This window comes from Haliotis cracherodii, unplaced genomic scaffold (assembly GCF_022045235.1).
Source record: "Haliotis cracherodii isolate W230 unplaced genomic scaffold, xgHalCrac1.p SCAF_2, whole genome shotgun sequence".
In the NCBI taxonomy this organism is placed as follows: Eukaryota; Metazoa; Mollusca; class Gastropoda; order Lepetellida; family Haliotidae; genus Haliotis; species Haliotis cracherodii.
In genome coordinates this window covers 73,162,260-73,450,617 of record NW_027266275.1, presented here as the reverse complement: position 1 = coordinate 73,450,617, position 288,358 = coordinate 73,162,260, and the positions used below count along the sequence as shown (strand labels likewise).

The 288,358-nt window shown below is 41.8% G+C and overlaps 5 protein-coding genes across 13 annotated transcripts; 2 read left to right on the top strand and 3 right to left on the bottom strand.

Annotated features, from left to right (window-relative positions):
- Nucleotides 1–87,565: 87,565 nt before the first annotated feature.
- LOC139467787 (uncharacterized) lies at nt 87,566–87,931 on the bottom strand. Its single transcript, XM_071249293.1, has one exon. The coding sequence runs from the start codon at nt 87,929–87,931 to the stop codon at nt 87,566–87,568; it is 366 nt and encodes a 121-aa protein (XP_071105394.1).
- Nucleotides 87,932–95,628: 7,697 nt separating this feature from the next.
- LOC139468503 (manganese-dependent ADP-ribose/CDP-alcohol diphosphatase-like) lies at nt 95,629–102,491 on the top strand. Of its 5 annotated transcripts, XR_011653693.1 has the most exons (4): nt 95,658–95,888; nt 96,858–97,545; nt 98,241–99,999; nt 100,076–102,491. XR_011653693.1 is itself a non-coding variant. In XM_071250493.1 (3 exons), exons 2-3 carry the CDS (start codon nt 96,867–96,869, stop codon nt 98,549–98,551), a joined length of 990 nt encoding a protein of 329 aa, XP_071106594.1. In that variant the 5' UTR covers nt 95,629–95,677; nt 96,858–96,866; the 3' UTR covers nt 98,552–102,491. The 5 variants fall into 5 exon arrangements, 4 of the variants coding, with proteins under 4 accessions (XP_071106594.1, XP_071106595.1, XP_071106592.1 ...); XM_071250493.1 differs by having other exon boundaries at nt 95,629–95,677; nt 98,241–102,491; XM_071250494.1 differs by having other exon boundaries at nt 95,652–95,677; nt 96,837–97,545; nt 98,241–102,491.
- Nucleotides 102,492–103,926: 1,435 nt separating this feature from the next.
- On the bottom strand, nt 103,927–108,425 carry LOC139469617 (RING finger protein 151-like). Its single transcript, XM_071251837.1, has 5 exons — nt 108,354–108,425; nt 106,787–106,901; nt 106,394–106,440; nt 105,430–105,496; nt 103,927–104,530 (listed from the first exon to the last, which is right to left on the bottom strand). Exons 1-5 carry the CDS (start codon nt 108,410–108,412, stop codon nt 104,249–104,251), a joined length of 570 nt encoding a protein of 189 aa, XP_071107938.1. The 5' UTR covers nt 108,413–108,425; the 3' UTR covers nt 103,927–104,248.
- A 302-nt stretch (nt 108,426–108,727) lies between these two features.
- Nucleotides 108,728–281,569, top strand: LOC139469616 (U3 small nucleolar RNA-associated protein 6 homolog). Its single transcript, XM_071251836.1, has 22 exons — nt 108,728–108,913; nt 110,182–110,266; nt 111,546–111,587; nt 112,707–112,778; nt 113,442–113,462; nt 115,235–115,282; nt 115,703–115,766; nt 116,773–116,891; nt 117,670–117,702; nt 118,215–118,244; nt 119,520–119,601; nt 120,344–120,428; nt 121,195–121,277; nt 122,568–122,621; nt 227,902–228,017; nt 234,299–234,376; nt 242,766–242,951; nt 270,095–270,175; nt 270,549–270,655; nt 271,686–271,752; nt 280,328–280,400; nt 280,880–281,569. Exons 1-22 carry the CDS (start codon nt 108,822–108,824, stop codon nt 281,035–281,037), a joined length of 1,776 nt encoding a protein of 591 aa, XP_071107937.1. The 5' UTR covers nt 108,728–108,821; the 3' UTR covers nt 281,038–281,569.
- LOC139469615 (uncharacterized) lies at nt 165,035–201,619 on the bottom strand. Of its 5 annotated transcripts, none has more exons than XM_071251833.1 (2): nt 201,447–201,619; nt 165,035–167,223 (listed from the first exon to the last, which is right to left on the bottom strand). In XM_071251833.1, the coding sequence occupies exon 2, from the start codon at nt 167,143–167,145 to the stop codon at nt 166,183–166,185; it is 963 nt and encodes a 320-aa protein (XP_071107934.1). In that variant the 5' UTR covers nt 167,146–167,223; nt 201,447–201,619; the 3' UTR covers nt 165,035–166,182. The 5 variants fall into 5 exon arrangements, with proteins under 5 accessions (XP_071107934.1, XP_071107935.1, XP_071107932.1 ...); XM_071251834.1 differs by lacking the exon at nt 201,447–201,619 and adding an exon at nt 182,863–182,883; XM_071251831.1 differs by lacking the exon at nt 201,447–201,619 and adding an exon at nt 182,775–182,858.
- Nucleotides 281,570–288,358: the final 6,789 nt, after the last annotated feature.

Here is a 288,358-nt window from a genome sequence, read left to right as displayed (position 1 = left end):
TAGCTCAGATAGTCAAGCATTGGACACATGCTACACAGTTTTCTACCTAGGAAACATATGTCTTGTCTGAACACTTATATTCTTGTATTAACTTAAAAACGATTAAAATTTGATAAAGATACACTTTTTATTGATTTCAGTTTGGGAAAAATCTTCGATTGTCAATCACAAACATCTAGAGGGTAATCTATTCAAATAACTTTTATGATGATGTTATCATGTTGCTCTTACGCTTATTATAAAAAAAAAGATCATCAAATTTTGTTTTCATGTCGCAGTGAGGGATAAGTGTGGCATTCATTTCAAAATGCATTAATCACGGAGAAATGGCGGGTGGTTAATTCTGGATGTTTAATCCTATGGTTCAGTGACAGCTCCTCGCAAACCTGGTGATCAATTGACATGACACTGAATTAATGTTTAAAATAACTTAACAAAACTTTTAAAAATTGTGACGATCACCAAACTACGATACTTCTTAAAAACCTGGTGTTCAATGGTTGCTTAAAACTTGACACCAAGTTTTTGGTTTTAGATACATGGCAAATTGTTTGATAGGCATTACTAGAAGTTCACGGATGACAAGATAGACAGAATTTTATGGATAAAAAATCCGTTAATACTGTGAAAACCGACATTTTGATATAGATCCTTATACTTTGTAAAGCAAGACAGTCTTGCTTGACAACGGTATAAGGATCTATACCGAAACGTCGCTTTTCACAGTACTAAGAAGTTGTTATCCATAAAATTGTGTCTATCTTATATACATGTCAATAAAACATGAAGTTTTTTCCCCCCTTCAGGACACACCTCAGCACCATTAGTCATTATATGAAGACATCGAGATTTAGGCGGAATCTACCACAATGGACTATAACGTTAACACTACGCGCACAGCATGACAAGAAAAGAGTCTCGTGTCAGTCATTTGGGTGAAAGTCGAGGAAGTCTCGCGAAGAGGGGACGGAGGACGTTCAGGCGTAAGTGTCACAAGCTTACGTGATATCAATCAAACGTTAGGCAGATCCCGCATGGAGTGAGGTCAAGTGAGACAGGTAATCACTTTTCTGTTCTTGTACAATCTTGTTTACGCCTCAAGTCTCCAAGGTATTATGGGTGCTGTTTAAAAAGTACAGACCAAGACAAAGCAACTTAGTCGTAAAGCATCAACATAATCACCTAACCTATCATCAATATCTATGAGCAACACTGTGAAGTGAGAACGAGCTATTCTGGCAGCATAGATTCATTGTTACATACTTTCAACAATTGCATTTCAAGTGATAAGAGCTGTTGAAACTAGACTTTCCATCATGGAACTATCATCCACATCTCATTTGTCCTGTTCTGTAATAGGGGACTCGGGTGGAACAGTGAAGCTCTGTGCGGTGTTGCCTCCCTTAGCGATGCAAGGATCCGCTGATCCCAGATTGGCCCCAATTGCGATGTTTGGTGTATAAGCGTCTTATTAGTGTTCGCTGGTTTCATCATCAGCGTCACTCCGGGCTTTCTTCCCCCTTTATTATATATCTGAAACACTGTTCAAAGTGGGGTTAACTGTTAACTGTGGTGTTGGAGCTGCTAAAAGACCCACATTCATGTGTTTCTGGTGACGTCAAGTGTGTATGAGCTGTTTTAACGCCCATCTGGCCGTGTTTTTGGTGAAGACAAGAGTGTTGGAGCTGCTGTATAAGGCCCACCTGTCCGTGTTCCTGGTGAAGACAAGGGTGTTAGGGTTGCTATGAGATCCACCTGCCAAAGTGTTTCCTTGACGATCCCACGGCAAGCAGTATTGTTTATAGTACGACAGCATGACTATTATCCTGACTGGCAGCTACAACACACATGCTCACTCATTTCTTGTGCTAGTTAAGGAATGCTTCGGGTTTTTTGCACAATCAACTTCATGTGATGAGTGTTAAAACTGTCTCTGACGTGAGCATAAAGAACTCAATCTCTCACAAATCTGGACAATCGGACCAGACACATCAAGTACTCTTGCTTCTCACCAATGTCATTTCTGGTGGGACTGTTTGAGCTTCATAATGGAATTAAACAAATCCTAAATACCGACAACACGTGCCCCGGGGAATTCAGAGCACGGTGACACTCGCGTTATTATTACTCTGTATGGAAATATTTAAGATGAAAATTACAATTTGAATTTGCAACAAAATAGGTTAAGAATGGAATGTTTGCCGTGCTTGCAGGGTGAGAGTCTGGCGAATGTGTTTTGCTTTGTCAAGTTCACTCAGGTCCTCTCAAGTCTCCTCAGGTCCTCCCTGATCGTGGCATACTGCAGATTACTGTCGGGAGAGTAAACACTTGAGCATGACAGGTATTCCTCTCACACGGTCGGGCTTCACAAATACCTTCAGTACACACCGATGTCAATACAAGGGGATTTGTGTTTTACACATTTCTTAAAATCAATCCAAAGCAAGCAGACTTCAACTGTAATAACAACCACCACAATACTTCCTGGAGAGGTTTTAAGGGATCGTGAAACAAATCATATTTCCCTTGAATGTCAAGTTCAAATTAAGTGACAATAGTGAAGAAACTGATTTCCGATAACTATGGAAGCGGTCTTCTATTCTAGGTTTCCATTAACAGCCATTCTCAGTGAAAATTAAACTGCCTTAAAGTCCGACTCATCGACAACATTCTCAGCGTGATCAATGTTTACAATTGGACCTGAAATCACCATGGGCGCCTACCCATGGGTGAATGTTTGTGTTTGGGACTGCTGCAAAGAGGAGGTTAAGGCATGTTGTTGAATGCTAAGGGACGGGCATTTTTATATTTAGGGGGGAGGGTTGGGTGGGGGGGTGTTGGTGATGAGTGATGTTTGTTGTTTTTTTTGGGTGGGGGGGGGGGGGGGGGGTTAGGGGCTTTTTTTCTTCTAAAAAGATTTTTTTACGGCATATTTCAAATTTAACCTATGGAAAGAATGTTTAAATGTTCTCTCTGTTCACTGAAAAATAATCACTTTACAGATGTAGGTGATTTTGAAACAGACAAATGAACATCGCAGCATAACAAAGCATTTTATAGAATAATGATTAAAAGACCATTTTTTACAACACCATGTGTAGCAAAACCCAGTCAACTTGACATGTTTGTATTCACATCTACTTGAGGAATGTACTTTTCAGTTATTAAGATTGTGGATGATGGACAAAAGTAGCATAACTTTTCATGTAAACTGACGGAAAATAGAAAACCAAAATGAAAGTTGGACACATTGGGTCCAAACCCTGAATAGTGTTACAAAATGGTTGGGAATCAATCTACAACCACAATAGTTTGCTGAGTAATGCACGTGCTACATTACCCAGATCAGTGGAACCTGAGTTTGAAGTGAAACTTTTGCTGCACTTGCAGCATGCCAGCCTACAAAGATATGGATATAAAAGGAACAATGTACTGTTCATTCACACCCAAATTGTGGAAAGTGACAAAACACATGCAAAGATTTATGGCACTGAAAGAACAAACCATTGGTATGATATAATAGATGCAATGCATGACCACGTTGCAAGGAGTTTTGGCTGTAGCCGAAAGATGGTCACCAGGCTGATGGTCCGTTATAGATGGATGGGAGACAGGCAATACTTCATCGTTAATGTCGTTGGTGAGGCGGCAGCCTTGACCGAACCATGATTAGCCATGCACAATAACAATACCCTTGAATGTCGTGGAGCTTTTGTCCCCAAAAGCATTTTAAAAATATTGAAAGTGCAAGTACACAGTAAAATGCATTTCTCCAATCACAAAGACTCCCTTTTAAAGGCAAAACGCACCCTAAAGGAAAGAATGTTCCAGACAGGAGCAAGAAATGTTTGAAGCCAATATTATTCAGCCTAGTTCTTTGGAATGGCACTCTCCCAATGTCATTGTTAAAAAACGTGATAGCTCTTACCGCTTTGCCGTAGATTATGGATGCTTTAATGCAGTTACCAAACCTATATTTTTCCCCTGCCAATATATTAGTGTGCTGGATTGTGCTAGTGGCTTTTGGCAAATGCCACTCCATCCAGATCCAGCCTCAAAAATGCTCCTATGGCATTTCTGCATAACCATTTCAGAGGCAATAAAGGAATTAATTGGCGTTGCATAATAATATATTTGGTTGGCATAATATTTTCTAAAATGTTTTCGGAACATTTGAATAACCTCAAGGCAGTATTCAAAAAGATCAAAGGAGGACTTTAAAACAAAGCAAATGCAAATTTAAGACAAAACAACTTCTTTGGTTTGGGCATATCTTCAGCCAAGATGGCATAAATGACGATTTTTTTCAAAAATAGATTCAGTCACACGGATCATACCCTCTAAAAATGTCCATGAGGTGTGTAATTTCTTAGATTTGGCCTTGCATTATCAAAACTTTGTAGCAAGCCTTTCTGGCATCGCCTCTCCTCTATACAACCTTCTGAAAAAACAACTTCCAACATTTGCAAACAGGCATTTGAAAAGCTAAAGCAAGCCCCCATCCTTGCATGTCCCGACCAAAACAAACCCTTCTTCCTCACAACTGATGCATCTCAAACTTCATTAAGGTACAATTTAGGCCAAATTGATTCTCATGGCGTAACTTGTACTAATTCATGTCTTCTGACCATACAAGTATCTTCCTGTTCTGTTTTTAGGAACAAACAATGTTGACTGGTAACTTTTTATTTAATCGTCAGTTTCAGGGTTTCAGTTTCAGGTCTTCAGCAAACCATGCTTGCCATAAATAGCGACTATGCTTGCCGTCAGAGGAGACTAACTGGATCGGATGGACAGGTTCGCTGACTTGGATGATGCATGTCATCGTGTTCCAATTGCGTGGATCGATGCTCTTGATGTCAATCACTGGATTGTCTGGTCTAGACTCGATTCTTTAAGAACGCCAACATATAGCTGGACTATTGCTGAGTGTGGCGTTAAACAACAAACAAACAAACAAAGCATGTATGTGTGTGTTTGTGAAGTCAGTAGTGTTTGTACATATGTCGAAAGGACAAATATATGGTCCCAAATTTTCCGGACCATATTTATTCCATAAATCTCATTTCTACCCTGCTAATACTGTATCTTGCAACGTCACGCATTGATACGTTTCTTATGACAAAGGTTCATTATATCCACTCGGTTTGTCATTGTTTGTAAGCATGCATCATGAAATTTTACGCATTTCTGAAGAAGTTCACTCCAAATTCTCACTCTCAGCAAGTGGTATTGACAAAAACATCATTGCCCAGCCTTTATGTCACGATGCGATCTGGGTGAATATGGTAACACAATCGAAACGCTAAAATCGATTTTCTTAAGGTGTCCTGCTTAATTTAGTACCAGAGAAGAGCCTGCATGGCATAATGACTCCCAAGCGCTCCAGACATAGTGATATCAGTCTACTTTATTTGATCATACCGCTCTGCTGTTAACTACCTTTGAATAAATAAAATCCAGAAATTTCATTCAATAATCAAAAGAAATATCTCTTTTGCTTTTTCTATTGTCAGGAGAGCATAGAAAATAACTTGTTGATACAATCTGACCAGTTTTGTCTTTAAAATAAAACCTACAGAATGACAGTGTGAGAGTTCTCAAATACACTTTGTTTCCGTTGGATTGGGCACAATCTAACACCAAACAACAAGACTCATACTATATACCTCTCAGGTTACTCCAGAATGGTGTGTCTTTAATCTGTCTACCACAGACCAAGCTAAGCTAAGCCGTAGTTTACAACTTATTTAACTGTGACTACCTTGTTCATTCCATTCATGACAAAGGGTTGTCCGATGCACTTCAATCATGTTTCATCAAAAGGTCGACGATGTTGTGAAGCCACACCATGCGGAACCAGTTTCAACCTGAAGACAAAAAAAACCTGTTCATTAACCTTATTACGTACTTTCCGATCTCATGTATATCATCAAAATATAGACTCAATTACCCAAATCCTAACTTTTCACGTATTCATTGAAAGACTGATAGGAGCACTCCAACAGCTGCATATTGATTACTTTAACTCAGTATAGTCAAGCATTGCACAAATGTTGGACAGTTTTGTCTTTTCTGAAAACTGTTGTTTTTGTATTACCATAAAAAAGGACTATAAACAATCAGTCATTAAGTGAAGATAAACACTTTCTGTTTTAATTCAGCTTTGGAATATTTCCTTCAATCAAAAAACGAGAGCTTCAATTGTCATTCACAATCCACTTCAGGGGACTCTCTGATGATAACGGCTCCACTTTATAAAGTAGTCATTATGTTTTCTTGGCGCTGGGTATAACCTTGTTTAAGACATTTCACAAATGATCATGGAATCGTGTCGCAGAAATAGTTTTTCGTGTCGCAGTGAGGAGTAAGTGTGGCATTCATTTCAAACTGCATTAATCGCAGAGAAATGGGGGGTGGTTAATTCTAGGTTAAAGGTTTTTAATCTTGTGGTTCTGTGGTTGTGACGCTGAAGTCATGAAACTGAATTCTAGTTTCAAATTAACTGTTAACATGAAAAATTGTAACGATTCCCAAACTACGACACGTCTTGCAAAACTGGTGTTCAAGTAATGATTAAGGCATGATACCAACGTTTTAGGTTTTATACATATGTCAATCAAAACATGAAGTTCTTTCCCTAATGACTAAAAAACGTCTTCAGTGAAGTGATCTTTTGACGACACTGACAAGATCAACCAGCGACGTTCTTTCACAACACGTCTTAGCACCATTAGTGCTTGTCTGAACACACAGAGAAACAGGATAAGTCTACCACAATAGACGATAAGGTCGCCACAGATTAACTACGGGGCATGGCATGACAAACAAAGAATCACGGGTCACTCATAAGGGCTTTAAGTGGAGGAAAATCCTCGTGAGGGGGCGGAGGACGTTCAGGCGGAAGTGTCAACAAGCTAACGTTGTTCTCAATAAAACGTACGTTAGACTGGTCCGCTATAGAACGAGGTCCACGTGGATACAATGAGATAAGTATTCGATCTCGACTTGATGGTTGTTCCGGGCGTGTCTTGAATATAAAAGTATGGGATATTCTTCATCTCGCAGACTCACATTGTATCCTATCCTGTATATTGTTTTTTTAAAATGTTATTGAATGGATTTTGAATGCATTAAAAAGTGTTATACATTATTATATTTCTAGGGTTAGACTGGTTATCTCGTTCACACAATGTTTAAAGATTGAGCACTCAAACAATCAAACAAACAAATGAAACAAAAAGATCAGACAATGTTTCTAAAATAATCCAGTGGCCAGTGACCTCGGATTTTTAAAATACTATTTTACTACTTCCAGTCCAGTACAGCATGTGGAGCCATATTGTCTTGCAAGATCAAGACATAGCACCTTTTTCAACTACAGCAACTACTATTTAGACAGAAATATTGTCTTGATATATTGGACGCGAAATGAAAGCATCTGAAATGTCAAAATTCCAAATACAGGACTTACGACTTTACCAATAAGTTGCAAAGCGTCAACACAATCACCTCATCTGCCATCAATATCCTTGAGTTTCGCTGTCTGAAGTGAAAACAAACTATTCTGACAGTATAGCTCCATTATAACTCTTTCAACTAGTCCGGCAGAGAAATCAATATTTTCCCCCAACCCAGAATTAGGGGATAAAGTTTTTTATATTGCTGGATTTGTTTAATGATGTACTCTAGATTATGAAACTGACTGATGACACTCTGTCATCTTTGGGCATTTTGAAATATTCAAGATGGCCGACAAGATGGCCGACAAAACATGAAAATATCGCTTCCTTGCTAATAGTATGGAATATTATACCACTTTTGGAGCAAATCACTAATATTTTACTTTCAACTAATTAGAATATGGTATTCTAAATGAACTGGTATCATTTAAAACATAATTTGATTCTTAAATAAGCAAGATAACTGGCAAAATGCCTGTTGAAACATTATAAAAGTCAACAAGCACGGGACTCTTTTTAAGGATAATTGATTATTCTGAACTTTCAAAAATGAATATTGGCTCAAGGTTTTCTTCACATACATACAATCAGTTTAAGTTTCTTCCTCATCATCAATAACACGGTTTGTGAGTGGGTTGAAGCAGACACTGGAGCTACAGGAGCAGAAAACTGTGCAAGGTAACTGGGCGTGACTGCAACCACAACGATTTGTCCTACACGGTGTATCACTGCCACAAGTGCACTTCACACGTTTCAAAATATATTGTGGTGCTAGTGTAACACTTTCAGGTACAGTAACTGGAAGAAGGCACTTGGATGTAATGTCTTTGTGGAACCCAAACTGGGTTGGATCCATTGCAGGTGGGTCTGGCTGTAACGCAGCCTTCCACACACTGGTTTGGAGATGTGCTCGCTTCACATTTTCCAAAAAGGCTTCATCTGTTGGCGGTAAAGTTGAGAGCTTGGGAATTTGAGTACAGCCTCTTCCAGTTTTGGTTGCCCAAACTTGTAAGCGAGCTTCTGTAATAGATGTGCAGTTTGGTTTGCCATAGCACACTGCAATGAATTGAGTTGCTTGTAAATTGATTGTGGGTAAATCTGCTGTAGGATCTCCAAGCAGTGAGAGAGAGTGACCGTCCTTTAATGCCTTGACCACTTTTCCTTTACCAATCCCAAAACATGATGCTGTTGTATCACAACCACTCAATGCATGTGCTGCAAGTAGGTCAAGAACGATAGGTTCGTTTTTGGAAACAGAAGCTCCAATGTCAATGACAGTGCGCTCCTGAACAGGTGACTCCATGAATACATGTACCTTGATATTCTGTAAGTAGTAGAAATGTAACAGCAGGAGGAATACGTCGGTATCATCTGACAGAACAGTCACTGGATGGATTCCATCTGATGCTACTTTAATTGCTTGTTGGACAATTATGTTGTCAGCTTCTTCATGCGTTGTGGCAATGTCATGTCTGATGGATATGATGCCATTGAACACTTCATGTGGGACATTATTCTCTCCTGTAATGACAAGTTTGTGTTCTTTGGTGTGAACATGAAGCAGCTCATTGTCATTAAGGAGGTCATGGGAAATCAAGTTTATCAACGCATGTTTGTTTTCTTTGACTGTGAGGGTAACCTTCTGGGGAAGTAAGATTGTTGACACCTTCATGTGATGAACTCTACTGCTGGCATTTGTTGTTCTTCCCTGCCTTGTGACATCCTTAGTGCTGTACTCCTTGTAGCGGTCAAATACCAAGAACACATCTCCAACTTTCAATTTTGATATAATGTTAGCTTTGAAACCTAGCAAAAAATCTAGGACTGTTCCCCATTCTGGCCAGCGAATGACACACAGCAATGCTGATCCATCAATAATCAAGGCTGTTGTCTGATTATCTGTTTGACGAGAAGATACTGGTACTTGTAAAATACGTTTCATCGTGGACTTTGCCTTTCAAACTATCATTTCTCCAGCGTCGCTGAACATGGAAGTAGGAACTGGTGCCAATTCATGAGAAAATACATGCTTAATGTCAACATCACGAGAGCTGGCCTGCAGACCAATAACACGAGAGTAGATCAAACTTGTGTTGAAAACTTTAATTGATCCAATATTGATATGCTTCTTTGCTGTATCCATTGTAACAATCTTTTTTGGAATTGTTTCATGAAAGCTGTTTGCCCATCCACTCTCAAAGCTTTCCATCTGCTTTCTTCCAATAGATACTGCATCGTGAACGTTAACTGCAGAAGAAGAAACCCTGCTGGAAACGATGTTCACAAGATCTTCAGGATGAGTTTCTGGCTTCATTGGATCAATGAAAAGTTGAAGCTGCTGTCGAATGTTCTCCCTGTCCTTGGCATCCGAGTCTATTCTTGATTTGTTTTCTTCTTTGTGTTTCTCCTGTCGCGTTTCCACATTGTGTTGACTGATCTTTAACACATCTTCCTCTAATTGTGTGCAAATGTGGAGACTTAATGCCCATGTCTTAAGCGTTTCAGGCCTCAGGGTAACTCCAATTATTCCCCCTTGCCCATGACCATATCTCATAAATGTTGTTTCGATCCACATGTCACTCCAGATACCGTTCCAGTAGCCAGGTATGTGTCTCATTACATGATCACCCGCAAGAAAGTGTTCTTGCATTTGGATGGGCATAGCTTTAGTGGACCTAAGATAGAACAGACCATATCTGGCATAATGTGTATGGCCTGCAGCAAAGAAGTATGGCATCATTTGTTTAACTGCTTCAAGGTGCAACGACCAGTCACCTTCCCTCTCTGCCCTCACATACATCATCATAATGAAAACAAGCTTGATGAGAACGTCAACCCACAGCTTTGTGGTCTTGCTTGCTGAAGTTGATTGCCACTGCTGATACTGCCAGGTGCAAGCACACTTCTCAAAATCTCTTCTGCCACCATACGAAGAGCTCTGACGTTCTGTGGAAATTTCTTGCCTGACAGCATCTTTGGCACACCAGCAAACACATTTCCCATTACCTCTTCCAGACCACTATTTGCCATGAGTGATCCTACTGATCCTACGAAGCTCATCAGTAGGTGCATACCTCCTAGCCGTAGAACAACATTGGAGAATCTGTCTGGATACACCCACATCACATGAAGGGCAACTCTGTAAAGTTGTTGATCACAGGTGAATACGGTAATCTCTTGACCTGTCATTTGAGTCAGACGCTGGGCCTCAACTAAGGAAGTCATCATGGTATCAGGGTGTGATGGTGTCATGTCTATGAGTGGTTGGTATGAAGCAGAGGTGCTTGGTTTCAAGGTTCCACCATTTTCCCGAGAGAATCGGGTGTTGTATCCATTGAATTCTGGGCACTCGTCTGTTGTTACTGCATCCTTTAAGAAGAGAAAATCCTTCTCCTTAGCTTCATTTGATGACACAACACGTTGGCACAATACCTTCAAAAGCAGTGGTGACTTCAGTCTTGCAGTTTCAGGCATTGCCGGCTTCTCAGGACCATGATAGCGAGTAATGACAGGCTCATAGTCAATAGGCACTGCCATATCTTCCTTTCTAATTCGCGTGATCAGAGCTTTGATGTCAGAGGAGTTAACAGATCCATTGTCAGTTGTTCCTGTCTGTGCTACGAGCATTGCTAGGGAGTGTGTTGACTGCTTTCCATTTTGTGATGAAATATCTGCATCAAAGTTGTCAACAACAACTTGAGTGAAACGTGTATCACCATTGATGATCCCTGATAATTCACAATCATGTGCAGCAGCGTGGGCAGCTGATTTCTTGAACCTGAGAACTTCATCATGGGAACAAACTACTTGAAAGTTGTGCATTAACTGGATCATACCTTTGGAATGGCGCAACTTCATGCCAAGTCCAATCTGTAAGTCAGTAGGGGTGTGCTTCAAGATTCCAGTTACCATATTACCCATCAATAGAGCTGAAGGGGTGTGATCAAGGTTTGATGAAAAGGAGGCAAAGAGTTCCATTAAGGTTTTGCTGGTTGCCTGCTCTGCATCTGATAATGTGAGTCGTGTTTTATAATGCCCTCTGTCTGTTGCAATTTGTTTGGTCTCCTGCTTAATCTGCTTTGACAACTTGGTAATAGAATTTTGAAGATCATCATCTTCATCCGGTGCCAATCGTAGAACAGAGGAAGCTGCTGTTTGAAATGCAATAACATTGGCATATCCAGGAGAGGACAACACTAGGAGTTCTCGACTGAATTGCTGGGCTAGTTTCTGAATCAAAGTTTTTCGACACATTTTGCTACCTCCATTGTCTGCATATAGTTTATGCAACTCTACTGAGTTCCAAATACGTGTTTCATCTGACACAACAGAATCAACAAGTTTCTTGTATGGTTCATCAAGGTCATCTCCAGAAAACAGAGAAGAATACTTTGCTTTAGCCACTGCCCTTTGTCCCATAAATCTACAACGACAGTCAACGTGATACATTGCATCGGCAGCATGTAGATCACTCACAGCTCCTTCAATCCGTATCCTTACTTCAGAAGCCCACTCATCATGTCTTTCGTCGCATGTATCACTGATAACCTCCTTGAGAGACTTTTTTTCTGATTTGTATTCCAACTGGCGAAATAAATATGCTGGCCTCCATCGATTTGGATGCTTTTTATCCTTTATCAAAGTGCAGTCCTCTCCACAAAATACACAATGTTGGAGAAAGTCAAACTCAGAACTGTAAGATCGACGAGCACGCTTTACATTTTGTTCATTCAATTCAGTACCAACAGACCGTAACTGTAACTCTCTTTAAATGGATTTTTGATGTATATGTTGACACACAACCTCTATGACACTGTACTTGGACACTGGCATCATTGTCCAAGTTCCTTTGTAGCTCTAAATGCTTTCCATCAGCATAGTGTTTGCTGTAGCTGATAATAGTCTGTATTCTCTTAGGTCCTGCAGTAGAAAGTTTCTCTGACTTGCCCTTACATCCATATTTCCACTCAAAATAGCAACTCATTGCTACTAAATATACAGGACCATCTGTAAAAGTGGAAAAATTAGTATAAATTTAAAATTTGTGCATTTCTGACCCATTTGACATTAAAAAATATGTACCTTACATTTCATTTCGAAAAAATGACTGCTCCCCAAAATATAGTAATATGAGAGTTGTCTCCCTTGAATAGCAGACGACTCATTATGACTATGTGTAAAGCAATATGTACTTCAATCAGATGCTCTACTTGCATTTAACACACTTTATATAATTCTTTGTGAAGTCATACAGCATTTCATATACTTTTAATAAATTGAATTGAAGAAAACTGTGAAAAATACTTACAAAATTGGTCCCACTGCTGAGATGTCAAGTTCAAGTTTGGAGGCAGCCATTGAAAGGGACCAGTCATTAATTGTTCCATTCTTTTTTTCCAAAAAATTGGCCCAATCTTTTTTTGTCCAGTTTGTTTTGGCATGAATTTCTTAAAAGTATTTAACACAATTTAATACAACCATGTGTATAACAGACATAATAGGTTTTGCTTTATTTGCACCTCTTTTGAGGTAACTATTATTTTTATTTATCTTCATTGTTTTTTATAATTTGATTTCAAAATGCAGTGGGAATTTATCTTATTTTGTAACTATAGAACATTAACAATCGTTAGAAAACCCACAAGCATCCCAGTTGACACTGAATAATATAATAACAAATGTATATATAACGATATATACTGATTTGGGGGTTTTCATAGACAATATTGCCTATTATTTTGATTAATTACATTTCCAAATGAAACTATTTCATTAAGAATAACATATTCTAATATGTTGAAGGCAAAACAATAGTGATATGCACCAAAAGTAGTCCCATATTCCATACATTCGCACGGAAGAGATATTTTCATGTTTAAGGGGCCATCTTGAATATTTTAAAATGCCCAAAGATGACAGAGTGTCATCAGTCAATTTCATAACCTAGAATGTGTACTTAAACAAATCCAGCAATAAAAAATACTTTATACCCCAATTCTTGGATTTTGTCCTCTCAAGTGATAAAACTATTGAAAAGACTTGAGATTTCATATTATTTTGTGATAGGATACAAGGGTGGTTCGGTAGCCTGAAGCGTCAATTCTCTGTGAAATGTTGCGTCCCTTAGCCATTCAAGGATCCGCCGATCTCAGGCGCGCTGGTTAAGCCAACTCATTCAATGTACATGTAATAGGATGGGTGAATGAAACACTACCCATTTTGCACAACTTTTATATTTATCTATTTTCGTTGAATCCGGTTGGGAATGCATAAGTCTCTATGGCCGCTCCTCCAAGCGGTTCCATTACACCATGTACAATGTCGACATAGGACAACTGGCTAGTGTATGCAGCCACTTCGTGAGCGGCGTGAGGCAATCAAGGATCCAGACATGCTGCACGACAGTTTCCACGGTACATGAACCTGTTGCTGGTGAACATGACACCCTCATACTTATTAGCATATATCATCAACGTGCAACTCCCGATGTGTTGGGTCGAGGTGTTATTGAGTTCTTTACGCTCACGTTAGAGACAGTTTGAACACACTTTACATAAATTGATTGCGCAAAAACCGCGGCATTCCTCGTCTAGCACAAGAAATGAGTGAGCGAGTGTGTTGTAGCTGCCAGTCAGGATAATAGTCGCTCTAGGCCGACAACAGCAGGTGACAACATAGCGCATGTTTCTGCACTCTAAACACTGCAGCCTGCAGCCGTGGGGTCATCAAGGAGAAACACGGCCAGGTGGGTCTTATAGCAGCTCCCACACCCTTGTCTTCACCAAGAACATGGTCAGGTGGGTCTTTTAGCACACTCACGCACGCACTCTCTCTCTCTCTCTCAATCCGACACCTGTGGACAATCGGGCCAGACACATCCAGTACTCTTGCTCCTCACCAATGTCATTCCTGGTCGGAGTGTCAGAGTATTTGAGTTACGCATTGGAATTATACAAATCCTAAATACTAACAACATGTACCCCGAGGGGATTCGGAGCATGGTGACTCTCGCTGCATCATTACTCTGCATGGACATATTTAAGATGAAAATCAGAATTTGAATTTGCAACGAAATAGCTGACAGTTTCAGAAAGATTGTTTGTCATGCTTGCAGTGTGAGAGTCCAGTGAATGTGTTTTGCTTTGTCAAGTCTCCTCAGGTCCTTTCATGATCAGGTCTCCTCAGGTCCTTTCGGGTCTACTCAAGTCCTCCCCGATCATGGCATACTGCAGATTACTCTCGAGAGAGTAAACACTTGAGCATGACAAGTATTCCTCTAACACGGTCGGACATATCAAATACACACAAGTCGTCCGGAATAAGCCATTTAGTACCGGATTATACGTGTTATTGTGTGAAGTTCTTTCAATGAAGGAGCAACCGGTCACATCACACACTACCGAGTGAATGCTGGCAGGTCTATGAAATGAGTAAGTACAAACAATGCCACAGAATAATAAGTCTCGATCGTCTGCTGACACCTTCCACTGGGCGCAAAAGGCAAAATAGGGATGAAAATATGAATGGACCACCAAAATCCAGCGACATACCAGGCGCCCGCGAGAAGGGTAAAAATGCCCTGCTCCACCAGGAGCACCCGCCACTCACACAATCTGCATGAAAAACTAAGTGTTCGTTTGTTGCCTTACACCACACAGCAGTCACAGCCATACGACAGCGGCCAGAACACAATTGAGCCTGGACCAGACAATCCAGTGATACTAGAACAGACAATCCAGCGCCTTTACTGTTTTTGTTGAAACCAAGAACCATGTTAACTATATATCACGTCTGCGTCTTACAAGTAAAGAGACATACTAGAGAAATATCTTCCTTTTCCAACACAGAGAGGTGTGTACGTTTTGCAATACAGAGTGGATTGTCTGTCGGGGTGTATGAGAACATTTTATGCCTTGGCCCAGACAATCTTTTACAGTCGACTTCTTGTAGTTGGCTTCTTTACGACACCCTCGAATAATCACCAAACAATTGCCCATTTCAGTAAAGATGACACATAGCGTGATAAAGCCAAAGAAACATCTTGGCATGTCATGTGAGTTGATTGGTGTAAGAATCATGTCAGGACACTCACCACATTAAAGTCAGTTCTAGTTCATGTGACTTGTAAAGACCCGAGGTAGAATAGGTCTTCAGCAACCCATCTTGGCCCTAACGGGATCTGGTGGTCAGGCTCCTGACTTGGTTGATGCATGTCATCGTGTCCCAATTGCGTGGATCGATGCTCATGATGTCAATCACCGGATTGTCTGATCCAGGCCACCAGACCGTCCATTTACAGACCGCAGTCATATAGCTGGAATATTGCTTAGTGCGACGTTAACAACAAACAATAACAATCAATAATCTAGTTCATGTCAAGACACACCAGTCGTGTCACCTTGCTGTGAACAGGTCACTGAGGTACCAGCTATTGCTATTGCCATATCTTGCATTCTGCTTGTTCCAACGGAGGTATAGAATTTACGTCATGCAGTGATAAGTTTATAAAGGCATATAAATGTTCATTTTATGCACTCTGGGTATCATTGTTTGTAAGCAAGCATCATGAATGTCAAAATGAAGTCTGATAGCGGTGAGGGCCTATATAAGCAGTTTTGAAAACTTAACTTTGATGATAAATATAGCAAGTACATTTGTCATTTCAGCAGGTTTATGCTCACGGAAGTTAGGACAGCATCGAACATCAACTTACATGGTACAGTCTAAAAAGATTTGTTTACTGGGAGTCTTACAGAACGAGAAGATGGGAGTTCTGAAATAAGCATTGCTACCGTCCATTTTGGCCACTGACATAATTTGAACTGGAATTGATGCTCACATACGTCTTCAGGCCCCATCAATCTGTCAAACCGACAAAGCCCCAAAATACACACCATGTGATCTGTCAACCGTTCAACAAACCGGAACAGGTTTTATGATGCACTGTTTAAGCATGTTTAAACAGGTCGGCAACGTGGTGATGCCACACCTTGCAAAACTAATTTCAAACAAACATGTTCATTAGTCATCGTAACCATATTTCAGAAAATTATATTTGTAATGAATAATAGAGAATTCTTGACGGAAATCCTCATTATTAGGTGTTGAATGAATGGCTGATAAGAGCACGCCTACAGATGCATATTGATTACTTACGCCTAGGTAGTAAAGCATTGTACACATGCTTTGTTTTCACGCCATGAACCATACGTTTTGTCTGAATGCTGTTTTTGTATCACCATAAGCAGTCACTCTAAAGAGAAATATTTTTTTAGTTTTAATTCAGTTTTGGAAAATTCCTATCCATCAAAAAATGCTTGGATTGTTGAACCGGTCATTCGGAACCCTCTCCTGGATAATCCCTTTTGAGGATAACGGGTAATCCTTCTCAATTTAATCATGTTGTTCTTGCTCTGAGTAGCAACTAGTTTCATATATGTTTTAAATCATCTAACAATTAGTTTTTCATGTCACACTAAGACGTAAGGGTGATATCTCACTTCAACCTGTATGAATCATGGATGGAAATGGTGGATGGTTAATTCTAGGGTGATTATTTAAACATTTGGGACCATCACCACGTTCCTTGCAAAGTCTGTTATCAAGCTGAATGCTGAAATTTGGAAATGAACTTGAGGTTCAAAATTAATTTCAGTGAACATGAACTTTTGAGACGATCACCAAGGAATCACACTTCTTATACAGCAGGTGTTTATGTAAATGTCATAAAACATGAAGTCTTTCCCTCTCCTGACTTTATAAAAGTCGTCAAGGAAACGTTCCTTTGAAAGCCTCTGACTGTATCCACCACTGACGTTCAAGCGCCATTCGTGCTTGTCTCAACACACAGAGAAACAGGATAATTCACCACAATGGACGATAACGTCGCCGAGGCAGGACAAATATAAAGTCACGTGTTAGACACGTGGGGTTAAGGAGGAGAAATGAGGGGTGGGAGGATCTTCAGGAGGAAGTGTCAACAAGCTAAAGTGGTCTCAAAGAAAAGTAAGTTAAACTGGTCAGACAAAGAAAGAGGATGCAATGAGACAAGCAATCGCTTCCTACTTGATGGCTACTCGTATCTTGGCTTCATCGGTTCCATCGGTCCAAATTGATACAGTTACCTATTCAAGAAGTGGGTTCCGAGAAAAAAGGTAATGACTTCAAATATTTGTGATATTCTTCATGTCGCTGACCCCTATCATGTTTGCTACACTGTACCCACTCTTTAGTTCCAATTTTGGTCAACTCTCTTTAATGTGTATGCCAAATGTATTAAAGTCGTAATACTATGTATATGTTTCTGATTATGTTGCCCAAGACTTGACCAGTTATTTAGTAATTGATATCCGGCAGGGCCTTAAAGAATCAAACCGACCTATTTCTACATCAAAAGATGAAAAACAGAGTGTGTGGATACTAGAGAACTGACTGCAATTTTTTTTGCATTTATGAGGGTATATTTAGATAGGAATTTAGTGAATTCCTGAACGGAAACGTTAAAAACGGTTTGCACATTGCGGTAAAGACACAGATTTACCCATATAAACATAAAATTATATTGAAGTCAATCCTTATCAATAAATAAGTCAACAATACTTACATCACAGAGTGCTTATATAATCATTAACGAAATCAGTGACATCGTTCAGCGCAATAATGCAACACAAGCCAAGGCCACCCAGTCATCTGCCAATCCGAAAAAAAAGTCTACAAGTAGGCGTGGCCTAACTCATTTTGGGGTTATAGAAACATAAAGCAAAACCCAACGAATAGAATCATTTCCAATTTATTAAAACATATTAATTTAGTAATGGGTTGTTTCCAGTCTAGTGAAGTGTGTGTAACCATCTTGTCTTGTACAGTCCTGTCTAACCCTGGAGTCAGGAATTCAGTGTGCTGTTCAAGCAAATCAAACTAAAAAGAGCAATTTCCTCGTGTAGCTGCCACGGCACCTACTAATTTCAAGAAAACGAGGCGCTGACGTCTTGGAAATGTTAGACGATGGCTCCACTTGTGATAAACGCTACTGTTTCGTCCTCAAGTTCCGAATACAGGACTAAGGACCTTAACTTTAACTTGCTGAAGCATAAAAAAACACTGCATGACGTCAGTATCTCTTAGCACTGAACACTTTTATTAAGTCGGAAGGGGTTAAACTTCATGTTTTATTGACATTTACCACAAGAAATAAAAGCTGGTATTATGTCTAAAGAGACCAACCATTTTATATCCTTGGGAGGGGGAAGGAATTCTATGATTTTGCATCTAGATTAGACGTTTTATCAGCTACATTTACAAAACAAGATATTTATTTAAAACTGTGAGACTGATTTTTTAAAGACAAGAAATACCATGCAAAAATGTTCATTTGGTGGCAGGCGACAACGTGTAGCTAGTCCTTCAGTGATTTGTTCACAGCAAGGTGACACAGTTGGTTCCATATGTTCACTGTGAGCTAGAACTTACTTTTTCATGTTGAGGATCTATACATATGATTCCCACACCAAAGAACTCCCATGACGTTTTTATACTTGTACTTGTTGAAGTTTAGTTTACCATGAATTTCACAAAGCCACAAGCTATATCGGGAAATATAATCATATGTCTGTAGCAAGAATAGTACACTTGTACGGAGACATTACATTTTGTTCAGTAGGTGTTGACTCCTCGCCCGGCATGACCTTACAATATGTTGTGCTATATCAAAGTCATGACAGCATAGAAAATTAAGTAAGTACAGCCTAACATACATTTCAGCTAACAGGTGGAAATTGTGTGTTGAATCTGTCCACCACTGAGCTAAAGTTTGTAAACTACTCCACAATTACTCATTGCCGCATTCCTGATGCATGATTATTATGCACCTTTAAGCATGTTTCATCAACAGGTCGGCGATATCGGGAAACCATTTTCAACAAAAAAATTAGAAACCCTCACTTTTGACGTGTTCAATTAATGGCCTATAATAGTACCCCAACCACTGTGTATTCATTACTTTAGCTCAGATAGTCAAGCATTGGACACATGCTAGACAGTTTTCACCCTAGGAAACATATGTCTTGTCTGAACACTTATATTTTGTATTACCATAAAAACGAATAAAATTCGATAAAGTAACACTTTTTATTGAATGCAGTTTGGGAAAAATCTTCGATTGTCAATCACAAACATCTAGAGGTGAATCCATTCAAATAACCTTTATGATGTAGTTATTATGTTGCTCTTACACTTGGTATGAAAAAGATCATCAAATTTTGTTTTCATGTCGCAATGAGGGGTAAGTATGGTATTCATTTCAAAATGCATTAATCACGGAGAAATGGTGGGTGGTTAATTCTAGATGTTTATTCTTATGGTTCAGTGAGAGCTCCTCACAAACCTGATGATCAATTGACGCTGAAGACATGAAACTGAATTAAGGTTTAAAATAACTGTCAATAAAACGTAAAAAAATTGTGATGATCACCAAACTACGACACTTCTTAAAAACCTGGTGTTCAAGGGATGTTTAAGACATGATACCAAGTTTGAAGTTTTATATAAAGTCAATAAAACATGAATTTTTTCCCCTGCTGCTTTATAAAAGTAGCCAATAAAACATTCCATTCGATGATAGCTTCTGACTGGATCAACCACTTACGTTATTTCACGACACACATCAGGAAGTCGAGGAAGTCTCGCGAAAAGGGGATGGAGGACGTTCAGGCTTAAGTGTCACAAGCTTACGTGATATCAATCAAACGTTAGGCAGGTCCCGCATGGAGTGAGATCAAGTGAGACAGGTAATCATTTTCTACTTGATGCCTACTTTTCTTTTAGAATGTTGTTTATGCCTGGAGTCTGCAAGGTATTCTGGGTGCTGTTTAAAAAGAACAGACCAAGACAAAACAACTTAGTCGTAAAGCATCAACATAATCACCTAACCTATTAGCAATATCTATGAGCAACGCTGTCGGAAGTGAGAACGAGCTATTCTGGCAGTATGGAATCACTGTTACATACTTTCAACAATTGCATTTCAAGTGAAAAGAACTGTTGAAACTAGACTTGTCCATCATGGAACTATCATCCACATCACATTTATCCTGTTCTGTAATAGGGTACTCGGGTGGCCCAGTAAAGCTCTGTGCGGTGTTGCCTCCCTTAGCGGTGCAAGGATCCGCTGATCCCAGATTGGGCTCAATTGTAATGTTGGGTGTATAAGCGTCTTACTCGTGTTCGCTGGTTTCATCATAAGCGTCACTCCGGGCTTTCTTCCCCCTTTATTATATATCTGAAACACTGTTCAAAGTGGTTTAACACCTAACTGACCGTGTTCCTGGTGAAGACAAGGGTGTTGGAGCTGCTATAAGGCCCCCAAACATGTGTTTCTGGTGACGTTACGTCTGTATGAGTTGTTTTAACACCCACCTGGCCCTGTTCCTGGTGAAGACAAGGGTGTTAGGGTTGCTATGAGATCCACCTACCAAAGTTGTTCCTTGACGACCCCACAGCTGCAAGCAGAATCGTTTATAGTACGACAGCATGCTCTATGTTGTAGGCTGCCTGCACTCTGACACTCCGACCAGGAATGACATTGGTGAGGAGCAAGAGTACTGGATGTGTCTGGCCCGATTGTCCACAGGTGCCGGATTGAGAGAGAGAGAGAGAGAGTGCGTGCGTGAGTGTGCTAAAAGACCCACCTGACCATGTTCTTGGTGAAGACAAGGGTGTGGGAGCTGCTATAAGACCCACCTGGCCGTGTTTCTCCTTGATGACCCCACGGCTGCAGGCTGCAGTGTTTAGAGTACAGAAACATGCGCTATGTTGTCACCTGCTGTTGTCGGCCTAGAGCGACTATTATCCTGACTGGCAGCTACAACACACGTGCTCACTCATATCTTGTGCTAGTTAAGGAATGCTGCGTGTTTTTTGCACAATCAACTTCATGTGAAGTGTGTAAAAACTGTCTCTGACGTGAGCATAAAGAACTCAATCTCTCACACATCTGGACAACCGGACCAAACACATCCAGCACTCCTGCTTCTCACCAATGTCATTTCTGGTGGGAGTGTTTGAGCTACATAATATGATTAAACAAATCCTAAATAACGACAACACGTGTCCCAGGGAATTCAGAGCACGGTGACTCTCACATCATTATTACTCTGTATGGAAATATTTAAGATGAAAATTACAATTTGAATTTGCAACAAAATAGCTGTGATAGTTTAAGAATAGAATGTATGCCATGCCTGTAGTGTGAGAGGTTGGTGAATGTGTTTTGCTTTGTCAAGTTCACTCAGGTCCTCTCAAGTCTCCTCAGGTCCTCCCCGATCGTGGCATACTGCAGATTACTGTCGGGAGAGTAAACACTTGAGCATGACAGGTATTCCTCTCACACGGTCGGGCTTGCTTCACAAATACCTTCAGAACTCACCGATGTCAATGCAAGGGGATTTGTGTTTTACACCTTTCTTAAAATCAATCCAAAGCAAGCAGACTTCAACTCTTATAACGACCTCCACAATACTTCCTGGAGAGGTTTTAAGAGATCGTGAAACAAATCATATTTCCCTTGAATATCAAATTAAGTGATCAAATTCACCCAAGCGTTCGAGAAGATCTTCAAGTGATTTCCCATCACCGTGGAAGCGGTCTTCTAGTGTAGGTTTCCATTTACAGCCATTCTCAGTGAAAATTAAACTGCCTAAAAGTCTGACTCATTGACAGCATTCTCAGCGTGATCAATGTTTACAATTGGACCTGAAATCACCATGGGCGCCTACGCATGCATGAATGTTTGTGTTTGGGACTGCTGCAAAGAGGTCAAGGCATGTTGTTGAATGCTAAGGGGAGGGCCGTTTGATATTTAGTGGGGAGGGTGGGGTGGGGTGTTCACTGAAAAATAATCACAATACAGACGTGGGTGATTTTGAAACAGACAAATGAAAATAGCTGTATAACAAAGCATTTCATAGAAAAATAAATAAAAGACCATTTTTTACAACAACATGCGTAGCAAAACCCAGTCAACTTGACATGTTTGTATTCACATCTACTTGAGGAATGTACTTAATAATAATAATAAAAATAATAATAAGTGCATTTATATTGCGCCAGATTCCATTCACCAAGTGGATGCTCATAGCGCTACACTATTATTTAGTTATTAAGATTGTGGATGATGGAGAAAAGTAGCATAACTTTTCATGTAAACTGACGAAAAAAAGAAAAAGAAAATGAAAGTTGGACATGTTGGGCCCAAACCCCGAATAGTGTTACAAAATTGTTGGGAATCAATCTACAGCCACAATAGTTTGCTGATTAATGCACGTGCTACATTACCCAGATCAGGCTGTAGCCAAAAGACAGTCAACAGGCTGATGGTCCGTTAGACTCATTGGATGGATAGCAGACAGGCAATACTTCTTCGTTGACGTCGTTGGTGAGGCGGCAGCCTTGACCGGCGGCACGATTAGCCATGCACAATAACAATACCCGTGAATGCCATGGAGCTTTTGTCCCCAAAGCCATTTTAAAAATATTGAAAGTGCAAGTACACAGTAAAATGCATTTCTCCAATTTATATGCAAGACGCTCCCTGTTGGAAAGAATGTTCCAGACAGGAGCAAGAAATGTTTGAAGCCAATATTATTCAGTCTAGTTCTTCTGAATGACACTCTCCCAATGTCATGGTTAAAAAACGTAATAGCTCTTACCGCTTTGCCGTTGATTATAGACGCCCCGATGCAGTTACCAGACCTATATTTTTTCAACTGCCAATATTTTTAGTGTGCTTGATTGTGCTAGTGGCTTTGGGCAAATACCACTCCATCAGGATCCAGCCTAAAAAATGCTCCTATGGCATTTCTGCAAAACCGTTTCAGAGGCAATAAAGGAATGAATTGGCGTTACATTTGGCGTTACATACTAATATATGCATAATATTTTCTTAAACATTTAAATAACCTCAAGGCAGAATTAAAAAAAATCAAAGGAGGAGGACTGTAAACCAAAATGTAAAATGTAAATTTGCGACAAAACAAGTCTTAGGGCATATCTTCAGCAAAGATGGCATCAATGTCGATCTTTCAAAAATAGATTCAGTCACAAGGATTCCACCTCAAAAAATGTCCATGAGGTGTGTAATTTCTTAGATTTAACCTCGTATTATCTTTGTAACTTTGTAGCAGGCCTTTCTGGCATCGACTCCCCTCCACAAAACCTTCTGAAAAAAGAATTTTCCAACAATTGCCAACAGGCATTGGAAAAGCTAAAGCAAGCCCTTACAACAGCCCCCATTGCATATCCCAAACAAAATAAACCCTTCGTCCAGAAAACTGATGCGTCTCAAACTTCAAAAGGGTACAATTTAGGCCAAATTGATTATCATATATACAAGTATCTTCCTGTTCTGTTTTTAGGAACAAACAATGTTGACTTGTAACTTTTTATTTTGCTCGTCAGTTTCCACATAAGGGTACATGATGCTTAATGGTAATTTCCCATCACAGTCAACAGTGAAATGGAATATTTGAAATTATTATTAATCAATAGAGTTACAGGCTTTCTGTTTCTCATAGTCATGTCATGAAATATTCTGTTTTGATGAGGATGGCCATATTGTGGTTGAAACTTTTTATTGAGACTTAGCTGTTACTTTTTAAGCAGATGAGTTTTTTTATATGTGTAAAATTATGAGCTGTGGGTCTTTTTCCCAAATAGGTCCCCCCTCCCACCCCCCTCCCCACCTCCCCCTTAGAAATCAAATGGTCCGCCCCTAATATTCTCTGGCTATGTGAAAATTATTCTGAATAAATGTCTTACTGATTGACAATATTCTAAATGACATCTTTGTTTACATTTGCCCATGAAATCACCATTTTAGTGCACGCATGGATGTATGTGTGGGGTAGAATAGATCATAATCAACCCATGCTTGCCATAAATTGCGATTATGCTTGTCATAAGAGGCGACTAACAGGATCGGGTGGTGAGGTTCACTGACTTGGTTGATGCATGTCATCGTGTCCCAATTGCGTGGATCGATGCTCACGATGTCAATCACTGGATTGTCTGGTCTAGCTGGAATATTGCTTAGTGCGCCGTTAAACAATAAACAAACAAACAAACAAAGCATGTATGTGTGTGTTTGTGACTGATGAAGAGAGATGGACAAAGTATGTTGTATGCGGGTATATTGACGTACCAGTTACATACCGGTATCACATTATAGTGTGTGACTTTGCTGTGAACAGGTCACTGAAGTACCAGCTAAACACGTCGGAAGTACAAATATATGGTCCCATATTTTCCGGTCCATATATATCCTATAAATCTCATTTCTACCTTGCTAATACCGTATCTTGCAACTGCTTGTTCCACCGGAGGTATAGAATTTACGCCACGCAGTGATACGTTTCTAATGACAAAGGTTCATTATATGCACTCGGTTTGTCATTGTTTGTAAGCATATCATCATGAAGTCGGGTAGCATTACTGGATCTACACATACACTTTTGCATACTTAACTTTGATGATAAATATAGCAAGTACAATCAAACATACTGAACACGATTCTCGGCAATGAAAATTTAAGGGTAATTGGAACAAGCAAATATTGCACTGAAGCTGCTGACCAATATGAACGAAAGTACATATACCGTTCCATCAGATAACCATTATGTATGCAGGTACCTGTGTCATTTGTGTATTTCTGAAGACGTTCACTCCAAATTCTCACTCTCAGCAAGTGGTATTGACAAAACATCATTGCCCAGCCTTTATGTCACGATGTGATTTGGGTGATTATGGTAACACAAACAAAACGCTAAAATCTATTTTCTTAAGGTGTCCTGCTTAATTTAGTACCAGAGAAGAGCCTGCATGGCATACTGACTCACGACTGCTCCAGACATAGTGATATCAGTCTACTTTATTTGATCATACCGCTCTGCTGTTAATTAACTTTGAATAAATAAAATCCAGAAATTTCATTCAATAATCATAAGAAATCTCTGCAAAAAGGAGTTTCGATTGTACAATTCTGACAATGGCATGAGTATCTGTTAATGAATCACCAGCAAATATTGATGGTAACAAATAAGACAAAACATACTTTTACGGGGCACCTTGAGAGTAGCGGGACCCACCCCAGACATGCAGCCCTGCATGCTTACCTTCGATAATAGCAGTAGCAAGTGCATGCATCATGACTCAATTCAGAATGACGTCATGTAACTTTTTTGCTTTGACAGCATACAAAATTAACTTGTTGATACAATCTGACCAGTTTTGTCTACAGAATGACAGTGTGAGAGTTCTGAAATACGCTTTGCTACCGTCGGATTTGGCAGAATCTACCAACCAAACAACAAGACTTTATACCTCTCAGGTAACTCCAGAAAAGTGTGTCTTTAATCTGTCTACCGCAGACCAAGCTAAGCTTAGCCGTAGTTTACATCTTATTTAACTGTGACTACCTTGTCCATTCTATTCATGAGAAATGGTTGTCCAATGCACGTCAATCATGTTTCTTCAAAAGGTCGACGATGTTGTGAAGCCACACCATGCGGAACCAGTTTCAAACTTAAAACAAATAAACCTGTTCATTAACCTTATTGCGTACATTCCGATCTCATGTATATTGTCCAAATATAGACTCAATTACCCAAATCCCAACTGTTCAGGTATTCATTGAAAGACTGATAGGAGCACTCCAACAGCTGCATATTGATTACTTATAGTCAAGCATTGCACAAATGTTGGACAGTTTTGTCTTGTCTGAAAACTGTTGTTTTCGTATTACCATAAAAAAGGACTATAAACAATCAGTCATTACGTGAAGATAAACACTTTCTGTTTTAATTCAGCTTTGGAATATTTCCTTCAATCAAAAAACGAGAGCTTCAATTGTCATTCACAATCCACTTTAGGGGACTCTCTTTTGATGATAACGGCTCCACTTTATAATGTAGTCATTATGTTGTCTTGGCGCTGGGTATAACCTTGTTTAAGACATTTCTCAGATGATCTTGGTATCATGTCGCAGGAATTATTTTTCATGTCGCAGTGAGGAGTAAGTGTGGCTTTCATTTCAAACTGCATTAATCGCAGAGAAATGGGGGGTTGTTAATTCTAGGTTAAAGGTTTTTTAATCTTGTGGTTCAGCGACAGCTGACGCTGAAGACATGAAACTGAATTCTAGTTTCAAATTAACTGTTAGCATGAAAAATTGTGACGATTCCCAAACTACGACACGTCTTGCAAAACTGGTGTTCAAGTAATGATTAAGGCATGATACCAAGGTTTTAGATTTTATACATATGTCAATCAAAACATGAAGTTCTTTCCCTAATGACTAAAAAACGTCTTCAGTGAAGTGATCTTTTGACGACACTGACAAGATCAACCAGCGACATTCTTTCACAACACGACTTAGCACCATTAGTGCTTGTCTGAACACACACAGAAACAGGATAAGTCTACCACAATAGAAAATAAGGTCGACACAGATTAACTACGGGGCATGGCATGACAAACAAAGAATCACGGGTCACTCATAAGGGCTTTAAGTGGAGGAAAATCCTCGTGAGGGGGCGGAGGACGTTCAGGCGGAAGTGTCAACAAGCTAACGTTGTTCTCAATGAAACGTACGTTAGACTGGTCCGCTATAGAACGAGGTCCACGTGGATACAATGAGATAAGTAATCGATCTCTACTTGATGGTTGTTCCGGGCGTGTCTTGAATATAAACGTATTGGATGTTCTTCATCTCGCAGACTCACATTGTATCCTATCCTGTATATAGTTTTTTTTAAATGTTATTGAATGGATTTCGAATGCATTAAAAAGTGTTATACATTATTATATTTCTAGGGTTAGACTGGTTATCTCGTTCACGCAATGTTTAAAGATTGAGCACTCAAACAATCAAACAAAGAAATATAAAAAAAAGATCAAACAATGTTTCCAAAATTATTCAGTGGCCAGTGACCTCGGATTTTTAAAATACTATTTTACTACTTCCAGTCCAGTACAGTATGTGGAGCTATATTGTCTTGCAAGATCAAGATATAGCACCTTTTACAACAACGGCACCTACTATTTGGACAGAAATATTGTCTTGATATATTGGACGCTGACTCGACTTGAAATGAAGGCAAATGAAGTCTCATTATTCCATATACAGGACTTAGGACTTTAACAATAAGTCGTAAAGCATCAACACAATCACCTCATCTGCCATCAATATCTGTGAGTTTCGCTGTCGGAAGTGAGAACAAACTATTCTGACAGTATAGTTCCATTATAACTCTTTCAACCATACATTTTATATTTATCTATTTTCGTTGAATCCGGTTGGGAATGCATAAGTCTCTATGGCCGCTCCTCCAAGCGGTTCCATTACACCATGTACAATGTCGACATAGGACAACTGGCTACTATATGCAGCCACTCCGTGAGCGGCGTAAGGCAATCAAGGATCCAGACATGCTGCACGACAGTTTCCACGGTACATGAACCTGTTGCTGGTGAACATGACACCTTCATACTTATTAGCATATATCATCAACATGCAACTCCTGATGTGTTGGGTCGAGGTTTAATTGACTTCTTTACGGTCACGTAAGAGACAGTTTGAACACACTTTATGTGAAGTTGATTGCACAAAAACCGCGGTATCCCTCGTCTAGCACAAGAAATGAGTGAGCGAGTGTGTTGTAGCTGCCAGTCAGGATAATAGTCGCTCTAGGCCGACAACAGCAGGTGACAACATAGCGCATGTTTCTGTACTCTAAACACTGCAGCCTGCAGCCGTGGGGTCATCAAGGAGAAACACGGCCAGGTGGGTCTTATAGCAGCTCCCACACCCTTGTCTTCACCAAGAACATGGTCAGGTGGGTCTTTTAGCGCACTTACGCACGCACTCTCTCTCTCTCTCAATCAGACACCTGTGGACAATCGGGCCAGACACATCCAGTACTCTTGCTCCTCACCAATATCATTCCTGGTCGGAGTGTCAGAGTGTTTGAGTTATGTATTGGAATTAAACAAATCCTAAATACTAACAACACGTGCCCCAAGGGGATTCGGAGCATGGTGACTCTCGCTTCATCATTACTCTGCATGGACATATTAAGATGAAAATCAGAATTTGAATTTGCAACAAAATAGCTGTGACAGTTTAAAAAAGGATTGTTTGTCATGATTGCAGTGTGAGAGTCCAGTGAATGTGTTTTGCTTTGTCAAGTCTCCTCAGGTCCTTTCATGATCAGGTCTCCTCAGGTCCTTTCGGGTCTACTCAGGTCCTCCCCGATCGTGGCATACTGCAGATTACTGTCGAGAGAGTAAACACTTGAGCATGACAAGTATTCCTCTAACAGGGTCGCGCTTCACAAATACCTTCAGTACACACTGATGTCAACACCTTTCTTAAAATCGATCTAAAGCAAGCAGACTTTAACTGTAATAACAACAACCACAACACTTCCTGGAGAGGCTTTAAGGGATCGTGATAAAACATATTTCCCTTGAATATCAAGTTCATATTAAGTGATCAGAATCAGCTCAGCGTTCAGGAGGATCTTCAAGGGACAAAAACAAAGAAACTGATTTCCTTTAATAACTATGGAAGCGTTCTTCTATTTAAGTTTCCATTTACAGCTGAAGAACCAGAATGATAATATTCTCAGGCCAAGTGAAAATTAAGCTGACTAAAAGGCTGACTCATTGACAACATTTTCTGCGTTATCTTTGTTTACAATTCCCCTAAAATCACCTTGTTCGTGTACGCATGCGTGAATGTGTGTGTTTTTGTGACTGATGAAGAGAGGAGGACAATGCATGTTGTGTGCGTGTACATTGACATACCAGATACACACAAGTCGTCCGGAATAAGCCATTTAGTATCAGATTAGACATGTTTTTGTGTGAAGTTCTTTTAATGAAGGAGCAACCGGTCACATAACACACTACCGAGTGAATGCTGGCAGGTATATGAAATGAGTAAATACAAACAGTGCCACAGAATAATAAGTCTCGATCATCTGCTGACACATTCCACTGGGCGCAAAAGGCAAAATAGTGATGAAAATATGAATGGACCACCGAAATCCAGCAACATACCAGGCGCCAGCGAGAAGGGTAAACATGCCCTCCTCCACCGCCCAAAACACAATTGAGCCTGGACCAGACAATCCAGTGATACTAGAACAGACAATCCAGCACCTTTGCTTATTTTGTTGAAACCAAGAACGATGTTAACTATATATCACGTCAGCTGCTTACAAGTAAAGAGACATACTCGAGAAATATCTTCCTTTTCCAACACAGAGAGGTGTGTACGTTTTGCAACACAGAGTGGTTTGTCTGTCGGGGTGTATGAGAACATTTTATGCCTTGGCCCAGACAATCTTTTACAGTCGACTTCTTGTAGTTGGCTTCTTTACGACACCCTCGAATAATCACAAAATAATTGCCCATTTCAGTAAAGATGACACATAGCGTGATAAAGCCAAAGAAACATGTGTTAAACATGTCGGCATGTCATGTGAGTTGATTGGTGTAAGAATCATGTCTGGACGCTCACCATGTTAAAGTCAGTTCTAGTTCATGCGACCTATAAACATCCGGGGTAGAATAGGTCTTCAGCAACCAATCCTGGCCGCTTGTGGTAAGAGGCGACAAGCGGGATCGGCTTGTCAGGCTCGCTGACTTGGTTGATGCATGTCATCGTGTCCCAATTGCGTGGATCGATGCTCATGATGTCAATTACTGGATTGTCTGCTCCAGACCCCCAGTGTGTCCATTTACAGACCGCCGTCATATAGCTGGAATATTGCTGAGTGCGACGTTAAACAACAAACAATAACAATCAATAATCTAGTTCATGCACGATACAGGCAACTCACCAGCCGTGTCACCTTGCTGTCAACAGGTCACTGAAGTACCAGCCACACATGTCGGAAGAACAAATATATGGTCCCATATTTTACCGTCCATGTTCATCCTATAAATCTCATTTCTACCCTGCTTTTACCGTATCTTGCATTCTGCTTGTTCCACCGGAGGTATAGAATTGACGTCATGCAGTGATACGTTTCGAATGGCAGAGGTTCATTTTACTCGGTTTGTCATTGTTGGTAAGCATGCATCATGAATGTCATCATGTGGTAGGATAGCAGTAATGGATCTACACATACAGTTTTGCATACTTAACTTTGATGATAAATATAGCAAGTACAATCAAACATACTGAACACGGTTTTTGGCAATGAGTACTTAAAGGTAATTGGAGCAAAGCAAATATTGCACTGAAGCTGCTGACCACTATGAACGTAAGTACATATACCATTCCATCAGATAACCATTATGTACGGAGATACCAGTGTCATTTTAGATATTTCTGAAGAATTTCACTCCAAATTCTCACACTCAGCAAGTGGTATCGACAAAACATCATTGCCCAGCCTTTATGTCACGATGTGATTTGGGTGAATATGGTAACACAAACAAAATGCTAAAATCGATTTTCCTAAGGTGTCCTGCTTAATTTAGTACCAGAGAAGAGCCTCCCGACTTATCCAGATATAGTGATATCATTCAATAATCATAAGAAATCTCTGCAAAAAGGAGTTTCGATTGTACAATTCTGACAATGGCATGAGTATCTGTTAATGATTCACCAGCAAATATTGATGGCAACAAATAAGACAAAACGTACTTTTACGGGGCACCTTGAAAGTAGCGAGACTGACCCCAGACATGCAGCCCTGCATACTTACCTTCGATTATAACAGTAGCAAGTGCACGCATTATGACTCCATTTAGAATGACTTCATGTTACTTTTTTGCTTTTTTTATCGGCAGGAGAGCATAAAAAAATAACTTGATACAATCTGACCAGTTTTGTCTTTAAAATATAACCTACAAAATGACAGTGTGAGAGTTCTGAAATATACATCGATGATGTTGTGAAACCAGTTTCAAACTGAAGACAAACAAACTTGTTAATTAACCTCATTACGTACGTATGTTCTTCATCTGGCAGACTCACTTTTTATCCTATCCTGTATATCATTTTTTATGTTATTGAATGCATTCCGAATGCATTAAAAAGCATTATACATTATTATATTTTTAGGGTTAGACTTTTGCTGTTGTTCACACAACGTATAAAGTATGAGAAGTACTGATTTCATGAAATGTCATGGATGTCCGACGGCACCTTCAACAATCAAACAAAGAAATTTGCATTCTGAATGCATTAAAAAGCATAAAACAGAATTATATTTCTTGGGTTAGACTGTTTCTGTTGTTCAAACAACGTATAAGGATTGAGTAGTCCTGATCTTATTTAATGTAATGGATATCCGACGGCACCTTAAACAATCAAAGAAATAATTGTGCATCCCGAATGCATTAAAAAACATAAAACATTATTAAATTTCTTGGGTTAGACTGTTTCTGTTGTTCACACAACGTATAAGGCTAGAGCAATTCTTATTTCATGAAAAGTAATGGATGTCCGACGGCACCTTAAACAATCAAACAAAGCAATTTTTTTAAAAACAACGAAAAAACAATGTTTCCAAAATTCTTCAGTAACCAGTGAAACATTCCTCGAATTTTTTAAATATTAGTTTACTACTTCCAGTCTTGCAAGATCAAGACAAAGCACATTGAAGTAGCATGGCAACCACGACACCCACTATTTTGGACAGAAATATTGTGAAAGGGTTGTTGATATTTTGGATGCCGACTCGACTTGAAATGAAAGCATCTGAAATGTCAAAATTCCAAATACAGGACTTACGACTTTAACAATAAGTCGCAAAGCGTCAACACAATCACCCCATCTGCCATTAATATCTGTGAGTTTCGCTGTCTGAAGTGAAAACAACTATTCTGACAGTATAGCTCCATTATAACTCTTTCAACCATACAATTTCAAGTGATAAGACTATTGAAAAGGCTTGAGATTTCATATCATTTTGTGATATCATACAAGGTTGGTTCAGTACCCTGAGGTGCCAGTTCGCTGTGCAAAGTTGCGTCCCTTAGCCATACAAAGATACGCTGATCTCAGGCCACTGGCTGACCCAACCCACACAATGTACATGTAATAGGATGGGTGAACGAAACACTACCCATTTTGAACAACCTTTAATTCTATTTATTTCCATTCAATCCGGTTGGGAATGCATAAGTCTCTATGGTCGCTCCTCCAAGCCTCGCCATTACACAATGTACAATGTCGACATCTGACAACTGACTAGTGTATGTAGCTACTTAGTGAGCGGCGTGGGGCAATCAAGGATCAAGACATGCTGCACGGCAGTTTCTACGGTACATGAACCTGTTGCTGGTGAATATGACACCCATATCTCCTCAAACTTATTAGGATATATCATTAACATGCAACTCCCGATTGGTTGGGTCGAGGTTTAATTGAGTTCTTTATGCTCACGTTAGAGACAGTTTGAAAACACTCTATGTCAAGTTGACTGCGCAAAAACCGCGGCATTCCTCAACTAGCACAAGAAATGAGTGAGCGTGTGTTTTGTAGCTGCCAGCTGGGATAATAGTCGCTCTAGCCCGACAACGGCAAGTGACAATAAAGCGCATGTTTCTGTACTATAATCACTACAGCCTGCAGCCATGGGGACATCATGGAGAAACACGGCCAGGTGGATCTCATATCAACCCCAACACCCTTGTCGTTACCAAGAACAGGGTCAGGTGGGTCTTATAGCAGCTCCCACACCCTTGTCTTCACCAGGAACACGGCCAGGTGGGTCTTATAGCAGCTCCCACACCTTTGTCTTCACCAGGAACACGGCCAGGTGGGTCTTATAGCAGCTCCCACATCCTTGTCGTTACCAAGAACAGGGTCAGGTGGGTCTTACAGCACACTCACGCACGCTCTCTCTCTGTTCCGCCGGTGGTATAGAATTTACATTTAGCGTTGATACGTTTCTAATGGCAAGGCTACATTTCATGCACTCTGGGTATCATTGTTTGTAAGCAAGCATCATGAATGTCATCATGAAGTCCGATAGAGGTAATGGACCTACACAAGCGGTTTTGAATACTTAACTTGGATGATAAATATAGTAAGTAAATTTGTCAGTAGACATATTCTATTCAGCATGTTTATGTTCACGGAAGTTAGGACAGCATTGAACATCAACTTACACTGTACATAACGAGAGGATAGGAGTTCTGAAATAAACATTTGCTTCCGTACATTTGAACCATTGACATATTTTGAACTAGAATCAGTGCTCATAAACCCATCATACTGACAAAGCCCCAAAATACACACCTCGTACGTTATCTGTCCACCGTTCAACAAACTGGAATAAGACATAGTCTTCAACAATTGAATTCCTCACACAGGTTCTTGTGTGCACCTTCAATCATGTTTCAACAGGTCGGCAATGTGGTGATGCCACACCTCGGAACACGATGGACGATAACGTCACCATAGGTTAACTACCTCTCATGGCAAGACAGATATAGAGTCACGTGTTAGATACGTGGGGGTTCAAGTGGAGAAAAGAGGGGTGGAAGGAACTTCAGGCGGAAGTGTCAACAAGCTAAAGTGTTCTCAACGGAACGTAAGTTTAACTGGTCCGGCACAGAAAGAGGTCCACGTGGATGCAATGCGACAAGTAATCGCTTCCTACTTGATGGCTGCTCGTGTCTTTGTTTCATCGGTTCCATTCAAGAAGTGGGTTCAATGAAAAAAGTAATGACTTGAAATAACTGAGATATTCCTCATGTTGTAGACCCCTATCATGTTTGCTACATTGGACCCACTCTTTAGTTCCAGTTTTTTCAAACCCCTTTCATGTATACCGAATGTATTAAAAATCATTTTACGTATGTATATGTTTCTGTTTATGTTGTACAAGACTTGACCAGTCTCGATGTTATAAAGTAATGGATGTCCGACAGTGTCAAACGACATTTTTCTCCTACAAAAAGTTTTATATTGTTTCCACACAAGCTGTTTGTTGAGACCAAGATAAAGCAAATCAAACTCAAAAGCACAATTTCCTAGTGTACCTGCACGACACCCACTATTTTCAAGGAGACAGGGTGCTGACGTCTTGGATATGTTGGATGCTGGCTCTACTTGTTATAAACGTGCTGTACGTCAATATCTCTTAGCATTGTGGACTTTTAAAAAGTCGGGAGGGGTGGAACTTTATGTTTAATTACATTTACCCACCAAAAATGAAACCTGGTGTCAGAAGTGTGTGTGTGGGGGGGGGGGGGGGGGGGGTTCTTTGATTTTCAATCGAGATAAGACATTTAACAGCTACATCTACAAAACAAGATATTTATTTAAAACTGCTAGACTGTTTTTTAAAGACCAAAAACACCTTACAAAAATGTACTTTGTGTGGCAGGCGACAACGTGAAGCTCTCTGAGCAAGGTGACACGACTGGTTCCCCATATTATCTATTACATTACTTTACATTACGTTCAGTAGGTGTAGACTCTCCGCCCGGCATGACCTAACAATATGTTATGCTTTATCAAAGTCATGACAGCATAGAAAATTAACTAAGTACAGTCGGACATACATCTCAGGTAACATTAGGAATTTGTGTGTTGAATCTGTCCACCACTCAGCTAAAGTTTGCAAACTATTCCACAATTACTCATTGCCGCATTCCTGATGCGTGATTTTTATGCACCTTTAACTATGCTTCATCAACAGGTCGGCGATATCGTGAAACCATTCTCAACAAAAATCATAGAAACCTTCACGTTTGAGTTATTCAATGAATGGCCGATAATAGCACCCCAAACGCTGCGTATTGATTACTTCAGCTCAGATAGTCAAACATTGAACGCATGCTAGACAGCTTTGGCTCTCTGAACCATATGTCTTGTCTGAACAGTTATATTTTTGTATTACCTTAAAAACGACTAAACTCGATAAAGAAACACCTTTTGTTTCATTTCAGTTTTGGAAAAAAGTCTTCGATTGTCAATCACAAACATCTCTTGGAGAATCCATTCAAAGCGTTTATTATGTAGTCATTATGTTGCACTGTCCCTGGGTGTAAACCTGTTTGAGACATTTCTGAAAATGATCACCTAGTTTACTTTTTATGTCGCAGTGAGGAGTAAGTGTAGCATTCATTTCAAACTGCATTAATCGCGTAGAAATTATGGGTGGTTAATTCTAGGTTAAAGGTTTTTAATCTTGTGGTTCAGCGAGAGCTCCTTGCAAACGTAAAAAAAACGTGAAAAATTGTGACGATCACCCAGCAACGACACTTCTTGCAAAACTGGTGTTCAAGTAATGCTTAAGACACGATACAAAGTTTTAGGCTTGTTGTAAATGTCAGTGAAACATGAAGTGTTTTTCCCCTCCTGCTTTATAAATGTCCTCAATGAAATGTTCATTTGACCGAACGGACAGCCCCTGACTGGATCCACCACCAAAGTTATTTAACGACACGTCTTAGCTCCATTAATGCCTGTCTTACCACATCGAGGAATAGGCTGAATCTACCTCAATGCACGTTGCCACAGGTTACATATGTACATGGCATGACAGATAAAGAAGCACGTGTCAGTCACTAAAGTTTCAAGTAGAGCAAACCTCGCAATAATGAGGCGGTGGACCGTCAGGCGAAAGTGTTACCAAAATAATAAAAGCGTCAAAACCGAAAAACTATCCATAGAAATCTATGCCAAAATAAGAATGGCTAGTACGAAACCGACTATATCATGAGTATGTGTTAATGAATCACTATCGAATAGTGATGATACCAGGTGTTCGCGAAAAGGTGAGCGTATCCTGCCCACCAGTCACAAACACATGCAAAAGCAAGTCAATCGTTCATCTGAAAAAGAAACGTGAATATATGGCACAAGTAAAAATAGGGAATTGCATTGGACATCAATTTTGGCACAAAAGCGTCAAATTTGGAAAAGTCCTCTACATGTCTGCAATTAAACGTTTTGAAAGTTTTACTGCGGCCTTGAATGTTGTAACCTGGATCAAACAACTTCTGAGTAAGAGTCGTATAGTGCTCTTTGAAATCTTGTAAGAGGAGCATGCTCGATTGTATCTCAAAAGTTGTGAAATGTAAACACCTAAGGCCAGAGCTGCAAGAATATTGCTCAACATAAAGGGAAAGTTGACCATAGGAAAGTTGAAGTCATCCCTCTTGTCATACAGTCTTGCAGTGAGTGTCTTGTCACTCTGAATCCTTGTGCACAGATCTAAATATGAAACAGATGAGAAGGTCTCACTGGTCTCTTTATTTCTAGTCCAGGTGGGTGAATCAGTGGAATGGAAATAGATATCTGATGGTTATTGAACATATTCTCAATCAAATGTTAGGCAGATACAACAGGAAAAGATGTCTAGTGAGACAGGTAATTGTTTTCTTCTTGATGCCTACTTTTCTTGTATAATGCTGTTTACGCCTGGAGTCTGCAAGGTATTCTGGGTGTTGTTTGTAAGGTACAGACCAAGACAAAGCCAATATGTGCTAAAGCATCAACATAATCACCTAACCTATCATCAATAGCTATGAGCAACGCTGTCGGAGTGAGTGAGTGAGTGAGTATGGTTTTACGCCGCTTTTAGCAATATTCCAGCAATATCACGGCGGGCAACGCTGTCGGAAGTGAGAACGAGCTATTCTGGAAGTATGGCTCAATTGTAACATACTATCAACAATTGCATTTCAAGTGATAAGAGCTGTTGAAACAAGACTTCACACTTGTCCCTCCTGGAACTACCACCAACATCTCATTTATCCTTCTTTTTGTAATAGGGGACACGGGTGGCCTAGAGAATATCTGTGCAGTGCTGCGTCCCTTAGCGGTGCAAGGATCTGCTGACCCCAGATTGGCCAGAATTGCAATGTTTGCGATGTTTGTCTGGTTTCACGATCAGCGTCACTTTGGGGTTTTTCCCCTGTTATCATATACTCTTCAAAAAAAAGAAACGCAATACAGATTCTTTTGGCCATAAAAGCAAATTAGCGGGACAAGAGGTGTAAAAGGAAGAGGTTTAATGTGTTATAGTGTCAGTGACAAATTTCCCGGATCAAAATGATCACAACAAGGACATGCAAACCATGAAACTTAAGATATCTTATCTTTGAAAATAGGTTATAAAGATTAATCGTAGCTAAGATCATTTCGAAGATCTAGACCCTGGCATCTGCGTTAATCGAACAGTGACAGTTCAACAACATTCCAAAATTAAAACAGATATGCAAAGATACAATGTCATAGGCTGCATAGGGTCAACACGTGATCGGCCAAGGTCGGGACGACCAAGAGTAACCACTCCGGCCCAAGATCGCTACAGCCGACTGAGCAACTTACGTGAAAGGACGACCACGGCCACATCAACCGCATCCCAAATACACGGACAGCGCAGAATCTCCGACCAGACTGTACGAAACTGTTTGAGAGCAGGAGGTCTACGAGCAAGACGTCCTGTTCGACACGTCATATTGAGTCGACGACATCGTCAACAACGACTACGCTGGTGTCGTCAACACAGGGTATGGCCTCAACTGCGATGGAGAGATGTCTGGTTCAGCGACATATTAAGATTTCTCCACCTTCGATGGAATGGAAGAGCACGGGTCTACAGACGTCTGGGAGAACGTTACGCCGGAAACTGTGCACAGGAAGTGGACAGATTTGGTGGGGGTTATGATGTTGGCGGCTATCTCTCATCATGGCAGGACAGGTTTGGTCCATACTGTTTCAAAGCGATGTTAACACCCACTCACTCACTGTACATGTAGAAGAATGGATGGATTCTACCCCTCCTGTTGGAGTTGCTGTAAGACCCACATGCCCATGTTTCGTGTGAAGACAAGGTTGTTGGAGTTGCCATTAGACCAGCCTGCCCGTGTCACTGGTGAAGACAAGGGTGTGGGAGTTGCCATTAGACCAGCCTGCCCGTGTCACTGGTGAAGACAAGGTGTGGGAGTTGCCTTGACCAACCTGCCCGTGTCTTTGGTGAAAACAAGAGTGTTGTAGCTGCTATAAGAGCCACCTGCCCGTGTCTCTGGTGAAGACAAGGGTGCTGGGCCTGGTATAAGTCACCCTGCCCGTGTTCCTTTTGCCGACTAGGGTGTTGGTGTTGCTATAAGATCTCCTTGATTTTCCTTGATGTCCCCAACGGCTGCAGGCTGTAGTGTTTATGGTACAGAAACATGCACTTTTTTGTCACCTGCTGTTGTCTGGCGAGGGCGACTATTATCGTAGCTGGCAACTACAACACACACGCTCACTCATTTCTTGTGCGAGATGAGGAATGCTGCGTTTTTTTGCACAATCGGCTTCACATAAAGTGTGTCCAAACTCTCTCTGACGTGAGCGTAGAGAATTCAATTAAACCTCCACCCAACACATCGGGAGTTGCATGTTCATGATATATGCTAATAAGTATGAGGAGATGTGGGTGTCATATTCACCAGCAACAGGTTCATGTAGCGTGGGAACTGCCGTGCAGCATGTCTGGATCCTTGATTGCCCCACGCCGCTCACTAAGTAGCTACGTAAACTAGTCATGTTGACATTGTACATGGTGTAATGGAACCGCTTGGAGGAACGGCCATAGGCACTTATGCATTCCAAACCGAGTTCATTAGAAACATTCAAATTAAAGCTTTAAGTGCAAGAGGGTCACAAAGCACAACATCATGTGGTTACTATTTCTATGAATTCAATTTCAATACTGAATACACACTCTTAGCCGTTGGAAACGAAATAGCACAGTTTAGATGCAGTTCCCACAGCCTTAGAATCGAATCAGGAAGGTTTTACTAAAGAAAAGAGAGAGCCCACTAACGAATACACTGTCACACTGTCACTATCCATGAAGCAATGTGTTTTAGAAACAAACTGGCACCCTGATTCTCTGACAACCTGTATTACTGTTGTATCATGGGTCTTTGGCCTTCATTACTGAATGAATAAAATTGATTGATTGACATGTATTGTGAGGGGGTTAACGTTTGAACGGTATTTCAGAAATATGATGACGTTTCACATTGTTGGAAGGAAATCCCGAAGTGTCGATGGTCGTAGACGTTTAACACTCTGGGGAGACCAGCGAGTGCGAATGTGACGTCAACACACCGAGGATCCTAACCAGGACCAATCTTGCATCAGCGGATCCTTGCATAGCTAAAGGACGCAACGCCGCACAAGGAATTGGCACATGAGGTCACTGGGCCTCCAGAGTCCTCTATTACAGTACAGCATAAACGAGATGTGGAGGTAATGCCAAGATGGGCAAATGTGATGTCTCGGTCACTCTTCGAACAGTGATACACTTAGATATTGATGGCAGGTGAGGTGATTATGTTAATGCTTTACCACTTGTGGTTGAGGTCCTTAACCTCATAGATTTCAATTTAAGACAGAACAGTGGCGTTGATTGCAAGCGGAGCCAGCATTCAACATATCAACGACGTCAGCAACACTTGGAAATTGCTCTTTCCAGTTTGATTTGCATCATATTGGTCTCAACAAACAGCACTCTGAATTCCTGGCAGACTCCAGGAGTAGATAGGACTGCACAGGACAAGAAGGTTACACACACTTCACTAGACTGTAATCCCTGGTCCAAAAATAAGTTTCTTAATTAATATTTTTTCATAAATAAATTGCAAATTATTCCATTTGATGGCTTTGGCTTTGCGTACCTATAAACACAAAAATGAATTTGGCCACGCCCACTCGCACACTCCTTTTTCCTGAATGATGATGAAAGGGTGGGCGGGGCTAGTGTTGCATTATTGCCCTTACCGATGTCACTGATTTCGTTAATGATTAAATAAGCACTCTGTGATGTAAGTATTGCTGGCATATTTTTGAAAAGAACTGACTTCTCTTTTCTTGTGTTTATCTAGGTAGAAACATAAAGAAACCGATTTATTAATGTACGTAATTTACAAAAGTCTGCAAATAGGTTTTTATATCAATAATTCTCAAATTATTTATGTAAATATAATTCCATAATGCAGAGAATATTGAAGTCAATTCTTTACAAGCCACAAACACTGATTCAATATTTGTTGTTCTTGTAGCAATATACCGGTTGGATTGTTTAAGGCAATGTCGGACATCCATCAGTTTATAACATTCACACTTGCCAAGGCTTGTACATCATGTCAACAATATAAACAGTGTCACCCAAAACATACACTTACGTCTACAATGCGTTTAATGCCTTCGGCATTCATTAAAGGCCATTTGGAAAACTAGAATTAAAGACTGTGTACAGTCTAGCAGACATGACGGAGGTCAGAGAGATGAAGAATATCACACATATTTAAGGACATTACTTTTACTCTGAACTGCTTCTTGAATGAGTAACTGTATCAATTTGACGTCTAACGGACGTTTCATTGAGTACACGTTGGTTGGTTGACACGTCCGCCTGCACGTCCTCCCCTCCCTTTTCTCTTCGCGAGATTTTCTCCACTTTAACTTCATATGACTGACACTCTCTCTATATTTCTACGTTCATGCGCGTTGTTAACCCGTGGCGACGTTATCGTCAATTGTGGTAGACTTATCCTGTTCCTCTGTGTTCAGACAAGCACTTATGATGCTGAGTCGTTTCTTGAAAGAACGTCGGTGCTGGATCCATGGAGACTGGGGGGTGTCCCAAATGTTCAAACCCTCAACCTAGAATTAACCTCCCACCATTTCCCCCCAATTCATACAGTTTGAAGTTGGACATCCCCCTTACTGCTCAGTACGAAATCAAAAGCTAACTATTTGATGATCTAAAACATATATAAAACAGGTATCTACCCAGAGCAAGAACAACATAACTAAATAAGGACGACCTATTATCTTCAAAAAAGATTCCCCAGGAGATGTTGCAAATGACTGGTTTAACAATCTAAACTTTTTTTTATGTATGGGAATTTTTCAAATCCGAATCTTAATAGCCATTCATTGAACACCTCAAAAGTGGACGACATTCATGATGCTTGATTACAAACAATGATACCCAGAGTGCATACGATAAACATTTGCCATCATAAACGTATCAACCCGTTACATAAATCTATACTGCAGACGAAACCGCAGAATACAAGATACGACAAAAGCTGGTAAGGAATGAAATTTATGGGATAAATATGGACGGTAATACAGGGACAATACGTCAGCACCGCCGTGTGGGCAGAGTTGACACGACTGGTGATGTCCTTCAAGGGCTCGTTCACAGCAAGGTGTTTATGGGTGGTGGTTTCCCTGTATCCTACATAATTTGGTTGGTTGTTTGGTTGTTTTACACCTCACACAGCAATATTCTACGCCGCAATCAGCAATATGACAGCGGTGTGTAAATAATCGGGTCTGGACCGGACAATCCACTAATTGATATCATGAGCATCGATCCAACGCAGTTGGGATCGGTGACATGCATCAATCAAGTCAGCGAGCCTTACCACCCGATCCTGTTAGTCGCCTCTTACCACAAGCATAGTCGCATTTTACAGCAAGCATGGGTTGCTGAAGACCTATTCTACCCCGGATCTTCACGGGTCGTATCCTACAGGAAATGGAATTGACTTTAACGTGGTGAGCGTCCAGAGCGTCCTGCTCACCCAAAAATCAACAAAATCAGTTTATGCGCTATCGTGTCACTGGATTGTCTGGTCAAGACTCGATCGCGTACATGCCGCTGTTGTGTGGCTGTGCACTGCTATGAAGTGGAAGACAACAAATGAGTGCGTGTGGTTTTACGCCCGCTTTGACCAATATTCCAGAAAATATCACGGCGGCTGACGCCAGAAATTTACATCAAACATTGTACTCATGTGGGGAATCGAGTCCGGGCAACAACTTGGCTACCTCACAGCCCCTGGAAAACAACAACAAACAAACAAACACTGACGACTTCACGCAAATTGTGTGACTTGTAGCCGCTGCTGGTGGAGCAGGGCATTTTCACCCTTCTCTCGGGCGCCTGGTATGTAGCTAGTTTTCGGTGGTCCATTCATATTGTTATCACTATTTTGCCTTTTGCGCCCAGTCGATGTTCGATACTGATTATTCTCTGGCATTGTTTGTATTTACTCATTTCATAGACCTGCTAGCATTCACTTGGTGGTTTGTGATGTGACTGGTTGCTCGTCCAATGAAAGTAGTTGATATGTGGTGAACTTCACAAAATAACGCGTATTTAAGCAATAATCGGCGAGTGGGAGTTGTTTATCGAACAATAAAACACTGCAGGGAGAATAAACCATAAAACTTTAAAATATATGCCCGTATTTAAAAACGGATGATTCTTGGAAAGGATCTGACCTCGGCAATGTCGAAAAAGTCCATTTTACGAGGCCCATTTTCAGGAGCAATTGTTAATAAAGACAACACTGAAAATGTTGTCGATGAGTCAGACTTTTAGGCAGTTTGGATTTCACTGAGAATATATGCATTCTGATTTTACTGCTGTAAATGGAAACCTAGAATAGAAGAACGCTTCCACAGTTATCGGAAATCAGTTTCTTCGTTATTGTCACTTGAAGATCCTCCTGAACCCTTGGGTGACTTTGATCATTTAATTTGAACTTGATATTCAAGGGAAATATGATTTGTTTCAAGATCCCTTTAAAACCCTCAAGGAAGTATTGTGGAGGTCGTTATAAGAGTTGACGTCTGCTTGCTTTGGATTGATTTTAAGAAAGGTGTAAAACACAAATCTCCTTGTATTGACATCTGTGTGTACTGAAGGTATTTGTGAAGCCCAACCGTGCGAGAGGAATACCCGTCATGCTCAAGTGTTTACTCTCCTGACAGTAATCTGCAGTAAGCCACGATAGGGGAGGACCTGAGGAGACCTGAGAGGACCTGAGGAGACTTGACAAAGCAAAGCACATTCACCAACCTCTCACACAACAGGCACGGCAAACATTCCATTCTTAAACTATCAAAGCTATTTGTTGCAAATTCAAATTGTAATTTTCATCTTAAATATGTCCATACAGAGTAATGATGAAGCGAGAGTCACCGTGCTCTGAATCCCCCCGGGGGGCGTGTTGTTAGTATTTAGGATTTGTGTAATTCCATTAGATAACTCAAACACTCAAACCAGGAATGACGTTGGTGAGAAGCAAGCAACAGTACTGAATGTGTCTGGTCCGATTTTCCCTCGGTTCCAGATTGATCTCTATCATTGAGAGAGAGAGGGAGAGAAATACGCGGTTTTTGCACAATCACCTTCACATGAAGTGTCTTCAAATTCTCTCTCTGAACTAAATTAAACCTCGACCCAAAACACTGGGACTTGCATGTTGATGATATATCCTAATAAGTATGAGGAGATATGGGTGTCATATTCACCAGCAACAGGTTCATGTACCGTAGAAACTGCCGTGCAGCATGTCTGGATCCCTGATTGCCTCATGCGGCTCACTTAGTGATGATAGCTGTTGAAACGAGACTTCACACCGGTAGGGCAGGATACGATCACCTTTTCGCGAACACCTGTATCATCACTATTTGATAGTGATTCTTAAAGACATACTCATGATGAAGTTGGAATCGTATAATCGACTCTGCTTTTGGAAGATTTTGTTTGTTTGTTTGTTGTTTAACGCCACACTCAGCAATATTCCAGCTATATGACGGCGGTCTGTAAATAATCGAGTACTATGAATATAAAAGGGTTTTGTTGCTTGTATTTTGTTAACACTTCCGCCTAACGGGCCTCCGTTCCCTCTTCGCGATGGTTACTCTACTTGAAACTTTAGTGACTGACACGTGATTCTTTGCCTGTCTAGAATTAACAAACCCACCATTTCTACGCGATTGTTGCAGTTTGAAATGAATGCCACACTTACTCCTCCCTGTGACATGAAAAACAAAACTAGATCATCATTTTCAGAAATGTCTCAAAGAAGTTTACACCCAGCGTCAGTGCAACATCATGACTACACAAAAAACGCTTTGAATGGATTCCCCTAGAGAAGTTTGTGATTGACAATCGAACATTTTTTCCAAAACTGAAATGAAACAAAAAGTGTTTCTCTATCGAATTAAGTCGTGTTTAAGGTAAGACACAAATATAAGTGTTCAGACAAGACATATGGTTCAGAAGGTTACAGCTGTCTAGCATGTGTCCAATGCTTGACTATCTGAGCTAAAGTAATCACTAAACAACGGTTAGAGTGTTGTTATCACCAATTCATTGAACACCTCAAACGTGAAGATTTATATTTTTGGTTGAAAATGGTCACGTTGGGCGAGGAGCCTTCACCTGCTGAACGTAATGTAATGTCTCCTTACCAGATACAGACATATGATTGTATTTCTCGATACAGCTTCTAGCTCTATGAAATCAGTGCACACCTTGAGGTCACACGTATCAGATCACTGGAAACTTAACTATTACAACTAAACGTCATGGGAGTTCTTTTGTGTAGGAATCATATATATGTTGATTTAGCTGATAAAATATCTTGTCTCTATACGGAATCCCAGAATCCCCACCCTGCTTAAGAATATCCAATGTTTAGTCCCTTCAAACATGATACCAGGTTTCATTTTTGGTGGTAACTTTCCATAGAACAGGAAGTTGTACCCCTCCATGCTCTTGGAAATTGCTCTTTTTAGTTTGATTTGCTTTATCTGGGTCTCAACAAACAAACTCAGAGGCCATTGAAGGACCAGCAACCAGCTACCAAAATTACACGGTTGTAGTTGTGTTTGTCTTTTTTCCATTTTATTAGTTCTGCATTGTGTTTGTGTAACCCGAATATGAATTAAGCCACGCCCACCAGCAAACTACTTGTTCCTGATTGGCTGATGATAGGGTGGGTCTTGGTTGTTTTGCATTATTGAACTGAACAACGTCACTGATTTCGTTAATGATTAAATTAGCACTCTGTCATGTTAGTATTGTCGACTTATTTTCTATGGTTTTGCGTTCATGGATGTAAATATGTGCCTTAAACTTACAAATGCGTGTAGCGGATTTAGGCAAAGTGTGGAAACCGGTTTTTAAGTTTCCCTTCAAGAAATCTCTAAATATATCCAGATAAATGCTAAGAAGATTGTTTCACCTTTTGTTGTTGCAGTATGTTGCTTTGATTTTTTAAGGCACTGTCAGACATCGATTACTTTATAACATCAAGACTGGTCAAGTCTTGTACAACATAAACAGAAACATATACATACGTATAATGGTTTTTTAATACATTCGGTATACATATTAAAGGGAATTGACAAAAACTGGAACTAAAGAGTGGGTACAGTGTAGCAAACATGACAGGGGTCAGCAACATGAAGAATATCACAAATATTTGAAGTCATTACTTTTTTCTCGGAACCCACTTCTTGAATGGATAACTGTATTAATTTGGACCGATGGAACCGGTCAAGCAAAGACACGAGTAGCCATCAAGTAGGAAGTGATTACTTGTCTCAATGCATCCACGTGGACCTCTTTCTGTGCCGGACCAGTTTAACTTACATTTCGTTGAAGAACACTTTAGCTTGTTGACACTTCCGCCTGAAGATCCTCCGACCCCTCTTTTCTCCACTTAAACCCCACCTGTCTAACACGTGACTCTATATTTGTCCTGCCATACGCGAAGTTAACCTATGGCGACGTTATCGTCCATTGTTGTCGAGACAGTCTGTTTCTCTGCGTGTTCAGACAAGCACTAATGATGCTTGAACGTCGGTGTTGGATCCAGTCAGAGGCTGTCAAAGGAAAATTTCCTTGACGACTTTCATAAAGTCAGGAGTGTGAAAAACATCTTGTTTTATGACATTTACATAAAACCAAAAACTTGGCATCATGTCTAAACACCACTTGAACACCAGCTTTGTAAGAAGTGTGGTTCTTTGATGATCGTCTCAAGAGGTTCATGTTTCACTAACATTAATTTTCAACCTCAAGTTCAGTTCGTGTGTTCAGCATTCAACTTGAACACAGACTTTGCAAGAAACGTGGGGATGGTCCCACATGTTCAAACATTTAACCCAGAATTAACCATCCACCATTTCCCCGTGATTCATACAGGTTGAAGTGAGATGGCACCCTTACTTCTTAGAATGACATGAGCAGTAAAAATATTTGATGATCTGAAACATCTATGGAACAAGTCGCTGCCCAGAGAAAGAACAACATTACTAAATTGATAAGGAGTACCGGTTAACCTCAAAAGGGATTCCCCAGGAGAGGGTTGCGAATGATTGACAATTCAAGCCCTTTTTCATGGATAGGAATAATCCAAAACTGAATCAAAACATAAAAAAAAACGTTTCTCTTTAGAATGACTGCTCGCTTCTTTTTATGGTAATAGAAAACAGCATTCAGACAAAGCATGAATGCAATCCTTGACCACCTGGGCTAAAGTAATCAATATGCAGCTGTTGGAATGATCTTATCAGACATTCATTGAAAACCTCAAACCGTAAATCTCATTTCTACTCTACTGTTACTGTATCTTGCATCATGAAATCTGCTGGATTCAATCTATCTCATGACAAATGTACTTGCTATATTTATCATCAAAGTTAAGTATGCAAAACTGCTTCTGTGGTGCCGTTATAAGACTTCATGATGACATTCATGATGCTTGCTTACAAACAAGGATACTCCGAGTGCATAGAATAAACCTTTGCCATTATAATCGTATCAACGCTTAAGGGTAATTCTATACCTCCGGCGGAACAAGCAGAATGCAAGATACAGTAATAGCAGGGTACAAATGAGATTTATGGTATAGATATGGACGGTAAAGTATGGGACCATATATTTGTACTTACGCCATGTGCAGCTAGTCCTTCAGTGACCTGTTCACAGGAAGATGTTCACGGGTGGTGAGTTCCCTGTATCCTACATGAACTAGAACTGACTTTAACGTGGTGAGCATCCAGAAATGATTCCTACACCAATCAACTCACATGACATGCCGACATGTTTAACACGATGTTTCTTTTGCTTCACCACGCTATGTGTCATCTTTACTGAAATGGTCAAAAATTTGGTGATTATTTAAAGGGTGTCCAAAAGAATCCAACTACAAGAAGTTATCTGTGAAAAATCTATTTCGGCCAAGAAATTTAACGTGCCCCTATGTGCCCACCCCGCCGCCTTATCTGTGCTGCAAAATGTACATACACCGCTGTCTTGCAAAACGAACATATTTCTCAAGTATTTCTCTTTACTTGTAAACAGCAGATACATAATTAACTGAACATTTTTTTTATTTCAACGTAATCGAGAAAGGCGCTATCGTGTGACTGGATTGTCTGGTCCACTATCACTGGATTGTCTGGATAACTCGATGGTATACGTGTAAGGAAACAAACAAACACTTACCTTTTCATGCAAATTGTGTAAGTGGCGGGTGCTACCTGTGAAACAAAACAGTTTTACCCTTTTCGCGGGCGCCTGGTATGTCGCTGGTTTTCGGTGATCCATTCATATTTTCATCACTATTTTGTCTTTTGCGCCCAGTGGAATTTGTCCGCAGATGATCGAGACTGATTACCGTCTGGCATTGTTTGTATTTACTCATTTCATAGACCTGCCACCATTCACTTGCTGGTTTGTGATGGGACTGGCTGCTCGTCCAATGAATGTAGTTGATATGTGGTGAACTTCACAACACAAGACGTATTTAAGAATTATTCGACGAGTGGGATTGTTTATCAAATAATAAAACACTGCTGGGAGAATAAACCATAAAGCTTTAAATCATTTAATCGTATTTAAAAAAGGATGACTCCCTGAATAGAATCCGACCTCTGCAATGTTGAACAAGTCCATTTTACGTTTGATATTTCCCGCATATTCTCACAATCCTCACGTCGATTATCTGTACTTTTTCTCCTAATACCGATTGTCACATGTCTCCCACAGTTGGATGTGATCGTTGGCCACTGCGTTAATGTGACTAGCCCAGCTATATCCATGGGGAACAACTTACTTGACACTTCCCTCTCAAAAATAACGTCATCAAGTTGCGAGCGCATTTTCGATTCTCCACAAATGACGTCATGATAGAACAATGTTTTATCATGAAATACACCATGCTTCGTTCTTCATTGTTCTTTGCGATTTATGGGCGTATCTATCTTGCATAATCTTAAACTAAATGGCTTATTCCTGACGACTTGTGTGTATCTGGTATGTCAATTTACACGCATACAACTTGCATTGTCTTCCTCTCTTCATCAGTCGAAAACACACACATTCACGCATGCATAGACGCACATGATGCTTTCAGGGGCATCTGTAAACAAAGAAAACGCTGAGAATGTTGTCGATGAGTCAGACGTTTAGGCAGTTTAATTTTCACTGATAATATTAGCATTCTGGTTCTACGGCTGAAAATGGAAACCTAGAATAGAAGAACGCTTCCACAGTTATCGGAAATCAGTTTCTTCATTATTGTCACTTGAATATCTTCATGAACGCTTAGCTGATTTTGATCACTTAATTTGAACTTGATATTCAAGGGAAAATATGATTTGTTTCACGATCCCTTAAAACCTCTCCAGGACGTATTGTGGAGATCGCTATAAGAGTTGTAGTCTGCTTGCTTTGGATTGATTAAAGAAAGGTGTAAAACACAAATCTCCTTGTATTGACATCAGTGTGTACTGAAGGTATTTGTGAAGCCCAAACGTGCGAGAGGAATACCCGTCATGCTCAAGTGTTTACTCTCCTGACAGTAATCTGCAGTATGCCACGATCGGGGAGGACCTGAGGAGACCTGAGAGGACCTGAGGAGACTTGACAAAGCAAAACACATTCACCAGACTCACACACTGCAGGCACGGCAAACATTCCATTCTTAAACTGTCACAGCTATTTTGTTGCAAATTCAAATTGTAATTTTCATCTAAAATATGTCCAGCAATGGTGAAGCGAGAGTCGTCGTTAGTATTTAGGATTTGTGCAATTCCATTATTTAACTCAAACACTCAAACTAGGAATGACGTTGGTGAGAAGTAAGCAAGAGTACTGAATGTGTGTGGTCCGATTTTCCAATGGTTCCAGATTGATCTCGATCATTGAGAGAGAGAGAGAGAGAGAGAGAGAAAGAGAGAGAGAAAGAGAGAGAGAGAGTATGTGCTTTTGTTCGTGTGTTCGTACTGGATTGCCCCACAGCTGCAGGCTGTTGTGTTTATAGTACGAAACAGAAACATGCCCTATGTTGTCACCTGCTGTTGTCGGGCGAGGGCGACTATCATCCTGACTGGCAGCTACAACACACACGCTCACTCATATCTTGTGCTAGATGAGGAATGCAGTGGTTTTTGCACAATCAACTTCACATGAAGTGTCTTCAAATTCTCTCTAACGTAAGCGTAAAGAACTCAATTAAACCTCGACCCAACACATCAGGAGTTGCATGTTGATGATATATTCTAATAAGTATGAGGAGATGAGGGTGTCATATTCACCAGCAACAGGTTCATCTCGCGTGGAAACTGCCGTGCAGCATGTCTGGATCCTTGATTGCCTCATGCCGCTCACTAAGTGATGATTGCTGTTGAAACGAGACTTCACACGCGGTAGGGAAGGATACGATCACCTTTTCGCGAACACCTGTATCATCACTATTTGATAGTAATTCATTAACACATACTCATGATGTAGTTGGAATCGTACAATCGACTCTGCTTTTGGAAGAGATTTCTATGAATATGGAAGGGTTTTGTCGCTTGTATTTTGTTAACACTTCCGCCTTATGGGCCTCCGTCCCCTCTTCGCGATGGTTGCTCTACTTGAAACTTAAGTGACTGACACGTGCTTCTTTATCTGTCATGCCATGTGCGTATGTAACCTGTGGCAACGTGCAATGTGGTAGATTCAGCCTATTTATCGATGTGTTCAGACAAGCATTGATGGAGCTAAGACGTGTCGTTAAATAACTTTGGTGGTGGATCCAGTCAGGGGCTGTCAGTTCGGTTAAAGGAACATTTCATTGAGGACATTTATAAAGCAGGAGGGGAAAAACACTTCATGTTTCATTGACATTTACATTAAGCCTAAAACTTTGTATCGTGTCTTAAGCATTACTTGAACACCAGTTTTGCAAGAAGTGTCGTTGTTTGGGGATCGTCACAGATTTTCATGTTTCATTGACAGTTATTTTGAACCCTTATTCACTTTCATGTCTCCAGCATCAATTGAACACAAGGTTTGCAAAGCCATATCGCTAAACCACAAGATTAAAAACCTTTAACCTAGAATTTACCACCCACCATTTCTCCGTGATTAATGCAGTTTGAAATGAATGCGACTGCGACATGAAAAACAAAACTAGATCATCATTTTCAGAAATGTCTCAAACAAGTTAACGCCCAGCGTAAGTGCAACATAATGACTACATAATAAACGCTTTGAATGGATTCCCCAAGAGATGTTTGAGATCGAACATTTTTCCCAAAACTGAAAAAAACAAAAAGTGTTTCTCTATCGAGTTTAGTCGGGTTTTTAAGATAGGACCAAAAAAAACTGTTCAGACAAGATATGTGGTTCAGAGGGTGACAACTGTCTAGTATGTGTCTAATGCTTGACTATCTAAGCTAAAGTAATCAATACACATCGGTTGGAGTGCTGATATCAGCCATTCATTGAACACCTCAAACGTGAGGGTTTATATTTTTGGTTGAAAATGGTTTAGCATGTTGGGACATCACGATATCGCCGACCTGCTGATAAAAGATGCTTTAAAGGTGCATCGAAAATCTTGTGTTAGGAATGCAGCAGTAGGAGTAAGTGTTGAATAGTTCAGTGGGTCGCCAGATTCAACACACAATTTTCTGGTGTTACCCAAGATTTACTCGTATGTCCGACTGTACTTAGTTAATTTTCACATGCTGCCATGACCTTGTTAAAGCACAGCATATTGTTAGGTCACGTCAGGCGAGGAGCCTACACCTGCTGAACGTAATGTTATGTCTCCTTACCAGGTACAGACATATGATTTTATTTCCCGATACAGCTTCTGGCTCTGTGAAATCAGTGCACACCTTCAGGTCGCACGTATCAGATTCATTGTAAACTCAGCTATTACAACTCAACGTCATGGGAGTTCTTTGGTGTAGGAATCATATGTATGTTGATTTAGCTGATAAAATATCTTGTCTCTATACGGAATCCCAGAATCCCCACCCTGCTTAAGACCCCCACAAAGTTAAAGTCAGCTACACGTTACAGCCTGCTTCCAAAATTACATTGTTGAAAGGTGTTTTTGTCTTTAAAATATCAGTCTTATGGTTTTAAATAAATATCTGGTTTTGTTGATGTAGCTGATAAAATATCTTGTCTCGATACTAAATGCCAGAATCCCCACCCTGCTTAAGAATATCCAATGGTTAGTCCCTTCAAACATGATACCAGGTTTCATTTTCTGTGGTAACTTTGCATAGAACAGGAAGTTGTACCCCTCCAAACACTTGGAAATTGCTCTTTTCAGTTTGATTTGCTTTACCTGGGTCTCAACAAACTCAGAGCTCCTGGCAAAGTAAATAGGGCCCTCCAAGACAATATGGTTCCACACACTTCACTGGACTGGAAGCAGCCCTTGTTTCCAAAATATATTTCTAAATTAATCTGTCTTAATAAATTGCAAATTATACCATTTGATTAGTTTTGCTTTATGTTTCTGTAACCCGAATATGAATGAGGTCATTGAAGGACCAGCTACCAGCTACCAAAATTACACTGTTGCAAGTTGTTTTTGTCTTTTTTCCAGTTTATTAGTTAAGCTTTATGTTTGTGCAACCCGAATATGAATTAAGCCACGCCCACCAGCAAACTCCTTTTTCCTGACTGGCTGATGATAGGCTGGGTTTTGGTTGTTTTGCATTATTGCGTTAATGATTAAATTAGCACTCTGTCATGTTAGTGTTGTCGGCTTATTTTTTATGGTTTTGCGTTTATGGATGTAAATATGTGCCTTAAACTTACAAATACGTGTAGCGGATTTAGGCAAGTGTGGAAACCGGTTTTTAGGTTTCCCTTCAAGAAATCTCTAAATTTATCCCGATAAATGCAAAGAAGATTGAACTCTGTTCTTTACCAGCCTCACATTCCTAGTCTCAACATTGTTTAACCTTTTGTTGTTGAAGTATGTTGGTTTGATTATTTAAGGCACTGTCGGGCATCCTTTACTTTATAACATCGAGACTGGTCAAGTATTGTACAACATCAACAGAAACATATACATACTTATAATGATTTTTAATACATTCGGTATACATATTAAAGGGAACTGACAAAAACTGGAACTAAAGAGTGGGTATAGTCTGTCTTACAGACCCTGATACATTTATATCAACTACAGCCCATGCAAGTCTATAATGTTTGGCAAGTCTAGATTACTGCAGTATCAGGGTCTCTGAAAATGAAGAGAATCACTGGGCTCCCTTTTTATTAGATTTTTATTTTCTGTATGATATGTTCATTTCAGAGACTATATGTTAGTCTAGAGTGGGTACAGTGTAGCAAACATGATAGGGGTCAGCAACATGAAGAATATCACAAATATTTGAAGTCATTACTTTTTTCCCGGAACCCACTTCTTGAATGGGTAACTGTATTAATTTGGACCGATGGAACCGGTCAAGCCAAGACACGAGTAGCCATCAAGTAGGAAGTGATTACTTGTATCATTGCATCCACGTGGACCTCTTTCTGTGCCGGACCAGTTTGACTTACATTTCGTTGAGAACACTTTAGCTTGTTGATACTTCCGCTTCAACGTCCTCCGACCCCTCTTTCCTCCACTTGAAGCCCCACGTGTCTAACACGTGACTCTATATTTGTCCTGCTATGCGTGTAGTTAACCTATGGCGACGTTATCGTCCATTGTGGTCGATACAGCCTGTTTCTCTGCGTGTTCAGACAAACGCTAATGATGCTTGAACGTCGGTGTTGGCTCCAGTCAGAGGCTGTCAAAGGAACATTTCCTTGACGACTTTCAAAAATTGAGGAGAGGGAAAAACATCATGTTTTATGACATTTACACAAAACTTAACACTTGGTATCATGTATAAGCACCACTTGAACACCAGCTTTGTAAGAAGTGTGGTTCCTTGGTGATAGTCTCAAAAGTTCATGTTTGAACCTCAAGTTCAGTTCGAGCGTTCATCATTCAGCTTGAACACAGACTTTGTATGGAACGTTGGGATGGTCCCAAATGTTCAAACATTTAACCCAGAATTAACCATCCACTATTTCCCCGTGATTCATACAGGTTGAAGTGAGATGGCACTCTTACTTCTTAATGTGACATGAGAAGTTAAACTATTTGATGATCTAAAGCACATATGAAACAAGTTGCTACCGAGAGCAAGAACAACATTACTAAATTGATAAGGAGTACCGGTTAACCTCAAAGGGATTCCCCAGGAGAGGGTTGCGAATGATTGACAATTCAAGCGTTTTGTATGGATAGGAAATTTCCAAAATTGAATTAAAACAAAAACATATTTCTCTTTAGAATGACTACTTATGGTGATACAAAAACAACATTTAGACAAGACGTATGATTCATGGCGTGAAAACAAAGCATGTGTGCAATCCTTGACCACCTGGGTTAAAGTAATCAATATGCAGCTGTTGGGATGATCTTATCAGACATTCATTGAAAACCTCAAATGACAATGTACTTGCTATATCTATCATTAAAGTTAAGTATGCAAAACTGCTTGTGTAGGTCCATTACCGCTATTAGACTTCATGATGACATTCATGCTGCATGCTTGCAAACAATGATACCCAGGGTCCATTAACCTTTGCCATTATACACATATCAACGCTTAAGGTAAATTCTATACCTCTCGCGGAACAAGTAGTTGCAGGATACAGTAATAGCAGGGTAGAAATTAGATTTATGGGATAAATATGGACCTTAATATATTTGTACATCTGACATGTGTAGCTTGACCTGTTCACAGCAAGATGTTCACGGGCGGTGTTGTCCGTCAGTAACCTGTTCACAGCAAGGTGACACGGCTGGTGAGTTTCCTGTGTCTTACATGAACTAGAACTGACTTTCACGTGGTGAGCATCCAGACATGACTCCTACACCAATCAACTCACATGACATGCCGACATGTTTAACACGATGTTTCTTTGGCTTTATCATGCTATGTGTCATCTTTACTGAAATAGTCAAACATTTGGTGATTATTCAAGAAAAGAATCCAACTACAAGAAATCATCTGTGAAAGATCTATTTCGGCCAAGACATTAAACGTGCCCCTGACTGCCCACCCCGCCGACAGACAAACCTGTGTTGCAAAACGTACACACACCTCTGTGTTGCAAAACGAACATATTTCTCAAGTGCTTCTCTTCACTTGTAAGCAGATACATAAATAACGAAATCCATAAAGGCGCTATCGTGTGACTGGATTGTCTGGTCCACTATCACTGGATTGTCTGGTCAAGACTCGATGGTGTATAGGTCGCTGACGTATGGCTGTGCACTGCTGTAAAGTGTAAGGAAACAAACAAACACTTACCTTTGCATGCAGTTATTGATTGAACTATGAAATACTGTAGGGAGAAAAAAAACATAAAACTTTAAAATATTTACCCGGTTTTTAAAAAGGATGACTGTCTGAATAGAATCCGACTTCGGTATTGTCGAACAAGTTCATTTTACGAACAGGTAGCTCAGGTTTGATATTTCCCGCATATTTTCACAATCCTCACGTCGATTATCTGTACTTTTTCTCCTAATACCGATTGTTATATGTCTCCCACAGTTGGATGTGATCGTTGGCCACTGCGTTAATATGCGTAGCCCAGCTACATCTATGGGGAACAACTTACTTGACACTTCCCACTCAAAAATAACGTATTCCAATATATGACGTCATCAAGTTGCGAGCGCATTTTTGATTCTCCACAAATGACGTCATGATAGAACAATGTTTTATCGTGAAATAAACCATGCTTCGTTCTTCATTGTTCTTTGCGATTTATGGGCGTTTCTATCTTGCATAATCTTAAACTAAATGGCTTATTCCTGACGATTTGTGTGTATCTGGTATGTCAATATACGCACATGCAACATGCATTGTCCTCCTCTCTTCATCAGTCACAAACACACATATTCACGCATGCGTAAACGCACATGATTTCAGGGGCAATTGTAAACAAGGAAAAGGCTGGGAATGTTGTCGATAAGTCAGACGTTTAGGCACTTTAATTTTCACTGAGAATATTAACATTCTAGTTCTACGGCTGTAAATGGAAACCTAGAATAGAAGAACGCTTCGAACAGTTATCGGAAATCAGTTTCTTCGTTTTTGTCAATGGAGATCCTCCTGAATGCTTGGGTGATTTTGATCCCTTTATTTAAACTTCCTACTCAAGGGAAATATGGTTTGTTTCACGATCCCTTAAAACCGCTCTAGGAAGTATTGTGAATGTCGTTATTACTGTTGAAGTCTGCTTGCTTTAGATTAATTTTAAGAAAGGTGTAAAACACAAATCACCTTGTATTAACATCTGTGTGTACTGAAGGTATTTGTGAAGCCTGACCGTGTGAGAGGAATACCTGTCATGCTCAAGTGTTTACTCTCCCGACAGTAATCTACAGTATGCCACGATCGGGGAGGACCTGAGGAGACCTGAGTAGACCTGAGAGGACTTGACAAAGCAAAACACATTCACCAACCTTTCGTGCGTGAGTGTGTGCTAAAAGACCCACCTGACCCTGTTCTTGGTAACGACAAGGGTGTGGGAGCTACTGAAAGACCCACCTGACCCTGTTCTTGGTAACGACAAGGGTGTGGGAGCTACTATAAGACCCATCCTGGCCCTGTTCTTGGTGACGACAAGGGTGTGGGAGCTGCTTTAAGACCCACATGCCCGTCTTCCTGGTGAAGACAAGGGTGTGGGAGTTACTATAAGACCCACCTGGCCCTGTTCTTGGTGACGACAAGGGTGTGGGAGCTGCTATAAGACCCACATGCTCGTGTTCCTGGTGACGACAAGGGTGTGGGAGCTGCTATAAGACCCACATGCCCGATTTCCTGGTGAAGACAAGGGTGTGGGAGCTGCTATAAGACCCACATGCGCGTGTTCCTAGTGAAGGCAAGAGTGTGCCAGCTGCTTTAAGACCCACCTGGTCGTGTTCCTGTGACCCCACGGCTGCAGGCTGTAGTGTTTAGAGTACAGTTTGCGCTGTGTTGTCACCTGCTGTTGTCGGGCGTGGGCGACTATTATCCTAGCTGGCAGCTACAACAAACACGTACTCATCTCTTGTGCTTGATGAGGAATACCGTGTTTTTTGCACAATCACCTTCACATAAAGTATGTTAAAACTCTCTCTGACGTGAGTGTAAAGAACTCAATTAAACCTCGACCCAACACATCGGGAGTTGCACGTTCATGATATATGCTAATAAGTATGAGGGTGTCATATTTACCAGCAACATGTTCATGTAGCGTGGAAACTGCCGTGCAGCATGTCTGAATCCTTGATTGCCCCACGCCGCTCACTAAGTAGCTACATAAAATAGTCATGTTGACATTGTACATGGTGTAATGGAACCGCTTGGAGGAACGGCCATAGGCACTTATGCATTCCAAACCGAGTTCATTAGAAACATTCAAATTAAAGCCTTAAGTGCCAGAGGGTCACAAAGCACAACATCATGTGGTTACTATTTGTATAAATTAGACTTCAATACTGAATACATACTCTTAGCCGTTGGAAACGAAATAGCACAGTTTAGATGCAGTTCCCACCGCCTTAGGATCGAATCAGGAAGGGTTTACTAAAGAAAAGAGAGAGCCCACTAACGAATACACTGTCAAAAACCTAGCCGTGTACAGATCTGAAGCAATGTGTTTTAGAAACAAGCTGGCACCCTGATTCTATTACTGTTGTATCATGGGCATTTGGCCTTCATGACTGAATGAATAAAGTTGATTGATTGATGTGTTGTGAGGGGGTTTGAACGGTATTTCAGAAATATGTGGATGTGTCACATTGTTGGAAGGAAATCCCGAAGTGACGATGGTCGTAGACGTTTAACACTTTGGGGAGACCAGCGAGTGCGAATGTGACGTCAACACACCGAGGATCCTAACCAGAACCAATCTGGCATCAGCGGATCCTTGCATAGCTAAAGGCCGCAACGCCACACAAGGAATTGGCACATGAGGTCACTGGGCCTCCAGAGTCCTCTATTACAGCACAGCATAAACGAGATGTGGAGGTAATGCCAAGATGGGCAAATGTGATATCTCAGTCACTCTTCCCACAGCGATACACTTAGATATTGACCGCAGGTGAGGTGATTATATTGATGCTTTACCACTTGTGGTTGAGGTCCTGAGGTTTTAATAAATAAATTGCAAATTATTCGATTTGATGACTTTGGCTTTACGTATCTATAAACACAAAAATGAATTTGGCCACGCCCACTCGCATACTACTGTTTCCTGATTGATGATGAAAGGGTGGGCGGGGCTTGTGTTGTATTATTGCCCAGACTGATGTCACTGATTTCATTAATGAATTAATAAGCACTCTGTGATGTAAGTATTGTTGACTATTTTTTCTTGTGTCTATGGAGGTAGACACTGATTTATTAATCTACGCAATTTACGCAAAGTCTGCAAACCGGTTTTTACATCAATAAAACTTTTTATGTAAATATATTTCCATAAATGCAGAGAATTTTGAAGTCAATTCTTTACAAGCCACAAACACTGATTCAATATTTTTTTGTTCTTGTAGCAATATGTCGGTTGGATGATCAAGGCAATGTCGGACATCCATTACTTTATAACATGGAGTCTTGCCAAGTCTTTACATCGTGTCAAGAACATAAACAGTGTCACCCTAAACATACACTTACGTCTACAATGCGTTTAATGCCTTCGGCATTCATTAAAGGCCATTTGAAAAACTAGAATCAAAGACTGTGTATTGTCTAGCAGACATGACGGAGGTCAGCGAGATGAACATCACACATATTTAAGGTCATTACTTTTTACTCTGTACTGCTTCTTGAATGAGTAACTGTATCAATTTGACGTCTGACGGACGTTTCATTGAGTACACGTTGGTTGGTTGACACTTCCGCCTGAACGTCCTCCGCCCCCTTTTCTCCTCGCGAGTTTGAAGTAGGATAACCCCTTATTGCTTAGTACGAAATCAAAAGTTTAACTATTTGATGATCTGAAACATACATAAAACAAGTTGCTACCTGGAGCAAGAACAACAAAACTAAATCGATAAAGATTACCTGTTATCATCAAAAGGGATTCCCCAGGAGATGGTTGCGAATGACTGATTTAACAATCAAACCTTTTTTGATGGATGGGAATTTTCCAAATCCGAATTAAACCAAAAAACGTTTCTCTTTAGAATGACTGTTTGGTTCGAGTCTTTTTGCGGTACAAGTACGTATGCAATACTTGACTATCTGCACTGGGTAATCAATACACAGCTGTTTGAACGCTCTTATCAGCCATTCATTGAACACCTCAAAAGTGGACGACATTCATGATGCTTGATTACAAACAATGATACCCAGAGTCCCTACGATAAACATTTGCCATCTTAAACGTATCAACCCGTTATGTAACTCTATACTGCGGACGAAACTGCAGAATACAAGATAGGTTGGGATCTGGGTTGGAATGAAATTTATGGGATAAATATGGACGGTAATACAGGGACAATACGTCAGCACCGCCGTGTGAGTTGACACGGCTGGTGTTGTCCTTCAGTGGCTCGTTCACAGCAAGGTGTTCATGGGTGGTGGGTTCCCTGTATCCTACATGATTTGGTTGGTTTGTTGTTTTACGCCGCACTCAACAATATTCCAGCTATATGACAGTGGTCTGTAAATAATCGGGTCTGGACCAGACAATCCAGTGATTGATATCATGAGCATTGATCCACGCAATTGGGATCAATGACATGCTTCAACCAAGTCAGCGAGTCTGACCACCCGATCCCGTTAGTCGCCTCTTACCACAAGCATAGTCGCATTTTACAGCAAGCATGGGTTGCTGAAGACCTATTCTACCCCGGATCTGGCACTCGTGAAGAGCAACCTCCCTGTGGTGAGTGCGGGGTAATGCTAATAGCTCTTCTCCTGTGTGGACCCGGGGTAGAATTTGTCCTCAGCACCCCATTGCTGGTCGTAAAAGGCGACCAAATTGGGAAACCTGTTTGCCGTGGGTTGCGTCCCTGTGTCGGTGGAGGAAGGGATTCTGGTGGTTGAGGGCACTGGAGCCAGGAACAGTGTTCCTTTTGCCAAACACAACTTTGAACCTAACTTCACCTACATTCCGTTTGACTCCAAATGAGAACGATGGATTGCAAAATAACTCGAAATCCAGGAAAGTGTATGAAACATCAATACTGTACTTGACCATGAATACCCTGTACCCAACAAAATCTGAAGTTTGTTTCATTTAAGACCCATGACGGATGAAGTTCTTTAAGAAACTATCATGTAATTTTGTATAGAAATGTGTACATGACACGTAGGGGGGACAAACCGTGGAAGGCACAGCGCAAGCACGGTCTGCACGTGCTACACAGTGACCGTGTTCATTCAATGACAAGATGCGCTACTCAGCAGATGTTAAACAGTTGATGTTGAATGTGTATGATTTCTTTAGAAGTGAAGCAGAAAGAGCAAAGCCTTCTTATGCAATTAATAAATTCTTGAAACGAGCTTCAAAATCTCTTGGTATGTCCCCTCAGAAACTTAAAAATGTTGTTAGTCGACGATATACAAATAGTCAGGCCAAGGAGGTAGGGAACATGTCAAAACCACGCAAGGTTGATAAATTAGACAGTTTTCAGAGGGATCAAGTCAGACGTGCAATTGTTAAACTGCACTCAGAAAATAAGTACCTGTCCCTAAGAACTTTGAAGAAACACCTTGAAACTGACCATGAATTACGTGTTACAAAGCACAAACTATGGCAGCTGTTGCATACATTTGGTTACAAATACAAAAAGATAACTGGAGAAAATAGGGATGTGTTGTGTGAACGGTCTGACATTGTTCGTCTCCGAAATCATTACCTTCGTACCATCAAGCAGAAACGTGAAGAAGGATATGAGCCCGTCTTCTAAGATGAGACATGGGTAAATGCGTCACCCACAGCCAGCAGTCAGTGGGTCCCCAGTGGTGACTGTAAGGAGTCTGGTAGAAAGTTACCAATGGGAAAGGGTGAAAGACTCATAGTTCTCCATGCTGGTTCTGCTAGTCAGGGTTTTCTCCCAGACTGTGACCTCGTCTTTAGAGCCAAGGCCAAAGACAACAGGGACTACCACACAGAAATGAACGGCAATGTATTTCTGGAGTGGGTGAAAGATAAATTCATCCCTGCTTTGCCTATCAAGTCTCTCGTTGTCATGGACAATGCACCGTATCATAGTGTGCAGGATCCAGAAAGCAAGACTCCAACCTCTAATAACCGTAAAGGAGACATGGTCACTTGGCTGCAACGGAGGAACATTACCTTTCCTTCTCGAGCGACGAAACCACAGCTCTATGAAATCATCAAAACTATGAAACCTGACCCCGTGTATAAAGTTGACAGTTACATCAAGGGTCAGGGTCACGCTGTCTTACGACTGCCACTTTATCACTGCGACCTGAATCCAATCGAGTTGGTATGGGGCCTCGTCAAGGGTGACGTTGGACGATCGAACACAACGTTCAAATTACGAGACGTTGAACAACTCGTAAAGGAATCCCTTGGTCGGGTAACAGTGGAAACATGGAGGCATTGTGTGGCCACAGTCGTTGACGAGATAGAGCCACGTTATTGGTCTCGAGATGGACTACGGCCAGCAACAGTCCAACCTATAATAGTGGCAGTCGGTTCAGGCACCAGCAGTTCCGACGACGGGATCTGTGGCATGAGCGAGTCAGATTGCGACTGAAATTATCATAAGACGGCCCCTCTAACGCTCTGTCATTTCCCCTACCACAGAACGTGAACACGGTCACTGTGTAGCAGTGAAAAGTCTAGAAAGTCGACTGTCAATCTCCTTGTACACACGCTTTCTTGCTGGTGGGGGGCGGTCGGGTAGCCTTGTGGTTAAAGCGTTCGCTCGTCACGCTGAAGACCCGGGTTCGATTCCCGACATGGGTACTATGTGTGAAGCCCATTTCTGGTGTCCCCCGCCGTTATATTGCTGGAATATTGCTAAAAATGGCGTAAAACTCACACACTCGTTGAATTTGTCAGCATTCGGTACATCGGGAGACTGGTTCATGGAGTCAATCTATGCATCCTGAACCTGTTGAAGAGGCAGCAGCTCGTCGGATCCACTGTTCCACAAGGGGGTTATTTCTGTATCAAACGGCAAGACCTTCTCCGTCGGAAAAAAAGCAGAAACCGCTCACCATCATGGGTCTCTCTCCAGGGTGCTGCAATGTTGACTTCAGCTCTGGTTTTAGGGAGTTTCGGGATCGTGTGACTGCGGTGTCTGTACATGGCGCTGCCGACCTAGCTGAAGGAGGGAAATATAGCTGCAGCCTCCGTATCATGTCTCAAGACCTCGTCGTTGTAGAGGGCTGACATAGGAGTGGTTGGTTCTTCTCTTGCTCTCTTCCTTAAGCTGCCAAGGAACTGGATTCTGCTGGTGTCTTCTGGTGGGTGGTTGTGTACCGTGAAACTTTTTGAGTAAGCTCCTATACTTACTTACTTACCTACTTACTTACTTTGGAGATTTAACGTGCGCTTTCCGTCTGATGCGTATTTCGCACACGGGCCCGGCCAGGCCATTTAATGTGTTTCCGAAAGGGGCGAAAGTGGTGTGTGCAATCCTAGAGGGGGCTTTAGGGGTTGCTTATATAGAATTTGGGAAGTTTGAGATTTGGAATAGATGCCGATGGGGTTGGGAAGGAGAACTAAGGGAGCTGGGTATGGTGGATGTTTGTTTGTTTATGTAATTTTGATTTGGTAGATAATAGTGTTTGTAGATGCGTTTTATTAGTTCCGTTTTGATTAAGAATACGCCTAAGGCCTTGAAGTTTTCTAGTTTATTTTGTGGGTTTAGTATTGCTTCTAGAGTGATAGCCTCGTTTAGATTGAGGGTGGTTTGTAATGCGGTTCGATATGTTAGGTAGTGTGTGCTTTTAATTTCTGATTTTGAGATTGGTAAGTTTAAGCTTATTTCTGGGATTTGAGGGATAGGTTAGCTGCTTTATCGGCGTTTTCATTACCGTATATTCCTACGTGGGCGGGTATCCACAAGAAGGTTATTTGTTTGCCTGCCTAAGTTAGGTCGTTGGAGCTTTTAAGTATTTGATTTATTAATTTGGGTCGGTTTTTGGTATTTTTGTTTTGGAGGGCTTGCAGTCCACTTAGGGAGACGGTAAGTATTAGGATTTTTTTGTGTTTTTTTTATTCTTGATTATGGAGGGCTGAGGCCATGCCCATTAGTTCTGCCGTGAATATTGATTGGTTGTTTGGGAGTCGGAAGGATTGTGTGGTTTTAGTTGGTTGTGTGGTATGGACTCCGAAACCTGTGTGTTTGGAGGTCGGATCTGAGGATCCGTCCGTGTAAATGTGACACCAATTTGGCCAATTTTTGTGTATGTATGCTAGTGTGGTGGTTTTAGCTATGTTTGGGTCGGTTTGTTTATTTATTTGGCTAGCTACTGTTGTGTCTATTTTGGGAATTTTAAGTTTAGGGGTGAAGATATTTGATTGTTTGCAGTTTTGTTTAAGATTTTTAATTTGGTGTTTGAGGTAGTTTGTTATTCTTTGGGATATTGGGGTAAGTAAGGGGTGTTTACGAGCTAGAGCTTGGTTTTTGGGGCTGAGATTTTGGTTTATTAAGTTTTGGATGAGAGGGTTTGATTGGGACGCGGCCCAGAAATTTAAGCTTAGCTGTTCCCTGCGTAGACTTAGTGGCATTTCTCCTGTTAAGGACTGAAGTGAAGTGTAGGAGGTGCCATGCTGGGTGCGTGTAATTAGTTTGAGGGCCTGATATTGTATTGAGTCAAGTTTTTTAGATAGAGAGTTGTTTAGGGTGTTGTATATTGCGCAGCCGTATTCTAGTTTTGATCTAATTAGTGATATGTAGAGAGAGAGGAGGGTATCTTTGGAGGCTCCCCAGTTAGAGCCAGTTAGGCATCTTAGGGTGTTTAGGTCTTTACTGCATTTAGTTGTTAGGTTTTGGATGTGAGCATCCCAGGTGAGATGTTCATCTGTTAGCTCCTATTAGCTCCTAACTCATTTATTTCCTGAGAATTTTCAAACAGAATTACTGGCCTACTCTTATTAATTAATCCGCTAATAATGGGCTGTGACCATTGTTAAGTGGGTAGACTGGCTGTTTTGTTTATTTAATCCCACCTTCTCCACTGTCTTACAATGGGTGTCTCACTAATGGGATGTCTTACTAATGGGATGTAACCGGTGGTAGAATGTGCCCGGTTTTATCAATCGGCTGGTGACGCCAAGCCCTGTGCATAATATTGTATATACACACTTGTGATTCATATATATATGTTCTGTGAGGCGATCTCCTCTTCCGTCGGAGACATTCGGTTTCCATCGGAAGTGTTTCGGCAGCCGAGGCCGAGAATGTTTGGTCTTGGCCAACATAAAACATGTTTGAACTCAAAAAGTATTTATGTAACACATTGCCTAGAGTCTTATGCCAGAAGGCGGTGGCTCATTGGCCAATCTGGCATTATTGACCTCCAGGCTTCTATTTGTCTTCAGGTAACTGGCAAGAGCTGAACCAGTCTGACTTTTACTCTGTTTGACCAAAATAGCTACCTGTGTCTATTTTGCTTGAGTATAGCATTCCTGTAACCCTGGTGTTTGTAGTCGGCTTCCACTACAGCACTGTCCTTGTTGACACTCCATGGCGGGTGGGGAACGGGTTTATCGAATCACTTTTCTATACCATGGCTACTTTACCATACACTGGTTCTCGATCAAAAAATAAAAGAAGACATTTGGATACTATTTCATCATCTGATGATGAGAGTACCATTCAAGATGATGTTGATTCATGGCCGCGGTTTCTGGTTGTCGATGGTGTTAATGGAACACCACTTAAGATCAACCCATTCATTGTGTCGAAAACTGTTGGAGTTTGTGGAGATGTTAAAAATGTAACACGTCTCCGGAACGATCCTTGCTTGTGGAATGCTCAAAACGTCAGCAATCTGTCAATCTGCTTAAAGCACATCATTTTGCCACAACTGAAGTTGTTGTGTCTGTCCACAAATATCTGAATTCCTGTCGAGGCATTGTCCGTGACCGTGCGAAATGCCTCACTGACATGTCTGAAGAAGAAATTGCGGTAGAGCTCAAATCACAAGAGGTCACTGCTGTGAAACAATTTACCAGGAAAGATCAAGACAAAATTATTTAAACCAATACCTACCTTCTAACTTTTGCTCATTCTAAAATCCCTACCTCAATTAAAGCTGGTTACTTCAACATCGGAGTGGATGTGTACATACCAAATCCGCTCTGGTGTTTTAAGTGTCAACAGTTTGGGCATGGGGCCAGGTCTTGTGATCACCCCCAGGTTTGCTCCCGTTGCATTAAACAACATGACAGTACTGACTGCACAGATCAAGTGTGCTAACTGTAGTGGTGAGCACTTGTCCTCTTCAAAATCCTGCCCCTTCTATGAGAAACAGACCAAAATAATCAAACTAAAATATACCCACAGCATCTCTTTTTCAGAAGCCAAAACATTAGTGACAAATGAATCTCATAAAGCCCCTTCTTCATTGTCATACTCTGCTGCAGTTTCTACTTCAGCACACAAAGCTGATAGTGCATGTCAGACCGATATCTCCTGGGTCTCGGACAAGCAGACCATTATTTCAACAGCAACCTGTACCCGTGAATCACAAACTGTGATAGAACCAGAACCAGAACCTGTGTCTGTGTCTGAACCTGAAGTAGTTCCCGAACCTTCAACTGAGACAACATTTCTTTAACCCCAGCACCTTACAAATAGAGGAAAGAAGAAATTGAAGAAAAAAGAATTAAGGGCCCTATAACACATAGAGGTGCTCCGCTGACAATCCCTGTAGAGGTTCATAACATCTTTGAACCTCTAGATATGGAAGTCACACCATCTCCGGCAATTCAATGGAGAGGACCTTCCCCTCGATCATGATCTCCAATTGAACCTCCATGACTTGCTCTGCTAATTTAATACAATGGAATTGTAGAGGACTTCGAAGTAATTTTAATGACCTTCAGCTTTTAATTCAAGATTTTAAAACCATCAGCATTTTGTATACAAGAAACATTCCTCAAAAACACAGATAATTTTTATTTAAGACAGTATGATTCTTACCATTGCTTTCCTTGTATGTCCCTCCATCATACTCTCTCCGACAGTCTGATCTTCAGGCACTGTATGACCAGCTTCCTAAACCATGTGTCATCATGGGAGATCTGAATGGTCGTAACCCACTTTGGGGTAGTAATGTCACCAACACTAAAGGAAAATTGCTAGAGGAATTTTTCTTAAATAATGATTTATGCCTGTTCAATGACAGTCTGATCTTCAGGCACTGTATGACCAGCTTCCTAAACCATGTGTCATCATGGGAGATCTGAATGGTCATAACCCACTTTGGGGTAGTAATGTCACCAACACTAAAGGAAAATTGCTAGAGGAATTTTTCTTAAATAATGATTTATGCCTGTTCAATGATGGTTCTAACACGTATCTTCATCCTGCAACTGGAACATACTCTTGTCTGGATTTGTCAGTTGTAGATTCTACTTTACTTAATAGATTTGAATGGTCAGTACACCATGACCTCTGTGGAAGTGACCATTTTCCTACCATTTTAAATTCTGTTACACCATCTTATGTTCCTCACTCATCACGATGGCATTCTACTAAAGCCAACTGGGCTTTATATGAAGTCCTTTGTTCTAACAAACTAAAACCTGAAGTTTTTTATTGATGTTCCAAACCCTGTTCAACTTTTCTCTGATGAACTTACTAAAATAGCTTATGAATGTATTCCCAAATCCTCACGTACGTAAACCATGGTTCCAAAATGATTGCAAACAAGCTAGAAGGCACGGGAAAAGGCTCAAAAGTATTTCCGACGCCATTCAATGGTGCATAATCTCAATAAATTCAAAATTGCAAATGCTAAAACCCGGCGCACTTTCAAACAAAACAAACGTCAATCTTGGCAAAATTATGTATCCAAGATAAATTCAGGGACGCGTATGTCCAAGGTATGGAACATGATTCAGAAAATCAAAGGTAAGGGTACTAAATCAAGCATCCACCATCTCAAAGATGGGGATCAATTGTTAACAGATAAATCAGATATTGCAAATAAAATTGGTAAAACTCTTGCTGAACATTCTTCCTCCTCTAACTATGTCCCTCAATTTCAAAAATGCAGGAAAAGAAACCTTTAAATTTTAATTCAGATAACGGGGAAGATTACAATGAAGTTTTTTCCATTCATGAGTTCCATACTGCAGTTGGGCAAGGTCATGATACTGCTGCAGGATGTGATAATATACATTATCAACCCTTAAAACATTTATCACAATCCTGTTTAGAAACCCTTTTGATAATATTTGATAAAATCTAGACGTCAGGAGAATTTCCTTCTTCATGGCGTGAAGCTATCATTGTTACCATACCTAAGCCTGGACGTCATCATACTGATCCTTCCAATTATCGTCCCATTTCATTGACTAGCTGCGTTTGAAAAACCAAGGAACGCATGGTCAATAATAGCTTAACTTGGTACTTAGAATCAACTGATTTAATTACAAATATTCAATGTGGATTCCATAAAAATCGCAGTACCATTGACCATTTAGTTCGATTGGAGTCATTCGTTAAGAATGCCATTGTTAACAAACAGCATGCAGTGTCTATATTTTTATTTAGAAAAAGCATATGACACTACATGGAAGCACGGTATTTTAAAAGATTTACATGACTTTGGATTGCGAGGCGGTTTGCCTCAATTTATATCCAAGTTTTTAACTGACAGACAATTTCAGGTCCGCGTGGGTTCTAACCTGTCTGATCATTATCATCAGGATCAGGGCGTCCCACAAGGCAGTATCTTGTCTGTCACTTTATTTAGTATAAACATACATAGTCTTCCAAAGGTTTTAAGTGATTCAGTTGATGGATCACTTTTCGTGGATGATTTTAATATTTCTTGTCTAGGTAAGAATATGCATTCAATAGAGAGACAGTTACAAATCTGTCTCAATAAAGTTCAAAAGTGATCACTTGAAAATGGATTTAAGTTCCAAATCAAAAACTTATTGTATACATTTTTGCAGAAAATATAAGCCGCATAAGGACCCTGAACTCTTTTTAAACGGCACCCCTATCAAAGTGGTTAAGGAGGCCACGTTCTTGGGACTTATTTTCGACAGCTATCTAACTTTCTTACCGCATATAAAATACCTTAAAACTAAATGTCTGAAGGCACTCGATTTATTAAAAGTAGTTTCTAATTCTAAGTGGGGAAGGGATGAAACAACCCTCTTACACTTGTATAGATCACTAATCCGTTCCAGACTTGATTACGGCTCCATCGTATATGGTGGAGCATGTAAAAGTGATTTACAAAAACTGGATACTATCCATCATCAGGGTCTGAGGCTTTGTCTAGAAGCCTTCAGGACTTCTTCCATTCAAAGTCTATATATTGAAGTAGATGAGCCATCCCTTAAACAACGCCGTCTGAAATTATCCTTACAGTACATCACTAAATTATATTCTAATGAGTCCAATCCGGCTTTTGCATGCATATTCCATCCTCTTTACGAAGATCTTTACAATAAGAAATCATCACTCACTCCACCCCTCGGAATCAGAATAAAATCTGTCATATCGGATTCTAATATTACACTTCAAGATATAGCTCCCACCAGCTAGGGTCTTTTTATATCAGTGCTCGTTTAATAATTGATTTTTTACAAGAAATAGAATTGTTTAATAAATTTTGATAGATATGTTTTGTATATAATATAGTTTTTATAATTGGCAGAATAAATGTGATAACTAAGATTGTTAGTGGCTATTTCCTCGAAGGGGGTTAAAAGTAATGTAAAATGATTGTCCCTCCTGAAAGGGTATGTAAGACCACGTCTTTCAAAGTATATTTATTTCTATCATGGTTTTTTAACCGTAGCATATGTGTTATTTTAATGTGTGGCTAAATTTGTCAGCCATCGCCAACAGCTGAAGGGATGATGTAAATCCTGCTGGGGTCCATGCAGGTAGCAAAAGTACTGTAAGTCCCCATGGACCCGAGCGTTGTGATCTACCTTCAGTTGTTGGCGATCTATAGCATAGTTTTATATTGTGTTGCAAAATGAATATATATTTTTACATGCTCTCTAACTAGTTTTATGTAAATCTGTGATATTCTAGTTATTATAGTGCCCTTCATTGGCAGAATTTTATACAGTTTAAAATATATTGTTAATGTCAAATTTTGTTTCGTCACGACATGGCTGAAATATTGCCGATGTGACGTTAAACTTTAACTCACTAACTCACTCACTACCCCGGATCTTCACGGATCGTATCCCACGTGAACTGGAATTGATTTAAACGTGGTGAGCGTCCAGAGGGTCTCGCTCACCCCAAAATCAACAAAATCAGTTTACGCACTATTGTGTCACTGGATGGTCTAGTCCACTATCACTGGATTGTCTGGTGAAGACTCAGTCGCGTACATGCCGCTCTTGTGTGGCTGTGTACTGCTATGAAGTGGAAGACAACGCCAGAAATGGACTTCACACATTGTACTCATGTGGGAATCGAGTCCGGGCTTAATCACTTTGCTACCTCACTGCCTTGGAAGACGAAAAACAAACACTGACGACTTCACGCAAATTGTGTGCATATACACATTTCATAGACCTGCCAGCATTCACATTGTGGATTGTGATGGGACTGGTTGCTTGTGCAATGAAAGTAGTTGATATGTGGTGAACACAAAATAACACGTATTTAAGAAATAATCGACGAGTGGGAGTTGTTTATCGAACAATAAAACTCTGCAGGGAGAATAAACCATAAACATTTAAAATACATACCCGTATTTCAAAAAGGATGACTCCCTGAAAAGAATCTGACCTCGGTAATGTCGAACAAGTCCATTTTACGATGCCCATTTTCAGGAGCAATTGTTATCAAGAAAACGTTGAGAATGTTGTCGATGAGTCAGACGTTTAGGCAGTTTAATTTTCACTGAGAATATTAGCATTCTGGTTCTACGGCTGTAAATGGAAACCTAGAATAGAAGAACGCTTCCACAGTTATCGGAAATCAGTTTCTTCGTTATTGTCACTTGAAGATCTTCATGAACGCTTAGCTGATTTTGATCACTTAATTTGAACTTGATATTCAAGGGAAATATGATTTGTTTCACGATCCCTTAAAACCTCTCCAGGAAGTATTGTGGAGATCGCTATAAGAGTTGAAGTCTGTTTGCTTTGGATTGATTTTAAGAAAGGTGTAAAACACAAATGTCCTTGTATTGACATCAGTGTGTACTGAAGGTATTTGTGAAGCCCGACCGTGCGAGAGGAATACCCGTCATGCTCAAGTGTTTACTCTCCTGACAGTAATCTGCAGTATGCCACGATCGGGGAGGACCTGAGGAGACTTGACAAAGCAAAACATATTCACCAACCTCTCACACTGCAGGCACGGCAAACATTCCATTCTTAAACTATCAAAGCTATTTGTTGCAAATTCAAATTGTAATTTTCATCTTAAATATGTCCATACAGAGTAATGATGAAGCGAGAGTCACCGTTCTCTGAATCTCCCCGGGGGACGTGTTGTTAGTATTTAGGATTTGTGTAATTCCAATACGTAACTCAAACACTCAAACCAGGAATGACGTTGGTGAGAAGCAAGCAAGAATACTGGATGTGTCTGGTCTGATTTTCCATTGGTGCCAGATTGATCTCGATCATTGAGAGAGAGAGGGAGAGAAAGACGCGGTTTTTGCACCATCATCTTCACATGAAGTGTCTTTAAACTCTCTCTCTCTGAACTCAATTAAACCTCGACCCAAAACATCGGGATTTGCATGTTGATGATATATCCTAATAAGTATGAGGAGATGAGGGTGTCATATTCACCAGCAACAGGTTCATCTCGCATGAAAACAGCCGTGCAGCATGTCTGGATCCTTGATTGCCTCATGCCGCTCACTAAGTGGTGATATCTGTTGAAACGAGACTTCACACGCGGTAGGGAAGGATACGATCACCTTTTTGCGAACACCTGTATCATCACTATTTGATAGTGATTCATAAAGACATACTCATGATGAAGTTGGAATCGTACAATCGACTCTATGAGAGATTTCTATGAATATAGAAGTGTTTTGTCGCTTGCTTTTTGGTAACACTTCCGCCTAACGGGCATCCGTCCCCTCTTTGCGATGGTTGCTCTACTTGAAGTGACTGACACGTGCTTCTTTATCTGTCATGCCATGTGCGTTTGTAACCTGTGGCAACGTGCATTGAGGTAGATTCAGCCTATTTATCGATGTGGTAAGACAGGCATTAATGGAGCTAAGACGTGTCGTTAAATAACTTTGGTGGTGGATCCAGTCAGGGGCTGTCAGTTCGGTTAAAGGAACATTTCATTGAGGACATTTATAAAGCAGGAGGGGAAAAACACTTCATGTTTCATTGACATTTACATCAAGCCTAAAACTTTGTATCGTGTCTTAAGCATTACTTGAACACCAGTTTTGCAAGAAGTGTCGCTGTTTGGGGATCGTCACAATTTTTCACGTTTCATTGACAGTTATTTTGTACCTTAATTCACTTTCATGTCTCCAGCATCAATTGAACACAAGGTTTGCAAAGCCATATCGCTGAACCACAAACCACAATATTAAAAACCTTTAACCTAGAATTAACCACCCACCATTTCTCCGTGATTAATGCAGTTTGAAATGAATGCCACACTTAATCCTCACTGTGACATGAAAAACAAAACTAGATGATCATTTTCAGAAGAACAAGTTTACACACAGCGTAAGTGAAACATAATGGATTCTCCAAGAGATGTTTGTGATTGACAATCGAAAATTTTTCCAAAACTGAAATAAAACAAAAAGTGTTTCTCTGTCAAATTTGGTCGTTTTCAAGGTAATATAAAAAATATATGTGTTCAGACAAGACATATGGTTCAGAGGGTGGCAACTGTTCAATGCTTGACTATCTGAGCTAAAGTAATCAATACACAGCGGTTGGAGTGCTGTTATCGGCCATTCATTGAATACCTCAAACATGAGGGTTTATACTTTGGGTTGAAAATTGTTTAGCATGTTGCGACATCATGATATCGCCGATCTGTTGACGACACATGCTTAAAGGCGCATCGAAAATCATGTGTTAGGAATGCAGCAATGAGTAAGTGTTGAATAGCTCAGATTCAACACACAATTTTTTAGTGTCCGACTGTAATTTTCTATGCTGTCATGACTTTGTTAAAGCACATCGTATTGTTAGGTCACGTCGGTCGAGCAGCCAACACCTGCTGAACGTAATGTAATGTCTCCTTACATGTGTACTAGTATTTTTACAAAAATGATTTTATCTCCCGATACAGCTTGTGGTTCAATGCAATCAGTGCACTCCTTGAGGTCGCTTGTATCAGATTCATGGTAAACTAAACTATAACAACTAAATGTATGAGAATTAACTTTCGCGTTATGGGAGTTCCTTGGTGCGGGAATCATATGTATGGACCTTTATCAACTTAAAGTCAGTTCTAGCTAATGTAGAATGTGGGGAACTCAGTCGTGTCGCCTGTAGAACATGTCACTGAAGGGCTACCTACACATGTAGGATATGGAGAACAGCAGGTCACTGAAGGACAACATCAGCCCTGTCACCTAGCTGTGAACAGGTCACTGAAGGAAAACAAAAGCCTTGTCACCTGGCTGTGAACAGGTAACTGAAGGACAACGCCAGCCGTGTCACCTAGCTGTAAACAGGTCACTGAAAGACAACATCTGCCCTGTCATCTACCTGTGAATAGGTCACTGAAGGACAACACCAGCCCTGTCACCTACCTGTGAACAGGTCACTGAAGGGCAACATCAGGCCTGTCACCTGGCTGTGAACAGGTCACTGAAGGACAACATCAGGCCTGTCACCTGGCTGTGAAGAGGTCACTGAAGGGCAACATCAGCCCTGTCACCTGGCTGTGAAGAGGTCACTGAAGGGCAACATCAGCCCTGTCACCTGGCTGTGAAGAGGTCACTGAAGGACAACACCAGCCCTGTCACCTAGCTGTGAACAGGTCACTGAAGGACAACATCAGGCCTGTCACCTGGCTGTGAACAGGTCACTGAAGGGCAACATCAGCCCTGTCACCTAGCTGTGAACAGGTCACTGAAGGACAACATCAGGCCTGTCACCTGGCTGTGAACAGGTCACTGAAGGGCAACATCAGCCCTGTCACCTGGCTGTGAACAGGTCACTGAAGGACAACATCAGGCCTGTCACCTGGCTGTGAAGAGGTCACTGAAGGGCAACATCAGCCCTGTCACCTGGCTGTGAACAGGTCACTGAAGGACAACACCAGGCCTGTCACCTGGCTGTGAACAGGTCACTGAAGGGCAACATCAGGCCTGTCACCTAGCTGTGAACAGGTCACTGAAGGGCAACATCAGCCCTGTCACCTGGCTGTGAACAGGTCACTGAAGGACAACATCAGGCCTGTCACCTGGCTGTGAACAGGTCACTGAAGGGCAACATCAGGCCTGTCACCTGGCTGTGAACAGGTCACTGAAGGACAACATCAGGCCTGTCACCTGGCTGTGAAGAGGTCACTGAAGGGCAACATCAGCCCTGTCACCTGGCTGTGAAGAGGTCACTGAAGGACAACACCAGCCCTGTCACCTACCTGTGAACAGGTCACTGAAGGGCAACATCAGGCCTGTCACCTGGCTGTGAACAGGTCACTGAAGGACAACATCAGGCCTGTCACCTGGCTGTGAAGAGGTCACTGAAGGGCAACATCAGCCCTGTCACCTGGCTGTGAATAGGTCACTGAAGGGCAACATCAGCCCTGTCCCCTGGCTGTGAACAGGTCACTGAAGGACAACATCAGCCCTGTCACCTGGCTGTGAAGAGGTCACTGAAGGGCAACATCAGCCCTGTCACCTGGCTGTGAAGAGGTCACTGAAGGACAACACCAGCCCTGTCACCTAGCTGTGAACAGGTCACTGAAGGGCAACATCAGCCCTGTCACCTAGCTGTGAACAGGTCACTGAAGGGCAACATCAGGCCTGTCACCTGGCTGTGAAGAGGTCACTGAAGGACAACACCAGCCCTGTCACCTAGCTGTGAACAGGTCACTGAAGGGCAACATCAGCCCTGTCACCTGGCTGTGAACAGGTCACTGAAGGGCAACATCAGCCCTGTCACCTGGCTGTGAACAGGTCACTGAAGGACAACATCAGGCCTGTCACCTGGCTGTGAACAGGTCACTGAAGGGCAACATCAGGCCTGTCACCTGGCTGTGAACAGGTCACTGAAGGGCAACATCAGGCCTGTCACCTGGCTGTGAACAGGTCACTGAAGGACAACATCAGGTCTGTCACCTGGCTGTGAACAGGTCACTGAAGGGCAACATCAGGCCTGTCACCTACCTGTGAACAGGTCACTGAAGGGCAACATCAGCCCTGTCACCTGGCTGTGAACAGGTCACTGAAGGACAACATCAGGCCTGTCACCTGGCTGTGAGGATAAACTGAAGACTTAGACGTTTACCACTAAGGTGAATCCCACGAGCACGGGTATGGTGCTGATAAAGCTAAAAACATAATCAGGAAAAATCTGGGATTCAAACCTACGATCATACTTTCTGGCAATACCTGAGAGACTCAACGAATTTGCGGCGCCTCAGGTGATTGGGCCACCCGTGTACCTAGCTGTCAAGACATTTTTCGGACAGTGTTGTATATTCCAGTGTGAGCGGATAGCGAGTCAAACACTGTCTAGCCCCTTTCCGCACCAGTAGACGGACAAACTGAGCCATGTAGATGTGCTCCGTGGTCTGTGTCATAACTCCCCAGATCTAACGCCGTACGAAATGTGATACTTCCTTTTGTGTCTAGATATCCATTTTCTGTGTTAATGTAACCATGACAATTCTTCATGTTGTCATGGTAATTACTGTTCCGCAGGTGATAACATTTAGTTTTGTTTTGAACGTCATGGTAACGATGTTGCATGTTGCGGTACAACTATAAAAAAAGTATTAAAAAATAACTGTTATGTTTTCGTTAACCTGCTCAGTAAAGTCACGTCTGCAATTTAAGTTTGAAATCTGATAACTCTCTCCATCCTATCTATAATCTAGAGGATTAATGGCCCCGTCATGCCCGGCCCTCACCTCCTTCGCCCGCCTTCCCTGCCAACGCCGATGCTAAAGACGCATGACCATCCTGGATCAATGGTCGTTCCTTTGCCATTTAGCCCTGATAGATGGCGGTAGTCACAGGGTTTCTACAGCCTTCTGGCCAGCCACTAGTCTTAATTGATCTGGTTATCTATACCCATGTGAGGCCAGCAACTGTTGTTTCATCGACCTGCCCACAAACACACTTAATAGGGGAACCAGCTGCCGTCACAACGGTTGACGAGTCGCATGATTCATACACGTGAATGTGCAGCTACTGTGTCTGTGACTTTCTGTTTCTTAGCACTCCCGTACCTTCACTGACCGTCTAACGTGTCTGTAATAGATTGACCCAAAGTAATTCTTCCACTGACCGTCTACCGTGTCTGTGATTCACCAACCAAAAGTAATTCTTCCACTGACCGTCTGCCGTGTCTGTGATTCACCAACCCAAAGTAATTCTTCCACTGACCGTCTACCGTGTCTGTGATTCACCAACCAAAAGTAATTCTTCCACTGACCGTCTGCCGTGTCTGTGATTCACCAACCCAAAGTAATTCTTCCACTGACCGTCTACCGTGTCTGTGATTCACCAACCCAAAGTAATTCTTCCACTGACCGTCTGCCGTGTCTGTGATTCACCAACCCAAAGTAATTCTTCCACTGACCGTCTACCGTGTCTGTGATTGACTGAACCAAAGTAATTCTTCCACTGACCGTCTACCGTGTCTGTGATTGACTGAACCAAAGTAATTCTTCCACTGACCGTCTACCGTGTCTGTGATTCACCAACCCAAAGAAATTCTTCCACTGACCGTCTACCGTGTCTGTGATTCACCAACCCAAAGTAATTCTTCCACTGACCGTCTACCGTGTCTGTGATTCACCAACCCAAAGTAATTCTTCCACTGACCGTCTACCGTGTCTGTGTTTCACAAACCCAAAGTAATTCTTCCACTGACCGTCTACCGTGTCTGTGATTCACAAACCCAAAGTAATTCTCCCACTGACCGTCTACCGTGTCTGTGATTCACCAACCCAAAATATTTTTTCCACTGACCGTCTACCGTGTCTTTGGAGGATTTATTGAACTAAAGAAGACCCTTCACTAAACCGTCTATCGTGTCTTTGGAGGATTTACTGAACCAAAGTAGACCCTTCACTGAACCGTCTACCGTATCTGTGATTGATTGAACGAAAGTAGACCCTTCACTGAACCGTCTACCGTATCTGTGATTGAGTCAACCAAACTGGACCCTTCACTGAACCGTCTACCGTATCTGTGATTGAGTCAACCATACTGGACCCTTCACTGAACCGTCTACCGTATCTGTGATTGAGTCAACCAAACTGGACCCTTCACTGAACCGTCTACCGTATCTGTGATTGAGTCAACCAAACTGGACCCTTCACTGAACCGTCTACCGTATCTCGATTGAGTGTACCAAACTGGGTCCTTCACTGAACCGTCTACCGTATCTCTGATTGAGTCAACCAAACTGGACCCTTTACTGAACCGTCTACCGTATCTCTGATTGAGTGTACCAAAGAAGCCCCCTAATTACACCCACCCGTCTGCCGTGTCTATGGTTTTGAGAGACCTCTAATGACATATCTCCAACGTTTACACGTCTCGCCGACGTATTTCAATAAATCTTTAAAATAGCTCCACTCTGTTGCCAATAAACTTCAACACATGAATCACCTAAACTATATCCATAATCTCGTGTTTAACATCCTCAAACTTACGTATTTTCAGAAACGTGACTTTTTATGTAATACCCACATTTCCATAAGCGTAATCAGATATTATTGATCTTAATCTTATGTGGGGATGGTTCGTGGAGCGAGTCTTACCTAACTTCATTAACTCAACAGACCCCCTTGGTATAACTATATGCACGATTATAATTCAATACGGAAATAGCTATCAATGTGATACTGCATCCCCCAAGAGCATCCCGTGTGCAACACCGTCTCTTAGATCTGTATAAAACATCCCCACGTTCGCCGCTCGATGTAATGAACAGTGGCGAGGCCGAGCAACCATCACGGTTTTTTTGAGTCGGAACACTCGACATAAGGCTGATATTATATGTAAATGGTATTAGACATAATTTAAAACTTTATCTCATAATGACTTTCCCTGCGGTTGGTGTCTGAGGTCGCCGCTGCACGTTCACTGGCGGAACGTAATGCATGGCAGGTATAACTTGTATCAGAAACAGAAATTACAGGTTACGACAGATGTTTATCGAGATTAACCAATCAAATCCATGCTTGAGATAAATCATCCAATCATGTGCCGCGGCTGTCCGGTCAAGGGTCGTGTGAACTCGAACGTCACGGGAATATAGGATCAAACGTGACCTGGTTTTCATATCATTCCCAGGTGAAAATATCTCGCTAGCATTCCAGACAAAATATTTCGAAATTCCTAACACGTATTATGGCTTAAGTTGTGCTGCGTTTCAGCGCCACTTTCAGGGCCCTCCGTGATGAGAAACAAGTTTGTAAAGCCATGTCGTACAGCTGCCTGTATTCTACACAGGGATATACTTCTGATATATCCTGTAAAGTCATGTCGGACAACTGCCTGTATTCTACACAGGAATATACTTCTGATATATACTGTAAAGCCATGTCGGACAACAGCCTGTATTCTACACAGAGATATACTTCTGATATATGCTGTAAAGCCATGTGCGACAACTGTCTGTATTCTACACAGGGATATACTTCTGATATATGCTGTAAAGCCATGTCGGACAACTGCCTGTATTCTACACAGGGATATACTTCTGATATATGCTGTAAAGCCATGTCGGACAACTGCCTGTATTCTATACGGGGATATACTTCTGATATATGCTGTAAAGCCATGTCGGACAACTGCCTGTATTCTACACAGGGATATACTTCTGATATATGCTGTAAAGCCATGTCGGACAGCTGCCTGTATTCTATACGGGGATATACTTCTGATATATGCTGTAAAGTCGTGTCTGACAACTGCCTGTATTCTACACAGGGATATACTTCTGATATATGCTGTAAAGCCATGTCGGACAACTGCCTGTATTCTATACGGGGATATACTTCTGATATATGCTGTAAAGCCATGTCGGACAACTGCCTGTATTCTATACAGGGATATACTTCTGATATATGCTGTAAAGTCATGTCTGACAACTGCCTGTATTCTACACAGGGATATACTTCTGATATATGCTGTAAAGCCATGTCGGACAACTGCCTGTATTCTATACGGGGATATACTTCTGATATATGCTGTAAAGCCATGTCGGACAACTGCCTGTATTCTATACAGGGATATACTTCTGATATATGCTGTAAAGTCATGTCTGACAACTGCCTGTATTCTACACAGGGATATACTTCTGATATATGCTGTAAAGCCATGTCGGACAACTGCCTGTATTCTATACGGGGATATACTTCTGATATATGCTGTAAAGTCATGTCGGACAACTGCCTGTATTCTATACGGGGATATACTTCTGATATATGCTGTAAAGCCATGTCGGACAACTGCCTGTATTCTACACAGGGATATACTTCTGATATATGCTGTAAAGCCATGTCGGACAGCTGCCTGTATTCTATACGGGGATATACTTCTGATATATGCTGTAAAGTCATGTAGGACAACTGCCTGTATTCTATACGGGGATATACTTCTGATATATGCTGTAAAGCCATGTCGGACAACTGCCTGTATTCTACACATAGATATACTTCTGATATATGCTGTTGATTCACGGAGCAGGGAGCAGGGTGCAGGGTGCAGGGAGCCACCGCCCCCACATTCACGAAAACGTACCTTGTTTTCGATAGGCGTACACCGAAGCCTATCACTTTACCTTAACAAATTCGGATGCACAACACCAGGACGCCCCGTGACCGTAACTGTATATAATCGTGTCGTCCTTGGTGAGATGTTTTGGTTGTGAAGGACCCTTGGGTAATTATGTACGAAGCATTTAAATGCTTAAGAGTTAGTGATTGAACGAATTGATACAAACACGGCTGTTCCACTCTTCTTCTTCAGGCCAGAAAACACTCTCGTGATGTAGGAGGATGAACCACTGTATTCGATATGACGTAATCTGATATACATGTGTGCTTAAATGAATACCAATCACAAACCAAAAGTAAAATCATTTGATAAAGTGTGCAGTAATTTCGTTGGAAGGTCATGCATGTCGTAAATATGTCAGATATTAATACGCAGTAGAGATATGTGAGAAGAAATAGTCCCCGTCGGAGGTAGAAATACACCTTGGTGCAATACTAGGCCGGGCAATGTGATAGGTTGGCTGTTTGTATTTCACTGTAATGTGCGGCACACGAGAGATCAGCGGCAGAAATGTAACAGGACAGAAATCAACTTACTTGTATTTGAACATAAATTCCCAAACGTTTTCAATTATTGAAGCCAAACCTTATAGGTGATTAAACTGCGCGTGAGTCCGTGTGAGAGCGAGGAAGCTCCCATTGTTATGGTATTTCGTCATTACTGTACGTCATTCGGTAATCCAAGAGCTACTCTTCTCTTCAAACACCATGGCAACAACTGCACAAAGCTCTCATGGTTTCACTCAGTAGCGTCCTGTGCGGTTATGTTCCATTGTCTGTTATTGCTACCATTTGTCTAGTGTTGTTTGATAGGCATTGCGGATGACGGATAACAGAGTACACACAACTTCTTTAATATCGTAAAGGACCCGTGAAGATTCCGGGGTAGAATAGGTCTTCAGCAACCCATGTTTGAGGTAAAAGGCGACTATGCTTGTCGTAAAAGGCGACTAACGGGATCGGGTGGTCAGGCTCGCTGGCTTGGTTGATACATGTCATCGACGATCCCAATTGTGCGGATCGATGCTCATGATATCAATCACTGGATTGTCTGGTCCAGACTCGATTATTTACAGACCGCTGTCATATAGCTGGAATATTGCTGAGTGCGGCGTTAAACAACAAACAAACAAAACAAACAAAAAATACCGTAAAGGCGACGTTTCGGTATATATCCTTATACCGTTATAAAGCAAGACTGCTTGGCAACGGTATCAGGATATATACCGAAACGTCGCCTTTATAGTATTAAAGAAGTTGTTATCCATAAATTGCGTCTGCTTTGTCATTTGTCTAGTGATGATTTAGATAACTATACATGGAGGTGTACACATGAGTACATTTAGTTGCCTTCACCACATCACATATAGAAAACAATGTGTTGTAAATTTAATTAAAACTATTTGAAATAGATTTGAAAAAATACCTGAAACTGTCGTAAGGTCTTTTTCGATGGCGCTCACATGCGTGGATCCTGGGGTTGGCGAGGTGTTGGTGTGTGGTCAAGTGTGGCAACCGGATAAAAACTGTTTCCCTCGTTTTGACTTCGTGGTGTTACAAGAAGACATTGAACCCCTTAGTTTTGATTCGTGGTGTTACCAGGGCCCACTTGCACAAGGCGATCTTAGCGCTAAGATGATCGTAACTCCCATGCTTTAACATAGGCTTACGATAGTCGTAGCGCAAAGATCGCTTTGTGCAAGTGGGTCCTGGAGTTGAGAGGCCATCATCCTATTTTACCTTCGATGTATTTCAAGGGTAGCCCAGTCGTGAATGCGTTGGCTCGACACGCAGAGAACCTGTGTTTCATCTCCATATGGGTACAATATGAAGCGGGGGAGGACGGGGGTGTGTGTCTGCCGTGACATGACTGAAATAGTCATAATAGGCGTTAAACCATCATACTCCTTTGAGACCGCCTCTGTGGTCTAATGGAAGAGCGTCCGCCCGGAGAGCAGCAGGTTAGGGGTTCGATCCCCCCCCCCCCCCCCCCCCCCCGCCTCGTGCCAAAGGACGTTAAAAGATGGTACTTGTTGTTACCCTGCCTGGCGCTCGGCATTAAGGGGCTAAAACAAGGACTGGTCGGCTCGGTGTCAATATACTGTGTCTGAGTGGGGTATTCATGTTAAACTGCGGCATGGTATCTCAGTGGTTACCACTATACATCGGCATCAGTCCGGACTAGTATAAGCAGACACACAAACACACACACGTGCATGCACGTCGCTATAAGTGCAATAATCTTGGACGCGACGTTAAACCCCATTTCACCTCACCTCATACTCGTTTGACCTTCAAGATGATATAAGGAGCAGTACCATCACCAGGAACTGAGTTCAAAGAGACAAACTGTTTGGCACCAATGTAATGATATCGATTCAATCCAAGGCGACCCTTTCGTATTTTCAAGAGGACTCTTGCAGTCGTATCCCTGAGTTCCGGTACTTCCCCATCAGATCACATGACTTGCTCATCACGTGACACACGACCGGCATTGCCCCGTGACAGTGAGGAGATCAAGTAGACAGAAGTAATGTTGCGAGCCCTCCTCGCTCCACCCTCCTTCACCTGATGATGGACTGTGATGTTCCGCTTTGATCCCAGCTCGTGTTCGAGGTATGATGGAAGTGTTTTGACAACGCGCACATTCAACTCTTGTCTAAGGGACAACTAGATTGACGACGCATGCGCGCAGCACGCCGCCCCTCTCGGAAATGAAAGGACAAACTCCTCCTCTTAGAGCTATTACACACTAGAAAATTCGAAAGGAAACGTGTGCAGGCAGGACGGGGTTTTACACTTCAAAGTAAGTGTGCCAGTTTTGTAATAAGATCGTTATTAGTTGTACAAACGTGCTGACGTGCACAGCCAAGTCGGTACTGTTTAACCCTGCTCTGTGCTCCTGGTTTTACCATCGCGAAGTTTAGTACAAAAAAGGTTAAAAAGTTAAAAAGGTCTATGACATTCTCTTCCAGTAAGTCTCTTACAGAGCCGGTGCTGATAGTGCATCGGACATCAATGGCACGGTTAAGTGGACAGTCCGGCACAAGCAAGACACCTTCACGAAACAAACACTGACAAAAAGCGGACACACCCTAACATGTTAATGTTAATATCATCCAATCTTCTAAGGAATAGACCCGTGAAGATCCGGGATAGAATAGGTTGTCAGCAACCCATGCTTGCCGTGAAAGGCGACTATGCTGGTCGTAAGAGGCGAGTGACGGGTGGTCAGCCTTGCTGACATGGTTGATGCATGTCATCGTATTCCAATTGTATGGATCGATGCTCATGATGTCAATCACTGGACTGTCTGGTCCAGACTCGATTATTTACTGACCGTCGTCAAATAGCTTAAATATTTGTGATTGCGGCGTTGAGCAACAAACACAAGTCTCGGGAGTAACGAGAATACTGTCCACATGTGATTGTTGACCTTCCAGCCTAACAGGCAGCTTGGGTTGTATACTCCCCGGGGAGATGAGAATGATTGTTGAGTGCACAATGATCCAGTGACCAGGGTAATAATAGCGCTTTGGGCATGCCCCTGAGTGGTGTGGAAATATGCCAAAATGAGCGTCATCGACCTCTGGCAGACGACACTCTCGATCTCCTGTCCCAGTCTTACCTGACCTCTCTCAAGGCAGTGACAGGTCTAAGCCTGGGATTAAACCAAAAACATGAAAATTTCTCCGATGATTGGGCATATGTCATTGGAATGATATACTGCCTTAAGCAAAAATACCCTCCACTCTGTGGCCTGGTGCCTGCGCCTAACGTTAGCAGGTGGGTACAAGCACTGTGGTTGTTGTCAACGTCCGGTAGAATGCGCACGCATGTCCCCGGATCTTCAAGTCCAATTCCCTAACATTGAGAATATCAAAGTAGACCAAGGTTTATATATGTAACTTCTTTATTATAATACACTGTCACAGTGAGCTTTCGGTATAGATCCTTACACCGTTGTCACACAAACGGAATATTAAACATAGTACTTAATTATGTAGTAGGTGAAGGATTAACAGTAACAACAATTATAATACATGAGTGGGATTAACATGAGTAGGTAACTAATAACTACAGAAGGGTGATATTGTAACAACAAGATGGACAGAGAACACACGACGAAGCCAGAACCAAATTAAACCGAATCAAATTATTCCGGTGGGATGATAAGAAAAACTATCGGATGTAGTTCTTAGAAGACGGATGGGATGAAATAGTCTTGATCTCTGTTGATGGAAGGCTTGTGGCGGCGAATCTGGGCTGCTTCTGCTAGTCTTTTAGAGAAGTCATGGAAATTGTAAGAGAGGATTGAGATGTTTTCCCAATTGATGTTTTAATTCGGGCAGTTGCTGAGTCCCCAGTTCGTATACTAAAATATCCACGGGTGTTAATTGGCTGAATAATGACGGATTATAGTGTTGCATGTTCCCTCTCCTGACCATTGCAGACACCAGACGTAGTTTGTTTGGAAAATAATAAAACGCTTTTATTTTTACATAGAGTTTTATTTTATGTACAAAATATATAATAGTTTTCAGATTTTGGTTTTCTTGGAGTTGAAGAATCTTAATTTCAGTGCAGGCTTGTTCATTCTTCAATACACCCAGGAACTTCCACATGGTTGGTCGTTCTTGGGCCGGTGGTGTTAAGTAACAACAACAAATACAGTTGATTATCACTCACGATATATGCTCTAACACAACTTGATTGGTAATCAGAACTTTTTCTAGGTGTTCACTCAAAATTCAACTGTCAAATGCTAACTTCAGCTTCTAAGTTTTTGACCTTCTAGCGATCTAGAACAGACTTAATCCCCCAGCCCTAATCTGCTTAAATCACCCGAATTTCAGTTTTGAACTAACTGGGAAGACCCTGTTGCGGTGTTGGTCCGAGACGGCTGATTTACTGTCTGATTTGATGGGTGAAGTTTCGTGTTTTTTAGTTTAGTTCAGGGTCCACTTGCACAAATCGATCTTAGTGCTAAGATGATGGTAACTCCCATACTTTAACATAGGCTTACGATAGTCTTGGCGCTAAGATCGCTTTGTGCAAGTGGGCCCTGGTGTTGGATGTATCACCTACATATGATTGTTCACAGTTATAGTCATTTTCATAAACAAAACCTTTGGGTACTTACTTAGGGTTTGGTGATGTTTCTGTCGTTGGCTCTTAGTAGGATATTAAGTTGGACGGAGCTGGTGATATAGGTTGGCTTGCTGTTTGAGGCTAGGGGGACGTTGATGAAGTGGAAAGCTTTCCTATGAAGGGGGGAGGGTGGTGCGGAAGAGCGCTGGTTCAGGTTTGATGGTAGATCAAGGTCTGGTATGGAATATAGAGGAGACGACTTTGTCGATGAGTTTGGCTGGGTAAATGTGATGAGTGAAGGTGCTGGATCTCAGGGTTAGACCAGCAGTATAAAAAAGACGTTGTTAGCAATAAACATTTGTCTTCTTTGTCATCTGTCAGTTTCTAAGAAATGCCTATCAAACATGTCATTGACAATATCAATTTATGAGATAGAGAATAATTGTTATGTCTTATTTCACTACAATTTCCTGCTTGAAATTCTGAAATCCTCGACACCTAACTGTCATTGTCAAATCTTGAAAAATATTTTTTGGGTTAAATTCATTATTTAATATTCATTTACAACGATAACTCCAAAACTGACGAGGTGTGAATAACTGTGAGTCGTGTTTTCAAATTAACCCATCGAGACAAGGCACACGTTCAGGTCAAATGCCCGAGAATCAACATGGAACACATGCCTTCTGTATCGCGGTTTGCATATTAGTTACATGACCTCTGCCCCGGGCTATCCATTCAATCATATCTCTCTAAACAACCTTGTTAAACTTTTATTACATTCCTGCCACTCTTTATCCATGATCAGCCAGCGCTCCCGCAAGATACTATCACATTGACTTAACGCGAGATGGAGCAAAACTCCCTACGGGGCAGGTAGCGGTGAGCGCTCCTCCCTCCGGTCGGTCTTAGTGTTATCAGTCAGAGAAGGGAGTTTATAGCGCCGGCGGCATTCTCGGGGTATTTGGGATGTCGTTATGAAATTAAACCGTTAGATAAAATATGACAAATGTATTTTGTGATTGCTATCTCACAAGGGACGAACAGTTGGAATGTGATGTCCCTTTTAACCGTTCAGGGTGCCAGAATATATGGAACCACAACAATGTCAGTGTGTGAGTGGGGAGGTGGTTATTGCATCAGCAACCTGTTAGCTAATTGCAGAGAGTAGAGGGAGTAGTATAACTGTATCGTAACAAAATAGATCGTCCCGCATACACGTATATCGATGCGAAAAAACATCTTTAGAAGCCGTGTCAGAGAAATACGCGTCATACTCATGGCAGCGTGCATAGAGCTCCATTCACATGGGTATGCATATGGCTGCTGTAGGACTGAGTCTGTAGAAGAACAGGAACAACTTCTACCTGTGCAGCACTATCCACACACGAAACACTATCCACACACGAAACACTATCCACACACAAAACGCTATCCAAAACGCCCTGAGACGTTATCAAAGAACCATAGACGTTTCACACACTCAGGCGATATCAAACCCAGACTTGCAGTTCCTGCAACACGTGCAATAGACGTTGTACACTCTGAGACGGTATCATTCAACCAAGTGTTCAAGCCCAAATTGGCAGTCCCTGCAACACGTGGCAGTAGACGTTGTACACTCTAAGACGATATCATTCAACCAAGTGTTCAAGCCCAAATTGGCAGTCCCTGCAACACGTGGCAGTAGACGTTGTACACTCTAAGACGATATCATTCAACCAAGTGTTCAAGCCCAAATTGGCAGTCCCTGCAACGCGTGGCAATAGACGTTGTACACTCTGAGACGATATCATTCAACCAAGTGTTCAAGCCCAGACTGGCAGTCCCTGCAACGCGTGGCAATAGACGTTGTACACTCTGAGACGATGTCATTCAAGCAAGTGTTCAAGACCAGATTGGCAGTCCCTGCAACACGTGGCAATAGACGTTGCACACACTGAGACCATATCAAACCCAGACTTGCAGTTCCTGCAACACGTGGCAATAGACGTTGTACACTCTGAGACGGTATGAAACAACCAAGAGTTCAAGCCCAGACAGGCAATTCTCAAATTATGTCATCTGTCAACACGAATGCCGTGCACAAATTCTACAATCTGAATTGCGAACCGCCTTTCCGACTACATACGTTACACGATGGCGAGATTCTATCAATCACAGGTATTCCCTGGACACAACTTCCTCCTCGTGCAGGACTGTGGTGACTCTAATGGCCCAATCTATCAGCAGCCGCAGCAAGGTGGATGTAAAGTTTCACTTAAATAACAATACATATACATGACCTGCTCACTCTGCGAGGAGCCTCATTCATTGATGCCAAGAGGAGTGATGAGAAAGTAGAAATGGATGTGAAGGAGAATATTTTAGTAAATGAGAACATTATCACCACAGCTACACGATCTGGGAACAAGTTTTTAAACCCATAAAAGATGCAGATCTGCATCTACTCGTTTCAAGGTATCTACCTTGATCTACTCTCATAAAGATATATGCGTTCGTACCACCTCTTCGCTATATGGCTGAAATAATGCCAATGCGACGTTACATTTTAATTCAATCGTACCACCCACGACGAGTTCCCTCACGGTCTACTGTTACATAACGCTAGGGTTAATATTCTTCGTCGTAAAGCCACCCTGACACTTGCACGATTTTCGTTCCCGCAATGGCTCGCACTTCGGCGTGCCAATGATTAAAGTCTTCGGGAACGAGCGTGAGGAGTGTGTGAAGGGTGCGGGGGTGCGTGCCATGTCGTGGAAAGAATTTTGAAATGTTCAAAAATTCGGCACGCATCAATTGTCGTGCCATGTGCGTGCCACTTGCGTGAACCATGCGTGAACACTGCACGAACTCGGCGCGAACACTGCTGATGATGCGTGCCATGGGAATCCACTACACGCCATGCCACGCATTGGTCATGAACTGTCCACGTTGTGGGCGCGCCTGTTCGCGCCGCGTTCACGCATTCGAGCGTGTCGCGGAGTGATCGTGCGGTCGTTAGGGTGTTGTCACGAGTTGTTCACGTAATCATGGAACGCCCAGCTCACGCATAGGTCGTGCACGTCACGAACCATTCGCTCAATGCACGGACTGCTCAGAAAGTGTTTACGCATTGTTCGCGCGTAGTTCCCAACCAATGAGCGACGACGGCGCTCGCGTCAATGCGTATGTAAGCGGGTCCTGGCCATTCTGCAACTTGCTAGCAAACGGACAACCTGCCTTACAAGGAGAAAGTCCATAGAAGAAGGGTAAGACCAGTCCAGAAAAGACAGGAAGAGGACAGACCAGAGACAGAGAAAGAAAGAGACAGAGATTGCAGACAGGGAGAGGGATCTTTCTCCTCCTTCCTCCTGCTCAAGCGTGGATGTTGTTCCACAGACACATTTTGAAGTTATTACAGACCAAATAGAACCATCAAGTGAAGAAGAGCCCACAGTAAAACAGAAGAAGAGAATCAGAGTGTCCAAGGAAGAAATTCCTGTGTATAAGTGGACAGATGAGGGTACCATGAAATTAGCAGAATATGTAAAAGACAACCCACAGCTGCATGACAAGAGACAGAAGGACTGGCTCAATGGGGCACCACCCTCTGTCCCAACATCAACATACAAGAACTTATACCCACCATCTGCAACTGCCATGAGTACAATGATGTGGAAGCCCTTGTAATTATAAAAGAGGGAGCCTGCTTAGGGTGGCTTCTTCATAGCAACGTGCTTGCTGTCCAGGGCCCCCAGACAGTTGTGGTAGTTCCATCTGGTGCTGAACATCGCAGCAACATCCTTCCACTCTTCTTCAGTTTCGGGGCAGCTGAGCACTTCGTCCCTGAAGACCTCAATGATGGCTTTGCACACCTCTGGTAAGAACTTGCAGACTGTACTTGCTTCAACTCTGAAGCTGTACTGTAGACTTGGATAGGAATTTCCAGTGGCTAGGAAACGGAGGGTGGCAGCCAGCTTGAGTCCAACTTCAAGCGGTTCTCTCATTAATGTGGTCTGTTTCATAAGGTGAGGGGTTAACTTCTCCACCATCTCTTGGAACAGGTCTGGTGTCATTCTCAGGTAATTCCTGTAGACTCTGGGATCTTCGTTGTGGAGTTCTATCAATAGTTGATCATAATGCCCGAACTCATGTCTTCTAGCCAACCATTGCCTATCTCACACTGTCCTTGCTTTCCTTGTTCTAGTTAGGGTTGTCTCTTCTTCTTTCTCATGCTCTTCCTCTTGCTCTTGCTGCCTTTTCTCCTGCTCTTCAAGAAGTTATAGTCCTGCAGCTGCCAGATATAGACACCTTCTCTGTTCTGCAATAACAGTGTTTCTGGTATTCAGCATGTTGTATCGTCCACAGCGAGTCGAGGAATGAAGCGTATCTTCACTTTGGAGTTTATATACATACGCAAACAGCGGGATTTGAAGCGTGCCGTCAAGCGGGACAAAGCGGGAACAAAAATTGCCACGACGACTTCACGCATGCGCGAAGTCGTCGGGGCAGTGCGTGGCGATGCGGGAACTATGCGTGTCGTGTGTGACACTGCGGGACATTGCGGTACGGTAGACGTGAACAATGCGCGAACAATACTTAACCTATGTGTAAACAATTCGTGCCATTGCGTGTCAATGCGTGCCAATGCGGCCCATTTTTGGCCATGCATTGCGTAGACATTGCGTAAGTTATGCGTATACAGTGCGCGAACAGGGCGCAAACGCGGCCTCACGCTCCGCTGCGTACCACCGAAATGGCGCGCCTTGCCACGACGCATTGCGCGGCATTGCAGGGACAAAAATCGTGAAAGTGTCAGGGTGGCTTTACAAATAGCCTGTCATTTTCCCTGGCTTCCCTCGTGTAGATTACTGGGGAAAATAGGACCCAAATATCTCTTTCGTGAAACCCGCCTAACTAACATTTAGTTATCAGTCGCGGTGATTTACTCCGAGCTGATTCTGCGACATAGTTTCCCATTTGTGAGGATACTCGCTTATTTACAGGCTGCAGTGATGGTTAAATCAGGACATTTCATTACCGCCATCCACCATCAGGGTACGTATATTGACGACGCGGTGAAACAAGCGATCCTTGTAAGGTGACGCTAACGTGAGATTTTATGTTCGCTTCTCTCAGCAAGCAAATGAATTGGAAAAAATAACACTTACTGGAATTATAGAAATAAAGTATGGGTTAAGTCTCATCGCCAGCACTTCTCTGTCCAAGCCCGCATTATACAATTTTCATTCCTAATATATGACATTGACGACAAGAATACGCACTCAGCTAATAATCTTTATTTATTGCCAAATCAATCAGCTTTCACATTCTCACCCTTAAACAAGTAGAGCAAGCTTTCAATGTAGAAATTTGTCCCTGCCGTTTTGAGGTGAAGTTAAATGGGGTTAAAAGTCGCATCCAAGATTTGTGCACTTGATAGCGACATGCATGCACGTGTGTGTGTGGCTGCTTGTACTAGTCCTGACTGATGCCGATTTTATAGTGCTCGCCCACTCAGATACCATGCCGCAGTTTAACATGAATACCCCACTCAGACACAGTATACTGACTCCGAGCCGACCAGTCCTTGTTTTACCCACTTAAAGCCGAGCACCAGGCAGGGTAGCAAGAAATACAATCTTCTAACGCCTTTTGATATGTCGCGGCCGGGAATCGGCTCCGGACCTTCCGTTCTCCGGGCGGACGTTCTACCACTTCTGATAGTCTAGTGATGCATCAGCAATTTTGAAAGACATTAACAATATTACCCGCATTCTGTTTGTCTGATGTTTAACGCTGCACTCACCAATATTCCAGCTATATGACGGCGGTCTGTTAATAATCGTGTCTGGGCCAGACAATCCAGTGATTGACATCATAAGAATCGATCCACGCAATTGGAATACGATGACATGCTTCAACCAAGTCAGCGAGGCTGACCAACCGATCCCGTTAGTCGCCTGTTACGATAAGCATGGTCGCCTCTTACGACAAGCATGGGCTACTGAAGACCTATTCTCTACCAGGATCTTCACGAGTCACCTTCCTACAGATTTCAGTAAACTAGTTTACTGCGACATTACCAAAAACATACAAGAGGCAGATTGGGAAGTGCTGTTTTGTTTGCTGTTATACGCCTCACTCAGCAATCGTCCAGCAGTGTGGCTGCTTGTGTGAAATCGGTTGCGTACCTGCGTCCCAGGCAGTACCGCGCCTGCATGTAAATATGTATGGAAATGTATCTAAGATCATGTCTTTAACACAGTCAGGTTATAAATAATCTTACAGCGCCGCTGTGTTTACATCAACCCTCGCTAGGGGTACATTATGACCACAGCATCTGAATTTCAGAGTTTTTGTCGGTGATAAAATGGAGGGTTCGAAAGATTATATTTTTAAATAAGCCATATGTTTCCCCTCAGTGCGAGTTGGTTACGTTAGAATACCACAGTTGATGATCCCTATCAGGTTTGCGTTTAATATTTTAATGAAGCTTGTCCATTTATGCTTACAGTGTCCCAGATAATGGCTATCGATAATTAACTTTCAGCACCACGTGGTATAACGTAAATTGTACCACGTGGGTAGCGATACGGGATGCAAATATCTAGGTACAGAAAAAAGTATTTTATGCGGAACATAAACTGAGCATGGAGTTGGGGGCCAGTTTAATATCCCACGAGAATGCCGCCAATGATAATTGTGAATATTTACCGCTAATACATGTGGCCCAGAGGCAGTGAGTGGAAGATGAAGAAGATAACGTCCAAAGTCCCCATAGACAACAAAGACTGACGTAGTTTTCCTAAATAAGGTTATCTTTCGAAAGCCGTAGGTGTACTTTTTCAAGATAATGGAATATTTTCACATACTTCATGTCGGTTGGGGAGTCCAGTATAGATAAAGTGTTCCTTCGTCGCTTCAAAGAAATGGGTTCGATTCCCCACATACCTACAATGTATATAGCCAATTCCTGGTTTAATGTGGCTCGATTATTACTCAAAACGACGCAAAATCATACTTAATCAATCACTCGCCAACCCAACCATCCCCCAACACACACTCAATCACTTACCCACTTGGATACATGCATATATCGGTAACATTATACATGTGACAAAGACCAGCTACATTTCGCAAGGTACCGGTTGCTCAAAGACATAGCTGGAAGACAAACTCTGGGATTATTTGGAAAGACAACAGCCATATTGTTTTAGAGAATCGTTAAAGGTGATCGAATTCAGGTCCATAAATATGTTCTCACGTGCCATGCGCGCGCACATCAATACTCAATAACCATTAACGAGCCTCGTCAAAGGCTATTTTGTTACAAAGATAATTTGTTCCTGAAAATACATGTAAAAATAATTGTGCCACAGGTTTTCGCGGGACGTCCTGTAAAAAATAATTGTTCTCTGCATGTCCAGGAAAATGTGTTATTGGTACCCTATACACCATTCATCACTTCCTCCCAGAGAGAAACATGCCGGTTGTTAAGAGGTGATTTCTAAATTGAGAACAACGCAGAAGTTCACTCAGGAATCGGTTCATGCAAAAACAAATTGTGAAATCCGTAAGGACCATACACGATCAATGAATAAATAACATTGTGTTGAAACACACAGTATTAGGTTTCCAATCCGTTACTTCTATTTTGACATTTTAATTTTTGGTATATTCATTTTTTATTCAAAGAAATTCCTTCAGTTCAGTTTGGTATTTTGAATATTTAACTTTTGTTCTTGTTTACTACATTTTTGGTATTTTTGTTTTTTTCCTGGTTACAAATTCGTGTCAGAATGCTCAGGGTATCTTCCTGATTTTAAAGTTACTTCCTGTCGTTCAATGCCGCAGGTTCTCCCAAGGATTCAAAGGAAATCATTGAAGGAAACGCAAAGGATTTATTACCTATGGGGGTAGAAAGTCCACAGTATTTCTTGTACTTTATGTGGCGCCGCGATTCGCTGTGCAGGGTTGCGTCCCTTGGGCACGCCAGAAACCTATGATTGTGGGTTTGAATCCCGGTTTGCCCCGATTATGTTTCTAGGTTTGTCAGCACCATACCCGTGCTCATGGGTTTCACCAAAGTGGTGAACGTCACTTCGGGCTTTCCTCCCACATTAAGCTGACACGCCGTGATATAGCTGGAAAACTGTTAAAAGCGGCGTTAAACCAAACTCACTCACTATTTACCACCGACACAATACACAAAGGCAATCCAATGGGTTAACTAAGTGACAGAACCAATATGTAGCAGGCCCTGTGGTAAATGTCAGTGCAATCACGAATGTCCATAATTAAGTCACTGGCAAATGTCTTAATTGTGGATCATGCTCCGTTCTTAAATTCGGAATAGTGTTGGTAACTGCATGGTAGAACGCGGTGAAAGGTCTCGAACCGCCCTAGTCATATAGGTACAATCAGCCTTCTAGAAACTATCACCTCACGAAACTGTTCGAATAGTGGAGTCTGTCCCGGAGTTATTTACAAACAACCAATGACGCTGACGCTAGTTTACCTATCTGCCGAGGCGTACCACGTCAGTACTCGATATTGTACGAGCGCTTCGTTTGCTGCAACTGACCCTCGCGACCACCAACACTCTCTACTACCACATGACAGTTTTCGGCAATTTTGAAACATACAACAATATTGCCAAGCTTTTGCAAAGCCACGGCTTATATATGATGTTAGTAACATCTTTTACTACATTGCAACACATGTGAAAACATACAAGAGGCATGCGATAGGCACGTCGTTACGTATTGACCCTCAATGTGTTACATCTTGGTGTTCAACTCTTCAATTGGCGTCTCCAGAGATGTAGGAATGAACGTATGTAGATGCACTGAATCTGCGGAGAAGTATGTTACCTGTAGAGCTCATGGAGAGAGTTTAAATGTTATACAATGTAAGTAAGAGAATATTTGGATGTCAACTTCTTTATTATGAGGAACGTTTCGGAGTATATGCTTACTCCTTCATCAGGTGAATGAATGCCATGATGTAGAGAGCATATATATGTAAGATAACAAAAGGTGGAAAATAACAAAGGGTAGAAACTAACAAGGAAAGCCAACAGATGACCGGCGCTGATAGGCAATGGACACTTTACGATAATTAGCGCTCATGGTATGGAAGCCAGTACTTCAGTTATCATAGTAAGGCAATGGACATTGGGCAAACGGGAGGCCGGGGGTAATTAGCACTGATAAAGAAGTTGACATCCATATATTCTCTTCCTTATGTGTATCACTTCTGAATGCCTTTCAAAGACCTTATACAATGTAGACAATGTTTTTTAAGTATTTTGAATCAATCATACAGACAGTAATTTTGTGTTTTGCTTTAGGGGTTGCATGATTAAAAAAACATATTCCGCAAACAATGTAACATAACAATATGAATATTTCGATTTTCATTTTTGTATTTCAATGTGTCTGTATTGTTATCTATCTTGTAGTTGTCTGATGGCCAATGTTGTTAAACAGCCCTAACCCACACTTAATTAGCGGCTAAATGTTCGTTCCTGCGATTCTCTTTGATGGGAAAGAAACGACACCAAAAAATGGTTGTATTAGCATTCGTCTTCAGCAACCCATGCTTGTCGTAAGAGGCGACTAACGGGATCGGGTGATCAGACTCGCTGACTTGGTTGATGCATGTCATCGTATTCAAACTGCGAGGACGATGCTCATGGTATCAACCTCTGGATTGCCTGGTCCCAACTCGATTATTTACGGGCCGCTGTCCTACAATTGAAATATTGGTGAGTGCGGCGTTAAACAACAACAACAACAACAAAAGAAACAAAAAGTGTTATGTGAGAAACTGATAATAACATGCATTCTTACGGAAAAACAAGTTTGTGGTTGAGGAACTTGAAACAAACGTGCTAGGGCTGCCATTTGACCTGCTTATATCATAGTCTTGAAAGTCTTTTCAATTCACGCTGAAGGAAAACGATATGGTCACTTTAATCATATATATGGCTATGGTGTTATAGCTAAAACGGCATCTCAGCAAAACGTCTCCGAGAGAAAACTGCACCAATTGGCGAAAACGTCACCTCGCCCAAATCGAAAACGGCTACTAAATTTACGTGTTATATTATTTATCACGTGTAGAATCATTAAGCTATAGAAGATTTTTAATCAAATTTAGAAGTTGGCGCAAAAGCTTCGGCATCCAGAGAGTACGTAAAGGACAATGTGGGTTGAATAATGATGATGCAGTATGTAAAAGATGTCAAGTTCAATCACTAATTCAGATTATCTTATTAACATGCCAAATATGGCAAGTAAATGTTGGACAATCTGAAATAAAGTTATCGGACGCTGTAAAAATCTTGGCGTCCTTCTTGGCAGTGAACTCTCTATGGAACAATACATCTCAAAGATTTGCAGAACATTTCCACCTTAGAAGTATCGGAGCAATCACACACCTTCTTTCTACTGACGCTACGGATATGCTTGTGCTCACTAGACTCGATAATTGCAATACGCTACTTTGTAACATCTCTAAAGAGCAGTTAATCAGATTACAACGTATTCAAAACATGGCAACAAGGATTGTGTCGAGAATCCAAACGTCAGCGCATATAACACCAGTGCGTATCGATCTTCACTGGCTCACAGTGGAAGCCCGAATTCGGTACAAGATCCTGACCTTAACGTACCACTGCTACAACCAGTCCGCACCTTCCTACTTATCTGACCGTATCCAGGTATATCAACCATTTAGATCCCTCCGTTCTTCTGAGAAACATCTCTTTTGTATACCTTTGTATAGACTAAACTGACAAGATCTGGGCAGATGTCATTTTCTCTATATAGCTCCGGTTCTAAGGAACCGTCTCCCATCACTTGTGAAGAAGCAGAAACTCTAACAATTTTCCTGTCCCGTCTCAAGACCTTCAACACCAGCTGCCACATCTATTTGTCATGTATCTATGATCTTGTATAAGCAGAGTTTTACCCTGTTTCATGTAGGGCTGTGAGCATTCACCTAGTGTATGGAGTTAAACGCATAACAAATGTACTTAGAACTATTATCGTTATTGTTATTGTTGTTGTTGTTGTTGTTGTTGTTGTTGTTGTTGTTGTTGTTGTTGTTATCAGTATTATTAAATAGCTCATACGTGTTTAAAATATGTGAACAACTGTGAAACATGGTTGAAATATAGTGACAAAAATAGAATCAACAGATGACATTGACCTTAGTAGTTGGGTTGGGTGTTGTCAAATTTTTGCACTTTGGGTGAAAAGCGCCAAACTTGGCACACTTATACATTGATCCATTCCGAACATGGCTGGATATGGATCCACCTCAGCAGCGCCACCTGGTGGCCACCAACATGGTGGAAATACTTCATGATATCAATCTACACTCCATATATCATAATTATCTGTTACATTTATACGAATTATCACAGTAATTCATTAAGGGTCAATTGCAACAATGCTGTATATCTTGGATTTTCATCACCACCAGGGGGCACTTGATACGAGATTTGAATTATTTACAGCAATCGTTTTTATCTTTATGATTAAAATAAGGTGCGGTTTTCGCTTGACCTTCAGTAGCTGTTTTCGCGAAAATTTATGTGCTTAATGTTATTAACGTTAAGATTCTGTTGTTATACTTTACTTTAAGATACATTCATATAGTATCATTAGTCCATGTAATACAGTTGTGACGTTTTTAACGTGTTGTTGTGTTAGCATTTCCAGAGTAGCCTCCCTTGAGACATTCGCGAAGGATAAAGTTAGAAATGTTCTCATTTCCGGTGTAGAAATTTCCTGTCATGTTGTAAGTCTGTAAGTCAAACGCAATACGTTGTACGTTGTCTGACACGGTGTCAGTTCTTAAAACGAACAGTAAACAAATATCGGTATTTTGTTCTCAGAATGTCATGAGAAAACGGTGATCTCAGCTGTAATAGTAGCGAAAATTACAGGTCTTTCACGTTCGCTCGATTTAATCTTAGCCTTGGAAACGGCCCCGGGTGAGACGGTCATACACTAATCAGTAAGTGTTATTTTAACGTTGCACGATCTGACATCTGAGATGGTGAAGTATATGAATAATGGTCTATTCTAGTGTTACTGCGTTTTTTGTAGCACTTCTATGCGTTTATGAAACGTCTTATATAACGTCTCCCATAATAATAAAAAGGGGCCCTTGCATCAACGTTCGTACTTTGCTGTGTATTCTTTAATGGTGCGTATAGACGGTGTTGTGAATTCCACAGAGGTACCATACGAGTTCCAGTGGCTGAGTGCGGAATTACCTACAATTGTAAGACGTTGTTGGATGCTAATCCTAACACCAAACTCATCATAGAATAGTGTAGGAGACACAAAGACAGATTATTGAAAGGCAAAAACGATCTTGAGACTTGCTATCCGACTGATTCTATATTATCAACATGAGCAAACGATGTTATGTACTATTGTCAGCAATTTTACACCATCACTTTCTGTATATCATAATAGAACAGCTTATATACCAAACAAAGTATATACGGGTAATCCCACTCCTTAACATAATGAAAGCTCAATGTTTTACATGAACACAGCGCCAGTGAGCAACTGTCGATGGATATTAGGCGCTTTACAAATCAATTATTATTATTAACATACTTCAAATGATGTTATATTTAAAATATTGAACACCTGAGACTTACATGTGCAAAAATACAGTCCAAGATACAAGAACTGCCTCCGGCAAACAACATCTGGGAAAGTTTATTAGGACTCTTTGATTTTGACAGTAGCATATGCTATCTTTTAATGCTTTGTTTATTTAATTTTATTTGTCTCCGTTTACCATGTTTACTGATCCTTTTTGCATGTCAATGTAGGCTTCTGTTAAGACAATTTCAAAATAGTTATCACAAAATGTTTTCCCCCAGTAATAGAGAAATATGTTTTGTGGAATTTGATAACTGTTTGCTTTTTTAATGTTATGTTTTAGTTGATGTTGCCATGATTGCAGGTGTGAGCAATGTCTTCCCCATCAACAAAGCCTCTTCCTGCCCCTACTTTTGGCATCATAACGGATATTCAGTATGCTGATATCGATGACAGTTATAATTTCCAGGGTACCCGTCAGAGATACTACAGAAACTCTTTGAACCTGCTGAAAAATGCGGTAAACTACTGGAGAGATTGTCAACCCAAGGTTGACTTTGTCCTACAGTTAGGGGACATTATAGATGGAAAAAACAAGAAGGATGATGCATCTAGAACTGCCCTAATGGCGGTCATGGCGCCCTTGGCAAGCCTAAGAAAATCTGTTTATCATGTTATAGGCAATCATGAATGTTACAACTTCTCTCAAGATTTCCTGCTTAAATCCGCCCTCAACTCTGCAGCGCGTGTCAACTGTAAGGGAGTAGCAGGGAAGGCATTTTACACATTTCTTGCCTCCCCTGCACTGCGCATTGTAGCTCTCGACTGCTATGACTTGAGTGTTATCGGTACTCCTGAAAATACCCCTGAACACGATGAAGCAAAGAGAATCTTAGAGAGAAATCCAAATGCAGATAAAAATCAGCCACATGGAATGGGAACAGACAGACGCTTTGTGGAGTTTAACGGAGGGCTTACTAGTGGGCAACTTGAATGGCTTGAGCAAGTTCTATTGGAAGCAGACTCTAACAGAGAAAACGTTATTGTTATTGGTGAGTATGTCTTGTAAACCTTGGTCACAGATCAGCATGATCAGCAGATTTGAAACAATTATATTTCAATAGGCATAATGGCTGATTTTAAAATACCGGTAATCAACAGTTTGTTATCAAGGTGTCATGCATGTATCGACCAACATGGTGGACACCTGAATAATGATCTGCGCGCTCAAAATTAATTTTTCAGAAATTTAACATCATTACACCTTCACCATGTTCTTTATCATTTCATCAGTTCCATTTTGTTTTTGTCGGTAGTATATTTGTAAAAGATGTGAGGTCAATAATGGTTTCGTTGTGGCCTTGTCCTCTGTTTATTAAAATAACCTTTGTTACATGAAAGACTGAGGTTAGTAATCATCTTTGAATACAAATTACAGTTTTACAAGTTATTATTGCCTGAGTGGTTGTTTGATCGCACTGTAATATCTTACTTGAATAATCAGTCTGTTGATATGTTATCTTCACAGCAGGGGCGGGTAGCCTAGTGGTTAAAGCGTTCGCTCGTCACGCCGAAGACCCGGGTTCGATTCCCGACATGGGTACAATGTGTGGAGCCCATTTCTGGTGCCCCCCGCCGTGATATTGCTGGAATATTGCTAAAAACGGCGTAAAACCATACTCACTCACTCACTCACTATCTTCACAGCACCCAGGGCAGGGTCTCATATGTACTGTGTTTGTTCCAGGTCACATCCCCATATTTCCTGAAGCATGCGTGGACTATTCCAGCCTGTGCTGGAACTATGAGGATATCCTGCGTGTCATCGACAGACACTCATGTGTGTCGGCCTACATGGCAGGTCATGACCATGACGGGGCATCAGCCGCAGACAGTGAAGGGATTCTACACATCACATTCCCAGCGGTTCTCGAGACAGAGCCAGGGAGCAATGCTTTTGGGACAGCCACAATGTATTGTGATAGAATAGAAATAGTAGGACAGGGGCGTGTACAAAATTATTCAATTAAACTCCGATATCCTACCTTGATTTTATGATGGAAGAATATAGATATGTTCCCTTATGCAGACTGTGATAGAAAGAAGGAAACGGCTAGTGATCCATGTAGTCGGAGTAGCTAGTGGTCCAACTAGTACCAGGCACATAATTTAGTGATCATGCACATAAGTTAAAAAAGTTAGTTATCTGCATTTATTCCATCTTCCCGATGCAAGGGGATTAACTGACTATAAATGTCCAGTTTCCACCCTTGCCGAACTTGGCTGGAATTCCGGAGTTACATTGTGGCTGGACTACGGGTGTATGCATAGTCCAAAATCGCTTAACGAACTGGACATCAGATTCATAAACAACATGGATACAACATGCACATTTCGGTCGACTGAAGGGTTTGCAAAGCATGTTTAGCGCCAATAGGTGTCGACATAATTTTTTGCAAATTTTTTCATGTTTTTAATCAAGGTGCTCAAGTAATTTGATGCACTTCGTGAGGTAAGACCTGTTTTATTACAGTTTAGATCTTTGTCGGATTGTCTTGACTGGGTGCAGCCATTTTGTTTGAAGCAAATGAAAGTGATATGAGATGTTGAATCTGATTGGTCAATAGGAGGGACATAGAATGGACATAACTCATAATAGCCACTGGTGGCGCTATGATCAAACCTGGAAATTCCAGCCTATTTTGATATGGATGAAAACTGGACTTTTATAGTCAGTTAATGCCCTTGCCTTGGGAAGACGTGTTAATTCAGAAAGTTAGTGATTAGGGCACATTTTGTTCCGGGAGTTTGTGAGGCCCACTTGGTTTACAGGGTTTAGGAAGCTTATCAGTTCAGGAGAAATGTTCAGGGAGTTAATGGCCTAGGCACATGATGGAGGTTTATCTTCCAGGCATATTCGGGATGCTTTGATCAGACCACAGTTAGCACCTGAAACTGGTCTTAAGGTCACAGTAAGTTCCAAACAATGATGTTATTCATACAGACTTCCTGTACTTACCTGTATTTACCCGTACTGTAAGGAGCTAATGTGCCATGCTTTTGATTCTGTAAGCTAGTGATCCTGGTGCAGTCTGTTCATTAAGCTTGTGATAGATAAGAGAGATTGCAAGTGATACTGTCTTGCATGTGTTACAGATACTACCATATATTACCAGCACAAATGATGTCAAATTGTCCATACACTGCTATTAATGTCTTGTCACCCAGAGTTAAGCTGCTCTGAACATGCTGAAACCATGTCAATCATATGTCGTTTACAGAAATGTATTGTACCTCGGGCCTACAGGAAGAAAGATACCAAAGGTAGACTTGAATATTGATATTATATATCTACTGCAAGATAAAATATCATAGGTGAACTTGAAGTTAGGTACCACAGGCCTACTTGAAGATTTAGACAGTTCCATAGCTTTCCTTGAAGGTAGATACCATAGGTCAACATGAAGGTAGATACCATAGGTCAACTTGAAGATAGATACCCATAGGTCAACTTGAAGACAGATACCCATAGGTCAACTTGAAGACAGATACCATAGGTCAACTTGAAGATAGATACCATAGGTCAACTTGAAGACAGATACCAAAGGTCAACTTGAAGATAGATACCATAGGCCAACACGAAGGTAGATACCATAGGTCAACTTGAAGATAGATACCATAGGCCAACATGAAGGTAGATACCATAGGTCAACTTGAAGATAGATACCATAGGCCAACATGAAGGTAGATACCATAGGTCAACTTGAAGATAGATACCATAGGCCAACATGAAGGTAGATACCATAGGTCAACTTGAAGATACCAGTAGATACCATTGTCAAATTGAAGAAAGATATATGCTTACGTCTACTTAAGTAAGTTTTGCCTTGGTATACATGCTCTGTCCAGTGTGTACTAACAGGGTCCCACCAACTATATATATGTTTTTGCTGTTCGCAAGAACACATGTTTTGTACAATGTTTGCCCTATTTCATTCAGCATATGGCAGGTTGTGATAAGAGTGCATATCATGATCTATTGTCATGGAGTATTTTTGTGGAAAACATTTAGATGTCTCTACTGGTGCTTCGTATAACTATCAAAGTACTGGAGAGGAGGGAGGGATCTGTTTTGACACAGGCATTTAGCACCAATTATTGTTGAAATATATCACTATTCCCCATTTTGTTTTGATATTATTTTTAACTGAGAATGATTAAAAGTTATTTATGTCCAAACAAACAAGTAGTTTTTAACAATTACTTGTTTGTATTGACGTGAATTAATTTCACAGTTAAAAATAATATCTTTCATAGCGATAGATTTAATAAAATGTTGATGTTGAGTACCTGTGTTTTTAACATGAGATGTTATCACATTGTGAGTCAGTCAAGTTAGAGTGAGTGAGTGAATTTGGTTTAGCGCCGCTTTAAACAGTGTTGCATTTATGTCACGGCGTCCGCTTAATCTGGGAGGAGAGCTTGAAGTGATGCAAGTCATTTACCTCTTTGGTGAGACCCAATAGTGTCGTTATGGTGCTGACAAACCTAGAAACAATTAGGGCGGACCAGGATTCAAACCCATGATCTTAGGTTTCTGGCACGCCAAGGAACGCAACTCTGCATAGCAAATTGTGACGCCTTAGACGACTGGGCCTCCGGTGCTGTATGGAAAATCAGTTCTGTATCTGATCCATGTCTGTCAGCCTTGTGCTCTTATCATTGTGATATTCTTTGGGATTAAATATCCACAAGCAATGTGATATATTGATAGCCACTCTAGTTTATATGCATATTGAAAAATATTCTTTTTTTTACTAAATATGTCATAAATGTATTTCACCATGTGTATTTATATGTGTTTGACATAATAACAATATGTAGCTATATCTGCATGGGATGTGTTAAAGTCATCTGGTCCAGTTGATGAGGCGTTTTATAAGTTATACCTGTTGTGATATGTCAAGTTGATGTCATCACTGCAGCTGTGTTTGTACGGAGTTGTGTATTCAACTCTGGTGTGTGGTGTTCACTACAGATGTGTTCTATGGTGTTATCACTACAAATGTGATATCGCTACAGCTATGGTGTTATCGCTACAGCTATGGTGTTATCGCTATAGCTATGGTGTTATCGCTACAACTATGGTGTTATCGCTACAGCTATGGTGTTATCACTACTCTGTGCTATGATGCGAGTATGGAATGGGTTGGTCCTGTATCGATACAAAGTGATACAAGTTTATATTAGGGTGACAGTAACGTGGTATGAACATTAATTGTAAAATACTATTCTCATGTTTGTTTATGTACAAGAGGTGTGACTTAATGTATTTTTGAGCTACTAACTTTCATTTTTCTTTGATACGTTTCCTCAAACTTGCAAGTGTTAAGACTTAATTTCCAGTATTACAAACTTATAGTGTCATATTGCCATGAACTGGGGAAAGGATGGTCTCCAGGTGATGGTTCTGTTCATGCAATGGCACACCAATCACCATTATATAACTGGGGGTTGGATGGGAGGTGGGGTAAGGGGGGTAAGGTTAAGGGTCATCATTACTCTTTACAGGCTCCAGGCTCCCCCCCCCCCCCCCCCCATCAAACACAACCACTCACAATGGACTGTGATGACGAACGACGCTTGTCACACCATTTGAAGTGCTGATTGTAAAATATATTATCGCTAAACATAATATTTGTTCTCAGGCACGTGACTTTTTTCTCAATGTTGTACCTTGAGACACTACTTTGAATTTGTCAAAGCAGAATTGAGTTTTTCTTTGTTGTGTGTTTCAGCTATTGTCGTTGTCTTTGAACTGAGACTGTTTTGTTAAGCATTATCATAAATATGAATGTCAGTGAGAAATTGACTGCAGTGAAAGTATGCTTGTTAACTTATTTCATTTGTTTGTTTTTTAAGAAAAGTGGGACACCTGTCACCAGGAATATGTATTGGTTGCATACTTGGCATTTTATGACATAAATTGTCAAAACATTTTAAGAGTTTGTTGTTTTTGTAACTAAGCATTTTAGTGAGGAAGCTTATATGTAACCATGGTAACGCTTCATTGGTAATATTTCTGTCGTATAACAACCATCAGCATTTAAGCATTATTTAGTCACCATGAAAGGGACTGCATCATTTTATTGAATCTGTACCCTATTGATGGTTGCAGTACATCTTAAACACAAACACGACTTTGGTTTCAGTGCTGCTTGAAATGAGTGAGTGAGTGATAATAGGACATTGCATCGCCAATATCCCTGCATGGAACAAACAGTCCATGGCAATGATGCTGACAGACCCAAGATTATGATCAGATTGAGTCAGGGATTTGAATCCAAATTCAGCAAATCCTGACAGCAAAGGGTGCTTACTCTGCTCGGTGAACTGAAGCACTTTAGACTTCTGGGGACAGAAAACACAAATAGGAAAGATGATGTATCTTTGATTTATTACAATTAACATGTACCAGTGAAAAACATCTGAATACTTTTGAATACAATAACTTAGCACACTTGTACATCATGAACATCCTATATACAAATGTTATCAGAAATGTGTATACTATGTATGTGTTCTGAGAAAGACAAATCTCTATACAATCTGGGATGAACATGTTTGTCTTCAATAAGGTTTGTCAGGGATCTGGGGGACTATATGTTGTATACCCCGGTACATGTATTGTAATGGTATGTATAACAAAGGTGATCCTTGATGTAATGATATCCCATGATTTGTGAAAACCTCTCATGCCTGTACAACACTATAGTGCTGTCGTAGAGCAGATGCTCACAACTCAGGAGGCAGGCTAAAACCTAAGGAGCCCCATCATGAACATGTTCATACTGCTTCAATATAACCATAGATAGGTGACCCAGATATCAGAGCTGAGTGTGTCAATGTCACAATACTCAAGGAGACAGAACTACCCTGACCATAGCAAAGTACTACATTTTTATGAAAATGTTTAGTCTTAGATACCAGGCCTGGTGCAATCGCAGTTCAGGTCTCCACCATGAGTACTTCACACTGTAAGAACCAAGAGATGCGCCAAACTGGATCAATATGCCACTCAATTTTTCATAGGGATATATTTTATCTTTCCATGATATACAAAATCAATATGTCCGGTGTATATTTAAATAGAATGACCTATCTGATTATCCCTATCAAACATTGAGTACTTTATGTCACATGATGGACACAACAGCACGTTACAAGTTATTTATAGGTATTGTGGCAGATTCTACCAGTTTACTGTTTACGACTTGCATGAAAGATCCTTAACTGTGCTTTGAACAGTATTATAGTTCTATCACGTTGTGTCAGCTTCGTGTGGGATGATACCACTTTGTTGAAACTCACAAGCACAGGTATGGTGCTGATAAACCTAGAAACATGATCATGCAATCCAGGATATGAACACACAATCACAGGTTTCTGGCATGCCCAAAGGATGCCACTCTGCACTGGGTATTGCAGATCCTTGGACGACTAGGCCACCAATGCCCCTTCAGGGAGATATAAAGTGAGGTGTGAGTAACACACAAGACTCCCAACAAGTGGAACTACTCATATTACAGATACAGTTCTAGACAAAGTCCCTGATATTTTTTTCCCTGAGCTGCAAAACTACTTTTTTTAACTTATCAAACCCAAGTGATAATGATTAATCTATGTTCTTATAGAATCTGCAGAGAAATCAGTTTAGATAAATACATATTGAAGGGTTGGTCAGGAAATGGTCTATCAGGAAGGCTTGTTCTCCTTGCCATCAAACATGGACTTGAGCAGCTGCTTCTGAGACTCCCCGGAACGGAACAACCGCAACATCAGAGATGGCTTTCCAGGGGATGGCACAACGTCTTCATCCAGCTCCACACAGGGTGGGGTAGTCAGACAGTGAGGTGTGTTCTTCAGCACAAAGTCTGGGAGGTTGCACGGGTTGAAGTCACAGTGTTTCTTGTGTGATGCTAGCTGCTGCAGCTGTCCCACGAACTCACACCCACCACCTCTGTGTGGACAGGCCACCTGGCAGACAGAAGAAGCTGGTTTTATTGCAACTCCTTCAACAATTAGAGACTACAACAATTTCTATGATTTGTTTGTATGTTATTTAATGCCACACTCAGCAATATTTCAGCTATATGACAGTGGTCTGGACCAGACAATCCAATGATTGACATCATGAGCGTCAATCCACGCAATTGGAATACAAAGACATGCATCAACCAAGTCAGCGAGACTCACCACCCGATGCAGTTAGTCGCCTCTTACGACAAAATTAGTGGCTTCTTTCGGCAAGCATGGTTTGCTGAAGACCTATTCTACCCCGGATCTTCACTGGTCCAATTACAGTGAGTCTGATAAAAACAATATACTACTCAAAAAAAGTTAAAGAACACCCAATCCTTTCATATTACTACAGTCAATCTGTAGTGGTATACATTGAATTTCAAATTTGTATGCATGATATCTCCATATCCCATTTGCTCTCGTAGCTTTGTTTTGAGCCCAATTTGAATAGCATGATACTAAAAATAGCTATCCAATAACATTACCGTACACAGCATTAGAAATTGGTACTAGTCCTATAGTCCTTGCCAAATTGCCCAGTATACAAAATGGGGCAGTTCAATGTAGTCTGACCTTGACCTTTACTATGGTAACTTTGTAGTGTCCTGATACGCAGCTTCTAAGAATTGTATTATATGAAACACACGAAATGTACATCACCATGGGGATCCAGGGTAGAATTTGTCCACGGCAACATGTGCTTGTCACACAAGGCAACTTCAAGGATTAGATGGTCAGGCATGGTGACTTGGTTCATTGCATGTCATTCTACTTTGATAATTTACAGGCCTCAATCATATTGGTGAAATATTGCCGAGTTCTGCATTAAACAAGAAACATATAAAGGTATGTACCATCTGGTCCCCAATGATGTTCTCCAGGATGAAGTCGTGATGGAGCTGGTGGGCTTGCAACGGTTTCCTGTACAAAACAACAGCTGTTATGGTGGTCATTTACACCATCAAGGTGATGGAGCGACTCAACATTGCTTTGAACAAACATTAAACCCAAAATCAGTGGATCCTGGCAGGGCTAGGGGGTGCAACTCTGCACCAGGAACTTCAGCACCTTAGACCACAGTACCGTTAGTACAGAGTGAATGGCCAATGCTTAATGTCATTTGGAAAGAAAGTGCCCTCTTCTTGTAAGTTTTGTACATTAAATTTGCAAAAGTAAAAGAATGTTTAAACAGCAGGATCTTCCACTTAAGTAATGTTACATCCAATATTCAGCTCAATGTAAAAAAGATCCCTCAGGATTTTATCGGTTGCAAAAGTATCCTATACAAACACACAATAAGACTGGAATGCCAACAATATCAACTGAGCCCAACTGTGAGGGTTTTGGACAGATTTTCTTTACTTAATCACAATAAGTTTCGATTAAAAAAAGAAATGCCCATTTATAGTAAACATAAGTCATCCCACATACCGGTACTTCGTCCTTTATGTGCTGTTGGTACAGTTTGATGCCCAGGTCTTGCAAATATACAGACTAAAACAGGTCCTGTTCTACAAAGCCATCTTAGTCAGTACAAAGATGATTGTAACTTCCATACTTTAGAATAGCCTTACAAGTGATAGCGCTAAAACGATAGGAACTCCATACTTTAACATAACCTGACAACAGTCATAGCGCTAAGACCATAGGAACTGCCATACTTTAACATAGAGTTAAGACAGTATAGCGGAAAGATCACTTTGTGGAACAGGTCCCTGATCCCAGGTTGAATTCCTTGCTCTGTTAGCTTGTATCTGTGTCCCTCAATCTACCCCCTGTGTAACCATCTACCACGTCTACAGGCCAGTGCAACCATACCTGTCTTCAGGGCAGGTCCGTCCATGTTTCAGCCAGGGTAGGATACACTGCAATAACACATGGCTAATGTCAATCAATGTATAAACATATACAACTAACATTTTCCTTTGAAAAAAGATAACACACAAAGAGCACCAGTATTGTGCATATAACTTTGTACAATAGGTCAAACTGCCAGACTGACAAGACAAGCTTAGTATATACTGCTCACATGGAATGAATGAATGAATGAATGAATGAATGAATGAATGAATGAATGAATGAATGAAATTAATAAGATAACTTAAAAAATATATATCTAATTTTTTATTAGTTTATTTTTATGGTCTCATACCATGCCTAATGACCAGGATAATTCACAAACAAACCGAATGGACACAAGTCTGGTTGTACCTTCTTGCAGAAACTGTGACCACATGGCGCCCTCTGTGGTTCTGAAAATACCTCCTGGCATATTGAGCAGAAGAGGTGGTGACTGACAGACTCTGGGTTCAAAAAGTAGCGGGGCCTATATGGATGATAAGACAAAAAAGTAAACATTCCTGAATATATCATACTTTTATATTCGGCAAGAATAAAATCCAAGAAAATGCCAATTAGATGTACACACTTTACTAGAGTGGATTCTTCAGCCATACAGTGGAGATGCATCACTTTGCCGCTGCCACCACCACCACCACTTTGCATGAGTCCTGGATATCTTTGGGTTATTGTTAAATGTGAGTGAGTAAGTATGGTTTTACGCCGCTTTTAGCAATATTCCAGCAATATCTAGACAGGGACACAAGAAATGAGCTTCACACATTGTACCCATGTGGGGAATCGAACCCGGGTCTTCAGTGTGACGAGCAAACGCTTTAACCACTAGGCTGCCCCTGAAACATGCAGATTCAGGGGTCTTCTCCATGATTTGTCAACTGTTCACAAGACGAAACATTGTGGCAAGAGCCCAGTTTATTCAGTGCAGCTGCCTGTCATCTCGCTAACCATGCTAACTAACTCAGCTCACCTGCTTACTTTTACTGGTAACTGGACATTTGGTACCCTTGGAGATCTGTACCCATACTTTATTGGCAGACTCGTACCCAAAGGTTAGAGTGAGTGAGTGAGTGAGTTTGATTAAATTAAGATAATTTGTGAGATTTTCAGCTATTTGGATTTCATGGGCAGATTGTTCAATAATAATAATAATAATAATAATAATAATGATAATAATGCTATTTATATAGCACAAAATCCACATCACTGAGGGACATGCTCAATGCGCAAATAGCAATGGTCCATGGTTCCATTTCAGACATCTTGATTTAAAAAATAAATGGGTTTGAGTCCTCCAAGTTTGGGTACAGGTCAGCCAAATAAAGTATAAATGCTCCAAAACAGGTACGAATCTGACAAGAACCTTAAGAACAGACTAGGTGAGACATTTTCGTTGGGTAAAAATCTCTGTGGGTATGGATCATCTAGTTTACGCAACCCTTAGGCCCCCATTTTTATTTTGGGGTATATTTTGTTTTTTGTCATCAAAAACTGGTTCTCCCAGGAGAAATTGCTTGGGTGAGATCAAGCAATCTCAGGATATATCATTACAATGTAATTTTCAATGGTTACCATGATGCTATAATCAAATGAAAGCAGATAAATAATCTCTCTGCTACTGACGCTGGTGTTCCACCCTTGACACTGGTTATTTCGTTTACACAGGACGCCAAGGTGAGATTCTGTAACTTTACTAACGGGTGTGGTCGAAATGAAAAAGGTGTAGAATCGTCTTGGTACAATGTATTACTCCCTGTGCCACATTTTATTTTCGTAAATCTGAACATTTCTTATCTTTATCTTTATTCTTTAGTCGCCTTTTGTCCTAAACTGTGGAACCACTACGTGTTCCTTTGGGTAAAGGGAATCCTTAGAATATTATCCTTTGTTTAGGATGATGGCAGAGGCTTCAAGTAGTTACCCTTCTTCAGTTAAAATATTTGTGTCGGATGTCTTTTTATCCTGTTTTCGTTTAGACATGATCACTGCCAGATTTGAAACCGCCGCGTTTGTTGTCAGCTGCTGCTCACTTCCGTGACTTTTAACCGGGACCGTCCATGAAAAAATAAATCCAAAATTGGGATTGGGTTTACTTACACTGACACACTGACAGAGTTGGTCATTTACTTTTTCTTTTCAAACATCTGACCTAACATGATGCGTTATATAAACCTGGTTATGTTATTAATTAATACTGGCAAATACCGGTATATATGCTATAGATGTTGAAGGTGTTCACAAAGCATATTTCGTTTCCACTTATTTTCCATTTTATAGTGGTCCATGGAATTTAATCATCTTCCGGTATAAACACACGTGGGGTGGTTTATTTACTTGTGTTTTTACGTTCTTATACCAGGAGTTTTGTACAAGTAAGACAACTTGCAAAATGGCAGAGTTTGTACAACAAAGTATTGAGGAAATGCTTCCAGAACTGGAGCAAATGGAAAGAGTAAAACTGTTCACTAAAGCAGAAACAAGGTGAGAACTTGTAAAAGATGTGTCAATGTGTGCGAAGTGTCAACCATATGATACATCATGTACAGATCGAGTGAACTGGGAAGGGGTACACATTATGTTAAAACCAATATGAAAGTTTTCTGTCACATTGAAGACACCGAGGTTGACAATGACTGTCAATTTTCCGAAGTCGCGAAATGCCATGTGTCACTTGATTTTGCAACTTAAATTTATCGCTAATATTGGCTCAGGCTGTCAGCTGTTGCTTTCGCTCCACAGATACCTCGTGCCTCTTTGATCCTTTGGGTTAGTTGTGTCAGGGTATGTCACCCCCAACTCTATCCCTAGCCCTTGGATTCCCTTTCGGATCAAGCACCCCTCATGATCCTTAGGGTTGGGCACCACTTGCCAATCAAACACCCAGTTACGACCCTTAGGGTTATGAGGTAGGGTATGGGTATTCACATTGAGGTAGACAATTGGGTGTTGATGACTTGGTAAACAAGCACTAATTACTTGTGGTAGCACCCATGGTAAAGTGTAGGCTAATTGCTTAACTCATTAGCCAAGCATAGATGGCAATGTCAGTTTGATCCTTCACGTGGCGCAATTTGAAATCTGCAAAAGGGTGCCCAGTAGAGTGAACTACTTCCATGAACTCATAGACAAAACAATAACATTTGGTAATAGACGTCAATATTGCTTACAAATCTTAAAAAATAAAGGACAATATACTATTTCGAATCAAATGATATGCCAGTTGTCTAATAATCTATCAATTAATAGTGCATGTACGGTAATCCCAACTCCAATCACCACTTACTGAATAATCCTCTTGTCCTTCTCAGCTTGGATATACCTTCCGGATTATTCATTAATAATATAGTATTTATTAATGCAAAGAATCCTTCAAAAGAAGTACAAATACTTACCATATTTTAGATTAAAGATTTTATTCACAAAAGAACCTGCAAAAAACACACTCAGAAACATTTACATTAATTGCAACCAATGAAAGTGTCTTTCAGTTTGGAAGTGATCCAACCAATCATATGCCTTCTTGTACCTAAAAATTGTTGTTAAGGTATATAAAGGACACATGAATATTCTGCTAAGTTCTCGATGATAATAATTGTTATCATTCAATTCCAATATAAAAGAAAGTGTCTACGAATTCACTCTGGGCTTTTCAACAAATTCATTGTGTCTACGAGTTTTGGGATGTTTTACAAATTCTCCTCATCCCTCTATCATTTATTGATTTTACATTTATTTGATGTGTGTTGTAGACAAATCCTCAAGAAGCGCCAGTCCTATGAGTACAAGCTGCGGCGCCGGACCAAGTGTCGCGAAGACTTCCTGCAATATGTACAGGTGAGCCAGGAATCTGGAGTGTCATGGAACCTGCAGGGCTTCAGACATTCTCTAAACATGCAAACCATTGAATTTTACAGTTGTCTATAAATGTCTTCAGTGAAAAATCATTTTCCCTCATTTCCTTCTCTTATCAAATGCTTATACATGTAAAATACCTTTCCTGCAAAACAAACTATTGAAATTGTAAAAGAGATAATCCATATTCAGTTAACATTCTGCCATTTGACAATGTACAATAGTTCAATTTAATTTCTTTGAAACAAATTTGTTTCATTTTTCCATTTTTTACACTATATTGGGCATGATATGACTGAACATGCTGAATGCACATATCTCTGTCAACAGTGAAGTACCAGTAATATACAAACACCCCAAGCAGTGTTAATCTGTAACATGTTAACTTTAATAACAAATGGTCTGTATAATATTGGTGATGGATGACCATATCTTGCTCCATAGACTGAAACTGTTGTGTATTGCCCTAGTGAGTAGTGTTCAGGTAAGTAGTATCAGCTACCTTGATGAAGTGAATGTAGTCATCAATGAACGCATGTCCTGCAGCCAAGACTAAGAATAAACATGCATAGTCCTGATGTATCGTGGTTATAGATCTATACAGCGGTAGTCCTTAAGTGAGACCACATGGAGAAACGTTACAGATGTATTGATGATGACTTTTGAGAAATCAATTGATTATCCTGATTATATTCATATTCCCAAGGCAAGAGAGTTAACTGACTTTAAACGTCCAGTTTCCACAATGGCCGAACTAGGCTGGAATTCCTGGGCTCGATCAGTGGCTATTACAAGTTATGTCCCTTCTAAGCCTCTCCTATGGACCAATCAGATTCCACCTCTCGTATCACTTGCAACTGCTTCAAACAAAATGATGGCCCCCAGTCAAGACAATTTGATCGATAATCAAGATCTATATTGTGATAAAACAGGTCTTACATCGCGAAGTGCATCAAATCACGTGAACACCTTGATTAAAAACATGAAAAGATTTGGAAAATATCTGTTGACAATGACTTGGCGATGCACATGCTTTGCAAAACCTTCAACCGACCAAAATCTGAACGACAGTTAACAGACCGAATTTCGATTTCATTGCGCGATTTTGATTGGACTATGCATAGACTCGTTAGTCCAGCCAAAATGTCACTCCATAATACCCCTGCCTAGTTTTGCAGGGGTGGAAACTGGACTTTTATGTCAGTTAACTCCCTTGCCTTTGGGAAGATGGATTATATTGTGCATGTCCTTTGTGTTGCAGTATGAAGTGAATGTTCTCAAGCTGGTGGAGAAGAGGCGAGAGGTTGGTATCAGACAAGATTATCAATAGTTGTTCAGTAATTAAATGAGGCTCTCTGAAGTGAATATTCCATTTGAGCATGTCATGTATTCATTTTGTTGCATTTCCTTCCTGATGGGGCTGGTATGAGTCCAAATTTACTTGTGACAGTTGTCCTTGTGTCTGGGGGGATGGGGGTTGAAGTTTCTAGCAGTGTTGCTCCCAGACCTGGCGGGTAGCCAGGTGCGCGGAAGCTATTCGAAATTTTACTGCATCTGCCATCTTGTTTATTTGACTTATTGACTTTTGCCATTGACTTATTCCATTTCTTGGTGTGAATGTTTTCCAAACTGCATGAAATTGCTTCAAATGCAATCAAATCAATGCATGCACCCCATACCCCCCTAGACTTTTCCTCTTTGTTTCGGGACAACCTGCACACATCCCTGTATTTGACGATCTGGTCATTCATACACAGAAGTTGTGTTAAGTCATGTCTTTATTCAACCATATGAAAAATCAGAAGGAATGGGTGCATAGTTAGAAAGTAATGTGACATTAGTGACTTGTAGTGTAACCATAGAGTTCGAGATTTCTGTCATTAAACTATACATCACATGACTAACCATGGGTCACGAAATCCTTCATTCACTGATAACATGGATAGAGACACAACAACAATTGATGATTTGAGCATCAGATAATTCTGACAAAAGTGAGAAGTGGACAGGTGAACTTGAGCTTATCTTTCAGTGACCACCAAGTTTTTTCATAAACCCATCCCCAAATTCCCCTATACTGCATTAGGTTCCTGACAAACTCGGCTAAACCTAGATGGGCTTGCCCTCGGTTTTACAAACTCGGTCCCTTCACCTCAGGTCTTTCAATGCTCAGAGTCATGTTATATCCTTTACATGAAGATTAGATAAAAACTTCCAAATAGTTTTTTCTCTATTGAGATATTTAGGCTTGCATTGCATGTAAGAACTGAGTTTATTTTTATTAATGTCCCTGGTTATTTTTGCTAAATATGGTCATCATAAAATTGTTATCGAAAAAAGATTAATCACATTTTAGAAAATCCAGCAGATAATTGATTTGTTGTGGCCCAGCAGCGCTGTCACTTCTGCCATGTTGTTCTAGGCATCTGGGTGTACATACAAGAGACTGGAGATTGATGTAGCCATTATTCAGCGGATCCACAAACTGTTCCGGGTAAGTGGCTCCGTCAGATACATGTAGTTATTAGTCAGCGGATCAAAAGAATGTTAAAGCGTTCACTCATCACACCGAAGATCCAGGTTCAAGTCTCTACAGGTGTACCATGTGTGAAGCCCATTTCTGGTGTCCCCTGCTGTACTGTTGCTGTACTGTTGCTAAAAGTGGCATAAAACCATACACATTCACTCAAACTTGAAACATACAGTTTACAAGTTATGAAATCCGTACCTTCATTACCAGTACTGAATTGTGTACTGAATCATGCAATTAGACTGAAAACAAAAGCAGCTTTTTTCTCAGATAATGCCAGCGATCTGCTTCATGTCTTTAACATGTCACAAAAATACCCGGTTAACAAATATTTTCTGAAAACCAAAAAGACTGCTTTCCACTTGTGTTTCGGTGAAACAGGTGGATATATTCTCTTAGTGTAAAGATAAAGATAATTGTTACAAATTTACTTTATGTGTATCAACTTCGAGACTGACACAAACATCTTTTGTTCCATGTGAGTTGAATGCTCGATAAAAACCTCTTTCCTGGAAACGTGTCCCCCGCCGTGATATTGCTGGAATATTGCTAAAAGCGGCGTAAAACCATACTCACTCACTCTTTCCTGGAAACAAATAATGTTCATCTCCTACTGTGCTTTTTCAGCTTGTCTGCCTGCGATTCCAAGTAAGTACTTCAATTTGAAAGATTGACTGTTCTGATGTATGATTGTGTAGATGTGTTGTCATAAGGTAGCATCTCTCTCGCAGGATGATAAATAAATACATGATTGTGTAGATGTGTTATAAGGTAGCATCTCTCTCACACGATGATAAATAAATACATGATTGTGTAGATGTGTTGTCATCAGGTAGCATCTCTCTCACAGGGTCACAAATAAATACATGCTTGTGTAGATGTGTTGTCATCAGGTAGCATCTCTCTCACAGGATGATAAATAAATACATGATTGTGTAGATATGTTGTCATATAGTAGCATCTCTCTCACAGGATGATAAATAAATACATGATTGTGTAGATGTGTTGTCATAAGGTAGCATCTCTCTCACAGGATGATAAATAAATACATGATTGTGTAGATGTGTTGTCATAAGGTAGCATCTCTCTCACAGGATGATAAATAAATACATGATTGTGTAGATGTGTTGTCATAAGGTAGCATCTCTCTCACAGGATGATAAATAAATACATGATTGTGTAGATGTGTTGTCATAAGGTAGCATCTCTCTCACAGGATGATAAATAAATACATGATTGTGTAGATGTGTTATAAGGTAGCATCTCTCTCACAGGATGATTAATAAATACATGATTGTGTAGATGTGTTATAAGGTAGCATCTCTCTCACAGGATGATAAATAAATACATGATTGTGTAGATGTGTTGTCATAAGGTAGCATCTCTTTCACAGGGTGTTAAATAAATACATGATTGTGTAGATGTTGTGTCACAAGGTAGCATCTCTCTCACAGGATGATATATAAATACATGATTGTGTAGATGTGTTGTCATAAGGTAGCATCTCTCTCGCAGGATGATAAATAAATACATGATTGTGTAGATGTGTTGTCATAAGGTAGCATCTCTCTCACAGGATGATAAATAAATACATGATTGTGTAGATGTGTTGTCATAAGGTAGCATCTCTCTCACAGGATGATAAATAAATACATGATTGTGTAGATGTGTTGTCATAAGGTAGCATCTCTCTCACAGGATGATAAATAAATACATGATTGTGTAGATGTGTTGTCATCAGGTAGCATCGCTCTCACAGGATGATAAATAAATACATGATTGTGTAGATGTGTTGTCATAAGGTAGCATCTCTCTCACAGGATGATAAATAAATACATGATTGTGTAGATGTGTTGTCATAAGGTAGCATCTCTCTCACAGGATGATAAATAAATACATGATTGTGTAGATGTGTTATAAGGTAGCATCTCTCTCACAGGATGATTAATAAATACATGATTGTGTAGATGTGTTATAAGGTAGCATCTCTCTCACAGGATGATAAATAAATACATGATTGTGTAGATGTGTTGTCATAAGGTAGCATCTCTTTCACAGGGTGTTAAATAAATACATGATTGTGTAGATGTTGTGTCACAAGGTAGCATCTCTCTCACAGGATGATATATAAATACATGATTGTGTAGATGTGTTGTCATAAGGTAGCATCTCTCTCGCAGGATGATAAATAAATACATGATTGTGTAGATGTGTTGTCATAAGGTAGCATCTCTCTCAGGGTGATAAATAAATACATGATTGTGTAGATGTGTTGTCATAAGGTAGCATCTCTCTCAGGGTGATAAATAAATACATGATTGTGTAGATGTGTTGTCATCAGGTAGCATCTCTCTCACAGGATGATAAATAAATACATGATTGTGTAGATGTGTTGTCATAAGGTAGCATCTCTTTCACAGGACGACATCAAACTGTGGCTGTCTCACATCGAGTTCTGCAAGAGCCGGGTAAGTAAAACTCTTCCTGTTACCATTGGTAACTCTTGATGGACCTATTGTTGGACTAATGAAAACTGTCTTGTCCAATCAGAGCTCACAGTTTGTATGATTAGATCACATGACATGTGACAGTAAACAGTTTTATCTTGTTCAAGCAGGACTACCTACAAACTCTGAAGACAAGTGTACAAGTCTTTAGAGAAACCCATTTTTAAGGCTGTAAATTAATAAGGCTGTGGGTTTTTCCAAAGTGGTAAACATCTGAGACCTGCATCACTTCAAGCTGTTCTAAGCTGAAATACTGTTCTAAGCGGCAGTAAACCCAACTCTCTCCCTCACTAAGGCTGCTACTTCTGACTAAATTACTCCAGCCAGCAACAAGGTGGGGTCTCATATAAGACTGGTGATACATATTTCTGTTGTTTTCAGAATGAGAGGTCATATGTGAGCCGCTTGTATACCCGCATGCTCCAAGTCCACAACAAGAAACCAGGTGAGCTTCACACCAAATGGGTGGTATACGTGTAACCTCAGGAGCTGAGCTAAAAATATTATCATGAACAACAACTGCAGGTTTTCTAAAAACAAGAGATTGTTTTGCAAGGATGTTACCCATCCACTGGGCATCAACAGATATTTTCCAAATCTTTTCATGTTTTTTTTATCAAGGTGCTCACATGATTTGATGCACTTTGTTAGGTAAGACCTGTTTTATTTCTATATAGACATTGATCATCGATGAGATCGTCTTGCCTGGGTGCCTCCCTTGTGTTTGAAGCAAATGGAAGTGAAATAAGAGGTGGAATCTGATTGGTCGATAGGAAGGGCATAGAAAGGACATACTGTAAATCTTGAAATTAATGTCTCCAAATTAATATGACTGCTTCCCCTAGAAAAAATTGTGACTCAAAATCAATGCAAAATCAACTCTTGACCCCAGCAGTGATAACTCACTGGATGCCTAATGTGTAATTCCTATTCTTTAATTGACATTTCATGTACTTGTTACAACTGCTGCTCAATAAACTGTGTTTGTGTATGTAGTCAAGTTGGTATTTCTGCTATCCAGTTGATATTTCCGTGCAGAGATGCCGTCTCATTGTTGATATTCATTTTGGATACATAAATGCGAAGTTTCATTAATGCAAACAAAGACCACTTGCATTTTTCGCATTTAATTCACATTCACGTTAATTTCAAGATTTATAGTAACTCGTAATAGTCACTGGTGGCGCTTTGATCGAGCCCATACATTCCAGTCTAGACTTTTGGAATCAGTTAACTCCTTTGCCTTGGGAAGATGCTGATTAACATATAGGCATAAATGTGGTTAATGTGCGATGAAAACAAGAATGATTATGGAACTGTTTTGTTTCACTATTGTGTAAAATTGAAAGGTATTTGTTTTGAAAATATGTATGACAGTGTGTGAGAACTGCCTTTATCTTGTTTGTGTGTAGTAAGAGTCTGGATTGCATCTTGTGTTGTAACTGTGTCAGATCTGTGGGTCATGGCCGCCAAGTGGGAGTTTGAAGCCAACATCAACCCGGAGAACGCTCGCACTTTGCTGCAGAGGGGCCTGAGGTTCAATGACACCTCCAAGCAGCTGTGGATAGAGGTAGAGCTGACTGATGTGTTAAACAACAAACAGAACAAAACTTGCCATGATAATGACAATCTACACCGAAATGTTGCTACAACTCTGATCAAGAAGTAGATCGGCCATCTTGTCTTTAGTTTGTTGATACTCCGGCCTCTACTTGACACTTCCGGGTCAATTGTTTTGATGGGGTTGTGGGGCTCAGGACTTTCTTGAAAATAATCTGTTTCCTGAAAAGCTGGAATAATATTAGTTTTCAGATTATACAATTATAACATTTCACTGCTGGATGTTATAAAAATAATGTTGTTGTTTCACCAAAATATGTTGGCTCCTTTCTGAGTAGGAATGGCATGTCTTGAAAAGCACACTGGAAATATATTCTGACCACCATACCAGTATCATGTCCATGTTATGGGTTTCATTTTGAGGTCAGCCCAAATTAAGACATCGAATGATGTCACTGAAACACTGTTCAGAGTTAAACCAACTCACTCGACCCATGAAGATCCGGGTAGAATAGGCCATCAGTAACCCATGCTTGCTGTAAAAGGCGACAATGTTGTCTTAAGAGGCAACTTACGGGATCAGGTGGTCAGACTAGCTGACTTGGTTGAGGCATGTCATCGTGTATCCAAATTGCGTGGGTCGATGCTCATGATGTCAATCACTGGATTGTCTGGTCCAGACTTGATTACAGTCTGCCATCATATAGCTGGAATATTGCCGAGTGCTGCGTTTAACAACGAACAAACAAACACTGACATACTGTAATCTCCTATTCCTTCTGTTTCAGTACTACAGGCTAGAACTACTATATGCAGAGAAGGTATGTAGCTGAGAAAGCCATGTACAAAAACATCAGTAATGACGATAGAATAAGATTTAATATAAAGTGGCCCTTCATAACCGTGGTAACAGGAATCTCCATTACCTGAGACCGCCTCCATTGTCTAGTGGTAGACCGTCTGCCTGGAGAGCAAAAGGTCCAGGATTTGATCCCCAGCCCATCATTCCAAAAGACGTTAAAAGATGTTACTTCTTGTTACCCTGTCTGGCACTCGGCATTAAGAGGCTGGTCGGCTCAGAGTCGGTAAACTGTGTGCTATAATCTTGAACGTGACGTTAAACCCCATTTCACCTCACCTCACCTCACCCACCCATTACCTGAGACTAGTCACAATGTGGCAGAGCTATTGCCGATGTGACAATTTAGTTTTTACTCCATCGTTTTTGGTCTTTATTCATGTCAACTGCTATGTGTCATGGTTGTTTATGTCAGATACTGACAATAGACACTTTACAACATGGATAATACTTAACAACTTGTTTTTGTTTTAGTTGAGGAAAAGACGAGAACTGCTGGAAGAGGTGAGTTGTTTCCCCTGTGTTATTCGGTGTTACACAGTGTCATGTAGTCTTATGTAGCGTTATTATCCCCCGCCCAACAAAGTTGGCGGGGGATATAGAAACGGGCTCCGTCCGTCACGTTTTGTTTCCGGAGCATAACTCAGATACTGTTCAATATATTTTCATGAAACTTTGCAGGTCTGTTTAGTACATGCTGAACTGGTGCCTTTTGCTTTAGAAATATTAGAAATTGTTATTTTTTACGTTTCCATGGCAACAAGATGGACTTAGGTTCCAAACGCTTCTTTTTTTTTACAATTTCCATGACAAGTTCCACCTCGGTTAAAAAAGGTTAGGGTTTGTTTAGATTTAATTATGTCATAAATTCTGCAACAGGGGCAGGGGATATAGCCACGTTAGTGGCAAACTATTGTTTAAGAACTGACTTTCACTTTGTGCGAGTTCGTTGGAGTATGAACCTTCATAGAGTTGGGGCCAAACTGTATGAACGTCAGAGCTTTATGTTTGGCCCTCACTCTATGAAGGTTCATACTCCAATGAACTCGCACAAAGTGAAAGTCAATTCTTATGATTTTTAGGGAATGTGGAAGTAGTCCTTCAGTGTTTACGTCATTTCAAGAACACGGTCTTGTCAAAAAACGTATGAACATCAAATTGTGTCATTCATAAACTTATGAACGTCAATTTCACGTTCAGGTGACCGGCCTCTCATTCAACTGAAAAGCCATACATTGTGTAAACTAAATTATTTGGTGTTATACAGTATTATACAGGGTTAAACAATGTTATGTTGTCTTATACATGGTTATGTTGGGTTATATAGTGTTGTGTAACAAATCTTATATTTGGGATAACACTTTCTCGTACAGATACTAGTACTCTTTGGGGTAGAGTCCCATCTGGGATTCGAACCCACACTCCCAGAGTCAGGCACCTAACCGCCAGCACACAAAGTCAGCGATCAAACCCACTCAGCCACTGAGGCTTCCACAAAATGAAAGTCTGACAGCTGGCAGTCTAGATCACAAACTTTGTGTATCCCCCTGATAAGTGTAAATTGGCACAGCTCTCATGGCCGAAAGCTTTGAATACACAATGCCATTTAGAAAGTGGTCAATTGTAACAAATGTTATATTTGGAATAAAGCTCTCTTAGTAAAGTACAGATTTGGTTTGAGTCCCATCCAGGGTTGTACAGTGTTGTACAGTGTTGTACAGTGTTGTGTAGTCTCATATTGTGTAGACCTCCTGTTGAGTGTTGTTGCTGTTGTTGCAGTTTGCTGATGTGGAGCAGGAGGCGGTGTTGTCAGGGACGGTGGCACAGATTGTGTACAAGAAGGCGGTCGAACAGTTTCCAGGTCAGTTTAGAAAGAAAATAGTTCATTGAGTACACAGATGTGTTCTCATAATCAGAGGGGGTGGTCGAGTAGCCTATTGGTTAAAGCGTTCGCTGATTATGTTCGATTCCCAACTTGAGTACAATGTGTGAAGCTCATTTCTGGTGTCCCCCGTCGTGATATTGCTCGAAAAGCGGCATAAAACCATACTCACTCACTAGCTCGCTCGCTCGCTCGCTCGCTCTCTCACTCACTCACTCACTCACTCACTCACTCACTCACTCACTCACTCACTCACTCACTCACTCACTCACTCACCCACCCATCCACTCACTCACTCACTCACTCACTCACTCATAATCACAGATGCAGGAAACAGGATAGTCACCTGAGCCTTATGTTATGACCTTTGTGCCTTTGATAGGTTGTCGTCTTGGAGATCTGGGTCAAGGATCCATGAAATGGACATTCTGGAGAAGTGTTCATGTGTACAAATCATACTCAATCACTCAATCCACTCTGCTCCACGCCACGCCAGGCCACGCCACGCCACACATTGTCTGAGAAATTCTCACCAACTTTGGCGTGGATTGAAACTGGACTTTTTTACTTTTATAGTTTGACTCACTCACTCACTCACTCACTCACTCACTCACTCACTCACTCACTCACTCACTCACTCACTCACTCACTCACTCACTCATCACTCACTCACTCACTCACTCACTCACTCACTCACTCACTCATTGTCTGTCTGTTGCAGGAGATGTTGATCTGGCTCTGGCTCTGATTGCTGTGTGTCAGCAGTTCCCCTTCACAGCCCCTAAACTCAGCACCATGTACAAAGAGTAAGTCTCCTCCAGGGTCCTCTTTGTATTCTAAAGTCATGCACAGCCACAGTGCCATACAGTTAACATGGTTCAAGAAACCCTTTTCTTCCAGTTGACACCCAGCATCACTTCTTCACATCGTTTAGAGTACAGGTGGCCTAGTGGTACGAGACACCACAATACCTGTGTCCGGTTTGGTCCTCAGCAACCTGTGATTCATGTAAGAGGCGACATACTGGATCAGGTGGTCAGGCTCAGTGACCTGGTGGACTGTGGGTCATTGTACCCTGACAGCTTTGTTTGTTGATCATAATATCAATCACTGGGCTGTCTGGTTCGGGAAAGATCATCTGCAGGCCACTGTAGGTCGAATATTGCTGAGTTCATCATTAAGCAGCAAATGACCAATACTTTGGGTACAGTTATGTCCATTAGACATACCTGGATACGCTTGTCATGGGTTTGAATCCCAGATTCACCCTGATTATGATCCTTGGTTTGCCTGCACCACACCTGTGCCCTGTGACTGAAGTACCCCTTATACTACCTGTTGTAAGGGGCAACAAATGTGGAGAGTGGTGTTGCCTTTGAAGCAGGGTCTGTTGCTCATAATATTAACCACTGGTTTGTCTGGCCAAGACATGACTTTTTACAGGCCACCGAGATATAACTGAAATATTTCTTACTTCAGCGTTAAACAACACCCATTGACTTTGTCTATGTTTGACCTCAACTCATGCACTCACCATAGTGTAGCTAATGTCTATGTTGACGATGTCCCCAGTCTGAAGGAGCTGTACCCGCAACACGCTGTCACATGGAACGCCCTGGCTCGGAGACATCTGCAGGCTCATGACAAGGCTGTTGGTAGGTAGCTGTACAGCCATTGTCTACAGGGGGACCACAGTACATATCTTAATGCATGACTGTCCTAGCTTTAGGAGATTAATATAATTAGGGGGAGGGGTTCCATTCCTGACATGGGTACAATGTGTGAAGCCCATTTCTGGAGTCCCTCGCCGTGATATTGCAGGAATATTGCTAAAAGGATGTATAACCATACACACTCACTCTGCACAGCAAGAGCAAACTGTGTATTCACGCGTGATGGAGGAACGTAGTGTACTGTATTCAATGTAATAAGCATCCCGCTCTAATAAGCGCCCACGGCGATATTTGCTAATATATTGTCTAGTGAACAATCCCAATTAGCGCCCCTTCCTATTGATCAATGTACACAAGACTTATTTTTTCGCGTAAAAGTACGTACTCGTGTGTTATATGCACCCTTAATTATGGGCAATTAAATTCTGGGAAAATATATCTGTCGTATATATACACATTTCAGGCTGTCAGCATAAACCACGAAATTTATCTTTCAACTCTGTTTTTCCACTAAAATAATATTCTAATAAGAGCTCCCTATTTCTAATTTTGAGAGCGCCCTAGGCGCTTATTACGTCGATTACGGTAGTCATTCTTGATGCATGGATTCATGGCTGAGTGTAAGGACAATTCTGTGATGCCACTACAGTGCTCGTGCACACAGAACACAGAGATGTTTTACAGAATGCTGATTCCATGAGCCAAAAGAGCAACACTGCTGCGTCTTTAGCCAGCACTTGTGAAATAGAGAATATGTCTGCACTACATGAAGAAACTTTTCATCATGTCCTACAGTCGGGAAGTGTGACATGAAATATGACAAATTCATCCAGCATCCATCTTAGCACTGATATTAGCACTAACAGCCTTTACAATAACTACTCACTGACAAAGTACTGGTTTTTATGTGTACATAACAGGCTTCTTCACTCTAGTGTAGCTACATCTGATATTTAATGTACTGTCTAAACACTGCCGCCTATCCTGTATATATTCTTGTCAACCATACACTGTACATCACTAGCTTGATAACGGTTTTAGAACCTACACCAAAACGTCGCTCCTAATTGTAATAAAGAAGTTGTTCATCCTTAAACCTTATCCTTACTTAGTACTCCAACTTCTAAATGCCCCCCAAAGAAATTAACAGTGTTCACAATATGTATAGGTTTGAGAGATTCTGCAGTTGTGTCATCCACTGTTGTCAGGGTGCATGAACAGTTATACTTTCACTATCTGTGTACTCACAGATGTTGTGTGGTTTCTGTGCAGGAGAGGAGATGTGTTTCATGACCTTCCAAGAGGCAGTCAGGAAAATCAACACAAGTAAGTCACGTTTGTTTCCTATGATGATAATAATAATACATACAGAATGTTCCTGTGGAGATTCCGGGGCAGACTAGATCCCCAGTGCCAAGGTTGGTCCAGTAGGAACAAATCAAGATCAGGTGTTACGGTGCGTGACCTGGTTGACAGCGTGCACAGTCAACATCGTACTGCCAACCGGTTTGCCTGCCCAGGCTCAATTATACCACTCAACAATTGATAGGGGTGCTGGAATTTTTATCCTGTTTAAAAAATAGTGAACATAATATTATTGAATCATGTACTTTCGTTTATTTAAATGAAGCCAAACATGATTCAATTCCGCTGCAATATGAGGTACTATTTGTATGACAACACTTTGAAACTGGGCACACAGATTATCCTTATCAAGAGTTGAGTACAGTCGTGCCCCGCTTATACGGACTTCAGATATCCGGAAACCTCGGTTTTCATTCAAACCTCGATTTTCATTCAAAACGAAATAATTACTTTATAAATTTACCCGTATATCCGGAAATTCAGTTTCCGGAACCGGACGGTCATTTTCATACACAAAACACTGAAATGCACTCAAAATTGTCTCACTTATCCGGACAGTACACTTCCGCTGGTGGTAATCCTTTGATTTGTGAGAAGTCAATTAACCAAGTGACACTGAGTTACGTTTGAGACGAGCTTGTTTATTGTACATGTAATCCCCTTCGATAAATATGGCGTCTGTGGAGGTCAGAGGTCAAAGTTGACCTTCATTACGTATTACGAGAACATTACGAGGCATTGTTTTATATCTAGGGATTAAGATTACCTTGTGTATTTTCTCGTAAACTAAGCCGGAAACAGCAATCAGCTGTACACACCTTTTCTTGGAATTGACCGGTGATTCGGTCAAGACACACCCAATGATATAACTTTATAGGATTTTTAATGCAAGGATCGGCAACAATTGTATAGAAAACTATTTTTTTTTATCAGGAATAATATATTCCATTATTTTCTTAATTATATGCAGCCTTTACTAAACATATTTAAAATAATAATAACCCTAAGCGAAGCAGCTGATCGCTATTCTCGGGTATTATTTTTTACATGGAACCAGTCTGACCAGTCACCGTCAAGGCTCACGCGCACGTGATCGCGTGTTTGGCGAGAATTTCATGTTGACAAAGAATCGTCAAACAAAAACAAATATGACTTTTAACAAGTCAAAGTATGTCATTTATGATATATGTATCCATTCTCTGTCAACTAAAGTTCGTTTCAAGGCGTCAATAGCGGTATTCTGACCGTGGTTGCTGTTAATAACGGTGAGTTGTGCGATCTTCCGATCACTTCACACACGATTTCGCCAAAATTAATAAAAACAATATTATTAGGAATTTTATCATGAGTTGCATAATTGAAGGGAAGTAACTCTTCCAGTAAGAAGCTGGTTTCAGTTATACGGAAATTCGTTTATACGGACGAATTGTGAAATGACGCAAGTGTCCGTATAAACGAGGCACGAATGTAGTATATTACAGGCTGCTATGACACAACTGAAGAGATAACACGAGGCAGCCAATCGCATAGTGTCATCATTAATGCATCATAGATGTAGGTTCATGTGCCTTCGCTGCCTGCAGCTGGATAAAACAACATTCATTCACTCACTCACATACACACAGTGGTGTCTACATGTGTGCGGGATGTTGATCTGCAGATACCCTCACACTCTGTGCTGGAGTTGCATTGACATGACTTGCAGACAGGAAACTTCAGACACTCTCGGACCATGCGGTTCATGTCTGATGACTGTGTGACCCAGTGTTGGTCTAGACTGGCTGATCAGTGCTGGCCAAATATGCTCCCTTTTAACTGGGAGGATCTGTCAGACTAGACAAGAATATCAATATCAGCAAATGTATGAAGCCGTCACAGTCTCTTTATCAGTGATCAACACAAATTCTTGTTTTCATTTTAGAAGAATTTTATCTAATATATAAGGATTTAGCTTGGTTTTTTTTTAAACAATGTGTGAATTATTGCCAGTTTGAGATTGAACTGACATGATGATAACTATTGATAGCTCGCAATCAAGATTTTATGTTACTTCAAACAATTTTGAACAAAGGACGTAAAGTTGGTGGAGTTATCTCCCCTGCATTGTTGAGGCCCTGTGACAAGCAGAATGAGTTTTCAGGACATGTGAGAGATGTGCATGACATTTCAGAAAGAAAATAATGAGATGTTTTACATCCCCAGTGCTACAGAGATCTGTCATTGACTGTACTTATGGAGAGTCAGGGGACTGACACAGGTTCATATGACAAGTTTTCATGGTTTCATGATTTATTGATTAAATGATACTCTTTATTTCCTGAACAAAATTGCATTTTCAATGATTAAGATAGATTGCAATAAATCCTGAAGTGTTTGTGCAGCTGGAATATTTCTGAGTGCAGCTATAGAAAGACAAACAAAAAACTAATATCCGTATTGTCCAACCAAATTTGTTTACGGCATTTTCAAATTATGTTAAACTTGCAAGAATATTTACTGCCAATAAAATCTTCAAACAGATGTAATGACTCAAGATTTAATTAAGGATTTATCAAATAACTTAATCCTTACAAGCAAGAGATATATGCACATTTAAAATTAACAGATTTTCATTGTCAGTCGAGGACTAATCTCAGTATCAAAAAGCTTAAAGGATCTGGTATTTGAAACATTTTGTCAGAAGTGGAACCTCCTAATGGAGAATTTGTTTTGATACTAGATGCATATTCATACATGGATGTATCTAGACCTGCTCAGGAGCCAAAATTCTGACCCAAGTCGGCAGCAAATGTCAGGAAAAATTCCCCAATGGGAATTAAACATTTCCCAATTCATGTTCCTGTAATGGATCGGTTGAGGATACTCGGATATCACTGAGAGCAGGACCAATGGGGAGTGAGAGGCTTTAGTGCTTAGTTCAACATTGCATTGACAGCTACATGTATGTTAAAGGCAAAGATTCTTTCTTTAGAATCCTACAAACTTGCCTGTCATATCTACAGGTGTATAGCATGTGTTGATTATTTGTTGCCTGTGCAAACCTATTGAAATAAGTGGCGGTGGGGTAGCCTAGTGGCATTTGCTCGTCATGCCCAAGATCCACGTTCGATTCCCCACATGGGTACAATGTGTGAAGCCCATCACTGTCCCCCTCACTTTGTCTCATTGTAACATGATGTCTCACTTTCATGATTAAATTATTCAGGGATGTGAAATCTCTGCTAAAACACGGAAAAAAACACTAGGCCTTGGATAAAAATCATCTTTCACGTAAAAATATATATAAAAACACTCCGAAAAATGTTATCGAAAACCGGACAACCCTCGCGGATTGTCCTGTTTTTTTATCAGAGCTTTCAACATCATACGTTTTCTATCACTAATACTTGCACTATAACATGGGGTGTGGCGTAACACAGAAATTGTAAATACTCAGATGATGGCTTGTTTTTAAGATAAAGTTGTCTTTTAGCCTATAAGCGAATGAGATGTTTTACAGTTTTTCATGTGATTTGCGTGAAAACCATGAATGTTTCTTCAGCGTCCGAAAACCGATAACACAGGGATATATGTTGTATTAATGTCTTATTTTTGCAATGGATTCTTTTTTTTTTTTCAACAAAAGGTAAGTAAGTACAAGGTAAGTTTTTTTCAGTATGCTTCACCATGGGGAAAGGGTCAGACATTGCACGCTTATGACAGTTGTCCTTGTGTGTAGGGGATGGGGGTTGAAGTATATGGCAGTATTGCTCCCAGACCCGGCGGGTAGTTGGGTGTGAGGAATCTATGCCCGATTTCTTAAAAGTACTGAATTAACCTCGAAATATTACTGCATCTGCCATCTTGTTTATTTGACTTATTTACTTTTGCCATTGACTTATTACATTTCTTGGTGTGAATGTTTTCCAAACTGCACGAAATTGCTTAAAATGGAATCAAATGTATAAAATATTTCTTGGGGGAGCATGCCCCCAGACCCCCCAATACTTTTCCTCTTTTTTTCATGAAAACCTACTCACATCCCTGTGTACTACTCAAAATAAATTAATGAACACCTGTCTTTTTCTTATCACTACAGTTAATATGTAATGGCCAATAACTATAGTCATATGGAAAACATTTGTGTTCTTAAGCTTCTTTTCAGTAGTATATCATTTTATTTTTCCTCTAAATACAACTCTGCTTCTTAAACGTTAATAAGGTCATCCAATTATGTCTAATCCTGAAGAATTAACAGTGTTAGAAATTAGAATTCTTTTGGCATATTTAGTCCTAGGCAGTTTCATCTAAGGACACAAAATGTTTCACCTTGAACATTAGGAGTGTGGCAGAACTCTTTCACTTTCCTTGTTAGTTTTGAACACTGATAGATGTCAATAAAATTAAATGTCAAGAAACAACCGACGTGAAACAGTCAGTTATCAGGTATAACATTATTTATCTGGTGTGACATTCAAATATCAGTTATGACATTTAATTATCAAGTATGACATTCAATCATCAGTTTAAAAATGCAGTTATCAGGTATAACATTCAATCATCAGTATAATCAGAAAAATGAGGAGGAATTGAATGTGTATTGTCTGTTTAGCGGCCGTCTTATAGTAAGGTCAGAAATCTTTCTATATATTGTTTTATCCCCATTGATTGGAATGAAATTGAAATATTGTATACCTCCCAGAGTTATTGTGTGGAATGCATATATTATTCGTAGCCTCAGGGTATAAACTCACAGTATTGTTTTCTTGGTCGTTAGCTCGTTCTGCTGCTCAGATGAAGAGTAATTAGTTCATCTAAAGAGACACACCCGCTTTGCAGTCTGAATGTGTGCACCTACTGTTGTGTGACTTCCATCTTCTTCCCACAACAACAGGTGCTAATTGCAGGTGTGACATGCTGCTAAACACAACAATCATAGGCAGCATGGTGTGCTGACTGCTACATCGCTGCATCACGGCGATGTAGGTGTAGTTGTTGCTGTAGGAGCATTGATTTATCCAGTTTATTTAAATGTGTTAATGTTACTGCCTTGTTCTTCACCCTGCATCTGCAAAGATTTAAGAGAAGGGCCTACAATTCTGCTGAACCTAGATTGACCTAGAATACTTAAGCTGGAATAAAATATGAGAAACACTGTTTTTTTCTTCTGCTTGGAGACAATGTGTTTAACTGGTGACCAGAAAAAAAGGGTTACAGAAAAAAAAGCTGCAAACGTTTATTGTTTTTGACATTTATGGCTTGTTATTTGACACCCAATGTTTTATATACACTGACACAGCACTGTACTTTTACCCTTCACTTACCCTTAAATTCATTGTCATGATAATACACAATATTTCAAATTGCATAATTCAATGTTCATTATTGTTGTTGAGTCAGATATTCCATCCAACTCCTCTTAGAAATTGCACTGCAGATTTTGGGCCTTCAGGATGTCCAGACACAGACTCTGTAAGTGTGTTTGACAGCCAGCAAAGTCTGTGCAGAAACTAACTTGGGGAGAGGCTCCTCATTATGTCCAGTGACACTTAAATCTACTAATCTACCCAAATAAATTAACTTTAAGATTATAAACAAATTGAAAGAATAATCTTTCTCAACGATACATAAACAAAACACCTGTTTATTCAAAATGTGAGATGATGTTACATAAATTGTTATATTAAAATGTGAGAAATATTTTTGGATCCTGTGACATGAACCATGGACCATTGCTTTTTGCGCATTGAGCATGTCACTCAGTGATGTGGATTATTATTATTATTATTATTATTATTATTATTATTATTAAACAATCTGCCCATGAAATCCGAGTAGCTGAAAATCTGACAAATTATAAAGACCTGTCTCTTCAAGAGGGCCTTTGTCTAGATTAATCATGGTCTGAGGGCATTTGAGCAGTTGTTAATCGGAAAATGCGCTTTACAAATTCTTAATTTAATTTAATTCTCTGTTGCTAATAGTTAATAGTTGTTAAAGCATTCGCTCGTCACGCCGATGACCCGGGTTTGATTCCCGACATGGTACAGTGAGTGAAGCCCATTTCTGGTGTCCCCCGTCGTGATGCTGGAATATTGCTAAAAGCGGCGTAAAGTAAAGTTGAACAAATGTATAAACTGTAATTTTATCTAGGAATGTACAAATTATGTAAGCCAAATACAAAATTGACCTATGCGATCAGTGTTGCCTGATGTTTGATTTAACATGCGTCATTAGCATCATCGCTGCTGGACCATGGGGACTAATGTATTGGGCTGATTTTCATCTCGGTAGACACGTTGAGAAAACCTGCTCCTAATGCTGATGAATAGTTCTCTGTGGCTGATGTACCTGTGGTTCAGTGTGGCAGTCAGTATCATAACATGATGTAATCTCGTGTTTATGCTGACAATCAATTTCTCCTTGTCAACATCCCACCATCCATGTGCATTATTTGTGTTCGTTCACACCATGCAGGGAAAACATGGCAGTGAATTACACCGATCACACCGACTCCGGGCTATTGCTTCCTCTTGTAATGCTCTGTTTTCCTCGCCATTGCTTCGGTTACATCCCCGATTACCTGCACTCGTTGTGGGCTTGATGTGCAACTAATTCCCCGTGTCCCCAGGACGCTGGCGTATAGATCTGCCAGTTCCTCGCGCCAGGGCAAACACGGGACCTTTGTTCCTGTAGACTTTAATACCAATCAGCTTTGAGTCAATACTGACCAGTGGCCATGATGAGACTAATGGCTGTCCCAGTGGACATCATAGACTGAACAACAGCTGTAAAACTGTTAATAAAAACATAATTTCGTCTGACTTTATAAATTCCTTATCCGAAACTTTTTATACATTTTTTATATTTTATGTTTTTGGTTACTATTTTAGACTATTTCTGTCCTAGGAGACAAGTATATAAGAAATTTGTGGGGAATGTCGTCTAATTAAGTCTATGGGGATTATTGTGGTGGTTCCCAATCAGCGAAGTCATAGATCATGTACCTACGACTAATGGAAGCTGTTTGCAGGAGACTCGACCATGCCATCATGTGATCACACACCAATTACCACCCATTTGCTATGTGTGTTCCTTGCAGGAACAATATTTTTCTAACACATTACCATTCAGCTTGTGTCGTTTGAACGCCAAAGTGTTCATGCATGCTGAGTGTTTGATAAGGCATTGTCCAGCCAGTAGGTGGCGACACTGTATTAGTTGTGGCTGATTGACTGCCCTACAGGTGTTCCACACAAGCAGGAAGACGCTAAAAAACTATTTAACATTGATTTGCCTCATTAGCTGCCAACGAAGCTCCTGTCATTAGTCAGCTGGTGTTTTGCTGGTGACGACTCCACTGTGACTGCATCTGAAGTCCCCCTGTAATTAGTGGCCAGCATCGATTCATTCAATGATGGATGTTCTTTGTGTCATTGGAGCAGAGAGGAGAATCTTAAAACAACTATTTTGAGGAAATTATATTTCTAGATCTGACATTTTGTTAGCACCTGGGGTGAAAGATTTTTCTGTATTCTGTTGCCATCAAGTAGAGAATGTCAAATCAGTTGGGAGTTTGGAATATTTTTTTTTAAGAAGAAATACCCTCATTTGTTTGACACTATTAGGCAAGACAGTCGTCCTGACAGTATTTCATTTCAAGATAAATGAAAAGATGAAAAGTTTAATACAGTGTATATTTTAAATAAACTATTTGTATGAGAATATTTTAATGTCACTTCAGGAGAACATCAATGAGTTTCATTTAACCTTGGTAAATTAAACAGAACTGTGAATGGCTCAGAAATTCAGAAAATATAAGTCACCTTTCAGTCTCATATCTTGGGAGAATGATGTAGTTTGACTAAGGAGGTCTGGGTTATGTTGCATGACCTTTAAGTTTACCAACTGATGGTAAAGTGGTAGAAGTGTTCAATCATCTCACAACACTAGGTTCAAACCCTCACATGGTACTGTTTGTGTGCAGTCTCTTCACTTAGTGCCTGGGGATGGTTGGGTAGCCTAGTGGTTTAAGCGTTTTCTCGTCACGCCGAAGACCCGGGTTTGATTCCCGACATGGGTACAATGTGTGAAGCCCATTTCTGGTGTCCTCCTGCCGTGATATTACAGGAATGTTGTTAATAGCGGCTTCAAACCTCACTCACTCACTCACTCACTCACTCACTCACTCACTCACTCACTCACTCACTCATTTAGTGCCTGCCATTATACAGCTTCAGGGTCGGTAGGGTAGCATAGTGGTTAAGTCTACGTTCATCACACCGGCAGCTTGAGTTCAATTCCAAAAATGGGTACAATATGTGATGCTCATTTATGGCGTACCCTAGTCAGATATTACTGATTAATGGGTACCAGGTAGGATGACATGGCAATGTGGTTGTTAACCTTCCAGCACCTAACAGGCAGTGTGGGTTGTATACTCCCCAGGGAGCTGAGAATGATTGTTGAGTGCGCACTGATCCCGTGACCAGGGTAATAATAGCGCTTTGCGCATGTCCCTGAGTGGTGTGGAAATATGCGCTATATCAATGGCCTATTATATAATTCCTGATCCGGAATTTGACTTCCCTAACAGGTTGTCCCTGGTTGCTGAAAGGGTTGATAAGGAGGTGATTGGGTGGCCACAATGGCTGTTCAGTTGGAATAATTCAGAGTTTGATAACCCTTAAGAAACAGCAAGTCTCAGTTGTCTGGCATATTATCCAACCCAGATGACCGGGATCAAACCTGGTTTGTCTGGTCCAGCCTGACTGCCTGATTACTGGCTGCCGGAATATTGTTGACAGCGGCATTGGACCTTGTTTTCTAGCTAATTTATATCTTCCTTTGAACATTTTGTTTAAGCTTATTTATTAAACTTTGTGAGCTGGTCTTGCTTGTGAGAAGGGCCAGAAACAATTTCTCTACTGTTGAAGCCAGCTGGGTCTCTCACACAACTGGAGGAAGAACCTTTCATAGACAGCCATATTTAAATGACAAGTGGATCACATAACTAACAGAAAAATGGAACTGACAAGTTTTCAGTTGATAACTTGAGTACGCAGTTCAGGCCCTCGTCCACCCAATTAATTTCCCAGGCTCCAGCAAATTGGACCAACAAAACCAGTTGAGAACACATTTGTGGGGATTTGTGGGGTTTTTCCTCCAGGTTTATGGTTATCACAAGCCAAGAGTTCGGTGTGGTGACGGCCCTTCCTAATTGGAGTGTGGAGCTCCATGCCGGACGCTGTGAGGAAGAAAACCCATGTTGACAGTTCACACCAAAGCTGCTGGTGTGTTGGAACCATGGACAGATTGATCGGCACTTGCTTCATAACCTGTTCCTGTTTGAATGATTCTATTATAGATTATTAACCCGTGAGACACCCAGACTACTGCTTCTAAACTATTGGCCTCTCTATTTCCGATCTGTCCACCATGTTAACTTCTCCTGTCTCCCCGTTTTTGCCAATTTCCTGCATCAGGATTCACTGCATGCCTTCAAATAGCTGATCAGATTGCCTTATATGAGCCGTTGGTTCAATTTGACAAACCTTTTGAGCCCAAATCGCAGGCATTCATCCATAAGATGCAGGACAATCTTGATTTGTCGAATAATAGGATTATTAGCATGTGCTTCCTGTGGAGCTGAGACGTGTCTGCCTGCCATTTAATGCATCCCTCGTTACCGCGTTGATTGGCAAGCCACTGTGGATCTACAGGTTGGGTCCGGGCTGGGAAGGAACGCAGGCCACCCGGACATGATGGAGCGAGGCATTATCATTTGCTTCTCAGCAAGAGCAGTTTGTTTAAGGCTGTTTTTATTGTGTGTGTTTTCCTAATGTGGCCGAGCAATCAATGAAACTATCACAAGTTGATGTAAAGTGAACAAGTCTCTGTCGGTGATGGGCAAGGACGGAGTCTGCTGTATGGCAGTGTCCAGTCTCATCTGATGGTTTAGTAGTTGAGACTATTCTGTTAATGATCATCAACGTTCCTCTCATAAAAGGTGGAATTTGATCTTTCCATCAGCAAGATTAAAAAAAACGTGAGAGAGTTGAAATAGATATTTCTGAAATTTTTCAGAAGATGTTAGTTTGTTTTTATGTAGAATATTGTGCAGGAGACGTGTCAAGTTGAAAGATGTGCGTTGCGTGTTAATTTGGCCGAGTTATTATCTCCATTAGGAGGGCAATTCCATGTGGGTAATGACACATATTTCACTCCCAGGGACCTGGATCTCCAATGGCGGTGTCCTAGTGGATGTAGACAGCCAGCAAGGCTACTGCTCTCCCACTGCCTGCTAATGCAACTGAGGCCACAACCACTTAGGACCACTGTCACCATACTCAGGCAGAAGTAGCCCATCTAGAACCATAGATATTGCACAATCAATTGACAGAAACATACATGTAACATTTAGAGTAGATTTACAGAAGAAGCCAAAGAAACAAAACATAGATATGTACATGCATACATACAAACGCATAGTCAAGTCCCGTTGATACGACATGGTTGGTTGCATATGATGTCGAGTATGTTGGAAAAATGAAATTAAGTTCTATCAATGTTCGTGATCGGATTATCGAGACTGATTAATGAGTGATTTCGGAAATTTGTTGCAAATTAGTTGTGTCGGAGTTGGAGTGTGAGACTGTCAGAATGTAATTTGGCACATTATTGTCTGAAACTGTAAACATGGTGACAGATATTTTTGGTGTTCATGTCATTATTTGTAACAATGTATAAGAATAAATAGTTTTCGTCAATTGACCTAAAATTATACAATCTTTATAAAGAAGAAGTCTTTTGATGATTATTTTTGGAACAGTGTAATATAAAGTGTTTTTCATCTTCAGTGATGGCACAATTCGAAAAATGTAGGAGGTCTGGAGTGTCTTCCTAATTCTATGTTTAGTTTGTGGTCACTTAGACATAGTTTAGTAAAATGAACACAATTATCAAGGTTGACAGTGGCTAAGATAGGGTGTTAGTTTTTATAATATTTTACTAATATGTATGTCTTTGTTGTTTTTTCTCATACCTTTAGAAGTTGATGTATCCTGAATGGGGCTGCAACGATACAGGACGGTCACGATACAATACGCATCTCGATATTCTGGTCACGATACAATACGTATCTCGATATGCAATGATAAAAAAACAAGACTTAAAGCATGTCAAGATTGAACCTTTCATGATTTTCGAACAGTCAAAATTATTTCATAATAACAAGACTACTGAAGATGTTCAGCTTCAAAGTGGAACTTTCTCTGCCTTTCCTTAAAAACAATTCAAAGTTCAAACACCAGAAAATAATTAATGTGCCCCACCAGTGATACAACATCAAAGAATTTTGATGCAATGGTCGAAGAAATTGTATCTGAAATTATTGTTTTATCAGGAATAATATATTCCAATATCGTGTTACCTTAGTTGCAGCTTTTACTATATATGTATTTAAAATTATAAGAACCACAAGTGTAGCATTTTGGTACTGGTGATTGCAGTTGCAGGATATTTTTACGCATGGAACAATTTGGCCAGTCACCCTAGGGACTTCCAGTGAAATTTTGAAAAAAACCATTAAAATATATTACAAACACAAGTCCAGATATACAATGAACACGTTTTAATAACAAGATAGTATGATAATGGTATTGAATTGCGTACATCAGTTCGGATTTGCTGACAGGTATTTCCATTATTATGTGCTTGCGGGGATCAGCTGATAATGTTTTTTGAGATGGGGGAAAAACATCAGTCGGTGTAAAACCTGAGCTTATTAAAAATGTAAGTACGTTTTTGGGAGCCATGCGTTACCGCCTCTATAACCAAGTTAGCGGTTTATTGAAAGGCACAATAGCGAGGAAACGCTGTATTTGAGATTTGCGTTCAGTATTGTGGTGTATCGATAAATGGGCCTACGTTTATCGTATATCGAATTGTGGGTCAAGTATCACGATACATCGGAATATCGGTCTGTCGCTTCACCCTTAATCCTGAAGTGAGTTTAGGAAGAGGGTATTGAATTTGGATTGAAATGTATTGATTATTGATTTTGAAGTCAATGATGATTGGCTAATGTTATACTTATCCAGGAAAGTATGGAGTTAGTACGTCCAACCTGTCCATTTCCTTACCATTGCTTTACTTTCATTGGAAGCATCCTTGAGTATTATATTGTTTTATATGTACATATGCTGGTCGAGGTTTATCACCTTTCTGACTGCTGTGTATAATAGGGGATACATCCCTAATTCTGCTCTACTTGCTACCATTATGAGTAGTTTTGCGGACTCCAAAAATATATTTGCAAAATGGAAGTTGAAGTTTTTTCTTGTATAAATGAATCAATGCCTTTAATTAGAATTGAATCAATGCCCCAAATTCACTGTTGTATAAAATAACTGGTTCTACAAATATGTTGTTGTTTTTGCAGAATGAACTGAGATTGTCAAGTAGTTTTTGCTTTTGAGGTGAATTTGCGAAAAGTACTAAGTCATCTGCAAACAACAAGAGACAAATATTGACACTATTCAGTAATACACAATTGTCTAAACTAAAGTATGAAGGGAGGTCATCGACAAATATATTGAAAAGTGTGGGAGATAAGATGCATCCTTGTCTGACCCCTATATTTGAATTTAATGGTTGTGAGATACCTCCGTAGTTTTACTTTATTAGATATATCACTTTTAAGGGATGATAATAACTGTAAGACATTTCCCAAGATTTTATGATGATGTCTTGTACAAAAATTATTTTTAAATTTAGGTGGAATATATTTCTGAGATTGGTTATTGGCTGTATCCTCGACGGGGGTTAAAGTAGTGTAAAATTATAGTCCCCCTGAGAGGATATTGTAAGTCCCTTTTCATTCAATGAATATTTATATCTCCTAGTCTTTTAATCCTAGTATATCTGTCTTTTTAATTTTGGCTAAAAATTCGCACAATCGCCAGCAACTGAGGATATGGTATAAATCCTGCTGGGATCCATGCAGGTAGCAAAGGTACTGTAAGTCCCCATGGTCACCAGTATGGTGATCTATCTTCAGTGGTTGGCGATCAATAGCCCGTTTTTATCATATCTTGTGTATTGTTACATCTTTTTATAGTTCCATGCTAGTTTTATATTCATATCTGTGATAGTCTAGTTTGTTTTACTGTCTTTTGTCGACAGGTTTTTAAAAAGTCAAAATGTATATATTATTGCTTGTTTAAATTGATCTCGTTACTATATGGCTGAAATATTGCCGATGTGACATTAGATTTAAACTCACTCACTCACTTATGGAACATAAGTTTTTTCAGTAATATTGATCAATCTACTGAATCAAAAACCTTTTTTAAAATCTTACAAAAAGTGTAAAGCTTTTTCTTTTTGCTTTTGAAAGAGTTTGTTGTTTTGTGTCCATTCCCAAATTGAAACAATATGTTAATCCAGAAATCTGTCCATAAAAGAACTTACTGTGAAACCAACAAACAACCAACAAGTGGTATGCAATCAACAAATGTATTACATAGTTCACTAAATTTACAAATCAATACAAATTACTTCACAGCAACTACAGTGGCAATATATAATATGATGGCAGTGGTCAGTATCAAATACAAAAAGTGGTGGTAGCAAAAGTCAGTGATAATAATATACTACTCAAAAGAAGTTAAGGAACACCTGATTCTTTCATATTAATATGGTTAATATCTCAGATTATGACAGATTAACTATAGTAATATGAAAGAATTGTTTGTTCCTTGACTTCTTTTGAGTGGTATATATATTCACCAAGCAGCAACAGTTGTCAAGCTTCCGAGCTGGGCTAGGCAGGGAATCAGGAATGATAAGCGATCCTCATATGAAAGCTGGTTCCAAAGCGATGAAATGCTTGAGAGATATATAAACACTCTCTTATCCAACTATATATGCAGCCCAACCAGCTACTGGAAAGTTCCACATAGTCCTCACAACATAGCACATTACAGACACTTCTGTAACATACTATCACCGTCCGCAGGATATTGGACCTGAAGTTTACACACCACACTAGCATCTAAAGATAGTAATTTCCTAATGACTGATCGCTGTCCAAACACAATGCATTGAGCGTCTACCGAATCTCAATACAAACAATGTGACACAGCCACAATCATTGTTCAACAAGAAAATACACTGCCATATAACGCTATATAAGTTTAGAGTATAGATAGATTGTCGGATGGTCTGAAGCCTTATCTAAATCCTGACTGACACTTGTCTTAAAGCCTATGTCATTTCCTATGATATACTAATACGGAGAGGGGTTGGGGAAGAAACGAACAGAGATGGGGGAGGTGATGGAAGAGCCATGCAGTATAATCTACATTGAGATGTCAGACTTTCTCAGGGATGTGCTTGTCATGCTGTCTCTCCTGTCTGACCTGACCTGACCACATCTATCTGCAGGTTCTAATCTGGACTGCATGTGTCGGAACTCACACACTGGGTCAGGGTCTCAATGGAATTATCACCCCAATTTCATCTTCTAATGTACGAGATACCAGAGCATTTGATCGTACAAGTGGCAAATCCTGCCAGTCTGTCTGGCTTCCTGAAGATCCATGTACTAATTAGACATCCAGTGATGAATCTCATCCCCTCTGTCCCCTCCTGGCGTTACCGACACCTCTGCCAGACCACCTTCCACACAGACTATTTCCCCTCTCAAACACCATGCTCCCCTCCCCCAGCACCATGCTCCCACTCCCCTCCCTAACACTACACCCGAAACCATGAACCCCCAAAACCATGACCCCCCTCTTGATACCACACTCCCCCTCCCCGACGCCACGCTACTGCTCTTCAATAACACACTGTCCTCTCCGTAACGCCACACTCCTCCCTCTTGGACACTACGCTCCCCCCTTCACCGACACTTTTCTCTCCTTCCCTGGCCATGTCCGCACACTCGCCGCTCCACCCCCTCCCCCTGCCACTCATCCCCTGCCTTGACAAGCTTCACGCCCCACAGGCCAGGGAGCGTGCTGCTCCTGGTGAAGACCCTAATTTGTCAGCTGAGGGTGTTTCCTCATTCCTTCTTCACACTACCACCAATTACATCCTTTCACTCTCAGTAGGTAATTAGTCTGTGATTACAGATCCCGGCCGGGCATGACCCATGGCAACTCCTGCTCCTGGAAGAGGGCTACCAGGCCAGGTCGTCTTCACAGACACACACACTAATATTGGGGGGATTGGTTGCCCACAATGTCTGCTGAGGATGGCCACCACATGGGAAGATCAACAGACTAGGTGTCTCTTCCTACCCATCTAGAAAAGATTCGACCCGTGAAGATCTGGGTTGAAAATAGGTCTTCAGCAACCCTGGATGCTTGAGGCGACTATGCTTGTTGTAAGAGGCGACTACAGGATCGGGTGGTCAGGCTTGTTGATTTGGTTGATGCATGTCATCGATCCCAATTACCTGGATCGATGCTCATGATGTCAGTCACAGGATTGTCTGATCCAGACTCGATTATTTACAGACAGGCGTAATATAGCTGGAATATTGCTGAGTGCGGCTTTAAACAAACAAACAGAAAGGATTCAAGATCTAGCAACTGCTGTGTGGACAAAGGGACAAAACATGTTGAAAACATGGATTTGATTCCCCACACAGATTATGCTTTCTTGAGACATCTTGTTAATGATCAAGGATGCCGGGATGGCCACATGGTAAACGCAGTTGCTTGTCACAGTGGCAATCTGTGTTTTGTTCCTCACAATGGGCTAAGCATTCTTAGCATCCCCAGCGCTTTAATATTTGTTATAGCTTCAATAACACTCACTCACTGCAATAACTCACTCACTCACTCACTCACTCACTCACTCACTCACTCACTCACTTGTTGACTCGCTTGCCCACCCACCAACTCACTCACTTACCCACCAACTCACTCACTAAACCCACACACACTTGACATACTACTTCTTCCCTAACACTCACTCACTCACTCACTCACCTACTCACTCACTCACTCACTCACTCACTCACTTGTTGACTCGCTTGCCCACCCACCAACTCACTCACTTACCCACCAACTCACTCACTAAACCCACACACACTTGACATACTACTTCTTCCCTAACAGTATAAGAGTAAGACTGAATTTGAAATCGTGGTTATGAACAATTTCTGTGTAACTAATATGAACATGCACTTCTATCGATCAAATAAAATCTGTTAAACATTTCATGTCACTCCACATTCAGGTTAATAATTTCCAAGGCATATTATGTCCCTTCATGCCTCAAACCTCTTACCCGAGACCCACCTGGTTGCCACAGAGATCAGGTTGTCCTATTACAGGTGTGGAGGCTACAGTGACTGCACATGTCAGTGGTGACACTATTGTTGTGGGTGTGACAGGTTCCAGTCAGCGTGGTGTGTGTGTGACACAAAGTGTTACATCAGCAGCGGGTCAGCTTGCTTGTCATCTTCTACGTTTGTGGAGTATCACCATGGAGGATACAATGATGATGATATGAAACATGTTGTCTATCTCAGCAGTTGGAGGGTTGGGTGGCACAGTGGTCTAACATGCTGCACTTTGTTATGAGAGTTGATCTGTTCAGCCTGAACTGCTGGTCATGGGTTTGAATCCGAGATTCAGCCTGACTAAGATCCTTGGTTTGCGAGCACCAGCCATGGCCTGTGGTTTTACCAAAGTGGTGAGATGTGTCACTTATTTTCGGCTTCCATCACTGATAAACCTGAGATGCTGAAGCTGAAATGCTCACTCACTAACTCACTCACTCATTTAATCACTCACACTCTCATTGGCCCACCCATCCTCTCACTCTCACTCACCCACCCACCCTCTCACTCTCTCACACTCCTATTTGCCTGCCCACCGCCCCTCTCACTCACTCACTCACTTACTTACTCACCCACCCTCTCACTCTCTCACACTCTCATTTGCCTGCCCTCTCACTCACTCACTCACTCACCCACCCACCCACCCTCTCACTCTTTCGAACTCTCAATGGCCTGCCCACCGACCCTCTCACTCACTCTCACTCACCCACCCACCCTCTCACTCTTTCACACTCTCATTGGCCTCCCCACCGACCCTCTCACTCACTCTCACTCACTCACTCACTCCTGTGATTGTTGCACAGTAACTGTAATATTAGCTGAACTTGACGAAGGAGACTGACACACACCTGAGCTCAGTATGTTATGAAGCTAAAGTTGCATTGGGAATTAGGGCCTAGTTTCTTCTTCTTATAATGCTATTCATGTCTTACAGAGTGGTGTAAGAGCAGGACCTGTATCACAGCCCCACCTCCTGGAGTGGTGTACGGTAGAGAGGCAGGACATGTATTGTAGCCCATCTGGAGTGGTATAAGTTAGAGAGGCAGGACATGTATCGTAGCCCATCTGGAGTGGTATAAGTTAGAGAGGCAGGACATGTATCGTAGCCCATCTGGAGTGGTATAAGTTAGAGAGGCAGGACATATATTGTAGCCCATCTGGAGTGGTATAAGTTAGAGAGCAGGACATGTATCGTAGCCCATCTGGAGTGGTATAAGTTAGAGAGCAGGACATGTATTGTAGCCCATCTGGAGTGGTGTAAGTTAGAGAGCAGGACATGTATCGTAGCCCATCTGGAGTGGTATAAGTTAGAGAGGCAGGACATGTATTGTAGCCCATCTGGAGTGGTATAAGTTAGAGAGCAGGACATGTATTGTAGCCCATCTGGAGTGGTGTAAGTTAGAGAGCAGGACATGTATCGTAGCCCATCTGGAGTGGTATAAGTAAGAGCGCAGGTCATGTATCGTACACCATAGCCTGGAGCAGCATCTAATATTCATGTTGCATGGTAAACTGGCACCACAAGATATAAGGGACTACATCATGTCAGCTCTCATATACGACGCATCAGTGTCTGAAATATTCATACTGCCATCACCACCAACCCACAGCTTCTTTGATGTATTTATCATCCCCATAGTTGCCTAGATACAGTAAACTTGTTCTTTTCTTGTAAAAGCGAGTTTGGGACAGTATTCCGGCCCACTGGGGGAAAGAGCATGTGGATTGATGATGGGGGACTAATTGTTGTCTCAACTCTCGCCATTCATCCACTGAATTACATACCATAGTCCTGGTGTACATTATGCATGACAATGCCGTCGAAGGTGAGGTTGTGATTCACTTAGTGACTGTTGTTCATGCTGGTTGATTGGCACACAGGAGATTAATCATGTTAATGTTATAACCAGAATATGCAGGAGATTAATGTTGTACCAGAATATGTAGGGGATTAATGCTGTACCAGAAAATACGGGAGATTAACATTGTACCAGAATATACAGAATTAAATGTTGTACCAGAATATACAGGAGATTAATGCTGTACAGGAATATACAGATTAATGCTGTACCAGAATATACAGGAGATTAATGCTGTACCAGAATATACAGGAGATTAATGCTGTACCAGAATATGCAGGAGATTAATGCTGTACCAGAATATACAGGAGATTAATGCTGTACCAGAATATACAGGAGATTAATGCTGTACCAGAATATGCAGGAGATTAATGCTGTACCAGAATATACAGGAGATTAATGCTGTACCAGAATATGCAGGAGATTAATGCTGTACCAGAATATACAGGAGATTAATGTTGTACCAGAATATGCAGGAGATTAATGCTGTACCAGAATATACAGGAGATTAATGCTGTACCAGAATATGCAGGAGATTAATGCTGTACCAGAATATACAGAATTTAATGTTGTACCAGAATATGCAGGAGATTAATGTTGTACCAGAATATACAGAATTTAATGTTGTACCAGAATATACAGGAGATTAATGTTGTACCAGAATATACAGAATTTAATGTTGTACCAGAATATACAGAATTTAATGTTGTACCAGAATATACAGAATTTAATGTTGTACCAGAATATACAGAATTAAATGTTGTACGTGGAATATACAGAGATGAGTGTTGTGTCGTCCCACGTGTGTCCAGTCAGCTTTGATCTGATGTCTTGACAGAATCCGTAGTTAACTCATACACAAACTAGTCTAGGATGATCACAGTGCGTTATGTTGTCAGTACCTAGTATTTATAGATAATGTGTTTCCGTAAAATCACAATGTAAACATGTCGCGTGATGATAATTGTCACTCCCCGTAGATCAAAGGTTTGTCAACGCATCCGCCTGACATACGCTTCATGGAGCGAGCAAAGAGCTGGAGGCAGTTCCAACAATTAATCTTCTGATGGACATCAGAAATATGTCAGAAAAAGCATGAACCTAAAAACATAGTAGCTTTCGCCTGTTAGTGTTCCTGGCGACTTAATGGATGTGCTTCTCGTTCCAGATTAATGTGTCATTACCTCTGCAATTTGTGGAGGAGTCGTCAGTTTTGTTTAATATATTTTGAAGAACTGTTAAGTCATATGATCCGAGGTAATTAATTCAGCAGGGAAAGGCTATTTTCATTGGTTGTAATTTGTGTTCAAAGAAATATCTCTCTCCATTGGTTGTCATAACAGGTGTGTTCTGTCACAGATAGTACGCGATTATGGTTTGGCCTGTCAGGTCATCACCATGCACATCGGTGAACATCAATTATACATGGCTTCTCTGGGGGGATATCAGGTCTTCAAACAAATCATGATTAGGTATGAATTTTTTAGTAGAAATTATTGATAAAATAATAATAAAACGTTGATGGAGTTTCATAGTTATCTTAGTTGATGCATCGGCGTGAGGCAGTGGAAGGGGTTTGTTTGGACTTGCTGGATACTCGGACATTGGATGGATCTGTTTATAAATACTTATTGTTGATGTACAGTGTTCATTCTTGAGTTTGTCCTGTGGCCGTTATGGCACTGGGGTCTGAAGTAGACGCTGGTATAGTGTTGTTTTGTTTCCATGTTTGAACAGATACCAATGTAATCATGACTAGTAAGCATCACACAGAGAGTCGTTGTTTTCTTTAAATCAGTTTTCCAGATAAAAGAGCTTGTGATTGAATGAAATGAATTGGGAAAATAATGGAAAATACTTTTTTAGTATTTGTATAGTCTGAGGCACATATGTCAAGCAGTTTGTTTAATAAGCTATTAATATTAATAATAGTACATAGATGTGACAATAATGCTTACATGAGATTTAATGGAGTAGCATCAGTGTGATGTCTGATAAACGAGTAATTGTGTAATGACTTCGTCCAGATGACAATCCGCGCAAGTCAGTTCAGGATAAAGAACTTTATGGACTTTTTCTTCAGTGTGTTCTATTGGTAATTGCATGGCCGGCCATGAAGGACAACATGAGTTCTTGTGGCTTGGTTTGGTTTAGTTGGGTTTTTTTTTTTTAATGCATTATTGCAGGTATACGATGGCGGTCTGTAAATAAATGGACCAGATAATCCAGTTATTGGCATCTTGAACATTGATCCACACAATTGGGATATGATGACATGCATCAACCAAGTCAGCAAGCCTGACCACCCGATCCTGTTAGTCGCCTCTTACGACAAGCATAGTCGCCTGTTATGGCAAGTAAGGGTTGTTGAAGACCTATTCTACCCCGGATGTTCACGGGTGTCTTGTTGCTAGGAGATGGGGTTTTCTTTGCTGAGACCACCATTGACGCCCTGCACACTTAAAGATGGAATCAGTCAGTGGGGCTTGTGATCCTGGTTATATTATGCTATCACATTCTTGTGTCAAGGAACACTCTGGAAGGTTTGTAGTCCCCTTGCCTGCAGTCTGAACACCTAGGATGGTGATTGTGTGATTAAATGATGGATGAACGATGCTAGAGAATGTTAACAGTTTCCCCATTTCCTGTGACAATCTGCCCAGATTATGGGTACTCACTCACCTTAAATATACTAATCCGCCCAGCCACCTCCTCAAACAACTCTCCCATCCATCCCTCCACTCATCTAACCTCCCAACCAAACAGCCCACCTCCGAAACCCGCCAACCCACCCATCCACAAACCCTCCCACTCATCTAACCTCCACACCGATCACCCACCCCTCTGACCCACAAGGGGGCGGTCGGGTAGCCTAGTGGTTTAAATGTTCGCTCATGACGTCAAAGACCCGGGTTCGATTCCCGACATGGGTACAGTGTGTGAAGCCCATTTCTGGTGTCCCCCACCATGATATTGCTGGAATATTGCTAAAAGCGGTGTAAAACCACTCACTCACTCACTCTGACCCACAAGCCCTACACATCTAGCATTTACAAATTCTATCCCTCCACTCAACTAAACCCCCAATAAACCACCCAGCCATCCACAAACATGTCCTATCACGTCCACTTATAAACACTGTATCCCATCCTATTCCAGTGTAAGCCCACATGGATACAGTCCTTTGACAGGCTGGCTAGGTCATAAACACTGTATCCCCTCCTATTCCAGTGTTAGCCCTAAGACAGGCTGGCTAGGTCATGAACACTGTATCCCATCCTATTCCAGTTTTAGCCCACATGGATACAGTCCTGTGACAGGCTGGCTAGGTCATGAACACTGTATCCCATCCTATTCCAGTGTTAGCCCTAAGACAGGCTGGCTAGGTCATGAACACTGTATCCCATCCTATTCCAGTGTTAGCCCACATGGATACAGTCCTTTGACATAGTAGCCAGGTCATAAACACTGTATCCCATCCTATTCCAGTGTCAGCCCACATGGATACAGTCCTTTGACTGGCTGGCTAGATCATAAACACTGTATCCCATCCTATTCCGTGGTTAGCCCACATGGATACAGTCCTTTGACAGGGTAGCTAGGTTATAAAAACTGTATCCCATCCTATTCCAGTGTTAGCTCTAAGACAGGCTGGCTAGGTCATAAACACTGTATCCCATCCTATTCCAGTGTTAGCCCACATGGATACAGTCCTTTGACATAGTAGCCAGGTCATAAACACTGTATCCCATCCTATTCCAGTGTTAGCCTACATGGATACAGTCCTTTGACAGGCTGGCTAGGTCATAAACACTGTATCCCATCCTATTCCGTGGTTAGCCCACATGGATACAGTCCTTTGACATAGTAGCCAGGTCATAAACACTGTATCCCATCCTATTCCTGTTTTAGCCCTCATGGATACAGTCCTTTGACAGGCTGGCTAGGCCATAAACACTGTATCCCGTCCTATTCCAATGTTAGCCCACATGGATACAGTCCTTTGACATAGTAGCCAGGTCATAAACACTGTATCCCATCCTATTCCAGTGTTAGCCCACACAGATACCGGCCTTTGACAGGCTGGCTCGGTCATAAATATTTTTTCTAATATTGCACATTAAAGCAATAACAACTGTTTTGAGTCTGTCAGCAATTTGAAAAAAGGCCTGATAAGAATCTGAACCTGTTCAGGTGAAGGAACTGAGACTGCCCCGAGGGGGGAATTAAACCGCTGCATATTCAAGAAGGATGGCACAGCACTTTGTTTCAATATACTCAGCCGTGCATTGGAGCATAACTAAGTAACCAATATGCTATGTGATGAAATATGTAGAGTGTTGATATCTCTCCATGGTGTGGGCTTCGCTTCACTGATTCCATCTCAATGGGCGTCAACAGTTTGTGAATCAAATGTTTATTCAGTGTATTGTTGGTGAAAGCTTATACTGTCATTAAGAAAATAACTATGGCGCTTGCTTGTAACACCAGGATATACATGTGATGCTTCAGAGATTTCTTGCGCTTCAATGAACTGTAGTGATGGAACCAGTTGTGTCCATTCCCATATTGTTGTACCGTTTTTATGTTGTCATAATACACGACACATGTGTAATTATGACTTCATGTAATCGCAGTAAAAGTTAGTATGTATTGATGAAGTTTGTCATTAGGTGATTAAAGTCATATTTGTCTTGCCGGCGACTGTGAGCACCGCCACGCCCATCAGTTCACCTAGGGCAAAATCGTCAGTACCTTTGTGGCCAGGGAATGAATCGAGATCAGTCGGGGCGCTAACAATGATGGTGTACAGCCGATGCACACCAAGAATCTGTAATGGTGGGAATTGATTTAATTAGGGGCAACCCGCCCGTTGGTGACAAAGGTGTACAGGTAAATGGGAACCACGGGTGTGTGTGTGTTATGTAGAATAGGTCTGTCATACAAACAGATATACTATGTGTGAGTTATGTAGAATAGGTCTATCATACAAACAGATATATTATGTGTGTGTTATGTAGAATAGGTCTGTCATACAAACAGATATATTATGTGTGAGTTATGTAGAATAGGTGTGTCATACAAACAGATATACTATGTGTGTGTTATGTAGAATAGGTCTGTCATACAAGCAGATGTATTATGTGTGTGTTATGTAGAATAGGTGTGTCATACAAACAGATATATTATGTGTGTGTTATGTAGAATAGGTGTGTCATACAAACAGATATACTATGTGTGTGTTATGTAGAATAATTCTGTCATACAAACAGATATATTATGTGTGAGTTATGTAGAATAGGTGTGTCATACAAACAGACATATTATGTGTGAGTTATGTAGAATAGGTGTGTCATACAAACAGATATATTATGTGTGAGTTATGTAGAATAGGTGTGTCATACAAACAGATATATAATCAGCGCCAAAACAAACGTGAACCATTGAAACATATAGAGAAGTATGTTCTTTAAGAGATGTTTCCAATGTGAAGCACTTAATGACAAAACTAACAATAAGTCCAGTGTTACCCCGGAGAGTCTTTATTCTTATCATGATGTGCTCCACATGATTTCCAAACTTTACACATTTAATCCTGCATGAGACAAATGGTGCATCTCGAGTCATGGATGTATGATGTCACATTTGATGTGTTCATTAGCGTCGGCTCACACAACATAACAGTATGTTCGTTTGTGCATCAAACCAATACATCTCTTGAATATGAGTAATTCTTTATATATTAACCAACACGTTAATATTCACGTTTCTTTTGTCGGTGAGTATATATGTGTGTGAGTTTTGGAATAGGTCTGTCATACAAACAGATATATTATGTGTGAGTTATGTAGAATAGGTATATCATACAAACAGATATATTATGTATGAGTTATGTGGAATAGGTGTATCATACAAACAGATATATTATGTGTGAGTTATGTAGAATAGGTGTATCATACAAACAGATATATTCTGTGTGAGTTATGTGGAAAAGTTTTATCATACAAACAGAAATATTATGTATGAGTTATGTGGAATAAGAGGGTTTCTTGTTTACTGGGTATTTGGATTATAGGGTTTTGTTATTACTGGGTTCTTGTAGATACAAGTGTTTCTTGATTTCAGTGTTCCTCGATTAGAGGGTTTATTGATTACTGGTTGTTTGGATTAGAGGGTTCGTTGATTACTGGGTTCTTGGATGAGAGGGTTTCTAGATTACTGGGTTCTTGGATGAGAGGATTTCTTGATTACTGGGTGTTTGGATTAGAGGGTTTCTTGATTACTGGGTTCTTGGATTAGAGGGTTTTTTGATTACTGGGTTCTTGGATGAGAGGGTTCCTTTATTACTGGGTTCTTGGATGAGAGGGTTTCTAGATTACTGGGTTCTTGGATGAGAGGATTTCTTGATTACTGGGTGTTTGGATTAGCTTGTTTCTTGATTACTATGTTCTTGGATGAGAGGGTTTCTAGGTAACTAGGTTCTTGGATGAGAGGGTTTCTTGATTACTGGGTTCTTGGATGAGAGGGTTTCTTGATTACTGGGTTCTTGGATGAGAGGGTTTCTTGATTACTGGGTTCTTGGATGAGATGGTTTCTTGATAACTGAGTTCTTTGAGAAGAGGGTTTCTAGATTACTGGGTTCTTGGATTTGAGGGTTTCTTGATTACTGGGTTCTTCGGTGGGAGGGTTTCTAGATTACTAGGTTCTTTGATTAGAGGGTTTCTTGATTACGAGGTTTTCTTGTTTACTGGGTATTTGGTTGGGAGGGTTTCTTGATTACTGGGTATTTGGATGGGAGGGTTTCTAGGTTACTGGGTTCTTGGATGGGAGGGTTTCTTTTTTACTGGGTTCTTAAATGAGAGGGTTTCTTGATTACTAGGTTCTTGGATGAGAGGGTTTCTTGATTACTGGGTCTTGGATGAGAGGGTTTCTTTATTACTGGGTTCTTGGATGAGAGGGTTTCTTGATTACTTGGTCCTTGGATTAGCTTGTTTCTTGATTACTAGGTTCTTGGATTTGAGGGTTTCTTGATTACTGGGTTCTTGGATGAGAGGGTTTCTTGATTACTGGGTCTTGGATGAGAGGGTTTCTTTATTACTGGGTTCTTGGATGAGAGGGTTTCTTGATTACTTGGTCCTTGGATTAGCTTGTTTCTTGATTACTAGGTTCTTGGATGAGAGGGTTTCTTGATTACTGGGTTCTTGGATGAGAGGGTTTCTTGATTACTGGGTATTTGGATGGGAGGGTTTCTAGGTTACTGGGTTCTTGGATGGGAGGGTTTCTTGTTTACTGGGTTCTTGAATGAGAGGGTTTCTTGATTACTAGGTTCTTGGATGAGAGGGTTTCTTGATTACTGGGTCTTGGATGAGAGGGTTTCTTGTTAACTGGGTTCTTGGATGAGAGGGTTTCTTGATTGCTGGGTTCTTGGATGGGAGGGTTTCTGGATTACTCGGTCCTTGGATTAGCTTGTTTCTTGATTACTAGGTTCTTGGATGAGAGGGTTTCTTGTTTACTGGGTATTTGGATGAGAGATTTTTGCAAAGGGTTACTGGATTACTTAAATGTTGTTTTTGTTATGAATTACTGGGTTGCTGGACGGGTGGATAGATGGGCAGATGGACTGGTGGGCGTTTTGGTAACGTGGTGAATGGGTATGTGGGTGTGTTGGAGGTTGGTGGGTATGGCGAATTTAAGGTTTCTAGATTACTGGGTTCCTAGCGTTACTGTCAGCTTCCATTATTAAGGTGATTGCAGACCAAATAAGACGATGTATTGGGAATGTGACCCCATGGCAACCCTAGAGACAGTATGACAGCTCTAAATTGGGACATTATTGCCATAAACTTCAACAATTTGTTAATGGCTACTACATAGTTTGAGAGAAACTGGAAGATTGTGTTTTCAAAGTGTGTCAGTATGCAGTTACTTAGTGTGTCTATAAAGATGGTTTTACACAATGATTGTCTCTGGTATTAATGGAGGCTATATAATGGATGACACTCTGTCACAATCACCCAAGCTGTGCTCGATGACTGTTTATTTGTCTCGTACAATATCCCTGTAAGTGTTGTGGTGGTGTGATTACATGTGATGGGTGTCTAGACAGTGGCCATCAAATTCAGCATCCTGTGTTCAGAAGCTACACTGGTCAGTCTATATTAAGGTCATATCCTGATTAAACAAGTGTCAGCAGTCCATGAGCTTTATATCCCTCTGATTCTCTGGCCTAACACACAGCTCCACCACAGACACACAGCTCCACCACTGCACTCTGCACCCTGACTTCCAATGCCCCACTCTACACCCCATTCTACACCCTGACATCCCACACTCCACTCTACAACCTGACATCCTACACTCCACTCTACACCCTGACATCCCTGTGACATCCCAAACCCCACTCTACACCCTGACATCCCACACCCCACTCTACACCCTGACATCCCACACCCCTCTCTACACCCAGACATCCCACACTCCACTCTACACACTGACATCCCACACCCCTCTCTACACCCTGACATCCCACACCCCACTCTACACCCTGACATCCCACACTCCACTCTACACCCAGACATCCCACACTCCACTCTACACACTGACATCCCACACCCCTCTCTACACCCTGACATCCCACACCCCACTCTACACACTGACATCCCACATCCCACACCCCATTCTACACCCTGACATCCCACGCTCCACTCTACACACTGACATCCCACACCCCTCTCTACACCCTGACATCCCACACCCCGCTCTACACACTGACATCCCACACCCCTCTCTACACCCTGACATCCCACACCCCACTCTACACCCTGACATCCCACACCCCTCTCTACACCCTGACATCCCACACCCCACTCTACACCCTGACATCCCACGCTCCACTCTACACACTGACATCCCACACCCCACTCTACACCCTGACATCCCACACCCCTCTCTACACCCAGACATCCCACACCCCACTCTACACACTGACATCCCACACCCCTCTCTACACCCTGACATCCCACACCCCACTCTACACCCTGACATCCCACAACCCACTCTACACCCTGACATCCCACACCCCTCTCTACACCCAGACATCCCACACTCCACTCTACACACTGACATCCCACACCCCTCTCTACACCCTGACATCCCACACCCCACTCTACACCCTGACATCCCACATCCCACTCTACACCCTGACATCCCACACCCCTCTCTACACCCTGACATCCCACACCCCTCTCTACACCCAGACATCCCACACCCCACTCTACACACTGACATCCCACACCCCTCTCTACACCCTGACATCCCACACCCCACTCTACACCCTGACATCCCACAACCCACTCTACACCCTGACATCCCACACCCCTCTCTACACCCAGACATCCCACACTCCACTCTACACACTGACATCCCACACCCCTCTCTACACCCTGACATCCAACACCCCACTCTACACACTGACATCCCACATCCCTCTCTACACCCAGACATCCCACACCCCACTCTACACCCTGACATCCCACACCCCACTTTACACCCTGACATCCCACATCCCACTCTACACCCAGACATCCCACACCCCACTCTACACCCAGACATCCCACACCCCACTCTACACCCAGACATCCCACCCTTCACTCTTCACCCAGACATCCCACCCTTCACTCTACACCCAGACATCCCACACCCCACTCTACACCCAGACATCCCACACTCCACTCTACACACTGACATCCCACACCCCTCTCTACACCCTGACATCCCACACCCCACTCTACACCCTGACATCCCACACCCCTCTCTACACCCAGACATCCCACACCCCACTCTACACCCTGACATCCCACATCCCACACCCCATTCTACACCCTGACATCCCACATCCCACATCCCACATCCCACATCCCACACCCTACTCAACACCCTGACATCCCATACCCGACTCTACACCCTGACATCCCACACCCCTCTCTACACCCTGACATCCCACACCTCACTCTACACCCTGACATCCCACACCCCACTCTACACCCTGACATCCCACACCCCACTCTACACCCAGACATCCCACACCCCACTCTACACCCTGACATCCCACACCCCACTTTACACCCTGACATCCCACATCCCACTCTACACCCAGACATCCCACACCCCACTCTACACCCAGACATCCCACACCCCACTCTACACCCAGACATCCCACCCTTCACTCTTCACCCAGACATCCCACCCTTCACTCTACACCCAGACATCCCACACCCCACTCTACACCCAGACATCCCACACTCCACTCTACACACTGACATCCCACACCCCTCTCTACACCCTGACATCCCACACCCCACTCTACACCCTGACATCCCACACCCCTCTCTACACCCTGACATCCCACACCCCACTCTACACCCTGACATCCCACATCCCACATCCCACACCCTACTCAACACCCTGACATCCCACACCCCACTCTACACCCTGACATCCCACACCCCTCTCTACACTATAACTTTTCAAGGCATGATTTGTTTCTGTGAGTCCTAAGACACATTTGCACTGACATTATGCTCGCTTGCTACACCCACTTAGTGTTTCATTCATTTTTTTCATATGCTCATCAGTGAACTTTGTTACTGTTCCCTCAGCCCCTGGGGTAGAATTAGGGTGGTTGTTTGTGGGGAGTCACCTTGTAATGAAGACATCTGTCCACGACTCTCACATCGATACATACAGTGCTTCCCATCGTCTTCCACCTTTCAGAGCCATTACTCGAACCTATGTAATTGTGTGTGTATTGATGTTTAATGCAGTGATTTGTTGAACTGGTCTACTTGTATTTGCCCGTGAGCAGACAAAGTATGGCTAGCACTACAGACCAGAGCCTGTGGAGAATGCATGGCTTGTGTTTGTTTAATGCAACAATCGTGTCCAAGTCCTTAGAGCCAAGTAGGCCTCGTAGGAGATCAATATTACATCTTATTGTCCAGTCAGGAGAGTGCTGACGGAAGGGGGAGGTTCGTCGTGGACCGAGGCATTTACAAACAAAGTAAACATGCGGAGAAATGTCTCCCAGCTCGAGTCATCGGAGGAGATACCACACACACATACTCCCCACCAGAGAGGGCATGGGCACATCCATCCATTCATAAGGTGATTAAAAGCCCTCTCAGGCAGGAGAAGAGGCATATGCTGAGTAAATAGTTGATTGTGTGGTGGTCTGTACCTCCGCTCTTCCCCCTCAAGCATCTATCAGCCGACTTCCCCCTGACACAGGCGTGTTGTCCTTCGAGCATCCCTCAGGGGCAGGGGTTTTACAAGTGCTGTTGTAGTCTTGGACGCACATACAGTTGACACAGCTCCCTGTTTACAGATAATACTCTTCAATATAGTTGTAATTGAAGGAACCGCTTGATTGATCCTTGACCTCACTTCATATGGGTGGCTCTGAAAGAGACTGTCTTGTGACAGGTGTGACCGTGTGTCCCAAGTCTCGAGGTTTCGGTCAACCATTCCTCTTTGACCACATTTTGTTGAGATTGAAAACGTCATTTGATAATGTCTGTCGTATGCTATCACTACATGACACTACCAAGCACGAGTGTAGCCCCTTGCTATTAATCTAAGATTTCTTCAGCATTACAAAATATTATATTGGTTATGGAGTTCCGACCAACAAATTTGAAGTTGGTGTTTGAGATCAAAGCCATCCTTACTGAATGCTAATCACAAGACATTATTCAAGATGTCATATCATCAGGCACTTTATGCTAATAAAATCTTTATCCAATAATTTGATGAATGGAATATCCGTATAGGTAGCCTAACGTTATGACTCGGGCACATTACGAGATTGAACCCGATGTCACCAACGACCATTGTAAACTCCCACCATGCACCACCACTTGGGAATATCAATCCGTATTGACCACACCTGCACAGTAATATCCCCTTTCTTTGATATAGAAGCTTATCATTGCCTTCTATTGTAGAGAATGGGCCATATTTCTTAATCAATGAGGATATTTGCCGTGCTTTCGTCTGTGTGTGCTTCAATAGCTGCTTTCATCGCCTGTCAACCCCGCAACTCCCACAGGTCAGACTACCAAGCTGTCTTTGTCCAGCACATGTTTATATTGCTTTCTGCCATTTTACCTCTAATTGATGTGATTAGATGTATTTGGTGGATGGTCTGCATATTGGAGAATATAACCCAATATTGAACCCAAGGAGGAATAATGTGTGTAATATAGAGTCAGGATCTTGTTCTGGTGCCTGACGGCTTTAACTGACTATCTTGGGAGATAATTTGAAAAAAACTGTTTGGCCTATATTGGTCTGTGTACCTCTTGATAGAGATAATTCCATTGTGCAATCTGAATTTGACTGTTTTTTATCAAACCTTCCATAATATGTTGAATAAAATGAATATCAGAAGCATGATAGTCTAAAGTGTTCATGGCAAGTCTAAAACTATTTCCTGATTGATTTAAACTTCACATTGTCATAGACAAAATTAGACAACAACAAAATAAATTTATTTTAATATATTCTTCTTCTTTTTTAAATCATTTGATGATGTTACCTTTGTCATTTTTATTTACATTTCATCTGTCAAACTCTGTGAAAACAAACCACACATTGTAACATGAATGAAAACATTTCAACATGGTCTGGAGTAAAACAATTTCTTGCTAATTCTAATTTGTATAGAATTATTTCAGTAACAAGAAGCTTACAAAATATATAAGTTTGATTTCATCTCAGACGATTGGTATTCTGACTTCATGTGTTTGGTGATTTACTGGGTCAGAAATGGACGCCAGTAACCACTGCTTTTCTTAGTCATTCTCAATAGGTAGTTCAGTTATATGCAGCTGTGAGCAGGAGTTTAGTTGTAGCACATCATGCCAGCTTGACAACATGCATCAATGTGTGACGGGTATTCCGATTGCGTAGATCGATGCTATGATGTCCATCACTGGATTATCTGGCCCAGACTCGATTGTTTACAAACAGAATATTGCTGAGTGTGGCATTAAACAAGACAAATAAACAAGACATTGTGTGTCAACATTGGAAAGTATTTATGCCATCAACCATTGGACTCACAGACTCATTGTGTGTTACCATGACATCATAGGAAAGCCTTAATGTCAGCAACCATTGGACTCCGATTCACATTGTGTGTCACCATGACAACATGACAAAGTGTTCATGCCATCAACCATTGGTCTGTAGGCCAATGGTTAATGGCTGGAGTGGTACATGGCAGCTGGAGTGTTACTGTGGCATAAAACAACATTCACCCACTCACTCATTCACTGCAAAGTCTGTGTTTTTCTTCAACAATAGACAATATTAACCCCCAAGTTATGTATATCCCTCCATCCTGCCATGTTGTATATAGACGTAGATGACCTTTCTCACAAATCATGATGATGACTCCTTGCAACACCGACATAATGGCAGATTTCGCAACTATCATATTTCTGTGAAATCTGGAAATAGTTCTGCTTCACTGTCACGAATTAAGAATTCATAGGCGATATAAGCATCTGTGTAAACTGTAGATAAGTCTTATCCTTCGTTTCGCCTTGTGGTCCGTGGTCAACTATTCCCGTGTTACTTCAGCAAAACCCACAGGGAAGGTGAGTGGGTGGGATTTATACAGTATTACCATATCATCACATCACATCCCATGCAAAAGGAGACAACAGTATAACGCTGTCAACATTATTCAAATACCATCTCCAGATTAGTTTGGGCCTTAAATTTTCAATTCTGACAAAAACAAAATCTAGACCCAGAACATGGTAAAAAGTCTTATCTTTGGGGAAAGTTTGAGAATGTACGTCATTATTTAGCTTTTTTTTGAGTTCTTACAATATCATGAAAAGTAGGTGCCACATAAAAACACAAGCCCTTTATACATGTACTAGTAGCATCTCCTGGTTAATCCTGGGCTTTCATTACTCAGGGCCACTGTCATTATCTAGTTTAGTTTTCCTGAAACTTTTGAAATATCTTATTGGCGTGAAGCAGTACCACGTGTCTGGCCGCGAACGGAGCAATTTGTGGCTCACTTAGTTCCAGCATGTCTGCTCCACTACACAGTCAGAACTCCACATTTTGATATCTTCTCATTTGCCGTGCAAAAAAATTCTCTGATCGTGGAAAATCCATCCGTTTGGACAGGCTGTCTCTAATTTTGGGAAGAGATATTCTGTGACTCATAGCACCTGTTATGCAACGAAAACTTCTTTGCTGTGTCATAGTTATTCAGCAGCAAGGCATAATGTTCAACATGCGGAATGGGGAAAATATTCTTCTGTTGGAAAGTAGCGGAAAAACGAATTGAAAACATGGTTACCTTGAAATAAGGCCAAACACAACAATGCTATCTCATGTTGAAAAACAGCCAAGTAATAGATTAAGAATAAATTGTATTTACCATTTTTATCCATTGGCTTTATTCTGTCAAGAAACCTACCCATTATGCGATAAGGGAAATACTAGAACTGTTATCTCATTGTGAACATCTGCCAAATACTGGAATGTGTCTTATTTTACATGAATTTATTTGTATCTATTGCAGATTTTTGGTCATTATTACTTGATGCAAGTGTTTCTCTGTTAAGTTAATCCAAAGTGTGTCTCTGGCTGCCATGTGGCCGAGGGCTGCAGCAGCTTTATTCCAGGGCTGCAGTGTTTCGCCTCAATGGCCGGTAGATAATAGATCTCGTTATAGTCACTATGACTGAGGTGATTAGATTGTACCTGGTTTCAATGGACAGAAATAATCTCAGAGATACTATCCATTAATTTCAATAAGCCATGTAATCAATCTCGTGCTACAACTGGACAGTCGATAGTCACTGTCCACTCATCGGCCATCGGTTAAACAGCTTTGTGTCCAGTCTGCCTGTGAATGGTCAGTCATCAATAGACTGGATGTCATATCAATATCATTGTCCATGTAGTTGTCAACTGGGCTGTCATCGACGACGGAGATGACGGATATCTTGTCACGAATGACTAATGCTCGAGATAATCCAGCGTGAGATCTTGACCTGATCAGACAGCACCAGTTTAGGGAGTGAGTCCATGTGCAGTCATGCGTAGTTCATCAATTTGCTGCTGCACGTGTTGAGCCAGGTTCTTCTTGTCCGTGTGTTGAGACAGTCTCTCGTCCACGTGGCGTATTGATGGGCAGGAATCACCTGCACCGGGAGTAGGAGGCAACTAATGCCAACGCCAATTAATTTCTTGCTTTACAGAATTTCTTGTCAATATCCAAAGAGGCAGGAGGGAAAATTACAAATACTTGATTTTAGATTGTTTTCTTACAAAGCCTCTTGAGGTGAATGTTGAAACAATACTACAAGCAAAAGGATGTTTTTATCAATTACAAGTTTCAGACTGTTTAATTGGCATTTTGGAAGTTGATGAGTAAATATGAAAACATACAACTTTATGGATAACAATGTCATTAAATGCAATAAACTTGAAGTTGTACATCAAGTTGTATGTTTTCTTAGTTTATCATAATTTAATAAGGAAGACGCACCTGTAAAACAAGAAAACAGGTTTATCTGCATGTTGAATGTCATAAATGTCTGTTGGTACCCATAGTAATGAAACAGAGGGAGCCAACAAAAATATGCTGAAATGTGTTTGCAGATGATCTTAATACATTGGGAACACACTATTTAGGAGAGTAAATTATAAAATAATTGTATAAAATGTGACCAATTCCAGTCTACCGCCGATGACACAGTACATGTAGTTTTGTTTGGGTAGGGTGCTTTCAGTTGTGAGTTAGGGGGTCAGAACAGGCGTTTACCAGGGCCTGTCGCTGAGTCCTCCTCGCTTGAAATAGAATCACAAAATATCGCAATGATTAGCTGATGAAGATAGCTGCATGTGTGCTAATACTTACAAAGTGAAAGCAAGGCGTTCCAGCGATAAGGAATGTTTCTTACAGTAATGAGAAAAATTGCAAATTGCAAAGAAATATCCACTTTCTTAGAAATAAACATCATCACTGAGTTTGATCACATGGTCACAGCCTGCTGCAAGTACATGCAGTGTGTCATCCTCGGAGCGGCTTGTTTTCACTTTATAAGTATAAGCACACATGCAGCTATCTTCGTTAATCAATCATCGCAATATTTTATGCTTCTATTTCAAGTGGCGAGTTCTATACAGTGTAGTTTCACCAGTCCAGGAACTCTCAGTAATAATTTAGGGGGACCGAGGCATGGACATGGGGGTCCCAGGCTGCCATACAACATGCGGCGCCTTTCACTTGATTTCCCAGAATGTTACTGATGTCATATCACTGCACGTGCTCAGGAGACTAAACCAATTAAGGATGGCTTTTTTTGTGGTGGATTGAAGAAATTTACCTTGAGAAGCTGAACTTTGAGTTTATTTCTTACTAGGATAGAAATGTCAGTTATATGTAGCATGCAATCTCCAATTTCAATTAGCTTCATTGATTCAAACAGCCATACTTTTTTGTGGCCCCAAAGACTTGAAACATAAATTATTTGAGTACATTCTCAATTTGTATGGGGAGAGGACCCAACATGCGTCATGTAGGGTCTCCTCAGCAGTATGTAGTGATACAGTGACTGTAATTAGCAGGACTACATGGTAAGTCACAGATAAACATTCTTCTCACACTGCAGTTTGTAGAATGACTCGAAGGAGTCAACTTGTAGCACCTTCCAACATCACACACCGCCTCCATGGTCTAATCGTAGAGCGTCCGCCCGGAGAGCGGCAGGTCCGGGGTTCGATCCCCAGCCGTGTCATAACAAAAGACGTTAAAAGATGGTACTTGTTGTTATCCTGTCTGGCGCTCGGCATTAAGGGGCTAAAACAAGGACTGGTCGGCTCGGAGTCAGTATACTGTGTCTGAGTGGGGTATTCATGTTAAACTGCGGCATGGTATCTCAGTGTGCTAGCACTATAAATCGGCATCAATCCGGACTAGTACAAGCAGCCACAAACACACATACACGTGCATGCATGTCGCTATATAAGTGCAATACTCTTGGACGCGACGTTAAACCCATTTCACCTCACCTCCAACATCACACATAACAACCACACTCATTCCATTTTCTAGTGAGTGAGATCTTGTGGTTTCTCGTCTGAAATGCATGATTGGTTGAATGCTTGCTACTTGTTGCATGAATCAGAAAATGTTCTGCTCTATTTGACTCACGAGCTGCATCCTACAGGCCTCTGACTTGGAAAGACCCAGGGCATTCTGACGCTAAACTGCAAACACTGCATGAGTACCTAGCTATGTAGCAGTCGATGAAGTGATACTCATTGTTTGGGTATGATGACACACTAACCCAGCCAGCCTGCAGCTCAGTTCAAGGTTAGAACAGGTCCCCAGCAACCTGTGCTGGTCATGAGAGGTAGCATAATGGATCGGGTGGTTAGACGTGGCGACATTGTTGATTATGTGTCATCATGCCCCGACAGCGTGGACTCACAATATCGATCGCTGGTCCAGACTTGATTATTTACAGGCCACCATCATATATTGGTGAGTGCAGCATCAAACAAATGCAGCAAACAGTGCAGACAAATGCTACAGAAAGCCTGCATGAGTTAGTTGTTCACCTCAACGGTAACGTGACACACCACTCCTTGGTGATAAGACTTCAGCTAGCAGTGCCAAGTGTTGTTCCTGGTTATCTGGAGGGGACTGATTTATGTCCACACTCTGTACCTACTGTGCAGTTAATCTCTTGTTGGAACCAGCCAGACGTCACAAATGACTGCCCCCAGATAACGCATAAGGACATAAGGAGAGCGCTTGTGGCCCTAAGTCTGAACCAGGCAACTGCTGTGCAGAGTTTTGTCCCTTAGATGTGTCCAAGCTGTCGGGTTTGAGTCCCTGAGTGTTCCCATGAGTGTGTCAGCACCATACTCTTGGTTCTCATTTAAACATGTGGTAAACAACTATAAACCTTGTCACCAAGGTCCTCCCTCCAACAATTAACCTATTGCCTGTGAATTTCCAAGACACCTTTATTTCAGCATATAGCGCTGAAGGCGAAGTGGGTGACTTCAAACATTCAAGACTTCTTTTAATAAAGGACATATAGACCAGTATTTTGCACATTCACTCCTGATTAAAAAAATATGCGTTATTAAAACTATCCTGACATTTGGAAACATACAAAGGATAAGACCAAGGCAAACATCAAATTTGTAAGTTTTCTTGAACTTTTACATGATTGAATGTGGAATAATACGTTTCATATTAGGAACCTGTTTAAATTCTTCAATTCTCACTGATTTTGATGATCATACTGCCAATATCTTACATTTAACCGAGTAAATCAGTAAGTGAAAATGCAACGTTTAGCTGATGCTGTGATATTATTGAAATACTGTTCAATACAGCATTAACCTTAACACATTTGCTCACTTACATATGTTGTTCTTAGTAGCCAGCTTATCATGTTCTGTATCAAACACCACATCTCAGTCACCACATATAACCACACTCACACAAACAGAATATTTAACAGTCAGTCCCTGACTAGCCTTGTACAGCATTTGTCTGACAAAGAGGTCACCTGTCGATCTGTTCTTCACGCAAGTCTTGTACATAGCTCAGCCACATACAGATGTCTGTTTATTCTGTTCACGTTGTGGAGAACAATGTTTGCAGTAAATTTACAAGAAACAAAACTCTCATGTTTCTTACAAGTTATAGGCCTCAAGTTGTTTAATCTTTGATGTTAGAATCAACTGATCTACAATAAAAATAATTGTTTACCACCGAAGTCTGAAAACAAAGCAAGCAAGAAAAACACTTGATATATCTGATGGAGGTTGTGTTTGTACATAATGTATCTTCATTGTTTCTTTGATAAGAAGGAGGGCATGTTTGCGCCTTCATTCATCATTCGTATACTGGTAGACTTTTGATGTCTTTGTGGCTGTCGTTGTCTTCAACGGCGACACAGACAGCGAGCGTGTGATGTTGTTTGAAGTTGTCTCCATGGTATTAATGTGATCATGTTGGTTTAGCTGATCCAATCACTCAGGTCTGATCACAACCGAACTCGGTAACTCACTCCGATGGAATTAGGCGTTATCAACTACTGTATGTATCCCTCATCCTTCTCCCCTGTTGTTCCTGCAAGCCTTTGTTTCAGCCTCTGTCAGCCAATGCAGGCAAAACATTCATCATGTCTTTTCTCTACTCGTTATAAGTCAGGTTAATGGCTTACAAGAGTCAAGGGGATTAGCCGGGGCCATATTGTTGTCTCGACTTATGTTTCGTGTTTTGTCAAGCATTTTGTCACCTGTGTAATTCTAGCTGAGTCAGCATTCATGTGAAACAATAACACAAGCAATCCGGTGGTGGAAACACCTGACTTACCACAAAGGACAATGTAAACACCGCTCTCGTCAGTAATTGTATCGTTAGCACAGGTGCACAAGGTGACAGGTATTGTTTTCAGCAGAAAACACTTAATTTTTGTTGTTCATGCTAATTAGCACAAAAATAATATATATATGTAATTGTCAAATAATTATTTTTGTTGAACCTTTTATTCTCAGTGCCCAATTGGTATAAGAAATTTTGTTAAAATGTCATATCTGTTTCACCAGTTTTATTTTAAGTAGAGGAAAAATATGAAACAGGTTAATAAAGATTCTAATTTAATCTTTTAAACTGTGCAAGTCTTGATATGCTACAGCTAAAAACAACCCATTGTCCTTATCTATGATTGCTTTATCAATTATATATTATTAGTTTTATTCGTTTTTTGTGCTACAAAACACTTGTATGGTACTTTCTGTTATTACTTTCATCATTATAAGTATCAATATCGGTTGTATTTGAGTGGGTGGTGTGTGCGGTGAACACGCCCTGTGTGGAGGACAATATTAATGAAGAACATTTCATGTCACATGACAGGTGCAGGAGGGTAAACAAACTTCATGTTAGTTGCCATGGTAACAAGGTAGCATTCCCCCCCAGGATGAGAAACAACGGGTGTTGTATTCTGTTCTGACAGCAACGATTCAACGGACAGCTCAGTCTTTAGATTATTAAATTATCAGGCAGTTTTATAAGTGAAAATCTCACTACCAAAACCTGTGGATTTATGGTTTAGACGTATTTATTATAACAAAAGTGTGAAAATGGATTGGTAAACAAGCGAAGCGCTTATGTTAATACCGCTCCAGTACACATAGGACATATTACAATAAATACATCAATGAACGTTAGATGTAACAAATGAATTGCACATGCCAAACTAGATGTGTATCTATAATAAATCTATTTGCAGTTTATATCAAACAATTCATTTAATTGAACATCTGCCAGTTTTTAATATGAAGTTTTGAATAGAATCTAATGTTTGAATTTGTTCTTCCTTTGTCAAATACAAATTTCCGCATAGCACTGTTTGTAAAGAATAACCATGCTGGTAAAAATACATTTTATTTCAAAGAACAAAGTGTTAAGCATCTTCGGTATGATATCCACAGGAACAAGTTTTTGTAACCAAGATATATCTATCATACTGATCTGTGTTAATTAATATTGCAGCAGCCAAGCCTGAGGCGGCTGGGAATAATTTGACATAACCTGTTTCCATACCTTAAATCCCAGTGTATACCTCCATTATCTCTGAATTTATGTGGATTTATCATTTGCTATTGTCTAATATTTCTCTGTATGTAGAGAGGGTTTTTGAGATGTGAATATCGGAGAATGAGGTGTCACCTGGGTGTGGTTGTATCTGGTTTGTAGAACTGTGTGGGGCCAATAAGATCACTGAAAATCTCATAGAAATTATCTATGCTGTAGTAGTTAAATTTTACCAAGTATTATTTATGACGATGTTGTTCTAATTTTAATTTCAAATTATTGTTAATTTGTGTCACAGCTGACTGTTAAATATCTATTTTTCAATGCTTTTATATTTAAATAAAAGCATTGAAAAATAGATATTTAAATAACAACTGAGATTACTAAAAAAGATTTAGTCTTTGTGTCATCATTTACAGCTATTTTGAGTCATTTTAGAGGCAATTAGTCTATCTTAAAACATCGTGTACTTCTATTACCTGTGTGAAATTATAACAAATGATACTTGGACTTATGAATATTCATATATAAACCCTTTGAAAGTTGCTGTGTTGTATGGATTTTCTGATGGACACCACAAAGTTTGGCCCAGCATAACAAAGTGGCCATGTTCCCAGAGCTGAGGCAGACTGCCATGTCAATTTATGACTGAAATATGTCACACTGTGTCAGTGCATCTACTGTATCGCAGACACTACTGCCGCAGTTATTTATGATACACAATTATGCTTGTGAATGAATGAATTGTCCTCATATTCTGTTATTGATTTTTATCACCTTTTTTCTATTTCTTGACTTTTTGCTTTTACAAAGATTTTTGTTAATACCTTTGTTGATAAAATACAAAATGGTTTAATGAAAGGTTGCAAAGTTTCGCAAATATTTTCAAGGTGTTATAATTGTATTTGTATCAATATTCTCAGTTGGATTATCAATAGAGCACCGGACGACACTTAATCAATAAATTGATGTTTTAGTTTCAATGCGCGCCCCACCTTTGAGTGGAGACAAACTTGCGATTAGGGTTAAAGTTACTGCTTCTCTTTCGGTAGGTCACAAGCAAGATTAAAGCCCAATGTCATAAACACTTATCAAAAAAAAAATATTCAAGATTAAAGGCAACATGTTGAGCATGAAATACCTGTGTCGCCGGGATAGCAAGGAGTAGGAATGTGGTTTGTGTATCAATACACAGTGTCGGGCACAATGACTAATGCATCAACTGTTTCGACATCTTTGTCAGACAACACACAACGACAGTCAGACCAATATTCCTTTCTGCACGGCATAACAATGTCAAATTTCACATATTACGGGTCACATAGCATGTGTGATTTTCTTTCGGTGGTTATTATAACATTTATTTATGTGGTGTAAAAGGAACTTAAGTAGGAGTTTTAAAATCCAATGTGACATATATTTTTTAAAAAGATAAATATTTTTAAATGTAAATGTAAATATTTATTCATTAGGTACTTCTAAAAAAGTGTAATGTGTACATACTGGAAGTCTGACTTGGTTACCTGTTGGTCTTTGTATGTACTCAACAATCACTTTGAAGAATACTGGGAGGGGGGAGGAGGGGGGGGGGGGGAATATGTTGATACAACTTGTCCATCCAGCTGACATACTTGTGTGGGATGTCACCGAGTTGAGCGTTATCCTCAATGATTTTCTGGTCGGTGTGTACAGGTCGTTGGGAGCAGCCATTGTTGTTCCAGCTACTGTGCTCCCTGATCACTCACTGCATAGAAAGACTGCAGCACAAAGCTAACAGGGAATTAATTTGGACAGAGAGAAATATACAATTATGAGGTATCAAATCTACATTTGATCACTGTGACTGTTTGCTCTTGTTTAATACCAGTGGCTGATCTGTGTTGGAGAGTATTAGGAGGGGTGGTTGATGACTTTCATCAACTTCTCATTAACATCATCAGCCATGGGAGATTGTCACACACTCATTAGCAGAGTGATATTGTTGATAGAACCAGAACTCATAACTGATATTACTATTGTCAAGAAATACACTCAAAATTAGGTGTCTGTGTTTCTTTTTCAGTATTACATTGAAATCTCCATCAATAGTAGGCCAAAGTCTCCTGTGCAATGATCACTAAAATACATAGAAATCAAGTTAAGCTTATTGCTACGAATCCCCTGGACTCCAAATTATACATATAGATGTTATCACACGAGTGTGTTTGGTGTTTGTAAATATCCTGCATTAGGAATAAACATTGTATTTAGCGAGCCTTGTTCCTAATACAGGATATTTACCATAAACCAAACACAAGCGTGATAACCTTTTTATCATATAATGTCATTCTTTAACTCTGTGCTTGAAAATCGCTTTCCCTCTTTCACAAACATTACCGAAACATTGCAAGTGTCCCTGGAATGCGCGCATTAATATTTATTTCGTCACAGGGGAAGTGATGTGTCAGTTGAACAGCGACAGTAACCAATATAGTTCTAACTGAAATCTGTTTTTTTATGCAATGTCCAAGCAACATATATGCAAAACATATTTTTACTTGCCTTTCGCGGCAATCAATCGGTCTGTGCGCTAGAGTAACTGCCCTTTGTCAAAGGGAAGCTACTCTAACCCTAGTCTATGAGACAGCACGGCCATTCACATTCCCGATGGTTAATTCTGACTCGATCACCGATCGACAAGGGCTACACCATGTTTGTTTATAAACAGTGAAAGCATTCCCTACTTGACCATTGATATTTGCATCTCTATCCGCATATGACCCCAATGGATATCATTTTTATCCCTTGGCTTTATCGTGCCAAGAAACCTACCCATTACATGATAAAATATAAGGCTGGGTAAGTCCCTGGTCACACATGGAATGATGACGAGAATGTAAGTGTGAGAGGTCACCCAGGTCTGTGTTGACAGGGGTGATGAAGGCTCCAGCATGGTATGTCATATTACCATCATTAAATAGCAGTAATGTCCAGCGATGGAGTGGCACCAGCGAGGTAGTGGCACCAGCAACGTAGTGATCTCCATCCTCATTAAATCCTCCTCTATCTAAGTTGCTTGTAATGATCCCCCCACCTGCCCACAACCTCCAACCCATCATGCTCCCCTTTTCACCTCCTCCCCACCCCTCTCCCCCTCACTAAATCCTCTTCTTCACCTGTTCCCCCAGGCAAGACTAAGACGGAAATGTTAGATTAAAGAGGCCTCGGCTTCTCTTGATCGACCACTCCTTTTATTCTCAATAAAAACAAGATTACATTATGACAGACATCGGGCGCAAAGTGGCCGTTAACTGCACGATAGGATGTGACTCAATAATGAATCTGAAAGTGATCTTCGCATCTTTTGATGAAGGCAAAATCAACATATGTTCGCCCATATCAATCAGGGATTTGCCGACCTCTGGTGGTCAGTTAACTCCTGGTAATGAGTGTGTGAGCATGTTCCGAGAAAACAAGTTGCCACATGGCACCATGCGCTATCATTTCCCACTTGTTGATGTCATTTTCCCGTTAAGGTTCAATCCGGAGACTCAAGCATGCCCAGAGAAAGATTTAGCACTCATTATTGAAGATAACACGCTTAAAAGAAATTCTTCCAATTCTACAAAACAGGGATTCAGTGTGGAATTAGGTGGTATTTACATCTCTAATCTGCATTTGCTGCAGGGAAATCACAGCCTGTTAGGCTCATGTCGTATGATCCACGAGTATATAAAAAATATTTCTACCCTTGGGAAGGGTAATTTGGTGGTTTCAGTGCTCAAAGTATATTTGGTGTGATTTTGTATAAGAGAATTTAGAAGCATTCCGACTTAACAGAGCATGTGTGGAGCCGAAGTGGAGCTTTTGGGCAGATACTCTCGGTTCACGGCTTTATCGAGACCTTCCGTCATCTCACTTGAATATGGAACAAGGGCATAGCATGAAAAACAAGGATTTGAAAAGTACATAAATTATTTTATTTTGTCAGGTTTAGTCAACAAGCGATTGACGTTGTTGAGAACTATGTTTTCACAGTTTACAAATCTCTGTCCAAATCACACCCACCATACGCACCCTGTCACGCCTCAACTTTCACACATGTCAATAACATCCCGGATCGGTCAACATGCCACACACTCCAACTACTCCCAGCCATCAACGAACACACTCACATTGTCCGATGAAAACAAGCACATTGGCCTCACACCAACAACATGGCTGCTACCATGGTATCACAGAGGGCACAAACACAGTCACATATAAAACACACAATTACAAGGGACAAGCTTGTCCAGTAGACTATTTCCACAATTATCTGAATGAGTTGTCTATCTTTGATGTACAAGGATGCAGAGACAGCTGGTCTGTACGTAGCACTAGAGGAATGGAGTCGTAGGAGGAATGTAGTGTAATCCTGCAGTCATCATGAGTCTCTGCCATCATCGCTGATCCTCCCAACATCGAAACACCAGGCAAATCTCAAGTTAAACAATTTTTTAAGAAAAACTGTTATTTGTTTGTTTTTTGTTGAACTCAGCTGTAAATCTGCAGCTTTGCTTGCTGCAGATTGGAATGAAATGAGATTGGTTCTGAGACTAGTTATCCACACAAAATCACACAACAGGAGATTGAATCAACTAGTGTCTAATCCAGTAAATATCTCCAGTTTGGGAATGTTCCCAGTCATACCACAGAATACCCTAATAAATCTCCATTAGATTCTACCACTGCCCCAGCCCCCGTTGTGTCACTGCTACAGTGGACCTGGGCCATGGTGACGGTGGGGTTGATGCCTCCGCCGCCGTGTGGCGCTGCGGTAGGCGATGTTGCTAAGTTCTGTAGGTACATCCAACTGATGTGGGTACTAATGTCTGTCAAGTTTACCTTCTGCGGCGAGAGCTCCATGCCACTGAAGGAAGAAGAATTGTTCATGGTCCTACAGGAAGAATTCAGATTCCTTGAAGAATGGAGATTTTTTACTGCACAAGTGAGATTTCTGTCGGATGTATTGAAATGTCTGGCTGATGAATTAATGTTCCTAGTTGATGAGTTGAGCGGCCGTGCACAAGCCTGCATCTGCGACTGAGCGTGAGCATTATCTGAAGGGGGAAGCCGCACTGTCTCTAGAGCACCCTTGTTGGATTTGATAGGCTTCAGCAAAGGAATGTCTTGAAGCTGATTATTTGCACTAGGATGGTATTGTCCTGAACGGGAACTCCTAAAGCCGGAATCCTCCGAATCTGTTGATCCTTGTGATGCTTGTGAGTGAGGCCTGTCCTTGCACTGGAACTCACTGAGTTCCGACAAGCCGCTGTCATGCGGGGCGTGGTACAGTCCGGGACGTGCCCCATGGTCCTGCTCTGTGGAGGGGCTGCGACTGACTTGGTAAGCATCGTTATCCTCTCCGATCACAGACAGGCGCTGGAATTCCTGTCGGATGAACACGGGAGGAGGGGGAGGAACCCTTGACACGCCCAGCTGTCGCATCTTGCCGTGGGGGTCGTGTTTCTTGTGCAAGACCTCCCGCCGAGCTTTCAGACGATACCAACACACAATAAAAAGCACAAATAAGATGACAGTGATGATTGTTGGCACAATAATCCCCAGATAGAAGAGAATATTCATTGTTTTCCTTTCAATAATCATAATGGTTGGCTCTTGACTGCGTCTTCCCCATCATAAAGGTTAAACAGGGCTGGTGGACACCACTGTCACATCGAAAATCTGAAAATAGACACACAAATTTAGAAAAACAAATAACCACACACATTTGATACAACTGTCGTTTCATGAAACTGATGTGTCCAATATGGAATAAATTAAAGCTTGAGGATCTTTGTGAGGGCATGGGCCCACTTGCACAAGGTCTTAGCAATAAGATCATTGTAACTCCCATACTTTAACATAGGCTTACGATAGTCTTAGCGTTAAGATCACTTTGTGAAAGTGGGTCCTGGACTGACCTGTTGGACAAACCATCTCCAGGGGAAACACATGCATGTCAGTTGGTATGAGAGGGATGCAGTGTTGTGGCCTAGTTAACTGCCACACACCTGACAATGATCACAGTCACACCCATCCTGCCTCCACACAACACTGGCTGAGTGGGATCACCTCTCAACCTTGGCCAGTGTCGGAACACAATGCCTGATTCCCTGACCCATGGCTTCAGTGTAACAAGTGGCCAAAACATAACAGTCATGTATTGATCAGGATTAATCATCCCACCCCAGGGCACCTGCCACAGCCTCCCCTGTCACAGGACAATAACTAGCCCTCTTCCTGCAGACAGATCCACCCCAGGGTAGATGCTACCAGTCTCCTCACCCTCTACAATAGAGCTCCTCTGAATCTTGTCCTCAATGTAGACCCACCCCCAGGCCAAGGATCTGACACTTGTCAGGGTGGTGACATGTGCAGCTTCACCCCACAGGCTGCATTGTGTTCAGCATGCACATCCACCACGGCCATTTAACACATGGGGACTGACCGTCCTAACTATGCCACTGTAAGATTTCATGTTTGAAACCCTGGTATTTCTACATCCATTGTTGATCAGGGCTAGGTCGTCTGGAATGCAGGCCTTTCTTCACTGTATACTGCCAGCACTGCCCTGCTTCGGGAGATTTATTATTCATACAGGAATGCAGGCCTTCACAACTTACACATGTGATAAACACCATTGCACACACAGATGAAATATGCCCAAGAAAATCTTAGCCATTCTTGCTTGCCTTCAGTTTTTAGTGGCTAATTGTCCTAAAACAATGATTTTCAAATGGGATGATTAGCTGTGTTGTTCTTCAGTGGGAGACGATCTATAATGGGTGGTTATTAACTATTCATATCAACAGCTTGTTTCGTTTCACTAAACTGCAGATATTTACATTGACATTTTATTTTCCCATTACTAGAAAAGCTCAGCAGGGCAGGTGTCTTGGTGTTTTAGTGGAGGCATGGCCTTTGACATGCGATGCCTATTGTCCATTTGAAGGTCACCAGGTACAAGCTATAGATCGAGTAATAATTAGTTATGAACATCACGGTGGATTTGCTGTATCGCTAACTGGTATTATGAAAAATTTTGTTTACAAGGATAATTTTAATTACATAGAATTTACCAGTAAGAATGACCATCGCCTCCATTTCAAATATTTAACACATGATATAATTATGTTCATCATTAAAAAGACTTGAGTTTTGTCAATAGTGATGGCACTTATCAATAAATTCAGTCATTTGGAATAGATCCTCAGAATGTGATGAGTATTTTGTACATGTAAAATCAGCAAGGGGAATTTCAAGCATACAGTAATCATGAAGTTGTAGAATGACTAGCATCCATAGATTATGCTGTTTGGAAGAAATTGATAATTTCATCCTAAATGAACTAGTAGTGGCTGTGCTGGGGTAACAAGAGAAATCTGTCATTTCCCAGCCATCCAGCGACACCTTCGTCCCCCAACACCTACCAGGGTAGAACCCGGTAGTCCTGCTGCTACCCACAAGTAGGACACAATACCGCCATGACACCGGCAATAAACAGTCCCGTTAGCTAGGTTCATGGCCGTTAAGCCCTCTAAAGGATACAGTTTATTCTTCCCAGTGGGACACCTCATGGATTATAGGGATGACCTGTGCTTTTGACCAGTGACCTCTAACTTCTCTGACCTAATAGTTACTGTACCCAATAAAGCTGATTAGCGTTATTTTAGTGAGGTCTCGGTAGAAGCCTGTTACTTGTGATTGTTGTTCCAGATCACTATTCAGGTGTGACAGAGTGTATTCCACCTGCTAGGATTAACATGTCTCTGTAAATTGTTGTTCAACACTACCGGAGTAGTTTCCGGTCAGATGGTCGTAAGTCATCATTCATTGTTTGAGGCTAACCGTTGCAATGGATAATGTTTCTGACGCTTGTCTTAGAGATAGAGTTGGTAGGCCAGTCGGCCAATGTAGACATGATATCATTGATGGCTCTCCTGATATTTCCCTGTTGTCATGTTTTGGCACATTGTGATAGGGTATTATTCAATGGTGCATACGTGTGTGTTTGTATCACTGTCGGTTGATATGAGCAGAAGATATGATACAGAGGGTTTCATGGGTGGTAGTCAGCGAGCAATACGAGCAACCGTGACACAAACACAGCGCTGCGTTACAATGAGTTGTATGGGGATGGCCGGCTGGGAGAGCGGGTTACCCACCGATACCCACTGTAACACTTGTGGAGAGATGGTATCAGGTACCATGTACCAACAGTACACCTGGAGCAGCACAGGATCACACCATGATAACAGACTCTGATCTTACAGATTTTGTGATTGAAAAAGAATCATTTTACCTTTACGTAATCGGGAGAAAAACAGTCACGTAAACGTGATTGAAAGGAGTATATTTAGTTGCGTCTGTTTGTTAGTAAAATCCTTGATAAAGTTAAAACACACATTAGTTTTAAGGGGAAGTTGCATGTATGGGTTGTGAGTGCAGGGCTGCAAATATCCCTGTCACCGCCCTGAAACAAAGCATTGATACAGTAGAAAGGAAATTCCCCACGGTGTGGTAGAGTTGTCCAGGGTGGGCATGATGGGCATGATGGGCATAGTGATGCTGTGTTGGGTCAGACCTGGGCCGGCTCCACTCGGCTTTCATCTCGTAGGTTGCATCATGTCGATAGTGTTTTATGAGCTAATCCTACACACATCTGTACCGGGATCTCAAACATTCCGACATGCTGGCTCTAGGTTGCTATGAACATTGTCCTCCGTGGGAGGCAGGAACAGACAACGATGGACAGTTGGCTCCACAGAGGAGAACGCCTCATTGATGTGTTCTACCCAGGTATATATGCTGCGTCATATGTTCTAGACAGGGTACATTTTATCAGGTGCTCAACACAGAATACAACATTCCGTCATGTGTTCTACCCAGAATACAACATTCCGTCATGTGTTCTACCCAGAATACAACATTCAATCCTGAGTTCTACCCAGAATACAAAATTACATCTGGTGTTCCATCCAGAATACAACATTCCCTGAACATCTAGAAGTCCAAAGAAACAATTGTACTACCCAGAGCACAACAATTCTTTTCTTGTCCTACCTACAATACCACACCTAGACAGGGACATTATCCTGAAATCTGTACACAAGTTCAGTATAGTAATATTATATATACAAAAGAGAGTTATAATTATTTTAACGACATTTCATACGTCATGTTCACTTTCTGACGTTTTTTATTTTGTACGGGTTGGTGTTTCTGTTAGATAGGTTCGATGTCAACACAGTTTCCTTCCTGGAGAATGATACCTTTAGGAGTCATGGGCATTTGGGGTTATGAAAATATGAATGATTTATCATGGCAGTGACTGATCTCCTTGTGCATAGGTCCTACTGGAAAGGCAATCTAAAGTATAGATTTCTTTTCTACAAATTACCATAAATAATTAATGGTAAGCTCCACACTGTAATGTTGGATGTTGAGACAAGCCACTTCAGAATAATGACTAAGGCCATTAGTACTTCACTGTCCAACATTATTATCCGATCTCTATCTCTATAGTGGGGAATATTATATATTTATACACCAGCTAGTAGATAACGTTTATTGCAGTTGAAAAATATAACATTTGCCTGAATTTTACTCATGAGCTATTAACATCTGCCACTTCATATTGTCTTGTAATAATTTAACGTTGGTCAGATTCGTGTTAAATTGTTAAAGATTAATAAACAAGTTATAAAAAATACCTTTTGAAATTTTGAAATTGGTTCAGAGATCTTGAAGCAGATTGACTCAAAACAGTTGGAACAGAAGCATTTCATGAAAGTGTCTGTGTTGAAATATTCTTTGAATATTCATGCTGTCATCATGTCATAGTTATCACTAGTTATCAGCTATTTTGAAAGTATAATGTTTGTGATATAAGTTAGTAGTCTGTAACGTATGATATATCATATTTGTTTTTGAATTGTATGAATGTTTTGGTTTCCTTCACTTCACCTAAGTCAAATACATGAATTGGAGTTGCTTACCATGCTTACGGCCAGTGTATGGTTTGTTTACTAATATCTACCACAGTCCATGTATCGTTCACTGATTGTGATGGGAATACAGGACAAATCACAGTAATGTGTGTCCAATATTACTGATACTCTGCGGTTACTCTATTTTATATATAAAGTATTGCACAACAGTGTTGCCATGTTAATTATGGTTATTGAGATAATGTAAAAATGTGACCAAATACTACTCACAGTTTGTAATATATTAAATATTGTACCATAATGTTAAAGCTATAAGATTAATTATGTTCAATGAGATAAAATAAACATTGTGACCAAATAATATTCAAAGACTGGAATATATTATTGTACCACAATGTTAAAGCTAAAAGATTAATTATGTTCAATGAGATAATATAAACATTGTGACCAAATAAGTCTGAATATATAAAGTATTGTACCAGAGTGGAAGCTATAAGATTATTAATGTTCAATGAGATAATATAAACATTGTGACCAAATAATATTCAAAGTCTGAATATATAAAGTATTGTACCAGAGTTGTAGTACAAGATTAATTTTGTTTAGTGAGATGATATTAACATTGTCACAACTACTACTCCCTGTCTCATTAGTACTGGAGAAATGTCGCTGTCTTTAATCTACCTGTCCAAGTAACGGCTGGTGTGTGATGAGAAACTAGTGTCATCCAACAGTTTAAAAGTGAATGGTTATGTCAGGTAGAAGACTGTATGACCAACTCTTCACCTGTAGAGGACACAGACACACATAGAACACGCCTCAGCTCTCACCTTTGTTACGAATGCCCACAGATACGTATATCCACAACAAAGTCGTCTCTCTCCAGGTGCTCACCCCTATATATAGGCCTTCACTCATTGCCCCAACACCTGGCTGTGGCCTGCCACACAGGTAACCCTGAGTCTACCATAGACTAGCCTGTAGATATGGCTACATGTTACTTTAACTAACATCAACACGACTCCAGTGGTTCTGTCAGTAATCCGTCCTACCACTGTCGGTTCACTCCCTGCACTCACTGGCCAACTCACGTCTGCTACTACTCCACCACTGTCGCTCTCTGACCTGGCCGTGTGATTGGCTGACTGGTGGCGGGAGGTGCGAGCCTCTCTTGGCTCTGTTCCACATCGGTGGGCAGGGGTAGGGCCACTGATCAAGGTAATCACTTCCAATAAACACATTACCTAATTAAAGAAGGCTGGCAATGGGTGGTCAGGCCATGTTGTGTCCAGTGATTGCTGGTGTGTTCCAGGGACCAGAAGGGAACAATAGGGGCCCGTGTCCAGACTTACAGTGAGACAAGGGCATCAGATTATGTACAGCTGGTGATCAAGTCAGTCACAAGCGGCTAGTCTACCAATATTGACAGACTTCCCACGGATTACGGCTTCCGAGAGAATACATCAAAGAAGTGAGGCAGTGGGCTGTCCCTCACCAGGAATATATCTTCCAACTCTTACATAACTTTGTAACTGAAGTAGCTACAAGAAAATCAATATTTTCCCTCAAAACTGAACCCTTTTGCCTTTGATATGAGGTGTTTGATGTGAGAAGGGCTTGACATTATACCGGTTAAACATAGGCAGTAACATATTGCTGTATCTCACATAAATAACAGTTGTCACATGGAATTACAAATTGTATTTTTGTCCATGAACCGATATAATCACACAATTAAGAATTAATACCCTAATTTTTTTAATGTCATCAAAATTTGTAACTATAAATTAAAAACTATACCAATTAATTTTTCCCCAAACAACATGTGAAGTTGTTGCTTTTCAAAAAGATTTAGGGGACAAAACACATGAGTACTTAAATTATACTTTATACACCGACCAGGAGATAACACCCAAGAGTGTTATCTAACCCTGATAACATCCCTGCCCCACCCGTATTCGCAACGGGGTATCTGAGCCAAGTAAATCTACCTAAAGCCCTTGTGTTGGTCTCATCAAAGTTGCATACAGCAAATAGTATGTCTTACAGTCATCGTTATACTCAGTACTTCACCCGCTGCCTTGCAGCAGCTTGTTGGTATTTTGTTTCATGTCAAAGAGTCAACACGAAATGTTCCCTTCACACAGCATGTCTCTATTGTGACATAATCACATTATCTGTCTATCAACTAGATTTATGAAAGTTGAGAAAATCTTCAATAGCTACTCTACAACTTTGATGTGTTGCTGTATTGTTCTCTTCATATTTACCTTTATAATAATTACCATAAAATAGGAGATTATATCTAATATTTATAAAAATGAGCTCAACAATCAAACTGTAATTACCATAATATTCTTGCATAATTTATTCCAGAGTTATATTATATTGGTAAGTAATGAAGTGTTCTTTGAGTTTGGCACTGATAAGAGCTGTAAGTGTGAGTTAAGTGGCTACCTGTGTGTACCAGATGATGCTATCTCTGAAAGGTGCAAGTAGTATTATCGACATCAAAAGAAATCAATGTTCAAATAGGTCAAACATTGACCAATGTAAATCAATAATACCTTACCTTACAAGTAGCCCAGGACATGACTGGGTTTATGGCAATACTGGGAGGAATTACTCTTGTGTAGAGAAGGAGCCAAGTCAGAGAGGAGAGATATCGGACACAACCACAGAAACTGGTATCAATCCAGGCTTAGATACTGAACAAACTTATATCCTGAGAGTCTAGCTACTAATGGGTGGAATGAAAGTGCTAAATGAATTTATATACATGTGATTCCTGTCTGATGTAGACCTCGTGTAGCTAATTAACCAGTAATTAGTCACACAGCAGGCTTCTTTGATCTGGTTGAGTGTTTGTTCTAGTGTTTAATCCCTCGTTGTTGTAGAGGAAACATGACACGGGTTGAAAGGTTACGGTGGATGGAGGCCAGTATGTTGACATAGGGCACCTTCGTATGTCTACATCGGTGTCACAGGGGGACAGGATTGGGGGACGTGTTCTCATCGTCGTCAACTACAACAATCACATCACCAACATTCACGCCATCGCAGACTACTTTGATGTAGTTATGGGATTAAAGAAGCAATAAAGATGTATATGCTTTCCTTTATTTCTTTCCATGTAAGAAATAATCAGAGATTAAATACAGTGATTTGATAAATAACTTGAGTTGGCCATACAAAGCTTGCAGTAAAGAGAATAGTACTCTCTTAAAGTGATGCTTGTTTGTGTGTTTGGGCAACTGAGACGTTTATTGAATCAGTAAAATTGAATCCAGTTCAATCGGTATAATGATTTGTATGTTTTCTGCAATGTTTCAAGTGTTTGTTGTGTAATGAGCTACAATATAACCCATGTCATGTTGCGGAGATGCGAGCACTGATCGACTGTGGATGGTACAAAGGGTGACCTCTTGCTCAACTGAGCATGCTGTAAATATGATTGAATATAACTCTACATCAAGATGAAAATCAACCGGAATGTTTTTGTGAGAGATTAGTGAGTTGAGTAGTCTATCAGTGAACTGTTGTGGGATCCAGCAGAGTTGATGTACTTGCCCTGTGTGGCAGACACAATGACGGAATAGTTATGTAATAAACTGGCTGTGTCGTTAGATCAATAGAGCATCACGCTAGATCAATAGAGCATCACGACAGCTTCTCAGCCTGTCACTACTGATGATTTGTACTCAAACATCACCATGACACCTGCAGACTTACTTTAAGTCTGAAATATCCTACATGTTTTATTGCATTTTAATATGTAACAGAAAAGAGTCCAAAGAATATCTTACTTTTCAGAAACAGAAAAAATCTAGTCTTACCACGGAGCAATCCGTGGTCTTTCTAAATGTTTATAGACTTCAGTTTAGGATACTTTGATATTTTTGTCTCAGGGTAGTATGAGAGATTTAAGGACACCTGCAGAAAATATATTGCATTGGATTTTAGACTTGAATTGGATGTTTGGAAATGAAAAATGACTTTGTATTCTTGAGATATGAGTTCAAGTGTTTAAGTTGTTGTGTTTTGTGTTTTGTGTTTTACACTTCAGTAGGGTAACAGACAAGCCAGGTTGAGTTGTCCACCAATATTGATTTGTTTAGGGTCTTAGTATCTACCACTTGTACATTGAAGATAACACTGAATGCCAGTACTAGGTTTACGTAACTACAGACACTGTCATATTATATGAGGCAGCTGAAAACCTTCTACCTTTCATGTTGTAAGATTAGACGATTACAAATGGGATTATCTGTAGCATGATAAACTGGAGGAGAAGTGTCATGGAGAACAACTCTTTATTGGTTTGGGTTGGAAATGCTTTTGTGTCGCTAACACTTCTATGAAGCCAAGTGTACAAGCGGTTTGCCATACAGTTTAAATTGCCCCTATATTTTAACAGGCCTCTGAAATGGCATTTACATTTATTGGGAATACAGGAGCAAGTGGTGGGGTTTGGCAGCAGAGTAGATTGGTGGCAAATAGTATTTTAAACACCACGAGGAGATGACTAAGCTGATGCAGTAAAACTTGATAATTAAGGGTTGCGGTGACAGGTTTATAACCTACGTGGCAATCAATGTGGATTAGGAGGTGGAGCTATTAGTGGAGGATAATAAAGAGATAGTCCACATGAGCAGCAAGATGTTTTTAACTCTAACAACTTGTGGTACATGAGTACAAATATGGAGTTGACATAATAACTAACAGTGAGATGACATCAGACAATTACAAGTCACTTCTAGTGTATCGTGGGAACTTTGCTAGATTTCTAAGGGTTGGAACTTTAAATTGTGAAAACAGTTCATGGTACTTTGCTCAGTTGGGCCATGTGTAGTAGTAATTATTTAAAAGATTTTTACTTACATCTAAAAAATATGAACAATGAGGTGATGAAATTTGTCTCCTATAAATTGTAGTACATAGTTTACATGCTCTCTCAGGTCTCTGGGGATACTCAACCATCAACCAGTCTCCATAGGTCATTTATTGCTAGTTCTAGAATATAATGCTGGTTTTGATATTTCATCAATATAGGTAGTAGTTTTCTCTTTGCTTTTCCACACAGTGGAGAATCTTTTATGTCTATATCATTAAACCTTGTGAAGTTCTTTATTCTGTATAAATTTAGTGGCCATATCAAACCTTTCTGATCTGATTGATATCTCTTTCATCCAGAAGCAATGTGGGTTTGTTGTCAAGTTAAGTGAAATAATTGGGGTAAGAGTAATATGTAATGGAATCTGTTTGGTTTTACTGGCTCCTCGGCCCTGGGGATAACACTGTTATAAGCACGTGAACTCAATACTTGACGGTGATCCCAACGTAAGACTTCCATTTCAAACAGTAGTTCAAATGGGATGAGAGTATGATGAAAATAGTTATCTTATAAAACATTAAGAAAGAAACTTGTCTAATATTCTGTCTGTTTTCCCTCATGAAAATACTATTTAAATTTTGGATGATATTGATTTTGGAAAGAGACTGAATGTGATACTGACTAAAGGCAATAGTTCTAAACTGGTACAAAATTTAGTTTTGCATGCAGTTTTATGTCTAAGACGCTAAGTATCTCAGTGGTGTGACATTGTGGTGATACTGACTGTTTTTTTGTGAGTGGGATTTTAAGTCGCTTTTAGCAATACTACAACAATTTCAAGGCGGAGGATGCAAGACATGGGCAAGTCTAGATTACTGCAGTATCAGGAATGAAGAAAGTCTCTGGGCTCCTTTTTATTATATTTTATAATTATAATTTAACAACTGTTTTTTCTGAAAAATATGTTCATTTCAGAGACTAGATGTTAGTCTAATTATACCCATTTGGGAATTGAAACTGGTCTTCGATGTGACAAGCAAGTGCTTTAACCACTAGACTACCCCACCACCCTTATGCTATGTATTTGTGGAAGCCCTACTGTGGGTTTCAGGGACGTATGCAATGTTACATACACAGGGGATGTCAACTAGTGGTGGGAACTTTTGAGAAGAGATCCTACTGATGGCTCTCATTGCTGTGATCATCTGATGAGATAGTGAATTGTAACTATGACATGTAATTATTGCAGTGTCAGGGTGGAGCGAGAGGCACCTGTCTCCGTGACCACTTGCAGCAATACTGATCATGCTGATATAACTGCCATGCCTAACATTCCTTTTGACGAGCACAAGGATGAGCAGATTGAACTATTAGCGGTTGATCTGGTACAGGTGATTCTCTGCCCCCCCTGAGGCTCGTAGTCACATGACTTCCTGCTGTCACAGAGTTGGATGGGCCACCCCGGGGCAATTGTTTGTGAATGACCTCACTCATTAGACATCAGAGTGTTTCATTAGTAGCTGCAGCATCTCGTTATTGTCTCCATGTTACAATAGAGGATTATCTCTCTGTCACAACAGACAATTACCTGTGTCTGTTCCAGTCATAAGTCACCAGGGTCAATATTATAAGATCATTTTGCTGGAATGTTTATAAAAATATGTTGTCAAGAAATGACATGTTGCCTTTCTAGAGTATATTGATTAATGATTATGTCTTTATCTGTGACATGCCTAATTGATTTTATCCCCGGTGACATTCCAGATGTGATTAGTGGTTTATTTTTTAGGAATACTCACGTTAGTTCTGCAGGATAGTTCCTCCACACTTTATTCTATAATAACTACTCACACAGGAACAGGAACTCCACCCACTTCGGCATTTATTCCAATTTTAAAAATTCCAAAAATTCAATATAAGCAACCCCTAAAAGCCCCCTCTTGGGTTGCACACACCACTTTCACCCTTTTCGCAATACACTAAATGGTCCGGCCAGGCCTGTGTGCGAAATATGCTATAGTTGGAAAGCACACGTTAAATCTCCTATATCAGTCAGTCAGAACATGGTACTGGGTTTATGATATCTTAACATTTGAGGCTGTTAACAGCATTGAACTTTGTAATGATATAACAAATAATTTTACTTTCCTTTTTTTAAACTGATATGTTTTCATTAATAAGTAGTTCTTGCAGTTTAAAGAAGTTCCTGTGGTCACTACTATGAAGACCCGCTACACTACTACTTTTTTGCAATTATGATCAAATTAGAAGCAATTCATTGTCTTACATAAACGGGTATGATATTAATACAGTACTTTACGGATGTGAAGGCCTATCATCTGAAGAAAATAAAAAAATTCTTCTATCTGTCCATACTAGCATCATAAACTGGTAGATATATACTTAAATAATACGCCAAACTTCACATATCCTATATAGGTATCTTGTATACATTATGTAGTACTTCATATCACATATAATCCCATCACTCAGACTATCAAAACCAGACACTCCTGATCATGCTTGACTACTGACCACCAAGGTAGTTTTGCATGTAAGTATTATGTATGTATCTTACCTATCTTTGCTACCTGATTTCTATGTAGAGAGAGGTATTAAACTAAGTGCTGTCTTGCTTACCCATTCTAATTTTCAGTTGAAATAAAAACAATTTTAAACTAAACTAAACTTGTCCATGAAAACATTTCTTAAAGATAATTGTAATTTATCTAGACTTGGTTTGGTATGATCCAGACATACCTAGGCTTTAAGTAAAATTAATTTGAAAAATATATGAATTCAACAGTAATGACACAGGACTAAGAAGTTGGGTGTGATCAGAAGTATTATTTTTTAAAACATTTCAGTATTTAAAGATGGACATTGAAACATTTCCACATTGAGTGGTACTCATCTCCACTGTGCATATTTGTTGTGAGAAAGGTAAAGTTTCTCCAGCTGCCTTCCTCTTCTGGTATAAAGTGGTTACAGGTTTTAAAATTTGCAACAGGATATGATACCTTTAAAGGTTCAAATAAATATCGTTCCACCCCAAAATGAGATTTAATAGAATTTTAAAATCTACCTGTTTACAGTTGGGTTAATGTGACAGTCTGAGTACCTGCTGGTTTGTATGACAAGTGGTTCTATATGCACACATTGTACACCTTTCCCACGACACACACTCCTTTGTGTGAACCTTCCGTCATATTTGCACTCTTTCCCTCTGTTAGTCTAGGATTTCACTTGTGTGAAATTACATCTCATTATTTTATATTAATGGCAATGGTAGTTTATGATCCTAAACGTTTCCCTGACATATCAAGTGTTTTGACACTCCGCCCAGGTGAGCTTCTCGCCAGCAATATGTCAGTGCGCCCGTGAATGGCTGTTATTCCATAATTTGTCCGGTGTCTTTGTCCCAGGGCATCCACAGTTTCACAGAAAAGATTTATGTCTTTCAGGAAGGTTAAAGACGGCCTGTAATTTCTGAGTTTATTGGGGAGCTAACAGGCCATGGATTATTTGTCATACTTAAGACATTGCTGTAAACCATAGTTAGATCTGTCCATACGACAATAGACACGGAAAATATTAGGGGTGTCATGAAACACAAGTTGCCATTATGGAAGTTGAGTCAGTAAAGGGTGTTTTAACTTAGTGCATAGTGCCAAGATGATGGCTGTTTAATGTGGAATTGATTCGGTTGGAGTAGTGGGGTGGAAGCGCCATCTATCTGACGGATGTGTGCTGGTGAGGCTATGACATCACATTGACATAGGTCGGCAGTCATGTGGAAGCCTGTTCAGATTGTCACTCTCTGCGCAATGAGGCACGATGGCTGGTAGCCCAGTGGTTAAAGCCCATGCTGGGTTGAATCTCAACATGGTTCACTGTAGGAAGTTAGTCCCCAGCTGTTATATTCCTGAAATATTGCTAAAAATTACTTCAAACTCACCGACACATTCAATTAGGCAGGGCGGATACACTCACACAAAAGTTAATGGCCTACTTGGGATCCCTTTAATATTTCCATGTTCTCTTATCTCCATGCGTATCACCGTCTATGAATATCAACACACAGAGAGACCTACCAGATATCAGTAAAGTTTAATTACTAGAAATCGTTAAAAATGCCTGAAATGTAATGTTTTGATGAAGATAAATTTAGAACTAGAAATTACACGAAACCAACAGTAGTATTTGAAGACATACATCATAGGAATGGATAGTGCTGTTTCCTTAGTGTAAACCTCTCAATTTACATGAGGTTAAAAGGTTAAAATGAACCGTGGTAAAAATTAATCTAATTTGTTTGAGTAAGAAGAATAGTGGCTACTGTAGCGTGTGAAATAGATGTGTAAAAAACCAAACCAGTTTCATCATAGAGTCTAGTGTAGAGGAATAAGTTTGTGCCCATTAGAAAGATATGACCCGATTAGTTTGATTCTCAGAACAGGTTTCCAGTTGAAATCTAGAATGAAGTCCACTCAGTAGCATGAGTTCATTTCGGAAATTACTTGCAGCTGAAAATGGTGAGGCAGTCCAATGTTAATTTGATTATACCTGAGAAAATTGTTTTGAAAATTATTAAGAATGTAGAAATATTTTCCACTGATGGGGTAACTCGAAAAATTGATGTTTGACATGCCAACTGTCAACGGAAGCCCAAAATAAGGAAGTAAAATTGTGAAGAATTACACCAATTAAATAATAAATATATGTGTCTCCAGAAATATCGTCCAGTAGAGAAAACAAGGAATATTTGGCTTCAGTGATTTCAAGTATCTCTGGTAGACCACCCTTGCACAACAGCAGAAAGCCAACTAGCAATCCCTTCACTTGGGAGCTGCATAGACAGGATTGGGCGGAACTAGAAGCATTTTACTTTTTTCAAATCAAACACTTCGCATCACCACAATGCAAACAAAGTGGAAGATCTTTGAGAAAAACATGCATCAAATCTATCTGAGAGCAAGGAGTTGACAAGATTGAACCACGATGACAACACCTTTGATCAGATGTGCACAAACTTCCACCACCATTTTTTGTGTTTTCTATTTCTCGGAAATTGCCCTCCAGTGTTGCTATGTTATTTGCCGCCACAAGGCCGCAGCGTCGTCGTCGTCGAAGTAGCATCGTCCACTGTGTTCTGGGAGCAGCGTGAGGTAACCTTGATCAACACCAAACTAACCTCAGCACCAGGACAATTCTAAACACGAAGCTCGGCCACACCACTATCAAAACAGGAGGAACTCGGATCCTCCTCAAGGACTCGATATTTCTTTTTCAAAATGTAGCCTTTCAAGTTTTCTTCAGGTGTCACCTTGAAAGCATTTCATCTCTAGCACAGTCATCTTTAATGTCATCATTGTCAGGCAAATGCACATAAGATTACAACCTGATTCTATTCAAGTTAAGTGGAAGATGGTAAATTCCTTTGTTTGAAATACACTTTAAATACCACAGAGGTTTAGTACCACAAGTGATTAAATACCAGTAAAACTGGATTTTTATTGGATTTTATATTTTAAAGAATATTGACTCGTCCAGTCTTAAGGGTAATTGCCTCAATAAAAAAATCTTTAAATTTAGATTTGCATATCATATGCATGTAACTAAATATAGCCTTTAAAAGTTGTCAATTGAAAGATACAATCGGTCGGACAATGCTGACGAGTTACAGAGATTATATGGTCAACCAACTGTGAACTGCGATTATTGAGAGAGAAGTGAAACAGTGTTCCACCCACAATGCAGTATCAGGTACCCCTAACGATGGACTGTGACACGGCCAAGGGAGGGAGCCCTTTGTGGAGCTTGTGGAAGGGAAGGGGCTATTGTACAGCAGGGATTCCACACATGGTGGCGAGACAGGGGCTGTAAGGGGTCAACGGGTCCAACATTTAAAACACAATAGCCACGGTTACCACTGTCAGATTATCCGCAGCCTCCAATCACGGCTTATTGTGCGGAAAATCACATATTTATTGATACTGATAGACTTGTTATGTGTTTGTGAGCCAGCTGATTGCCATGACTGTGGACTTGCCCCTGCTCTATCGGTTGATGAATAAAGGCCCCCCAGGATACAACAGTGATAGGAACAAGTCCATATCTTACTTACTATTGTGACATACGCTACTAGACACTTCAGTTTCCACAGATCCCCAGTCTCTTCTACAGGCAAGACGGTTAATTTGTTTGTAGTCAGGACAAATACTTAAACTTGTGCACACACTCAGTTATAATTTCAGCTATAATAAAGCTGGTGTGAGGAATGTGCCTGGTATTTCATCTAGCCGTCGATCAGCCGTTATTGAGCATGAACACGCAGGTAGATTTTCTACAGCAAGTGATTTCCGACTCGGTGACAAGTCTTGTTTCCCCTTTGTCAATATTCTCTGTCTCCCCATGACAATATTCTCAATTGTCGGGTTGGTACTTACGTGTAATGAATGTATCCTCACTGACAGGTGTATCCCACAATCCACTGCATGTGTATCACATGTACCCCGACTGAACGTGAGCACATACCTGTACTGTGGACGTCTGCTCAGCCTGTAGAGCTCAGCCTGCGGTGCGAGTAACTGGCGAGGCAGCAAGAGCGAGCAAGCAAGCGATCAGCTCCCTCGTGACTCTGTTGTTACCTGTGCCCCGTTAAGGTACGGCCTCACTGGAGAACCCGCAGAGCCCTGAAGACGACAGACGGTAGCGATTTGACTTGACCTATATCGAGACCAGCTCAATGTCTCAAAACATATTGTGTGTTTTCCTTTCTCAGGAAAAATTCAACAGAATCTAAAAAGACCTAGCCCTGCGTAAGAAAGTGGGTGAAAGGGCACAACAGAATTGCTTCTTTATTGAACAGGTGAAATCGGTTGCTACTGTAACAATATGACGGATTACAGTCTTGTGAATGAACCCTCTCGTGCTACTTGTTGCCTGGTGAAATCAACTTGCCCAGAAATAAGTCCCTTTTTTTTCTAAATTTGTAATTCTTTTGTACGTTTATGATCAATAATGTTATTTCACTGTTGATTAAGTGATCTTTGTGAGGCAGCGAAGGGCTGCATTTTGTACACATTTAGCTATGCTTCAGGCAACATTTCAGATGTTTTATATCGTGCATTAAAGAGGGCACTGGGTAATAAAATTGATATACGCATGCACATAAGGCAAGATGTTTGTGAAGAATGTCTGTGGATTAGTGTCACGGCCAGCTTGGCTGATCTCCCTCCCGACAGGCTTCAGTGGGTATTTTGATGACGTGAGATCTACATTTCATGGATCGACATAAAAGAGCTATAAACTGTATGGCAGTGATATACACCATTTTCACATTATGAAAAGAAAAAATCTGTATGATTATGTAAATTTTGACGGCAATGGTGAGGATTATAAACTTATATATTGAGGAATGTGTCAGGTCAGCCTATCATGTGAGGAGGATTTGCATAAACATCGGAGAAAGTAAATCCTAATTTATCTTGTGCTGTTTGCACATATTTTCATCCTTGTATAATGAATAATGGATCTGAATAACAGTACATCCTGCTTCTTAGTCACAAGCTGCAAAGTGAGTCTGGAGGAGTTAATGTTTTTATTCGACCTATCAGAGCTTTCATAGTTGCATTACCAGGAATACATAGTATATATTTTTTTATGGTTCCCAATTTGAAACATTAATCACATTTAGTTATTATAATTTTTGTTATTATTATTATTTTCATTTTTGTATCATCATCATCATCATCATCATTATTATTATTATTATTATTATTATTATTATTATTATTATAATATCATCAGCGTCAGCATTATTATTTTCATTATTGTTTATATCATCATTCCTATAATGATTATTATGTGCATGCAGGAGGAGCTGCAGCTCGTTTATTCATGTGGCAGTGCTTTTAATTCCCCAGTGGAGCAATGCGGCTCTCATGATGCACGATGAACATGACAAGGTGACATCATCTTACATATTACATGACAGCCGGCCGTGCGTTATGATAGTTTTATCACCTGCAAGACAGTTTTAATTGTTGGTATATGGTCTGTCATAACCACTAAATAATCGTCGCCTTCGCGAACTGCAGATGATTTACAGCGTGGTGGTGTTGGAGAAAATGATTTGCTCACTCGTGATGGTCCTGCTATGTACTTGTCGTGTACAAATACCAGCAAGATGAACACATTCTCTCACAGGACATTGTACAGGATCTGCTGTGAAAGATGTGTTCCTGTACTGAGGATTAGACTGATCATTCAACACATGTTTCAGCTTGCTAGGGGCTATATGTATATGTAAGTCTAAAATGTGTCAAAAGAGATGATTGTTGAGAGGTTCAGGAACCATAGTTACACGAGGAAGTCCTCTACCCAGGCTATGTTCTCAGAAGATGTACCTTAGGTATAGATTGTACACACATGGTTAAACATTCAGACCATAGTTACACGAGGAAGTCCTCTACCCAGGCTATGTTCTCAGTAGATGTACCTTAGGTATAGATAGTACACACATGGTTAAACATTTAGACCATAGTTACACGAGGAAGTCCTCTACCCAGGCTATGTTCTCAGTAGATGTACCTTAGGTATAGATAGTACACACATGGTCAAGTGTTCATACCATAGTTACATTGCCTGTTGGAGGTGTATAAAATCCTTTTAACCCATTTTTAGCCACAATGTACTTGATCCTGCCAGAAGTCTATAACTTGCAAGTGTAAGAAAGACAATAAACTATTTGTCAATCATTTGAACATGTCTGATACTTTTCATACCAATATTCCCAATTTTGATATTTGACATTTCCGGTGTCAGATTGGACCCTTATCCTTTGTGGGTGATATTTCTCTAAAGTTTGAATCTGTAAAATAAAAATAAAATGGGAAATATTAAGTTCAGATGACAGTAAATGTCTTTTATTATTACATTTGAAAATGTTTGCTTTTATTTCTTTTTCATGAATGTATGGGCGATGAAATGATGGACTGAATGATAACCAACACTGTTCGTATAATGTCCAGATATCTTCAGTTACAGCCTCCACGTGCCACCCGGTCTCTATGATGGGGTCAAGTGTTGAATGACTTTTGTGTGTGTGTGGAATGTAACTACTGCTCCCCCCACAACTAGCTACCATCATGAAGTATCATCCGACAGTTTGTCATAAACACAGACAAATTACTGTTTTTTAGGGGGTGATGAATGAACTACGGACATGTCAGGAGAGAGCCAGGCCATCAATCAATCTTCTAAAATACAAACATTTCTGCTAAAGAAGCCAGCACATCCAAGTGTTTGTCTTGGGGGAGGAGGGGGTAGGGGTGCTGGGAGTTCATGTGAGACTTTTTTTCCAGCTGTAGATTAGTTGGCTGCACGTTATTCTGAATTCTGGATGGACAGAAAGACTACTTTGACTGCATGTGGCTAATATGCTCAAATACCCATCACAGCTCAAAAAACGTTCTAAGCTCAAATACCCATCACAGCTTGAACACCCATCGCAGCTCAAATACCCATCACAGCTCAAATACCCATCACAGCTTGAACACCCATCACAGCTTGAACACCCATCACAGCTCAAATACCCATCACAGCTTGAACACCCATCACAGCTTGAACACCCATCGCAGCTCAAATACCCATCACAGCTTAAATACCCATCACAGCTTGAACACCCATCGCAGCTCAAATACCCATCACAGCTCAAATACCCATCACAGCTTGAACACCCATCACAGCTTTAACACCCATCACAGCTTGAACACCCATCACAGCTTGAACACCCATCGCAGCTCAAATACCCATCGCAGCTTGAACACCCATCACAGCTTGAACACTCATCACAGCTCAAATACCCATCACAGCTTGAACACCCATTGCAGCTCAAATACCTATCGCAGCTTGAACAGCCATCACAGCTCAAATACCTATCGCAGCTTGAACAGCCATCACAGCTTGAACAGCCATCATAGCTCAAATACCAATCACAGCTTGAACACCCATCACAGCTCAAATACCTATCGCAGCTTGAACAGCCATCACAGCTTGAACACCCATCACAGCTCAAATACCCATCACAGCTTGAATACCAATCACAGCTTGAACACCCATCACAGCTTGAATACCCATCACAGCTTGAATACCCATCACAGCTTGAACACCCATCACAGCACAAATACCCATCACAGCTTGAACACCCATCACAGCTTGAACACCCATCACAGCTTGAATACCCATCACAGCTTGAACACCCATCGCAGCTCAAATACCCATCACAGCTTGAATACCCATCACAACTCAAATACCCATTACCGCTTGAACACCCATCACAGCTTGAATACCCATCACAGCTTGAACACCCATCGCAGCTCAAACACCCATCACAGCTCAAATACCCATCACAGCTTGAACACCCATCGCAGCTCAAATACCCATCACAGCTCAAATACCCATCACAGCTTGAACACCCATCGCAGCTCAAATACCCATCACAGCTCGAACACCCATCACAGCTTGAACACCCATCACAGCTTGAACACCCATCACAGCTCAAATACCCTTCACAGCTTAAACACCCATCACAGCTTGAACACCCATCACACCTTGAACACCCATCACAGCTTGAACACCCATCGCAGCTTGAATACCCATCACAGCTTGAACACCCATCACAGCTCAAGTACCCATCACAAATCTAATACCCATCACAGCTCAAATACCCATCACCGCTTGAACACCCATCACAGCTTGAACACCCATCACAGCTTGAATACCCATCACAGCTTTAACACCCATCGCAGCTCAAATACCCATCACAGCTCAAATACCCATCACAGCTCAAACACCCATCGCAGCTCAAATACCCATCACAGCTCAAATACCCATCACAGCTTGAACACCCATCACAGCTTGAACACCCATCACAGCTCAAATACCCATCACAGCTTGAACACCCATCACAGCTTGAACACCCATCACAGCTTGAACACCCATCACAGCTTGAACACCCATCACAAATCAAATACCCATCACAAATCAAATACCCATCACAGTTCAAATACCCATCACAAATCAAATACTCATCACAAATCAAATACCCATCACAACTCAAATACCCATCACAAATCAAATACCCATCACAAATCAAATACCCATCACAACTCAAATACTCATCACAAATCAAATACCAATCACAAATCAAATACCCATCACAAATCAAATACCTATCACAAATCAAATACCCATCACAGTTGCTTACAAGCCTCTGAGACTAGTCAGCACTCACTTTCACCCAGGTGGTCAGGCTTGCTGACTTTGTTGATGCATGTCATCGTATTCCAATTGCGTGGATAGATGATCATGATGTCAATCACTGAATTGTCTGGTCCAGGCTCGATTATTTACAGACCACAGCCATATAGGTGGAACATTGCTGAGTGCAGTGTTAAACAACAAAGAAACAAACAAACAAACTTAACTTGTGTTTAACAAAGCCCAGAGTGTAATCCTTTTATTGAAATCTGTTCGACAAGTAATATCCTTCAACATGGTTTTATAAGTAGATGTCTGTCAGTATTTGTACCTGTATGTACAATGAGTGCAATCTGTCATCAACTCCACAAGTGATCTCCCGACTGATGTAACTATGAGATGTAAGTATGTAAGTAGGTGTCGACTGTCTGGCCCCGCTGGAGGCAGGTGTAGGTATGTTGACTATGTGCAGGCCGAGCCCCTCACCTCAGGGGGCTGTCATCACTCACGCTGCAAGTCTCGTGTGAACCTTCATTAACAGTCTCCGAGGATGGGGTGCTTCTTGTGTAACAGTCAAGTGTGTGGGAATAGGTAGCAGGGGCTGTGATTACTTGCATGTAGCAGGGGCTGTGATTACTTGCAGGTAGCTGGGACTGTGTGATTACTGACAGGTAGCAAGGACTGTGATTACTTGCAGGTAGCTGGGACTGTGTGATTACTGACAGGTAGCAAGGACTGTGATTACTTGCAGGTAGAATGGACACATTCAACATGGAGAGGGTATATGTTGTTCATACTATCCCTCACTGGTTTTATCTGACTTGATTACTTCTGTTTAGGTTTATTATTGAGGACTTTTTCTTTTTCTAGAACAACTTTCACCCACTTTGTCTGATGGTCAAATGGTTTCCCATGTGACTATTGATCATATTTTCTCTCTGGGTAATGGTCAGTGTCGTGCATCTCCTCCTTTGTGAGAAGATGCAGAGCAATGAGAAATCTGAGACGACATCCACAGGTATCTTTATAAACATGATCCCTCGAGTTGAAACCATAATTTATTATTTAGCTTCAATTTCTGACATTTGTATGAAATTTATACGATGTTTAATTTACCATGAGTGAGTTTTTTGCTCAATGTCAATACTAGTTCATTCTATGAATGTAATTGTTCCTGCAATTATTTGTGACAAGTTGTTTACGTTATTGATGAAAGGGAAATCAGTGGATTATTTTGAATTGCATACGTTATGGCTGATGTGGATTATGCGAGGTAATTACCCTGGGATTACGTTGGTGTATCTCCTCTAACCATGATTACTCTAATGACATGAAATATATCCCCACTTCAGGGCTGTGGCTGTCGCCCTGGGAAGCAGGGTAGAAGCGGCCAGTCTGGGCCACTGGTAGCGATTAATCAGGAGAGGATTGGCTAACACTGCTCCACTCTCTCAGCCCTGTTTACCTTTAAACCAACAAGCCATGATTACCTGCCTGTGAAATAAAGCCCTGATCATGTGATCATCAGCCTGCAATAAATTAAGTGCGCAAGGTAATTGAATTGTCTACAATGAGCACTGCTGTGAGGCACTAGGACAACCAATTGTATGGGGTCGTAAATCGTGATCTATTGCTCAGATGGCAGTCGAAGAGCCAGCAAAGACCTCCAATCACAGTCGTATGGGCCATCAGACGTTTATTGGTCTCTTTGTACCTCGATCCTGTCAGAGTGGTGGCCAGGACGCGGGAACTGGCGATGGAGACCTATATAGTGGGCAGGAGGTCTGATGGTTACATTATCACTCCAATGCGGTGATGAAGAGCTTGCTAATGAGACGTGTATATTATAGGTTGGTGCTGAGGGTGGACAATGAGCTGGGCTGATGAGGTGGTGGAGGGGGGAGGAGTGATGGGTGGTGAAGGGTTTACAACCCTGCTAATGATGATATGTCATTAACTGACAGCCATTACCTCCCTGCAACTGAGAGCTTCATCCCAAGGATGTTAAATAGTAACCATGGACGCTCATAAAACATGTCTTTCCACTATACCATGGTAAAAATATTGATATCCATTCTGCAAAATCTACCATCAGGCATTATGACTCTACATATCTTTTCTGCAATATGACTCAATATATACTCTGCAATATGACTCAATATATACTCTCTGCAATATGACTCTATATATACTCTCTGCAATATGACTCAATATATACTTTCTGCAGTATGACTCAATATATGCTCTCTGCAATATGGTTCCTTATTACTTGCCCGTGAAGAGATCACCCATTTAATAAACATACAGCTGTATTACACATTGTGTAATACCAAAACGCTTGCTTATGTACTCTCGGAACACTTTTCACCAACAAATATTGAAGGCTCTCAACATCCCTTGGCTTATTCAACGACATTGTGTGTGGAGATGATAGATCACTGGGAGGACCTTATGCTCACTCGATGACCCCAGTGACCTTGTTGCTAGGCTGACGTCACATGGCATTGTTTCGCCGATGGATCTTGCAACAAAATTCCAAAAATTACGTCATCAGGTATTGTAACGTCATTGTAAACTTTGAGGTGCAAGGCCCCGTTCCACAAGACGATCGTACTCTAGCGCAACGACAGTCGTTAGTGTAAGTTAAAGTATGTGAGTTGCGATAACCTTAGCGCTACGATAATTTTGTGGGACGGACGCCTGAATTCTAAAGGTGGACCATTGTATGATATTAGATTCATACGTTTCAACTTTTGACGTGTTTGAAGTATTATTCTGTTAAGCTCAATTGGATTATACCATGGATCGTGTAGGTGTCAGCCTATTCACACTCAACAGTATAATTCTAAAACCATTATAAATGGCAAGTAATAAATAAAATACTAAACGAGCTCCCGTATAAAATTGGTATTACACGGGAGCTCGTTTAGTATTCTATATATATATACTCTCTGCAATATGACTATATATGTTATCTGCAATATGACTACATATACTCTCTGCAATATGACTATATATACTCTCTGCAATATGACTCAATATACACTTTCTGCAATATGACTATATATATCCTTATTTGCAGACTCATGCATCCATATCACATGACTATGAGGTCATTCACTTCAGCACCCCCTACCACCCCTCATCTCACCTCACCCCTACCTCCCCTTGCCCCTCAACTCCCCTCGCCCCTGACATTCAATGCCAACTTGACCCTCCTCCCTGATGTCACAAGGAAGACATGCATAACACACTAATTTCACACTTTCTTCCCTGATTATGTTTGCTTTTAATTCTTGCCATGTTGCTCTAAACGTCCCCTGATTGTTGCCTCTGAAAGAGTCATCTCCTGCTCTGTGTTGGAGAGTAAACACACAATTGTCCCATGCACATCCACCAAATGAATGTTCGCTAACTGCCCGGGGATAGATACACCACGATGAGAGAGACCCCGGCTTCTCCATCCCTGCATTCAACAACAAGGAGACCTCACAAAGAAAGGAGGGAGCAAGTTCACAAACCACAGAATCCTTGCTAACACAATTTAATACACGAAAACCTCAAACAGGTTGACTCTGAGACTCCAGCAACAGGCTAAACATTCATCATGCAGGTTTCCCTTTGGGACCTTCGCCGTAATCTGCCATATTACGCTTGCATCTTTTTGTCAGGATGGTTGTATTGAGAAATGATTTTGAAATGGATGTAATTTTCAGTGTTATTCTATCGGCTCTTTCATTTCACTTTGGTCATTCACTGCTTGAAGGGATGTTCCTGACTGGAATCATGTAACATGAGGCATGTGCTGGTAACAGAATATCTGCAGAAGACTAACATCTAGTCCCAGAAATATAATCATTTTATTTAAAACTATCAACAAAATATAATCCAAATGGAGCCCGGAACAATGCTTAGAGCTGTGGCAATCTAGACTTGCAAAATCACTCTAAATTTGATTTGGTTTCCTGTGTAGAATGTGGTGGACATAGTGTGTCTGTAGGGGGTATAAAAGTCATATGTTATACCATGTTGTGTAGAATGTGGTGGACATAGTGTGTCTATAGGGGGTATAAAAGTCCTATGTTATACCATGCTGTGTAGAATGTGGTGGACATAGTGTGCCTATAGGAGGTATAAAAGTCATATGTTATACCATGCTGTGTAGAATGTGGTGGACATAGTGTGTCTATAGGAGGTATAAAAGTCATATGTTATACCATGTTGTGTAGAATGTGGTGGACATAGTGTGTCTATAGGGGGTATAAAAGTCATATGTTATACCATGTTGTGTAGAATGTGGTGGACATAGTGTGTCTATAGGAGGTATAAAAGTCATATGTTATATCATGCTGTGTAGAATGTGGTGGACATAGTGTGTCTATAGGAGGTATAAAAGTCATATGTTATACCATGCTGTGTAGAATGTGGTGGACATAGAGTGTCTATAGGAGGTATAAAAGTCCTATGTTATACCATGCTGTGTAGAATGTGGTGGACATAGTGTGTCTATAGGAGGTATAAAAGTCCTATGTTATACCATGCTGTGTAGAATGTGGTGGACATAGTGTGTCTATAGGAGGTATAAAAGTCATATGTTATACCATGTTGTGTAGAATGTGGTGGACATAGTGTGTCTATAGGGGGTATAAAAGTCATATGTTATACCATGTTGTGTAGAATGTGGTGGACATAGTGTGTCTATAGGAGGTATAAAAGTCATATGTTATACCATGCTGTGTAGAATGTGGTGGACATAGTGTATCTATAGGAGGTATAAAAGTCATATGTTATACCATGTTGTGTAGAATGTGGTGGACATAGAGTGTCTATAGGAGGTATAAAAGTCATATGTTATACCATTCTGTGTAGAATGTGGTGCACATAGTGTGTCTATAGGGGGTATAAAAGTCCTATGTTATACCATTCTGTGTAGAATGTGGTGCACATAGTGTGTCTATAGGAGGTATAAAAGTCCTATGTTATACCATTCTGTGTAGAATGTGGTGCACATAGAGTGTCTAAAGGAGGTATAAAAGTCCTATGTTATACCATGCTGTGTAGAATGTGGTGGACATAGTGTGTCTATAGGGGGTATAAAAGTCATATGTTATATCATGCTGTGTAGAATGTGGTGGACATAGTGTGTCTATAGGAGGTATAAAAGTCATATGTTATACCATGCTGTGTAGAATGTGGTGGACATAGTGTGTCTATAGGAGGTATAAAAGTCATATGTTATACCATGTTGTGTAGAATGTGGTGGACATAGTGTGTCTATAGGAGGTATAAAAGTCCTATGTTATACCATGCTGTGTAGAATGTGGTGGACATAGTGTGTCTATAGGAGGTATAAAAGTCATATGTTATACCATGCTGTGTAGAATGTGGTGGACATAGTGTGTCTATAGGAGGTATAAAAGTCCTATGTTATACCATTCTGTGTAGAATGTGGTGGACATAGTGTGTCTATAGGAGGTATAAAAGTCCTATGTTATACCATTCTGTGTAGAATGTGGTGCACATAGAGTGTCTATAGGAGGTAAAAAAGTCCTATGTTATACCATGCTGTGTAGAATGTGGTGGACATAGTGTGTCTATAGGAGGTATAAAAGTCCTATGTTATACCATTCTGTGTAGAATGTGGTGCACATAGAGTGTCTATAGGAGGTATAAAAGTCCTATGTTATACCATTCTGTGTAGAATGTGGTGGACATAGTGTGTCTATAGGAGGTATAAAAGTCATATGTTATATCATGCTGTGTAGAATGTGGTGGACATAGTGTGTTTATAGGGGGTATAAAAGTCATATGTTATATCATGCTGTGTAGAATGTGGTGGACATAGTGTGTCTATAGGAGGTATAAAAGTCATATGTTACACCATGCTGTGTAGAATGTGGTGCACATAGTGTGTCTATAGGAGGTATAAAAGTCATATGTTACACCATGCTGTGTAGAATGTGGTGGACATAGTGTGTCTATAGGAGGTATAAAAGTCCTATGTTATACCATTCTGTGTAGAATGTGGTGGACATAGTGTGTCTATAGGAGGTATAAAAGTCATATGTTATATCATGCTGTGTAGAATGTGGTGGACATAGTGTGTCTATAGGAGGTATAAAAGTCCTATGTTATACCATTCTGTGTAGAATGTGGTGCACATAGAGTGTCTATAGGAGGTATAAAAGTCATATGTTACACCATGCTGTGTAGAATGTGGTGGACATAGTGTGTCTATAAGGGGTATAAAAGTCATATGTTATACCATTCTGTGTAGAATGTGGTGGACATAGTGTGTCTATAGGGGGTATAAAAGTCATATGTTATACCATGCTGTGTAGAATGTGGTGGACATAGTGTGTCTATAAGGGGTATAAAAGTCATATGTTATACCATTCTGTGTAGAATGTGGTGCACATAGAGTGTCTATAAGGGGTATAAAAGTCATATGTTATACCATTCTGTGTAGAATGTGGTGGACATAGAATGTCTATAAGGGGTATAAAAGTCATATGTTATACCATTCTGTGTAGAATGTGGTGGACATAGAATGTCTATAAGGGGTATAAAAGTCATATGTTATACCATGCTGTGTAGAATGTGGTGGACATAGTGTGTCAATATGTTATATCATTATACGTATGTTTAACAAACAACAGTGATGACCAGATTATTGATATGCAAAACTGATACCAAGCTGTAAATCCTGCTAGATGTAATATGTATTTTGTTAAGTGCTAAATGTAACTGAAGTAATATCTGTACAAAACCAGAAAAGATAAGAAATAACATATCCCATGACGTTTCCTCCAACATTACAGGCTTCACCTTGACAGTAGTCACAAAGTTTCTCTGCTGATGACAGTCTTGTTGCCAAGGAGTTAGTACCCCGTATTCCCCATGTTATCAGCAAGGGGATGTTATTTGCCGGCATTATCATCTTGTTCCCATAGTTATCCAGGATGTCAGTGTGGGACACGAGACAGTTATCATAAGAAAGTTATCGCGGACTGACATCACGATGCTAAGGAGTCAGAAGGACTGTTTCAGCCCATAAACACAGCAGTCTGTCTGCCTGCAGGCTCCACACAGTGATTGTATCAACACTGTCAGTACATTGTTTATATTCCTGTGCTGCTGGAGCATGTAGCTGCATGTAACACTGTCTTCTCTCAAGGAGCAGGACAGATAACATATCATCTATGGAGGATATTTTTTAAGGGACAGGTCATATATTATATGCTTGTAAACTGATGTCTTTACCAGACTCGACCACCTCCGTGGTCTAGTGGTAGATCGTCTGCCCATAGAGCGGAAGGTTTGGGATTCGATCCCCGGCCGCGTCATACCAAAAGACGTCAAAAGATGGAGTCAGTATACTGTGTCTGAGTATTCATGTTAAACTGCGGCATGGTATCTCAGTGAGCTAGCACTATAACTCGGCATCAGTCCGGACTAGTATAAGCAGCCACACAAACACACACACGTACATGCACGTCGCTATATAAGTGCAATAATCTTGGACGCGACGTTAAACCCCATTTCACCTCACTTCACCTTTACCAGACTCTGCTGCCAGAGTCCACATGGGTTTAGTATGGCCAATTCCAGATTATTGTCTGTGGTCTGCCAGCGCCCTACCATGCACATGAAATGTTTGGTGAGTGTTTCTGAAGTTTTGTGATGTGACAACAATCTTAGCAATCAATATTCTGGACAGAACTTGCTATTGACTTGCATGTTAGAGAAATTCATATATACCGTCTCCACTCTATACAGAGAATGGTTGATGATGCGGATGGCCATGCTGATGTGATGGTTTCCTGACTTTGAGTTGACCATTCACCTTGGATGTAGGGTGAAATACAAATGAAAATACATGTATGTAGCTCATTAGTAATGCTATGTATTGGCTTCAAGTAGTTGGTTGGTTCAGTGAGCGAAATTAATCTTCCGTCTGTGTAGAATGAAACATGTTTTATACTTTAGAATAATAATGTATTTACTTCTGTTCGTGAAGGCTCCCTTCTCACTGTCAGGTGTGTAGTCCAGGCCACATACTGTTGACAATGTATTTGATCAATTGCATTAAACGTTTACCCGTTTCTTTTGGTAAACTGTGGAAGTGGGGTAGCCTAGTAGTTCCTCGTCACTCTGAAGACCTCGTTTTGACTCCCCACATGGGTATAATGTGTGAAGCCCATTTCTGGTGCCCCCCACCCCCCCGTGATATTACTAGAATATTGCTAAAAGCTGTGTACCGACCAGTCGACCACACCCATTCACTTTTGGTGAACTGTAGTTTTTCATTATTTTTTTTTATTTCCCTAATCTAACAAAGAGAGTGATTGGTAAATGGTAAACATTCAAGTTGTAATATCTGAACCATTAAGAAAGAGGGAACTGTTTTCCCTGGGCATTACATGTACCCCCTCCCCAAGTAGATATCAGAACATGCAGTGATCTGTAGGCCTCATTTCACTAACATAACCCAGAATCTGTTCAATATTTCTCAACAGCATCTGAACATGGCTATTGAGTTGTGTCTTTTACTATATAGGGATGTTTATTGTTAGTTTCATGGAATCCAGTTGGACTTGTAATCAATATTGGAAATTGAATCTGAGAAAGATCAATACCATAAATTGGAATAACACAAAAGATAAGATGCCAGATCAGCTGACCTTTTGTGTTATTCTGATATAATGATAAGCTAGTCTTTGAAAGGCATTTAGAAGTGATACACATAAGGAAGATAATTTATGGATGTCAACTTCTTTATTAGGAGGAACACATTTCGGAGTATAAGCTCACTTCATCAGGTGAAATGATGGAGGAGTATAAGCATATACTCCGAAATGTGTTCCTCATGATAAAGAAGTTGACATCCATAAATTATCTTCTCATAATGATAACCTGTTTTATGTATTAGAAGTTTTTTTTTTGTTAAGAGTTATTGTTTGATGATTGATTTGTATTTATGAAGCACTGTGTGACCCGTCCCTTTCCCCGATATACCTACTGTGTTTATTTACCTAGTTACAAGCCACATTACCTGTCCACACACCTGTCAACACATTGGCCCAGCGACCTGCCAGGTACTTGCTACTGCCAATACACACACAGCCCATGCAGTTTAGAATGGTCGGGAGTTGATTGTGGGACTACACTCTGAGAGCATTAATGAAGTTGTGCAACTCCGAGGCCTAGCTGCTGGCCTTTGATGCCGTCATGTATTGACACAAGTCCCAGGGTTCAGCACAACAGTCAAACAGAATCAGAAATTCAAATATTTTTATTTTCAAAGTGAGCAATTTACTTGGTAAAGCATTCTGCGTCTTTGAAAGGTTGAAATTAGCCTTGCTTCCAGTGGAAGTCTTTTGTAAAGAAAACTCAATAATGCTGGTATCACTGTTGACAGCCAAGTAGAGCTACATTCCCTGTGTGTCTGCAAGACATCCTGTCACCTACTCCTGTCTCTGCTTGTTAGCTGTGATGTAGGAAAATATTCCTACCCCCAGATTGAAAACACAGTCAGAGCTATCTTGACATCAGGTATTTGTTGCATGATTTTTTCAAACAGTCCAGAGCTGCTGACTTTTCTCGGCAAACATCCACTCTGTCATTAACATTTGGGACTTTCACTTAACCACCTCTTACTTCGGTGATCCCAACGCATAGCTCAGCAAAAGAACCCATGCCAACCTATAGAATTGTGTCCTCCATGTGACTGTCCCCATAGGCCCACCCATTCTCCATGTGACTGTCCCCATAGGCCCACCCACCCTCCATGTGACTGTCCCAATAGGCCCACCCACCCTCCATGTGACTGTCCCCATAGGTCCACCCACCTTCCATGTGACTGTCCCCATAGGCCCACCCATCCTCCATGTGACTGTCCCCATAGGCCCACCCACCCTCCATGTGACTGTCCCCATAGGCCCACCCACCCTCCATGTGACTGTCCCAATAGGCCCACCCATCCTCCATGTGACTGTCCCCATAGGCCCACCCATCCTCCATGTGACTGTCCCCATAGGCCCACCCACCCTCCATGTGACTGTCCCCATAGGCCCACCCATCCTCCATGTGACTGTCCCCATAGGCCCACCCACCTTCAATGTGACTGTCCCCATAGGCCCACCCACCTTCCATGTGACTGTCCCCATAGGTCCACCCATCCTCCATGAGACTGTCCCCATAGGTCCACCCACCCTCCATGTGACTGCCCCCATAGGTCCACCCACCTCCATGTGACTGCCCCCATAGGTCCACCCACCTCCATGTGACTGCCCCCATAGGTCCACCCACCCTCCATGTGACTGTCCCCATAGGCCCACCCATCCTCCATGTGACTGTCCCCATAGGCCCACCCATTCTCCATGTGACTGTCCCCATAGGCCCACCCATTCTCCATGTGACTGTCCCCACAGGTCCACCCACCCTCCATGTGACTGTCCCCATAGGCCCACCCATCCTCCATATGACTGTCCCCATAGGCCCACCCACCTTCAATGTGACTGTCCCAATAGGTCCACCCACCCTTCATGTGACTGTCCCCATAGGTCCACCCACCTTCCATGTGACTGTCCCCATAGGTCCACCCATTCTCCATGTGACTGTCCCCATAGGTCCACCCATCCTCCATGTGACTGTCCCCATAGGCCCACCCACCTTCCATGTGACTGTCCCCATAGGTCCACCCATTCTCCATGTGACTGTCCCCATAGGTCCACCCACCTTCCATGTGACTGGCCCCATAGGCCCACCCACCTTCCATGTGACTGTCCCCATAGGTCCACCCACCCTCCATGTGACTGTCCCCATAGGTCCACCCACCCTTCATGTGACTGCCCCCATAGGTCCACCCAACCTCCAAGTGACTGCCCCCATAGGTCCACCCACCCTTCATGTGACTGCCCCCATAGGTCCACCCACCCTCCATGTGACTGCCCCCATAGGTCCACCCACCCTCCATGTGACTGCCCCCATAGGTCCACCCACCCTCCATGTGACTGCCCCCATAGGTCCACCCATCCTCCATGTGACTGCCCCCATAGGTCCACCCACCCTTCATGTGACTGCCCCCATAGGTCCACCCACCCTCCATCGGACTGCACCCATAGGTCCACCCATCCTCCATGTGACTGCCCCCATAGGTCCACCCACCCTTCATGTGACTGTCCCCATAGGTCCACCCATCCTCCATGAGACTGTCCCCATAGGTCCACCCACCCTTCATGTGACTGCCCCCATAGGTCCACCCACCCTCCATGTGACTGCCCCCATAGGTCCACCCACCCTCCATGTGACTGCCCCCATAGGTCCACCCATCCTCCATGTGACTGCCCCCATAGGTCCACCCACCCTTCATGTGACTGCCCCCATAGGTCCACCCATCCTCCATGTGACTGCCCCCATAGGCCCAACCACCCTCCATGTGACTGCCCCCGTAGGTCCACCCACCCTCCATGTGACTGTCCCCATAGGTCCACCCACCCTCCATGTGACTGCCCCCATAGGTCCACCCACCCTCCATGTGACTGTCCCCATAGGCCCACCCATCCTCCATGTGACTGTCCCCATAGGCCCACCCATTCTCCATGTGACTGTCCCCATAGGCCCACCCATTCTCCATGTGACTGTCCCCACAGGTCCACCCACCCTCCATGTGACTGTCCCCATAGGCCCACCCATCCTCCATGTGACTGTCCCCATAGGCCCACCCACCTTCAATGTGACTGTCCCAATAGGTCCACCCACCCTCCATGTGACTGTCCCCATAGGTCCACCCACCTTCCATGTGACTGTCCCCATAGGTCCACCCATTCTCCATGTGACTGTCCCCATAGGTCCACCCATCCTCCATGTGACTGTCCCCATAGGCCCACCCACCTTCCATGTGACTGTCCCCATAGGTCCACCCATTCTCCATGTGACTGTCCCCATAGGTCCACCCATCCTCCATGTGACTGCCCCCATAGGCCCACCCACCTTCCATGTGACTGTCCCCATAGGTCCACCCACCCTCCATGTGACTGTCCCCATAGGTCCACCCACCCTTCATGTGACTGCCCCCATAGGTCCACCCAACCTCCAAGTGACTGCCCCCATAGGTCCACCCACCCTTCATGTGACTGCCCCCATAGGTCCACCCACCCTCCATGTGACTGCCCCCATAGGTCCACCCACCCTCCATGTGACTGCCCCCATAGGTCCACCCACCCTCCATGTGACTGCCCCCATAGGTCCACCCATCCTCCATGTGACTGCCCCCATAGGTCCACCCACCCTTCATGTGACTGCCCCCATAGGCCCACCCACCCTCCATCGGACTGCACCCATAGGTCCACCCATCCTCCATGTGACTGCCCCCATAGGTCCACCCACCCTTCATGTGACTGTCCCCATAGGTCCACCCATCCTCCATGAGACTGTCCCCATAGGTCCACCCACCCTTCATGTGACTGCCCCCATAGGTCCACCCACCCTCCATGTGACTGCCCCCATAGGTCCACCCACCCTCCATGTGACTGCCCCCATAGGTCCACCCACCCTCCATGTGACTGCCCCCATAGGTCCACCCATCCTCCATGTGACTGCCCCCATAGGTCCACCCACCCTTCATGTGACTGCCCCCATAGGTCCACCCATCCTCCATGTGACTGCCCCCATAGGCCCAACCACCCTCCATGTGACTGCCCCCGTAGGTCCACCCACCCTCCATGTGACTGTCCCCATAGGTCCACCCACCCTTCATGTGACTGCCCCCATAGGTCCACCCACCCTCCATCGGACTGCACCCATAGGCCCACCCATCCTCCATGTGACTGTCCCCATAGGCCCACCCACCCTCCATGTGACTGTCCCCATAGGTCCACCCACCCTCCATGTGACTGCTTCATTGCCCCTCCACGTGTAAGGCTTTCCAGGTGAGCCCCACCCTATGTGAAAATGTACAAATGAGCCCAAACCCATCATCCAACCCCTATTTGAGGCTGTCCCACATGTCCCACCCCATCGTCCCACCCCTGTGTGAGACTGTCCAGGTCAGCCCCACCCCATCACCCACCCCATCACCCACCCCTTTGTGAGACTGTCCCACAAGTCCCACCCTATGATCCACCCCTGTGTCCCACCAGTCCCACCCCATCACCCGCCCCTGTGTGAGACTGTACCACAAGTCCCACCCCATGATCCACCCCTGTGTCCCACCAGTCCCACCCCATCACCCGCCCCTGTGTGAGACTGTCCAGGTCAGCCCCACCCCATCGTCCCTCCCCATGTAAGGCTGTCCCACCCCAGTTGCCCCCTGTGCTCTCCCCAAGGTACAGAAGGGCACCTTGCCATTCATCTGGTTAGCTTAGCAATTGGTCAGTGTCATGCTTGACCTCACATCCCAGGCCACTGCTCGCTCATGTGTGTGATAACAAGGTAATTTGCTTGTAGCTGTCAGTTCTAGTCTGATCTATATATGATGTTTCAGCAGACTGTGAGATGTGATAGACAGCCAGGGCAGGCAGTCAAGGTAGGGCCAGGGGGGGGCAAGGGAATTATAACAAGAGGACTGCTTCCACCAGATAGATGTACAGTTGGATTTCAACATCTCAGATAATTAGAAAATGTTTTAATGCTAGACACAGTCACCTTCCATAATATGAATTGTTGACACATTTCTATAATAAAGTCAAGATTATTATTATCTTGGCTCCCTGATCATCTCCCACTTAAATACAACTCACGTTTAATCCAGTGTGTGGTTAATAAACTTCAACAAAACAAGATAGGTGTTATGTAAACGTGGACCGGCTGTCGAGTTAAGTGTGATGCAGCGAGAAGACTAATACAACACTTACTGCTGGTGACATTGTCTGCTACATCATGATGATATATCCTCTGATGATGGCGATAAATCCTCGTATTCCCCTCCTGTACAGGGTTGACAATCTCTACTTCTATCTGACACTGGAGAATAGTACCACTTTCCGTTCCGATAACCCAAGCACGTCGCTATCGTGTTCTGCACACACCAGTTTCCGAGAGGACTAAATGTCCAACAGAGGTTTGCTTCCTCGCAGCCTCCAGAGTAACCAATAACGGCTGTCACGACCGAGGTAGATGTTATCACATTGATTCTGAACTTGTGTTATCAAGGGGCTGGCACAGCTAAGTGGCAGTGATCAGAGGAACCAGAGATGTTTCTGTAGCAATAAGGAGCGTATCACTAGTAGATGCTTCATTCCATAGCAACTCTTATCCTTGGCAACCAGGTATATGGCAAATGTTCAGTTTGGGTTGAGTCGGATTGTCATTCACCGTTTTCTTTTGGTCAATTATGACCCATCCATCATTCCAGTTCGGACACTGACCAAGTTGTGTCCATCATTTCATTACGGATCCAGGTTATACGAGTGTATATCTTAATGGGCTGCCTGTTACACGTCTGTTGGTGTTGCTTAGCTGTCTGTTCTGGTCATGAATAGACTTGACCAATCAGTGACAGTTTCCTACCAAGAGATGAGATTGTATCACTTTAATGAAAGGGAAGACAGGTATTAGTGTTGTCGCCAACTTGTCAGGTCAATACAGACATAAGTACTCTCTCACGCTCCTCGCTCAGTTGGTTTGTGAGGCCGCACAGACGTCGCGACATAGATAACACGTAAAATTCACTCACCCGTGAGCGAGATAATAACTCAACTTTTGGCTGATTCTCTGGGCTTTATTGATGTGCATCAAAGGAAACATCGCTTTGAATTGCGTGTTATTGGGATAGCAGTTTGGAGAAGCTTTCAAGCACTTTTAGAGTGTAATTCAATAAATGCACTGATTAGAGATGCTGTCCATTAATACATTGGATATATTGTGTCTTGTTAAGCAGATGGACACCTGAAAAAAAAAAATCAAGGAAATGAAATTTAACATTGGGAAAGAAAATTTATGGATGTCAACTTTTATACAACATTTCAGAGTATATGCTTACTCCTTCATTTAACCTGATGAAGGACTAAGCATATACTCCAAAATGTGTTCCTCATAATAAAGAAGTTGATATCCATAAATTCTCTTCCTTATGTGTACTTCTAAATGCCCTTCAAAGACCTAAAATTAACATTGTTTTGTTAATATTAATTTGCAGTCGGTAAAACGAAAGTGCAAGAACTAACTGTATTACTCAACAAGGCTAGTCCAAGGCACTGTGTTGTTATCATTGCAATACCCAGGGAACAGTTCAGAACGTAACCTGGCAAGTCTAGCCAGTAAGGTCATAATGTGTAAGAGAACATGTCAACATCGTAAGATGTGCTGCGCCTCGGGGTACCTCTAACACCTGGCCAATTGTCTCAGGCTTGCAGACAAACATTAATGTCTTAATCGCATCTTCTACAGACAATTTTATACTTAAAATGACAAAACACGGATGTAATGGAGTACTTTTCCTAGATGTCTGTCCAGTACGTGGCATTCACTGGCCTGGAATTACTTCATCCTCATCCACTTTGGCAGTTTGGTAGCCTAGTGGTTAAACTGTTAGTTCGTCACGCCGAAGACCCGTGTTCGATTCCCGTCATGGGTACAATGTGTGAAGCCAATTTCTGGTGTGATATTGATGGAATATTGCTAAAAGCGTCATAAAACCATACTCATTCACTCACTCACTCATCCACTTTAAATATGACTGTGTGTGCGTCAGCCTCCTCTTTCATTCCGATTTTAACATTGTGTGTTTGTTGTTTAACGCTGCATTCGACAATATTCCAGCTACATGACGGTGGTCTATAAATAATCGAGTCTGCACCAGACAATCCAGTGATTGACATCATGAGCATCGATCCATGCAATAGGGATATGATGACATGCATAACCCAGACAGCAAGCCCGATCACCTGATCCTGTTAGTTGGATGTGATGATAATGGGTATGACTCTGAGGGGTATTGCCCTGACTATCATCCTTGGTTTGTCCACACCCTGTAATTAAGAAAACATATCAAATAATATATTATTAATTATTTTAATATTATCTTAAGCTAACATGACATTCCATTTAAAGCAGTGTTAATCCCAACTCACTTCATCACTCATTTCTCTTCCAATTGTAGTGGTGTGGTGGTAGAGTGTCTGCAGAAGGTCGGGGCTTCGATCCCTGGCATCATCATACCAAAAGACACCATTAGTTGTCATTTCGATAAGCAGGCTCTCACAGTCCCTGAAACATAATATTTTCCCTTTCACCCAGCCCTTACTGTAATGCTCTAGCTCTAAATGAAGCAAGTCTAGATTCAGGGACTGAAGAATGTCTAATCTCACTGGTTCTCCTTCTCAATATAAATGTATTTGATTTTTTCTATCAAAATTATGTATTTTCTCAGACTAGGCGTTAGTCTGCCCACTTGCCTATCTACATGTAATCATTCTTGTCTTCCTTCTCGCCTTAATCCTTTTGCTTTCACTCTAACAACAGATTTCCCTTCTTATATATCTAGACATGATCTCCCTGTATCTAATCTCATCGACTTGCAAAACTCACACAGCACTTGTGAAGATGATTGCATACAGAAGCAAAAATACAACTACAAGTGAACAAATATGAGATATTCCCTGCTGCTAACACTTTGACGTAAATGGTTGCCACCATGCAAATTTGTTATTTGATTTGAACAAGCCATGTATTCAGTAAGTTAATTTAACAATAATGAAACTAGTTCGACATGTCTATGTTCTTCTACCATGAAATTGAAAATGCCAACTTCAAAAGAATTGGTTGCAAAATGATTCTTTGCAAAAAACGTGTAACCCTGAAGCATACATAGTTTCTGTATATTGAATCAGGTAGCTGACTAGACATAATACAGTCAAGTCCCGTCCACTGCACACACTTTGTCAGAGAAAAATAGGCAATTTAGAGAAGTGTGCAATCAACAGGAGTTTCAATTTAGTCAAGTAAATTGTTAAATTAGAAATAATCTGTGGTCATTAATATGCAAAAGAAGTTACAGTGTAAAATAAGTTATATTTATCCACATTTGTTGATTTTTTTTAAAGTTCAAAACAATTCAGGTTTTCCTGCATTCAAATACATTTAAATGCAATTACACTCTATGTCAATTCAACAAGAAGGCTTAGTAACCAATATGCAGACTTTCAGTGGCAAAGGTGAAGGTAAATTACAAAAAGTTTCAATAATTTTTTGAAACATGTAGCTCTGTGCTTGGGTCATGTATGCATATAACACATATGCTACTCAAAAGAAGTTAAGGAGCACCCGATTTTTTCAGAATACTACAGTTAATCTGGCATGCAATGACAGATTAACTACAGTCATATGAAAGAATCGGATGGTCCTTAAAACCTTTTATTGAGTAGAATATATGCAATTAATAGATGTGGAAATAAGTGGTGTGAGCAGATCCACACAGTTATTGAGAAGACACATCAGCTGATGCTTCGTGATGGAGGAACTTATGGCTTTTCCTGCATTAGTTGTGAATGCGTCTACTCTAATCTATCGGTAAGACAGGAATGTAATATAAGTCTCTCAAATGAAATATCTCCTTGTTATCACTCCAAACTCCATTTGCTTTGAATCCAAAAGCATATGCCAAGGTTCACCTGATACAATAAATTGCGCTGAACTATTTTAATGATTGTATCTTGTGAATTGTTTCGGAAATATTCATAAAATGGCAACTAAATGAAGACTTCTTGCACCAAGAGAGCTCTGATCAGTCAATAAAGTCAAGCATAAAGGCCAGGCTGGAATTTGAGCCACTGCAATGGAAACCTGGTACTCTCTCATGCTTCATGGACATAGCTCCCCTGAAATATTAATTGGTACGATCTTGCACATATCCCTCGTCTGTCCTTGGGCGAGATTGGCGAGAAGCTATGATGGTTGCTACGGTGACATTTCATGTTCTGTTTAAAAATAAAAAAATTATATGATATTTAGCATGATGGTCAGATTTCAAATGCGCAGCAAAGGAAATGAAACAGCTTCTTTGTGTGTTTTTTCCAAACTCATGACAAGGTTAGATCACCTCATTGTGGAGATGTAGATTTGTCTTTGTCAGCGGAGACCTCAGCCAATGTATCATATTCATCCATGGAAGAATTTAAGTCTGACAGTTGTCACCATTTTCATCAATGGTTCACCAGACAGCCATGGAGCAAATGGGAGCTATGATGCAGATGTTACAAGGTAGATAACTAATGATTATTTGCTGTATATTAACAGGTATTGGCCAATTGGGGATATACGAGCTTGTGTCCGGCTTTATCAATGATTTACCACCTCATCCATTCATGGGACACTCGCACGCTCGCTCGCTCACTCACTCACTCACTCACTCACTCACTCACTCACTCACTCACTCCTCACCCACCCACCCACCCACACACCCAACCAACCACACACCCAACCAACCAACCAACCAACCAACCTACAACACCACTTACCATGGTTCACAAGCCTGTGACTGCACTATGGTATCTTCCAGCATAGATGCATGGGTAACTAACAACATAGACTGTATTTACTGATGAAGCACAGTTCAAATAATGGAAACCGGCTTGTTAGTCTGCGTTATCAATGGACCAAATGAACTGCAAGATCTCTTGCATGTGCCCATACTGCAATCAATAAACGGCTATAGAAGAAGTGAGAAAATGCTCTGCAATAAGAACATTGGACCGAGATTGCTTTACAAGAGACTTGTCTATGTTCAACATTTAATCAAGTTTCCCTAATAGCTTCCTATTCATGTTAATTATTCAACATTGTTGCGTAAACTTCCCTAGTGTCTACACCCCCTGCTGAGATGTCATTACACGCAGGAAGACAAAAACGGTTATGTCATTTGTGTCCTGTCTGTCTGACAACTAATCATTATGTCACCTGATTACCTGACTTGTTGTCACTACGGTAGTATTTCTGGTCGCAAATGTCAACACAAAGCTGCTATTTTTGTCACCTGATCATAATAAAGGAGAAAATTATCAGGCTACTAATTACCAACCACAAGTGTTCATTGTGCACAATCTTCAGGATTGGCGACAAAGAGACGCTAAGAAAGGGATTGTGGGATGATGTCGACCTTATTAGGCGCATCAATTTGAGAGGTTAACTTCTGCTCTGTAGAAATGGAAAAATATATGATTCCAAAATTTTAAGATCATTTTCTCAGGAATTGTCACTATCAGATATTCTTCAGCAGGTTCGAAGAGGCTATTGTGACTCTTTCCTCTGGAGAATCAGTGACTAGCTTCTGTTGGTCATTCCAAATACAATCTGTCCAGGGCCAAACTCACCCAAGTCATTTATTTTTTACTCGGGACCCTGCAGTTGGAGATCCAAAATAAATAAAATAAAATTGGCACCATACAAAGCAGTAATGGGCAAGTCAATTATGTTTTAGTTTCAAGACAAGAGTTGCAAACAAAAATCACTCGTAATCCATCAGACTTCTTGTGCATTTCTGTTTTTCTGATTTTGGTCCGATTCCCAGTTGTTGCAAATGAAAGAAGCTATAGGTTTACATCTTGTATCATGGTGCACACAGGCTTGAAAAGGACTTGAATATTTGAGTTTGCGTTAAAAAGACTGTAAATTGGCAAAATAAGCAACATGACTTGAAAAGACCATGAATTACACCCTAAATACACTTCATAAGCAATGATGCTGCATCATAACAAGTAATTCCAATTCTGTAGCTGATTTTGCATACCTCGTTTGCATGATGATGCTAGAATTATGAGTATTGTACCAAAAGCAATGTGACTGCGATCTGCGAAGAGTTACTTCCCGTTATATTACATCACATTATATATTTGGATTTGAAAAAGCCTTGAATTTGTTGATTTCTTATCTGTACGAACCTGTTATGATTTGTGGAAATGAAGAAATAGAAATTAATTTGTATCCTTTGTCAAACACTGGAGCAGGCAGATGAATGATGAAAGTACAGATGGACAATGCTGCTCCATTGCCATAATCAATCAAGTGATGTAGTCATTACAGCCAGCCTCTCATCATGGCATTGTCACCTACCTTTGTCAGGTTTCACTTATTTCACACTTATTGTTTGTTTGTTTGCTTATGACAATGCTAGTTAACGGGTAACTGAAAGAATCTAGAGGTCAACAGATGCTCACAAGTGATGAGGTATACTGCATTTCTACTGGACACAGCACCCGTGAAGATCCGGATAGAACAGGTCTTCAGCAGCCCATGCTTGCCCTAAAAGATGACCATGCTTGTCGTAATAGGCGACAAACGGGATCGGGCGGTCAGGCTTGCTGACTTGGTTAATGCATGTCATCGTATCCCAACTGTGTAAATTAATGCTCATGATGTCAATCACTGTCTGGTCCTGACTCGATTATTTATAAACCGCAGTCATGTAGCTAGAATATTGCTGAGTGCAGCATTAAACAACAAACAAACATACAGGACACAGGGACCGCAGCTCACCCATTTAAGCCCGATCTTACTGATCAACAACAAACATATTCCAGAGGAATAAATGCTGATCTAAACCAACAAGTTGATGTCCACAGATGAAGCCTTTATTGACAACCCTTTGCCATGTTCCACGTCTTCCAGAAGCACCATGCAAATGGCTGCCAATTAGATTGATGTCTGTCCTATCTGCCCATCAACAATGCTTGTAACAAGCACTGAACTGATGACAACCATATAGTTACGAAGAAGCCCAATTCTTGCATTTTTCACACTGTTCAGTAAATGAAATTTTCATTGTATGAGGTCATAAAGCTGCCAGTATGATATATATTTCATATTCCACTGTGGTAGTGGTGGAGGCTAGCAGCAGAAGCTAAAGTCAGCAGATATTTGCCATAGTAACCACACAAGACACCATGTATATTACACATTCTGTGTTCTTAAAGTATAATATTTCAAATTTCAAGGTAAGCTTTATCATCTATTCTGAGATTGAATGGAGGGTCGACATTAGATTTCTTTGATGTGGTATGTGAAACATTTGTCTGAAACTGATAGGTAGACATTCCAAACCTGCAAGAGAGTCATTTGCTCCAGTGTTCGTGAACTTCAATAATGAACACAGGCCAATTAATCACATACTGAAAACACCAGCCTCAAGTGATGAAGTTATCCTGGTGTGACATTAGTACAAGAATTCATTCAATTATAGATCCACAGCATCGGTTCTGTGCCCTCAGGCCAGTATGTATGTAAAAGCTAGAACTAATATCATATATCTGCATTTTCACTGAATCCTAACATATGACTTGCTGTGGATCTATAATTGTATGAAACTTTGTATAAATGTTGCACCATGATAAAGATTGAGAAGTCTTGGCATGGCAATGATTCCTGACAATGCTAGAGGACAGGGTGAGAATGTGACTTTAATGAGAGGTGGATGGAAGGAATGCTTGGTATTTGAGTTGTGCCAGGAACTGGAATGTCAGGTGTTAAAATTTGATGAGAGCTGTTCGGAGTTTTCTGCTCAGCAAGTGAGATTGGTTAAATGTGTTGTACAGGGCTGTGTAAGTGTGGATGAGAGACTGAAGGTCATGTGTTGTACAGGGCTGTGTAAGTGTGGGTGAGAGACTGAAGGTCAAGTGTTGGGTTGTACAGGGCTGTGTAAGTGTGGGTGAGAGACTGAAGGTCATGTGTTGTACAGGGCTGTGTAAGTGTGGGTGAGAGACTGAAGGTCAAGTGTTGGGTTGTACAGGGCTGTGTAAGTGTGGGTGAGAGACTGAAGGTCAAGTGTTGGGTTGTACAGGGCTGTGTAAGTGTGGGTGAGAGACTGAAGGTCAAGGTGTTGGGTTGTACAGGGCTGTGTAAGTGTGGGTGAGAGACTGAAGGTCAAGTGTTGGGTTGTACAGGGCTGTGTAAGTGTGGGTGAGAGACTGACGGTCATGTGTTGTACAGGGCTGTGTAAGTGTGGGTGAGAGACTGAAGGTCAAGGTGTTGGGTTGTACAGGGCTGTGTAAGTGTGGGTGAGAGACTGAAGGTCAAGTGTTGGGTTGTACAGGGCCGTGTAAGTGTGGGTGAGAGACTGAAGGTCAAGTGTTGTACAAGGCTGTGTAAGTGTGGGTGAAAGACTGAAGGTCAAGTGTTGGGTTGTACAGGGCTGTGTAAGTGTGGGTGAGAGACTGAAGGTCAAGTGTTGTGTTGTACAGGGCTGTGTAAGTGTGGGTGAGAGACTGAAGGTCAAGTGTTGTACAGGGCTGTGTAAGTGTGGGTGAAAGACTGAAGGTCAAGTGTTGTGTTGTACAGGGCTGTGTAAGTGTGGGTGAAAGACTGAAGGTCAAGGTGTTGGGTTGTACAGGGCTGTGTAAGTGTGGGTGAGAGACTGAAGGTCAAGTGTTGGGTTGTACAGGGCTGTGTAAGTGTGGGTGAGAGACTGAAGGTCAAGTGTTGTGTTGTACAGGGCTGTGTAAGTGTGGGTGAGAGACTGAAGGTCAAGTGTTGTGTTGTACAGGGCTGTGTAAGTGTGGGTGAGAGACTGAAGGTCAAGTGTTGTACAGGGCTGTGTAAGTGTGGGTGAAAGACTGAAGGTCAAGTGTTGTACAGGGCTGTGTAAGTGTGGGTGAGAGACTGAAGGTCAAGTGTTGGGTTGTACAGGGCTGTGTAAGTGTGGGTGAGAGACTGAAGGTCAAGGTGTTGGGTTGTACAGGGCTGTGTAAGTGTGGGTGAGAGACTGAAGGTCAAGTGTTGGGTTGTACAGGGCTGTGTAAGTGTGGGTGAGAGACTGAAGGTCAAGGTGTTGGGTTGTACAGGGCTGTGTAAGTGTGGGTGAGAGACTGAAGGTCAAGTGTTGGGTTGTACAGGGCCGTGTAAGTGTGGGTGAGCGATGATGTGTATACTTCATATATCTAGACACCACCAGGGATTGTTGGCTTGTTGAGACACAAGTCGGAAACATGCACCACATTTGTATCATGTCATGACTGGAAGTTCATACTCACAGCTCAAAATTGCTTTGCACTAAACCATTGACAGCCATCTCTCCATGGTGGCTCTATCATGGCTCCATCATGGCTGCAGCTCAGTGACTGGTAGTTACCACACACATGTATTGAGCACTCTATTGATGTAGGAGTCTGGCACACTATGGAACCAGCAGAGAGACAATTTTTCTGTGGAATTTCTGCTCTCTAGTTACTAGACAGTTTCAGATAGTGTTCAAGTAAAACACATATGTTGCAGGAAATATGTACCAACAGAGTCTGTTTGTAGGTAGATCAACGGTTTTAATTTTTTTCAAGTAATCTTAAGATTTCTTGACTAGTGAGTGAGTGAGTTAGTGAGTGATCGGTTCAACGCCACTGTGAACAGTATTCCCTTGCTATTGTGAACTTCAACAGAGCACTAACTTGGTAAGTAAAGCATGGCTCCCAAAATTTACTTACATTTTTAATAAACTCAAATTTCCCAATGACACTTTTTTTTACCATCTCAAAACACATTATCAGCTGATCACCGCGATCACATAACACCGGAAATACCAGTCAACAAATCCGAACTGAATTATGCAATTTAATCCCATTATTGTACTATCTGGTTATAAAAGGTATTCATTGTTTATCTGGATTTATGTTTGTATTATATTTTATTAATTTTATTCAAAATTTCATTCATGTATACTGTTTTGTTTGTCATCTACCCCCTACGCCTCCACCTCGGTTAAACCGCTGATCGTCTATAATGCTCACCAATTATTTAGACCACAAAGGTGGCGTTGTAGCAAGGGATCACCATATATCACAGCGTGTCAGCTCAATGTAGGAGGAAAGCCCAAAGTGCTTCAGGTCTCAGATGTTTACCACCTACCACAACCACGTGTATGGTGCTGACAGACCAAGAAACATAATCCTGGCAAACCAGGATTCGAACCAGGCAGCTCTACACAGCTAGTTGTGTTGCCTTAGGCGACTGGACCAGTTGTACCCCCTCCTGACTCATTGTGGGTGTGATAAGAATCTCAGGGCCAGGACTTGGAATGATGACTCACCAACGTATGATTTCACTGCTTGAAAACACAATAGCAGAAACTGACACATTCCAACCTTTGGAGTAAGTGTTCTCATCTATTAATTAAGCATGGACACGTCCACTATGGTTTACCTGGGTATTTACATTGTGTGTTTCCACATTAAGGATAAGATTAGACAACAAACTTGGAAAATGTGACCATAGCAGCTGGGATTTAAAACAACGGAAGTTCAAGGTGTACTCCAGGCATGTTATATAGGTAGGGATTATAAGGGTGTACTCCAGGCATGTTATGTAGGTAGGGTTTTAAGGATGTACTCCAGGCATGTTATATAGGTAGGGATTATAAGGGTGAACTCAAAGCATGTTATGTAGGTAGGGATTATGAGGGTGTACTCCAGGCATGTTATATAGTAGAGTTTTAAGGGTGTACTCAAGGCATGTTATATAGTAGAGTTTTAAGGGTGTACTCTAGGCATGTTCTATAGGTAGTGATTTTAAGGTTGTTCTTAAGACATGTTATATAGGTAGGGATTTCCAAGGTGTACTCAAGGCTTGTTATATAGGTAGGGATTTTAAGGGTTTACTCAAGACATGTAATGTAGGTAGGGATTTTAAGGTTGTTCTTAAGACATGTTATATAGGTAGGGATTATAAGGGTGTACTCAAGGCATGTTATATAGTAGAGTTTTAAGGGTGTACTCCAGGCATGTTCTATAGGTAGGGATTATAAGGGTGTACTCAAGGCATGTTATATAGGTAGGGATTATGAGGGTGTACTCAAGGCATGTTCTATAGGTAGGGATTTTAAGGATGTACTCAAGGCATGTTATATAGTAGAGTTTTAAGGGTGTACTCAAGGCATGTTATATAGTAGAGTTTTAAGGGTTACTCCAGGCATGATCTATAGGTAGGGATTATAAGGGTGTACTCAAGGCATGTTATATAGGTAGGGATTATAAGGGTGCACTCTAGGCATGTTATATAGGTAGGGATTATAAGGGTGTACTCCAGGCATGTTATATAGGTAGGGATTATAAGGGGGTACTCAAGGCATGTTATGTAGGTAGGGATTATGAGGGTGTACTCCAGGCATGTTATATAGTAGAGTTTTAAGGGTGTACTCAAGGCATGTTATATAGTAGAGTTTTAAGGGTTACTCCAGGCATGTTCTATAGGTAGTGATTTTAAGGTTGTTCTGAAGACATGTTATATAGATAGGGATTTCCAGGGTGTACTCAAGGCATGTTATATGGGTAGGGATTTTAAGGGTTTACTCAAGACATGATATGTAGGTAGGGATTTCCAGGGTGTACTCCTGGCATGTTCTATAGTTAGGATTTCCAGGGTGTACTCAAGGCGTTTTATATAAAGGTAGGGATTTTAAGGGTTTACTCAAGACATGATATGTAGGTAGGGATTTCCAGGGTGTACTCCAGGCATGTTCTATAGTTAGGATTTCCAGGGTGTACTCAAGGCATGTTATATAGGTAGGGATTTTAAGGGTTTACTCAAGACATGATATGTAGGTAGGGATTTCCAGGGTGTACTCCTGGCATGTTCTATAGTTAGGATTTCCAGGGTGTACTCAAGACATGTTATGTTGGTAGGGATTTTAAGGGTTTACTCAAGACATGATATGTAGGTAGGGATTTCCAGGGTGTACTCCAGGCATGTTCTATAGGTAGGGATTTTAAGGGTTTACTCCAGGCATGTTATATAGTTAGGATTTCAAGGGTGTACTCCAGGCATGATATGTAGGTAGGGATTTCCAGGGTGTACTCCAGGCATGTTCTATAGTTAGGATTTCCAGGGTGTACTCAAGACATGTTATGTAGGCAGGGATTTCCAGGGTGTACTCCAGGCATATTCTATAGTTAGGATTTCCAGGGTGTACTCAAGGCATGTTATATAGGTAGGGATTTTAAGGGTGTACTCTTATATAGGAAGGGATTTCAGCTACATAATAACTTCATACCAAACCTCAGTGTAGATTTATTTGATAAGGGCAACCGTATTCAACAGTTGGAGACCAAATCACACACATATTGATAACATATATCACAAAAACGTATTTAGACTTTTTTTCTGTTGAGATCGCCCACAGATGGTGTCTACCTTGTGTAACCAAGGTCACCTCATGTCATATCTGGCTGTCCAGCACTAATGTATCTGATCCTCATGTAAGGACCCTATCTTGCCTTGCGGCATCGGTTGTTATGAAATCTCATCCATGAAATGCACCTTTTGAGAGGGCCTTTAATGTATTGTACGACTAACTGTAATTCAATCCCAGCATGCCACGCTCAGTGAATTCAACAACTGCAGCAATTGCCTGCAAAATCTTCCCGTATTTTTTCTCACCTTTTGACTTGTCATTGTTAATCAGTATGGAATTACGTGAATCGGATCCTTGCTCTGATACTTAATTAACATATCCGTTATTGAGACTGATAGCAGGTGTAGATAGGAGAAGGGAACAAATTAATATCTTGTTTGTTAATACACGGTGATATTATCACAAAACCTGGCCATTGAGTGGCACTGAGCTGACATAACCAACCCTCTGTGCTTGCTGTGTCTGGCTGTTAGCACACTTGTTTCCAACACTAAGTAGTTTTTCATTTTGCCTGTTTCAATAATGCATCAACTTGATTTGAATATTTTTTACTGGGAATTAAATTTGAAAAACAAACCTCCCCATCTTTTTGCAATTGATTCAGGTGTTGACAGTTGAGAAGCTCCCGTTCGGGGCAAACACAGGTTTGCATGTGTGTGTGTTTGGTGAGGGCTGTTGGTGTGTCTGTCTTGTTTGATCTGTCAGATTCCACAAAACCTCACATGCTAATTCACAGGTCCTATCATTAGCGGCTGAAGTTGTTGTAGCTGAGATTAGACTGTGTGGGAACGTAGGGGCGGTGTGGGAACGTAGAGGGTGTTGTGTGCTGCTGGAGTGAGTGAGGGAGTAAATTATCAACAACTGAGCACAAGAGGAATGCAGGATGGAAAGTTTGTTGTGCAAAGCTGCACTCAGCAATATTCCAGCTTAATTATGCAGTCTGTGAATTATCAAGTCTGGATCGGACAATCCAGTGATTGACATCAGGAGCATCGGTCTACACAAATGGGATACAATGACATGCATCAACCTAGGCAGCAAGCCTGACCATTCGATCTCATTAGTTGCCCCTTATGACAAGCATGGATTGCTAAAGACCATTTCTAAGATCTACACGGTCAGATAAGCATGTGAGTGAAAGGTGCTTGAGTGGGTAGGTTGGGTTTTACGATGCTTTTGGCAATATTTCAGCAATATCACAGCAGGGTACACCAGAAATGAGCTTTCACAGATTGAACCCATGTGGGGAATCGAACCCTGATATTCGGTATGATGAGTTGACGCTTTAACCCCTCGACTACTCAGAGTGAGTAAGGGAGATTGAGGGAGTTAGTGATTAACAAGTGAGTGGAAGGTTATTGAGTGAGGGAATGAGTGAAGGAGGGAATGAAGGAGGGAGGGATGGAATGAGTGAAGGGGAGAAATGGAATGAGTGAGATGGGGTATGAGGAAGGGAAAGGGTGAGTGAGTGAGGGAAGAAATGAATGAGTGAGGAAGGAAATGAGTGAGGGAAGGAAGGAATGAGTGAGGGAAGGATGGAATGAGTGAGCAAGGATAGGAATGAGTGAGTGAGGGATGGAAGGAATGAGTGAGTGAGGGAAGGATGGAGGGAAGGAATGAGTGAGGGAAGGAAGGAATGAGTGAGGGAAGGAAGGAATGAGTGAGGGAAGGATGGAATGAGTGAGCAAGGATAGGAATGAGTGAGTGAGGGAAGGAAGGATGGAAGGAATGAATGAGAGAAGGAAGGAATGAGTGAGGGAAGGATGGAATGAGTGAGCAAGGATAGGAATGAGTGAGTGAGGGAAGGATGGAGGGAAGGAATGAGTGAGGGAAGGAAGGAATGAGTGAGGGAAGGAAGGAATGAGTGAGGGAAGGATTGAGGGAAGGAAGGATTGAGGGAAGGAAGGAGTGAGGGAAGGAATGAGTGAAGGAAGGAAAGAATAATGGAAGGAAGGAATGAGTGAGGGAAGGAAGGAAGGAGTGGGAGAAGGAAGGAATGAGTGAGGGAAAGAAGGAATGAGTGAGGGAAAGAAGGAATGAGTGAGAGAAGGATGGAGGGAAGGAAGGAATGAGTGGGGGAAGGAAGGAATGAGTGAGGAAGGAAATGAATGAGGGAAGAAAGGAATGAGTGAGCGAGGAAAGGAATGAGTGAGTGAGGGAAGGATGGAGGGAAGGAATGAGTGAGTGAGGGAAGGAAGGAATGTGTGAGGAAGTTAAGGATTGCGGAAAGGATTGAGGGAAGGATGGAATGAGTGAGCAAGGAAAGGATGGAAGGAAGGAATGAGTGAGGAAGGAAAGGATGGCGGGAAGGATGGAATGAGTGAGCGAGGAAAGGATGGAAGCAAGGAATGAGGGAGGGAGGGAGTGGGTAAGTGAGTCAGTGAATGATCAGCAAGTGAGTAAAAGATAAATGAGAAAGAGAGGGACGATGAGAATGGAGGCAAGACAAGTTCGTCTATTTGAAGTTATGTTACAAGACAATTAGTACATATTGCAGGTTGCATGTTACAAACAGCTGACACTTCTATCCTGGTAAAAAATGAACTAAAAATCTCACAGTGTCAGTGGATGATGTCCTTCAGTATGAGGTTGAAATCCCCAAAATAAAATCAGAGTGCGAGCAATAATACAACATCAAGTTTTGTGTTTTGTTTGTGATATGTTTGTGATAAGATTTTGTTTAAGGTATCTTATTATACCTATATTATCACACAAAGCTAGGATACCTGTCATAACTATGACAGCGAAATAATTTGTGTTGGTGATCTCAGGAACAGGGTGTTTACCAATGACATTACAGGAAGACAACATGGATGAGGAATAAATAAACAGGAAGTAACAAAGAGATACATGATGTTTTGGTGGTTGTCATCAGGTCAGTGTTTAACATGCATCTATTTCAGTGACTGCACACAACCCTACAATAGTAGCCTGCACTGTAGACAGTGATGATTGATTCACACAACTATGATCTTGCCTACCTAAGATTGGTCCAGACTAATTGTTAAATTGTACTTACAATGATCTTCTCAGTTAAGTTGACTATGACTGAAAACACAACTTTGACAATAATCTATATATGACAAATACTTTATTAAAACACTCAACAATTCAACCAATCAAAAGCCATACAGTATTTCTTCAACAGCCAACGAAATGCAGGCAACAGCTCTAATACCTACTGAGCATTTACGGTTCAAGAATGCCTTGTTCTCAGTTTCACTTTGCTTAAACTTTAAAATATACCAGGTTACACTGGGGGCACAGATGGCCCAGTCGTCTCAGGTGTGTCAGTTTGCTGTGCAGAGTTGGATCCCTTGGGCATACCAGAAACCATGGTTTGCCATGATTATGTTTCTAGGTTTGTCAGCACCCTATCCATGTTCGTGGGCAGTCGGGTAGCCTAGTGGTTAAAGTGTTCGCTCGTCACGCCGAAGACCAACATGGGTACAATGTGTGAAGCCCATTTCTGGTGTCCCTCCCCATGATATTGCTGGAATATTGCTAAAAGCGGCGTAAAACAATACTCACTCACTCACTCACTCACTCACTCACTCACTCACTCACTCTCCATGTTCGTTGGTTGCACCTAAGGCCTGCATCACTTGGGCGTTTCTCCAACACTTAGCTGACACGCCGTAATATAACTGGAACACAGTTACTAATGGTGTTGAACCCATCTCACTCACTCACTCACTCACTCACTCACTCACTCTCCATGTTCGTTGGTTGCACCTAAGGCCTGCATCACTTGGGCGTTTCTCCAACACTTAGCTGACACGCCGTAATATAACTGGAACACAGTTACTAATGGTGTTGAACCCATCTCACTCACTCACTCACTCACTCACTCACTCACTCACTATCCATGTTCGTTGGTTGCACCTAAGGCCTGCATCACTTGGGCGTTTCTCCAACACTTAGCTGACACGCCGTAATATAACTGGAACACAGTTACTAATGGTGTTGAACCCATCTCACTCACTCACTCACTCACTCACTCACTCACTCACTCACTCACTCACTCACTCACTCACTCTCCATGTTCGTTGGTTGCACCTAAGGCCTGCATCACTTGGGCGTTTCTCCAACACTTAGCTGACACGCCGTAATATAACTGGAACACAGTTACTAATGGTGTTGAACCCATCTCACTCACTCACTCACTCACTCACTCACTCACTCACTCTCCATGTTCGTTGGTTGCACCTAAGGCCTGCATCACTTGGGCGTTTCTCCAACACTTAGCTGACACGCCGTAATATAACTGGAACACAGTTACTAATGGTGTTGAACCCATCTCACTCACTCACTCACTCACTCACTCACTCACTCACTCACTCACTCACTATCCATGTTCGTTGGTTGCACCTAAGGCCTGCATCACTTGGGCGTTTCTCCAACACTTAGCTGACACAACGTAATATAACTGGAACACAGTTACTAATGGTGTTGAACCCATCTCACTCACTCACTCACTCACTCACTCACTCACTCACTCACTCACTCACTTCAAGTCCGGTAATGGCATAGTTTGAGCACTGGGCAGAGGGAGTATTATTCATAGGTCTGTTATGAGGATGTTCAGAAGGAGTAGATAACACTCTCATGAAACATTGATTGTTTAATTTCCCAACAGTTGTACCGTTCATTGATATCTCCCTCCCGTTAATCTTCCACAGCTGTCTTGCATGCCTGTGCTGTGGTAAATGTATCGTATATCCGTTGTTTAGCCGGTGTGCTGCTCTAATCCGCTCAATAACATCAACAGATTAATTCTATTTCCTGGCTGCCCTTTATGAAATATATATGCTGTTGTCCCAGTGACTATACACTAATGTCCTGTTGTGCCGCGGAGGTGTGATAGCAGTAATTTGTTGCTATAATGAGGTTTGGTCATCAGGTCAGGCTCGAGGGACTGTGGGGTCAGTGAGCAGAGGCAGCATCACGCAGCAGCAGCAGCAGCGGCAGCAGCTACATCCACTACACATGGCCTTTATACCTCATGAGGTTCTGCCAATAATAACTTATCTTTGAATGACCTTGGTTTCAACTTAGGTTGTATATCTGCCTCTATATTCAAAAATAGATTTTCTTTTAAAAAACTTTATCATGATTTCTTTTTTTCTGCTGACACATCATTTTAGTTTTTATCTACAGGGGTGTATTTACTGGGAGGTAGCTTGCAGTTCCTGTCTATTGAACTGAGAGGATTTACCCTCTAATGATCTGAAGGAGGAATACTATTAGCATTTCTATTTTTATTTCAATAAATGAAACATAAATTTTGATAATTGCAGCTTTTTTTCATCATCTAAAACATCCCCCACTGAAAAAATCTGTTATTTGTGAAATAAAACAAAGTCGGCACCATCAAATCATTTAAACACAATTTTATGAATTCAGAACTGAAATCTCATTGTCAGTGAGGGTAGCTATGTGGTTAAGGTGTTGGCTTCTGTCACCAAAGGCCCGGGTTTAATTCCATATTTAGGTTCAGTGTGTGAAGCCCATTTCTTGTGTCCCATGCTGTGATCTTGCTGAAATATTGCTACTAGTAGTGTAAAACCGTATTTATTCCCTCATGTTCAGTAAAAAGTTAGTTTGGTAAGTCAAAAGGTATATAGTCCTGCGCTAAGCATGCCTTGGTCCAAGTGAGATCGAGTGTCTGGCTTATACAGGAAGCACCACAAAGAACGTGTGCAACAATGATGGGGGTCAGTGTGTATGGCTTTACATTCAAGTTGCTTTGTGAAGTTGAATCCACAGATAGGAGCTGCTGGGTTGAAGCATCGATCGTGAGGATGTTCCCCATGCGCTGTCAGTAGCTGAAGACAATGCTGGGAAACAGATTCCATGACATCGTCATGATCAGGGATCGCGATATAATCTCAGCTGCACAATGTTCCACGCAACAATCTGCAGCTTTTTCATCTGTTTCATTCCATCAATATGCTGCTATCTTCACTGATTATTTCTTGGTTATTATTTTTCTTCCGGAATTTCTAGAAGAGGGGTGCAGTGAGGTAGCTGAGTGGTTGAAGTGGTCGCTTGTTTGGCTAATGAACTGGGTTTGATTCCACACATGGTTACAATGTGTGACGCTAAAGACTGGTTTTATTTACTCCATTGGGATATTGCTGTCAAATAATCCTGTACCTGGTTTTATTTCTTTCGTCAAAAGAGGATGCTGTCATATTAAAACTGGCTATGTACGTTAAAAATGCAATTATCCTCAGAAACAAATTGTAAAACACTAGTATATATCCAAATATGTAAAACTACTTATATGTAACTCATTTGTATGTGGGCCAGAGGCCTAAGATGCAATAAATATTTTTGATGCTAAAAGCACAGGAAAGTCTGGCTTTGTTGGATTTACTGTCAGGGTTGTCATGATAGTTTCTAGTACTTGTATATTTGCACCAAGCAAATCATGCCCTCACTCTGTGGACAGGATTCATTTCACTGATGGACTGGCTGACCTGAAGACAAAATAGGTTTTCCCAGAATTCTTGGGAACAGATACTGAAAACTTCCATCTTGTTCCATTGTTTTCACTTCCACCTGGCCCTTTCTGTGATGTAAAAGCCCTAGATGAAGCAAGTCTAGATTTTCCTCAGGTTCAGGTTCTGAATCTCCCATCTCACTGAGGCTCCTTTTCAATTCAAATGTACTCTCTTTTTTCAAAATTATATACTTTAAGAGACTAAAGGTTAGTCTAACATGCTACATTCAGAACCATTCAATACTGTGCACTACAGATTACAGTCCCTGACTTGTTGTTGCACACCAGTCTCACTCCATCCTGACCCGTGAAGATGCGAGGAGAGTAGGTCTTCTGCAGCCCATGCTTGCCATAAAAGGTGACTATGCTTGTCGGAAGAGGTGACTAACGGGATCGGGTCGTCAGACTCGCTGACGTGGTTGATGCATGTCATCATGTCCCAATTGCGTTGATCAATGCTCATGATGTCAATCACTGGATTGTCTGGTCCCGACTCAATTATTTACAGACTGTCGTCATAAAGCTGGAATATTCCTGCATGTGGTGTTAAACCCCAAACAAACAAACAAACAAACAAACCCTCCATCCTGGTGTAAGCCCTACCCTGAATGTTGGAGACGGAACTGATTGGTCCACACACATGATACATCTCTGCCGGAGACAACCAGCAGATAACTTCAGAATGTACCAGAGACAGCAGTCTGCTTGTTTACCATTGCCTAGGATGTTCATCCCACCAGGTGCATAGAATCACCTGACCATGGTTCAGAAAGTTCTGGCATGTGTTACACGAGTTCAGACTTCATTAATCTGTGGTTACTTCTCGTAGATTCTGATATTTCAACTACCTATGTGAGGGAGTACAGAGTTCGAGTGGTGTACTGCAATATGAGCGACATGGAAAATTAATTTGCAGACATGATACCTATGAATGAGCCATTCCTTCATCCACTGATTGCTTCCAGTGTGCATCTGCTGTCAAATAATCGCAATCTGTGTATAAGTTTATGTCCTTGGTTGTGATTGAAGACCTTGGTCCTGCCGCACACCCCCTCCCCATTCACCCCCCTCTCCATTCAATCCCCTCCTCATTCACCCCTCTCACCCTATCTAGGTGATCGGTCCCCTCATCTCGGGGGACCCCATCAGCTGATTCCTCATTGCCCCCTCCGCACTCCTGCTACATCATCAACATGGGTATGTGCCGATTACTGGTGGCAGAGAGTTGAGGAGCATCGCACTAATAGATTGGATGGGATTTAGTCTCAGTTCGTGTGAGACTCGAGACAAATCACACACAGGGAACAGGGAAATAGGCACATTTTATGATTGGTATGCAATTTGATAAATTAAGCAGACCATTTTACTTGTGTATTGGCACAGGTTTGAGACAAGATCCTTCCATGCAATAGACGCACACATGGCAGTTAAGTCAGCATCTATTCATAAAGCATGCTTGTCCCTCACCCAAGGCTTTGGCATTAGCTGGCTGGACCTTTAACATCTCCACCCTCTGTGTGCACAGTACTGGGTGATGACATGCCTAGTGGTTGGTATATCTCACTATAGCACTTGGTGATGACATGGCCTAGTGGTTGGTATATCTCACTATAACGCTGGGTGATGACATGCCTAGTGGTTGGAATATCTCACTATAGCACTGGGTGATGATTTATCCTAGTGGTTGGTATATCTCACTTTAGCGCTGGGTGATGATATACCTAGTGGTTGGTATATCTCACTGTAGCGCTGGGTGATGAGATGGTCTTGTGGTTGGTATATCTCACTATAGCGCTGGGTGATGACATGGCCTTGTGGTTGGTATATCTCACTATAGCGCTGGGTGATGACATGCCTAGTGGTTGGTATATCTCACTATAGCGCTTGGTGATGATATGGTCTTGTGGTTGGTATATCTCACTATAGCGCTCAAGGGTGACATGGTCATGTGGTTGGTATATCTCACTATAGCCCTGGGTGATGATTTATCCTAGTGGTTGGTATATCTCGCTATAGAGCTAGGTGAGGACATGATCTTGTGGTTGGTATATCTCACTATAGCACTGGGTGATGATTTATCCTAGTGGTTGGAATATCTCACTATAGCGCTGGGTGATGACATGATCTTGTGGTTGGTATATCTCACTATAGCACTGGGTGATGATTTATCCTAGTGGTTGGTATATCTCACTATAGCGCTGGGTGATGATATACCTTGTGGTTGGTATATCTCACTATAGCGCTGGGTGATGACATGTTCTTGTGGTTGGTATATCTCACTATAGCGCTGGGTGATGACATACCTAGTGGTTGGTATATCTCACTATAGCGCTGGGTGATGACATGGGCTATAGTGGTTGGTATATCTCACTACAGCACTGGGTGATGACATACCTAGTGGTTGGTATATCTCACTATAGTGCTGGGTGATGACATGGTCGAGTGGTTGGTATATCTCACTACAGCACTTGGTGATGATTTATCCTAGTGGTTGGTATATCTCATGACAGCGCTGGGTGATGACACTGCATTAGTGGTTGGTATATCTGACTTTAACGCTGGTTGATGACATGCCTAATGGTTGGTATGTTTCACTATATAGCTGGTTGATGACATGGTCTAGTGGTTGATATATCTCACTATAGCCCTGGGTGATGACTTAGTTTTCAAATAGACATGGTGTCGTTTGGTGGATTTTGAATTCGAAAAAAACGATCTTACTTTGGATGACTGAGATGTTTGGCGTGTTTAAAGTGTCATATTTCATGGTAATTGTATCAAACGCGGGCAGGTCTCTGCGTGGCCTCGTCTCAACACAACATTCGCTTCTCTGGCTCCCATTACTCAACGTTATCAGACTTGGTTAAACAATATTAGCAGTTAATCACTTGCATTCGATAACAATGTAATTGACAACACGCTACTTCTGAATTATCTTTGTCATTAATTCAGTCACACAGTAAATAATGCCATGCTTCCAGTACTGCAAACATTCTGCTGTGATGTAGCGTGACTCTGTTTCCATTGTGCGTTAAGCTATGACCTGTACACTTTGTGACTCTCACTTGTCGTCATACAGCATCATCAGCGCCTTCATCTCACAGCTGTTTATGCACGCAACTTCGTCTACAACATCAAAGTGAACACCATTATTAGTGACAATCAAAACCAAGCCTAAAATTCTCCTTACTTTCATCTAACCAAATCCACAGGACATATTTTAGCAGATTGGTTTTAAGAATTTCTGCATGAATGCTTTAATAAAGATTACAGCTCATTTCTTCATTGTTTCCTTTGAAGATTCCAGGCTTCTGCTTTGCTTTATAAGACCACAGTTCCGCTAAATTGGTGAAATCCTCTCTCTTCCTCTCTGGTTGTCATGACAATTAAAGAAAACATGGAGACAGTTTTATCATTAAGATGGATTCATGTGTGTCTTGTCAATTGGGGATTAGTCGCCAGTCTTTATCTCAAGTTAATGCAGTTTTAGTTTGTACGTAAAAACGTGCAGCAATGTGAATGTGTCATTACTGAACAATGTGCTCGGTGCCTCATCTCTCCGGCTGTAGAAACACAGCTATTGCTTCGCGTCTTACTTTCCCCTTCTGATGAGAGTGTAATGGATGAATGTATAAATGTTCATCCAAAGATGTAATGATTTTCAAACTGCATTACTATATTTAATCAATTTTGTTATGCAAACAAAATAACTGGGATGTAGAAAAATTGAGCTTGCACTTAAATTGTGATAAACTTTGACAAGGAAATCTTATTTGTATGGCGATTACATTTGTACAAGCGTATCAGTGACTTGGAGATTAGGTTTCAGCTTATTTGCAATTGTTGAATTGTGTGAGTGTATTTCACGCTGACCGGCAAGGACAAAGTTCGTAGCTGGTTATGATGGAGGATTATCTGAGTGGAGGCTGCGTTCGCTGTCACAAGAACACAGCAGAGTGGGCCTACCAGGCAATGAAAACAACACTTGTATTAAGTCCTGAGTGGTTTAATTTTCATGATTGACCGGTCATTGTTAAAACTGACAATTACCTGTGATTTGGTTGGTTGGCCAGGTGTCACATGGCCTTTGATGTGTGCTGACCACTGCAGGGTGGGAGAGGTCAATGGTGGTTAAACACTGGATGTCTCAATTTGCAATAAAAACAGTTGGTGCTGTTAGGGAATATTTGACTGTGAAATTAAATTTTAAGAGTGAATGCCATCCACGAAAGTTCTCAGTGACCTTTAAAATATATCAGTTAATATGAGGTTTGAATTTCAATTTATGGGAATGTTTAATGCATATAATCTCTTAAAGTTTTACATGAGAAGGTATGCAAATAGCCTCTAAAAGACCAGTTTTAAGATCAGGCAATTAGATTCAAGTCAAAATGAGATATTTTTTCTATTAACATTAAGTATATATGTTTATTGCATACAACTTCTGTGATTCAATTCTTTCAGTGTCTCTGCTGAGTCGATGTGTTAGTAATACAGGTCTTTTATTTATGACGACTGTAGGAATGTAGCTCACCTTTTGATACGATGCAAACTGTAACACTGTAGAATGTAGTACTCTGAAGCACATAATATAAGCAAACTGTAGCAAAGAATGGAAAACACTAGCACATCTATATGGAGCAAACTCTTGCATTGAATGTAGCAAACTGTAGCAAAGAATGGAAAACACTAGCACATCATGGAGCAAACTCTTGCATTCAATGTAGCAAACTGTAGCAAAGAATGGAAAACACTAGCACATTATGGAGCAAACTCTTGCATTGAATGTAGCAAACTGTAGCAAAGAATGTAAAACACTAGCACATTATGGAGCAAACTCTTGCATTCAATGTAGCAAACTGTAGCAAAGAATGGAAAACACTAGCACATTATGGAGCAAACTCTTGCATTGAATGTAGCAAACTGTAGCAAAGAATGGAAAACACTAGCACATTATAGAGCAAACTCTTGCATTGAATGTAGCAAACTGTAGCAAAAGAATGGAAAACACTAGCACATCTATATGGAGCAAACTCTTGCATTGAATGTAGCAAACTGTAGCACTTGGTGTCATGAACTGACAGTATATTAGAAACTGTAGCAAACTGTAGCACAAAATGCTGCGAACTGTGTCGGAATGTAGCCAACTGTGGCATAGCATGTTGTAAACTGTAGCACATTATGTAGCAAACTGTTGTACGGAATACAATGGTGGAGTTCAACATTTACAGAGAACTATTTCCAATGCAAGCCAGTAATGGCGTTTTTAAACTTCAGTTTGTTTTATTTGAATAAAAGGTAACAGTTAAATAAAGACAGGTTACAACAGTTACAGTAGACAGGTTAAAACAGTAAATATTTGAAATATGGCTGATAAAGCCAAAAAAAAATAATCTAATTTTGACCCCAATATCAGGCAGAAATTCTGCTTCCCATGTGGCATTTGATGTGGCATCTCCAGTCTTTATCTATTTTTGCATGTAAAATAGTCAGTCAATCACTCTCTCTCACATTCTCTTCCTTTCACACTCACACTCTCACTCTTTCACATTCTTTGATTTTCTCATTCTATTACTCTTTTGTTCCCTCATTCTCTCATTCACTCTCACTTTCTCCCACTCTTACATTCTTTCACTCTCAAAGTCAACTTCTCTTTTTCACACTCTCACTTTCTCTCTCACATTCACACTTTCACTTTCTCCCACTCACATTCTCCCATTCTCCCATTCACACTCTCACTTTCTCTCACTCACATTCACCCATTCACACTCTCACTTTCTCTCACTCACATTCTCCCATTCACACTCTCACTTTCTCCCACTCACATTCTTTCACACTCTCACTTTCTCTCACTCACATTCTCCCATTCACACTCTCACTTTCTCTCACTCACATTCTTTCACACTCTCACTTTCTCTCACTCACATTCTCCCATTCACACTCTCACTCTCACTCACATTCACCCATTCACACTCTCACTTTCTCTCACTCACATTCTCCCATTCACACTCTCACTTTCTCTCACTCACATTCTCCCATTCACACTCACTTTCTCTCACTCACATTCTTTCACACTCTCACTTTCTCTCACTCACATTCTCCCATTCACACTCTCACTTTCTCTCACTCACATTCACCCATTCACACTCTCACTTTCTCTCACTCACATTCTTTCACACTCTCACTTTCTCTCACTCACATTCTCCCATTCACACTCTCACTTTCTCTCACTCACATTCACCCATTCACACTCTCACTTTCTCTCACTCACATTCTTTCACACTCTCACTTTCTCTCACTCACATTCTTTCACACTCTCACTTTCTCTCACTCACATTCTTTCACACTCTCACTTTCTCTCACACATTCTTTCACACTCTCACTTTCTCTCTCACATTCTTTCACACTCTCACTTTCTCTCACTCACATTCTTTCACACTCTCACTTTCTCTCACTCACATTCTTTCACACTCTCACTTTCTCTCACTCACATTCTTTCACACTCTCACTTTCTCTCACTCACATTCTTTCACACTCTCACTTTCTCTCACTCACATTCTTTCACACTCTCACTTTCTCCCACTCACATTCTTTCACACTCTCACTTTCTCTCACTCACATTCTTTCACACTCTCACTTTCTCTCACTCACATTCTTTCACACTCTCACTTTCTCTCACTCACATTCTTTCACACTCTCACTTTCTCTCACTCACATTCTTTCACACTCTCACTTTCTCCCACTCACATTCTTTCACACTCTCACTTTCTCTCACTCACATTCTTTCACACTGTCACTTTCTCTCACACATTCTTTCACACTCTCACTTTCTCTCACTCACATTCTTTCACACTCTCACTTTCTCTCACTCACATTCTTTCACACTCTCACTTTCTCTCACTCACATTCTTTCACACTCTCACTTTCTCTCACTCACATTTTCCCATTCACACTCTCACTTTCTCTCACTTTCTTTCACACTCTCACTTTCTCTCACTCACTTTCTTTCGCTTTCAGTCTCTCACACTCTCTCACTCACATTCTCCCATTCACACTCTCACTTTCTCTCACTCACATTCTTTCACACTCTCACTTTCTCCCACTCACATTTTTTCACACTCTCACTTTCTCTCACTCACATTCTTTCACACTCTCACTTTCTCTCACTCACATTCTTTCACACTCTCACTTTCTCTCACTCACATTCTTTCACAGTCTTACTTTCTCTCACTCACATTCTTTCACACTCTCACTTTCTCTCACTCACATTCTTTCACACTCTCACTTTCTCTCACTCACATTCTTTCACACTCTCACTTTCTCTCACTCACATTCTCCTATTCACACTCTCACTTTCTCTCACTCACTTTCTTTCACACTCTCACTTTCTCTCACTCACATTCTTTCACACTCTCACTTTCTCTCACTCACATTCTTTCACACTCTCACTTTCTCTCACTCACATTCTCCCATTCACACTCTCACTTTCTCTCACTCACTTTCTTTCACACTCTCACTTTCTCTCACTCACTTTCTTTCGCTTTCAGTCTCTCACACTCTCTCACTTTCACTCTCACAGTCACACATTGGTGATCTCTACTGGTGATGTGATAAGTTATACTTTGGCATTACACAGTCATAGAAGCTTGAGTCCACCTCCTTCATAAATGTCATCACTGTTGTTTTCGTCTTACAGAGGAGATGTGGGGCTTCTACCTTGCCGCCTGCCTGGACGTCCTCTCCCCAGACACTGAGGACACACCTGAGGACGAGGGGCACAAGGACAGAGGACACTCTGAGATGCTGCACAAGGTAGGCAGAATGTTCCACATGTAAAACTGTATCCAAAGACTGAAGGATATCAATAACTGTTCAGCCTAGTTCGTGCTCCACCACTTACTCATCAGTGTGGGCCCTAGCTTGTTGTAAGGGCTGGCAACACCTGAGATCAAACTCTGGGATGGCTGCTTGCCTCATGCTGTCCATGTGACGGGAATTGAGACCCATGCTTTCAGGGTCTGGTATGCCTGGCCCAGACTTGAACCACTGGGTGCTGTGACACCCTGTGATGTAACTGAAATATTGTTCCAAGCTCTCCCTCACTAGTGTGATGATGGAATCAAGCAATACATTTACTGAAGCAATTGGATACCTCTCTCTCCAAGTCCATGTTACATCATCTAAATACAGAACATAAATTTACCTCATACAAGCCCGCCGTGAAGATCCGGGATAGAACAGTTCTTCAGTAACCCATGCTTGCCATAAAAGGCGACTATGCTTGTTGTAAGAGGGGACTAACAGGATCGGGTAGTCAGGCTTGCTGACTTGGTTGATGCATGTCATCCCAATTGCGCGGATCAATGCTCATGATTTCAATCACTGGATTGTCTGTCCCAGACTCGATTATTTACAGACTGACATCATATAGCTGGAGTATTGCTGAGTGCGGCGTTAAACAACAAACAACAACAACCCTCATCCAAGATCATTTGGTAGTACTTGTGACAGAAACTGTGGTCAGTCAGACTCGGTTGATATTATGTCATTGTGACCCCACAGCATGGATCGTTGCTCTTAATATCAATCACTGGATTGTCTTGTCAAGATTCAGTTATTCACAGGACGCTGACTTGAGTTTGAGGTCTGCCATGTGTAATTTGTCTCCTAATGTGTGTTGGAGATTGTCAGGTGCCTTCTGATGTGTGTTAACCATGTGTGTTAGACATGTGTGTTGGTATCTGTCCGGTGTCTCCTGATGTGTGTTGGTATCTGTCCGGTGTCGCCTGATGTTTGTCAGACATGTGTGTTAGACATGTGTGTTGGTATCTGTCCGGTGTCTCCTGATGTGTGTCAGACGTGTGTTGGAGGTCTGCCATATGGCATGTGTCTGTTCAGGACTATACGCAAGATGAAGACAATAAGGGGTCGGGGAAGTGTTATGTCATTTCTTCTAGACCCTTGAACACATCTGCACTTGGTGCAAGTGGCGTTCCTTTGGACTGCAATCTGTCCGGTTCGGTATCAGGTGTATTGGGCAGGATTATCTTCTGGCCCCCAATATGTATTGTCTGTGTAGAGTACATCCTTCCTTGTCTCAAGTGAGCTGGGTCATATTGACTGATGGGGTATCCAACATGAGAGATTTGCCTCACTTGAAACCCAAACCCTCTTGACATGAACCACTTGTCACTTGTCTGATAGTCTTACAGGCTAAAAATTCCTTCTCCTCAGTAAAGCAGGATTGATTGCAGGTTTTGACCTTAGCCTAATTTGTTCCGATGACAAGTGGTTGCTCTTTCCCGAGTGCTTTGTGTCCTTCAGTTGAGTGAGGAGATTGGCTTTGTTTGCCAGCGTCATTGTGATAGGCAGGCTACAGTGCATGGGATACTTCCGTTGCTGCTGCTGCTGCTGCTGCTGCTGCTGTTAATGTCCCAGTAGCGTTAGGTACCTGTAGAGGACTGGTGAAGAACCGGAATAGAATAGGTCTTCAGCAACACATTCTTGCAGTAAAAGTCAACTATGCTTGTCATAAGAGTCGACAAACAGGATCTGGTGGTCAGGTTTGCTGTCTTCGTTGATGCATGTCATCGTATTCCAATTGCGTTGATCGATGCTCATGATGTCAATCACTGGTCCAGACTCAATTATTTACTGACCGCCGTCATCTAGCTGGAATGATGCTGAGTACAGCGTTAAACGATAAAGAAAGAGAAACCAGTAGGGATTCTGGGTTACGCTAGGTCCCCAGCAGCCTACGCTTGTCATGAAAGGCGCCTTAGTGGATCCGATGGTCAGACTCGGTGACACATTTGATTACAAGTCATCATACCATGACAGCATGGATTGTTCCTCATGATATCAGTCACTGGATTGTGTGGTCCAGACTTAATTATCTATAGACCAGGGTGCCGTTGTACAAAACAACCTTATCACTACCACTGTCATAAGTCTATGCTAAGGTATGAGAGTTTGTACAATCGCACCCAGTGCCCTATAGCTGGAATATCATGTGTGGCATTAAATGACAAAGAAAGAAGGTAGTGTTGGGTCCCACTGAGCTGCCAGGATACCCTCGTATGAATGAGTGCCTGATTTAGCCTAGATGGGATGCATGGTTTTTCCCGTGGATCCCCTGGTATGGATGGGTGTTAGTGCCACATTTACCCTGAATGGGATGCATGGTTTTCCCCCCTTGGATTCCCTGGTATGGATGGGTGTTTGTGCCACATTTACCCTGAATGGGATGCATGGTTTTCCCCCCTTGGATTCCCTGGTATGGATGGGTGTTTGTGCCACATTTACCCTGAATGGGATGCATGGTTTCCCCCCACCCCCCTTGGATCCCCTGGTATGGATGGGTGTTCGTGCCACATTTACCCTGAATGGGATGCATGGTTTTTTTCCCCCTGGATCCCCTGGTATGGATGGGTGTTCGTGCCACATTTATCCCGAATGGGATGCATGGTTTTCACCCCTTGGATCCCCTGGTATGGATGGGTGTTCGTGCCACATTTACCCTGAATGGGATGCATGGTTTTCCCCAAAACTGGTGCTAGAACTTGTAATGAGAGCCATGCGTGACACTGAGACCTTGTGTCTGTGATCTGAGTATTCATATCTAAATGCTAAATGGCAATATATATGCATTGCGCCATGACTCTGGAATTTATATGTATATTTATTTTATAAATTACTTAAAGCATAGGCAAGTCCAGATCAAACTAAACCAAGTCTAGTTTTCTTGATTCCTCTTATAAAACAGCAGAGGAGGAAAGGAAAGAAAAAAATGAATTGCAATTATATTAGATAAATACTTTCATAGACAAAGTGTGAGTCTAATGCACATTGGTATTGATAAAACAAGTTTTAACGACTTGAATTCAGCTAGGACTGGAAACTATCTTGGCCCTAGACCTCCTTTAACTGACATGGTCCTATTGCTGACCACACAGACTGAGCAGCACTTACCAGAGTAGGGCACTCTCAGTTTTAATGTACTCATTATCTGGCCATATTTAGTTGAGCTGAATTTGTATTGATTTTGTTCCTGGATTTGAGCGAATATTATTTGTGTTGCCATCTTCAAATTGTATAAGATTCAGCTAATTAGTAGGGACCGACCCCATCAAAGACCTGTACGCTTGTTCTTTTACACAGTTTGTGTTTGTCTGTCCATCATTCAGTCTGTCTCTCCATCTGGCAGATCTTTGTCCAGCACATCAGCAGATGACCTTTCTTAACAAAGGTAACAATGTAACAAATCGGGGATCACGCACAGCCTGTTTGTCTGTGACGGTATCACCTTCGTGTCACATGACCTACGTCCCTGCCAGCCACCCGGCCACTCTCTCAGTTTGCCATTACCTCAACCCAGCTGTTTCCAGACCGACAAATTACCCCATCGGGGGCCAGATGGCCGCTACAACAAACACAGCCCTTCCCTCTGCTACATGTTACAAGTGGCCAGTGTGTGGAGGCTTCCTGTAAACCAACACAGCCTCTTGTGTCTTTATGATCCCTGGCTCTTGTGTTGGCAGAACCTGACAGGGCTTAAAGATGACCACACACAAATCTCCACGACTAATTAGTGGCTGATAGGGAATTGTGACAGTCTTATGATTGTACTGTGAGGCCTGCAAGCCTTTGTGTGATAGTGTTGGCGAGAGACCTTGGAGGGCACGGGGATACAGAGGGCAGGGACTCTTGTTAACCCAGGGAAAGAGGTGGTAGGCACAGGGGCAGAGATGGTAGGCACAGGGGTGGAGATGGTAGGCACAGGGGGAGAGGTGGTAGACACAGGGATGGAAATGGTAGGCACAGGGGCAGAGATGGTAGGCACAGGGGCAGAGATGGTAGGCACAGGGGTAGAGGTGGTAGACACAGAGGGAAAGATGGTAGGCACAGGGGCAGAGATGGTAGACACAGGGGCAGAGATGGTAGACACAGGGGGAAGGTGGTAGACACGGGCAGATATGGTGGACACAGGGGCAGAGATGGTAGACATAGGGGCAGAGATGGTAGGCACAGGGGTGGATATGGTAGGCACAGGGGTGGAGATGGTAGGCATAGGGGCAGAGATGGTAGGCATAGGGGCAAAGATGGTAGACACAGGGGCAGAGATGGTAGGCATAGGGGCAGAGATGGTAGGCATAGGGGCAGAGATGGTAGGCATAGGGGCAAAGATGGTAGACAGGGGCAGAGGTGGTAGACACAGGGGCAGAGATGGTAGGCATAGGGGCAGAGATGGTAGGCACAGGGGTAGAGATGGTAGGCACAGGGGCAAAAATGGTAGGCATAGGGGCAGAGATGGTAGGCACAGGGGCAGGGGTGGTAGGTACAGGGGCTGAGATGGTAGACACAGGGGCAGAGATGGTAGATGCAGGGAGCACCTGCCTGCACCCTGAGATTATAGATGTACTGCACTCCAGGGTCTCTCAGTCTTAGCATCCAGTGTAAGTTCTCCATTGGCAGATATGGTGGCTCCATTGGCAGCGATGGTGGCTCCAGGGGCAGACATGGTGGCTCCAGGGGCAGAGATGCACCTAGTGTCAAGTGGTGCATAACTCTCCATTCCAAGGGGACCTTTTGGAACACAAATATCGGATTTTCTGACTTTTAAAAACAAATTCATTTGGAAAGAATGTTATCTCTGCTGTGAATGTCCAGAATGCTTGTTGACTGGAAGGATGTAGTGAATGCAGCGCCCGCTACAGGGTATCATAACCCACAGTCAACATACAACACACAAACCTGGACCACACAGAACATGCTTCAGCAACAGCTCCTATGTGTTACACAGTAGAGATTGTTTACCTGAATAACTGTTTTACCTGAATAACTGTTTTACATGAAAAATTGTTCTGTATGATATTGTACCAATGTAAGCATGTTACATAAGAGCTCTCATTTTGACCTGACTATTCCAAGTACAAACATCAATACCTGATTAAGATGTCCAACCTAATTGTATTTCTGATCATGATACACCCTTAATGGTCGACCTATTGTGTGCATATTAGACTTGTCAACAAACTCACTGATACGCGAAGAGGTTCAAGAGGATACCAGAGCTGTTTTAAGCCAAATCACCATACATTAAATTGAAGTTTTAGACAGCTGGACATTGATGTATATTTCTTGACATTGAAGGTGTTCAGTACTACGGCTGGGATGATACACCAACTGTGTGATCTGATACGTATCATGATACATAACCCGATACATAACGTGATACTTGCATGTGCACTTATCTGTGGTGTGTAAGCCATAGCCATCTTTTTCATAGACAGGATTGCCAAATACCTGGCACACTACTGATTAACAGTTGGCAGTGTCAGGTATGGCACAATGGGTGAAAATGTTTAATATCTAACACTTATTCAAGAAAACATTTAAGGTATGAATTGATACTTTTTACTTTGTGTGTGACTGTGATCGATACTTTTATCGTAAACAATCGCGATCCACAGATGCATCAGTGTATTGTCCCACCTCTATTCAGTACTCCAAGATATGCTTGTTTCTGATAATGTTCTGTTGTCAGCCCTCTCAGTTTGCTTGAAGTACCATAATTATCAGCTTCCCCGTACTCAGATAAATCTTATTGGCCGACTCTTGAAGGAGCCCCCTACCTATTGTGGCCGGCATGGACACATGGGTCTACACTTAATACCTCTTTCGGAGGGTTCATCCAGATTGGGGAGTCCTAAATACTTTGTTTAACCTGATATTTAACCCTTGGGCAGACAAAAGAGCTGAACGATATACTTTGTATCAGAGGAGGATTGGGGGGCTGTGATATAGTTGCTGACATAGGAACAAGTCAGGTAGAATCAGAGCTGATTCAGTTACATAGATTCTCATCAGTAAGAAACCAGAGTCCTGAGTCCTATGTACCCTGTCTATGTCCTGTTGTCAGAACGATATTGTCGACCTTCTTTGAAAGTCACGTAAGATAGCATCGTACAAATAGATTGTGTCCGCTTGCATGGTGTACTCGTATTGAGCGTCACGGGAAAGGTCCATTGAGACTGGCTCTATGGATGAATAATTCACATTGATGGCTATATGGTCAGGTGTTTGTGTTTCAGAGGGCGCAGCGGGCATTTGAGGTCTTCCATGATGCGTCCCAGCGTCAGATGGTTGAGGAGAAGCTGTTCATGCAGTGGGTGAGTTGAGTCTCCTCCAGCAGGGCAGTCGTATGCAACACTTTGATACAATAAAGATAAACATGATATCAACAATCTCCACTGAGAGAGGGCACAGCAGAGTCGTACAAGCCAATTACTAGAGCCCAGGGGAGCTCTGTCCACACTACTCAATACTTGCATTAAAAGGGAACTGTAGTGTGTATTGGATGGCCACAATTGCTATGTATAGGTTGTCTCCAGTACACAATACTAACAATAAAAGGGAACTGTAGTGTGTATTGGGTGGCCAAGTGTGTATTGGATGGTCACAATGGCTTTGTATAGGTTGTCTCCAGTACACAATACTTAGAATAAAAGGGACCTGTAGTGTGTATTGGATGGCCACAATTGCTATGTATGGGTTGTCACCAGTACACAATACTCACAATAAAAGGGAACTGTGGTGTGTATTGGATGGCCACAATTGCTATGTATGGGTTGTCACCAGTTACACAATACTCACAATAAAAGGGAACTGTAGTGTGTATTGGATGGCCAAAATTGCTATGTATGGGTTGTCACCAGTACACAATACTCACAATAAAAGGGAACTGTGGTGTGTATTGGGTGGCCACAATGGCTTTGTATAGGTTGTCCGCAACACTCAATACTAGTAAAAAAAGGTAACACCAGTGTGTATTGATAGGCGAAAAAAAACTTCTTATCCCCAATATTTGAAATAAAAGATAACTTCAGTGTGTATTAACATGGCCAAAATGACTTTGTATAAGGCGTCCCCATTACTCATAATAACATGCTTGTTGTAAGAGGCATTTAAAAGGATCAAGCTAATGGTTGATGGATGTCATCATGTCCCCATTGTGTAGATCGATGCTCATGATGTCAATCTCTGGATTGTCAGGTCGAGACCCGAATATTTACAAACTGCCATCATATAGCAGGAATATTGCTGAGTGTAGCAAAAAACAAGTACACTTGTAATAAAAAGTGATTTCAGTGATTATTGAGTGGCTGTGTTACCACTGCCATGTTCTTTGTCTACACTGTACATCATAATGATGAGGATGCTGGCACCTTTACAGTGCCCGGCTGATTACAGTCTATGATGCTAGTGTTTGCAGTGACATATTGTTGGGTAAACAAGTTGTCATCAAGGCGGCCTGTGTTTGACAGAGAGGCCGATACCTCAGCCTCTTCAGTGTCTGGTTGTTACAGCAACCCCGGTCCTGGTGACCCACAGACCACACACGTCTTGTCTTACACCACATCTCATGATCAATCAGTTGAAATTAAACTCAGTGCGTTATGTTGTGTCTGGGCTGCTTCCGTGGTCGGCTCAGTCAGTATGTTGTCTGAGTTGGGTGTCCAGGTTAAACTGCTGAATGTCATCTCATTGGGCTATAAAACCAGTACAGGTTCGCTCATGCATGCACACTCGCACACGCACACACGTACGTACGCACACTCACAATCCCTCTCACAAACTCGCAATCACACACTCACAGACAATCACAGACACACACATTGACAAACTCACACACTCACACACACGCACATGTACATGCATACACACACATACACTCACTCACACACACACACACACCATAGACACACAAACAAAAACAAAACAGAAAAGGCAACATTGTTATATAAGTATTATAATCTGGTGATGTTAACCCCTGTCACCTCCCCTCCACTGTGTCTACTACTAACACCCCTACCCCTACCCCTACCCCCACCCCCACCCCCACCCCCACCCCCACCCCCACCCCCACCCCCACAGTAGTGAGATCCCCCTCCGTGGTCAGTGGTATGGAACGGCCTGGCACACCAGGAACCAGACACTTCCATCACACAGGCCATCACGGATACACTACACCATCTCTGCTGTCTACAAGACAGACTTTCAAGGCAGTCGTGTCGGCTTTTGTCCTCGTAGGAAATGGATACGGTTCAAGTAGAGAGACGACAGTGTTTAGTTTAGAGCAATGTAAATTAAGCCTTGTGTTTATAATGTTTCTCAGTAGGTGATGTAGACTGTGGAGACTTTACACCTTGGTTGTTTCTTCCACATTAACCTCACAGCTGTATGTTGTATGGTGGGTCACATAAGGGGGTCACGTGGCCAGGTGAGCTAACAACCGGGGCATCCTCTGTGAGCCATTGAGTATTTTCTCCCATGCGTTCAATCTCTTTCGGTAGTCGTCTTCAGGTATTCCATATACCTCCTTGCTGCTTTACATATTCAAATATTGTGTGTTTTGTGTCGATCGTGGAACAGGCCTTTGCCCCTGGCAATGTTGGTTAGATATTTTGCATTTGTTTCCTTAAACAGGAAGACTTTGTGGAGTTTTTGTCCATTATTCACTGCAGTAGACACGATGGATGCGACACCTGCATCTGATCCGTGAATAAAGAATCAGAAAAAAATATGGGTATGCAATCAGAAAAAGTTGCTTTGGATAATTACACACAGTGTTGTTATGCTGTTGTTATTCAACTTTTTTACGTGTACTTGAACTCAAACATGTGTGTAGTTCCTGCTGCTACCAGGGGTCCGGAAGATTGTTTTGCCAATCAGACATTTATACTTTGGTCACCCCTACCTCATATTTGACAGTTACAGTTTCATGTTTGAATAAAATGATGAAAGAATAAAATCAAGGGTCACTTTCTAACATATATCATATGTCCTTGAGTATAGGGCGCAGTTTCTTTTCAATAAAGAACACACAGTGAGTTTCGGTGATTTTGTTCTCAATGCAGACTATAGACATTACCCTGACACCGGAAATAACATGTCATTTCGTCCATACTGGAATAGGCAGTTTATACTGTCTGGTTATGATCGATGCTCATGATGTCAATCACTTGATTGTCTTGTCCAGACCACTGTCATATAGCTGGAATATTGCTGAGTGCGGCGTTATACAAAAACAGAAGAACCAGTGGCTATCATTTCTGGAGCAGAACTGGAAATTATTTTTTTTTAGAGAGATCTTGGTGAACACATGTCATCATATAGTGTAGATGTGCCTTTTGCCTTTTATAATTCTCCCAATTATTTTATTTTATATGAATTTTATAAATTAAGACTTTAATTGAATGGAAGCATTCTTAACAATTTTACCTCAGTTCTGTTATGTACTTCTCTGTAAAACGTTTTACAATATCAGTCTAAGGCTGTTATAAAGTCTTTCTTTAAAGATTTCAAAATTATGTTTTTCTTTCATATTTCAATTAAAATGCACACCAGTAGACACTGAAACAAATAAAGCTACTGGGCCAATGTTGACCTACATCTTTAATTAGTATCTGTCACTGACAACCCAGTCGCCCTCACTGACTTACCCACTCACTCCATCACTCACCAACCCACCAACCCACCTTCACTCACTCACACACCAACCCACCAACCCACCTTCACTCACTCACACACCAACCCACCAACCCACCTTCACTCACTCACACACCAACCCACCTTCACTCACTCACACACCAACCCACCAACCCACCTTCACTCACCAACCCACCAACCCACCTTCACTCACTCACACACCAACCCACCAACCCACCTTCACTCACTCACTCACCAACCCACCAACCCACCAACCCACCTTCACTCACTCACTCACTCACTCACCAACACACCAACCCACCTTCACTCACACAATCATTCATCTACACACCCACTCACTCACACAATCATTCATCTACACATCCACTCACTCACACAATCATTCATCTACACACCCACCCACTCACACAATCATTCATCTACACACCCACTCACTCACACAATCATTCATCTACACATCCACTCACTCACACAATCATTCATCTACACACCCACCTTCACTCACACAATCATTCATCTACACACTCACTCACTCACAATCATTCATCTACACACCCACTCACTCACACAATCATTCATCTACACACCCACCCACTCACACAATCATTCATCTACACACCCACCCACTCACACAATCATTCATCTACACACCCACTCACTCACACAATCATTCATCTACACATCCACTCACTCACACAATCATTCATCTACACACCCACTCACTCACACAATCATTCATCTACACACCCACCCACTCACTCACACAATCATTCATCTACACACCCACTCACTCACACAATCATTCATCTACACACCCACTCACTCACACAATAATTCATCTACACACCCACCCACTCACACAATCATTCATCTACACACCCACTCACTCACACAATCATTCATCTACACATCCACCCACTCACACAATCATTCATCTACACACCCACTCACTCACACAATCATTCATCTACACACCCACTCACTCACACAATCATTCATCTACACACCCACTCACTCACACAATCATTCATCTACACACCCACTCACTCACACAATCATTCATCTACACACCCACTCACTCACACAATCATTCATCTACACACCCACCCACTCACTCACACAATCATTCATCTACACACCCACTCACTCACACAATCATTCATCTACACACCCACTCACTCACACAATCATTCATCTACACATCCACTCACTCACACAATCATTCATCTACACACCCACTCACTCACACAATCATTCATCTACACACCCACTCACTCACACAATCATTCATCTACACACCCACCCACTCACACAATCATTCATCTACACATCCACTCACTCACACAATAATTCATCTACACACCCACCCACTCACACAATCATTCATCTACACACCCACTCACTCACACAATCATTCATCTACACATCCACCCACTCACACAATCATTCATCTACACACCCACCCACTCACTCACACAATCATTCATCTACACACCCACCCACTCACTCACACAATCATTCATCTACACACCCACCCACTCACTCACACAATCATTCATCTACACACCCACCCACTCACACAATCATTCATCTACACACCCACCCACTCACTCACACAATCATTCATCTACACACCCACCCACTCACTCACACAATCATTCATCTACACACCCACTCACTCACACAATCATTCATCTACACACCCACTCACTCACACAATCAATCAATCACAGCTGTAGCAGATTAATCAAACTGTTTGCATGATCACACAGGGAAGTTCAAGCACTAAACATAAAAGTTTTAACAAGCTGATGATAAACATTAAGAGCTTGAACATGACACTAAGTATGCAAGGCATTTAATGAAGTCACTGTAGCGCAGAGAGATTGCCGACTCAAATGTCACTCTAGTTCTCTGACAACACAGGAGGCTTAGGTGGCACAGTTGTCAGTGATGCCACAGTCCATACACAGAGTTGCCTCCCCTTAGCTGCCAGGATCTGCTGGTCATTGGTTAACCCCAGGTGAGGCCCAAGTTATCATTAATCTGTTATTGGTAGCACCATGGTATATTAACTAGAATTCACAGTATGTCAATATTTATGTGCCCGCCGAGATATTGCTGGAATATTGCTAAAAGCGGCATAAAACCATACTCACTCAATATTTATGTGAATACATCCATTTGTCTTATTTTTACTAAAATAGTCCCAGTATTTGTTTTAGCTCAACCGACTCAATATTTGTCTTTGAATTGTAATATAATTTTAACTTAATTAAAAGATGAAACTTTGTAAGATGATGACAATTATTCAAGTTCATTTCAGTGATGGTAATTGCCACTCAAACACAGCAAAAACAAATTAGAATTTTATGAAGGTAACGAATTGGATCAAATTTGGCCTTTGGCTTTCTGTACATATTATCAGTGTGAAATAGCCTTTTGTACCTCCTACAGGTGTGCTATACAGCCCTGCTAGGTAGGTTTTAGCAGGAGGATATCTAGGACTGCATTACCTACTGCAGGCAGTGAAGAGGGAGCACAATAAAATTAAGTGGAAACACAATAAAATGTCTTGTTTGCCATGTTGAGGTGCAAGCATTTAAACCCGTGTCGCGGTTAGCTGCATTTATTTGTGTGTAAATAATATATAAAGCAAAAGTTAAGGGTGTAAATGATTAATGCCGCAATCGGCGCCTGACATCCATATTGACATGTATAGCATGTCGCCAATAGGTGTCGCTTTACTCGATAGCCTGCATGATAACCTGGCCATGACGTCATGACATGTTCACACCTTGACACCACACACCCTGACCCTGCTGTTGACATGAGTACTTTAATTGTGGTATGATTGTGGTATTCTGGTTTGAATGCTGCAAGTGACAGGCATTGACATTCTTTGTATACAGCGGAGCACAGACGCTTGACTTCAATCGATTATGACTGATTATACATTCGAAATTACATTCCTAAAATACTTACGGTTATATTTTTACAATAATGTCCACACTTAAATGATTTCTCTTTAATGATTCATGGAAGACATTTCAATCGTGTTTGAACATTAATTACAGAAGATAAAAGAAACTGATAAGATCTGAAGAAAGCGTGTTAAAATCTACTGTTTGGTTGTGTCAATGCTGCTATCGATGGAGCAGTTAGCATGGCAACTGATAAGTCCTAATGGCACTGGAGCCTTGCCAATCTGTATCGGTGGACGTTCCGGGAAATATGAGCGTTGTAGCAGACCCGTCATGGGTTTACTTCTGTGCCGAATAACGGTTAATGGCATGGTTGTCCTTGATAAGTCTGCTTCTATATCTGATAGGCTACACCCACATTTCTCCTGTCTTCTGTACTTTACAATTGGTGAAGGTTTTCGGAAAGGAGTAGGTTTGCTGCAGAGACAGGCAGGGACATGGGGGGGGGGGGACATGTGTGAGAAGCAACCCCCTCTACAAACAACCATGTAGGTAGGGACAACACAGGTGTACCAGTGATATACAATTAAGGCCATATGTGATAATGATATATCAGTCATGTGATATACATGACATACATATTTATACCCATGCTATTTAATGAATGAAACCATGTATGATAGATATGTGGTATATCGCCCATATGTTGTATACAACATAGGTATACCCAGGCTGTACAAGTAATACAACCATATGTGGTAGATATATGGTATATCATCCACAGGATATACACAACTGGGTATATCGCAGTCTATAAAGCAACACCATGTATAAGGCGACCCCCCTGTACAAGCCTTCTAAATCGATGCTAATTTATATACCCTGTCTATAAAGATAATTGGAGTGAAGCACATCACCACCTAATAAAATAGATTACAGAAGTCCAGATATACAGTGTACACTTTTTATAACCAGATAGTGTAATTACATGATTAGTTGGCATACTTCAGTACGGATTTGTTGACATGGTATTTCCAGTGTAATGTCTTTGTGTTGGGGGAAAAAACATCCTTCAAACTCTTCAACCCTGTGTATAAGACGACCCCCCTCGAGTCCCCCCTAATTCTTGGTAAAATAAAATCGCCTGATACACAGCGATATACAGTATCCATGCTGTACAAGAGGTACAACCTAATGTGGTATATAAATGGTATATCATCCAGGTGATATATATACAACTAGGGCATATCCATGCTACACAAATAGTACAACCTTATGTGGTATATAAATGGTATATCATCCAGGTGATATATACAACTAGGGCATATCCATGCTACACAAATAGTACAACCTAATGTGGTATATAAATGGTATATCATCCAGGTGATATATACAACTAGGGTATATCCATGCTACACAAGTAGTACAACCTAATGTGGTATATAAATGGTATATCATCCAGGTGATATACACAACTAGGGTATATCCATGCTATACAAGTAATACAATATAATGTGGTATATAAATGGTATATCATCCAGGTGATATACACAACTAGGTTATATCCATGCTATACAAGTAGTACAACCTAATGTGGTATATAAATGGTAAATCATCCAGGTAATATACACAACTAGGGTATATCCATGCTATACAAGTAGTACAACCTAATGTGGTATATAAATGGTATATCATCCAGGTAATATACACAACTAGGGTATATCCATGCTATACAAGTAGTACAACCTAATGTGGTATATAAATGGTATATCATCCAGGTAATATACACAACTAGGGTATATCCATGCTATACAAGTAGTACAACCTAATGTGGTATATAAATGGTATATCATCCAGGTAATATACACAGCTAGGGCATCCCCATGATATACAGTAAACTACGGTTATAACGAACTCAAAGGGACCACTTATTTTAATTTGTTATAACCATAGTTCGTTATAAGCATATGTACAGCATACATACGGCAAATGGACGGGTCCAAGAAATAGTTTGTTATATCCGTCAGTTCGTTGTAAGCGTGTTGGTTATGAACATAGTTTACTGTACAAGTAATACAACCTTATTCGGTAGATAATGGTATATGGTGTGTTCCTCTGCCTGTAGGTGGAGCTGCTGCTGACCTCGACACAGATGGGGCAGGTGGAGGAGGTCCTGAAACAAGCCACGGACACCTACCCGAGGTCGGCTGGTTTGTGGGCCTTGCACCTGCAGGTGCTGATAGACAGACAGGAGAAACTGCACACCCTCCTGAAGGTGTTCAAGTCAGCCCGCGGAGCCCTCAAGGAAAAGGTAGGCATGAGTTCTCCCGGCTGTTTCTACTCTGTTGAACTAATCTCTGGCACACAAGTGTCTATTATATATACAGAACGGGATTTTCATGAAAATCTGCATCCGTAACAAGGAATAGCGGTCTGGTGATGTGGATCAACTTTTGTGTGGTACATGCTCCAGTGTGCTAGAACATCAGTCGCTATATAACACACACTCCAATCAACTGTTATATAACACACACTCCAGTGTGCTGTAACATCTGTCGCTATATAACACACACTCCAATCAACTGTTATATAACACACACTCCAGTGTGCTGGAACATCTGTCGCTATATAACACACAATCCAATCAACTGTTATATAACACACACTCCAATCAACTGTTATATAACACACGCTCCAGTGTGCTGGAACATCAGTCGCTATATAACACACACTCCAATCAACTGTTATATAACACACACTCCAGTGTGCTGTAACATCTGTCGCTATATAACACACACTCCAATCAACTGTTATATAACACACACTCCAGTGTGCTGGAACATCAGTCCCTATATAACACACACTCCAATCAACTGTTATATAACACACGCTCCAGTGTGCTGGAACATCAGTCGCTATATAACACACACTCCAATCAACTGTTATATAACACACACTCCAGTGTGCTGTAACATCTGTCGCTATATAACACACACTCCAATCAACTGTTATATAACACACACTCCAGTGTGCTGGAACATCAGTCCCTATATAACACACACTCCAATCAACTGTTATATAACACACACTCCAGTGTGCTGGAACATCTGTCGCTATATAACACACACTCCAATCAACTGTTATATAACACACACTCCAGTGTGCTGAAACATCAGTCGCTATATAACACACACTCCAGTGTGCTGAAACATCAGTCGCTATATAACACACACTCCAATCAACTGTTATATAACACACACACACCAATAAACTGTTATGTAACATGCTTTAATCAACTGTTATATAGCATGCTCCAACCAACTGTTATATAACATATGCTCCAATCAACTATTTTGTAACATATGCTTCAGTGTGCTGGAACATCAGTCCCTATATAACACACACTCCAATCAACTGTTATATAACACACGCTCCAGTGTGCTGGAACATCAGTCGCTATATAACACACACTCCAATCAACTGTTATATAACACACACTCCAGTGTGCTGTAACATCTGTCGCTATATAACACACACTCCAATCAACTGTTATATAACACACACTCCAGTGTGCTGGAACATCAGTCCCTATATAACACACACTCCAATCAACTGTTATATAACACACACTCCAGTGTGCTGGAACATCTTTCGCTATATAACACACACTCCAATCAACTCTTATATAACACACACTCCAGTGTGCTGAAACATCAGTCGCTATATAACACACGCTCCAGTGTGCTGAAACATCAGTCGCTATATAACACACACTCCAATCAACTGTTATATAACACACACACACCAATAAACTGTTATGTAACATGCTTTAATCAACTGTTATATAGCATGCTCCAACCAACTGTTATATAACATATGCTCCAATCAACTATTTTGTAACATATGCTTCAGTGTGCTGGAACATCAACTGTTATATAACATATGCTCCAGTGTGTTGCAACATCAACTGTTATATAACATACACTCCAACTGATGTAACAACCGATTCAATTACATGAAACAGTAACCAACTAATCACAGATGAAATTGCTTGAGAGCGCAGTAAGCACTCGATGTAAATAGCTCGATAAGATCAGTAAACTAATATGATGATTTCTAGTTTTGTAATATTCACACAATCTTTTGCTCTTTTAGATATTGAACCAATTTAAGGGAATGTTTTAGTACTTTGATTATTGAAATGTTAGGGAAGTATTCTGACTCGGGACGTTCTACATGCTATGATATGAGTATCTGATGGTGTACTGACGTGCGTGTCGGCGTTGTGGCTGATGTCTGACTGTGACCGTACGCTGATGTCCTTTGCATGTCTCTAACGATAGTCGTTGAACGTCAGTGATTGACACATGAGAAATGCACCATGTAGGTGATATTGATCTCATCTGATTAGTCCTTTATCTGTCTGTTTGATGATTGGTCTCGAGGATACTAGCGATGTAAAGACTATTATCTGTCAAGATCCCTGGTCTGAACTCCAGGAGGCACTATTTCCCTGGCTCCATCAGAAGGACCTGTCTTTGTCATGCAATGAATTATAAGTCGTATATTTTCTCTACGTTTATTGATATTACGGGTGAGACATCCAATGCAATTAAAGACAGCAGTACATAAACACTCAATCATCAAATGACCGACCAGAATAAACATGGTCCAGGCTAGCGAGAGGGGCAGCCAGTTTGTTCTGGTATGTTCAGGACAATGCGCTGGCAGGACTGTGCTTAGAGACCTTAGAGACGAGTGTGTGCTTCAGGAAGTGACCTCACACAACGTTTCTCCCACCAGGTGGCAGCACCATCAATGACATCGCTCACTAAGAGGCATCAATGAAACTTAGTATTCCAACATCGTGGTTAAGATGTGTCTCGATATATTGTTATTTTCTTTCAAAACACAGATGTATTTTCATTGTGTCTTTTGATGTGGCCATATTGGTCTGCCGTCTTTTGATATTCAACAAAAGTTCCTTTTTATGATGCAGGCTTATTTTTTTTTGAAAGATTGGTCGGGCTGGTTTCATGTAGGATTTTCAATATTGATCAGTAAAGATCATTTCTTTTAAGGCTGATAGTGTTTTGTTACCAATATTGCATTGTGTTTTGGTTAAGGTGATCAGTTGGGATAGTTCAAAGCGTTCAACACATTCACTCTCAGAGGAGGAGACATCATGGCTGACAATATATTGAAAAGCGAATGGGAGTGCATGGTGCAATTTCCTTTGTTTAAACATTTTTGTAATGGCATTCAAAGGCTGGAAATATTTCAGACATCTCACTGCTTACAGTTGCTTTTCTTGATAAGTATCTTCAATCACACATCGGAAAAATGTTCCATTATGCTTGGAGAAGTAGATACCTCGTTAGTTAAATATTTAGTTTGATCATTAATCTTCCGAACAATTTCAATTTATTTAGGGGGTTTCACATTCTGTTAGCAAGGCGAGCACACTATGAAACATCTCCAGACTGAGGTCATGTCTGTCTCACAATTGTGAGACTTCATGCACACACACACAGAAAAAGACTGATAACCTTTGTTATGTAACAGTGTCGATAAACGTTATGTGTTTTGATATTTGAGGGTTTTATATGACACTGTTGGTTCCAAATGAAATTTCTGGTCTGAGAATACATATAATATTCATCTCCTGCATAAGTTAGTTGCCATGGGCAGTGTCGTCATCGGACATGTAATACACTTGCGTCTGTTCTCAGACATACCAATCTGTTGGCCATTCAACCAGAAACTTTTTTTAAACTTCTATCATAAAGGGCAGGGCATTATGACGACACTTGTTCTTTCTGAAGATTGTCCCATGTCTTTGTGTGAGTAGTGATTAGACTTTGTTCATTTCAACTCTTGGATCATCTTCTCAAGGCAAGGGAGTTAACTGACTATTAAAGTCCAATTTCAACCCTTGCTGAACTAGGCTGCACTTCCTGGGCTCGATCTTAGCGCCACCAATGATTATTACAAATTGTGTCCCTTCTATGCCACTCCTATTGACCATTTCGATTTTGCTGCGCGATTGTGATTGGACTATGCACAGACTTGTTAGTCCAGGCAAAATGTAACTCCATAATACCAGCCTAGTTCGGCAAGGGTGATAACAGCTCTTTTAAAGTCAGTTAACTCACTTGCCTCGGGAAGATGCACTTGCATGTACTGGGCAACTTTGAATGTGTTGGTAAAATATGTTAAAAAGACTGAGGTGTGTCTCCAATATTTGGACATGATCAAGTCTTTATGCTGAACTGACTCTCTTGGGAGATGTAGATAAATACAACACATACATATCATCCTTGCTCTAGCTTAGATATTCATGGTCTTTGTCACTCGTTTGAAAGAAAAGTATTCCTTCCAACAGACATGTGACATTTGCAGCAGGCCGAGGAGTCTCATCATGCCTCATGCTTGGGGTGTAATCTGTCGTATTTCACACGATGTAACATGTATTGTTACACATTCAGGGGCCACGGGTGGCCCAGTCATCTAAGGCGCCGCGATTCGCTGTGCAGAGTTGCTTCTCTTGGGCACGCCAGAAACCTATGATTGTGGGTTCGAATCCCGGTTCGCCCCGATTATGTTTCTAGGTTTGTCAGCACCATACCTGTGCTCGTGGGTTTCACCGAAGTGGTAAACGCCTGAAACCTGCATCACTTCGGGCTTTTTGTCCCACATTAAGCTGACACGCCGCGATAAAAATGTAATAGTGTTAAAAGTGACGTTTAACCCAACTCACTCACTCACTCACTGCTACACATTCAGATAGTTATCGTACATGAGGTAAGTCATGCTGAGGCTAGTGTTGCCACTTTCAGCACCAGAAGACAAGATCACTGATCCAGCATTAGAAATTGGCACTAGTCCTGTAGTCCTTGCCAAACTGTTCAATAGTTAAGGTGTCATAAGGACTAGTAGAAATTTGCTTTTTTAAGGGTTTGCTATATGTTATCATTATAAGGACAAGTGAACTAACTATGTTAGTTTCTACCACTGCGATCTGGAGGCTGCTCAAAGACTGATATGATTAGACTGGTATCTTGTCTATCTCTGTCGTCAGGTTGTGTGTGGTGTGTTACTGCTGCCATGAGATACCAGCACCCATCTGTCATGTGCCGGCGGGACAGCTGGTCATCATCCAGCAATAGTCACGTCTCTAAGCTCCTAGAGACGGCATCAGTCCACCTCACACCAGTCCCGGGAGGCCGATATGTTTCATATCCATTGATTCTTACTCTGCTTTGTACAAATCTTTGCAAGAATTTCTTAGGTGATAAAAAGATTTATTCCATGGGCCATTTGTGTGCTATTACTGTTGATATTTAATATGCAGCTTTTTGTGAGTGTAACTTGGAGTTAGTGTTAGCGCCGGTCCTTCGTGAATGTCCATGTGTACTTTCTTAGGCAGGGGGTAAATACCATGTGCGAAGCTCCTCTGATTGGTATCCCATTCATTGTGTTCACGTCCATCCATCTAGCTTCAACTTGTGGCATAGCCAGTCTCAAGTGTCACCTGTGTTGACTAAGTCAACATACACTAGTAATATGTATGCTAAGATTGTGTGCATATAAATATTATCCTATCACTATAAATATGGCTGTATAGGGGTGTAAGGCCAGCGCTCTGCAGCCATTGAAAGCCTCTGGGTGCTGGCCCTGTATATCATGTCAATATAGAAGGGCACGAATTGTCTGCTGGAGCAATCAAATAGAAGGGTAGTCGACGCCGAATACGTCGTTCCTGATCACTCATAAATGTAAACTTTTGCTTTTGATTCCTTTGAGTGGAGGAGAATAATAGACAGAAATTTGTATTAATGCAAGTCGTGCAGACTCTTTCTGACCAGGCAGGCAAATACGGCATGTCTTACAGTGCGTTTCGCTGTCTCGAAACTGAGCGTTGGGCTGAGCGGGCAGCGATAAAGACGCGCCTCAATCTGATCAGGGAGGACTTAACTCTGCTTTATACGCACCAAGCGCTTAACTGAAAGGGCTAGGAAACAGCCATGAAACGGTTGTCTGTAAATTGATCGGTGTATTTATTAGTGTTGAACAGAGTGCTCACTTGGTCCTCCACTCTGGGCCACTTTCACTGTGATATCTTCCACCAAGTGATCGGTGTCAATGCTCGGCTAATCAGTAGGAAGTGGACGACACTAAATGTTTGCATTCCAACAACGTACACGAAGTCGATTATCACAAACAAAGATATGGTCGTGTCATCTTGACATATATATGATATTTGAAGAGTTTATGGGTTCCATTACTGTCAGGGAAGGTCATATGTCTATATTAACCTTGTGTTGGGTGTGAGGGTGGGTGGACATATAGGCAATAATGAATCGCTGGACCATCGTTAATATAGTAAACTGTGGCCTTTGTTATATCCTCTCATGGTGTAAATGTTGGTAGAACTAGAACAGGGAATGCTTTATGATCTTAGTTTCTGTTTGGATCATTTTTATAACTAAACATTTGGCTATTAAATATTTATATTTATCATACATCATCTGTGGAGGTCATTGTCTGTGTGACAGTTTCATAACGTTGTACCACTGCCGTGTGGGAAATAGAAAACAAGTCAGACTTTTTACAACAGAATACAAAGCAAAAACTGTTCTCCCACATAGCTGTGTAGAAAACCATATTGTTAATGTCAGCTAAGATGGCAAAAAACAGTAATATGTCTAACCTTATACCATGGTCAAGTCATAACAAGTGTGTGTCATAAGATATACCCTGGTTAATAACAAGTGTCAGGAATATGATATACGCTAGTTAATAACAAGTGCTGGTCATATGATATACCCATGTTAATACCAAGTGCCTGTCATATGATATACCCTGGTTAATACCAAGTGTCAGGCATATGATATACGCTAGTTAATAACAACTGTCAAGCATATGATATACCCCGGTTAATAACACGTGTCAGGCATATGATATACCCTGGTAAATAACAAGTGTCAGGAATATGATATACCCTGGTTAATAACAAGTGTCAGGAATATGATACACCCTGGTTAATAACAAGTGTCAGGCACATGATATACCCTGGTAAATAACAAGTGTCAGGAATATCATACACCCTGGTTAATAACAAGTGTCGGACATATGATATACCCTGGTAAATAACAAATGTCAGGTATATGATACACCCTGGTTAATAACAAGTGTCAGGAATATGATGTACAGTGGTTAATAACAAGTTTTAGGCATATGATATACCCTGGTTAATAACAAGTGCTGGTCATAATATATACCCTGGTTAATAACAAGTGTCAGGCATATGATAAAGTCTAGTTTATAACAAGTTTTAGGCATATGATATCCCCTAGGTAATAACAAGTGCTGGGCATAGTATATACCCTGGTTAAAAACAAGTGCTTGGCATAATATATACCCTGATTAATAACAAGTGCTTGGCATAATATATACCCTGGTTAATAACAAGTGTCAGACATATGATATACCCTTAAGTTAAAAAGAAGTGTCAGGCATATGATAAAGTCTAGTTTATAACAAGTTTTAGGCATATGATATCCCCTAGGTAATAACAAGTTCCCAGTATGATTTGGTCTGGTTAATAACAAGTGCCAAAGAGGATATATAGATGGTTTACGTTGACATTTATCAACACAAGATATGATTTACCCCAGCATACATCATTGGGAGATTTGGGGCCAGGACAAGGATGTTGTAAGCCTGCTATTTCATTGCTAGCATCGCCTCTCCACATTCCTGTGATTGTGTCTGGTGCTTGTGTCTTTGTGTCGTCACATATGGCTTTGTGTCGCACCGTCTGTGTCAACAATGGCCTCCTTCATTCCCTGTCTCCAGCCAGCCTCTCTAATCTATGTGGACAAGACACTATTTACCAAGCAAATTTTTCAGCTCAGCTCTCAAAACAAATACTTGAAACTGCTTTCAATCTCTCAGTGTGAAAATCAGCAAATTTATTACTTTTTTCATCACGGATGTTTGCAGGAGTGTTGTCTTCCCAGTCGTATTGGTACCTGTGTCAGATCCCGCAACAAAAAGTGATGTCATTGTTTTCCTTTTTCATTTGGTTCATCAGGTTGTTTCCGGGATGACTACAAATCAACCACCACTGCCAGAAACAAATTGGTGAATTTACTGTTGTTTTGCTAAATTGTTAAGTTAATCTTACACCCCTAGGTCAAATAGCAGACTTGATGTTGATGTTCGTGGTGATGGAGTCCACACACATCCCGGGAGCCAGAGTCGTGACTCTCACACTGCCTCCACCAGGACTTGTTCACCAACATCGGGGAAATGTTTGTTCTCGGCAAGTGTCGAAATCAGAAACAACAATTAGGCCGCTGTCGACTTGTGGTCATCTCATGTTGCGGTAGTTTCCGTATTTGCGGAACACAAACAAGTGCTGCGGAGGTCACTTCGAACCTTCCTGACACAGAAATATGGCACGGAGCTGTGTGGTTTATTCTTAGCCCTGACATCATGTCCTGTGCCACTCCTGTAGTGCACAAACTCCCGGGGGACTGGGTTAGAGTTGGTCTCCAGCACTGAACTGAAATTCACCAGGAGACTAATTTGGAATGGGTGGTCAGTGTCTTTGTATTGTCAGATTGTGCGTTATCATACCTAATGGCATGGATCATTTTCAGAATTTGGTTTGTTTGGTCCAATCTGCCACCGTGATATGGCTGGAATGTTAGAGACTGTGGCGGCATACATATCTCCATCAGTCAGTTGCTACTGCCAAACTGAGGGTTCCACTGACCCAGACCAGTTGCTTCTCCTGAAGGACCACATTGTATCACTTTTAGGAGGGTCGTGTGAGTGAGTATGGGTTTATGCCGCTCTTAGCAATATTGCAGCAATATCACGGCGGGGGACACCAGAAATGGGCTTCATACATTGTACCCATGTCGGGAATCGAACCCTTGTCTTCGGCGTGACAAGCGAACGCTTTGACCACTAGGCTACCCGACCGCCCTCACTTTTAGGGGGACATTGTCTTACCAATAGGGGGACTTTGCCTCACCAATAGGAGGACAATGCCTCACCTATAGGGGACTTTGCCTCACCAATAGGGGAACTTTGCCTCACTAATAGGGGACTTTGCCTCACCAATAGGGGAACTTTGCCTCACCAATAGGGGGACTTTGCCTCACCAATAGGGGGACTTTGCCTCACCAAAAGGGGGACTTTGCCTCACCAATAGGGGGACAATGCCTCACCAATAGGGGGACTTTGCCTCACCAATAGGGGAACTTTGCCTCACCAATAGGGGGACTTTGCCTCACCAGTAGGGGACTTTGCCTCACCAATAGGGGGACTTTGCCTCACCAATAGGGGGACTTTGCCTCACCAATAGGGGGACAATGCCTCACCAATAGGGGACTTTGCCTCACCAATAGGGGACTTTGCCACACCAAAAGGGGAACTTTGCCTCACCATTCGGGGATTTTGCCTCACCAATAGGGGACTTTGCCTCACATATAGCGAAGACATTTCCAGAACATCTTCAGCAGAGAATGTCTGATTTCAATCACATCTTCACTTCATGTCTCAACACTCTCTACACTGCCTGATGGTTTGCTGTTACTGATAGGTGGGAGGCAGTGCTGTAGATAATCTTTTACAGTTATTAGTACGGCTCTCATTAACATGTCTCATAAATACCACTCTATGATAACAATAAATTGTTGTGTTTGTGTATTGTATATGTGTGCAGCTATCAATATTTATTCAGTCAGAGCACAGGGCTGTGTTTGGTGTTAGCGCGAAGCTTCTTTCACAAGCAAGGAAAGTCCTTGAGGTATACCAGCCACAGCTTGAGTCAGCCACTCATGATTTACTTCAGTGCTGATGTTGGTCTGGGAGATATTTCCTCAGGGAAGCAGTGCCGGATTTACTTAATCATCTTGGTAATGTATGTGAAGCTCTAGCTAGATATCCACCATCATATTGTTATAAACACTCTTCCAACCAATCACCCAACCGTCCACCAAACCAATCAACCATCCACCAGCAATCAGAGAGAGAGTTGGTTTTTTTACGTGCCCCTTCCAACTTTAGGAGTATTTCGCACACAGGCCCACCAGGCCATTTAGTGCTTTAACCGAGGAGGGTATGTCCGAAAAGAACGGGCAACCTGGGGTGCTTCAGGGTTGATTATATAATTTTGGGGAAATTTGTAATTTTGAAGAATGCCGACCAACAATCACCCAACTATCTACCTTATCAACCTACCATGATCACCAAATAAAACACTACAAACAACCACCATCCACCCACCCAACCAATCATCAAACCAACCACCTCTACAAACAACCCAATATCCTACAATCCTACCAGTCATCCATTCACTCAACCACCCACCTGCCCATTCACTCAACTACCCATCTAAACCCACCTGTCCACCACCCGTCCCAACCCACCTGTCCACCACCCATCCCAACCCACCTGTCCACCACCCATCCCCAGTCCTGACCCGGCTGTTCTCGTGTGCCATCATACCCTGGTCATCCACCCTTCTCCAGATGCTTCAGCAAGGAGGCCAGATGACTGACTCCACTGTTCCGGAGCCTGTTTGCTGGCACTGTTTGACAGTTGGGGGGGACAGCATGTCATGTTTACTTCCCACTCTGTGTATTAATACAATCAATTCACCTCCACATTCTGAACTTGTGTAACCTTGAAAAGCAGTGTATTTGCCTTCCATAACCATGGAAGCCAATGGCCATGGGCATTTGTGCTTTCCAAGTCAACAGAACGCTGTCAGCAAATCGCCATACATGTCAAATTCATGTTTTTCATGGTTAGCTCGCCTGCCGGAGGCCTGACGCTTGGTGTTTCTATGGTGGGGTTTCTCGCCCCTGTTGTGGACACAGGCTGCGTACAGGACAGGGGAGTTTTGACAGACCATGGAGGTCACTTCCAACCATTCTGAGGTCATGAGGGTCAACAGCAGGCTGTGATCGTGTTTGATCTCTAATTGATGAGGAAATGTTTGTGCTTGCTGTGTTGTTGTTCTGATTGTAGTGTGTGTTATGTCAGTTACCTATAACAATCAATTAGTGACTTGACGAAAAGGGACACTTTGTCTCTTTCTACAATTCCCAGAGAAATACAACATTAACATGTAATTATTTTAACGATCTAAGTCTCATCCAGTCTATGCAGCAATACTGTCGGCAACAGGGCCTTGAGAAACTGAAGAAACTTTTCCCAATTTTACAATTTAGTTTATTTCATTTGTTAAAAACCAGGAAATATTTTTATGAAATCTTATGGACAAACAAATTACCAAGAATGAACACTTTCCAAAGTGGGAATTCCTGCTGAGGAGGGAGATCTGCGAAGCAGATCATAAACATTACATTATGCCATTTAGGTGAACAAATCAATGTACATTTCAGTGATTTCAATGTCAAATATCACATCATATTCTCCCTACAACTTCCCGTCTTTATATAATGGGATATGTGGACAGTGACGTGTAGCCATTGCTCAAATGATAAAGAAACGATTTTATAGACCCCATCTGGTCTAATACGGAAAACTGGCTTCTCAATAAAGGGAAAATAAACATTCATATTTCAAAAGAAAACATTTTACTCAGGATACCTTACAAAACAATAATCCTGTGAACACCATAATCATGGTGCTGATAAAACTTTCAACACAAAATGCCAACTGTCCAGGAATCCAATGGGAGCTTACTCAATACCCTCTCACTTACAAAATATTTTGCGAATTTAAATTATGATATGGGATATTTCAACAGGTACTGGTCAAGCCGTCATTTACTTTTCTCTTTACAATTACTATATGTCTAAAATGCGCAACTGTGAAATGAAAATGCAACATAAATATGAATTTAAAAGGAAAAGTTCATAGCTTGCTCTCTCATGATTGCATATAGGGAGTGTTCAGATCATGTGGCTCAGTTGTTTAAGGTGCTGTAAATCACTGTGCAGAATTGCCTCCCTTGGGCATGACAGGAATCTATGAACATTTTCAGTCCTGATTCACCCTGATAATGTGTCTGGGGTCATCAGCACTATTCTCATGCTTGTGGGTCTCACCAAAGTGGTTAACGTTAGAACCTGCATCACTTTGGGCTTTCCTCCCACATCAAGCTGACACACTGTGACTTGGCAGGAACACTGTTCACAGCAGAGACTCTCACTCCGATCAGGGTTTGTGACACTAATAACCCAGGGGTTGAAGTATTCTTTTGCTTCTCTGAAGACGCGTGGTCAGTCTGCATGCCTTAATACTTCACACAGTTAGATTGTAGATACCCATTACATCTGCATCTCTACAGGATTAGAACTCACTCACTCACTAGGTATTGAATTTGAAAACTGTTTTTACATGGAATTTGAAAGTAAATACCAGTAAATAATATAAATGAGAGTGGGTGTTTGGGTATATGTGGTACCACAATGGGGGCGGTCGGGTAGCCTAGTGGTTAAGCGTTCGCTCGTCATGCCGAAGACCCGGGTTCGATACCCGACATGGGTACAATCTGTGAAGCCCATTTCTGGTGTACCCCGCCGTGATATTGCTGGAATATTGCTAAAAGCGGCGTAAAAGCATACTCACTCACTCACTCGTACCACGATGGACTGCAGATATAATCTGACATGTACACTACGAAATAAGTTTCTTTCTTTCTTTAAATTCAAAGAAAATGAAATATTTACAACATCACAGCAATGGAGCTTATACTTTGTGTAGATGAAAGTGTTTATAAGGGCTTTTAGTCACCATCGTTTGCTCTCAATTCATGCCGTTGTTGATGTAGTGAAAATAAAATAACTTTCATCTCAGCGACTGCATTGCTAAATACGATGATACTTGACATGATTGTTTGCGACTCTAACAATGTTCTTTAAAGTTTAAACAATATCACAACGAGATCATACAGCCCTCTCACATCAAACAGACCACATTACACAGCCAATTAACAGCCACTCTCCCTCGACCCAGATTCCACTACGTATCAGATGCCTCTCACTATCCTACTTCACCTAACACAAAAATATAAATGATGACAAAAAAAGACAGTTCCATTTTCGGCGGAGAATCTGTTACGATTTTACGATCTAACAATCACTATGGGTGGCATGATATCAAACTTTTAAGGGCAAATTCTGCAGCCATTATTTTACAGAATGGCACTAAGTGACTGGACATTTATTGTGAGTGGAGAGCTATGATTTTGTAACAGACAGGATGTTTTTTCTGACATTGCTTTAGAACATCTCCTGGGTGAATCACGACACACTTTATTCTACCAGGGAACAGTTCTAAACCCGAGAGCAGATTTCTTTTTTACCCAACATCTTCAGGAACAAATTATTGTTTTCAACTTAATCCCACCAGAGGTTACCAGATAAGTACTCCTGCTTTCATTTCAACTGGAAGTGTTCGATCGGTCATCATTTTGGTAATTAGGCTTCAATAAATTCCTTATTGGATGTTCATCCCAAACTGTAGGATTTCAGTAAAACCGAAAAGGACCCATGTCTATGGTCCCCTGTAGGTACAAGGGACAGTAACATGGTGGGAAGAGGGGGGTCTGGTTGTGATTTGTTTGTTTTTTTGTTTTTTAACGCCGCAACTCAGCAATATTCCAGCTATGTGATGGCGGTCTGTAAATAATCAAGTCTGAACCAGACAATCCAGTGATTGACGTCATTAGAATCGATCCACGCAATTGGGATTGATGGCATGCATCAACCAAGTCAGTGAGCCTGACCAACGGATCCCGTTGGTCGTCTCTTACGACAAGCAAAGTCTCCTAGTACAACAAGCATAGTCGCCTCTTACAATAAGCATAGTCTTCCTTATGACAAGCATAGTTGCCTCTTACAACGAGCATAGTCTCCTTTTATGTCTGGTTGTGAGATTAGAGGGACCTGGAATTTAAAAAAAATAATAATGTTTCTGGTTTTATGTGTGTATTGTTTTAAACTCATTACCATGTTCATCATCAGAATACATGTTCACTTTGTATGACAGACAGAAACTGTATTATTATCTGAATGGATATGATCTCAACTTGGTTTTGTATGGCAACCAACATAAATATAAAGAAACTGACACAAGCATTCTTTAATCTGTGCATAATTTTATTTTGTTTTCAGACAGATTTAAACTACCATAATTTGACTTGTTACTATTCCTTTCCAGCACACACTGACTATATCATTGTATTCCTGGACTCCATGGCATGGAGAAAGCTGACCATGTTATCCGGAGAGGCATTCATATAAGCCCACAAAGCTTGTTTGCCATTCCATGAGAATAAACATGTTTAAACTATACATGTTCTCTGGCTGTCCTGAAAAATGTGTCTACTCGAAGAAGTAATTGAATTATATATTCACCGATGCCACCCCCACCCCCACACCCACACCCACCCCCACCCTTTCCCTCACACCCACCCTATCCCTCACCACCACCACCACCACCACCACCACCACCCACACCCACACCCACACCCACACCCACACCCAACCTCTCCCTCACACCCACCCTCCCCCTTACCACCACCCACACCCACACCCACCCTCTCCCTCACACCCACACTATCCCTCACCACCACCACCACCACCACCACCACCCACACCCACACCCACACCCACACCCACCCTCTCCCTCACACCCACACTATCCCTCACCACCACCACCACCACCACCACCACCCACACCCACACCCACCCTCTCCCTCACACCCACACCCACACCCACACCCACACCCACCCTCTCCCTCACACCCACACTATCCCTCACCACCACCACCACCACCACCACCCACACCCACACCCACCCTCTCCCTCACACCCACACCCACACCCACACCCACCCTCTCCCTCACACCCACACCCACACCCACACCCACACCCACCCTCTCCCTCACACCCACACTATCCCTCACCACCCACACCCACACCCACCCTCTCCCTCACACCCACACCCACACCCACACCCACACCCACACCCACCCTCTCCCTCACACCCACACCCACACTCACACCCACACCCACCCTCTCCCTCACACCCACACTATCCCTCACCACCCACACCCACACCCACCCTCTCCCTCACACCCACACCCACACCCACACCCACCCTCACACCCACACCCACACCCACACCCACCCTCTCCCTCACACCCACACTATCCCTCACCACCACCACCCACACACACCACACCCACCACACCCATAGTCCACCAGAATATCAGCTAGTCAGTCCCAGGTATGAATTTCAGTCCTTTAAAGTATATATAGCATCTTATACAAACACTCATCCCTGTAGGAGTCTGGTGTTGTTGATAGGTCCAGCTCTGGCTATTCACTGATACAATCACCTACTCTTCAATCTAATTAAAATCATACCTTAGTTCTTGCTACTGCTAAACAAAGATCTGAAGACATCCCATTACGGGTCACGTCAGAACGACCTTTCATCCGACCAATCAGAGCGTCGCTTACCAAATTATGAAAGAGACAGTCGGAATGTGATTTCTAATCATGCAACCTCGAAAATTTTAATGTGGGGTATTCCGAACGATAGTTATGGGTTTAACGACTGAATCCTTACAATCTAGACCATTTATTAGTCATTCCAAAATGTTTTTTGTTCAGGTTTCAAATTTGTAATCGAGAATTTGTCAAAATATGTTTCGAAGCGTAATCACCAATTAAAAATTAGTGCCGTAAAGCACGAGAAAGCTGCCCTCTGATTGGTCATTCCACTGGTCGGTCAAAGTTCGCGCAAGGTCGGTCTGACGTGACCCGTAATGGGATGTCCTCAGATCTTTGTTTAGCCGTAGCGAGAACTAAGATCTGATTTTAATGAGATTGACCTACTCTTGGGCTTGACATTTGTATCACTTTAATCCATGATAAATTCATGTAATACTTTCTATATAAAACAAGATAACCTTTTCTTCCTACAACCTTGGATCGGCTTGAGGAGTCCTTAAATGATACATTGTTGCAGGCAATACTCTTGTGTCATGTACTTGGCTTTAGGTGTTGACATTTGTTGACATTTTACTTTCTTTTTATTTAGACAATAAATTGTAGAAATTCTTTTCTTTCAATGCAACATTTGGGTACAGTTTCAAGGACCTTTCTCAACCTTTTTGATTTAAGTATGATGATTAAAGTTTGATGAAGATGCTAGTAGCTGTATCAAAACATTGCATGAAGAAATTGAAATGCAATTGGAATCTAACGACAGTCCCTTGTTCATTAAGATATCACAGCAAAAATGATTTCATGACTCATGATTTTGAATAAAATAATATTAAGAATATCAACATTAATTTATCAATCAGAATATAATTTTTAAGTCAATCCTTCTATTTTTTCGGTTGAATTTCCCTTGCTCATGATATGGGAGACTAGTAATGGCGTAAAATCAATACAAAATAGTGGTAATTTTTAAATCAAACTTCTTGGCTGCCAAAATTGCAACTAAAATAATTGGACCAATGTCTTTCCTGTTGAACCTAATGGAGGAGAGAGAACACATTCTTGATAAAAATATGATTCTAAGAAATGACATGTTTGATATTAACATACAAGAATCTAATTTTCTCAGTTTCTCTCATCTACTCCCTCACTCACTCACTCCCTAACTCACTCACACACTCATTCACCCACCCTCTCACTCACTCACTCAATCACGCACGCACGCAAGCTCTCACTCACTCACTCACACACACTCACACATTCACACATTCAATCACTCAGCTAAAGGTGTCTACCTCCACACACCCACTGGGCTGCACATTATTGAGGTGACATTTTCTCCAGCCCCCATGTGGAACTCCCTCCCCACCGTGACAGTCCCGTCCTCAGCAGCATCACGCTGCTCCCTCCCCACAGTGACAGTCCCTCCTTCAGCAGCATCACGTCGCTGCCTGCCCATCCCGATATTCCCATCCACAGCAGCATCAAGCCACTCCCTCCCCACCATGACAGTCCCATCCTCGGCAGCATCACACCACTCCCTCCCCACCGTGACAGTCTCATCCTCGGCAGCATCACGCCGCTCCCTCCCCACCGCGAGAGTCCCTTCTTCAACAGCATCACACTGCTCCCTCCCCACCACGACAGTCCCATCCTCGGCAGCATCACGCCGCTCCCTCCCCACCGTGACAGTCTCATCCTCGGCAGCATCACGTCGCTCCCTCCCCACCACGACAGTCCCATCCTCAGCAGCTTCACACCGCTCCCTCCCCACAGCGAAAGTCCCATCTTCGGCAGCATCATGCCGCTCCCTCCCCACCACGACAGTCCCATCCTCGGCAGCATCACGCTGCTCCCTCCCCACCGTGACAGTCTCATCCTCGGCAGCATCACGTCGCTCCCTCCCCACCACGACAGTCCCATCCTCAGCAGCTTCACACCAATCCCTCCTCGCCATGACAGTCCCATCCTCAGCAGCTTCACACCGCTCCCTCCCCACCACGACAGTCCCATCCTCAGCAGCATCACGCCGCTCCCTCCCCACCGCGACAGTCCCTTCTTCAGCAGCATCACACCGCTGCCTCCCCACCCTGACAGTCCCATCCTCGGCAGCATCACGCCGCTCCCTCCCCACTGTGACAGTCCCTTCTTCGGCAGCATCATACCGCTCCCTCCCCACCGCGACAGTCCCATCCTCAGCAGCATCATGCATCTCCCTCCCCACCGCGACAGTCCCTTCTTCAGCAGCATCACGCTGCTCCCTCCCCACCGTGACAGTCCCATCCTCAGCAGCATCACACCGCTCCCTCCCCACCGTGACAGTCCCTTCCTCGGCAGCATCACGCCGCTCCCTCCCCACCATGACAGTCCCTTCTTCAGCAGCATCACGCCGCTCCCTCCCCACCGTGACAGTCCCATCCTCAGCAGCATCACACCGCTCCCTCCCCACCACAACAATCCCATCTTCGGCAGCATCACACCGCTCCTTCCCTACCGCGACAGTCCCTTCTTCAGCAGCATCACGCCGCTCCCTCCCCACCGTGACAGTCCCATCCTTGGCAGCATCACACCACTCCCTCCCCACCACGACAGTCCCATCCTCAACAGCATCACACCACTCCCTCCCCACCGTGACAGTCCCATCTTCGGCAGCATCACGCCGCTCCCTCCCCACCGTGACAGTCCCATCCTCAGCAGCTTCACACCGCTCCCTCCCCGCCATGACAGTCCCATCCTCAGCAGCTTCACACCGCTCCCTCCCCACCACGACAGTCCCATCCTCAGCAGCATCACGCCGCTCCCTCCCCACCGCGACAGTCCCTTCTTCAGCAGCATCACACCGCTGCCTCCCCACCATGACAGTCCCTTCCTCGGCAGCATCACGCCGCTCCCTCCCCACCGTGACTGTCCCTTCCTCGGCAGCATCACGCCGCTGCCTCCCCACCATGACAGTCCCTTCCTCGGCAGCATCACGCCGCTGCCTCCCCATCGCGACAGTCCCATCCTCAGCAGCATCACGCCGCTCCCTCCCCACCGTGACAGTCCCATCCTCGGCAGCATCAAGCCGCTGCCTCCCCACCGTGACAGTCCCATCCTCAGCAGCATCACGCCGCTCCCTCCCCACCGTGACAGTCCCATCTTCGGCGGCATCACACCGCTCCCTCCCCACCGCGACAGTCCCATCCTCAGCAGCATCACGCCGCTCCCTCCCCACCGTGACAGTCCCATCCTCAGCAGCATCACGCCGCTCCCTCCCCAACGCCACAGTCCCATCCTCAGCAGCATCACGCCACTCCCTCCCCACCGAGACAGTCCCATCCTTGGCAGCATCACGCCGCTCCCTCCCCACCATGACAGTCCCATCTTTGGCAGCATCACGCCGCTCCCTCCCCGCCGTGACAGTCCCATCTTTGGCAGCATCACACCACTCCCTCCCCACCGTGACAGTCCCATCTTCGGCAGCATCACGCTGCTCCCTCCCCACCGTGACAGTCCCATCTTCGGCAGCATCACGCCGCTCCCTCCCCACCGTGACAGTCCCATCCTCGGCAGCATCACGCTGCTCCCTCCCCACCGTGACAGTCCCATCCTCGGCAGCATCATGCCGCTCCCTCCCCACCGTGACAGTCCCATCTTTGGCAGCATCACGCCGCTCCCTCCCCACCATGACAGTCCCATCCTTGGCAGCATCACGCTGCTCCCTCCCCACCGTGACTGTCCCATCCTCGGCAGCATCACGCCGCTTCCTCCCCACCGTGACAGTCCCATCTTTGGCAGCATCACGCCGCTCCCTCCCCACCGTGACAGTCCCATCCTCGGCAGCATCACACCGCTCCCTCCCCACCGCGCCAGTCCCATCCTCGGCAGCATCACGCCGCTGCCTCCCCACTGCGACAGTCCCATCTTCAGCAGCATCATGTCGCTGCCTGCCCATCCCGATATTCCCATCCTCAACAGCATCGCGCTGCTCCCTCCCCACCGTGACAGTCCCATCCTCGGCAGCATCATGCCTCTCCCTCCCCACCGCGACAGTCCCTTCTTCAGCAGCATCACAGCGCTGCCTCCCCACCATGACAGTCCCTTCTTCAGCAGCATCACGTCGCTGCCTGCCCATCCAGATATTCCCATCCTCGACAGCATCGCGCTGCTCCCTCCCCACCGTGACAATCCCATCCTCAGCAGCATCTCACCGCTCCCTCCCCACCGCGACAGTCCCATCCTCAGCAGCATCACGCCGCTGCCTCCCCACCGCGACAGTCCCTTCTTCAGCAGCATCACGTCGCTACCTGCCCATCCGGATATTCCCATCCTCGACAGCATCGCGCTGCTCCCTCCCCACCGTGACAATCCCATCCTCAGCAGCATCTCACCGCTCCCTCCCCACCGCGACAGTCCCATCCTCAGCAGCATCACGCCGCTGCCTCCTCACCGCGACAGTCCCTTCTTCAGCAGCATCACGTCGCTACCTGCCCATCCGGATATTCCCATCCTCAACAGCATCGCGCCCCACCGTGACAGTCCCATCCTCGGCAGCCTCGGCCGTTCCCTCCCCACCACGAAAGGCCCATCTTCTGCAGTCCCATCCTCGGACAGCATCACACCGCTCCCTCCCCACCGCAACAGTCCTCTCCTCGGCAGCATCGCTCCACACCTGAGACACACCTGGACAGCTGCAGGTGAGGTGCCTCGTTAGTTAACAGTTCCCAGCGCAATCAGTACCTGTCGCCAGGTGACTGTGTGGTTTGTGGAGACACATCACAACATCAAGTTTATGGGGGGTCAGGGGTCATGGCCCTTTGATTGACACATGCTATAATTCGATGTGACAAGAACTAAGCAGTCTATGTCCGGGAGGAATAGCACAGAATAATCTGGTAGTGGCTGAGAGATTAGGGCCAGGCTAATTTATATAGCTTGTCCTCACAGCCCAGCCAGATACTCACTGATGTATTGATGGGTGGGCATGTGGATGGTTGGGTGGATGTGTCGATGGTTGGGTGGGCGGATGTGTCGATGAGTGGATGTGTACATGTAGATGGTTGGGTGGGTGGATGTGTCGATGGTTGGGTTGGTGTGTCGATGGTTGGGTGGGGGGATGTGTAGATAAGTGGATGTGTACATGTAGATGGTTGGGTGGGCGGATGTGTAGATGGTTGGGTGGGTGTGTCGATGATTGGGTGGGGGGATGTGTAGATGAGTGGATGTGTGCATGTAGATGGTTGGGTGGGTGTGTCGATAGTTGGGTGGGTGTGTCGATGGTTGGGTGGGCGGATGTGTAGATGGTTGGGTGGTACATTTAAGGTACATTTTCTTAACACCTAATGGGCCTGCTTGTACCAAGGTTAGGTCTTCAGCAACCCATGCTTGTCGTTGAGGCAAATGACAGGGTCAGGTGGTCAGGCTCCCTGACTTGGTTGATGCATATCATATTTCGATTGCATGGATTGATGCTCATGATGTCAATCACTGGACTGTCCGGTCCAGACTTGATTATTTACAGACCGCAGCCATATAGCTGGTATATTGCTGAGTGCTGTGTTAAACAACAACAACAAACAAACAAACAAAACAAACAAACAAATTGGGACTGCTTGGACCAAGGTACATGTGCTGGATGGACAGTTTGGGCCAGGTTCAGATACCAGTGGCTAGGCACTACTCAATATTCTAGTAAGATTCATCGTTCAAGGATTCTCTTTGATGTGTCCAGCCAATAACGCAGTCTCAGGAGAAATCAATCCGATCACTTTCTTTTGCCGATATCCTTTTATCATATATTAAAGAATGATATCGTCCTTTTGGTTACAATTATTGTGGAAACTTTCCACCACTACAAGTCAGTTAATCTCTTACGTGTGCAGGGCCTGTCGCTGCTGTGATTAGAGAAAGTGTCAAATTACCGCTGTCGCTGGGCCCGGCCTGCTGTCAATCACACCAAAATACCCAGCAGCGGCAGACTAGATTCATACACTTCTTTTAATTTTGATCTTCTCAGAAGCCATTTGAATTATGGAGGGTGTATGTATGCAAAGTATGAGATCTATCAGTTAGCAAAAGGAGCTCTGAGCCTTGGGAGGGACAGGAATTCAGACGTTTGATTCTGGAAGGACTGGAATTCAGACGTTTGATTTGAAAATGCCTTGAATGCATGTTTGACTTTGAAAGGCCTCGACTGCATGTTTGACTTGAAATGGACTTGAATACATGTTTGACTTGAAATGGCATGGAAATGAGAGGAAGCGCCTTCAAAAGGCACACAGAAATGACTGTTTAAGATATCAAACCTGGACATTACATCTGCATGTTTTGATATTATAAAACTAACACTCGATTACTGGTCACCCTTGACTACAGCAGGCTCGTCTTCATGCGGCTGTATGTTCTTGTAGCTGATTATATATACTACTCAAAAGAAGTAAAGGACCAATGGATTCTTTCATGACAGATTAACTTTAGTAATATGAAAGAATCAGGTGGTCTTTTAATGTCTTAAAAAGTCCTGACATTTTGTGACAGACGTTTGCATGGTAGGGCCGGGACGAGTCCAAATTTACTACCCAGATACCCGACCCCTATTACCCGGCCCTACCTGGGTACCCACTGCAAGTCTCAAGAGTAGGGAACAAAATGTCCAATTGGTCATTGTTTAACTGCGGCCCTGGCTAAAACTATTTAGATGCATGCATCAAACAATCAGATCATGCATTCACTAGTACTGAAGTTGACTGAAGCTTTATCTTTACTCAAACATCTACAGGTCAAAAGGAACGTATGCATCGTCAGAAAGAAATGCAAACATTAGCGAGTGTAACCACTGAGCTATAGTGAGTTTTTGTCATTAAACAATATATCACGTGACTAGCCATGGGTCCGGGTAGTCCTGTGGGTACCCGGGTCCTACGCAGGACCCACCCGAGTATCCCGTCCCAACCCTAGTAGGTAGGCATCATGTAATAGGCTTGGCCTTGCCTCATTTCGTGTTATGAGACAAAAAGTTGAAACTGACAAAAACAAGAAACTGATTTGATATTTTTTGCCTGTTGGTTTTCATTTGTTTCCCATGACTTTGTTGTGATGTGGAGTGTGATTGATAGATCTCCCCCGGGAGTGCGGTGTGACATAACAGCCCCTCACATGACCTGACCCCGTGACCTGACCCCGTGACAGGGCCTCTCCCACCAGTAGCAACGAGGAACACTACCTGATAATAACAACAAATTTGACCATAAAAAGTGTGTTAGATGTATCAAGTGGTTGTTACGTGTTTGTATTCCCTGCTCGTGTGTAGCAGAGTATGTTTGCAGCTTGCTTCCAGCGTGTAGTATATGCGTCGTTTCACGGCGGCAGAACCCTGACGTCACGCCTTCCCCTCTCACACCTGTCTCCAGCAAATGTTCCGCAATCGGTTGTCTTGTTTGCTTACCTTGCGGAACCCCAGCTCTGTTGTTTTACACATAAAACATTGATTACTTTGTGTTCCAAGTTGTAGTTACAGCGGCATGTCAAATTAAGCTGCGTTTGACTTTACAATTTGTTACCTGTCTCAGTGCCGCCATTTACCACTGGTCTGAGAGTGGCAGACAGGTCTGTGTCGGAGTTGGCAATTGACTGAATATCATGAAGTGTCGCTGACATACTCCTCCACTGGAGGGATGCTGTTGATTCATTTTTTATGTTAGTGATTAATTCTCTACAACCAATCGATTATCAGAATGTTTCGTTTTGTATTTCTTGTATTTTGAACCTGTGGGTAGAATAGGTCTCCAAGAATGAAGTCTGGTCCAAACTCGGTTATTTAAAATGTTCACTCATCGACCCACCCACCCACCCACTCACTCACTCACTCACTCTTGTATTAAAGTTATAGACATTTCATTGAAATAGGCAGTAATTCTGATTCACTTACGCTTCAGGCAAATATCAGTGACTAATATTTGTGTTTTCGCTGCTTGAATGAATCAGATCTACTGCAGGTTTCTAAGTCAGTGACAGACATTTCAATTGTGTTTTAAGATACATTGTTGTATGCCGACATTCATATGATGACATCACACGTCATGCCCGCAGTCATGTCACAAGGCCAAATCCCATTCACTATGTGAGATGTCGCCATGTGTCTGGGGGAAAGGGCAAATAGCTGAGGCAATTTTTATATATTAGAAGAGTGTGACTTTTTTGTCTTCTCTTTTTTTAAATATATTTTTCATATATTTTTTATTTTCCAAAGGCTGATATGTTACATTTAATATACAATGGATGACACATGTCTTTTTAACAAATAAAACAGCTTGAAATGGACAGCAGACATTAGATTAGGCTATATGGCAGTAGACACACATTATGATACTTCATAAATATTATAAAATGTTATCTGCAAGTGGTTTCCATTTCTATAAGTTATGATGTATGTTTCTTGTAATTGCTACAGATTTTTTTACTTTGCATACAGATGATAGATAGTCTATGCAGCATTCAAAAGATGGTTTGATGCTTTTAATATTTGATATAGGAATATGTCTTTTTGCTAACAGTAATATGTGATGATGTAATTTCATATTTTCTTGAAATTACGAATATGAAATCCCAAGAAATTTCAAGCAAATATGAAATTACAGTAATATGTGATGATGTAATTTCATATTTTCTTGGGCCCGTGAAGATCCGGGGTAGAATAGATCTTCAGCAACCCATGCTTGCCGTAAAAGTCGACTATGCCTGTCGTAAGAGGCGACTAACAGGATCAGGTGGTCAGGCTCGCTGACCTGGTTGATGCATGTCATCGATCCCAATTGCGTGGATCGATGCTCATGTTGTCAATTACTGGATTGTCTGGTCCAGACTCGATTACTTACAGATCGCCGTCATATACCTGGAATATTGCTGAGTGCGGCTTAAACAACAAACAAATCATATTTTCTCCTATCAGCAAACCAGAATGGAAAATGCAGTAACATGAAACCTGTCTTGAAGGTTCTCATGCAGTTGCTGTTCCAGTACTCTCCAGAAACCATTGATATCATCCCATTCAATATAAACATGGAATATACTTTCGCTTGAAGATTTACAAAAAGAGCAAATATCATCAGCAAGTTACATTTTACACAATTGTCCTTTTGTGTAAATAATCGTATGATTTAATTTACACTAGAATTCTGTTAATTTTGTGTCTCTTGTAAATTTCTGTATTGATTAACTATATATAGAAGAGTGTGACTTCCACAATCTGACTTGCTGAGAGGTGAGCTGAGACAAAGACTAATCATGAAGTTTTGCCAGAATTTGATGACAAATAGTCACTTGCCATTCCTGTCATTGTTTACTGTAGCAAGTCACACATCCTCCTGTAGTATGAGTCAGGAGTAGGTGTAAGGGGTATTTATGTCATTGGAAACCAAGGGTCGTCCAGGCCAGGGACGTCAAGGGCAGGGACCGCCATACAACATGGCTCCTTGTGTTGGTCATCACCCTGAATATTCGATAATAGGAGCTCGCAGATTGATTATTAATTGATTTTTTTGGATCGGACTTGCTTTATTTATTACATATATTAGTAGTCAATAATTGTTTTGAATGTCCAGATGAATTATTTAACCGAATATTAGATCAATGGTTCCATAATTTATCCCATGATTTCTATCTGCCCATGTTGCAGAATAGTCGCTCTGATTGGGATGGGCCTTAGATTTGACAATCCGTTATGGATATTTAAATGATGTCATCATTAATGACATGATGCAACAACTGCTAAAATCTGCAACAAATCAGTTAAAGATCTGAATCTGAGCACTGGTCACACAAGAAGCAGTCCATTTAGATCAATGTCTGGCTCTTCTGAACCAAAGTTTCTGTTGGCTTTTAGATAGTGTAGGTTGTCAAGTCAATACTTCATCTGAAACTTAATACCCCAGAAATATCTAAACATCTCAGGAATGTAGTCACATGGGATTTATTTCATCTTTCAAGTCACAGGAATGTATTCACATGTGATTAGTTTCAACTCTCAAATCACAGGAATATATTCACATGTGATTTGTTTCATCTCTCAAATAACAGGAATATATTCACATGTGATTTATATCATCTCAAATCACAGGAATGTATTCACATGTGATTTGTCTCATCTCTCAAATCACAGGAATGTATTCACATGTGATTAGTTTCAACTCTCAAATCACAGGAATATATTCACATGTGATTTGTTTCATCTCTCAAATCACAGGAATGTATTCACATGTGATTTGTTTCATCTCTCAAAACACAGGAATATATTCACATGTGATTTGTTTCATCTCTCAAATCACAGGAATATATTCACATGTGATTTGTTTCATCTCTCAAATCACAGGAATGTATTCACATGTGATTTGTTTCATCTCTCAAGTCTCAGGAATGTATTCACATGTGATTTGTCTCATCTCAAATCACCTATATGTATTCACATGTGATTTGTTTCATCTTTCAAGTCACAGGAATGTATTCACATGTGATTTGTTTCATCTTTCAAAACACAGGAATGTATTCACATGTGATTTGTCTCATATCTCAAGTCTCAGGAATATATTCACATGTGATTTGTTTCATCTCTCAAATCACAGGAATGTATTCACATGTGATTTGTTTCATCTCTCAAATAACAGGAATATATTCACATGTGATTTGTTTCATCTCTCAAATAACAGGAATATATTCACATGTGATTTATATCATCTCAAATAACAGGAATGTATTCACATGTGATTTGTCTCATATCTCAAATCACAGGAATGTATTCACATGTGATTAGTTTCAACTCTCAAATCACAGGAATATATTCACATGTGATTTGTTTCATCTCTCAAATCACAGGAATGTATTCACATGTGATTTGTTTCATCTCTCAAAACACAGGAATGTGTTCATTGTGATTTGTTTCATCTCTCAAGTCTCAGGAATGTATTCACATGGGATTTATATCATCTCAAATCACAGGAATATATTCACATGTGATTCATATCATCTCAAATCACAGGAATATGTTCACATGTGATTTGTCTCACATCTCAAGTCACAGGAATATGTTCACATGTGAGGTTTGTCTCATTTCTCAAATCTTGGAATATGCTCACACATTTCTCATCTCAATAACACATCAGTAAAGAAATATTGATTTATTTGCAAAGCCCTCAGAATATGTTAAGATGGAGAGACCAGGACAAGGGCTTGTGATTCATTCAAGCAGTGGATGGTTTCATGGCTCCCTGTGTGACTGGGACATTATGAGAAGCAGCGTGAGACTGGCTCTCTTGTCATCGGCAGCAGTAAGCCAGAGGCCCGGGGACTGATTTTATGAGGGCTTTATTGACTTTTTGCTCCCCTTCGATTTGAGTGACTCCAGGTTGTGATCAAAGATATATATATGAATTGCACCAGCATTTTCTTTGTTGTTGATGGTAGAAAATATGTGCCTGGTAGAAAATATGTGCCTGGTACGCATGGTTGTTGTTGTTGTTTAATATGTGATGTAAATATGTTTGTTTGCTGCTGGAGTTATGTGATCGAGCAGGAGATTACTTGTACTGAATACCTGTGAAGATCCACATTGGCATAGGTCTTCACCAACCCATGCTTGCCACAACGGCGACTATGCTTGTCATAAATGGCCACTAACAGGATCAGGATTGTTTAATTGTTGTTTAACGTCGCACTCAGCAATATTCCAGCCATATGACAGCAGTCTGTAAATAATCGAGCCTGGACCAGACAATCCAGTGATTCATAACATGAGCATCGATTTGATTTACGCAATTGAGATACGATGACATGCATCAACCAAGTCACCAAGCCTGACTACCAGATCCCGTCAGTCGCCTCTAACAAGCATGGGTAGCTGAAGACCTATTCCAAGACATTCAATCTGTTGTTGTGAGGGTAGGTGGTTGTTCTGATGATGTTGCTGCTGTTGCAGGTGAGCTGGCCTGTGTGGGAGATGATGCTGCACCATCTGATGAGCACCGGGGAAACAGCCACCCTTGACAAGCTGATGGAGGTGAGCTCAGTCGGTCACAACACACACTGACACCTCATTCCCTCTGTAGTGTAATGTCTGACATCTACCCCTCAGTCCGCCAATCAGGTCATAGTTATGATTTCTTGATGTTACTGAATGTTTCTTTTTAGCAGTCTTTTGTGAAATATTCAGTGGGGCGGTGGGGTAGCCCAGTGGTTAAAGCATTCGGAGACCTGGGTTCAGTTCCCCACATGGGTACTTGAAGCCAATTTCCCCCGCCATGACTCACTCACTCACTCACTCACTCACTCACTCACTCACTCACTCACTCACTCACTCACTCACTCACTCAATCAGTACTTGAGTGGACAAACTGAAGTCCTTTCATACAACTCTGTTGGGTGTTATTCAGGAAGCCATACTGTGCTGTCGAGAAGTCAGCAGACCTGCAAAGGAACTGTATCTGGAATGGGCCTTCTTGTCCCAGGGCATCATACATGCTCGGAAGGTGTATGAGAGGTGAGTGAATGATACTACCAAAAGCATTGAGAGTAGGATCGGAGGCTGGCTAGTCAGGTAGAAGATCGAAGATGGGCTAGTTGGGGAGATCTGAGACAGGCTAGTTGGGGAGATCTGAGACAGGTTAGTTGGGGAGATCTAAGACAGGGTAGATGGAGAGATCTGAGACAGGGTAGTCAGGGAGATCTGAGACAGGCTAGTTGGAGAGATCTAAGACAGGCTAGATGGAGAGATCTGAGACAGGCTAGTCAGGGAGATCTGAAACAGGCTAGTCAGGGAGATCTGAGACAGGCTAGTCAGGGAGATCTGAGACAGGCTAGTCAGGGAGATCTGAGACAACTGAGGCTGGCTTGTCCGGGAGATCTAAGACAGGGTAGTCAGGGAGATCTGAGACAACTGAGGCTGGCTTGTCAGGGAGATCTGAGACAGGCTAGTCAGGGAGATCTGAGACAGGGTAGTCAGGGAGATCTGAGACAACTGAGGCTGGCTTGTCCGGGAGATCTAAGACAGGGTAGTCAGGGAGATCTGAGACAACTGAGGCTGGCTTGTCAGGGAGATCTAAGACAGGCTAGTCAGGGAGATCTGAGACAACTGAGGCTGGCTTGTCCGGGAGATCTGAGGCTGGCTTGTCAGGGAGATCTAAGACAGGGTAGTCAGGGAGATCTGAGACAACTGAGGCTGGCTTGTCAGGGAGATCTAAGACAGGGTAGTCAGGGAGATCTGAGACAACTGAGGCTGGCTTGTCCGGGAGTTCTGAGACTTCCAGTGGGCCTGCCTGGGAGATGTATGATTTTAACATGATTTGTCATGCGCAGTTTAAAGGGTCTCAATTGTTTCTGATGTTCTTGTGCTGAGGCACTGGGCACCATGGCTACATGACTGAACACTTGAAACATTGGGGGACCAATTGAACTTGAAACATTGGACATTGATTGTCAAAACTACTGACTGGCAATGTTCAATTACATCTTATCTCATCGTTGACTCTGTATTTTGGGGTGCTGGTTATAGCTACATGGTCCTGTTTCAGATTGGTTCAGCTCAAACCAGTGTCTCTTGACTTCTTCACAAAGTACATCAACATGGAGAATTCCCAGGTGAGTTGTTGATGCCCCAAGCTTCCCAGCAGTGATTGTGGGTTAGAATAGGTCCCCAGCAACCCGTGGGTCATAAGAAGCAACTTGATGGATCGGGGAGGTCTTGATGAGGAATTTCTTGTCGCTGTAACATTACAACATTACACGCACACAAAACACCACTCGAGTGTCTCAACCAACTGCAACAAAAGAAATGCACAATCATTATTTACTGGCTGTTATCACACAGGTGTGCAGTATTACCTGTCAGGTAATCTATTGTTCTATTGAACGTCCTGTGAGCTGATGTCTCCCCATCACTGCAGCACCGGGGGTGGTGAGGGGGTAATTACGACCCTGAACACTATCACTACCATGGCCAGGAAGTCAGATTCCTGAAATATCTTAATACATGGCACGGCTGTCTGCAGGCGTCTCGAGACGTGTCGTTGGTTTGGTAATGGGTGGATGGCATGTGCAAGTTCATGCCAGGTAATGTTGTGTTGTGGAGGGTTGATTGAGGTGGGGTCCTCCGAGGTTTGCTGGCTCTAATAGACATGCTGAACATGTGTGTTGCAATCAGTACCAGGGCAGTGTCTTGACTGAGTGAGTGTTAAGCAAATTTTAGCATGAATACAACAGCTGAGTGACCACGGTACTAGAAGATGCACAAGGTGGTACAACAGAGTGAGTGAGAGTGAGTGAGTGAGTGAGTGAGTCACGGTTGGGGAACTTGAGGATGCACGAGGTGGTACAACAGAGTGAGTGAGTGACTGAGTCACGGTTGGGGAACTTGAAGATGCACGAGGTGGTACAACAGAGTGAGTGAGAGTGAGTGTCTGAGTCACGGTTGGGGAACTTGAGGATGCATGAGGTGGTACAACAGAGTGAGTGAGTGTGTGAGTCACGGTTGGAGAACTTGAGGATGCACAAGGTGGTACAACAGAGTGAGTGAGAGTGAGTGTCTGAGTCACGGTTGGGGAACTTGAGGATGCATGAGGTGGTACAACAGAGTGAGTGAGTGTGTGAGTCACGGTTGGGGAACTTGAGGATGGACGAGGTGGTACAACAGAGTGAGTGAGTGTGTGAGTCACGGTTGGGGAACTTGAGGATGCACGAGGTGGTACAACAGAGTGAGTGAGTATGTGAGTCACTGTTGGGGAACTTGAGGATGCACGAGGTGGTACAACAGAGTGAGTGAGTGTCTGAGTCACGGTTGGGGAACTTGAAGATGCATGAGGTGGTACAACAGAGTGAGTGAGTGAGAGTGAGTGAGTGAGTGAGTCACGGTTGGGGAACTTGAGGATGCATGAGGTGGTACAACAGAGTGAGTGAGTCACGGTTGGGGAACTTGAGGATGCAGGAGGTGGTACAACAGAGTGAGTGAGTGAGAGTGAGTGAGTGAGTGAGTCACGGTTGGGGAACTTGAGGATGCACGAGGTGGTACAACAGAGTGAGTGAGTGAGAGTGAGTGAGTGAGTGAGTCACGGTTGGGGAACTTGAGGATGCACGAGGTGGTACAACAGAGGGAGTGAGTGAGTGAGTCACGGTTGGGGAACTTGAGGATGCACGAGGTGGTACAACAGAGTGAGTGAGTGAGTCACGGTTGGGGAACTTGAGGATGGACGAGGTGGTACAACAGACTGAGTGAGAGTGAGTGAGTGAGTCACGGTTGGGGAACTTGAAGATGCACGAGGTGGTACAACAGAGTGAGTGAGTGTCTGAGTCACGGTTGGGAAACTTGAGGATGCATGAGGTGGTACAACAGAGTGAGTGAGTGTCTGAGTCACGGTTGGGAAACTTGAGGATGCATGAGGTGGTACAACAGAGTGAGTGAGTGAGTCACGGTTGGGGAACTTGAGGATGGACGAGGTGGTACAACAGACTGAGTGAGAGTGAGTGAGTGAGTCACGGTTGGGGAACTTGAAGATGCACGAGGTGGTACAACAGAGTGAGTGAGTGTCTGAGTCACGGTTGGGGAACTTGAGGATGCATGAGGTGGTACAACAGAGTGAGTGAGTGAGTCACGGTTGGAGAACTTGAGGATGCATGAGGTGGTACAACAGAGTGAGTGAGTGAGTCACGGTTGGGCAACTTGAGTATGCAGGAGGTGGTACAACAGAGTGAGTGAGTGAGTCACGGTTGGGGAACTTGAGGATGGACGAGGTGGTACAACAGAGTGAGTGAGTGAGTCACGGTTGGGAAACTTGAGGATGCAGGAGGTGGTACAACAGAGTGAGTGAGTGAGTGAGTCACGGTTGGGCAACTTGAGGATGCAGGAGGTGGTACAACAGAGTGAGTGAGTGAGTCACGGTTGGAGAACTTGAGGATGCATGAGGTGGTACAACAGAGTGAGTGAGTGAGTCACGGTTGGGCAACTTGAGGATGCAGGAGGTGGTACAACAGAGTGAGTGAGTGAGTCAAGGTTGGGGAACTTGAGGATGGACGAGGTGGTACAACAGAGTGAGTGAGTGAGTCACGGTTGGGAAACTTGAGGATGCAGGAGGTGGTACAACAGAGTGAGTGAGTGAGTGAGTCACGGTTGGGCAACTTGAGGATGCAGGAGGTGGTACAACAGAGTGAGTGAGTGAGTCACGGTTGGAGAACTTGAGGATGCATGAGGTGGTACAACAGAGTGAGTGAGTGAGTCACGGTTGGGCAACTTGAGGATGCAGGAGGTGGTACAACAGAGTGAGTGAGTGAGTCAAGGTTGGGGAACTTGAGGATGGACGAGGTGGTACAACAGAGTGAGTGAGTGAGTCACGGTTGGGAAACTTGAGGATGCAGGAGGTGGTACAACAGAGTGAGTGAGTGAGTGAGTCACGGTTGGGCAACTTGAGGATGCATGAGGTGGTACAACAGAGTGAGTGAGTGTCTGAGTCACGGTTGGAGAACTTGAGGATGCATGAGGTGGTACAACAGAGTGAGTGAGTGAGTGAGTCACGGTTGGAGAACTTGAGGATGCATGAGGTGGTACAACAGAGTGAGTGAGTGAGTGAGTGAGTCACGGTTGGGCAACTTGAGGATGCAGGAGGTGGTACAACAGAGTGAGTGAGTGAGTGAGTCACAGTTGGGCAACTTGAGGATGTATGAGGTGGTACAACAGAGTGAGTGAGTGAGTGAGTCACGGTTGGGCAACTTGAGGATGCATTGTTGTCTTACTGATTGTTTCAGCCTGTGTGATGAAAGTCTGGATTAAGAATAGCTAATGTTGTCAGGATTGATTTGAGTGTAATTTGTAAAAACATCCTCTTGGAATTAAAGTAAAACAAATAACAAACAAAAAGATGCTCAAGATAAATATATATTTTCAATCAACTTCAGCAACTTTCCTATATATTTTACTGTTAAAAAAATGAGCTTAGGTTCATCCATAAAACAAAAATAGATTGGAATATATTTAATTAGTTTTCAGCTAAGATACAAAGTACAAATTGTCTTAAATAAGTACATTTTAGAGCTTGAAAGAGAATTATTTACATTTATACAGTGTTAAAGTTACAGTTAATGTAATCAACTATTAGATTTGAGGAATTAATTCTTGAAAACTAGACACTGATATCAGTACCATTTTCAACAGCTGTCTCAGCATCTTCTGGCTGCATTCAACAGAGTTGTTCACTGAACACTGAGCGACTGAAGCTGCGGAAGATGGTTAAGTACCATGTCAGATAAAACATATAAACCATCACATTGGCCATCAATATATTATTAGTTGTAAGGAAATATTATTAGTTGTAAGGAAAGTAACTCTCTAGATGAGGCTAGTGGGTTGAAGTCTGATGGGCTGTTGGTGTATTGGGGATTAGATGTTGCTATCCTTTCCAAGCCCATGGAGAGACTAAATTGAATTTGACTAATCTCCAGTAGAAGCAGCCATGTTTAGTTAAGAGGCTTTACGGGCTAGGGAAGATTTATGGCCTACTCCCCGCTTGTTGAGTGCCCGGTCATGAAAAGAGGATTGAGAAATCCACCAGCTGTTAATTACCTACTTACTGGGCAGGGAAAGAACCCGGGAGAGGTTTATGAGATACTAAAGCTTGTATCACCAGCTCCTGGTGGGATAAAATACTACCCATGTAAACAAAACTGTTTGTTGACAAATAAATGAAAGTACAAATTTTAACCTGGTGTGACATTTATCAAGGCAATCACTGTCTGAGATTGTTGGACTGATGTCTAGATGTCAGGGAAGTACTATATACATACCTCTCACCGACCATTAAGTGTTGAGTCATGCCCCATTTAAATCTAATTTCCTATACAATACTATTCTCATTTTTTTCTTTATGGTAATTTTGAAATTTTCAGAAATCGTTCTGCAAGTGATGTCTGCTAAGATGTGTATTTTCGTTGTGGGATTCTGTGCAAATCATTTCTTGTACTAGTTGTTAAACCCATGCTCACAGAAATCACTTAGACGGCTTATTTCGTTTAAGGTCATATCAGCTGACAATGGTGCAGGTTCATTCTGTGTTGATTATAGAACAATTTGTGCAGGCTGCATGCTTTCCCATAATGAGAATTGATCACGATTGATTGGCAGCGCGTAATTTGCGTGCTGAGTTGCCGAGCTCTCGATGAGACCGGCACCAAACTCCACTGAATAATCCAACTATAAAAACCTATCTTGGCATAAAAAAGACGTCATTACCAAATTCCTGAAGTAAGGTTGATTAGGAATAAGCACTGCTATGATGGATATTAACGGTCATAAAACGCTTTGATTAGACAACGGAGCCCCGACTGTAAGTTACGGGGCGATGTACGAGAGTTGAGGACACCGGGGTAGTGTGTAATGGATTTCTTAACTCTCCCAGATTGTGTTCCGGCAGGTGCAGAGTGAATATGAACAGAATTAATCCGTCTTGTCATGGGGAAGGCTCAATATGTCTTAAATGTGGATGCGCGGTCAAGTGAGATATGGGAAGATATGGACCTTTCTACGCCAGTGGAAAATGATTTTCAAATCGTCTTCTCCCCAGGGCAAAAATATTCAGTGAATATAAATAGCTGACATGTTGTAAAATGGTTTGATCCTAATAATTTGGTTATTTTGATGAATGGTCCCAGAGATGTTCTGTTCGATCAGTGTTCAGAACGTGATAGAGTCATATATTTACTTTGTGTTTTGAATTATTTCAAAATGTTTCTAATAACCTTTATGTGTTGTTAGAACCAAATTCCCAATCACTGTTTCATGTATTGCACTGAATTATTGTCATCGTTTGGAGGCTTGTGGCTCTGTATAATACACAGGTTACAAATCAGGCGAACTTAAGCAGCGCAAGGTGGTGGAGAGTAGGTGCATGGGTGCATTCTTGACTTTAACAAATGTTACCTGTAGTGTCACCTGAAGCAAATTTGTTCGAAACTTGGCTCTGGATGGGTACCCGGTAGGATGAGATGGTAATGTGACTAACCCTTCAGGTTTAAGGCAGCTTGAGTTGTATACTCCCCATGGAGCTGATAATGAAATTGGCGTGTACACTGATACACTGAATGGGAATGATAATATAGCGCCAAAAGCATACATTTATGGGTGGACTCTTCACATTACATATGCCTGTTATTATCATTATTATCAAACTCGTGTTCTCTCTGGGTTGATGAATCAACTAGAGGTTCAGACACACAGAGCGTTTCATAAACTTGCCGTAAGAGGCTACTAATGGGATCGGGTGGTCAGGCTAGCTGATTTGGTCGATGCATATCATCGTATCCCAATTGCATGGATCGTTGCCCATGTCAATCAATGTCAATCTCCTTTGCTGCGGATGTCTGGTCAAGACTTGATTATTTACAGACCACTGCCATATAGCTAGAATATTGCTGAGTGTGGCGTTAAACAACAAACAAACAAAACAGATGGTTTCACCAGCATCACTTTGGACATTTCACACTATAAGCATCTGTGACTGAGATATGTTTGAAGCAGTGCGGTGATATTGCTACAGTACAGCTTAAAACAGCACATCCCCCTCTCTCACGTACACCTTTCTCTTTATAATGGTTATCAAATAGGCCACTCCCTGTGCTACTGCTTGAAGTGGTAGCACAGCACAGCAAGTCCATTTTATGCATCTTTCACAATCTTGGGTCAGTTTTTGGTTCTATGGTTTACAGTTTCTGTTTGAAGCTATCCTGTTTGGTAGGCAGGTGGAGGAAATAAATGGATAGAGAGTCTGCCTGGAGAGTATAGGTCAGTGGTTCGATCCCCAGTCACATCATACCGAAAGACTTCAAAAGATGACACTTGATACCCTAGCTGGTGTCCCACATTAAGTGCCACCCACCCACCCACACCACTCACACTGTCTCTCTCTCTCTCTCTCTCTCTCTCTCTCTCTCTCTCTCTCTCTCTCTCTCACTCACTCACTCACTCACTCACTCACTCACTCACTCACTCACTCACTCACTCACTCACTCACTCACTCACTCACTCACTCACTCACTCACTCACTCACTCACTCTCACTCACTTGCGCGAGCGACGTATATTAGTGCATGAATGAATGTAACATTTCACCTCACTTTTTAACATGGTTTTGTGTATTGGAATATTCAGGACATTGTACACATGGAGTGCACTTGCTTTGTGTGTTGTACACCCCACAGTGAGGGGAATGCATCAGCAGGGCAGCTCCCTACTCCTGTGCCATCCCAGCAGATGATAATCTGGACAGAAAAAGTGCCACCACCCTTCACTGCAGCAACACACGCAGCCTGTCACCGACACACCGTCTTAGTGTCAGATCAGGTCTTTGCTTAGGGTGTCAGAGAAACAGTGTTCTTTAATGTCGGCACAAGCTCCTTGGAGTTGAATTAATACTGATCTCTGTAACATGCTCAGGTCGGACACCAGGCAAACAGGCGGCTCCTTAGATGGCTTTGCTTCAAGTTCAGCAGGCAGTGACGATCACAGTTCTCGTGCTCGTGGTTGCTGTGATGTTTAACAAGATGTCAGTTGCTCCCTAAACACCACTTGTTGTCCAATCTAGTGCCAGGAGAAGTCTTCCCTGACATAAATTTCATTACAAGTTAACGATGCCCTTGGCTCCACCATGAGCTAATCTGTCACCTCCTCTACCACAGTGTGATATTAGCGAAGGTTTGATTTGTTGGTTGCACGGCCTCATGGGACGTGAGTAACGTCCAGTAGTCAGGTGTCGGCACATTCTCGTAGAGTTTGTTGGAAACACTGCAATCACACTGATGCCAAACTTTACAATTTGTACAAATCAATACCGCCTTTCCAGTCTATTCATTTATCAAGATGGTTTAAAATGGTGTGGGGGTGATTCATTATGACGGATGTTCCGTAATAAAGTTGACACAAAGGAGGCTGAATGCTGTTCATGTCGATGTCACCCAGAGGAGGGGAGCAGGATTTGATGATGTGATAAAGTCAGTGTGTTTTGACAAACATCTCATCATTATTTCTTGCATGTTGGGTTTTAAAATGTTAAATTTAGCAACATCAGAATGACAGTTAACGGAGCTCTGAATTGAAGCCCCCCATGTGTCCCTATCCCACCACTATCACTCGTCGTTATAGGGCTGAAATAATGCTGATGTGACATTAAATTTTAACTCACTCACTCACTCCACCACTATCAGAGATGCACACTCTCTGTTAGGTATACCAGCACTATCAATCATATCTGTTCTATATTCATGTGAGGTGCCATGATTTGTTGTGCAGTGTTCTCCCCTTGGCCATGCCTGAAAGCTTAGATCATGGGTTCGAATCCCGGTTCACCTTGATTATGTTTCTAGGTTGGGCTTCACCAAATTGGTAAACATCCAAGTCTTGCATCACTTCAATCTCATCACACATGAAGCTGAAACGCTGTGGTACAATTGGAATACAGTTCAAAGCGGTGTTAAACCCAACTCACTCACTCACCTACTTTATATACCAGCACTATGAATGATATATCGTTCCTGTTCTGTGATATACCTTCTCTATTTTATGTGATATAACTTCCCTATTCTATATGTGATATATCTTCCCTGTTCAAAATGTGATATATCTTCCCTGTTCTATATGTGATATATCTTCCCTGTCCTATTTGTGATATACCGTCTCTATTTTATATGTGATATATCTTCCCTGTTCTATATGTGATATATCTTCCCTGTCCTATATGTGATATATCCTCCCTGTTCTATATATGATATATCCTCCCTGTTCTATATGTGATATACCCTCTCTATTTTATATGTGATATATCTTCCCTGTTCAAAATGTGTTATATCCTCCCCATTCTATATGTGATATACCCTCTCTATTTTATGTGTGATATATCCTGCCTCTCTGTTTTATATGTGATATAACCTCTCTATTTTATATGTGATATATCTTCCCTGTTCTATATGTGATATCTTCCCTGTCCTATGTGATATATCCTCCCTGTTCTGTATGTGATATACCCTCTCTATTTTATATGTGATATATTTTCCCTGTCCTATATGTGATATATCCTCTCTGTTCTGTATGTGATATACCCTCTCTATTTTATATGTGATATATCTTCCCTGTCCTATATGTGATATATCCTCTCTGTTCTATATGTGATATCTGTCTCCTGCAGCCAAAACCGAAGCTCAAGCACCTGCGGCAAGGGTACGAGGATGCTGTGCAGGAGTTTGGCAAGTTCCAGCCAGGTAGGCTCAGTGTGTGCATCCATGTGTTGCCCACAGGGGGAGCCACAAGGAAACTCCTTGTGATGACCTGCCAGATAGTGTGTGTACCCTAGCAGTGTGTACCACCATCTTAAAGCCTGGTGTCACAATTCAAGGTCTCAGCACCCTTAGGTCTGTGTGTTCAAGACTCAGTTATGTGTAGATTTAACATAGCTGTGATATTGCTGACGTACAGTGTCAAGCTCCATTGTTCGTAATGTAGCCATGGTATCCTTGACCTTCAGATCTGTGGATAGATGACCTCCGCCAAGAGACTACATTGTTTGTAATCTAACCATGGTGTTCTTGACCTTCAGATATGTGGATAGATGACCTCCGCCAAGAGACTACATTGTTTGTAATCTAACCATGGTGTTCTTGACCTTCAGATCTGTGGATAGATGACCTCCGCCAAGAGACTACATTGTTTGTAATCTAGCCATGGTGTTCTTGACCTTCAGATCTGTGGATAGACTACCTCCGCCAAGAGACCAACCACCCAAAAGGCAGTCCCGAGGCTACCATCAACATCCACAGCCGTGCCCTCAAGATGCTTCCTGGGACCCTCAACCTTGACTTTGTCACCAAACACACCCTGCTGCAGACAGGACGCTTGTAGGACCAACAGCAGGATGGTGTTGCATCGAGTTGCAGCAGGTGTTGCTCCTGAGGCTGACATTGTGTACGATGAGGTCACTGTACTCAAGCCGATGAGGTCACTGTACTCAGGGCGATGTAGTCACTATACTGGGGATGATGAGGTCACTATACTGAGGACGATGATGCTCTGTCCCTGTTGAGGCTATCGTATATTGTCAGGGTTACGTACTGCTGTACAGAGGGGCTGTCAGGTTAAAGCTGTTCTCATATCAGAATGACTTGATTTTAATAAAGATTTTCAAGGAAGAACACCATAGCAATCACAACCATGTGTCAATCATTTACTGCATACTTGACCTGTTCTCTCTGTTCTATATCTGACAGGAGGATTTGTGTCACAATGTTTTTCTGCTCTATATTTTAGCAAAGTATCCTTTCTTCATTGAGTGTTCCTGGGGCTGCCGGACAGTGTCTCATACTGCCTGGTGGTTAACATGACAGTTCAACAAAGAAACATCATTGCATTTGATAAAACTATTCTTTTAATAAAACAGTGCTTCATCATATGCAACATGTAACACTTTGTGCTAGATTGACAGCAGGCATCCATGTGAAGACAATATGTAATTTAGATGTGTCTTAGCAACTTGAAACACATCAAATTGAGTTTGTTGGGTGTCAAGCATTCGTACCTTTGTGACTTGATTGAAACTGGATGTCGTAGGACTCTCTCTCTCTCTCTCTCTCTCTCTCTCTCGATCTCTCTCTCTCTTGATCTCTCTCTCTCTTGATCTCTCTCTCTCTCTCTTGATCTCTCTCTTGATCTCTCTCTTGATCTCTTGATAGATCGAATTACCTGTCTCTGCCAGGTAGATGGAATTACCTATTTAGCCAGATAGATGAACTTTCCTATTTAGCCAGGTAGATGAACTTTCCTATTTAGCCAGATAGATGAACTTTCCTATTTAGCCAGGTAGATGGACTTACCTATGAATGCCAGGGAGATGGACTTACCTAAGTCCGCCTGGCAGATGGACCTATGTCTTCATGACAGAAGGTGCTACGAACAACTGTCAGGTAGTTAGACACCAGAATGTGTAAGTTATAAAAATACCTTTTTCTCACCAAGATCCTATCCGCATGCGTAGGGTTTATTACGAAGCGCATGACACCAGTTTCATTGCACGTGAGTGCGAGGTGATGGGTAAAGCTCTGCCAGGTAGACAGATCTACATCGGCCATTATCACACATCTACATCTACATCTACACGAGAGATGTCTTTGGCCGGAGGGCGTTGTTAACTTCCAATCCCTGGACAGCAGGCAGTGTCCCCGTCTAGACATAGCTTAATGGAGCTTACTGTTTGATGAAACAGATTTACAGAGACCAGCTTGATATCTAGTTTCTTCAGTCAATACACATCCATTCCAGGGCCATCTTCCAGCAATCACAGATCACAAATTAGGTGGTCACTCACACCACACCCTCAAATCTGTCTCCCTCAACTCTCTCTACAAGTACCCAATTTAGGAAATACAAATATTATTTGTAAAAATAGGTATTTAAGAAAGCAGCTTAATTGTAAAAATGCTGATGCGCTAGGAAATATAAGTTGAGTAATGTTCCTTTTCAGTCAGTGATGTGTCATGAAGTCAAGCTTGTATATTAACAGAAGTTAAGATGGGCTTAACCGGAAGAACATCAAAAGCTTGCAGTCGAGTTCAAAAGCCTCTCAAACTGGTCAATATTAAGGAAATGACAATCGAAAACTTGGACTCAGATTTGTTTTTGGCAAATATTGATGAATTGGAACAAATGTACAGACCCCAACATCACATTCGCCACTTCTTGCTTATTTCCGTAACCTGCACAACAAGACTATCCGTAACAAGACGAGTTGGTAACGACTGCCGAGCGACTCGCGTAACCGCCTTCGTCACTTCTCGTACACAACACATCTTTACGTAATCTACAATTGTGTATAGTTTTCAGCAATATTCCAGCAATATCACGTCGGGGGACGCCTGAAATGAGCTTCACACATCGTACCCATGTTGAAAATCGAACCCGGGTCTACGGCGCGACGAGCGAACGTAACCACTAAACTATTCTACTGCCCCATAACCTCCAAAAAGGAATGGCGCATGTTGGTCACGAATGGGGTGTCTGAGTAGGAAAGAAGTGGTGCAGGTCTTAGACGTTTATCACTTTGGTGACACCCACGAACACCGGTATGACGCCAAGCAACCAAGATACACAATATGGTATTCGAACCCACGGTCATAGGAATTTGGGCAATCCAAAGGGACAGCTCTGCACAGCTCTTTAGACCATCCCCTCGAACGGACCTGGAGCATAGGTCATCGTTCGCCGACGGCATGGACCGTCATCCATACTGTCACCCACTGGTGAGGATGACCCAGACTCGACTTCCTTTCATTCACTCAGCGGTTACCTTTTTTGAAACACCCAAACGATGAACAATCTATTGTTGAAAATGTTTTGTAATAAAATATTAAGCAAAACAATATTCATGCTTATCATTAACTTTAAATCTTCAGAAACCATTTAGGAAAAAGGTTATGAATTATGCTATGCAATTGTCTGGAAATATGAAGTTTGACGAGCGGAAACGGAATTATGTACCTGATTAGGTTTCGTTAATCAGATACCCGTTTTTCATGTTTGTTATCGTGAAAATTCATTCACATGATATGTTCCACAGGAAAACCAATATCTGCAGCAAGGAAAACCAGTATCTGCCGCAAGAACAACGTTCTTATAGGAGATATAAAGTCTGCCGAACTTATTCTGTCAATGCAGAGTTTATATGCTCATAAAGGGAGCATTTTTTGCGAGGCAATGCATAGCATATAGCGCGATAAAGATGGAAATGGTTCCGTGCGCATCAGGCTCGGCTCCTTGCAAGGTATGGGCGCTCTTCACTCGGACTTTATATTATGACACGATGCGTATCTCGTTGGAGACCAATGATTAAATCAATACGTTAGATACAAGTATTCACGTTGAACTATAAATAATTTCAAAACTGATACGCGACCGTGATCAAGTTTCATAAGGACAAACGTCCTTTCTTTTATATACACCCGTAAAGATCCGTTTTAGAATTTGTCTTCAGCAGCCCATGCTTGTTCTAAGAGGCGATTAACGGGATCGGGTAGTCAGGCTGGGGATTTGGTTGATGCATATCATCGTATCGATACTCATGGTGTTAATCACAGGATTGTATGGCCCAGACTCGATTATTTCCAGACCGCCGTCATATAGCTGGAATATTGCCGAGTGCGGCGTTAAACAACAAACAAGCGTAAACTCTATCTACATTGCACCAGAGAGCCGATAAGCCATGATATATATAACCGAAGTAGTGTTCAAGAAAGGCATTAAACTCATTCACTCACTCACTCAAACTTTGCAGGGTGCTGTAAGGAATGATGTCGTTTATAACTCACAGAATACAGATTTGATTTTATACAAAGTAGTTGACCTTAGGTTGTTGTGATACAATGAGCTGAGTCGACATTGTCATAGTAACATGTTCGCGACAACCTGAGTTCTAAAGCTAATTACCATGTAGCCATGTCTAGAATCACTTAACTGCCATTAACTGAAATATATTTATTCCAACCGTGAATCCTCGGCGCCGTTGTATATAAACTGAACTGTTGGCCTCCACGAAAGCGCTGTTCACCTATGTCCTTCCTGTTTTTACTATTATGTATGTTTTATGAATTTATTATAATCAGGTGACTTAAGCTATACAAGCCCTGGTCTAGTGATGAAGAGGGAGCTATCTCCGTTGGCCTTGCTACTCGATGACCTGACACTAAGTGCTTGACCTGACACACAGTGCTTGACCTGACACACAGTGCTTGACTTGACACACGGTGCTTGACCTGACACGCAGTGCTTGACCTGACACACAGTGCTTGACCTGACACACAGTGATTGACTTGACACACAGTGATTGACTTGACACACAGTGACTGACTTGGCACACAGTGCTTGACCTGACCTGGTGTGTTTAACGTTTCATGTTTTTGAAACGAACATTGAAATTGGAACTCTTTTGAACCATATAACTCAGCCATAAATTTGTTTGTTTGTTGTTTAACGCCGCACTCAGCAATATTCCAGCTTTATGATGGCGGTCTGTAGATAATTGAGTCTGAACCAGACAATCCAGTGATTAACAGCATGAGCATCGATCCACGCAATTGGAATACGATGACATACATCAACCAAGTCACCAGCCTGACCACCCGATCCCATTAGTCGCCTCTTACGGCAACCATGGGTTGCTGAAGGTCTATTCTGACCCGGGTCCAGTCATAAATACATGTGTGCAATTTGTCTGTGTTGACTTATTGACTGTGTTGACTGTGTTGACGCATTTCCTACACCTTTGGTTTCCTCTCGGGTTTAATGATGTCCCATAGCCACAGCCGCCACTGACACAGACAAGTGTTACAGCTGACATTTTGAGTTCATGATCTCAGTGACGGTGTGTTAAACACTCGTTCAGAATTGCAATCTGACATCAAGCAAGCCACCATGTTGTAACGTGAACTTAGTACCCAGACGACCGCCTCCGTGGTCGAGTGGTAGAGCGTCCGCCCGGAGAGCGGAAGGTCCGGGGTTCGATCCCCGACCGCGTCATACCAAAAGACGTTAAAAGATGGTACTTGTTGTTACCCTGTCTGGCGCTCGGCAATGAGGGGCTAAAACAAGGACTGGTCGGCTCGTAGTCAGAATACTGTGTCTGAGTGAGGTATTCATATGAAACTGCGGCATGGTATCTCAGTGAGCTAGCACTATAAATCGGCATCAGTCCGGACTAGTAAAGCACACACACACACACACAAACGTGCATGCACGTCGCTATATAAGTGCAATAATCTTGGACGCGACGTTAAACCCCATTTCACCTCACCTAGTACCCAGACGTGTTGTTTCATGTATCAGTGTGTAATTACGGGACACGGGTGTTCCAGTCGTCTAAGGAGCCGCAATTCGCTGTGCAGAGTTGCGTCCCTTGGGCACGCCAGGAACCTATGGTTGTGGGTTCAATTCCCGGTTCGCCCAGATTATGTCTCTAGATTTGTGAGCACCATACCCGTGCTCCTGGGTTTCACTTACTCTCACTGATTAAGGGTCTGTGCCGAATGGAAGCAGCGCTAAGGTTATATTTCCCAGTAATGTTCAAAGCGACCTTAAACACACTACACTCACTCACCTACCATCAGTTCTGGATGGAGCGGGGTAAAGTGCAGTATTTCAGATTATATAGAAGTTAAAAGGACACATAATTCACGAGACCCATTCAGAATGAATGAGTGAGTTTTATTTAACGCCGCCTTGAACACTATTCCAGTTTTTGACGGCGTTTCGGGAGGGAAGAAAGCCCGAAGTGATGCAGGTCAAAGACGTCTACCACACTGGTAAAACCACGAGCACGGGTATGGTGCTGACAAACCTAGAAACATGATCAGCGAATTGCGGCGCCTTAGACGATTTGGCCAACCATGGCGCCCCCTGCCTCTCAGTATGAATCGGGTCAACTCCCTCCTCTCCTGAATCCCGAATAATATATAGAGTGTCGTCCCCCCGAGAGTACAGGGGAGGTGGGGAATCCGAGCGACCAATGCGTTATCAGGTCAAGCAAGGCCCGGGTTTTATTACCCACATGGACACATTTAGTCCTGCACCATGACTGTGGAATTTATACTTTTTAGACATTTCTTTTTACTAAAAGCCTAGGCAAATCTAGATGAAACTAACCAAGTCTAGTTTGCATGAAAACAGCAGAAAAGGAAAGGTTCTTTTGAATTTAAAAAAAATAATGATTTAAGACATGTTTTCATTGACTAAGTGTTAGTCTAGGGTACAGTGTGTGAAGCCAGTTCCTGGTGCACCATGCCGTGACTGGAGTAATGTTAAAGGAGGTGTAAAACTCAACTCACTCACTCACTCACTCACTACAGATCACCGCTATAACTAGGGGACATGTAAGTGTGTTAGAAGTAGGCTGGTCCCTCCAGGAGACGGGACCTTATTAGGGCTACAATACGTCCCTAGCAACCTTTGCTGGTAGTATCAAGCGATGAAATAGATGGGAGGTCGGTAGCGGTGACTGGGTTGATTCCACGTCATCGTACCCCAACGGCGTGGGACGTTGCTCATACTATCACTCACTGGATTGTCTGGTCCAGATTATTTATATGTCGCCGTCATATAGGAGGGTTATTATTGCTCGTGGTCTATACAACAAACACTGCTAAGCGTGGTGTAAACAACAAACTACCAAACTTGGAGTTCACGAAACTGATGCGATAAAGTATATTTTACGTGCGCATCAGACAATATGAAAATGTCAAGACAGTGCAGCCCTGTATATATTACAGTAAATAAGTTAACTGAACAAATCGCTTGAAGTCCAACATTAAACACACGTTTATCCGTATAAGTTTTATTCGTATAAGGTTATGTCAGCATTGTATCGAATGACGTACCCACATAGACTGCCGGACAAACGAAAGTAGACACTCAAAACTTGGATTTAACCAAACAATAACGAACGTGATTAAAATGTAACTAGGACGAAAACTGTAGCCCCAAACACTGCAAATGTGAGCTGAGGTGGGGTGAAATGGGGTTTAACGTCTTGTCCAAGATTATTGCACTCATATAGCTACGTGCACGTGCGCGTGTGTGTGTGGCTGCTTGTTCTAGTCCGGACTGATGCCGATTTATAGTGCTAGCTCACTGAGATACCATGCCACAGTATAACGTGAATACCCACTCAGACACAGTATACTGACTCCGAGCCGACCAGTCCTTGTTTTAGCCCCTTAATGCCGAGCGCCAGACAGGGTAACAACAAGTACCATTTTTTAACGTCATTTGGTATGACGCGACCGGGGACCGAATCCCGGACCTTCCGCTCTCCGGGCGGACGCTCTACCACTAGACCATGGAGGCGGTTTGCAAACGTGAGGTCAAAAACACAACTATAATATCCATTTCGTCTTACTTTCATTTTCCCTTTGCCCGGAGGTTTAGTTCTTTTGTTTATAGTCGGGGTCACCGGTAGCCAGTCTTTTCAGGCGCCGCAATTCTCTGTACAAAGATACATCGTTGTGCTTTCAGGAACCTTTTGCGTGGGTTCAAATCCCGGTTCGCCCCGATTATGTTTCTAGGTTTGTCAGCACCATACCCGTGATCCTGAGTTTCACCGAAGTGCTAAACGTCAAAAGCCTGTATCACTTTCCGCCACCGATTTCCGCCTACATCAAGCTGACACGCCGCTCACTCACTC

Bases quoted from the DNA above. Each gene is read 5' to 3' on its own strand.
- LOC139469616 (XM_071251836.1), top strand. From the start codon at position 108,822: ATGGCAGAGTTTGTACAACAAAGTATTGAGGAAATGCTTCCAGAACTG. The intron at 115,283-115,702 runs GTAAGTAAAACT...TGTTGTTTTCAG, and splicing joins TCGAGTTCTGCAAGAGCCGG to AATGAGAGGTCATATGTGAG. The intron at 270,176-270,548 runs GTGAGCTCAGTC...GGTGTTATTCAG, and splicing joins CCCTTGACAAGCTGATGGAG to GAAGCCATACTGTGCTGTCG.
- LOC139468503 (XM_071250493.1), top strand. From the start codon at position 96,867: ATGTCTTCCCCATCAACAAAGCCTCTTCCTGCCCCTACTTTTGGCATC. The intron at 97,546-98,240 runs GTGAGTATGTCT...TGTTTGTTCCAG, and splicing joins AGAAAACGTTATTGTTATTG to GTCACATCCCCATATTTCCT.
- LOC139469617 (XM_071251837.1), bottom strand. From the start codon at position 108,412: ATGTCTAAACGAAAACAGGATAAAAAGACATCCGACACAAATATTTTA. The intron at 106,902-108,353 runs GTAACTACTTGA...TCATCCATATAG, and splicing joins AATATTTTAACTGAAGAAGG to GCCCCGCTACTTTTTGAACC. The intron at 104,531-105,429 runs GTACATACCTTT...TCTGTCTGCCAG, and splicing joins ACATCATTGGGGACCAGATG to GTGGCCTGTCCACACAGAGG.
- LOC139467787 (XM_071249293.1), bottom strand. From the start codon at position 87,931: ATGACACCAGACCTGTTCCAAGAGATGGTGGAGAAGTTAACCCCTCAC.
- LOC139469615 (XM_071251833.1), bottom strand. From the start codon at position 167,145: ATGATTATTGAAAGGAAAACAATGAATATTCTCTTCTATCTGGGGATT.